Source organism: Lynx rufus, unplaced genomic scaffold (assembly GCF_022079265.1).
Source record: "Lynx rufus isolate CCGP_SWC_20201006 ecotype Redwood Valley unplaced genomic scaffold, mLynRuf1.p SCAF_5, whole genome shotgun sequence".
NCBI lineage: Eukaryota > Metazoa > Chordata > Mammalia > Carnivora > Felidae > Lynx > Lynx rufus.
Window position 1 is genome coordinate 53,643,582 of NW_025814867.1, and position 234,135 is coordinate 53,877,716.

Below are 234,135 nucleotides of genomic sequence, written 5' to 3' on the forward strand. Positions count from 1 at the left end.
TTTCATAATAAATTTACCAGTTGTAATTATGAATAAGTTGACGAAAATTGCATTTCTTTGACAAAATACAGAAGTGGCTAATTTCCTACTCCCACAACGGAGGTGGAGAGAGAATCATTTTAGATGGAGTCGGGAAAAACTGCCAAGTTTCCATTGGGAAAATGTTGTGCTTCTGCGCACTATCTCCCTATCTGTGGATACGTGTCCATCACGCTTCCAGCTCCCACCCTGCACAAGGTCTAGTCCTCAAACTGCTTGGCACTATGTGAATATTTCCCCAAGAGCCACCCAAAACCCTTGGATTTACTTGGTGCTTATCCTTGAAGGTTAGTGCGAATCATTAACCAGAATGCAGTGGAGCAGGAGGTCACAAGTCATATAGGCTCCACTGCTTGCACAGAGCCTGTTTTTGCAAACCTAATTTTGAAGGTTTTAATGTAGGTGTAATTGAGAAGATAAATTGAACACATATGCATATCCTAATAAAGGTATTCTTTGGAGTCAGCAAATAGTCACATCATACTAAGCATCAATGATCCTATTATAGTATAATAAAAGGGAAAGGTCTTATAATAGAAGATTATTTATAGGCTATTAGTTATTAGTATAATTTTAAAAATATAAGCAGTAACAATTAGCAGAATTGATAGTATTGGAGATGCAGCTGTTTCCACTCGCTGGTACTAATGATATTAACAATAATTCTAATAGCAATGTCATTTGAAAGCTAAACCTTTTCCAAGTTCTTTATCCTTATGGGTGTTTTTATCAGATCATTGCTGCATAATTTTATAAAAACGATTTCCTAATATTCATAAAAGTTCCTGACATCATACACTAAATTTTGAAATTTATTCATAGATTAGAATAAAGTTGTAATTGTGGCCCAGTACCCTTTCTCCAAGCAGAAATAGTGGTCAGAAAGTCAAATATATTTAAGAAGTAGACTCACTAAGACTTGGTGTCTTAGGTCAGGTTCCCTAGAAGCAAAGCCTTAGAGAGGGACTTGGATGCAGGTGGTTTACTGAGAGATAAACCTATAAGGAGGGAGAGAAGCAGGATAGGGACGTGGGAAGTGCCAGGCACAATGTGGATCAGATGGTATGCCTGGCTCGATGCGGGTGGATGGATAAATTGGACCACACAGGATAGCCGTGAGCCCTTATAGCCAATACTCACAGCAGTTTGGGGGTTGATGTGGTGGCCAGGAACAGGGACCTGCTTGGAGCACTAACAGCACTAAGTATACTTGGTGATGGAGGGGGAGGGGAATGGGGATTGGGGAGAGGGGAACAAGGACGGCTCCCAGATTTGTGACATGAACAAGTGAATTGATTCTTGTATATAACAACAACACTCCCCTCATAATACCAAAAATCCAAGATTGCAGAAGAAATAGGAAAAGATTCTCATTGTACAAATAAATAAATTTTCCTTTAGCTTTTACTTTCTAGATGAAAAATGCCAACTTTTTGGCATATTTGCATAGGATTTTCTACTAGGGATATGTAAACTTTTTTTAAAAAGTGGTTTTTTTTAGAACTTTTCCATTTACTCTGCTTTGTGTTGAAAATGAACCCAAGCTTTGTGTTCAAAAATGAGCCCAGTTTGGGTTAGAGTTATTAGTACTCTAATAATTGAAGATGCAGTCCTGATATTACAATATTATGGTAACTTTTAATGAAAAAGTATTATGCATTGCTCTTATGCATTCACCCTTTAGTCCAGAGGTCAGTAATCTATGGCTTGTGAGCCAAATCCAGCCTGCAACCTGTTCTTGTATGACCTGAGAGCTAAGAATTTTTACATTTTTAAAGGGTTGCTTTAAAAAGAATTTAGCAGACTATATGACACACAAAGCCAAAAGTATTTACTATTTTTAGCCCTTTTACAGAAAAGTTTGCTGACCCCTGCTTCAGTCCATTATGACCTCAAACTTTCTTTCAGAAGTGTGCTGACCAATCTGTATTTTGAGATAAAATCTGACATTCAAAAACTTCAAACTAGCAAGTGATTTATGGAACCAGAAAATGATTTGTTTTATAAAAGGATTCATCGCAGAATTTATACAAATAAATTCTAGTTCATCTGAACAGTTGTTTTTAATGGAATTCTTCAACAAATTCAGAAGCATTCGTTTTAAGTAAAATAAATCTGCATAATTTCTCTTTGTTTCATAACAATATTACTACCCATTTTGTGATTATTGTAAAGAAACTGAAAATACAAATAGATACAAAGGTAAAAAGTCACCTGCAATATTACCATCCATCTTTAGCCACTGTTAACATGTGGTACATCTTTTCCTAGGCATATAAACATTTAATTTTTTAAAATGTGGATAACGTATGTATGATAGTATATCCTCTTATTCATTTAATATTATGATTTTCAAAAGCATCGTATTTGACTGCATTTATTCCACAGAATGAATATGTCACAATTTATTTAAATATCTTACCATTTTTTGACATTTAGGTTGAAACTAATTTTTCACTCTTGTAAATGCCACAATGAGCATCTTTATGCATAAATATAGATCCTCATTTCTGTGTCCTTAGGCTAGATTTTTAAAAGAGTAACTATTGTCTCCTCCCCCCAGTTTGTTCCTTGTCTCTTACAAACTCATTTTTCTTCTAGATCTATCAACCCTGGAGTTCCTCGGGGTTAGAAATGTGACCTACCTCTTCCTACTCTCTCTGTCGGCAGACATGTCACCTATACCCAAGCTTTCAAATACAATCTCCCATATTTACATCTCTAGCCCCAGATCTCTCTGCTAAGCTCCAGACACACATATGCAGATACCTACTTGGCATGTTCACTTGTATGTCTTATACCATCTCAAATAGAAAATGTCCAAAAATGATTCAATATCTTCCCTTCTTTTGCTTGCTACCAAACCCCCTCCTTGTTGCCCATTTCAGTGAAGAGATACCACCTTTCCACTAAATTGTTTATGATACAAAGCTGGAAACCATCAGTGACGTCTCTCTCTATTCCGTCACCAGGTCTTGTTAATTCTCCCATCTAAATATATCTTTAATATTTCTATTTCTCTCCATCTCCCCACCCTCACCTAAACCACATTTATCTCCTCCCTGGACTACTATATTTGCTTCCTAATTGGTCTCTCTGCATCCACTCTTGTCCTTCTCGGTCCTTCTATCCTCTGGTAGTTCTCTACCGAGGAGAACATTTCTAAAAATGTCAATCTGCCTTTACAATCCTTAAGCGGTTGTTAGGATAAAGATCTTAATGGCAACCCCTTCTCTTGCCACTCTCCCCCTTACTCTCTTGTTCCCACCTAGTGGTTTTCTTTCAGCTACTCACGTAAGCTAGGCTTCTATCAGCCTCAAACCCTTTGTTTAAGGTGTTTCTTCTGCCTTTAACACCCTCCCTCTTCTGCAGCTGACCAACACTTCTTCTGATGCAACCTCCAATACACACACTACCTACGTGCTTTCTCACCATCGTATGAGTCTACTCTGGGTACTTATGACAAACTGTAATCTAAATTGTTGGGTATCTTTTTTCTGCTGTAATGTCTGTTTCTCTACTAGAGTGAACTTTCATTTTGGGCAAATAGTGTCTGTCTCTTTCACCACAGTATCTCTCAGGGCCACCCATGTAGTAAGTGCTCCATAAATACTTGTTGAATTATTAACAGGTTATGGGGTATAAACTTTGCAAAGACATTTAAAACATTTTATCAAGGGCACGTGGGTGGCTCAGTTGATTAAGTGTCCGACTTCAGCTCAGGTCATGATCTCACCATTCATGAGTTCGAAGTCAGACGCTCAACTGACTGAGCCATCCAGACACCCCCGATCACATTCATTCTGACATTGTATATTGTTTTAAATAATTTAAAAATATTTTATAGGCAATATGTAACCTCATTATTATTGAAATTGCATCTTTTTGATTACTAGTGAAGTTGAACAGTTTTCACATTCCCCCATGCCTTGAGTGATCATTTGATTTATCATGTAAACTGGGACGCTTTTGAGAGTGAAGAAAGGTGCTGTTCATAATTATGCCAGGACAAGATGCCAGGATAAAAGCAGGACCATCCTGGGGCGCCTGGGTGGCGCAGTCGGTTGAGCGTCCGACTTCAGCCAGGTCACGATCTCGCGGTCCGGGAGTTCGAGCCCCGCGTCGGGCTCTGGGCTGATGGCTCAGAGCCTGGAGCCTGTTTCCGATTCTGTGTCTCCCTCTCTCTCTGCTCCTCCCCCGTTCATGCTCTGTCTCTCTCTGTCCCAAAAATAAAATAAACGTTGAAAAAAAAAATTAAAAAAAAAAAAAAAAAAGCAGGACCATCCTATACAAGCCAAGATGGATAGTTTCCCTAACTCTTTCATTTTCATGTAGTCTTAGAACTCTGGGCATCTAAAGCTGAAAGTAGAGGTCCACGTGATGATCCAGGGGTAAACTGAAGATAAAAATGCTTTTTGTTCTTCATTTTCATATGGATGCCGTGTGCTGTGCTGTCCAGTAGCTCAGTGACTTGCTCCAGAACTCCCTGTCACCAATGCTGCCTACTTCACTCATTTACCTCACCTGCCTAACCTTTGGAGACTTCCAACAATTTCATACCACTCTCCTTTCATGATAAGACCATTGGCCCAAAGAGCTGCAGGAACTGTCTTGCCCATAAATGCAGAGCTACTCAGAGGCAGAGCCAAGGCTTTTGGAAGAGTTCCCTCCTATTCCACCAAGCTGCCTCCTCCTTCACGTTCAGATACATTCCTCCTGCTTGGATTGCACTGACAATGCCAGTAGTTATTTTCTGATTTGATAACACTTCCAAAGTTATATAGAGAAGTGACCAGAACAGAGTTTTCACTTCTTAGTGCATCCTGTGAGGATGTTCCTCTTTGACAGCATAACACATCAAAGCACAAGGCACACAATTTCTGGGGCAATTCGTCTTGTACTGGGGTCATGTGCACGTGGTTTCAGTGCCTATGACTTGTAATGCTTCCCTGAGCTCATGCAATGAGTCTACAAACTTTCGTAGCTTTTCCTAAATGTCCTCTTATGTAATATATGCCCTTCAGCGAAGCTCAAAAAATAAATTCAGAGTTGCTTACAGATTTGCATTTTCAAGAATTGCTAGGAACTTAAGGAAGGTAGAATATGATGACAAAGAATTTCTGGAAAAAGAAAGATGAGGAGAGTTTAAATAAGTTGAATTTTTGTCAATGCCATCTGATCTGAGGTATGACTTTATTAGGAAAAGAACAGCAGCCTTCCTCTTCCAATCTCCTCAACAGAGAACAAATTTCCTTCTAATGAGATTCCCAATAGAGCCTCTGATTACTGTTGTGCAAATTGTGCACTGCACAATCCTAGGGGGTGCCATTTACCCCACCACCTAGGCAAAGGTGCCAAACGGTCCCTCTTGGCAGGCACCTGTGGTGCAGATCACAATCCTCCTGGCACCAGACAGGGTACAGTCTGTGCGGCCATATGTTGAGGTCCTGACTGACACTCTCTGTGTGACTTTTCCTTGATAAAGAAAGACACTATCAGTGTCAGTTAGAGTTGCCTTATTCACCAATACCTGTAGACTTTTTAGAGTAATCTTCATTTCATACATTCACCTAGTTTTTGTAAGCACTTTGGTATATGTCAAGCCAAGTGTCCTGGTTTCAGGTTTAGGAAATAGGTCATTGGAGCTATCTTTTAAGGGCTGAGGTTGTCTAAATTTTGCCATTTCATTTTTATTGAGGAAAATGCAGGAAATAAGTGCAATCTCATGGTTTTCTAGAGAACCTAAACATTTAAGGTGTTAATGTTTTTTAAAGGGATGTTTTTCATTAAAATTTAGCTGTGTAGGGGTGCCTGGGTGGCTTGGTCGGTTAAGCATCTGAACCTTGGTTTCTGCTCAGGTCATGATCTCACGGTTTATGAGTACCAGCCCCACAGCAGGCTCTGCGCTGACAGTGGGGAGCCTGCTAGGGGTACTCTCTTACTCCCTCTCTCTCTGCATCTTCCCTGCTCATGCTGTCTCTCTCTCTCTCTCTCTCAAAATAAATAAATAAACTTAAAAAATATATAGCTCTGTAAATGAAAGAAAGAAAAAAAAATTAGGTGTATATAGGATCCATCTCCAAAATATCTATACATATAGACTAAAAGTTAAAAATCAACCATTGGCTCTCCAGAAATAAAGGAGAAATGCCATGCATTCAACCTGCCCAATGGAGAGAGACCTTCGTTTTAAATTAATAGAGAAACCAACTTTGTATCTCCCAACAGAGAAGGTGATGAAACCATTCAGAGACAGTTTTATATCATATTTCCCATAGTGTCTAGGATGAAATCCAAAGGGTCTTTAAGCTGGAAGAAGTCTTTTAGTTCATTCACTTACTCATAATTCTGACTATTTGTGAAACATCATGACCATGCAGTCTAGCCCCCTTCATGAGGAACCTGAGGTCACAAAGTTGGTTAGAGACAGGGCTGGAAACTAAGCCCAGATGTTCTATATCCAGGACACTTGGCCCCACAGTGTTGCTACATATTACCATGTAGTTAAATTCAGGTGATGAAATAGGAGAGCATCTGTATACTGCATGTGACTTGCATGTAATTCATGCAATAAAGATGAAATACAAACCTCTTTGCCAGCCATTTCTTTATTACTCTAAATGCCACAACTTAGAGAAAGAAGGTGCAGCATTAGGGGCAATAATTTCAGAATTAGTTTGGGACTTTTGCAAATAAACCTTTTCCCCAGCTATCTATACTCCTTACAATTTAAATATTTCAGTCATGCCTTTTCTCAAATGTTGCCTTTACAGATTAACATCCTATAAATAGCACTGACCTCCTAGGAACATGCCGTCATCCCTACCCTTGGAGTATTATTCCAGTTTTCCGTTCATGACAAAAATGAAAATCCCAATCTCATGGTGGCTACCTTCTGAAAGGATTTGCTTTGCGGGGAAATTAAAAGCATGTAGTTCATACAATTGGAAATTTCATTTTCCAGGGTGTCTATACTCTTCTTTTACACAATTAAGTCTCCCAACGTGCCGAATAGCGCTGAACTTGTTGACAGTTGAGGAGGTGGAGCACATGTGTGCATCGGGGAACAGCTGCTCTTGCCAGCTGCCTTCTCCTCTGCATAGACAGAAATACTGCCCAAGGAGCCCCTGCAGGGCAGGAGACTCAGAACTCCTTTGAACTTGCTGCAAGGAGCCCTTTCTGACATTTTGCTCTGTGAATTTATCCATTTGCATGCAGACCAAAGGGTAGTGAGCCTTTCACTGAGTGACTAGCAGCCAAGATTCTAGAGCCAAGCTACCTGGGTCCAAATCTTGGCTATGCCACCTAGTTTTCCAGCTCTTTGACATTAGGCCGCGTTACTTAATCTTACTATCTTCAGCAATCTCACCTGTACATGGGGATACTAGTTTCTTCATAAAGTTTTTGAGAATTAAATTGTTATTATTAATAATCCCAGCATCCAATGTATATTTTTAATGTTTTTATTTTTGAGCGAGAGAGCACAAGCAGGGGAGGTGGGGGGGGCGGGGACAGAGGATCCAAAGTGGGCTCTGCACTGACAGCAGAGAGCCCCATGCGGGGCTTGAACTCCAGAACCATGAGATCATGACCTAAGCTGAAGTTGGACTCATAACCACTTAACCGTCTGAGCCACCACAGTGCCCCTGCAGCAACAAATATTGATGAAGCTTCTATTCCATTCCAGTTATCATGAACAAAACAGAGAAATAGCTCCTCCCTTAGAGTATTTACTCCCTTAGAGTATTTACTCCTCTAGAGTATGTTTTCCCAGTAGGAGCACTGATCCATTTAAGGGTTATAAAGTGAATGGTGAAGTGTGAGCAAATTTTTTTTTAAATGAATTAGGATAGGATTTACAAATAAGAGTTTTATGAAACTTTTAAATATTTTTATACGTATGTGTGGCCTGGGTCTTGGCAGAAAATGGTTTTCTTGAGTCTAGTAGAGAAGACATGCAATTAAACAGCAACGTAGATGCAGCATTTATGATGAGTGCAATAAATATCTCTGGAGCATGGGAAAGTTACCTGCTTCCTTTTAGGCGGGCGGTACAGAGAATCAGGAGCCTTCCCGGAGGAAGTGACATTTAAGCCTAGACATAAAGGATAAGTAGAAATTTGCCAAAAGAAATGGGGGGAGGTTGGGCAGGAAGCAGTTCCTTTAAGGGCATTGAGGAGCCCAGGGGACTTTAAAGGAGCTGGGAGAGACCTGCATTGCAGAGAGGCACTCTGGCTGCATGCAGAGAATGGGCATAGGTAGTAGGGAGACTGTTTAGTAATTTCAGGACAGCGGTCCAGACTGGGGTGATTGATGGGGGAAGGTGCTGGTTTGCGATGACACCCACTTGACTCACATCTCTGATGTCTAATTTACAAAGGTTGCAGGGGACAAAATCTAAGTCTGTAAGCCACAAGCTCCTAACCTGAGGACACGGTCCTATAAACAGGAAGACAGGACCTTTCAATCACTTTCCAAATCATCTCTCCATCCTGCTGGACATATCTGTAGACTGTCGCCGGCCTAGGAATTGGCAGGGCTTTCTGTTCCAAAATGGGACAGTTCTTGGCAGGAGATGGAAGGCTGGAAACAGAATGGAAACTGGGCTAGCCAGGCACCTTGCATGAAGAGAAAAGAAAAAACGAAACCTGGTACTTTCCCATCTGATCCAGAATATCTGGTCAGAAAATTATTTAAAAGGACAGATAATTCAGAGATATTTGGCTTTGAAATGCCATGCGTTTTTGGCAGTGGATTTACCTTGCCAAATGTTTTTCTAAGGCCTTATTTTGCATTCCCTGAACACAGACCATCTGGGCAGCAGGGGAGATGAGTAGGAGCCCAGGAGGGAATCTGGGTGGGGGGCTGAGGAGGTCCTAATGTTTAAAAATTGGGACTGAGACCACAACTTTTTATCACTCCAGTTGATGAATACTTATCTGTCTACCTGTGTTCTGCCCCAGAGCAGTGAGCTTTTCCTGACCTAACCCTTGCCAATTCACATGGTGATTTGAAAAGCAGCTATCTAGTTCCCAGCACCCGGTGTTTCCTACCCACATCTCTGAACACTTTGAGGGCCACATCCATCCTACAGGGCAGGGGGTGGGAGACGGGCAGCCAGCTGACCCAGGGCTTCACAGCAACCTCAAAATCAAACCATATTTGGAGCACAAGGCAGGCTGTTTACAGATGTTACCATAAAAGACATTTGAAATTATAATCAGTCCTGTTTTACAGAAGAGCTGTAAAGGGGCCAGACCAGAGGCCCCTTTTCCTGTATTCATTAAGATTGCTGCTTCCAGGCAAGTTAAAAGATTAGTTTATCTTCCCTGGCTCAGGCCTACCTAGGACTGGAAAGAGTCACACTTCACTGAAATCACTTAAACAAAGGGTCTCTGCACCAAGTCCCAATTAGGACCTAGAAGAAAAGTCAGGATGGCAGCCACTCCCTACTAAAGAATTCCAAGCATTCCCCTGGTCCTCCCTCTGGAGGGTGCAAAGCCAGGGTAGTGGCCTGGTCCAAGCTAGAATTCACTGGGAATAATTAGTAACAGCCCAAATCTGGAAGTTCAGGGAAACTGGTTTTCCCCCAATCCATTGTAAAATTAAGTGCTAGGGTTGTTTCGTTTTTTTTTCTTTTTGAATTTTTTCAGATTTACTGAGGTATAATTGACACATAAAATTGTTAAATATTTAAAATGCATGCTATGGTTATTTGACACAAGCATACAGTGTGTAAGGATCCCCTAGTTAACACATCCGTCACCTCACATGTGTGTTTGTGAACATTTAAGAGGGCATTTCCTTGTTTCCCAGTTCTTACAAGTCAGCACTGGTTGGTTCACAGGAAATTTCTAACCCTGAAAAGGTGCTCTATGACCCATCTATGCTTTCCAAGTGATGGTATCTTCACTCCAAGGAACCTTGTCCCTAATGAGATGAGCTGCCAAATTCAGGGAACCAGTGTGCATTCCGAAAAACCCAGCATAGGTTTCTTTGACTCGGTTTCCAGAAAAAATTAAGGACGCAGAGTCAGTGCAAGTGCCAGGAGCAGGTCACCTGATATCCACGTCTTCCCTTCCTTTAATGTCTCCTTGATTGGAGGCGGCCAAAAGGGACTTTAGAGGTTCGCCTAAACCTTTAGAACAGATTCTTCACCAACGTTCCAGGTATCAGTCCCATCTTCCACTTAGCTCTCCATTCCCCAGACACACACCTCTCTGAGGTCATCCTCAGCGTGCGGCCGGTAGCGGGAAGGAAGCGTGAGCTAAAGCAACAGGTTCCGCCCACAGCCTGAACTTGGAAGGGGCGCGGGCAAGGCGACTGTAGCAGGGCGGTGGAGGGAGAGGAAGTGGCCGAGGAAGGTGGAAGGGAAATGATGGTGCATGACCACCCAGCACACGTCACTTCGGGCTCCCACAAGGGCTAGTGTCTGTGCGCGTGTGGGAGGAGGGAGGTCCTTCACCGGATCACTCGGGGACTTCCGCGTGGGTTAGCATGCGCCGCGACCGCGCTTTGGGGTACCGGGAGGCTAAGGCAGAATAACGAGCCCCGAAAAGAGGGCTTGAAACGCGCCCAGAAAATCTTTGTGTGTGTGTCTGTGGGTTAACACCCGCCACCCTCCCCAGGGTGCCGCCCCTGTTAATTGGCCAGGTCTGCATCCCTAACGCCCCGAGCCCCTTTCCCTCGGCCTTTTCCCGACCTCTCTGAACCCAAGCCCGCCCGCCTCCCGCCTGAGACTGCAGCCGCGAAAACCGGGAGAACGGACTGCGCCGCGCCCGGCAGCCTCTGGGCATGCTCGGTGGCGGGACCGGCTCCGCCGCCGGGAGGGCGCGTCCTCCCTCCCCCAGGGCGGCGGCGGCGGCGGCGGCGGCGGCGGCGGCGGCAGCGGCGCCTGCAGCTACCGCCGCCGCGCCCGGCCCCGCACACCTTTTGGGGTGGGGAGAGCCACCCTCTCCTGCGAAAGCTGAGAGCGCCCCCCCACCCCGAGCCTTCCAGCGGGCCGAGGAGGGGCCGGTCAGGGAGGCGCGGAGGCGGGAGTGAGACCTCCGAGCTGCCTGCGGTTCCTTAGAAAGTAAAGCTCAGCTGGCGAACCGAGCCGGCTCCCAGCCGCCGGCGGGGGCGGGGCGAGGCGGGGCCGAGTGGGGGGTGGTCTCGGCGCCCGGAACGAGGTGCGAATTCAGTAGCCGCCCACCTTCTTCTCGGTCCCGCCCCCAGGGAATTATAATTCTCTGGGAAAGTGTCTGGTTCTCGGAGAATCCTTGGGGCGGGGTGCAGGGGTGCTCCCGGCGCAAAATGGTTACAACAAAGTCCATGCGCGCCCCGGGGCCCCTCTTATGGAAAGTGTGAGCGCTGGTGTCTGGGCACCCCCTTTGCTAATCTGAGGGTTAGTTACTGGGAGGAAGTATGGTTGTGGGGGGGGGGTCGGTGGGCGAAGGGAAGCCTCAAGCTGGTGCCGGCTCCGTCCCCAGGCCTCCTTCGGGGGTGCACCTCCGACCAGGCAGACGCGGGGCACTGGGCCGGGGTGCTCGCGGCGGGTGGCGGGGGGCCGGAGCAGGCTCGGCCCGGCAGCTCACTCTCTGCCTCCTCCCCCCTAGGATTACCGAGAGGATGGGATGGATCTAGGCAGTGACGCCGGCGGCAGCAGCAGCAGCAGCAGCCGCACCAGTTCGCAGTCCAACTCCACCAAAGTGACCCCTTGCTCCGAGTGCAAATCCTCGTCGTCGCCGGGGGGCAGTCTGGACTTGGTGTCTGCCCTGGAGGACTATGAGGAGCCCTTCCCGGTCTACCAGAAGAAGGTGATTGATGAGTGGGCGCCGGAGGAGGACGGGGAGGAGGAGGAAGAGGAGGACGAGCGCGACGAGCGGGGGTACCGGGATGACCGCTGTCCGGCCCGGGAGCCGGGGGACGTGAGCGCCAGGACCCGCAGCGGCGGCGGCGGGGGCAAGGGCGCCACCACTGCCATGCCGCCCCCCGTGCCCAACGGCAACCTCCACCCGCACGACCCCCAGGACCTCAGGCACAATGGCAACGTGGTGGTGTTGGCCGGCCGGCCCAGCGGTTCTCGGGGCCCCCGCCGGGCTGTCCAGAAGCCCCAGCCCGCGCGGGGCCGACGCGGCGGCCGGGGTCCGGCAACTGGGGTCCTCTGCCTTCAGCCCACGGACGGCGGGACGTGTGTCCCGGAGGAGCCCCCGGTGCCCCCTATGGACTGGGAGGCACTGGAGAAGCATCTGGCTGGACTGCAGTTCCGGGAGCAGGAGGTGCGGAACCAGGGCCAAACCAGGACCAACTCCACCTCCGTAAGTTGGCCGGGGGTGCGTGCCCACGCGCGCACACACGCGTACACACCGCGCGCACAGCCCGCACGCGTCCGCCTGGCTCTCCCACCCGCCTGCGGCCCCATTCATCCTTCCGTGAGGGTAGGGGCCGGGCTTGAGAGCCTGCCTTCTGCTACCCTGGGGTACGGTTGCTCAGTCTGTGAGCTGTCTGGGTTTGCAGGATGGGCGGAGAGGAGGGAGGGGCAGCCAGAGGGCAGCGGAAAGTCGAGTTAGTGGAACCGGCGACTCATTTTAATGGAATTACTTATGGAGACGAGATTGTGAGTCACTTGCCTGAAAATAAATCCGGGGAAATTTTGGCACCGAAGCCAGTGCCCTGCGGGTGATATTTCAAGTGGTAATAGTTGTGGCTTTGTCGACCGTGGTGGGTCTCCCTTCGTTACCACTAACGTTTCGCCCATGTATAGTCTGTCCCTGTGCACACGCTCACATTCGCCTGCCCACACCTCCGGTATGGCAGCAGGGTTTGTTCCGTCTCGCGTTTAAGCAGATGCTCCTGAATTTGAATGGGTGACCGCCCTGCCCTGAGACTGTTCCTTTCTGAAACCCGACCTGTTGTTGACTTGGGGAATGGGGGGCATTGACCTGCTAGGGTGAGAGAGTGGTTGTTGCCTCTGTCGCCTCAGCCTCTCTGGTGAAGCCCTCCTTGTTTTGAGAAGGAGCCACTTGCAGTTCCTTACCGGAGGCCACACTGCCTCAGTTCAGGAAATCCAGAGAGGGAGGGGTGCTGAAGTGGAACAGAGAGAGGGAGAGAAGGAGGGCTGCATCTATAATAAGAAGCTCTGGCAGGTTTGCACTTGTCTCAACATCTTTTTTGCCCCTGAGAGGAGAGCAAATCAATGACTTAAAAGCGTCAGGAATGTAGCTCCGCTATTTATCACTGTTTTGAGATAAAGCAACAGTTGTAATTTGAAATCGTTAATGATGTCCCTAAATGGGGCTGAAGGGCACACGGTTTCAATAAGCCGCTTTCTGTGTGTGGCAGCTGTGTGGCAGTGTGGGAGAATGCTGGCTTGCAGGTGTAATTTTTCTGCTCCAGGGCCCTGGGGCTACTGGAAATTGGGTGCATGCACTTCTGACTTCAGGGGTGAGGACACTAACCACGTTTCACAGAGAAATTGGCATGGTTTCTATCAGAGAGAGCCCTTGGCTGACAGAGCCCACTGGTTAGTGTCCCTTGAGAAACTACCTATTAAATTAACACACTCATTTTAATCCCAGCTGTTTACCATGGCCACTAGCAGACGTGGAATCTTTCCATTACAGCCAATTCTATGTATTATACCTTGCAATGGAAAACATCCTTTTCCCACTTAGTGTCTGAGAAAAATACCTGATTAAGCTCCTTGGACTTAAACAATGACTTGAAGATAAACACATTTCATTTACTATTGCATGATATTAATACATTCCAGGAGAATATAATAATTTATGTACGTGCAAAGTTAGGATTTGATGATGACAACAAACCCCATTATTTAATATTTTTTGTTTAATAACTATTAAACAAAATGTTATTGAGCACCTGTGTACTATGTGCTAAATGCAAGGTCTGATTCTCTGTGCTACAGTTACACATCTGTCCATGTGAGACTTGAATTATGGTGAGGGGAGGTAGGGTACAGACTGACTCCCCTCTAAGAACTTAAAATTTAATAAATTACTTAACACCATCCCTTCCCCCAACACACACACACACACACACACACGCACACGCACACACACACACACACACAGCCTATTACTATGAAGATTTTGTGAATCTTTCCTTCTTGGGCAATCTTTGAAACCAAAGGTGTCTCCTCACCTGTTGAACAATTTGCATTATTTGGGTTCCCTTCCCTCCACCCCAGCCCCCCTGAAAATGTCCCTTCTGGGCATTTCCTCCACAAGCTATGCAGAAAAACCTGAAACCCATTTCTTTAAAGCAAGTATGTGCACAGAAAAAAAGGGGGAGGGGAGAGCCTTTGAGGTTGTTTAATCAATTTTACCATTTTTTGGTTTGTTAATAACAAAATTAATAGCCAGTGTCGGTTTAGAATAGTGTTTTTCATACTGTAAGTTACCCATGAAATCACCTTAACATTTAAAAAAAGAAATGAAATAAAACAGTAAACTTGGTTTTAAAAACTTTTGCTTTGGTTTTATGTAAACACTGGGTCATGATGTAAAATATATTTCTTACTATGGGTCATTGTCATAAAATTCAAAAAACACTGATTTAAATGCTGTTTACTCCTGCCTGGGATAAGTGGGAAAATTTATAACTATGAGGACAGAAACTTGAGAATAACAAAGGAATCATGTAGAGGAGAAAGCCTATCTGGAATAAGTTGTTCAAATCAAACATTTTGCTCCTCTTTAAAATTTTTTTTTAAGTTTATTTATTTATTTGAGAGAGGAGGGAGAGAGAATCCCAAGCAGGCTCCACACCCCCAGCACACTGCCCGATGTGGGGCTTGAACTAACGAACCGTGAGATCATGACCTGAGCCAAAACCAAGAGTCAGACGCTTAACCGACCGAGCCACCCAGGTGCCCCTTTTTGTTCCTCTTTAAAAAGCTCTGTATAAATACATGTAAATGGAATTAATACAGACTACTTGGAGGAAGGATATAAAATGAAAAAGAGGAGTAGGTTCTCCTTTACCTATGAAGAGGACCAAATGAGCTCTTCCCACCTGAGGACTTTGCCCATGGGGTTGCCTCTCCTGGGAATCAAGTGACTTATTCTTTCCCATCATTCCAGACTACTCAGCCCTCACATCCCTGACCACCCTCCCTCCCCCGCCCCCCAAAGTAAAGTAAGACACTCTACCCAGGCACTCCTTGTGTTTTCTTAGTGCTTATCCCTACCTGACATCTTGTTGGATTCCCCTTCATTTTTGGTCTCTTGAGAATCGAGTTGTAGTGTACAGGTCTTGCCTGTCTTTTAATCATTGTAGCCTTGTGCTTGTGATACTGCCCGGGATGCAGTAGGTTCTCAAATACTGAATGAATGAATGAATGAATGAATGGTTTATTAGACCCACACACCCAGACCTAAACCAACCCCCTCATTTTACAGTTTCAAAAATTGAGGCTCATTGAAGTAAGTGATTTGCCTAAGGGCCCACTAAGTAATCTATGAAAGGTTTTCTTCTATCAGACTATGTTTTTTCTCATTTTAATGCTAAAATCAATTTGAAGTAAAAGGGAAGGAAAGAGGCTTCCACCTCCTTAGGTTTCTTAAATGACAAGTCCCCTCTTATGCTTCCCTAGTAAGTATTAAGGACAGAAATAAATTAGGAAATAACCAACATACCATTATTTATGAGTCTCTTCTCACAAACATGGTTTAGTTTTGATTTGTTTTGATGGAATAATGGCTGCAGCAAAACACTCAAAAGGAAGAACTAAGATCTCAAAAATGTGTTGACCATCAGCCTTCCCTAATCTACTGAAAATTTGGAGGCAAATTTAAACCCTAAGGCTGACCTTTCCTTCCTGTAGGATTTAAGCAGTTTATCTCTAGCTTGGTGTCAGCCAAAGAGCATGGGCTTGGATGGTGCCAAGAACTGTCTTTGGGGTCAGAGCTCTGAGGTGCCAGAGGGAGTCCCCCCAAGGAAACGCTTTGGTGACCTTACCTCCTGCTATCCTGCTAGGCAAACTTGCATTGCCTCAGGTGGCCCAGCCTCTTCCTTGATGGCCCAACCCCCAACCTTGATGTTGGAGCCTTGAGGGCAGCAAGGTTTCTTTACTCCACTGTCTTATCCCCAGTAGCTCCCATGGGGAGGGGAGCTGTTCAACCCAACAACCAGAACTACCCCCAGAAGTGCCTCCTCCAGTTGGCCAGCCCCTGCTCATCTGGCTTCTACCTGTTTCTCACAGTCCTGCCTTGGGCTTACATCACCTCAGGTGTGTGGCCCCCATCTAGGGCCACACACAGTAAAGAAGTGAAGAATGATACTGGGGATTGGTGCTTTTGATGTCAGATTTAGAACCAGCTGTGGCAAGTTTAAGGGAGTCCTGCCCCCTTATATTAGTGTTCACCCTAAATTCTCATTTCCCTGCCTACTATGACTGCTGAACTGGCTTGGGCAATCAATCCTAGGGAAACCTGGTTTCCCTCTTTTCAGTGCAGACCCAAGCAGTCAGCTTTCTCTTTCCTCCTGCTTCTCCTGGATCTTTCTTTGTAGCCCTGTCACTCTTCTTGGGGTGGGGGTGCCCATTGCCTCAATGTACTCCTCTTCCTAAACGGAGTATAATTATACCTCTTTTTCTCAATGGTCTTTCTGTGAGGTTTTCTCTCCTCAGGGTCTGAGGTCCTCCAAGTTTAGCCTATTCTGCCTAGAAACTTATCCTCTTTGTTCTCCCTCTTGTCCCATTTTTTTGATTCTTAAAAAAAAAAAAAAAAAACTGTTGAGGTAGAATTGACATACAACCAACTGCACATATTTGAAATGTATAATCTGATGGGTTCATGTGACATGTGTCCACCTGTGAAACTATCACCAAAATCAAGATAATGAACATATCTCTTACCCCAAAAAGTATCCTCCTGCCCCTTTGTAATACTCCCAACCTGTCCTTTGGCAACCACTGGTCTTATTTCTAGCACTGCAGGTTAGTTTGCATTTTCTAAGATGAATGTAAGTAGAATCATATACTATGTACTCAGTTTTTGTCTGCCTTCTTTCACTCAGCATGTAATATTTTATGATTCATCCGTATTATTATATATATCATCAGCTCACTACTTTCTGTTGCTAGGTAGTGTTTCATTTTATGGATATACCCTATTTCCCTGTTGATGGACATTTGAGTTGTTTCTAATTTCCTTGTTATTGTTGTTGTTGTTGTTGAATTTTGAGAGAACCTGTGTGTGAATGGGGGAGGAAAGGAGGAAGAGAAAAAAAATCTTAAGCAAGCTTCACGCTCAGCACAGAGCCCAACTCAGCACTTAATCTCATGACTCTAGGATCATGACCTGAGCGGAAGAGTAGACCACTCAACTGACAAAACCACCCAGGCTCCCCGTTTCTAGTTTCTGTCTATTACTAATGAAAGTGCAGTGAACATTCATTCATAGGAACATATTCTTTCATTTCTGTTGGGTAAATACCTAGGAGTAGAATGATTGGATCATACAGTAAGCAACTTTAGAAGTTGCCTGTTTTCCAAAGAAGCTGCTTCTGTCACCATGATTATTTATGCACTCACTATAACCTTCACTTCCTCTCCCACTGGTTGCTCTGTTCCATCTATGTCTTGGGGACTTACAAAACCTCTCTCTTCAGGTGACTGGGGGGATTGCTTCCCTCTCTTTTACAACAATGAGAGAGTAGGAGGATCACATCTTACACCCAACCAGAATCATTACACCTATTGTTCCAAAACCCATTTTTAAATTAAAGAGTTCTACTTGTAGACCCAACTTGTTTTAATTATGGCTTTATTATTTTTAGTGCCTGTGACAGGTACATTTTCTCATTTAATGAGAAGATAAGAATAATTTTAATCGACATGTTAATTGAAAGCAAATTCTCCTGATGAAGTTTTTTCCAAAGTACTTGAAAATAATGTCTTTTTATTTGTACCATTAACTAGTAGCAAACTTTAAATTACATACATTTCTTCCAGAATGGTAGTAATTACAGGTTGTTTTCAATGTATTATTCTGTAAGAATTATAGCTCAGGTACTCCATCTCTATCAATGACACCACTGAAAGCGCTTGAATGGCTGAGTGGTTTGTTTTCTGTAGTTACTTGGGCTACGTTTAGATTATGTGAATTCCCATTTTTATGGATTGAATCAAGAGGTCTTTATTACTCCTACAAAATATTGTAAAGTTTGTAAGTTTGTAAAGTTTGTAAGTGATTTGGCAGTGCAGGGCATAGCAGTGAAAATATTCTGTGTGGTATGCAGTTATCTCTTATTCCTTGTTCATTGCAGAGCAGTACATCACATTGGTAAACCTTTTTGATTTTTTAATCATAACCAGAAATTACCAGGGCCGATCGTATTCTATGCTTCAACCTTTTACCTTGAGATGTTTAGTGCCATCATTGCCTGTTTTTCTAATTTATGTTGATATTTGTTTAAGAGCTGTAAAAGCTGCTCTATCCATTAGCATGTATTCAAGATTTTAAAGAAATATATGGTTGGATTAAAAAAAAACATAGGTTGCAGGGGCACCAGGGTGGCTCAGTCGGTTGAGTGTCTGACTCTTGCTTTTGGCTCAGGTCATGATCTCATGGTTTATGGATTCGAGCCCTGCAGCGGGCTCTGTGTTGAGCTTGGAGCCTGCTTGGGATTCTTTCTCTCTCGCCCTCTTTTTCTCAGCCCCTCATGCGTGTATGCTCTCTCTGACTCTTTCAAAATAAATAAACTTAAAAAAAAATTAGGTTGCAGGTAAACTACAAGTTCTGGGGCTGTGTGGGTACTTAAACTACCATCACATGGTTCATCCTGTAATGGAACAGCCTTTGAAAGTGTTGTAGGTGGACTAAAGGAAACCTTTGCCTACCAACTAGTTTGCATGTAGTGGTGCATTAAAACACCCTAAGGAAAATTTCCAGGACAGTGCGTATCTGTAAAACAGATGTAGACATTCTCATCACACATTCACTGAGCTCTTTGATCACCTTACCACTGACATCCTGTCACCTTCCTCCATCCATGTCTGGCTCTGCCATGCCTTCAAGTCCAGATCCTGTGCCTGCCATTCCTTATTACTTCACTCAGGAAAGCCCAGTGTGAGCCCTTGGCTTCGGAGCAGGTCCACATGCTGCTGTCCACCGACCTGCCCAGCACTTGCTCCTCCAAGGTCCACTCTGATGCAGGGCCTCACCTCTTTGGGAAACTGCAGCTGATCATCTCAGCCCTGAGCAACCACTCTTCTGAACTTTTTATTCCACTTATATACCACTTTTTCATACTTAGCTTTTTAAAAAAGACTTTCCAGTCTTAAGTGTTGTCATATTCATTATCACATTCCATCCTCATGACACCTCAAATTTGAACAAAGCAGTAATGATTCCTGTTTTAGAGATGATAATACTGAGGCTCAACAAGGTTCAGGGATTTACCTTAAGTCTCAGGCCTTATAAAACTTAGACCGACCTGTCAATTTCTGACTCTGATTCCAGGCTCTTTCAGTGACATTGTCTTATGGTCAATTATCTTTTTGTGGGTATGTCTCTTATCTACCCAAGTGCTAATAATAATAACTCCAGGTCCTTTCTTAAAAGCTTATCTAAACTCTATGACATTTGGATTTAAAAACAGAAATTTGTTTTTACTCCTAGACCTTTACCCCTGAACACATGAATGGTCTTGTTTTCTTACTTTTGAAATTCAGTCCCAAGAACTTTAACAAAAAAGGCTTTTGTAAATTCTTGTCTTAGCAGCTTTATGTTCCTTGAGCTGTTAGGTGGGACAGATGATACTTTATGCTGTCAGTGACTGGGAGATTATTTTGCATACAATTTTAGTAGAAATTCAAGTGTCAATCATGAAATTGAACATTTTTAATAGAAAAGTAATAGGATTTTAAAGATAGAAAGGATCCTAGAGGTCTTCTCATCAAACCCTCATCATTTTTAAAGGCAGAAACAGGTCTATGGAGATTAAACATCTTCACCCAACTTCATGCAACATCCTCAGCTCAGGCCTGACCGAGTCTGGAAGTAGATTCTACTTTTTAGCGCTTGATCAAAAGTTTTTATTTTACTGTTCGTTTCTCTTTTTCTTTTTTTAAACCAACATTTTCAGGCAATCAAAATTGCTTCCTTCTATGCAGACTTCGGTTCATCACTGTGTGTATCTCTACCAACAAAACAGTGCTTTTCCTGGGTGGACAGTATTTTCCATTACTGCTCCTTTTTCTGTCTGTCCGGCCTCCTTTCCGCCACTGGGCAGCACAGTCCTTCCCTCTCTTTGGGCCAGTGGATGACTGGCACTTGAGAACTTTGCAAGGAGCCACCTGAGTTCTAGGAGGCAGAGAAGGGAGCAACTAGGGTTCAGGCTCACCCTTCTGTAGGTCACTTCTTTGTGCAAAGTCCTTCCATTGACTGTCAGACCATGAGGCAGAGCCCGGGTTCAAAAAGATAGGAGAGAGAAGATCTCTATGCAGCTCACCTGCAAGTAGAAATAGACTTTTAAGTGAATAGTTGATTATAAGCCCCCACAGGAGAAGATAATAAAATCAAGAAAAATCTAGAAAGCTAAGCATTTGTGGAGTTAAGTAGCAGCCCGTGAAAGAGTCTCCATTAGGAAGGACATCAGGCTTCGTCAGAATGTGGGTGAGAATAAGGAATAGAAAAATGGACGTCAGGACAGGGAGACGTGTTTGGGTTTTTATGTTCCCTGTATGATATTTCTCAGTTTCCCATGTAAATTTGTAGAACCATGCCATCACAAATTCTTCTTGTCAGGTTCAGGACACTTGTAATAACCATTGTCCTTCACTTAACCAAGCCTCATCAAATCTGTTAGCACCCTCATTGTTTCAGCTGCTTTTGGTTTGTTTCTTTGCTTCGTTTTGGTTTTGGCTACTACTTCACTGTTGTGATGTTATTTTCCTCATATATTTGTTACATACTTAGGTCGAGCATGTTCTATCACCAATCTTTATCACTTGTCTTTCTCGGTTTTCATTCCTACACGTGCTTAAACTAATTTTATTCTCCCCACCTGACCTCTTTTTTTTTAACGTTTGTGTCATCTTAGGTTATTCCCATTTTCCCCTACTTTGGTGGTATTTTCTCCAGAAGGTATATATAACTCAAAAGATGATGGTTTAGGCTAGGAAATACTCAAGTGATAGGAATGAACTCAACCAGTGTTTGTTCAGCTCCAGGTTGATGGCTTTTTAAAAGTACTTGTGAAATATTTTTTTTTAGTTGTGTGTAACTGATATGAAGTCATATGAAAGCAAAGCTTACCGGAAGCAAAAGAGTTACCAGTTTTCTTCCATCTAGTCTTGTATATCAGATTTCCTGATAAATCCAGATTTCCTGATACAGTGGCAATTATCCTGCACATTCTACTGATACTCCTGAACCTCCACCCAAACATTTAATACTTATTTGTAATTGAATGACCTTTCTGGTATATCCGTCATCAGCAATATCATGTTCATCTTTTTTCTTCTTTTATTTCCTTCCATTTCTCAAAGTTACTCCTCAGTATTTACACTTCTTGAAAGTGATTGTGGATCTTTCTTCCTTGGGATATTAGCATAGTATATATGTTTTTAAAAAGCTTCAATTTTTATGGTTTACAAGAAGCCATGCATTAGTCAGCAGCTGATTTCTGCAAATTTATCAATTCAAGAGGGTAGGGTTTTATTGCCCATGTCTTAATAGAGATGATTGATCCTTCAGAACTCTTTCTTGTAGAAATGAATGTCTGGGTTATTCACAGAGTTGGTTTTTTGTTTTGTTTTTTTTTTTTTTTGGTACAAAATATTACAAAAACCTGTCAAGAAAATGTGTGGGTTGGGCTTTTCTAGTGTTGCTCCACTTGCCCAGGTGGATGAGGCTGGTTCTCAGAGTGCTTGACAAAAGGCAGAGTAGAGCATGGTCTCTTCAGGCTCACGGCCAAGCCTCCAGGCAGCAGATTGCCTGTCAGCACCTCCCTGAGCACAGGAGAGCTGATCTGACGTGTTTTTGTCCCCTGATCTGGCATGTTGTTGTCCCCTTAGCGATGCACACCCGTTGCTTTCTCCTCTTGGGTCCCCTTCCCACCACCCCCCCCCCCACTGTGATCCTCAGCCTGCCTCTGTGTCCTTTCATTCGTGTGCATGTCACCTGTCTGTAGAGAACCAGTTCAAAGTCTGTATGAAAGTGGCTCATCTAGGACTGAGCACCTCTGATGACCAGGGCTCCTGGCCAGATGCCCCCATGGACCACCTGGTAATGAGGAGACAAGAGCGGGCACTCTCCCTGGCCTGCTGGCTGTGACCAGGGTCCCTTCACTCACTAATAGGTTGTAGGCATGCTCAGAACAAAACAACAGGTAAGTCATGGCAACTACTAAACTAATGTAATTTGATTCTGCTTCCTTCTGGGTTTGCCATATATGGAAAGAATTTTCCTGTCTAAAAAAGTTTAAAGGGAATGAGGTAATTTCCTCATAATTCCTAAGATCTCCAGTAGTGTTATAAATTTAGATTTGAGGTTAGATCATTAAAAAATAAAAACAGAACGAGAAAAGCTGCTGTGTTACAAAATGCTGGGGTATTTTTAATGTCAAGTCCAGCAGCATGATAGCTTGTACCCCCTTTTCGCCATGCAAAGAAAGAGTAGTGTTAAACTTATTTCCAAAATAAGAAGGGCCTGGACCTCTGGGAACCTGCACAGTGTCTTCTTAGAAAAGAACTTAAAGGCTAATCTCCACTCCTATAAAAATAACATGTTTTCAAATAGTTTCAAAACCAATTTAGCCTTCTGTTTTTCTCCTCATGGTACCAGTAGCTAAAAATTATACCACTTATGAAAATTGCAGACAATTTTTTTTTTCTTTGTGCAATCTTACATAATTTTTTGGTCCATTTTGACCTGGTCTGACATTTTATTATGAGCAACTGCATCTTAAGTGCTCTATCCTTTTTATTTCCACTCTAAAATTGGTAAGGAGTAAGAGAGAAGACCATTGGGATTTTATTTTTGAATACTTAAATTATGTAACCAGTGATCTCCCGTTAGGGTTGTTACCCAGCCTACAGTGGCCCCACAGCCTGACCCAAATAGCCCTTAAAGTCAGATCTTGTTCTAGAAGAACAACTTGAAGCCGCAGTAATTGTAAAGCTTTTTGAATACCTGCTCTACTCTGGTATGTGGTTTCAATATTAGATTTATTTTTCTTGTGTTTCATATAGAAACACTCAACAAAGCAAATGTACAGCTGTGGTGTGTGTGCTAACATATGAGTAAGACCCCTACAGAAATTCCAGTGTGCTGGTGGCCAAGTTAGAACTCTGTGTTACTAATAAACAATCACACTGGGAATCCAAATATTAGAGCTGGGAGACATTCCATGGCAAGGATGCAAAACCCATATGCTTCCAGAGGCCATGTAGGTAACTAATGAGGGCAGTGGGTCAGGGGGGAACAGGACTGAGGTGAACTGGAGGGTGTGTTCTTCCACACTGGCTGATTTGCTGCCATGCCAGAATGTAGTCTCAGCATTCTGACATAACAGGAGAAGCCCAAGACCAAGGTTTTATGAGAAATATCTTGAATATGAAATGTTGGTGTGTAACTTAAAAAAAAAAACCACATAATTTTGTAGGGCTAACAAACATATCAGCTCTTCAAAATATGGCCTCTGGGCTACCAGCTTCCCACCTCACACCAAACCCAACCTTTCCATTTCATAGATGAAAAAACAGAGACCCAGAGAGGTTACATGACTTTTCCTGAAGTGGGGGATGAGGTGGGCGAGGTAGGGGTGGCTTGCTAAGAGGTCTGGTGAGATACTAGAAATGAGAGATGCCAGGAAGGAAAACTCATGAAGTGTTCTGATTTAAGAACACTTAAATTTAAGAACACTGATTATATTTAAAATAATTTGGAACAATAACATCCAGAGGGGGAAAAAAGTAAGAGATAACATGTACACCTTGTTCTATTTTACCTAATTCTTACACACATCCCATAACTTAGAATTTACTTTTCTCTTTCATCTTCAAAGCAGTTCAAAAACTGAGTTTTTATTTGGATTCTGGGAAATGTACCATGATTCATTTTTCATTATTTATGAATAATGAAAAGGGAGGAACACTTTAAGAACAAGTTACCTTAAACAATGACGCGCATGCGCGCACACATACACACACACACACACACACACACACACACACACACTGCAGGATATGTGGCCTCAGTTCTTTTATCTGCTGGAAACTCCTCTGAGACCATTTAATTCAAGGGATGGTGGTAGGGGTAAGTTTTAATAAAATTTCTTATTATATGGAATGTAATGAAACTTCAATATTGCTGAATCATATTTAGATTTTATTTAATTCCAGCTGCTACTACATAATATACTGTTGAAAGTATAGAGGTTTGGAAGTTTGTTTGTTTGTTCGTTTTCCTCTTTAGAGCTACTGGCTCTAAGTACAAAGTCATTACAGATTTCAAACAAATGAGAGAAGTTTGGGGTCTTGATTCACTTCCCTTAGGAAAAATAGGAAGCACTGTTCATTTAGCTTTTTAAAAATGACTTTTTATTTTGGAATAACTTTAGATTTACAGAAAAGTTACAAAGATACTACAGAAAGTTCATGAACATCCTTCCCCAGCTCCTCCTGATGTTGACACCTCCTAGAACTGTGGCACATTTCTCAAAACTAAGAAATGAACATTGGCACCGTATTATTACCTAAACTACAGGCCTTATTTGGATTTATACTAGCTTTTACAATTTAAAAGGTATTACAACTAGTCAACAATGGTAATAAGTAATATATCCTCGAAGGCTGTGGCTTGAGAGAGGGGAGAGTTGGGTCCCCCCATAGTCTCCTGTACCTCCCTGCAAAGTCATCCCAAGCGAACATGAAACCGAAGCAAATATTCCACTGTGTGTTTGCTTTTTGTAAATCCATTTTTTAAATGTTTATTTTATTTATTTTTGAGAGAGAGAGAGTGTGTGTGTGTGAGTGCACAAGCAGAGGAGGTCTGCAGAGAGAGACTGGGGACAGAGGATCTGAAGCGCGTTTGGTGCTGACAGCACAGAGCCCGATGTGGGGCTCAAACTCACAAACTGTGAGATCACGACCTGAGCGGAAGGTTGATCATTTAACCAACCAAGCCACCCAGGTGCCCCTGTAAATGCATTTTGAAGACAAGTCTAGCCCCTCTTCCAACCAGGTCCCCTTCCTCAGTCCCTCCTATGTGGAGACTACTGCTGCCTGGTGGGGAAAGCGTGTGCAGTGACGCAGACACGCAGGGCAGGGAAAGAGAGGAACACATGCATACCTGTGGAGGGTACAGCTCTAATCAGGAAGGCAGGCATGAGGAGCTGTGTTGGGAGTTTCCCAACGTGGCATAAACTGCATACTTGCCCATCGTCTACTTTCCTGTGGCCCATAAACAGCCACAAGTTGTCACTGTCCTTAGGAATATTATTTGGCTCCCCGACATCCACATTTTTTGTTTGTTGTTTGTTCTTTAGGAAGCAGCTTTTCGGTTTGGGGGTTTGCTTCTTTAAAGTCAAGCTTCGAAAATAAATAAATAAATAAATAAATAAATAAATAAATAAATAAATAAATAAAGTTTCTGGTGGAATTGTGAAGGCTCTGTGGGCGGCATGAAAGTTCAGGCAGAAAGGAATAAGTTACAGTTGACTAGAAACAGCTATAAGTGACCTGGGGGACAAATGCCACTCAAGATGTGAAATGAGTGACAAGTCATGGAAACCAATTTGGGAGGTTTCACAGATTAGAAATAACTATGAAAGGGGTTTGAGACTCCTGCAGAAGTGGAAAAAGAAAAGAAATGGACATATCATGATGTTCAGTATTTGTTGACTGAATCATCAGAATTTTAAAAACTAAACTAGTAATGGGCACACCCATAGTTTTGTCAGCAGTAGGATGTCCCCGTGATTCCGTGATTTCTCATGAAGAGGGTTTCCTGGTTAGTCATTCTCTGCCTTTGGTGGCCTGGCTTGGCTGAGAGGCTCAGTGATTTCCTCTTAGGCTTGTTTAAATTTCCCAGAATTCTTTTACTAATTACATGTTCAATGTATTGTGGATTATGATACTACTAAGTAAATGTTTCTCTCAGCAAAACCCATAAAATCACATTGGAAACAGTGCTCTCTAGACCACAATGTTTTGAATAGATTCTTCAGAGTATATACTCTCTTGAAATTCATTAGATGCTGTGCTGGAGGATAGGCTATTTTGGCATCACCGACCCCTGTGTTCTTGGGTTCCTGCCCCCATCGTGGATGTTCGTGGGCTTTGTGACCAGCATGAGTTACCCTTCCTAATAGGGCCCGGGTTCCTTTTAGGGAGTTATCCCTTCCCTGCTGTGTGTGATTTTGGTGGAAGGGTAATTGCCAGTGGCTGACTCATGTTCTGGAAACCTCAGTTGCAGATTCTCCCTCCCCTGGCGCTGCTGCAGGTGGAAGAGCCCCTCTGGGACTTCGGGTCTAGAGCACTCATGGCAAGACCGTTAGGAGCAGCCAGAGGGCCTTGCAGCAACGACTGCCAAACCCTTCCCATGAGGGACCATGTCCTGCTTCTGCTAACCAGCCTTCCCAGCCTGCCTTGCTCTCTGTGTTTCCAGCTGCTACTCCAGGGCCCACCTCCTGTTGAGTCTGTGAGTTTAGGTTGGCCAGTGTTGGCTTTATTGCTTTCCAGTCAGGAACCCTAGCTGATAACAGCAAACGGTCTCTTGACTTATGACTCATGTTCATATATGATATCTGTAGGCCCAATACCACTAAGTAGAAGTCTTTAAGGTTTTTGAGTCTTAAACGGAATCATTGAATACCAAAGGTGGAATAGACCTTAGAGCTCATCTGGCCCAGTCCTCTTCATTTTACAGATGAGGAAATAAGCACACAGAGCAGGAGAGACTTTGGACTTGTCGTAAACAGAACATCGACATCCTACACAGAGACCTCATAGCTCGTCTGCCCAGGGCATCTTGTCCATACACCCTCATTCTACTTCCCTGCCCTGTGACTCATGGTACCCATTTAGGGGGTGACTGGGCAGATCTAAGGGTGACCTCAGCAGTCTTGGAAAGGATCAAAGCTAATTGGATCATATAGGGTTCAACCTACGGCTGGTGATGCAAATACCCAGAATTAAACACTGGGCTGAAACATCAATTGCAGTTGCAGGCGTTACCCCAGTGCCCTGTGATGCCAGTCCAGACGTGTGCTCATGATGCAGCTGAGACTTTAATGGGGAGTGGTTATCAGCTGGCTCTGGAATCACATGGTCCTGGCCCAGAATAGTAGTCGTAGCCTCCTTATAATTATTGGGATAAAAACAACTAGTATGATACAAATCTTGTGTAATTTTTTTAATGTGAATTAAAGACTGTCTTCTAACCATTTTTGTTTGGTAGAAACTATGCTCTTGTGTGATCTGAGAGTAGCAAGTCTCTGAGTTTTGAAGGAGTAAAGTCTCTGAGTTCATTTAGGAGTACAAGCTAGATTTTAAAATTACTTATGTGAAGATTTTCACAAAGCATAGGCCGCAAAATAATGTCTGCCAAGCCTTTCCTTTTTTTTTTTTTTTTAAGTTTATTTATTTTGAGAGAGAGAGAGACAGAGAGAGCAAGCGGGGGAGGGACAGAGAGAGAGAAAGAGAATCTCAAGCAGGCTCTGCGCTGTCAACCTGGGACTTGATCCCACAAACCAGGAAATCACGACCTGAGCCAAAACCAAGAGTTGGACACTCAACCGACTGAGCCACCCAGGCACCCCTGCCAAGTCTTTTCTTAATATATGCCATTATTTTTTCTTCATGGCTTTATTCACTCAGTAAATATATATATTGAATGCCTACTATGTGTTAGGTATGGAGGATAAGGGTGAGCAGACGCTCACATGGAGCCGTCATGTCAGGGCGATTCTCGCCCTCATGGAGCTTAAGAGGTTGACGTAAATCCCATCAGCACACACGTGTGCCAGGTGCTGCCGAAGAGCGTAATGATGCTGTGAGGACTGAAGAGACGCGGGTTAAACCTGCGTTCGTGATGATAACAATAGCTATTACTTACGGGGTGCCAGCTATGGGCAGGTACTGAGCTGGCTGCTTTTCATTTATTGTGCCTAATGCTCACAGTGAGGCAGGTACTCCCACAGTATAGACCAGGAAACTGCGGCTCACAGAGCTGGGGCAGGTCTTGCTGGCTCCAAGGGCATGTGCTACTTTCAGTTAGTAAAACTGCTACACCAGATTCTTGGGATTTAGCCTTTCTGCCATTCATCACATGATAACTGCTTGTCTTTGCTAATGGCCATGGCCACATCCAAACATCTGTAATCTCTGGATATACAATATCTGCTTGTACCCATATGCTGCTATTTGAGAACTCTTCATCAGTGAAAACTTTTAATTAATTAAATAAAAATTCTTTTGAACATAAATGCATGGCTTTATGTTTCTTCCCTTTGCTTTCCCACCAATACCCCTTTGCTTGCTTCTAATAAATCTGTCTAGTCCATTAAGACCAGTCAAAAACTTGCCCTATATGTCGGTTTGAAGGAGTCTTAATGCTCCTCTGGTTGAGCAGAGGTCCTGAGAGATAAAATGATGCATTCCTGCTCTCTTGACACCTAGTCCTAAGCTAGCTGCTCCTCATAAATTGTTTTACATACAGAACAGGACTGTGGGTCACCAGGTTACAGGCAACCGTGAACAGTGGGGCATGCCTCAGAGTCCTTCCCATCTGGTGGGCAACACACCCAGAAAGTCCTGGGGCCACATTCAGATATAGTGTCATCTGTGGCCGTCTAACAAAAGAAACTGACATCTGAAGGACCAGGAAGGGAGACAAGGTCAGGTAAGATGTAGTAGAAGGGGTTCGGGCTACAGTAGAGCCCAGTGCCTTCCAGGATTTTTTTCTTGCCCATTCATGTACTTACTTACTTAACAGCCATGTATTCAGTAGCTGTATGATGCTGGACCCTAGGGAGATGAGATGGCTCTGAGCTCTGCCCAAGTGGCATGTTTATTTTGGTGAGGGAGATGGACATTAAACAACTTTCTCGGGTAGTTACTTACTGAGGTAAGTGCTATGAAGGGTGGTCTGGGAGACTGGAAGCCTCTCACTCAGCCACCTGCAGAGGCAGCTGCAGGAGGACAGCTGACCCCGACCTGGAGAGGAGGGAGCCCAGTGCCAGGTGGGATGGCCTTGCCCCAGGTAGCTGCCTCTCGGGGCTGGGCTGTGGGTGAGGGCTGGGAAGGAGCTTGGAAAGGTTTGTGGAAATGGAGTCAGGACTAGCCTGAGGAAAATCACTCTCTTTCCTAATAAACACACCCCAGGCATCGGAGTCTGCACCTCATCTATGGCACTTGTCACCACTACTCCTAAAAGCCATCTTTTGTACAATAAAATAACTGTGCAATCTTCCTGTAGTAAACTCAAAGTATTTTTTTTATGTTGCGAAGAGTTTAATGATAGGCACAAGGCTTGAAATGCCCTTTCGTTGTACCCAGAGAATTAGGGGTACCGTGGGTACCCTTTTAGGAAATTAAGTGGGAAGAAGCTATTCGAATTGAGTAGTGAATTAATGTTAAACTTCTCAGGCTCCAGGAACTTCTTGAGTGTTTTGGTTGAAAGGAGCTGGCATATTTGTGGGGTATCCTGATATGGTCTACTGGGTGCTGTGGGCTGGGAATATGTTAAAACAAAGCTCCAGCCTTTTTCCTGATGAGCCACTTGTGATTTACCTGAAGCTGTAGGCACACTGACCTGAGATGGGGCAGAGATGTTGAAATGCCAGATGCTGACAGGATTGGGGGCCGAGAGTCAGGCATTCTAACTAACAGTCAGCCATGTGAGCTGAGTCTTGGGTCTTCCTTTCAGAAGCCTCTTTGCAGGCAGGTGCAGGGAGGTTAGGGAAACCCCTTCCTCCTTTTCCCCTTCATCAGTGCAGGACCAATGAATTGTAGGAGCTGAGGTAAAGGTGAATTCTCTCTCTCTTCTACCCACCCACAGTGAAAAACTGTTGAATGTCAAATACAGTTTGCAACTTTAAAGTGAAATGTTTCCTGCCACATGTCATCCAGTTGAGCAAGCCCACACCTGTTCAGCCTGGTCGCTGGTTAGTAGAAGGAATGAAAGAGAACTGTGTGCCTTTGAGCTAAGGCATTTTAAATACTTATTACTCTGATTCACCTTCGCTGCCATTTTCCTTTTATCTTAACACCGTAAGTAATGCATGAGCCTTCCCTACGGAACATTGCAGATCTCGTTTAAATGGTAAAAACGTCTCCAGCTCAGGTGATCAGCTTGTTAGAACAGCCATTTGCTACATGAGAAACATGAAACGTTTTTGTCTGGTTGGAGCTTACAGATTCCCTGTAACGTGGGTGGCACCCATCAGTTTCTATTACTATTTTCCTTTAACCCCTGGCTTCTGTTCCTTTAGTTATCCTTTAGAATGGCATCGTGCTGGGTCTAGGAAATTATTTACAAATCTCTATCAAAAAAACCCCCAAAAACTGTGGGACGCCTGGGTGGCTCGGTCGGTTGAGTGTACGACTTCAGCTCAGGTCATGATCTCACAGTCCATGAGTTTGACCCCCACATCGGGCTCTGTGCTGACAGCTCAGAGCCTGGAGCCTGCTTCAGATTCTGTGTCTCCCTCTCTCTCTGCCCTTCCCCAACTAATGCTCTGTCTCTATTAAAAAATGAATAAACATTAAAAAAATGATAATAAAAACAACAACAACAAAACTGAAGGTTTTAACAGTAAGTAAAAGTCCGAAGAAACCTGATTTTTCTTCTTAGTATGGTTGCTTTTTACTTTGTGACCTGGAGACTGAACTAAAGCTAAGAGGTTATGAACTAGACAGGTCTTGCCTGGTTTTTCTCTAACACCCTTCTCCATCAAAGAAAAGGTTGTAGAGTGAACCCAAAGCTTTGTAAAAACTTTAAAAAATAATCACAATTATGTATGATTCATTTTATACACCTATTAATGGCAATACACTTAAAATGCCATAGCGGAACAATTGTGCAACTCCTCAATTTGATAGCTTTTCTGAAAAGCGTAACCCTGCTTCTGTAAATGTAATGAAAGCTTTTTTCATATTAAAGGCATGTATTGGGAGATGGAATGTTTCCTTCTCCCTACATAACTGCAGGGCGATTAAATATTGACTAAGAGCCCGGAGTTGACAGCCAGCGGCCTCACCCTGGTAAATGCTGATGTGTGCGGCTGAATGTAAATACAGAGCCATCCCCGCGGGGCCATGGTTTTTTTCTTGAGAAGTGGGGAGCCTGCAAGTTGTGAGTGATGCACGAGGTGTCGAATTTGAGTGCTACTGTAGAAGAGTGTAAGTTGAAACAAGTGATTCTTTGAAAAACAACCCAACTCTGTCAAAAGAAAAATATATTTTCCCGATCAATCTGAATAAAGAGGATGTTAGTCAGAAGTCGTAACAAAACACCCAGGGTACCACTGCTTGCAGAAACAAAAGAGCTGTCTGTCACTGGAACCGCTTATTCTTTCACGGACAATGATTACTTGGTTATATGAAACAAACTGGTTGAAATCATCAGATTTATTTTCGTGATGTTCATTTGATTGGGAACTTGTTCAATACATCGTCTATATTTTCGTTGTAGGTGCGGTTTACTTTTTTGTTGTGTTTCAAACAGTTTGAACATTTAAAAGACATAATTAGTTGTTTCTGCCTGGGGGGAGGGGCTTGCAAAATGAGATGTTTTGCTTATTTTCTACAAGGAAATAGCTTTCATTTCATTTTGTCCTGTTAATAAGGTTCATTACAGATCTAATTATTTTTACTCTGAGACTTTTACACTTTGCAGCAAATACCTAGAATTTGTTTCAAAGTAACTCCCATCTGAGTTGAATGTAGGGTGGGAGTCTCTAAACCTTTGTGTGTTGAGCTGTCTTATAAACTCTAGAAGTTGCCGAGGCACCTTCCTCCAACTTTCAAGTGCCTGTTTAACCCATGCATGTGCACACAGACCTGGCTCAGGCCTGTAAGCCTGTCTGTGGAGGCTAAATGATTGTCAGCCTGCCCCAGGCCCTGCCCCAGAGCCTGCGCCTTGCTGAGAGTTTAGGGAGATAAATGGATACATTGTGAAATGAGGAATCCGGTTCCTCAAATTCTAAGCTTTTTTTTTTTAGGTGAAGGGAGCAAATCCAACAAGGTAATTCTTAGTGTTTTTTCCTCCAGGAGAATACCTTTGTAGTTTAACTACTTTCATAGATTCAATCTCAGGACTGACTACTTTGTTGAAAAGACATCTGTTGGCCCTCAGTCCTCCTTTCTGCCTGCCTCTGCTTACCTTTCGACCAGCTCCCCTCACTCAGCCTGAGTCAGTCCACTAGTGCTAAAAATCTGGCATAGTTTCAAAGAAACTTGACTTGGGCTTCAGTAGGCGGGGGATGGAGAAGGTTAGCTGAAGAATGTTTACTTTTTCTGCTTTCGTGGGGCAGTTGAATGACCATCCCAGACTTTTCAAATAGTCTAATCAAGATGACTCTTGACCCTCAGAAACAATACCCTCAGCCTGCAGCCTAAGCTTTTAGCCTTTGTTCTTAGTGACCCCTGCTGAAGTGGAGGGGAGTGTCCTTGTCCATGAGTTCTGTTCCCATCACTCAGAAAAGTACATTCTTTAGGTTAATAGATTGAGGCAAACACTAAAATCGACAGTATTTGAGACTAAGTTTTCGATTGCACTCTTTCCAGAAAAACAGTATACAATAAAAATCTACTCTAAAATCATGCTCTAGATACAAGGCATAACAGAAATTATAGGATGCAGTCACTGTGCCCAGGCCACTTAAAACAGTGGGTCCTGTGGATAGAGCAGAATCTTAAGAATGGCCTGCTGAGTGCCGAGCATTCTTTCACTTGTAAGAAATTAAACTCAGAAACACTAACCACAATTCCTGAATGTGATTTCCTGTTGGTTCATCTATACACTCTAGAAGATTCCTGAGGAGAGGTTTATTGCTCACAGCAATTTAGTGGAGGTATCCTTAAGATTGACTGTTTTCCGAGAGCCCCCTCACAGGGCCGAATTATCCACTTCCTTTTTTCAGTAGGTTTACCACAGTTCATACATTTATCAAAAATATAGAGAGCCTTACTATGTTCTAGGCACTATACTACTGGAAAAAACAGAATCCTAGTTCTAATGTACACATACATTAAACCTGTATTAGGGTTTTCCAGAGAAAAAAGAAACAAAACCAATAGGTGAGTGTGTGTGTGTGTGTGTGTGTGTGTGTGTGAGGGAGAGAGAGAGAGAGAGAGATTTATGTTAAAGAATTGGCTCTTTTCAGGACTGACAAGTCTCAAATGTACACAGCAGGCTGGCAGGCTGGAAATTTCAATAAGAGTTGATGCGGCAGTCTTGAGACCAAAGTCCATCTGGAGACAAGAGTTCCTTTTTCAGGGGACCTCAATCTTTTCCTTTAAGGCCTTCAGTTGATTGGGTGAAGCCCACCCACACTGTGAAGGGTAATCTGCTTTACTCCAAGTCTATGAATTTAAGTGTGTATCACATCTAAAAACAAATACCTCCACAGAGACATCTAGAGCTTATTAAAACAGAATGCTGGCCTTCACCCCCTTGACTCAGGAGATCTGGGGTTATGCCCAAGAATTTGCAGTTCTCACAAGTCCCAGGTGATTCTGATGCTGCTGATCCAAGGACCACACTTTGAGAATCGCTGATCTATGTAATCCAGGATCTTTCCCTTAGCCTCATGGCTCAGATACAGATTTGGTGATCATAAGAAAGGTAGTTTTATTTTTCAGAGATGTACTCAAGTAAATCAAGATTACCACACTGATGTGTAAAAAAATATCAGTGTAAATTTGTTGATTTATAATAAGAATTAAAACCACCTCTGTGAGCAGAATAATCCTATCAGCTTGGGAGGGGTAGTCCCTCCTAGTGCAACACTATGGAAAGCTGAGCCGAAGGAAATGGAGAGTCAGCCAAGGAAAGGGATGATTGATTGCAGCACCGCCACCCCCTACAAGGATGGTCACGTCCTGCCTGCCCAAGGCCCTCTCTCCCTGGACTTTGTGCGAGGATTAGACAGGGCCATTGTTTGGGGAATGGATCCTTTACGTGGACAGCTTCAGTTTTTTCTGGTCTGTAAGAACGCTTCTCTCTGACCTGCAAACTCTACTCAGCAGTGGGGCTCAAAGTCCACAGAGATTGGAAATACTTTTAGCGAATCATTAAACATTTAATTTTTATAGTAACTTTTCATTAGATGTAACATACACTGCTTTTATGAAAGAGGATCTTGGGCAGCATTAGAATTTGTTAATATGTGCCCTTTATGTGTTGAGTTTCCTTTCTTGGTTGTTAATTTGGGTGAAGTTACCATCTCCCCTTATGAGATTATTTCCATCTTTCTTTGCACATGAAGGGAACTTGACTTTGAAAAAACATTTACACGTTTAATATTTTCAAAATGTTCCATGTCCGTTTAGAGGTCATTTTTCCCTGAGCTTTGGCTTCCTGCCTCCATCATGCTATTTTTAGATTTTACATTAAGAATGGGATTCCTTTCGGGGCGCCTGGGTGGCGCAGTCGGTTAAGCGTCCGACTTCAGCCAGGTCACGATCTCGCGGTCCGTGAGTTCGAGCCCCGCGTCAGGCTCTGGGCTGATGGCTCGGAGCCTGGAGCCTGTTTCCGATTCTGTGTCTGCCTCTCTCTCTGCCCCTCCCCCATTCATGCTCTGTCTCTCTCTGTCCCAAAAATAAATAAACGTTGAAAAAAAAAATTTTTTTTAAAAAGAATGGGATTCCTTTCTTAATAAAGATATTTGAACCAAATTGTGTTGTAAAAAAGTTATGTTTATACTATTTGTTTTAGTGTTTTTATTGTAGAGTCCTGCAATTGCCTTCATTGGCACCAAAAATTTGGCCTTTCAAATAAAGACAGTCCCTTAAAACGGGTTCTGAGAAATCAGACTGTGGGCTGAGTCTGTATAACACCTCACACCTTGTCTGCCATGAACTTCTTGTGAAAGACACTTGAATAAATAGCCTTAGCACATGGGGATAGATGGCCCTGGAACGGCCGTGGGTTATCGTGCGTGGACCTCAGTGCAGACAAGAAGTCGATCCACACCAATCTCAGTGACACGGCACAAAACAGGCGCATTCTCATGTTTAACCTTCTGGTTTCATTGTCCTACCCTCCCAGCGTCCAGTCAGCAAATAGAAACCATTCTATAAATTTTACGAGGTAGATATCCTGCGGGGAATTAGTTACACAAGTGAAGGAAGAAGAAAAAGTAGACGGCAAGGTAACCCAGAGACTAGTAACTGCAAGAAGCAGCCACCACTTTGAGAATTGAGGGAACAAAAGGGAAGCGATGGTGTAACCAGAACCTTCCTTGGAGGTGCCCTGGGGTTGTGCTGGCAGGGGTGAGGTGACGCAGCCGTGCTTGGGAAGCATCCTTGGGGCGCATCTGGCAGCCACAGTCAGATCACAGAAGGGTTGTCCTAGGATTGGTAGTCTCTGCAGCCACAAGAGGAATGTCATAGACGAGGTGGATCTCATGAAACACCTCCTTCCTTTCCCTTCACTGGCCGGTCTCCCACGGGTGCCTCCCACAGTCAGGATCTAGCAGGGAGCCAGGTGGCAAAGTTGCCTGAGAAATGTGGTTTGCGAGTGTCAGCCTCAGCATCATAGAGCAGCAGCTCGTGGCTTTCTTTGCTTCCCTTCCTTCCTGTGTTGGTCTCTTCTATCAGTTTCATTCACTTATTTCTACTAAAATATCGCAAGTGAGGGTAGTGTTTGTGATAAAGGGACCTCTTATAAAGAACAAGGGAGGGAATCTACTAAACTATTTAGATTAACCTACAGATTATTTTCCAGCCATTGTTGGGAAATGCTTTTATATTAATGAAGGGAACAGAAGTCTCAGCGCCTTTTTTTTAATGTTTATTTTTGAGGGAGAGCACGAGTGGGGGAGGGGCAGAGAGAGAGAGGGCAGCAGAGGATCTGAAGCAGGGTTTGTGCTGACAGAAAAGCGTCCAATGCAGAGCTTAGAACTCACAAATGAGCCATGAGATCATGACCTGAGCCGAAGTCAGATGCTTAACCAACTGAGCCACCCAGGCACCCCAGAAATCTCAGCTTGTTTTTAATATCACATTTAAGTTTCTCAGAGAATAGAATGCTGTGTCATATTCTCATTTCACTTTGAGATTTTATTTGAAGTCATGTTCATATTGAGTGTAAAAATCTGTCCTCATAATAGCTGTTCTTATCTTGGTGTTTCTGTCTTGTGTCTAGAAAAAAAATGACTCATTTTCTCCTAAAGATTAGAATTCCATGGTATCTCTTTTTGCTACAGTTCCTTTGTGTGTTCATTTGTAGGGCTGATAGAATTGGTAATGATAGTGCCCTCCTTGTGTCATATTCAGAGCAGTTCAACAAGCCTTTATTAAAGGCCTGTCAAGGGCCATGGCTTTGGGCAGAGGACAGACTTGGCTTTGAGTTCCCAGCTCTACCACTTTGGTATCTTACCCTGTTGAGCTCAGTTCTTTGTCTATGATGTGAGAATAAACACTAATGTTGCAGGGCTATTAAAGTATTGTGTATGTAAAGCACTCGACACTGTGTCTGAGAAGTGCTCCATAAATGGTAACATGCCATTATTATTACAGTTTTGATGATCATTCATAGCTTTAGTAGATACTGTAGACAGTAAAGTTAACAGTAAAGTTTTCATTGTTGAGATATTTGTGTTTTATTTTCACAGTTAATCAGCATGTTAGTTGTCATTGGCTTGGAAGGGCATTTTTCTTTAAAGTTATTAGTTTGTTTAGGATTTATTTTATTTAAACTCCCTTTCCTACCTGCAGAAAGGATTTAGGTGACTGGCTTTTCATTTCTTAAGTTTTAAAATTTTTTTTTTTCAACGTTTATTTTATTTTTGGGACAGAGAGAGACAGAGCATGAACGGGGGAGGGGCAGAGAGAGAGGGAGACACAGAATCGGAAACAGGCTCCAGGCTCCGAGCCATCAGCCCAGAGCCTGACGCGGGGCTCAAACTCACGGACCGCGAGATCGTGACCTGGCTGAAGTCGGACGCTTAACCGACTGCGCCACCCAGGCGCCCCTCATTTCTTAAGTTTTAATAAGAGAATTAAAAATAAATAACTCACGGCACCTACGTGGCTCAGTCAGTTGTGTCCAACTCTTGATTTCAGCTCAGGTCATGATCCCAAGGTCATGGGATTGAGCCCCACAGCAGGCTCTGCACTGAGCATGGAGCTTGCTTGGGATTCTCTCTCTCTCTCCCCCTCTGCCCCTCTCTCCCACTTGTGTGCTTTCTCTAAAATAAAAAATATGTGTACGCACACACACACACACACACACACACACAGACACATACATAACTCAAGTGCCTTAACCACTTCTCAGGCCTGGGTTTTTCATGCTTACTTACAGATTGACACTTTGCTAATCGAAATGGAGATTTAATATGGGCTGAAGTGAGGAGATGTATTCTGTTCTAGTGACTAGAGTACTGAACTGAATTTGTTTAGAAAGAAGTTGGGTTCTTTGTTTAACCAGGTCAGAGATTTGCCAGTAACTGTGGGCAAACTCTTTGATTCTTTGCTTATTTTTATTTTGTTTGCCATCTCCTTGATTCACAGTAGCTTATAAGAATTTATAAGAATGTTTATAAATAGCATATATTTACCTTGGATGAAGAGGGCTCTATATTAACTATATCTTAGTCTACTTTTGTTGGTATGGGGTAGGGTTCTTAGCCTTTCCTGTGTATCACAAACCCTGAGGGACTTTAGTATATTCAGATCCAAGGCATTACTCCCCACCCTAAGAGCCTGATTCACTTGGGGCTCTAGCATTAGCATGTGTGTGTGTGTGTGTGTGTATCTATATCTACACCTGTCTGTCTATCTATCTACCTACCTGTCATCTATCTAAGCTCCACAGATTGTCCTAACATGGAACCAGTTGCAAAACACTGGCATAAAGGAAACAGCCCACCTGTGTGCTTGAGTCTTTCTCTTACATTGTGTCTATTGGCCATTTTGTTGCTTGTTGGATATGGGCACATGTATTAGTTTTCTATTGCTCCTATAACAAATGGCCACAAACCTGGTGGCTTAAAACAACGTGTTTATTATCTGATAGTCCTGAAGGCCAGAGGTCTGAAACGGTCTTAAAGGGCTAAAATCAAGCTGTTGGCAGGGCTGATTCCTTCTGGAGGCTCTAAAGAAGAATTTGTTTCCTTGTCTTTTCTAGCTTCTAAAGCCTGCCTGCACTCCATGATTCATGGCCCCACATTCCTACCTCTGCTTCTGTCATTACATACCCTCCTCTGACTTTACCTACTTTCATCTTATGAGGACCTTTGTAATTACATTAGACCCCCCTGGATCATCCAGGATAATCTCCCCATTGTAAGACCCTTAATTTAATCACATCTACCAAGTCCCTTTTGGCAGGTGAGGAAATACAATCACAGGTTCTGGGGATTAGGATATGGACATGTTTGGGAGAGGCCATTCTGTCTACTGCAGCAAGAAAAGATTCAGATCCCCCCATTTTTCTCGTTTGAGTACAGAAACCTCTGAGTTAGCCACACCTTCTTTTTTCTACAGTTTATGATAGGCAAGAGAGGAACATTTTCAAAGACTGGAAGTGATGATACCATACTCAGAAATTTGATTTTTTGATTTTTTAGAAGGCTACCAATTTTTAAATTTTCTCATGCCTTAGGAACTTGTTTCAGAAATAGATTACATAACATTTGAATCTCATCAGCTTTGAAATGGTGCATTGCTAAAGTTTCCCTCAGGTAGAGTACTTCTCTATCACTAAAACAGTAATTCACAACAGTGTGTGACTAATTCTTGGATTTATTCTCCTAGCAAGCATTTGTTGACTGCCAAGTGTGTGTTCAATTCTTAGATACGAGAAGACTGGATTCCTGACCTTAAGGTTAGGGTCTAAGAACTCACTCCTAATGGTTAATATATTTGTATTTCAATATAATTGGTTTCCTTGTAATCCTCTGTTTTTTGCTATATGCATGTAAAAACATCGTGCTGAGAAGGGGCCCACAGATATTCGCCAGAATGTTAAAGGGGTTCTCATGACATTAGTATGATCAAGAACTCCAGTGAGAGGATTCTCATAAATGTGTCACCAAAAAGATGATCGTGAGATGCAGGAAGCTGCTCAGGGAAAGGGGAAGCTCCTGGCAATGATTTTCAATGCTAGCTGCTTACTGGGTTGATGAGCAGAAAGTGGGTGGTGCCCCTTAAAACTACCAGTGCCTGGGACACACCGACAGATTCTGATTTGATTGTTCCTGGAAGGGTTCTAATATCTGTCTTTAAACAAGTGATGTTGAGTTTGGTCTTGTAGAGGGGACGTAGAATAGGAAGACCTACAAGAGTACGGCTGAGGTCAAGGGCTCAGTAGAAGAGCTGTAAAGAAGTCTATGGAGCTGGGACCTAGACACAGACAATAAGTCCTTAGTTCATCCCGCTTCTGCCCCAGTTCTTCTGCCACACACTGTCTGCTAAAGACTCTATGACCTTTGAGCAGGGTAGAACCAAATTTAGACATTTGGCAACTCAACAACTTAGCCAGCTCATTTCCTAGTAGGGAAGACAGGTTTCCAGTAGTTAAGAATGTGGGCCTGAGCCAGACTGCTTGGGGCCTAAACCCCCATTCCTCTACTTACTAGCAGTGTGACATTTGGAAATGTGCTTAGTCTTTTTGCCTCAGTTTCCCCAATAATAGTAGTATTTCCTAGGATAGTACCAATAGCTGACTGGGGTAGGTAACTTTTATTGGCTCTGTTTACAGATGGCACTTAGATTAATTTCATAGCTGGTATTATGGACTGAATGTTTGTGTCCCCACCACAGTACATATGTTGAAGACCTAACCCCCAGTGTCATAGTACTAGGAAGTGGAGTCTCTGGCATTGTAATTAGTTTAGATGAGGTCATGAGAGTGAAGCCCTAATGAAGGAATTAGTGTCCTTATAAGAAAAGGAAGAGAGACCAATGCTCCTTTCTCCACCATGTGAGGATTTAAGATGAAGGCTCTCACTAGGTATCAAATATGCTGGCTTCTTGATCTTGGCCTTCCAGTCCTTCAGATTGTGGGAAATAAGTGTCTCTTGTTTAAGTCACCCATTCTATAGTAGTTTATTATGGTAGCCCAAATGGACTAAGACAGCTGGTAAGGGGGCAGAACTGAGATTGGAAACCATATCTTTGACTCCCAAACAGGGATGCTTAACATGCAAACCATCTTGGTATTGGGTAATATATGTGCTAAAAGTATGCACTTAGACATGATGGTGGTCCAAAGGAAGGATTCACTTTATTTGAGTAGGTCAGAGGAGGAGAATCTTCAGCTAGTTTTTTTAAAAAAATAGTTAACCCTTTTGGAATTGCAAAGAGGATGTGGAAGAAGGCATTCCAGGCAGAGGGAATAGCATGTGTAAAATTCTGGAGACATGGAAGAGAGACTGCATGGGGACCAGATGGCCAGGGGGTAGGGTGTGTGCAGGGAAGCCGGCAGTGGGAGGGAGGCTGTGGAGCCGCGTTTCTCCAGGGTTGTGCTACATGGAATGCATATTAGAAGCCCTGGATATGCAGTGCAAACACTCCTGAACTAAGACAGAGGGTGGCAGTAGGAGAATGAAGGGCAGAATACAGGCCATATAAAGCATGTTGAATCATCAGAACCTAGTGAGAGATGGTCTATGTGTGTGCGAGGGAGGGATTAGAGGGGAGTCTGGATCGTTGGATTGGCACTGGTTGGAATCCAGTAAGGGTTTTTTGTGTTGTTGTTGTTGTTTTTTAAGTTTATTTATTTACTTTTGAGAGAGACAGAGACAGCATGAGTGAGGGAGAGAGAGAATCCCAAGCAGGCTATGTGCTGTCAGCACAGAACCCAATGTGGGGCTCAAGCTCATGAAACTGTGAGATCATGACCTGAGCCAAAACCAAGAGTGGGATACTTAACTGACTGAGCCACTCAGGCACCCCGTGAGTTTTTGATGTACTACTACGTGCAAAGGAGATCTGCCAGGGTAGAGTGATCACACACCCATTCTTCCCAGGCTCCTAGAGGAAAGTGGTGGTGAAAACAGTGTGACTGGGCAGTGACATCTGGGGGGTATCCGTGAGAAAGCCATCTGCGTAGCTACAGTTCCCCCTCTTCTGTGACACTGGCTAGGTAATGATAACAATAGTGAAAGCAGATTTGGAGATGTGGAATGTAAGTTTCAGTGCAAAGAGTTGACAGTCATTATGCCAAAGCAAAGTACTGATGTCTGAGAACACTTTGGTGAAGAAGAAGCCTTATGTTGATCATAGAGAAATGAATAATCACTCTAAGGGCATACCAAGGCGACAGAATCATGAAAGGGAGATAAAAATTAAACCGTGCCCTCCGTATATGAAGGAGGGAAGTGACTGAAACTTTCTGGACAAGCACCACAGTGTTTGTCTTCTAAATGATGTCATTCAGTTAGAATAAGGACATGAACGACCAGCTACTGAATTATCCATTTTTTCCATGACTAACTGGCTTTTTCTCTGGTATTTGGTCTTTGGCTTTCTGCTGCTCAGGAGATCCACATCTACATGTTCAACTTTAAATCCTGCAAAATTATTAACATAAAGGACTGTTTTTTAAATTCCTCTAAATTGGTAGGGGGCAATGGTATCACTTATTTCTGCAGCATGGTATTGATAAGTTGATAAGGTTGCTGTATGTTTTCAAACCTGAATATTTATTTTGTCTCTGTTGGTCACAGCATCCAGCAGGTCACTGTAAAACTTGATTTTATTAGATGTCCTTAAATCTGTCTTAAGGTTAAAATCTGGCACTTCTACATCAACTTACTTCCTAAATTTTTCCTTCAGATCCTTCCTCCAAGGGATTTTTCTTTTTCTTCCTTTACATTGTTACCTTAGAAGGAAGTAAGCATTCATCAACTTAACCAAGTTTCTTACTGTGGATAGCACATATGTTAAGATACACATTAGTATTGAAATGTTATTAAACCAGGCCACCTGGGGGGCGCCTGGGTGGCGCAGTCGGTTAAGCGTCCGACTTCAGCCAGGTCACGATCTCGCGGTCCGTGAGTTCGAGCCCCGCGTCAGGCTCTGGGCTGATGGCTCGGAGCCTGGAGCCTGTTTCCGATTCTGTGTCTCCCTCTCTCTCTGCCCCTCCCCTGTTCATGCTCTGTCTCTCTCTGTCCCAAAAATAAATAAACGTTGAAAAAAAAAATTTAAAAAAAAAAAACCAGGCCACCTGGGTGGCTCAGTCAGTGGAGCATCCGTCCGACTTCGGCTCAGGTCATGATCTCACAGTTTGTGAGTTTGATCCCCAAGTTGGGCTCTGTGCTGACAGCTCAGAGCTGGGAGCCTGCCTCAGATTCTGTCTCTCTCTGCCCCTCCCCTGCTCACGCGCTCTCTCTCTCTCTCTCTCTCTCTCAAAAATAAATAAATATTAAGAAAAATTAAAAATAGAGAAATGTTGTTAAAACAATTCTGTCCCACATTTTTCTAAAATTGTCACTCCAACTACCAGAGAGTGTAATTTATATTAGTATTACACAAACTAGGAGGCTGGTTCTGTGTAGTGGGCTTGGAGCCAGCTGAGCTGGGTTCTAATCCTCTCTGTCCCTTCTAGTTATGTGATCTTGAGCAAATTATTTGACTTCTCTGTACCTTGACTTCTACTTCTATAGAGCAAGAGTATTAATAGTACGTAACTTGACAGGGCTGTTAGAGGATTAAATGGCATTGTGTATGTACACTTGACCCGTAATTAATGTCAGTTAGTTTTCTGTGTCATCATCATGATCATTCACTCCATTTTCATAACAGCCAAACAAGGCTTGTTTTTCCAAAGGCCTACTGCAGTTTTCTGTACCGGTTGGCTCTCAACAAATTGATGAATCTGAACTTCTGAGTTAGGATCGTAAAAAGAGAAAGTGATTTTTTTTCTTTTTGAGAGAGAGAGAGAGAATGTGTGTGCACACATGAGCAAGAGGGGGAGAGGAGGAGGAAGGGAAAGAGAGAGAGGGAGAGAGAGAATCCCAAGCAGACTCCACACCCAGCCCGGAGTGGTCTCACAACCATGAGATCATGACCATAGCCGAAGTCAAGGGTCAGCTGCTTAACCAACTGAGCCGCCCAGGTGCCCCAAAAAGAAAGTGATTTAAAAATCCTTTCCTTGATTTCTTGAGCCTTTGTTTTTAATGATAGTGACAAAACTCCTGGAATTTTCCACTTAGCTATCTTCCACTTGTGGCCTTACATGTGCAGTGAGAAAAGTTGGGCAATAAAGGGAGACTCTGGGCAGGGCAATTTGTTTGACCTACATTCTTTTACTCTGGTGTTCAAGAGGCTGTATTCATATTTGTGCGTGCAGTCTTGAGTAACCACCTAAATTCCATCTCCTCAGGCATTCTTTCTTCCTGAGGTAATAGATGCAAGCAGCATCCAACACACTCAGACCAAGGTACGCTGCCCGGGCTGCTCTCGGGGAAAGGGAAGGCTAAATGCCAGCACATGGCACAGTGGAAAGGAAGCAGGCTTTGGAGTCCACTGACTTGAATTGGAATCCTAACCCCAGGCAAACTGCTTACCCTCTCTGGGCCTCAGCTTTCTCATCTCTGAGATCGGGAAATAGAGAATCACAAGGAGCATGGCACCGCACGGGGCACAAAACAAAACATACTTATCCAGGAAAAGTTGCCTCGCTACCTCCTTTGTGCTAGGCCCTCCTTGAGCCAGGTGCCAGGGACACAGGTGGCCAAGGTGACGAGCCGACAGTGTTAACTGGCCAGCAGACAGACGGCCCCACGGGTTGTTGCAGAGGAGCCTGGTAAACACAGTGATGGGGAGTGAGGGGCAGTGAGAACACATGGAAGGTTCATGCTGGGACCTGATGGATGAGCTAGGAGTTTGCCCCCAGTCTGGTGGGAGATGGGAAGGAGGGACATGCAGGAGAGTATTGGGCACACAGAGAAGTTCAGTAAGGCTGGCCAGGTTAAGAAGGATGGGTTGGGGTCCCCTTTAAAAAGCTGGACTTTATCCCTTTTAAAAAATAATCTCTACAGCCAGTGAGGGACTTGAACTCCCAACCCTGAGATCAAGACCTGAGCTGAGATCCAGTTGGATGCTTAACCAACTGAGCCACCGAGGCGAACCAAAAATCCCCATTTTTAAATGCTGGCAACTAAGGGCATTTTTTAAAACATGCAGTTTGTAATCATCTGTGGGCTGGATTCTTCTTTTATCTTTTCCAGAAACCTCAGCTTGTGGCATCTACTTTTTTTTTTCCCTTTTCATTCCTCACTAAATCCTTTAGTCCCTCATTATGTCCAATAGAAGTGACTCATGGTGGGGCAAAATGTTCTTGCATTTATAGAAAAGTTACATGCAAAGTCAGTCTATGTATATACAAGAATTTTTACATAAGGAAGAATTTTCAGCTGGGGTGGTAGCAGTTACTGTAAGTAAAATACAGTTGTAAATGTTTCTCTGAAGGGAGAAATTTCTTTTTTTTTTTTAATTTGTTTTAAATGTTTATTTATTTTTGAGAGAGAGAGACAGAGACTGAGACAGAGTGTGAGTGGGGGTGGGGCAGAAAGAGAGGGAGACACGGAAACCCAAGCAGGCTCCAGGCTGTGAGCTGTCAGCACAGAGCCTGAAGCACGGCTTGAACTCACAAACAGCGAGATCATGACCTGAGCTGAAGTCGGATGCTTAACCAACCAACTGAGCCATTCAGGAGCCCCTGAAGGGAGAAATTTTTGAATTCCAGTCAACTTACAAAAATATTATGGAACACAAACATTTATTTATAAATAAGAGAAAAAAACATACATGCAGATGTATTCAGTATGTATTTACACACAGGACATATGAGTACATAACATATTTTTCTTAGGAATTGTCAGATACCTTTTCCTGCATCAAATGATGAGGAATATTTAAAGTAAAAAGGAAAGAAAATTAATATATTCTGCATGGATATTTTGTTATAACTTTTATGGTAAGCAATAACAATAAGCAGGTGCCTCTATTCTGACATTATACAGCTTTAGATTGCTTTTTCATTTAAACACAAGTTTCAGGAATGAACCAAATATTTTGTACCTTCTTTTATGATTGGAACCTTTCATTTTCTAAAACTTAGGGTATGGGGGCGCCTGGGTGGCTCAGTGGGTTGAGAGTCCAATTCTTGATTTCAGCTCAGGTCATGATCTCATAGTTTGTGAGACTGAGCCCCGGGTCTAGCACAGAGCCTGCTTGGGATTCTCTCTCTCCCTCTCTCCCTCTCTCCCTCTCTGTTCCTCCCCGTTCATGCTCTTTCTTTAAATTGATAAATAAATAAACAAACAAACAAAATTGAAAATAAGTAAAATAAAAATCAGGGTATTTGCTTCTAAAAGAAGTAACCTATTTAATCAATATTACTACTATATTAATATTTATATTAATCATATAAAACTATATGCAGTTTTATAAATTTATTTTACATACAGTATTCTTTTTTTATTTTTTATTAAAAAAATTTTTTTTAATGTTTATTTATTTTTGAGACAGAGAGAGACAACATGAACGGGGGAGGGTCAGAGAGAGGGAGACACAGAATCTGAAACAGGCTCCAGGCTCTGAGCTGTCAGCACAGAGCCCGACGCGTGGCTCGAACCCACAGACCGTGAGATCATGACCTGAGCTGAAGTTGGCCGCTTAACCGACTGAGCCACCCAGGTGCCCCTACATACAGTATTCTTAAAATCAGCTTCTCATTTTTGTTTACGTCCTTAAAAACATCTCTTGGTATTACAGGTTTTATTGAAATAATGAAAATAAAGGACTTAATGCAGTGCCCGAAATTTGATGATCATGCCATGTGTCAGCAATTGTTATTGTTATGATTAATGATATCACTGTTGTAAGCCTGACTGACAGTTGAAGAAACAGTCTTAAATAACTGAAGTCCACTATTGTTCTATAACTAGTAAGTTTTAGAGACTAAAAAGACTTTATAAGACACAGTTCTACCAAGCTAAACTCCATAGTCTTTCATTTCTAACAAAAAAGAACAAACAAAAGAAACTTTTGTTATTAAACCATCTATTTGTGTGCTGGGTGCATTGCACATATTAGCTCATTTGATTTTTCTGCAAGTACAGTTGCCCTTGAACAGTGCAGGGGTTAGGAGTGCCAGGCCCCCTGCAGTGGAAAATCTGCATACAACTTTTGGCTTCCCCCAAATTTAACTACTAATAGCCTGCTGTTGACCAGAAGCCTTACTGATGACATAAACAGTTGATTAACACATATTTTGTATGTTACATGTATTAAGTACTGTATCCTTTTTAAAAAAAATTTTTTTAATGTTTATTTTTGAGAGAAAGAGAGAGAGAGAGAGACAGAATCCGAAGCAGGCTCCAGGCTCTGAACTTTCAGTCCAGAGCCTGACACGGGGCTCGAATCCACAAACTGTGAGATCACACACTGAGCCTAAGTCAGATGCTTAACCGACTGAGCCACCCAGGCGCCCCTGTATTCTTATAATAAAGTAAGCTAAAGAAAAGAAAATATTAAGAAAATCATTTAAAAAGCAAATATAGGGGGTGCCTGGGTGGCTCAGTCGGTTGGGCGGCCGACTTCAGCTCAGGTCACGATCTCGAGGTCCGTGAGTTCGAGCCCCGCGTCGGGCTCTGGGCTGATGGCTCAGAGCCTGGAGCCTGCTTCCGATTCTGTGTCTCCCTCTCTCTCTGCCCCTCCCCCGTTCATGCTCTGTCTCTCTCTGTCTCAAAAATAAATAAAAAACGTTAAAAAAAAATTTAAAAAAGCAAATATAGGAGTGCCTGAGTGGCTTAGTCAGTTGAGCATCTGACTCTTGATTTTGGCTGAGGTCATGACCTCATGGTTAAGTTCGTGAGTTGGGATTCTCTCGCCCTCTCTCTGCCCCTCCCCCAATGACTCTCTCTAAAAATAAATAAACTTTAAAAAATGAAAAGCAAATACATTTACAGTATTGTACTGTATTTATTGAAATAAATCTGTGTGTAAGTGGACATGCAGTTCAAAACAATGTTGTTCAAGGGTCAGGTGTATTGTATGAGGTTTCATTTTATAGATGAGAAACTGGAAGTACTAAAGGGTTAAATTACTGACCAAGGTCACATTGCAAGTGGCAAAGCCAAGAAGTGCTCCTAGATCTGAAGCCAAGGCCCATGACCTTCTTCCAGAGTACAGTGTCTTTTACTACATTGTGTCTAATTGATGCTTGCATGTAGCAAGTATTTTATTTGTAACTGATAGCAAGCATTTGAGGAGTTTAGGTCACTAAGAAAATAGTCTTCGTTTCATAAAATTGCTGGCTAAAATAGGAGAAAGCAGTCATCTTGAATAGATAGGGTTTTCTGTAAAACAAACAAAAAGGTTTTGTTCTTGGTTTTTTGTTGTTTTTTTTTAAATCTGTATTTCTTTCCATGTCTGGGAGGTGACCTTTCTGATGTTACACCGTGGGTAGAATTCATTTTGTAGGATGTGAGTGGGATTTGGGGAGTATGATGGGAATGACTGATGAATCCATACCCCATTCGTAAGTGGCTTGTCATGTTAAAAACAGTGCAGTCTGGTCTCACAGATGAATGGAGAAAACATAAACGATGGATATAGGAAAGTATCAGTTCAGATTAGGTTTAGCTGTGAGTGACAAAAAAGCCCCAAATGCCAGTGCCTCAAACAAGATGGAATTTTATTTCTCATGCATGTAAAAGAAGTGTGGAGGTCAGGAATGTAAGGCAGTTTCAAAATGAAGATTTTTTTCGGTTTTGCTGCTCCATCATCCTTCAATACATAGCTTTCTTCCTCATCATCCAGGCTCGCTGCTTGAACACCTTCTATTACACTGTAATCCAGCTGGTAGGAAGGGGCAAGGACACATCTCCCTTCCTTTAAGGACACTTTCCAAAGCCACACATGACACCTTTGTTTAGATCTGTTTAGCCAGAATGTACTCACAGGTGCGTGAGTACACACACTTGGTTGCAAGGGAGGCTGGGAAATGTAGTGTCATCCTGGGGTGTGGGGGTGGGGAGATATTCTATCAATGAGAAAGAGGGAGAGAACAGATACTGGGAGATAAGCAACGTCTGTCACAGAAAGAATGAAAAGGAGATAACCGTGTAACAGAGAGAGATTGCCTGTGGTCCTCTGTTGGCGGATACCTTATACAGTAAAACCTTGGCTTGCGAGCATAATTCATTCTGGAAACATGCTTGTAATCCAAAGCACTTGTATATCAAAATGAATTTCAAGAACCTTCGGCTCAGTTGTGATCATGCGACATTTAGCATCACGTACTACTCGTATTGCAAGACATCGCTCATTTATCAAGTTAAAATTTATTAGAAATGTTTGCTCATCTTGCAAAACACTTGCAGAACAAGTTACTCGCAATCCAAGGTTTTACTGCGTATGCTTTGCCTTGGATGGGAATCCTGGAACGAACATACAAATGCAGGTCCTAAACTTTTGGTCCGGGTATCTGCCTTTGAATGAATGATAGAAATCTTTAGGAGCCTGTGTCTTTAAAAAAAAAAAAAAAAAAAAAAAACAAGGATGACAATTTTATCTTTTTTGGTAGCTCTTTTGAATACTGCTTCACTACAAATAAGACCTACCTACCTGAGGAATCACATCGTTAATGAATCACTAGCTCAAAAGTTGCACTTACGTTCAGAAGCTCGAAATTTCCATTTGCAGGTCTGAGCTGCCCTGACATGGATACTGGGTCCATGAGGCCCATGGATTTTGAAGGTTTTGCGACCTTCTCTCATTAGCACATATACACTCAGGGTATCTTGTCATGGGTGAGAAGTAAATGTATGTATTGGGAAGAATGTTTAGGGACCTGGCTGCTTTTTGTTTTTGTTTTTGTTTTTGTTTTTCTTGTGCTTTCTCTTGTCATAGTGCTCTTTCATTTAAAGGATTATTGAAATAATCCTAGCAACTATTTTTTGAATGCTAAACCCATTGCATATGTTATTACGCTTAAAGTTCAAAACAACTCTGAAAGGTAGGCTTTATTCATTCTCATTTTATAGACAGAAAAGCTCAGAGTCACATAACTAGTAAGGAGAGTTGCTGAAATTTGAACTTGGGTCCAGGGGACTCCAAAATCCATGCCCGTTATCACCATACCCCTTCATCTTAAAAAATACAAGAAAGTGCAAGGACCCATTCAACGTTTCTTTTTGTATAATAGCCTAAGGAAAGCAGAGATGTGGGGGTCAGTTGTCCTGGTCCCTGGACTTGTATGGGGACTCCCTCAACCCTCTCCTTGGTTCTTTACTGAACCAGGGATCTATGGGAACTGCCACTGTTGTAGAGACAGAGGAGTAGACAGCTTAGAGCTCTCCAGGGGAGGGAGGTCAGTAGCAAAGAGCTGGGCTGGAGCCCTATTCTTTCCCCAGTTTGTTGCTTTCCCAAGGTCTTGCTTTTAGTACTCTGTGTGGGTTGTTTTTGTTTTTGTTTTTTTTCCAGTTGCCTTCATCGTATAGCTGTCCCTACACATTGGTAGTTTCCAGATGACTGTATCTCTAGGGCTTTGGGTTTTTTCATCCTCTGGGCGGGTGGGGGGTGGGCGTGAGGAGGAGAGAGGGAGGTAGGGAAGGAGTGGAGGGGAGGGAGGTGGTTACTGAAGTAAGAGCAGGGAAACTACTTTCTGTGTCATTGCAGCAAATTTCTCCTCAATCTTTACTGGTCCAAGTAGGGTCCAAATAGGTCCAAATAGGGTCACATGTTTGTCCCTGACCCAATACGGGAAGCTGGGAGGTGGAATAATGCAAGTTAACTTTGAGCCGCAAATCCCACTCAGATTAACTTCCCCCAAGCACCTGGGCTTTGCACAAGAAGCTGAGGGTACCCAAATAAAAGTAAAGGTTGTATTTATAAAAGATTGGGACTAGGTTTTGGGAAAGCACTAGTATCTTTTGAACTCAATCAGCCCCAACCCGCACTCTACCAGCACCCCAGGACCCCAGACCCCAGAACTTGGGCTCGTCCCTTGACCGGTGACTTTTGGAAGGCTGCTGACCCCTAGTGTTTGAAGTAGAGCATTGGACAGGGAATCCAGAGATTTGGGTTAACCTTTGAAAGGATCACAGAATCACAAAATCTTGTGCCATCCCCCCACACAGTGAGGGTGTGAGCAAAATGAAACTTCTGGAAGTACTTTAATGAGCACAAAGCGCCAGCCACTGGCACACCGATGCTTAGCGAATTCTCGTGTGAGTAAATGAGGAACCCAAATGTTACTCAGCTCTCCTGTCCCCCTCCCCAGCCACCGCTTTCACTTGTAAATATCAAATATATCAAATATATCAGCCTAATTGTGGTCACAAAACAACCACTACAAAGCAACGAATTATATTCGGAATATGTGCATATGTATATGAAAGCACGTTTTGTGATGTGAAATGCCACTACCTGGTAGGATAGCTGAGAAGGCTACTCGTTATGCAGGGCGTTATTTTAACCAAATCAACAAGCACTGCTATCGTGAGGTCTGCTGGGAGCTGTGGGCGAAGCTGTGTTAGATGGGGTGCCCTTGGTCTGTGGCTTTGAGGGAACAGGATATTGCTTGTGTTCCGTGTTTTGGGGTAGGTGTGGAGAGGAAAGGCAGGAAAATGGTCATTCTAATATTAGATGAATCTCAAGAAAATTGAATAATAGTATGGTCTTACTGTGCTTTGCTTTTGATTGACTTCCAATTCAAGTGTCACATGGCATTTCTCAGGATAAGAAAAATCTTGCACAAACCCAGGAGTGGAAATGAACCGCCACTGGCCGTGGAGGGCACCGAAGGACAGCTAGGATTTCTCAATCTGAGGTCAGGGAGAGAGTTCTGGGAAATGGTGGCAGCGGCAGCCACAGCTGTAGAACTTCCGACAGCTGTTTGGTTTTGGCAGGCCAAGCTGCCGCTCGCTGAAGAGAGCTGTGCGGCTTCCATCCAGGGCCCCTCCTGTCATGCAGCCTGTAAGATGCCTTCCAGGAGAGGAGTCACGCTCTCTCCCTCTCTTCCCCTTTTCACAGGGAGAAGGAAAACGGGCAGGGAAGCGCCATGGTGGTCAGATGGGTCATGGATGTGGAAAAAAATGAAACCACTGATGCAAAGTGATTGGACAAATCAGACTGTATCCCTGCATCCAAAAGTATCGTACCAGTTTTGCTGGCCTCCTCTCGTCTCTTAAGTAAAGGAAGTGCCATTTATTGTCAAGACATATGGTTATTTTTGTTAAATCTTTTTTAAATGCATTTTTAAATCTTTATTTTAAGGGAGAGGGAGAGGAGGAGGGGCAGGGAGAGAAAGGAGAGACACAGGATCCCAAGCAGGCTCCGCACTGTCAGCGCAGAGTGCTGGCTAACCTACCCAGGCTCCTGTATAATTGCTTTTTAAAACATTATTCAGATTTATGCACGTCTAAATGCTAAACAGACTAAAAAATAAAGACCAATTTGTAAATAAGCCTATTTTAATGTTGCTTACAAAAGAATACATAGTTCTCTTGATGGCTGCAGGTAGGTAAGGCTGTCTGGCTGTATTCAGAGAACCACCACAGTAATGGTGTTTTCCTAACTGGTGAGTAGCCTTCAGTAATTGTCAAGAGTTACTTGTCTGAAAGTGCTGTCAAACCAGCAAGACTGCATTTATGCATCCATCGTTTTCAGGATTGTTGGTAACCTGGGCATATTTTCCCCAAATAACCTTGCCTCCTTGTGTCACAAGGCCCAACTCCCTCACGTTCACCTCAATGACAATATCTTTGGTAATAACACCCAAAGACGTATATAGTGGGGATGAGGGATTCTTTTTTACACCAAGTATTGGCAGACAAAAGGTGGCTTTCAATTCAGGATGTGTTACGTGGCCTTTTTGAAACGTAAGCCCATTGGCCTAATGAATCTTTCATATTTAGGTGGTTTTCGAGTAAAGCCATCTCCAACAAAGCAGACTTTAGTAACCATCCTCTTCCATGCTTTCTTTTTTCTCTTTCCTGTTCGAATAGCTTTTAATACTGCTGTTTCTCCCTGGGCACGAACTTTGGGCATAGGGACTTCCCATTTTCCTGCTTTCTCTTTTCATTTTTGTTTAATCATATTGGAAAGTACTTTAGCTCGGGACTGTCCCTCCCTGTCCAGTAGATACGCAGGTACTGCTCCTTGTGGAGTCTTCTCATTCTTTGGCTTGGTGTTTCTCTTTTCATGCATCTTGATAGTCTTTTTCATTTGTATTTTCTCAGCATGGCGCTGTTTATGGTAAAGCTTACCTATCATCTTTTTTGCCTTCTTTGAACGTTCAGAGCCTCTCGACCTTCCTTCTTTCTCTTTTTCTCATGGTAATCCAAACGATACCCATAGTGCTTCCAGCGTAACTCAATATATTCGTTTTGTGGCATGGTGACGGCCACAGAGCCACCGGGTGCAGCTGCCAGGGCGCAAAGACTTATCGTTATTAATACAATTTTGGTATTTTGTAGAGAATGACAATGGACACTAAATATTCTAGCTTTCGGTTGACACATTGCAGGTTTCCACTTTGCATTCATTCCTCTCTTTTAAGGTACATAGTATTCTTACAGAAATATAATTTTATTCAGTCGGTGTTTAACCAAGACTTAGAAGACTACTTAAGTTGCAAGCCAATCCCAATCAGCCAGTGTGAACAGTCCTGTGTTAAGCTGTATTGGTGCTTCAGGGAGAAAGTGATGGAAGGGACTCCATGTTGGTTTCATGGAACTGGGGTATGAATAATGGGCAAGTAATGGATGACCTGGTGTTCATGCCAGTAGAACCCCCTCCTGCACAACTGCTTTCACAAGCACTTGACACAAGTTCTACATTTTTTAAATGTGCCAAGTACATTAATTTGGTTGATGTGTTTTTCTAAGTGCTCTCTGTGACTCTGTAAAAGGAGCATTAACCATTAGGAAGGTTACAACACTGGGTAGAAAAGTAAAAGTATTTTTTGAATTTTGTTCTCCACAGGTTAACTTTTAGCTTCAATGTGTTTTTGGTTTTGTTTTGTTTTTGCTCCCCCACCCCTACCACATTGGCATATGTGAGAGTGTGTGTGTGTGTGTGTGTGTTGAATAGATAATAACTAATTAGGAATTCTCTTGAGAAAAAGTCTCAGCCAGAGAAATATGGGGAAACCATGCTGGAGAACTCTGACACAGCTGTTTAATTTTGGCAAGGAAGAAAATTGGAGTTCTTCTTTGTTTGGGTATATGAGGCACCGTTGTACCATGCTGCAGTGTGATTTGACCGGAGGGAAGCTAATGCATGGGCACGTGCTTTATACCTGCTGTCTTATTTGGTCCTCAAATAACCCTTTGAAGCAGGTGTTATTATACTCCGTGTAGAGACAAGGAAGTTGAGACTTAGCTAAGTTACAAAATTTGCCCCAGGCATATTTTTTAAAGGATTTGACCAACTTTTGAATCCAGACATTTCTAAACTCAAAGACCCTGTTCTTTCTACTACACCAAATGGCCCAGTACCCAACTTATGTTGGGTTAAATAAGTCTTTTTTGTCTTTTAAATAAAAATGCAAGCAACATTGAACATTTATTCTGTTTAGTGTTTCTCAACAGAGTAACAGATAGTTTCTCTGGAGCCCTTATGTTTTCACTGAGAATTTGATTGCTTTTGTTTTCATTTTGGTAAGAACCCATTAATAGTAAGCATATTCTGGATCACCTGGATTGTCACTTTATAATTGAGTACTACCCTATTATGTAAGCAATTCTGGTTCTATTTGTGTTTACATTGACACCAAGAAGTATTTCTCCACCTCAGAGATTGCTAGCTGCTCTACCAACATCCACTCTTTCTTACTTCCTTACTAACAGAACCTTGATTTGACTGCAGGTGGCAATATTCCTGTATTACCCAGACTCTCTTGAAGTTAAGAATGGCCATGTGACACATATCATTCTGGCCAATGATATGTAAGAGAGTTATTGGGTGGGGCTTCCCAGAAAGATTCTTAAACATGGCTACTTGGAGGCTAATGCATTTTGCACTGTCTGTTCTTTCTCCTTTTCTAGGCTGGAAAGAGATTGAGTTATGACCACGAGGGCAAGAAAACATGCTAGGGATGGCTGCAAACGGAATGAATCTGAGTCTCTGATGACTACAAAAAAACCCCACAAAAAACAAACAAACAAAACCCCACAACATCATGACAGTGATGGATATGGCTATCTACACACTACTTATTATATGAGAACCATAAGCTGATATTCAAAATAGCTTTAGTGTGATGGGGTGCCTGGGTGGCTCAGTTGTTTAAGTGACTGACTCTTGATTTCAGTCAGGTCATGATCTCACAGTCTGTAAGTTCAAGCCCCACATCAGGCTCTGCACTGACAACATGGAGCCTGCTTGGGATTCTCTCTCTCTCTCTCTCTCTCTCTCTCTCTCTGCCCCTCCCTGCTCTCTCTCTCTCTCAAAAATAAACTAAAAAAATTTTTTTTTAAATGGCTTAAGTGCGATAATTTATATACCATGAAATTCACCTGTTTTAAGTGTATAATTCAATGATTTTTAGTAAATTTTCAAAGTTGTGCAAACATCGCCACTACTCAAATCCTGCTTACCAAATCCCACTCCCAACCCTAGGCAACTATTCATCTGCTTTCTGTTCCTATAGATTTGCCTTTTCTGGACATTTCATATAAACAGAATCATACGATGTGTAATTCTTTTGCATCTGGTTTCTTTCACTTAGCTTGCTGGTTTTCAGGTTCATCCATGTAGTAGCATGTATCAGTAGTTCTTTCTTATTGCTGAATCATACTCCATTATATAGCTATCCCACATTTTGTTTATCCATTCATCAGTTCATGGACATGTGGATTGTTTCTACTCCTTTGATATGAGTAAGGTTGCTATGAACACATACATGTTTTTGTGAGACATGTGTTTTCATTGATCTTGGGTGGATATTAGGAGTGGAATTACAGGGTCATATGGTAAATTTATGTTTAACTTTTTAAAAATTTATTTATTTTTGAGAGAGAGGGAGTGAGAGAGAGAGAGCACATGCGAGTGGAGGTGGGACAGAGAGAGAGAGAGAGAGAGAGAGAGAGAGAGAGAATCCCAAGTGGGGACTCCATCTCATGAATCGTGAGATCATGACCTGAGCTGAAATCAAGAGTCAGACTCTTAACCAACTGAGCCATCCAGGCACCCCTGTTTAATTTTTTTTTAAGAAACTGCCAAACTGTTTTTCAAAGTTGCTGTACCACCTTACATTCTCACCAGCAATGTATGAGGGTTCCAGTTTTTCCATATTCTCACTAACAATTATTTTGTCTTTTTGATTATACCCATTCTATTGGTCATGAAATGGGATCTTACTGTTGTTTTAATTTGCATTTCCCTAATGACTAATGATATTGAGCATCTTTTCATGTGCTTATTCATTTTTTAATGGGTTTGTCTCTTATTAGTTTATAAAGAGATTTTTATATATTCTGGTTAGAAATCCTTTATTAGAAATACTATCAGCACATATTTTGTTCCAGACTGTGGTTTATATTTTCACTTTATTTTTGATAATTTTGAAACACCAAAGTTTTTAATTTAAATGAAGTGTATTTTTCCCATGTTTTTTCTTTTATATATTATGCTTTTGGTGTTGTATTTAAAAACACTTTTCTGCGTCCTTTATATTTCCACATAGACTTTAGGATCAGCTTATCAATTTCTACCAAAAGTCTACTGGAATTTTGATAGGAACTGTGTTGAATCTATAGGTCAGTTCGAGGATAATTGCCATCTTAATTATACTGAGTGATGTAATCCATGAATATAGAATGTCTCTCCATTTTTTTAGGTCTTTAATTTCTCACAGCAATAATTTATAGTTTTCAGTGTATAAATCTCATACATCTTTTATTTCTTAGTTTCTGAAATCACTGTTTTACGGACTTTTTCCTGCTAAATTGAAATCCTGATTCATGTTCTAATTGGCAAATAAAATAGAAAGTTAAAGGAATAGAAGTAGACTTAACATACATAAATAATATTTTCCTGTGAAGGGTAAATGATTCTTGGTGCATTATATAAATGATCAGTTTCACAGTGGAAAATGAACACAAATGGTGAAGAAACCAAATAACTGCAGGGCACACAGAACATTGGCATATCCTGGGCACCTGGGTGCCTCAGTCAGTTGAGCATCCGACTCTTGATTTCTGCTCAGTTCATGATCTCATGGTTGGTGGGCTCAAGCCCTGTATTGGATTCTGTGCTGTCAGCGCAGAGCCTGCTTGGGATCCTCTGTCTCCCTCTCTCTCTGTCTCTCCGCAGCTCTTGCTCACTCTCTCTCTCTCTCTCTCTCTCTCTCAAAATAAATACACTAAAAAAAATTGGCATATCCAACCCAAATGAACCTTTGCCTTATAGTTAGTACCATATGTGTGAAAGCCAATAAAGCAACATGATCTGTCACAATAACTCAGTATTTGTTCACTGTAATTAACTGGTTGTATATCATTTTTGTTTATATTTGTAAATTTATTTTATGTATTATCAGCATAAAGAATTTATACATAGTTTTACATTTATTGGCCCAATATTTTTCCCTTTAATGGATGTCTGGTATTCAACATGGGGAAACACTGATTTTAGTTTATTAGTTTACAGAGCATTTTCAGTTTACCATCTTATTATTCTCACAGCAACCCTGGAGCTTGGGTAAACTAAGGGTTTTTAGTATTCCCACATTATAAATGATGCAGATAAAACTCATAGACATAACTGATGTGCATAATTTTATACATCTCTAATGTGGCAGTTCTGGGATATAAAATTAGGAATTCAGGCTCCAAATCCCTAACCCTTTCTGCTACATGTATTAGTGATTCTTGATCACTTTCTTAAACCCTACTAAGGACACAAGAGAAATATAAAACTTTTGTGAGGCTTTGCAATCTATGTAGGGAGGTAAAACCCATGAAACGTGTTAAAAGTAAGGTTAGTGCAAGAGAGCCCACAGCCCAGACACCAAGTTCTTTTGGCATCTACAGAATGCAGACAACTCAATGGACTTGAGTAACTGAGTAGGAAAACATGACCTGAACCATGTAGAGGGCACTATCAGGCAGCCCAGATCCATGACCCCACCCTACCTGCCTTCGGAACTGGAGCACTCATTCCCCCCAGCTGCTTGGAATATTAACAGTCAACAGTTCTCTTCCAGGAGCCTCTCTGGGGAATTGCCCATGGCCAAAGATAGCTGCCTTGCCCAAGGGCAGCCCATATCTAATGCCTGGTTGATGGTGGGGGGACTTAAAGGCTGACCCTTTCTTCTCAGCTTGGGTCAACTCTGAAGAGCCATCCCAGCCCCAGAGCTCCCTTACAGGATGAGCTAGGCTTTTCTGTAGCTGCATTAGCAGCCGCTTCTCCTTCCGCCCTATATTACTTCCTCTAGTCCCTCCCAGCTGTAGATCCCCAGCGTGCTCCTTGATGAAGTTCCTCCTGGTGACCTCCATCTCAGTTGGCTTCCTGGGGAACCAGCCTGCACCAAATGATCTCTAAGGTTTCCAGGGAGTGGTAACAGCATGAACAAAGGCCTTAAGGCCAGAATTCTTGAGGCCCTAGCAGAGTAAATGGAATAGTGTTTTATAGAAGCTAGAAAACAGTGGCCAATGGTGGAAGACTTTGGAAAGCAGGATGAGGTATCAGCCTTGATGGAGAAACACCGCAAAAAGCCTTCACTGACCCAGTGAGAATATTGGAGCCGACCCAGACATTCCCCTGACACAGCAAATGTGTCACCTAATATCAACCCAGACCCTGAACATTTACTGCTCCATTCATCTGATTCTGTGAACTCTGTCCTGAAGCCAGAAAGGGAAAGTCTGAATTTAAGATCTCCCCTGCCAACTTTCTTTTTGTGTGATTTTAGAGCTTCTGTTGCTCATTGGGAAAATGGGTATGTTTTGAGGATTGAAATATTCCTAATTTCAGAGGCAGTTCATTGGTATCATGTGATAGAAGGCTTCCAGGGCCAATATAACTTTTGGTGATGCTAGGCTAAATTAGGTTAAATGTATGTCTTTACTGTAGGTTTTCTCAGTCTTTAATATATTGCTGTGCCTTGTGGTCTCAAGGAGGAGGATGGTAATGTAAATCACCTTACCTTAACTCATCAGGAAGACCTTTCCCCACTCCTGACACCCTCCAGGGAGCATCTCCTAGGCTTGTGTCCTGCTGAAGCCATACTGAGAAACTCTGGCCCATCACATAGGCAGTTAGCAAATGTTAAATCAGATCGTATCAATTACCATGGTCTGCCCTGCCTTCACCTAAGTTAGGAATCTCTCAGAAATATGTTAAGACTTACCATTGACTTTGGTACTCAAGATCAATGTGGTCTTGCTTATTTAATTCAGCTAGGCATATTTCACTTTAAGGATATCTCCAAATCACGATGTGTATCTTTTAATTTTATTTTTTTAATTTTATAATGCTTATTTATTTTTGAGAGAGAGAGAGACAGAATGTGATTGGAGGAGGGGCAGAGAGAGAGGGAGACACAGTATCCAAAGCAGGATTCCGGCTCTGAGCTGTCAACACAGAGCCCAACACGGGGCTCGAACTCACAAACTGTGAGATCATGACCTGAGCCAAGGTCAGATGCTTAACTTACTGAGCCACCCAGTGTCCCACATGTGTATCTTTTAAAGAACAGTACTCTCTCAAGCCTTTAGATTGGAGAGAAATGTGGGTTTCCAATGCATGTACTCTCCATTGGATGGGTGGTGTCCACCCTGTTGTGCTGAAACATATGATGGCTGCCTTGCAGGGACAGAGCAATGTGTGGAGAAGGATGCTGAAGCTGTGTTTGGACTGTGTGAGCAAGTGTGTTCTGATATATGAGTGATATCCTCTATTAACACAGCACTTGCTACCTTTATTTTAGGCTGTAGTTTAACTGATACATTCCTTTGCCTTTTGAAGACAGTGGGGGAATAAATAAATTGTAAACCATCCCCAATGCATGTTCAGAACTAACTCATTATTGTCATCTTCTTTAGAGAAGTTGAGTCTATGCCAGTGTCCTTCATATCAGTTAATGGCAGTGGCCTCTGCCATCATATCCATGATATCCATGACCGCTCAGTCACCAACTCTTCTAGAGATGCCTCAAATCATCCTCCTCCCCATCACAGATGCCACTCCCATTCTACAAATGCTACGAATTCTCACCCAACTGCTACAGCTTCTCTCTGGCCTTCTTTAAATCTCTCCTGCGATTTACCCACCTGTCTACCCATTCAGGTGGGTCTCCTTCTCAAACCTTTTAATGAATTCCTCAGGGTAAAGCCTAAACTCCTAAATTTGGTATGAGAGGCCTCCCAAATCTGTATCCTACTTATCTCTGGTATCATTCTTGCTATTTTCTTAGGCTCTACCAAAACCACTCTGCTGAACTGCCTAATTCATGCTGTTCTTAGCTTCCATGCCTTTGCTGTATCTTCTGCCTGAAATGTCCACTCTGTCCTTTATCTGCCAGGTTAATGCCTACCCGTCACAGGAATTCAGCTCAGCCATCAACTACTCCAGAAAATCTTGCTTGACCCCTCCCTTTCCCAGACTTGCTTAGATGCCCTAACCAATTATATGTACTATGTCTAAATAATATAAATATGTAATGTATAATTGTCTGTTTATATGCCTGTCTGCACCTTGATAGTGGGGATATGTCTTCTTTCATCTCTATATTCCTAGTACCTATTAACATGCCTGCTTTGTCTTAAGTACTCAATAAAAAATGTATGGACTAAGTGAAGGAAGTAAAAATCTGTCATGAATAAAATTATGCCAACAGCAGCCCATGGATATTGAGAACATAATCCATGCTCAGGTAAAGAATTTTCTTTATGGATTAAGAATGATTGCCATGCATGGCTGGTAGGGTCTGAAAAGGAAAAGCAGGCAACAGGGTGTCATCAGTAAAACCAGCACTGAGCAGATTCTGTTAGCCTTAAGTGTCATATAAAGCAACATGGACACTGAGTTACATCTTTCTTTCCCTGGAAACCAATCACTTTGAGATGTGCTTAGCTGGGTTTAAAGTAATTTCCCTCTTTTGTGTGTGGCCATTCTAGGTATTTGCCCATAAGTGTACTTCTGTAGCTGTCTTTTTAAAAATGCCTATAATTTGGCTTATTTTCTTCATGGATTACAATAATTTTTTATAATGTTTATATTTGTTTTTGAGGCAGAGGCAGAGCATGAGGGGGAGAGGGCAGAGAGGGAGACACAGAATCAGAAGCAGGCTCCAGGCTCTGAGCTGTCAGCACAGAGCCCGACGCAGGGCTCAAACTTGTCAACTGAGAGATCATGACCTGAGTCAAAGTTGGACACTCAACCGACTGAACCATCCAGGTGCCCCCATGGATTACTATAAAAAGAACACCTTACTACTGATTAAATCAGATTTAAGTCAACCCAAGTGACCTATGGTGAATTACCAAGTAGATTAATACTTCTTCTCAACTAAGTGACGACAGAGGAAGAATTGAGTGTGAGTTGTCACCTCCTGGTTAAATTCTTCATTGTACTTTCATCGCTGTGTTTTCTGCCAGTCATAGCCTCTACGTCTTGGTTTTGAATGGCCTTGGGAATACGGTCTTCCAGACTCTTCAGTGCCCCCATTGTTTGGATTTTGTTTTTTTATACACATATATTTACAATGTGCTATAATCTAAGAACCCGAATTTAAAATAAACATGCAGTCCCCTCTCACTCATCTGATGGTGAGACCTTCAGCAACTGAGGCCAAGTGAAACCTAGACAGATACCCTAAAGTCAGACAACGAAGTCAACAGTGATCAGCAAAAGTGTTTATAAAGTCCACGTATATTACACTCAAGTAGGACACGAGTGTGTGCGGAGGAGTAAGCTACCATTGTGTGGAAATTTCACTCGTTCCCAAATGGTGCTAAATAAAGAAAGCTTTTTACACAAAGCAGTACCTGCAATGCTCTTATCACATGGCTCCCAGTCACAGTGCTGTGTCTAACACTAATGTGCTAGGGATAAAAAGCAGTAGAAAAGCTGGAAGCAATAGCTGGGTATACTTCAGTAACGCTCTGAGATTCAAAACTCAAGTGGAAATGAGTGTATAATGGTGTAGCAAAGCTGATCCCTTGTAAACCTCCTGAACAACTTGCCATCAACTTTTCTCTGCTATCTCCTCTCCTAATCACCTCAGATTCGTATCCGCTTCCCCAGGAAGGGGCAGAATGGAGCTGTGGGCAGAGCACTGTCTGGGAGTCTGCAGGGCCTCTGCATGTAGGCCAGCCTAGGGTCCAGGAATCCCTGCCATGAGCTTCCTCAGTGCCAGAGGCTTTGCTCTCATGAGCTCATGCAGCCCGCATAACCACACCAAGAGGAGGCACTGAGGCTTGGAGAAGCCAAGTTTCCGGGCCATGGTCACTGAGCAGGATCAGGTGTAACCTGCTTAGAGGCCCTGCCCTAGTCTGTGGAAATGTCATAAGTCCTTTCCCTTTCTGGAAAATTATAATTTTGTTAAGGTAAAAAAAAAAAGTTCTATGTTTCAGGTTCTTAATTTTCAAATGAAAAAATCTAATTATGTGGTCCTTGCCCTCTGTCTTAGTTATCTATTGTTTTGTAACCATTTACTATAAAATTTAACAGCTTGAAACAACAAACATTTGTTATCTCACAGTTTCAGATGGTCAGGAATCTGGGAGCTGCTTAGCTGGGTGGTCCTGGCACAGAGTCTCTCCTGAGATCATGGTCAGAATGTTCATCGGGGCTGCAGTTCTCCGGAGACTTGAGTGGGTCCTCTTGCAAGTTGGCTCATGCACATGGATGGAGGCTGGCCTCCATTCCTCACCATGTGGCCCTTGCCACTGGTTGCTTGAGTGTTCTTATAACAGAGTGGCTAACTTCCCCCAGTACAGGTGACTGAGGAGAAAGAATGGGAGAGAGAGAAAGCAGATGTGTCCTTTTAAACCTAGTGTCACTTCTGCTTTTCTTTTCTAAGTCCAGCCCTCACTCAGGGAGAAGGGAATTAGGTCCCACTTCATTAAGAGAAGAGCACCAAAGAATTTTGGACATATTTTAAAACCACCCCACTCTCGAGGCACCTGGGTGTCTCAGTCAGTTAAGCAGGCGACTCTTGATTTTGACTGAGGTCATGATCTCATGGTTCATGGGATTGAGCCCTGTGTCAGGCTCTGCACAGGGATTCTCTCTCTCTCTCCGTCTCTGTTTGCCCCTCCCATGTGCCCTTTAAATAAATAAATAAATAAACTTAAAAACTTACAAAAATAACACCTCACTCTCTCTAACCCATATCCATACATCTTCTGAGGAAAACAAAACAAAACGGAAAAGCACCACCACTAAAGGTAAATTGCTTTGCTTTTTCTGTTTGACTGTCACTTGCATGTTCTTGCCACCCAGTGGCTTCAATTAAGAAAACATTTCCCCATCCGTGAACTGCTTCCTAAGGAAATGGTTATTTGCATAGCAGAGAAATCTTTACTTTTCCAAGGAATTTACAGGGACATATAATACAACTTGTCCTTTCGATTAAGCTCTGATTTGGACCAGGCACTCCATCTGAGAATCTGTCTCCCACTCTTTATCATGTGGGCCAGTGGCCTAAGGTGGGGCCACCAGAAGGCTGAGTTCTCCCACAGATCCTTCCCTTCACTCTTCTCTCCTCCTGTCTCCCTAGATGAGGCCTGGGCCTCAGGGTGGGGATTAGCCTGCTGCCCGGGATTCCCAGCCTCAGGACCGACAGCAAAGGTCATTAGGTCCTGGGAGTCATCTCTCCCTGGGCCAGTTGATCTTAGTTGGGGTCAGCCAGTTACTTCCAGGCTTGAATGAAAGTTCTACTAATTACTAGGGCCACCTGGCAACCTGGAGAACTCTGCTTGTTGGCCATTCCCAGCTGCCTGCCCAGACTCTGGGTGGACATTCTGTAAAAAGACTTCCATGGCTCCAGCAGGGCAGCCCTAAGGTTAATTCTATAGTTTAAAGCGACTTTCTTAGAAGAAGCGAGCAGAACCAGTTCTAGAATCAAGGTGTTTTTACCTTTCCCCCACCGCACCTACCTTAATCAGAATTAGTATAAGGAAGTTCTGCCACTTAAATCAGACACCAAGACTAACTAAACACTTCAAATTATGATTTCTTCCTATGAGAGGAAATGATTAAAATTTCCAAAAATTACAATTATAGACAAGTTATGCTTAAAAATACATGTGTGTATATACATATTTCAAATGTGTTTATTAATATGGAATATTTTAAAACCTTTAGCTTTCATTCTGCCTGACATGAAGTGAATTTTACACTAAAGGGGTGGAGGTAGTTATTAAAACAAAGTAACTGAAACCTTAGGAAAATTAAGAATGAAAAAATATGTGCCTCTATTTGACCATTCATACCCACAAAATGTTTGTTGAGGTGACTGCTACAGTCAACTCTCTAAATGCTGGGGACAACTATAAATAAAACAAAGTCCCGCTAGTATAGAGCTGATACGATACTGGGAGTTAAACAATAAACAAACAAGAACATATGTAGATTTTTAAATGTGGTATGTGCTAAAGACAAAGCAGAGGCGTGTGCTCTCATACAAAGTCCCAAAGTGTGGAGGCAGGGAGAGGCATCAAGTAAGAAGTATAACGTTAAACAGGATGGTCAAGGAAGACCTCAAAGCCAAGGCAACATTTGAGGAGCGATCTGGAGAACGTATGGTAGCAAGTCACAGGCTATCCAGGGCAAGACACAGGCTATCCAGGGCAAGACACAGGCTATCCAGGGCAAGAGAGTTCCAAGCAGAAGCAGAAAGTGCAAAGACCCTGAGGCAAGAAGGTGCTAGGCCTGATCAAGGGCTAATGAAAGGGCTTTGTGGCAGGGACCAAATGAAGGGATGAACAGGTCCTGTGGGTGCCAGGAGGCAGATGATAGAAATCTCTGCAAGCTCTTAGCAGGGCTTTGGCTTCTACTGGGAATGAAATGAGGACCATGAGAAGGTTTTAAGCAAACCTGAGAAATGATATAATCAGATTATGTTTTAGAAGAATCCTGGATATTGTGTTGAGTATTTACCAAGGTAAGAGAGGTTGGAAGGACAGAAGCAGAGAATCTGGGTAGAAGACCTTTGTAGTAATCCAAGTGAGAGATGATGGTTGTTCAGAATGGTGGCAGTGGAGGTGATGAGTAGTGGGCAGATTCTGGATATATTTGAAGGTTCAGCCAAAGAAGATTTGCTGGTGGGCTGTAGGGTGTGAGACACAGGGAAGAGTCAAGGATGACCCCAGATTTTAGGCCTGATTGACATAAAGCATGGAGCTGTCATTTACTGAAATGGGGAAGACTGTGAGTAAAGAGTTTGCAGGAGTCAGGTGTTGGGGAAATGGAAGTTTGTTTTAGGCCTTATAAATTTAAGACATACGTCTATTAAACATGCAAGTTTAATGGTGAGTTTGCAGTGAGATACAGGAATCTGAGTTTAGGGATTGGTCCAGGCTAGAGGTATAAGGGTTGAAGTCACCAGCCAAGAATCTGGATGGCATTTCCAAGGAAGTGAGTTCCAGATAGAGAACAAGCCCAAGGACTGAGCCTTGTGTATTCTAGTGTAGCACTGTGCAACAGAACATTCTGTGATGGGAATGTTCTCTCCTCCGTCTAATATGATAGCCACTAGACACAGGTGACTACTGAGCACTTAAAATAGGACTAGTGCCAACTAAGTAACTGAATTTTTACTATTCTGAAATTTAAATTTAAGAAGCCACATGTAACTAGTGGCTACCGTATTGGATAGCACAGCTCTAGTAGCTAGAAGTGGGGGAGAGAGGGGGAATCAGCAGAGGACAGGTTTTAACACAGGAAGAGAACCAGAAGAGAATGTTGCCTCAGAAACTGATTGTAGAATAGTTGAATAGTGCTCATAGATCTAGTTTGAGGAAGACTGGGAAATCTTGGGATTTAGGAAGGTGTAGCCATTTCAGTGGCATGGGAGAACAAAACCAACTGGAGAGTGTTCAAAAGAGAATAAAGGGCAGAGAGAAATTGTAGACAGTAAGTCTGGACAACTCTCTCAGGAAGTGTTGTGGTTGTCTACAAGAGCGTGGGAGGGAATGGACTCAGGAAATATAGAGGAGACCAGGCAGCACAAAGGGCACACTTGGGATAAGCAGTCGTGAATTTAAAGTGAGTATGGTTGTATATTTTTCTCCAGCCACATATGTCAGCCTGGAAATAGGCACAGAGTAGCAAAGAACTAAATTTAACCACAGTTGGGATTTAACTTGAGTCTGAAGTTGGTGGTTATAACGATGGGCCATGGAATCTAAGATGTGTAGAGAGAGAAGGGAGGACATAATGGGACTGAGGGATGGGAGGAAGATGGACAGTCTATGTATGGGGTGCAGGGTCTAGTGCAGCTGAAGAATTATTGGAATTAGAATATTAGAGTTAACCAGAATAAGAAAACAAGATTGTTGGAGAATAAGAGGATTGAAATTGAAATTTTGGAGGTCATGATGTTGTTGGTAATGGCATGGTGAGGATAGGACCATGGGAGTGGATGTAACTGAAATAGAATCCAAGAGGAAGGAAGTCAAGGAACTTACAGGCCAAGATATTGGAGGGCTATCTAGCCGACATGGAAATTCCCAAGAATTAGAACTCACATCAGAGACTGACTCTTCAAGGCATGAGGCAGGTAAGCTGCGAGATAACTACAACTAAGAGGGCTAATTAGAGGTGGTATCAGGAGTCTGTTAGTAGAAGAGTCAGAGCAGGGTGTTAGGGAGGAGCAACAATTGTCTGGAAGCAAGAGAGGAGCAAAGACACCTACTCATCCCCCAGGCCCCTAGCTAGAGAAAGGCAAGAGAGAAAACAGCTACCACTTGAAAGTGGTGTAGAAAGAGCTGTAGGGGAGACAGTGCTTTCAGGCTCCTGTTAGAGCAAGACAATGAAGGGAATGTTCCAAGAAGAGGGCCCCCTGGAAGGGCTGTGGAGGACTGGGGGCAGCGGTCTGAGGAAGTTGTACAAAGCTGTATAGGAAGGCACTTAGGTAGATAAACAGTGACCTGGGAGTCGAGGGGGCATAACCAAGAGTGCTAGAGCAAGAGGGATTAGTGACAGTGTTGGGGCCAGCTCGGAACCAGCAGCTGGCATATGTTAGGTGATTCATAAAGGTCATTTTCCTCCTCTCCTCCTCAACAGCCTCTTAAATTTCATCTCCTCTCATACTGAAGGAACTTATGTCTTCCCATTGGTATTCGCATGCCAAAAGTCAAAGATTCTTTTTTCTTCCAAAACCGAGAACCCACATAATTCTCAAACGAAATGACCGTATGTCTGCTTCCCTTCTCTTCCCCCATGTGCCACCCAGGACCAGTGTCATGGGCATTTAATCTCTGAAATCACACAAGGCTCTTGGCTTCATGCTCTATTATCGCTGTCCTGAAAATCTTAATATTTGAACAAAAGGTTCCCATTTTCATTTTGCACACGGTCCTGCAAAGCATGTAGCTGGCCCTGTGCTTATTCCAACCCCCTAAAAACAAATAACAGATAAAACTTGACCATGGCAGGGTCAGGTCATTTGAATTATTATCCCATCCACATGTCAACATTTTGGTATTGAAGGGGATTTTTGAAAATAATGGAAAACAACTTAACCATATCATTTGTAAATAAGGAAGTAATTGAGTCCGTCTAAAACCTATGAACTCCCAACTTTTAATCTTTTTTTTCAACATGAGAAACGAGCATCACTTTCAGAAGGATTCTTCATTTATTATTACCTCCGTGTATTAATAAGTTGAAAATCTGAAAGTTACTCCTAACTCCAAGTGAGCATGACTGATTTATTATTGCTCACAGTCAGGAGAACATTGAATCCTTACTTGAGAGTATTTCATGTCTGCATGTAGGAGCTCTCTCCTTGTCTTTATAGGAGACCTCCACTTCCTCTGGTGTGTACATTCGAGAGCAGTAGCCTTGAGTAAAAATAGAGGTGACACACGCAGGGCAGGCCAGGACAAGGGTGCATACCAGACTGAATAATCATTTATCTGGGGGTAGACAGCAGACTTGCCTCATTCCACTCACCATCTGGGGAAGGCAAATCCTTACACAGATTCAGCCGTCAAACCTGGATTATGGTAACTGGTGTTAAATGAAGAGTCCACATAGGCTCTCTAGATTCAGCAGTGCCAGACCGGTACTCAATGCACTCTTGACACAGATTCAAGATTAATTTGTCACCAACACAGGGCAAGCAGGTACCTGGAGTGCTGACACTTTCGTGGTTCTTTTAATGTGGAAATTGCAGTCGGTGATGATGCTGTAATACAGAATCGTAAGTATTTTCTACAGAGAGGGAGCATTTGGATTAGAGAGACTCGAGCCACATCCAGCATTTCTTCTTCAAATAGTAGAACACTTTCTGGAAAGCCGCAGCCTAAATTATAGGTTATGGCTTGATTTTTAGCTGTCATCTTTGTTTGTTGTCTTCTAAGAAAGTAAACATGCTAAAATAATTTTTTGTGTGTGCCTTTTTTTCATCTGGCCTAAACCACAGTGGATGAATTTAAAATTATCAGTCTTTCACAAACTCAGTTTACCTTCCTAAGGGTCACTTTGCATCCTGGTCTTTTGATGAGAAGACTAGTTGGAACACTAGCATTCCTTAAGTACAGTAAAACCTTGGCTTGCCAGCATAATTCATTCCAGAAACATGCTTGTAATCCAAAGCACTTGTATATCAAAGTGAATTTCAAGAACCATTGGCTCAGTTGTGATCATGTGACATTTGGCGTCATGCACTACTCGTATTGCAAGACATCACTTGCTTACCAAGTTAAAATTTATTAGAAATGTTTGCCCAGGTCTTGTGGAACACTCGCAGAACAAGTTACTTGTAATCCAAGGTTTTTATGTGTAAGAATTCTGACTTTTTACTCTTATCAATGTCCTTCTTTGGGGTGTACAAGTTGACAACATCAAATTATTTGGTATTTTGCCAAACTATCCTATGGAACCAAGAATTCATTACATAAGGTAGCCGGTTGGGAAGGGGAAAGACACATTAGGCTGGTTTTCTTCTTTTTTTTTCTGACTAATTTTGAATTAAGTTGGGGTCAGTAGTCTAGTGGATTCAGCTTAGTAAGTGTTAACCTTATATGGGGAGCTGTAAATGATGATCTGCCCTCGGGTTCAGCTGGCACAGTCAGTCCTGCACCTGAGACACATCAGCAAGGTGAGGGGGCCCCGTTGAGCCTGCCAAAGCTATAACTCACAGCAAGGAGGGAAATGTAGCCAAAAGGCCTTACCATGTTTAGCTCACAGACTGGCAGTCAGCCACTTAGCTATCCAGGTGAGGCTTCACCCACTGCCTCGAGATGAAGAATCGGGCACTTGCCCAGCTTTACGACAATAGTGACTTGAGCTAATACCAGCTGGTTGCAGGCACACTCCTGCCCTGGATCCAAGGCTCTGATGGGAGAGAACTTCAAGAATTTCATGCATTCATTCAAATATTTGTTGAACACCTACTATATATGTCTGGCAGTGTGCTGTATGCTAGATATACAATGGTAGACTTGATATGGCCCCTACTTTCTCAGGAACATACAGTCTAGGGGAGCAAATCAACATTACAAATCCCACCAATTAACTAATGGTTGCAAATTGCGGTAAGTGCTAAGAAAGAAAACATAGTGTGCTAACTAAATTTGAGGTAGGACCTTACTTAGACTGGGGGCTTGGGGAAGGCCTCCAACTTGAAGCAAGAGAAGTTATTTGGGCAAAGAGGGAAGTATTTTGGTCAAGTTGAGAAATAGCTCATGTGAAGGCCCTGAGTCAGGGATGAGCTTGGCTTTTCGAGAAAACTAAATGGCAGCCAGTATGCCTAGAGCTAAGTGAGCGAGATTGTGAGTGATGCAAAGGAAGTCTGGAGCGTAGATCAGGACCTAGAGCAGCAGTGTTGGGGAATTATTTCATCCCAAATATGTCATCCTAATGTGAAGGGAAACCTACCCAGAGTTTTAAACCAAGATGTGACATAATCTGTGTTTTTAGAAGTATTTTTCATTCACAGAGGGTAAGGCTGCAAGTTTTTTATAACAATTTGGGAACTAAATAAAAAAGCACGCAGCTATCAAGACAATCAAATAGGGCAACTGGATGAGTAAATGAGGCTTAATTTTTTTTAAAACAATGTTTTATAAATTTATGCCATTTAAAATTAGGGTGAGAGGTCCAATCACCTGTTATACTGACAGCTCCGTTGAAGAGATCACTTCTGTCCTTTGGAAAGTGAATTTGATTTTAAAAACCTCAAAACAAAACACAAGTAGCTTAAACCATCAGTGTAAGTTTTCCACTGCTGTCTGCAAAGCAGATGTGCAAAGCAGCTTTTTTAGCTGGCTGCTTTTCCTCATAGTTCTGCTGGAAGTCCAAGGCCATGAGAGGAAGAGGGGAAGAGAGGAAGCATTGGTATCTGGGCATAATGGATTGTGTTTATTTTTCTAGTTTTTTTTTTTTCCTTCTCTTTTCACTCTGCTTGAATGTTAAGAATGAAAACAAGCCAACTCTACTGTCTCAGACGAAGGGAGAGGAGAGGTATTAGAGTGAGGTAGATAGGGATTCTGTAGGCACTGAACCTCAAAAGCACTGCTAATTCCTGTCTTGGCTTTCTTAATAAATAATGAAAAAGCTACGCACTTACAATAAGTGAACATTTTGTTGGCCTAGCCTTTGTTTCTGAAAGAGGCTATCTTTGCTGTTCACAAAGGAAAACTGGTTTAAGTGAGAGAGTTTTAGAAGAGTTGGGGTTAACATGCAGATTAACTTTCCTGTTTATGAACAATCCATGATGGATTTTAACCCTCTTCTCTGAGCATGAGTCCCCTGGCTGTCCATTGTTCGGAGTAGCGTGATTTCCTAACCAGTACCTTTATATTCAGAATTTATTTCTAAAAGATGAGGAATTTTCTTAATTGAATAGCTTTAAGTAAGTGTATGAAATCATTAAATGACATTCTTGCATTTTTATTACACTTCAGTAAACCTTTTAGACCAATGTTTGCTTTCCTACCCATTAGCAAGTAAAAATCATTTGAACACCTCTTTTGAGAAGTAAGATTGATAAGAAAGATTGTAAATTCCAGACTGTTACTTAACTGGCCCCAGAAAAGCTGGTTAGAGAATATACCTGAGGAAGCTCTTAAGTACTAAATCCCGTTATAACTAATAAGCATTTCAACATTACTCTTGTATTGAGGGGGAAAAAAACAATAAGATTTAAGAACCACTAAAGAATTTTAATAGTTCCTTAGAGATTATGTTAATAGAGTTTAATCATAAATTATGCCTCTTTCCTGTGTTCAGTGACAAACTAGGAAAATACGTCAGTTGATAAGCAGTTTCCAGAAGAGATATACTACATAAATTATGTTTCTTTTTTTTATCATTGCCTTGTTTTATTCTGTGAAATAAATCTTTTGAAAATAGTAACTAATTTTCATAATAAACTAAAATTGCATCACAAACTAATGATCTAGTGTGCGTAGCTTTTGAAAATTGTTTTTCACAGTGTAAAAAAGGAAAAAAAATCAGTGCCTTTATCTTCATTACATTTATATAAGGAAGACCTTGAATTGAAATCTAATTGATTTTGATGACTCGCTTAATGCTCATATGTACTGTGACATTAATTTCATTGTTGTTGCTCATTTGTAAACCTCAGTATACAAAATAAGCTTAATTTGAAAAGACCGCCATTTGACAGCCTGAAAGTAGTAGTGGGGTTAGTGGGTGCAGGGAGATGACAGTTTTTTAGTGCAGACATTATATAGGTTAGAAAATGGAGGCTCCTAGAGGCGCCTGGGTGGCTCAGTCGGTTGGGTGTCCGACTTCGGCTCAGGTCATGATCTCACAGTCCGTGGGTTTGAACCCTGCGTCGGGCTCTGTGCTGACAGCTTCAGATTCTGTGCTTCAGATTCTGTGTCTCCCTCTCTCTCTGCTCCTCCCCTGCTCATGCGTTGTCTGTCTCTGTCTCAAAAACAAATAAAAACATTTGCAAAAATTAAAAAAAAAAAAAAGGAAATGGAGGCTCTTAGATATGAAGCTGTTGCCCAAGAGAATTGAGCCCAGAACCTAGGTCTGTGACTCCTGGTCTAAGGCTCTGTCAATTCCAGAACCATTAAAGACAGCTTAGATTGTAACTTTGGATGTAGTAGCTTTGTGTAACTTGAAACCCTTTCATTAATGTAACTGAAGACTTATGCACTTATGTTTATAGTTGATATTAAAAATATCATTGAAAGATCAATACAACAGTGAAGCATACTTTTGACATTATTTTTGTTTTCTAATGTCATTCTCAGTTGGAATTGGTTAAAAAGCACAGTTGTCCACTAGAGGTCACCTTTCTTCAAGATGAGGGTCAGTCCCCTTCCCTAATACTTTGTTAACCTGATTTTAAATCAACCATCACCACCTTAGAGAAATGAACAGCCTTTTCTGTCATCGGGGATTCCATGTACTCCTGTAGCTACATGCACTTGTATCAGTAGGGAAGGCTGACTGGGCAACTGAAAAAACTGGAGGGATGAAGGGAGATTGTGCCCCTGCTTCCCCTACACACACACACACACACACACACACACACACACACACATTCTGTGCTAGCTCTGGCTTGGGTCCTCTTGACATACCAACTTGTTTTTATTTGAAAGTCTTGTGTTAGCCCTGGAAGGTTTATACCACCTTTCACTTTTCTGCCACTGCTCTCTGTGACTCCAAAGGCTGGGAAATGGAGACGAAAAGAAATGACCCTTAAAAACTGACATAAATTTGGGATGAAACCATGTAGACTTCACCCAAATTTATCTGAGTCAGTTACTATTTTTCTACAGTGTGCGAATTTCAGTCAGCGTTGGCCAGAAAATACTATGGGGAGAGGACTAGGACTGTGTCCAATAAACAAGCACTTTGGCAGATTCTATTGAAATATAAACCATCGCATTATTCTAGAAGGAGAGGGAGGCTGCCTGCTATAGCACTGCCTGACGCATCAGGTTTCAAACTGTGTCATAGAAACCCAGAGTTGCAGGAGATATTTTTAGAGGTTCACTTGCACCTGTTCTATGAGCTTCTAAACACCTCATTCCCAGCACCCCCCACCCCAAATCAAATTGGTAATGAGAAAGTTCTGAGATGTGAAAATAATTCCGAATATAGATACAAATGAGATTGTCTATGAGACCTTGGGCTTTTAGAGAAAAGTGGTCCTGTAAAGTGACAGTAAGAAGAATATAACCTTTTAGCCCAAATGTAGTGATTCCTTCCCTCATATCTATGCAAAGTATTTCTCCCTACCCCTTTTTTTTACATTAGCATATTAATTTATCCTGCTGGGTTAAATAGTCTTTTACAGTCCTTAAAACTGTACTTGTAAATGTGTCATTGACCATGTGGGTGGTACCTCTGTACTGGTCTTACTGAAAAGTCATGCCTGTGCATCTCCAAGAAGGAAAAATTATCTAAGATGCCTAAGGGGCCCAGCACGGTTCACTGCCAGGTTAGGGTCAGGCATATCTGTTGGGCACATACCCTCATCAAGCCTAATAGGTAGATTATGCAGCGCCAGGTGAATGGCAGATACATCAGGTGAGCAGGTCTGGTTCTAGAGAGATGACCTCTGAGAAGTTTGCACACTCTGCCTTTTCGTGTCTATCTCTTATGAGAAATGTGAGCAATTGCTATATATTGTCAGTAGGTCAATCTGGAAATAAATTTCTTGTTATTTTGCTTTCAAGCGTTTAGGTATATTTAATGAAGAATATCAGAGATTGCAACATAAGCTATTAAAAAGGACTGCTGCCATTTCCGACTACTTATCTATGTGAAACCAGATTCTCTTGATGTGGTGCAATCCAACAAAATAAATAAATGTAAAAATACAGTTGGAATAAGACTGTAAATGACTTCTATAAATTCTATTTTCAAATGTCTATGTACAACAAAGCCTCATGTTCTCAATGAAGGATATGATAAGTAAATATAAATTTGAACTAGAAGTTTTATGTTGATTAAAAACACTTCTATTATCTTGCATAGCAGTTTTCATTTTAAAAACAGATTCTAATACTTCAAGAAGAAAAGAAAAAGTGACAATCTTTGATTCACATTAATAATTTGCTCAGCAAAGTATTTTTTAATACCTGAAATAAAGGTATCCAGGGTCAGAATAGTCAAAACTTCTGAGTATATTAGTTTACAGTGGTTTGTAAGACTCTTAGATAAGTTTCTTATTTATGGTTTAAGGATAAAAAAATTATAACCCATCTCATTTTTATCCTTCTCTTACTTCTCATTTCTGGGCCCCAGGGCATGTGGGAATATCCTGATACCAAGCGTTCTCTCTATATATGAAAAATGACCTTGCTGCAACAGGGGCCTTCAAGTCCATTACAGATGCTCTATCCCAGAAGTCACAGACCAAATTAACATGCTCAAATCACAGTTCATTGAATCAGTTTAAAATGCATATCAGAAAGCAAGGAAAAGGGGCCGCGCTGACATACATACAATATAGTGTAGGACCGCACTACCTGAATCTTAGGTTATACAGTATTTGTGTGTCCAGGCTTTCTGCCATGGCCACCTTCCCTGCTGATGATAAGGTTAGGAAACTGAGTTGAGATTTGAGAAAGGAGGCCCAATTAGACCGAGGTATCTGCCAATGACATGCAACTTGCTTTATCAGAGACACAGGGGCAAGTCCCTCTGGCTTCCTCTGTAGCTTGCCCCCTCTTCTGATGAGCTGCTATGGATTATATTTGCATTTCTTAGGCAGAGGGTACATAGGGCCAGAATGGGAGTCACCAGTGCACAGTCAGAGTAAATCTAATGAATATTGAATGCCTCGGGTTATTTAGTGTGTTGTGAATATTAGGTGCTTCTTTAGTCTTTCTATTCCTTTCTATGACCTGCACACATGTGTTTGATCCATGTCTGACACATCCAGGCTACATATACTTACTTACTCACTGACACTTAACACATATGATGAATTCTGCCTCTGTCTGCTTGCTTACTCATTGTCTAAATCTAAACATCTTGCACATTTCACATATGTCTGACAAACTACTACATACTCATTATCCTTAACACCTCTTACAAGTTTCATTCATCCCATTTGTTTTTCTTGTTCTTCTATAGCATTAACTGAATATTCTCAAGTGATACAGCAAAACCCTCTACAAAATCTCTTGGAAAAGCTGTCCACCATATTGGTCCAGACTCTCTGATCCCACTCTGGCCTTCCCTGCCTTTCAGGTCTTAACCACCTGCTGCTCCTTTAAGGACCCCAAGATAACCACCCCCCCAACCTGTGCTCCTGCATCTTTCTCCATCTCCTTACTCAGCACTGCTTCGTAACTTTGCTCATCATATCTTCAGGTCCACAGCTGAATGAAGAACCATCACGTGCTCCTGGTCCAACTCCAGGACCTGGCCCTTTGGATGATTTGTCAATTTCTCCCTTCCCTCTAGCTCCTTCCCTGCTGAACACATAGATGTTCAGGTCTCCGCTGTCTTAAAAATCAGCCACAACCACAACCTCCCTGTTCCACTATACACTCAAGCTACTGCCCTAATGCTGTAATTCACCAACAAACTTCCTTACAAACTGCTTTCTACTCAGTCCCTCAACTTCTTAACCACTGATAACCTGGCTTTTATCCCAACACACTACTACTGAGATTATTCTCTCAAGAGTAACTGATGACTTCCTAATAGTCAGAACTAATGGCTTTTGGTGGTATTTACCTTCCACCCTACTAGTCTTTTCCACTTCCCTCAAAAAAGTACTTGAAGCAATTTAGCTCTGCCAGCAAATCCCCTGGTGACCCCTCACTACATTGGATTTCATTTTCCTCTCACCCTGTCGACCACACTCCCTTCCCTTCCTCTTGCCCTCTAAATGTGGGCTTTGACCCAAGATTATTGTATTAGTTTTCTATTGCTGCTATAAAAATTTATCCCAACTTCATCAATACAAATAATTATCCTATAGTTCTGGAGGTCAGAAGTTCGCAAGTGGTCTCACTGGACTAAAATCAACGTGTCAGCAGGGCTATGCTCCTCCTTCTGGAGGCTCTAGGGGAGAATCTGTTTCGTTGCCTTTTCCTCTTCTAGAGGCCTCCCACACTCATGGACTTGTGAGCTCTTCCTCTGTCCTCAAAGCCAACAACACTGGCCGAGCCTTTCTCATACTGTCATCTCTGTTCCTTCCTCTTCTGCCTCCTCTTTTTACCTTAAGAACCCTTGTGGTGACACTGAGCTCATCTAGATAACCAGGATAATCTCCTGTCTCAAGGTTAGCTGATTATCAGCCTTAATTCCCCTTTCCCAGGTGGAGACTAGGACATAAATACTTTGGGAGGTCATTATTGTGTTTACCACAGGGACATCTTTGTTTCTTACTAGTTCTTTCTCTACAGTCTCCCCCTTCATCTAATTTTCTGCAGCTTCAACTATCCTCTCCCTGCAAACACATCCCAAATTCTGTTTGCCTGACTTCTCTCTTGGGCCCCAGTTGCCTCCTGCACCTTCAGCTCAGAACTTCATGGTGAAAAATAAAAGAACTCATTACTGCAGCCCAATCCCCCAGAATCTGTTCCTCCTTCTGACTTCCCTGTTTCTTTGCACAGCACCAATTTTACTCCAGCCAGTGGTTGGTCTCAAAGCCTCATGACTCCTTGTCTTGTTCACTTCAACATCAGATCAGTGGCTGGACGCATCGGTTCATTTTTCACAGTGTCTCATGCAAGTATCCCTTTGTCTCTTCTTTTCCATTCCCACTATGACCTCCATCCTTTAGGCGTCTCTTTTTTTTCTTGAGCTATTGTATTGCCTTTAATTAAGAGGGGGGAAAAATCCATTTCTGCTCCTCTCCTCAGTACCTAAGAGCTATTTTACATGTTATTCTCATTTCATCCTGTCAGCAGCCCAATAATCAAGGAATCAACATCCTCCGTTGATAGATGAGGAAACGGAGTTCCAAGATAAATGAGGTGACTTTCTGAAGGTCATGATCATTTATATATTCATTTAAAAATATTTAAATGAATGAATAAATGAATTAAATGAGAGCTTATTATATGCCAGGTATTATTTCAGATGCTGGGGACATTAGCACTGAATAAACCAACCAAAATCCAAGTTCTAAGTAAACTTGCATTAGTCTACAAATAGAAAAGATAGGTATTCAAGAAGTGAACAACCAAACCAACAAGATTATTGCAGTCTCCTGGTTTACCCTAGCTAAGAGTTCTCTTCGTCTCTGAATTCCCAGTGAGCAAACACAAAATCTCTTTTAAGGCACTTAAATCATCAGTTGTTATATGCAGCCATCTACATGCTGCCTTATTTCTCATACCAATCTCCTTGAGGACAGAAACATGTCTTTACACGGCACAGAATAGCCATCTGTTTCAACTGCAAGGTTGTACAAGGGAGATGTTGGAGAAAGTACTTTGTAAACTATGAAGCCATTTTCTAAGGTTCATTGTCGCAGGTGTTGCCGATTGTGTTTTTTGGGTGAACACAGAACATCAGGAGAGCATCAGGAGAACATCAGTTCTCCCTGATGTGGACAGAATTGATTTGCCTCATAATTCCTTTGCTTCCATTGCCCCTTCCATTGCAACTGAAAGCTTTATAAAATGTCTACCTGCTTTCCCAAAATTCCTAAGGAAAAGCTTGAAAATTTAAGACAGTGCTTAAGACAATGATTTCCTTTTTCATCTTCCCCACCCTCCATAACTTCATTTTTTTTCTAAAATTTCATTATGAACATTTTCCAACTGGATAGTTTTTAGGTGAATACCCGCTTATGCACCTTCCAGATTCTACAGTTAATGTTTTACTAAACTTGCTTTGTCACAGCTTTCCATCAAACTATCCCTCTACCTAGCCATCAGTTCCTCTAATTTATTTGATGCATTTCAAAGTTTCACTAAGCCTCCCTCTAAAAACTTAGCCTGCATATCATTAACTACAGTTCAATATTTGTTAAGCATATTTTTAAAGTTCTTTTGAGATAAATTTCACATACAATGAAATGCACAAATTTTAAATATATTATTCACTGAGTTTTGGCAAATGTACACACCTGTGTAAGCCAAGACCTTATCAAATCACACAGCTTGTGCCAGAAAATTCCTGATACCCCCCTCCAAGTCAGTCCCTGACCCCAGAAATTTGCTTTTGAAACTGTATGCTCCCATGACCTGTAGATGTGACTTTTTATCACTACATTTACTACCCAAAAAATCTCTTTGATTCTGTTGCTAGTAACTGCCAAATTGAAAAAATACTTTTCTGGATTTATAGACACCACAATTTGCTCACTGGCAGAAAAGTAGCCCAGTCAGGAAATACTCTAATTTTTCCTCCTTTTAAACATACCTTTGATTCAAATTTAGGTAGAGCCATACTACAACCTTTTACCTTATGATAGATTTTTTTAAGTTTATTTATTCATTTTCAGAGAGAGAGCGAAAGAGAGATAATGCAAGCAGGAGAGAGGCAGAAAGAGAGAATCCCAAGCATGCTTCACACCGTCAGCATGGAGCCCTACTGGGGCTCGAACTCATGAACTGAGATTACAACCTGGGCCAAAATCAAGAGTCGGTTACTTCACCAACTGAACCACCCAGGCATTCCCCATTATGATAGATTTTGATTTCAAGGCCAACCTACATTGGCCCAAAGGGGTTTATTTCTCCAAATCTCGTGGGCCTTCATTTAGCATTGTTTAATAAGGACACATTCACAAGATATGAACCTAGAAAATCTGGAGGTTTGTTTCTCTTTGATGGCTTGTTGTTGTTTGAGGAGGAGGATTTATATTTTTGGGCACGTCACAACTTTCTTAGGCCTCAGTTTCCATATCTGGAAAATAACAGTGTATCTCATGAGGTCCTGTCCAAATCTGAAAACCAATACTTTTTATGGGAAGGAAAGTTGTAAAGACCTAAGAAGAAAAAAGAATCTCTCTGCTACATAGACCATACTTAAACAGTTCACAAATATTTTTTGATCCAAAAATAACAAATGTTACTGTAGTTTGGTAAGTTATTCTAGCTTAAATGTTCTTGGAACAGCTGGTTTCTGTTTAAAGTTTTTTGTACTAGCAAATCATAATTTAAGTTGTAACACAGAGTCCTCTCCAATGAATGACTATAAAGGGAAGCTGCCTTGATATATTACTTTTTTTTTAATCTTGTTTATACCACTTGAGAGGGTTTTTTTGACAGGATTTGAGATACAATTGTCAGAAATTTGTTCTCCCCAGAGCCACCTCTGAGTCACTTCCACTATTTATGGAACAGCAACTGTGAAGAGTGGGATCATGTTTAGGCTTTTTTTTTTTTTTTTTTTTTTTTTTTTTTTTTTTTTTTAAACAACACATGATAAATGTCTTCAGGAGCTTATGTAATCTATCCCAGAGCCTTTAGTTTTCAGAAGAGAACAGAGTCCAGGAAGTGGCTTTTTGGGCCTTGTACAGCTTGAAAGCATGTTCCTGAGTCTTTAGGTCATAGATTGTCGTGTAGTAACTTCAGTAAAGTGTTAACAGCCTTTGAAGTTAAAGCTGTTCTGTCTTGGAAAGTTGGGGTATGCCTTCTATATTAGGTATAGGATTTCCATTTCATCTTATTTGCTACCTTGCAAAAGGAACTTTTCACTATGGCCTACTTTTCCTTGCACATACATAGGCTTCCAGAACCTTCATCTAGGTAATTATATAGCAAGGTGCTCCTCACAGACATCTCTGTCTCTGTCCTGGCTCAGTAGAAGGACAGAGTTTGGGATGAGGATGTACTGAATATTGTTTCCTTTCCCTGAAAAGTTTCTATTCTCTTTTCTTCATCCTACATTTAAGAAGACTCATGATCTAGCTCAGGCTTCTGCTTCATTCATCAACCTTTCGTTGTGCCACCTGCCAATGAACAGGTCTAAAGAATCCTGCCCATGTCACATGGCCTGTCTTTCTCCCATATTCTACAGAGAAGGGCTGTGACCTTCTGCAGGGTACCTCTCCAGAGTACCAGAGTATCCAGAGTACTGGGTTCATTGGAACCCAGTGAGCCCTGTGCTGAAATGCAAACCTGTGAGATCATCACTTGGGCCTTCCCTGCTGCCTTCTCATTCCCCTAAGTAGGATGCTGAAGCCGTGCATGTGAGTGTTTCACTGGAGTTGAACTCAGGTAGCAAATTTTTCTCCTATGTGAATCTCAAGTAGCAAAAATTAAGAATATTTATTTTAAAAAACATTTTTTTTGTCTTTCCAAACAACAGAGGCGCTGTTACAAAATTATAAATATATCACCATATATTCCTAACACACATTCCTACCCTTCCTTAAGACAGGGATTGAGGTGAAAACTTGTCAAACATGTTGATTTCATTCCTCAGGCAAAAAGTACTTGTTTTTCTCTGTCAGTAACATAATGAAAACTGCATGGTTACTAGTAAGAGTTTTTGAGGAGGTAGATAGATAGGTAAAAATTGCTTACGAATAATAACCCTATTGAATTTTTTTTTAATTTGCTGGTTTAAATTCAGTGAAGGTTTTATAGAGTACCATTTATGTGGTCGGGGCCATGTCATTAAGAAACAACAAAACAGATTGCATATGGCAGCTGAATAATATAGATAAGGAAATTTTATTTTATTGTTTACTTTCTTAATTTTCTGTAATTAAATTAGCTTCAAGAATTTACAGGCCTGGTTGTTTCTTTTTACATACCCTAAAATCCCAGGATGACCCTGAAGTACTTCAGAAATTGTTTCCCCTTTTTTCCCCAGAAACATGTATTTCCTCTGAGTACTATCTGCAAGTCCAGAATTCTTTCCATTACAGCCTCTTAGGTAGAATGGCCTGTTTCTAGGATCATATGTCTTGTATTGGGGATATCTATATATTCAAGTCACGGCATTGGGTTATATAGTTTAGTTTCATTTTCACAAAATGAATGAATTATACTGACTTTGATACTTGAATCAGCCCTCTCCCTAAAAATTTTTTTTAGAAATAAATATTTCATTCGATTTCTGTTTGACTTAAAAAGCAGCTAAGAGCCAGTAAAAAGTGGGGAATCAACAGAATTACAAAATGCCATTTTTTAAATGAGTGAAGACCCTCCTTTTAGTTCTAAAGTTGACAAACACTTTCAAAAACTCAACACAGAAAACATCCCTTCAGTGTCAATATGCAGAATGGATTGTTTTCCCCTTTGCATGTTAAAAGTTCCGAAATAATCCTTAAGGCCTCTTTTTCATAGCACCACGCAAGCAGCATCCGAGGGCTGGAAGGATGATGCCGGAGGTTAGAAATGTTCAACTGCAACATTGATTTGTGTCTGTCTCTCTCCCTCTCCCTCGCTGGCCTTTTTCCCTTTAATGAGGACTAGAATGTTTCCACATCAGTTAACTGCCTTCATAAAGCACCAGAAGGTCACACCAGCCCCAGACTGATCCTTTTCTTTGTGCCTATAATATAATTGGCTGATTGTGCCAGCGATGAGCGCGCCCCCTCCCCCAGCCCAGTCCTAGCTCCATGTTTGTGAGCCTGACTGCTGGTTTCCGAGGAGAGCGGCTCGGCTCGCTGCGCGCTTCCCGGCACAGGCAGTGCCACTGCGCAGGTTGATCAGCGAAACAGCATCCATTTTAATCTGCGGGGAGCCCCTGCCTTCCCAGGGCGTTCTCTCCGCCAGTGGATGCTCCGCGCTTTGCCTCGGCAGCCTCGCTGAGCAGTCCTGCTTTGGGGTCTGTGCCCTAGGATGCACTGAGATGGTACATCAGGAGAACTGTTCGTATCAGGTAAGATTTAAAGCCTGATTGCGAGGCCGGAATCCTTTGGGAGAGGAGGCCTTCCTCTTCCAAAGCAGCAGGTTGCCTCTTTCCGGATTTTCAAGGGATTTTGCTATTCCCCACTCCTGGCCTTCATCGCATACAGTGTCTGAATTGTAATTAGGTTTTCTGGGGAGTAATGGGGCAGAAAACAGTGCTTCCTTGGCCTTTAAAGCATATTGTGAAATCCACTGAGGTGATCTGTGCTTTGCACATTCTCTATGTCTGTGCAAAGAAGAGGAACTGCTGTAAACTGTAATTGAATTTAAGGGGCTTCACAGAGAGAAAAGCTGGTCACAGTTCACTAGGGTAACATTGCAAAATACGGTTTTTGCTCATTGCATAGGATGTGAATTGCTTTGCATCCAGTTTTTAGGATTGTCTTTAAGGAAATTATATAAATACGAAGTAGTAATTGATGATCTGAGAAATTTTCAAAAATCAGCCAGCATGCACTTGATGTTTAAAGTTGCACTTGTTATGTCTTTCCAAACTTATTTTTACATGCATGTTATTTTAAATGGCTAGTAAATAAGAATTAAGGTGCTGACATGCATAAAAAACTCCACAGAGAAAATTTTTCAGGATTACATATTCATCTTTGTGCTAACTTGCTACGTGAAGTTTTGAATTAAACACTTAGACAATTTCAGAAGACCAGTCCTAGAGTGTTAATAACTCCTTCCCTGCAACTTGGCCTGTCGAGGCAGCATTGAAAGTGTCTTCCTTGTAAGCAGACAACGAGAATGTTCTCAGAGTGACTGCTCTTTGCAGCAGCAGGCATGGCTAATCCAAGTCCAAGATAGTTAATGTTGGGGTATTACCCAACTGACCGAGTTCAGAAGCTCTAAGAGACCAATTCTTTAACTTAACAATGCCTCTTCCTTGTGTGAGGTAGGTTACCTGAGACAAGCAGGTGTTTCTCATTAGGTCAGATTTCCCACAGGTAAATGTATGCAGGCAGACTCGTACATTTCACAAGCCTCAAGCCGGTGGTTTCTCAGCTAAGTGTGCCTATACAATATATTCATACACCTTTTTCTCTGCTTAATAATTAGAATTGTGTAATTATGGGCTTGTTTTATTGTATTTTCATTTCATAGTACATTTAAGTCACAGACCCTAAATATCGAGATATGCACTTAACAGGAATTCTCCCCAGGAGCAAGGGAAGATGCTGAGGAAACAGCCAAAACTTCACTTAGACACAATACCGAGTTTGGGAACGGAGAATGTCAAACATCCATGGAGAGCCTAACCTACTTATGGCATGGCTCCAGGTGACTAAATTACTATCATAATTAAAATCATTTTTCTTCTCTCTTTTCAGAGAAGCTATATAATTTAATTTTTGAAAGGCAAGCTACTATAAGATTATTCCCTATACCTTTTCATTCAGTTGATCGTGAAATCCCTAGTTTTATAGGTCAAAAATTGGTCAACTATCAGCAGTTTCACCTGAAGAGAAAGGATTTTGTTAGCCAACTGCTCCTGAAAGAAGACAAATTGATTTTATTTTACTTGAACTGTGACATGTAACACTGTCATTGTGTGTTTAATAGTTTTGAAGTATTTATTGCTTATTTTCATAATAAAAGTAAGTGTATTAGATAATAATAGTAGATTCTGCATCTTCATGGGGTTTTGGAGTAGAACCACCTTCATGTGTATGTTCTTTTGAAACACCCTCCCTTTATGCGTAAGTCAGTAAAAATGAAAACATTAACCGTGAAGCCAAGTCTCGATCCACTTGGAAATCTTAGTTTTAGAACCCACCTGACACCACATGTGATTGGATTCAGAAAAGACAGGTTCTCTAAGCCCTTAGCTTGATTGTCATAGTCACTGATAATACCGACAGTAGGATGTTTTTCAGAAACCTGCCCCTTTTTGGATGAAAGCTTATTTATTTATTTGTTTTTATCTTTTTAATTTATTTTTTTATTTTCTAATTTACATCCAAGTTGGTTAGCATATAGTGCTATAATGATTTCAGGAGTAGATTCTTTATTTGTTTTTAAGGATAAAAACGCAGCGACTAAAGCAAGTTCCTTAGGGTAGCATTTTTACTGAGTAAGTCTAAGTTATTTGTAGGACTGATTCCTTTCTTCCCACAAATGTATACCAGAGTTTCTCAATGGAGAGTCCATGAATGGGGAACTTCAAGGGCCATTCCCCCAAAATTACATCCACATTTTGGTGCATATGTCTAGGTGTATATTATTATTACTATTATTATTATCATCATCCTCAGAGCATAATGGCCTCCTAACTGCTCTTACCCTTGTCCACACCCCACAGTAGTCTTATTTTCAACACAGTATCCAGAATGATCTATGAAAACCTAAATCAAAGCATGTCAGTCATCTCAGATTCTCCTCCTCACAGTAAACCCCACATCCTCCCAGGTCTTTGGCCCTCTGGGCCTTGCATCAATTTGCCTCTGATTCCTCTTGGACTCGCCACATTGTCCCTTCCTTTCACTCCCCTCCCACTGTGCCAGCCTTGCCTTGTACTTGCTGTCCCTTCTGCTGGTTGTGCTTCCCCCAGGTAGGGTTGCCAGATTTAGCAAATGATCTGCAGTGTTTGGAACATGCTTATACTAAAAAATTGTTCTCTGTGTATCTGAAATTCCAGTTCACCTTGGCATCCTGTGTCAGTAACTGCTTTCTCACTTTCTTCAGGTCTTTGCTCAAATGTCACCTTCTTGGGAAGGCCTTCTCTGGACTTCCTGTGTCAATTTCCAACTCCCCGGTTCTATCCCAGTGTTTCTATTACACTTCCCTAATTTACTTTTTTACTTGGCATTCATCACCATCTATCAGAGTTCATATTTTGTATGGTTCTCTATTTTCTGTCTCCCTCACTTTATGTAAGCTCCATGAGGGCAGGGATTTTTACATTTATATCCATCTGTTTTCCCAGTGCTTAGAACAAACCCTCAAGTAATATGGATGGATATGCTTACTCTATATAAAATTGACTAAGAAAAAAGGCATGTAAACATACTGTGGCATCGTGGTTTCTTATATTTTGGTAGCCACTGGGATGACTTTCTGTCTTCCCCTATCCACCCTTCCCTCCCCCCACCCCACACACACCATTAACCTGCACTGTTTTCATTGTCTGTGGGTCAGATAATCCTTTTGTTTCTTGTTAGTTTTCTCATCTATGAAATGGGATTTTTCCCTAGTTATTATCCTGGTATGGGAGCTGGCAGGTTCCTGTCAGAAGCCACCTTTCTGCATAAATAAGTCAGTTACCATGAATTAAGAGCAACCTTCTTCTGACGCACACCAGGGGCCCAGTGACAATTGTAAAGCAGCCGAGGAAAACCATGTGTCACTTCATTTCCCAATTATTTGTTGCCAATGTATGGATGTAGGAGTGATTGATTGCTTTTTCAAATAGAGGATTATTTTGAAAAAGAGTTTCACTGCTACCAAGAGCTTGAAAACCTCTGTTTGAAGTGTTTGGACGCACTGTGCTTTGAACAAGTTAACCCAAGGACAGATGCTCAGAGAGCAATTCTCAGGCAGAATTTTTTATGGTTGTTTCGTTTTTAAAGGTTCTCACATTGTCATCATCTCCGTGTACTTCCCCCTCATAGGATTTACATTCGCCAAGAGGTTACTGAGGCATGTGTTGTCATTTTCAGTTGTAGCCGTGTTAAAAGATAGAGCTATCGACCTCCATTTTCCAGTCTTGGGAGGAAGCCAATCTCTTCAGGAAAGAACCTTGCCCACAGCTTCAGGCCTGGCAGCCTTCAAGAGGCCAGATTTTTCTAAATGGTCTCTGAGAGGAAGCTTTGAAATTTTGTTAACTTGAAAGCACAAGTTTAGGTCAAAGGGTCCATTTTGCTTAAAAGCTCCTAAATATTTTCTTCTCTTTCCCTGCAGTTGGTTTTTGGAATTAGTGTGGATATAAAAACAATGACATGCTTTTATCCCTTTCTTCCCATTGCTTAAATTCCCTACGACCTCAGATATAGATCACGCCCTCACATTCTTAGCTACTATGGGAATGAAGGCTTGAAAGAAAGAAAGGAAAATGGCATGTGAATGACTCTCATCTCTTTCCTCCCTCGGGTACATAAAGAGACTCTTCTTCAAACACACACCTGGTCTTGAGGAAGCACAATAGAAATCTTTAATGTTCCCTCGTTTTCCTTAGGATAATTCCAGACCCCTTTGCATGGCATTCAAGACCTCACTGTGATCTGAACCCCTGGCAGAAACACTCCTCCCCCTAAATGCTACACTCATGCCCCCATATTGCCATTAGTACTCGTGCTTTGCTGCGGTACCTCAGCCCAGAATGTCTCCCACCCACATACCACCTGTTTCTACCTACTGCAGGTTGATGCAACTTTCAAGGCTTACATGCCACCTCCTTTGGGAAGCTTCGCCCTCTCTTCCCCCACTGACAATGTCTCCTTCTCAGGGCACTTTGTTTTTTCTTCTAACAGAACCAACCCATTTACAGCTAGTGATATACAAGTCTGTCTCCCCCATTAGGCAACAGGCTTTTTGAAAACAAGGACCTTATTTCATTTTTAAATTTGTTTTAAGTTTATTTATTTATTTTTGAGGGAGGCAGAGAGAGTATAAGCAGGGAAGGGGCAGAGAGAGAGGGAGAATCTCAAACTGTCAGCACAGAGCCCAGCATGGGACTTGAACTTGTGAACCGTGAGATCATGACCTGAGCCAAAATCAAGAGTCGGCCGCTTAACCAACTGAGCCACCCAGGTGCCCCAGGACCTTGTTTTAATTCCCTACTGTACACGTGGCATACGTGTTCAATAAATGTCTGTTGGATTGAATTACATTTTCCACATTTGGTGCTGTACTTAGTCCCCAGGACGAGAACTACCCATGCTAATACCAGAGAGAAGCTCAGATCTGTGCATTGCAACAGGGAGTTGGCGAAGCTGACCGCAGCACCCCTAGTCTCTGGCTTGTGAACCTCTTGAACAGTTGCCAGCGTGTCAAACATCCCATGTGCCAAAAAAGGGGGAGGTAGTGCAAAGAATAAAATAAATGAGACAGACATCCCAGCCTCCCCAGAGATGATGCATTAAGAAGATACCTATCTACCTATTTCTCTTTCACCCCCAAAATCTTCCCAAGGTGAACTTCATGGTCTATCCCCAAGCACTTTTTCAAAATAACGTGTGGTCAGTTGAGGCAAGTACTTATCCCCCAAGCCCCCTTTCTTAATATATCAAATTTTGCAGTGAATCTTTTTACCGTATAGAGGAGTAGTTTTACTGCCTCCTGAAACACGAAATTTTTCTTGGACAAAACATTTCAGTCCAATTGAAGTGTCATACCCAGCACATAAGATAAAAGATGCCCTGTATTGATTCCAAATGATAAAATTAGGGAGTATATCAATTTAAGTAGTACATCAAGATATTTTTTAAATTCTTGCTGGAGAAAGTAGTAAACATGCCAAGATTCTAGTGGGTTATTTAATAGTTAACAAAGGAAAGGAAATATATTCTATCCCTGTTGACATCAGGCCAAGTGAGGGCTCATTTCCCAATCCCTTCTTCCTGTGAATGAGAAAACAAGATATCAAATTTGAGTTCATTTAAGATTCCACCCAGTTTAAGCCTGGTTTCATCCACAGCCAGGAAGAAAAATATATTGACCTAATGGAAAGGGGAATTTCAAAGCATTTTAGTGCATTATTTAATACAGGCTTTTAAAAATAAGTGCAATGAAACAATTTTTAAGTTTATAGCTTTTTTTTTAATTAGAAAAAGATTTTCCCATAGTTAATAGCGTTGAAGAATACTTCATCTGCATTATTTTGCCTGGTTGATGTATAGTTGTGTTTTTCTGAGGATGGGGTCACATATATATCCCCTTAATTTAATTAAGAAAATAATTCTGGATATAAATTTATCTGTACTTGTTTTTAGCCAAGATATCTGAAAATCTAATTTATATGTTTTACCACAAAAGGAGCACAGTGATAAGTGCCCGAATGGAAGAAAAAAAAAAAGAAGTCATTTCAACAGAGTTTCATTATGGGCCTGATCTGAAATAGAAATTTAGTACAATACATCATTCCTATTTAAAGTAGCACTTGGGGCTTCAAATACCATGATTCAGACACCAAGTAATTTTAAGAAATAAATATGCAACACATTTCAAGATGGACATCTAGTATTTTCTCTTGGAAAAGGGATGCAATGAAGGATGGGAAGGAAATGGGACCATCTCTATGGTAAATATCAGTGCATGGATGATTTTTGGAGAGTAGAGACCTTACATTCTCTCACACACACAAATACACATAATCTTGGGTGACTAATCACAATTTCACATGCAGAATTTCAACATTAATAGAGCCATATCCTATTATTTAGTTATATCCTCCATCCCAAGGGAAAATTTGAAATCCTGATATACTTACTATTCCCCGTGCAGTATATAGAAGCATCAGAAACTATCAAACTTCCTAAAATAGTAAGTACTTTGACACAACTACTTGAATTCAGAGGGAAACATCAGAGTGGCCTATGACAGTTAACCTAAGAGAGAGTCATTAATGGGGTAAAAATGCTAAGAACACGGAGAAAAGAGGGCATTGTCCTGGTCCTCCTTGGAAACGTGCAGTGACCATCAAAGTGAGTGCAGTTGAGTTTCTTGTGTTCAGGTTTTCAGTTGAGCAGGGAGATTTATGTCTGTGGCCCTCAGTCTTTCAGATATGGGTAAGCCTGACACTCTGCCAACACATTCACCTCCTCCACCCCACTCCCAATGCTGTCATTTTAATTTTTTTAACCCGCACTAAAAAGTCCATTTAAAAACTGCCTGCATATTTTTATAGCTTATCTAGCTATCAGAATACCTTAATGGAAAGCAAAGCAAATTTAGATGAACTTTGCACAGAAGAAAAAAATAGTTAATTTGCAAAGAGATGATAAATTAGGCATCAGTTTGTATAGCACATGGAGTTTGGATTTTAAGGTGGAAGAGAATGCAGTGGGATGCTGAAGGGTTAATCAGGATGAACTAGAGTTTCCATCTATGAATAGGAAAATCTTTTGACAGCACGTGAGTGATTTCCCAGTAATGTGGTCAGTGTTTTCAGAATCGATCATTTCCACCACTGGCCGATAATGATCATTTAGAAGCATCAGCTCACGTGACCAGTTCAGATGTGGCTTGACAGGAAACTTCAAGTTCTAGTCCTTGAATTTCAGGGCATTGGGTGAGAAGAGACCCTTTCAAGCTCAGGGATTATAAGTAGCTGTGTGTACACTTTTTAAAGGAAAATATTAGTAGCATCTGGGCCTATGTTATGTCAGCACAGTTCATTTTAGAGAGGTCAGCATTAGAGGAAAGAACCAGAGGAAATTATCTGTAGGAAGGATGCTGGGGGCTATTATCCCTTTGTTTGCATAGCTACTATAGAACCACCAAACATTATACTCAGCTCAAATCTTCCAAGGTGGTCTTTTGTTTTGATTTTTCCTTTCCTCTACTCATTTGGACCTCTTGGAAGTAAAATTAATTACAGTTTGATCCCAAGCATCTAAAGTCAGGGTCTTGCCACCATGTCTGGCAATATGGTCTGAAATAGATAATAGCTTATAAAGAATTGTTTTCAAGGTCTGAAGCTGGGCTTCTGAAATTGAAGGTGCATTCAAAATTCCTAGACTCTTAAAAATTAAATTTCTGATTTCAGTAAGTCTGGGGTGGGATCTGAGAGCTTGCATTTCCAGTCAGCTCCCAGGTGATGCAAATGCTGTTGTCAGAAGGACACACGTTGAGTAGCAAAACTCTCAAAAACACCAAAGATCAGACCCCATGGTAGGAAAATACCTTATATTCAAGATGACCCAAGCCGTTCAGATAGTGGTGGTACAGCTTCTTCTGGAAAGGGTCTAAGTTGTGAACCTATGTGCTGAGCACTCCTTGAGGAGGGGGTGCAAAGTAAATTCACAAGTGGGGCCCGCCAAGCTCTTGCATCCATGTTTCAGGGGAGATGTTCTATCACTTTTCTCTATGTAGTGCTTATTAGAGAACTACTTATGACAAGAAGAGGTATAGGGGTTAGGGAAAGGGAGTGGTCTTTCATACTTGTTACTGTTGTTTGGCTGGGAAATTTCCATCTTGGATTTTGAGGTGGCCTTCTCCAAAAGATGGTACAGTAACAGTATGTATGTATACATGTATATGTATCTATGTGGTCAGTATATTAGTGTATATATATTAATTTGAATATAGATAGTTAATGGTGAGAGTTTAGTCATTTTAACTAAATGTATAAACCCACTGGTTAAAATTAAAATAAAAAGATATTAGTAATTAGGCTTATAGTTTTATGTATTTTGCTCAGTCTTGTAAATTTTAATGTTTTCAATGTTGATTTATTTTTGAGAGAGAGAGCGCAGGGGTTGGGCAGAGAGAGAAGAGGACAGAGCATCTAAAGCAGGCTCTGCACTGACAAGCATTGAGCACGATGCGGGGCTTGAACTCACAAATCATGAGGTCATGACCTGAGCTGAAGTCATATGCTAAACCAGCTGAGCTACCCAGGTGCCCTCTAGGTTTTTATAATTTCATTCATGTTAACTTTTTTTTTTTTTTTTTTTGATGGGGGTGGCGTGTGCATGGGAGGGGCGAAGGGAGATGGAGAGAGACAATCTTTAGCAGGCTCCACACCCAGGGCAGAGCCAGATGCGGGGCTCAGTCTCAAAACCATGAGATCATGACCTGAGCCAGAATCAAGAGTCAGATGCTTAACCAACTGAGCCACCCAGGCAGGCTCCCCCTGTTAAGTCAGCTAAGTGGACTGGGATGCTAACTAACCTAGGCAAGAGATTGAAATTCCTGAAATTTGTGGTAGTCCCTGTCTTTCAATCCAACGAGACCTACTTTTATCTTTTGAACATGTGTGATTTCCACAGAAGATTTCAGTTGAAAAGCACTAATAGGAACTGTTAATGTTTCCTACTGTGGGGCATTTAGAGGAAACATTTAAAAAAAATTTTTTTTTAATGTTTATTCTTGAGAGAGAGAGAAACAGAGTGTGAGCAGGAGAGGGGCTGAGAGAAAGAAGGAGGCACAGAATCTGAAGCAGGCTCCAGATTGCTGTCCAGCTGTCAGCACAGAGCCCAACACGGGGCTCCAACTCATGAACGCTTAACCGACTGAGCCACCCAGGTGCCCCTAGAGGAAACATTTTAAGTAATACGTACATTTCTCCTCTCTTCATGTATTTATTCAACAGTCTTTCACTGTCCACTTAACATATGTAAGGAGTTGTCTAGATGCTGTGGGGAAAACAAGATGAATAAACAGAAATCCCCGCCCCCTTAGAAAAAGGCTTGAAACCGTAACAGCTGTTGGAAAGAAGTCACAGTAGCGCTAAAAACACCATGGTAAACTAGAAAGGAAAAGTCGCCATACAGCACATTAGGGCATGACCATCAGTGAGGGAGCTTTTATTTCATTTCTTGAAAGTCTCATTATCAGGGGATAGCAGTGACCCATGTGGGGGTGTTCAGATATGCGATTTAGAAAACGTTTCAGTACGTGATATTATGAGTGCAACCAGAATCCTCTGTATTAAACCCTAATTTTTAAAAGCTGTGCCTGACTATTTTATTGTGTGCAGTTGTTTCTTACTGAGGCAGCCAGTAGAAGGTGGTATAGCACACCCATTTAGAAGCGGAGGGCCCAGGTTTCAATTGTGGCCTGGGCCATTGGCAAGCCGTCACGCCTCGGACAAGATACCTGACCTCACTCAGGTATGAAACGCAGTTGATAATAATATCTACTCCAGAGGTTTACTGTGAGGATTAAAGACATATGTAAGAGACACATGTAAAGTGCCTAGCACATAGCAACCCCTCCACAAAGGACAGCTATTGTTACTGTGTTAATATCTGTCATATAATAAGATGCATGCATGCTTCCTTCACTTTAACTAATCTCCTTTGGCAGGATTTAATCTACCCAGGGTCTTTGAAAGTAGAGCATTTTTACCCAGAGCCATAGGTTTGGAGAAATCTGCAATGTTGGGAACACCCACAGTGGGGCTGCACTTGGTGGCCAGCATTGCCTCCCAGGCCTGGAAGGTGTTCTGAGTTTCTTGTATGCACATAGTAGGACCCTTGTCCAGAGTGAGGGTCCTGGGGTCTGGAGGAGAGTAAGACAGGGTAGATCTCGACTGGGGAGAAGCTCTGCCCAAATGCAGGTGTGGCTCATGAGATACAACTTGTCATCGTACTGTCCGGCAAATGTGCAAGTTGTGCTCTCGGGAACTGGGTCAGGGAGATGAGGGGGAAATAAAGGCAGGATTTGGATTTGAATCAGGGACTGCACAGGAAGGTGTTTGCCTTAGGCATAGGGCTCCAGTAAATTACATTAAGACAGGTTTATGCCACAAGTCTTCCACAAATTGATTTTTTTTTTAACTCGTGGAGAGAAATAGACAACTCAGAGTGAGCATGTGAAGGCTTATGTTGCATGGCATTTTTGCTTTAGAACTTTGTTGTTAACAGCACTGGGGTTGGTCAGGAATTCATATTGGAAAATGTATTGAGTAGGACAGTTGCTGCTTTCTGTCCAAGCATGTCAGAGTGTGAGATCATTTGTTAAAAGGAGGCTTGGCCTTTGCATTCTTCTTTGGCCCCTTTCTCCTGCAAACAGTAACCTTTTTTTTTTTTTAATAGTGGGTATATTTTTAGTTTATGGTAGTAGTAATTGGATAATGATGAGTATGTGCTTGTGTGTGCACTTCCGTTTGTCCTCTTCTTGCAGCAAAACATCCTCCAGCTGTGGGCCTTTTCCATCTCTGTGCGTAAAGCCAGTTAAAAACCAAAAGCCATGGGAGAAGGGTAAAGAGAGCAGCAGAAAGGAACGTTCTCTTTTGTGAAAAAAGCCCGCCCCTGGCTGGATTTTAAAGAAAAGTTGATGGATCTTTTTCTCTTGCCTATATTGATAGAACAAAGCGCTGATTCTGAGGCAGAGGGGTCCTTCTCTGAGTTGGAAATAAATTTTATCCTTGTGCTGGGGCTACTACCAGAAGATGAGATTTTTATATCTGATTTTAAGAAATGATTGGCTATAGGAAAAAGGGGGGTGGTGGGGGTGGGAAGCAAACATCTGTCCTACAGGTTAGCCTTTAAATTATACTGTTTTCATTTTGTCACAGGATACCCGGCTTTTAACTCACTACTGAAGTCTGGGAGTCTGGGGTTTTTGCATCTATTTTTATCCCACACACTACCCTGGTTCAGAATAAGGTTGCTGGTTTCCTCTCAGGGCTGCCGTCCACACTCAGCCCTGAACCGGGGAGCTGGGGAGTTGAAGCAGCTTTTCCTTGATTGGGAGTAAGCATCGTGCTGTGGAGAGGAATCCGGGCGGGATCATTCAGGGGAAGGTGACAGTGAACGGTGGGGAAGGCTGGGCACTCCACAAGCTGAGTGTCAAGGCAGAGTGAGCCTCAGAAATAGCAGCTGCCCCTGTGCCAGAGCTCAGGACAGACCAGGGAGGCCGGCAGGGCGGTGTCTCTGGGACAGAGCAGGGGCAAGGACACGCACAGCCAAGCGCAGACTCTTAGCTGGCCCTCCATGTCAGCATGAGCAGTAACCAGGGTACTGGGCAATTGGCACATCAGCCTATCAGAATTCATGGGAGGTTATTTCTTAAGTGAAATTCTAAAGAGTTAAAGGATGAATTTGGACAGTGATGGAGTGGATGACATCATCAGTCAAGAATCCCCATTGGATATGGAGGGGAATTATAAAAAGGTAAGGGGGGGAGAGCTCTTTTGTTTGTAAACAATCAGACCATTTTTCTAACTGGGAGAAAGATCACCCTTGAGGAGTGGCCAAATTCCACACTCAGTGGCCATTGCTGTAATATATTCAAGAAAGCTAAATGCACAGAAGTGGATGCATTACATTGGGAGGGTGCTTCTTTCTGCCTTTCCCAGCTTGTGTTCATTAATATTCATTAATTCATAAACAGTAACTGGAATGCACATGTTACTCTGAAGTTGAAAAAATTCTATCATGCATTTAGTTGCTAGGTCGTCTTATTTATGTAAAAGAATCACTTTTAAAATTTTTGATGTATGTTGATAGTTTACTTGCAGTAAATAATTACTAGAATGTTTAACCTATCTTTCTAAGTTTGACTTTTTTAACAATGAAAAATATAGTTTTACTAAGAGAAGCGTGGGGTTTTGAAAAATTCATATAGTATCTGCTAATACTTTGCTAGCCTTTTGTTTTGAAAGGCAGTAAATATATTTTTGGAATGTTTTATCTGGCAATTGTAATAACAGGCCCTAGTAAAAATAGCTTTAGTTACATGGGTGAGGTCATGAAATTAAACTACAAGTATATGCTTGTCTGTCCACAGAAGGCTGAACACATAGTATGTCCTTCCCCCTCATTATTGTCCACAAGTCAAGTGTAGGGTCACGACTTGAAGAATGAAGCACAGTATGAAGAATTAGGGTCCTTCCATTGTGGATGTGGAAAGTAAGACCTCTTTTCCTTCAGAAGTAAATATTAGTATAGCCTCCTAGAACAGCAAAACTTGCTGCTCAATCTTTAATTTGATCAAATGTGCCATTAACTTTTCTTCCCCCAGAGATATAGATACAGATATAACTTTCTAAGTTATATAGATATATATAGTTATATAGATATAACTTTCTAAGATACAGAAAGTTCTCTCATGATACTTCCTTAAGTGTAATAATGTACAATATGGCATTTTATATCTGATACACAAAATTGTGGTATGCGTGTGGGGGGGTGTTTTAAGTATGTACTTTACTTCTTAGAGCAGGTCACAATAGTTGATGCTCCATTCTCTGGAACCTAAAACTTAAATATGTAAAAGAGGTTTCAATGACCTGCCATGTTGCCCCCAGCGTTTTTCTCCCTTCGCCTTCCCCAAGAAGGGAGTGAGTGCCCAAGGTGGTAAGTGTTCAGAAAACTGAAACTCAAACATCTCTCCACTATCCCTTCCTGCCAGACATGGGTGTGCAAAAGAGATGTAGGATACTCAGCAATCAGAGTTGGTCACTTACCCAGCCCCGAAGATAAGTGCACATTTCTCGTATCTCCTCTGTTTTCAGTGTCAGAGGACTGGTCACAGTCAAACCATTTCTCAGGTAGAAAAGTCTAGGTCAGTTTGCACTTAGGAAAAATGAAAGACATACCGTGACTATTGTAGTAACAACAGAGTGATGACCACTGTAGTTTTTTCCTCCTTAGAAACAACTGAGAGAGCCCGCATGCCTGGAATGAGCAAGCGATGATATGCCTGCAACCTGATACAGCACTGACTAAAATGACAAACATGTGAGGCTCAAGTAGCTTTAAAACATCATCAACAACAAGACAGAGTTGCATTGTGTAATTTGTTATCTAACTAAGGCAGTAGAATGCCACATGGGATTTTAAAAAAAATAGTATCTGAAAGGTTAATACAAAAGACTGCTAGATGAAACTTTTAGATGTGTAGGATACACAGAGAGCAATGTATATTTTTCTGGACCCCAAACACGAGAGTAGTTCCCTTGTGATTTCAGCTTTTTAACTACTTTTCTCAAGCAAAGGGCTTTCAAATTAATGTACATATTGGTTACTCTGAAGACTTCATTATGCTAAAAAAAAAAAACCCACTATTGATCATTTCATCAAGAGATTCTAGTGAAGCAGGGCAGCATATGCTTTCTTTAAAATATAAAGACTAGGATTGGGACGCCTGGGTAGCTTAGTCAGTTAAGTGTATCTGACTTCAGCTCAGGTCATGATCTCATAGTTTGTGAGTTCAAGCCCCTCTGTGCTCTGTGCTGACAGCTCAGAGCCTGGAGCCTGCTTCGGATTCTGTGTCTCCCTCTCTCTCTGCCCCTCCCCCACTTGTGTGCGTGCTCTCTCGCTCTCTCAAAGATAAATAAACATTACTTTTTTTAAAATATATATATAAAGAATAGGATTGGGCGCCTGGGTGGCTCAGTTGATTAAGCATCTAACTCCTGGTTTTGGCTCAGGTCATGATCTCACAGTTCGTGAGTTTGAGCCCCACATCAGGCTCAGTGCTGACAGCAAGGAGCCTCTTTAGAATTCTCTCTCTCTCCCTCTCTCTGCCCCTCCCTCACTCATGATTGCTTGCTCTTGCTGTCTCTCAAAATAAACAAATACGGGATAGGACAACAGTTACCTCATATAAAAATCACTTTTCCTAATTCAAATCTTCCTTGTCTACATTTTTTCTATTATTTTTGCTATTTGGTTGACTAAATAGAAGATTAAATTAGATGCCATAAAGCAGCGGTCTGCAGGCTTTTTAGACCTTGGATCCATCAGTAAAATGACTGAGTCCATACCTCTCCTATGTATCTACTTTATTCATAAGTTATACATATATACTACTATAAATACATATTTTGTATGTATAAGACCTATACACAAATACATATTTTTTTAAATAGAATGTTTATAAGTATAAAAGTTTTAAAAATTTCTTATTTCACTGCCTGTCACTTTGAGGTCAGTTGTCAAAAACAATTGGAAAATTGGTATACCCCTGCCTAGGTCCAATAGAATTTCCTATACCAGTCACACTAATAAATGCCACATGTGTATAAGGATTATTTTACAAGGGTGTTTTAAAGTCAGGCAAACAGCCTTCAGGGGGAAAGGTCACTTTCCGATACTAAAATTAGATTCCACCTTGGCAAAGGAAGGAAGAGAGCACACATCTGTTCCTATTCCTTGGGGAAGGTCCTGATTGTAAGAAAGGTGTTTCATTAAGGACCTCTGGCTTATTCAGTATAGTAGTGAAACTGTCCTCGACAGAAAACACATCTTAGTATATTGGAACGAAAGCCTGCACGGTGGTAGAATCTCAGGTGTGTATGCTCAGTCCATTGTTGCCCTGCCATGCTCTGAGCAACCTCTGACCTCCTGGCAAAGACCCACAGCTGATTTTCCTCAGGACCACAGTGGCGCACAGCATGGGATCTACATCCTGGTCCCTCCACCGTCACTCAGAAGAGTCCCCGTCTGTTCCTGGCATTGCATGGGGAGCCAGGATCACAGAAGGATGCTGGGCTTTGCCTCCAGGAGCTTACAATCCACGTGGGGAGGTACACGAACAAATAAGCTCACACGGGACTGATGCTGCCTGGAAGAATGTTCAGATCCAGTGTGGACCTGGGAAGCGTGCAGCCCGTGCCGTCTCAGACCCCGGGAAAGATCCAGCTCACACTGATGGAGACAGAGAAAGGAAATAGAGAAGATTTAACCTAGAAGACTGGCTGCCACTCTGTCCCAGAGCAGAGCAAACACGCTGGTCTGTTCCCAGGCTACTCCTTGTAGAAGGAGCTGCCGACAGGGCCGTGTGTGGTCAGAGGCTGGGGAAGCCAGCTTGCTTGCTTTATTTTTCCGAGGTGCTGTCTCTGGTGTTGTGCATCCAATTATGGTGAAAGATTAGGGAGGAGCCCGTGAAAAAATTAAAAGGCTGGAAGGAACAATATTTAAAGTGAAGCCACAGCTGCGCCTCATGTTTTTTTTAAAAGGTGAATGGAAATGACTGCTTGAGATAAACTGCAATAAACAGGAACACAGAATGCCAGCTGCCATTCCAGACAAGAGCTCTGCCCTCCCCACACAATTACTGAGGAAAAGCAGCCGTCGACCTCCATTAACCCTCACGTCTTCCTGCCTGTAAGGGCTGAATGCGCTTGAAGAACTCTGTTGAGTTACTGAACCCTGGAGCCTAGCCCCACCTCGGCCACCTGGGGACAATCTTTTCAGCTTTCTGGGCCAGAGTCTCCTTTTCTTTCATGGGAGGAATTGGCCTGGTTGGTCTTAGATGCTATAAATACGAAGCCTCTTGGCTTCTGGTTCAGGGTTCTTTCCACCCTATCGCCCTGTTGGCACACCTCGGCTAGCCAGCCCGGTCGGGGAGTGGGTTGTTTCAGGTAACTAGATTTTCCAGATTTATCGTATGTGAGTTACCTTTGTGGGTGTAGTTTATTTTTTTGAGATATGATTCTTTAATATGGATGAGATATAATTCATATACCACAAAATTCGCCATGTCCTAGGGTACATTTTGATGGTTTCTAGTATATGTATAAGGTTATGCAGACCACTGCTAATTCCAGAACATTTTCATCACCCCCCCAAAGAAGCCCTATACTCATTAGCAGTTACTCCCAGTCCTCCACTCCCCCCACAACCATTAAGCTACTTTCTGTCTTTATAGATTTGCCTGTTCTGGACATTGCTGGCTTTTATCCCTTTCTACATTCTTCTCATCAGCTTGCCCAACCCCTCCCTTTAGTGTTCACAACAGCTACTGTTTAATAAGTTCTTCTCTGGGCTAGGCTCTGTGCCGGATCCTTTCTGTACAGTACTTCATTTAATCCTTAAAACAACCTATAAGATAGGTATTGTTATCCCTTTTCTCAGAAAAAAGAAACCTAGGCTTAAAGAATTTCTATAAGTTGCACTAGTAAATATCCGAGTCAAAATGTTACCTTGGGTCTTCTAGACCCCAAATCACCTGAACTCCCTGCCTCCTTTCTTCTCATTCCTGTGTTCAGGTCTCCCAGATCCTAAGTCCACCCTGACATGGGAAATTGAGGACATCAGCTTCCTGGCAGTTGATTGAGGTTGGGCTATTTCATAACCATGCAGTAGGTGTTTTGAACTGTTGTGTTCTCACTGTGATACTGAATGACAGTGGTGGTTTTACAGACTTCTAAAATGTCACCTGTTAGAAAGAGTTCCCAGACAACACTGCCCCTGTGTTAAAAAAGTAGTCTCTGTAGCCAATCCTGTGAGAACCAGAAGGAGCTCAAGATAAGATGCTCCCAGAAGTTCCTGTTTTGGATATACCGCCCATAGGGGAGGAAAACTTTCGTTTCCAACTATATCCCCACAGGGTCTAATGTTGAAACACTTCCACTGCTTTGTTATCTTTGTGGATTGCACCTGGGGCTCCTTTACCTTCTCCAGAGCTCCATTCAGCCAGTTACTGGCTACTAAACTTCAACCCACTGAATGTTAGATACCTTTGCTCCCTGGTCCTTAACAATTAAGAGTATTCAAGTGTTAGGGACTCTGCACAACAGCACTTGTGTCCGCCTTCTTCTGCTTATATTGTCTCCCTGTAGCATGAGAAACAAGGCAGTCACTAGGCAAAACCATCCTCGCGGTTGGCTAATTGTAAACAAACATCTCTCTCCTCTGGACTGGCATCCCAACACTTTCATGTCAGGCAGTTCTCAAGTAAAATAGGTGTCCTTCTCCTTGGGTTCCTGTCCTGGACATTAGGTATCCAAGGACAACTTTCTCATGAGTATTGATGCTATGCAAGCTGAACCCAGGCAACAGCTGAACCCAGCAAGCTGAACACCAACAGCCCGGCCTGACATCTAGTCCAGAGGACTTGTTTAGGCAGCCCAGTGCAAGGATGCAAAGATGAGATTTCAACAGCATTTCAGGAAATCTTTCTGGATTGATTAGGTAAGTGTCTGAAATGGAAATCGTCAGAAGTACAAACTGAAAAGAAAATGTCCAGAGAGTATCCATTCAGTGATACAATGGAAAAATACTCGGTTATTTAACTTCTGTTTCCACCAATAATTGAAAAGCTCTTCCCAGAGGATAAAATAAGATGCAAAAACTTGAAAGAAAAAAAAAAACCCTGTATATTGCAAGTACTTATGAACTTGACATTCAAAAGAGTACATTTTATTTTCTTATAGAACGATGTTTTCATATTTTGATCTTGTGGCAAACCCACGGTTGTTTCAGAAAGAAAATAATTAGTATCCACATATGTGGGTTTTCCTTTTGATTATTTTGTTTTCAAGAAAATTAATACAATTTGCCTAATGAACAAATGAGTTCTGTACTTCTGGTTCCCAGTGTTTAAAAGCGTCAGACTCCTCCGCCCTGGAATGCTGCCTGTAAATGTTAGAGTAAAGCTGCCTTCCTTGCAAGCTGAGGAGAGAAACAAGAGTGACTACTATTTTCCTATAGGAAAAGTGCTTTTCCACAGGGAGCTCCAGAATCCCAGCTGCATTCCCTGGTGAATGATGCTAATGGGGATGATGCCGACATCACTAGGCAATAGATTGCACTGAAGCAAGGGGTTCATTAATTGCTTCAAAACAGGCATCCCAGCCAGGCCTTGGCAAGGCCAGGCATCTACAGATGATGAAATCCACCTGGGTCCAGAGCCTGGACATTCCACACGGAACAGATTTGTGCTCCCGTAGAGGAGAACCGACTCTGTGTTCCGTCTTGCTACTTGGTCTGTTCAATTGCTTAAAGCCATGGTTCTCCAAGTCTCTGCACCAGCAGCATCAGCAACATCTGGGAACTCGTTAAAAAATGCATTTTCTCAGCCGCACCCCAGACTTTCTGAATGAGAAAAATAAGTCTATGTTTTTACAAGCCCTCCAGTGATTCTCATGCGTAATCAAGTTTGAGAACTACCAGTTTAAAGAAATTTGTGACAGAGAGAGGGCCACTTTGTACGTGTGCCTTCCTGTGCAATTTTCCGCTTGGCATACGGGTGGTGCAGCGACCTCCTGGCATCCTGAGTTTCTTTATGGGCCATACGGGGGACCAGGGTCGTCATTGGCTTCTGGAATAATGCAGCCCCCAGTCCTTAGGAAGTTTTTCCTCAGCGGTGATCCATATACACCCTGACATATGAAAAGCAGTAACCAGGTAGCAATTTAGCAGGACAGGAAGGAGGATGCCAGAAGTGGTATCTTCCAGGATTAGAAATGAATTGAGTACTGAGACGCTTAGCATTACTAAAACCAGTAACAAGCACATCCAATAATAAAAAGTTATTTCTGTGCCCATGGTGAACAAGCAAAAGTAAAAAACAAATGGAACTGGGCAGGAGGGGAAGATCAATCCAGGGAAAAGATGGAAGACAGGGAACTTGGGGGAAAACTCCCCATTCCTACAAGGGAATCCAGGCCTCCAAGATCACATCTGCCGTTATCCCCCCAGACTGCTGTGCCATTCGCATCAATCGGGTCCTCTGGTTTTCTAGACCAAACTTCTTTAAATCTCTTCCTCCTTTGGGGAGTTTAAGGAACTCCTTCCTTTTAATCAGACAGGCCCTTTCCGGCTACGTGGGTTTCATCATCTGTGCAGGAGTCAGAAGGAAGCAGCTGTTTGCAGTGTCCTGAGTACCAGCTGGATTTAGGTTTAAGATGTTATTTCCCAGAGTGTGTTCCTGAGAGGCCTGGTGACCCCACAGCTAACCCCACAAAAATACGGTGTGTCAAACAAATTTTAGAAATGCAGAAGATACCCCGTCTTCCATTTATAAATTCATGTGCAAGTCAGCACGTGAAAGATTAGGTGGCCCCCGCTTCAGAGACCAGAGACATCACGATGCTTCTGGGCCAGAGGGGTGAAGGCAGGGCCAGAGGAGGGGACTTGGGAATGGTATCAGCGTGTAAAGGACAGGTCCCGCCTCATCCTGAAGAAAGTATGGAAAGGACTTCGGGACATACCAGATTTGGAGATGGACAGTATCTACTCAAGCAGAACATTTTGGCTTTTATTTCTTTTACCAAACACCCGCCTTTGTTCTTGTCAAGCTTGGGGAATTGCAGCAGAACAGTGGTACAGGGGGAAAGGCTGAGCATCAGCGTGTGGGTTCTGAAAATGCCCAGTGGTCTGTATTCTGAGATCGTGGCTCACATGGTATCCTCAAAAGCCATTGTGAGTCTTATCTGCCTGGGCACAGGGGGTGGCAATAGGGAATTCAGCGACAGGCGAGGACAAAAACTAACTGCCTGTAGCTGGACAATGGTGATTTTCTAAGCACATTTTTACTCTCCTCTTGGTCTTGAATAGGCTTTCTGTCTTACAGCGATGAGCCACTATTCCTCAGTTGCCCGTTTGCTTTTTGCAAAGAGTTATCAATTTTTGATGTTTTACTTTTGTTTTAAGAGGGTATTTCCCAAAGCCATTTTAGGAGTGGACATGGCTCCACGTGCCACAAGCCCAGCCAAACAGTGTAGTTTTGAGTAAGCCTCTTCCTTTTCCTGTACACTTCCCTGTTCCTCACCCTGAGCCACATCTGGGCTTCAGGAGGTTGGAGGACATAATTGCCCTACAGGTATAATTCCTTGGAGAACAAAAGAACTTTGAAACTACACACACACACACACACACACTCACTCACTCACTCTACACCTGCAGGCAACTGAAAGGAAAATAGTTCCAATTGTTGAATTTTAAGAGAAAAACGGTTTTACTAGTCAGTTGAATCATGGTTACTTGAAATGTTAGGAATGGCATTTGTTCCAGAAGGAAGATTAAGCAGTGGTGTCAAGGAGAGTGGCTCTGATGAGAAGTATTTGTTTGTAAATATCTGCAGTTATGATTGGGCCTTGGTGTGTATGTTTTGCAGTCAAGTGTTTTCTCCTTTTCTGAGAACACATGACACCCCATCTCAGGAAAGAAGTAGATCCATAACTTGTCAGTCCTACATCATATCTCCAAACATGGCGGCCACCATTATTTGCCCAGACACCTCACTCATCAGTGTGGAAGAGCAGAAAGATCTGGCACCAGAAAGATGGACTTGAATCCTAGCTCTTCCATCTACTAATAAGGTAACCTTCCTTCATCCTCCAGTTCCTCATCTTCAAAGCAGGAATTATAGGAGGATTAGCCATAATAGCTACCATTTATCATACATTTACATCACCACCACTGCTGCTTAGCAGTTTCCATAAATGTTCTCATTTAATCCTCTAACGTCCAGTGAGATCCTTTACCTCTAGCCTGGGAAGGGCTTTCCATGCACAAAGCCGTCAACATTTCAGAGAAAGGGAGTGATTGACGTAAATACGTAACACTTAGATTTAAACTCAAAAGGACTAATGATATGCTTACTATAAAAATTTCAAAACTCCTCAGATCTTTATAGAAAAATAAGCAAAGCTAGAAGTAATTCAGTGAAAAGCAAGTACGGTAACTAAAAAAATTTTAAGTATTTAATATCACTGGTAATCAAGGAAATCAACAAAAGAATACCACTTTTTGACTATCAAAGCCAACAGAAGTTTTTTTGTTTTTTTCTTTTCAGTGAAAGTACTCAGTGTTAGCCAGGATATAGTGAATGCCACACCCTTTTACGTTGCTGTTGGGCATGTAAATTGGAACAGCTTTTCTCCAGAGCAATGTGACAAAATGTGTCAGGAGCCTCAACAAATGCTCACACTCAGCTGATCTGGTAATTCCACTTCCAGGAACTTATCCTGAGGAAAGAATCAGACATGTGGGCAGAGATGTATGTAAAAATGCAGACTTCTGTGTTAGTTTTAATTGGCTACAACCCAAATGACTAACAAGAGAAGGTAACTCCATAGGACAGAATGATATACAGCCATTAAAAATTGTATTTTTAAAGAATCTTAAATGGCATGAGGGAAACTCTCAAAATGAGTAAACAATATGATCCCAATTTTATAAAAAGGAAAAAAATACACACATAAGATAAAAAACTAAAAAGAACTATCCCAAAAATCCCAAAATGTTAGCTGTGATCTGTATCTAAGTGTGTGATTTATGGGTGATGTTTATATTATTTATACTTTTTTTGATCTATTCGGTGGGATCCAGAGAAAGAGAGAGAGAAGGGAGAGGGGTGAGAGATTGTGTATTACAAAAGAGTCCTCTTCAAGCTGTCCATCACAATATCCAAGTATAAAGGGTTGTAATTAATGTAAATAGAAATATTTTAAGGCCTTCTCTAATATCGATAGCTGTAGTGTACCAAGTACATTAGGAAAGATATACATGGAATCAAGTGTGTGTTCACACATTCACACCTGGGATAGGTATTTTCTTCAAATAAAACCTCTTCCAGGCTAATGTTGGGCACCAGTGTATTGTTAAACATCAGTCATTAACACTCATGTTATCTGCTGCTTTTATTTTTGGATACTCAATTTCACGCAACACTTTTCTGACTATAGAGACTGTTGGGTGCGAATCTCTTTTGTATTCTACATGAATTAAGAAATAGGTTCACTGTGCTAAATCTGCATGGCAGATGCTGGGATTTTGAAACGAATTTATAAAGATGTCAGATGCTATCAAATGGTTCTGTTTTGGCAGAACCATCACAAGTGCCAGCCCCGCATATTCGGGAGGGTAGGTTGCTTTAATTAAAATTTCCGGCAGCACAATTGCAAACGTTTAGTAAAATTAAAAGCATTCTTGCTTCTCCTTACAACCTTATGGTTACTTTCGCGGGGATCCATTCTATGCTAGCCCAGCAGACAATATGATATCAGCATCACCTCTGTAACTATATAATAGCACTCTTACACTTTGTGGCTGTATCGCACACACACACACACACACACACACACACACGCACTATGGCTCTTAAGTATGACACGGTTCCATTGGTGCATGCCAAAATGGAGGGCTGTCTGCATAAATAGATACCGATATAATCACTAAGTGTGAGACTTGATAGAACACTATGGTTTCCATGGATTAAAAAATGTGAAAGAGGGGTGCATGCCTAGGCAGTACAATTGGTCAAACGTCCGACTGTGGCTCAAGCCATAATCTCATGGTTCATGAGTTTGAGCCTTTGAGCCCTGCATCGGACTCTGCGCTGACAGTGCAGAGCCTGCTTGGGATTCTCTCTCTCTCTGTTTCTCTCTCTCTCTCTCAAAATAAATAAAGAAAAATTTTAAAATGTGAAAGAAAAGGAGAAGAGAGATGACCTTTCCTTGAACTAGAAGTTCGCAAACCTATTTAAAGTAAATATCTGATGCTGGAGCCTGGGGTGTGTATTTTAAAGACTGCAGGAAATTCTGATGCAGCCTGTCAAAGCTGGCAATTGAGAACCACTATCTTAGCCAGCACTGTGCTATCAAATATTTTATTCTGCTCTGTTTAATATGGTGCCCAGTAGCCACCTGTGACGGTGGAGCTCTTGAAATGCAGCTAGCGTGACTGAGGAGTTGAACTTTTAATTAATTAATTTTTAATCGAAATGTGAATGGCCACATGTGGCTAGCAACCACCATTTTAGAACAGCCTTGACCGATAGTACCCTGCCTTCACTTGGGGGTGAAATGAGGCCAATTTTCAGCCCACCCTTCCAACAGGGTGTGCGTTTCATCACTGACGAAGTGATGCTCAGGTGACAGCTCAGAGCTTTCACATGTAACTTCTGGGTACCAGTGGCAGCAGATGTGGCTCCAGAACCTCTCATTGGGAGGTTCAAGGGCCTTCTTGCTTTCCACAGCCACACTCAGTCACGTGAGCTGCATTTGGTAATATCATTGGCTCACCAGAGTCGTCAGCCTGCTGCTCAGAACATCCGACGGCCCTGCTGCCAGCCCCAGAACAGAAAACCAAGTTCTCATTGTCACCCCAGGATTTCTAACTCATTATGTTTGTTTTTGTAGTTGTTTTATTTTTAACTAAGGAAATCATTTCTAATCTTCTCCCCTGTTGTTTAAAGGGTTTAAAAGTTCAGCATGGTGAGTTTTTATGGGACTTTTATGGGAAGCCAAGTGTTGTAAACATATCCAAATTATCACAGTAGTGTAGTTTCCCACATCCTTTTCCTATGCACACCGACCTGACTTCTCTTCAAAACGCGAAACAGATGGGCCCAGTTAGAATCCTCCAGCTATTCCAGGCCCTTTGTTAGGGTTGCTCGTGTTCTGGACCTGGAGAGATAAGGGTAGCTCTCGAACAGAAGCAGTAGTCCCCATCAAGACTATAAGCCGGATGCAGGCAGGGGCTGCGATCACCCATCCTGGGCTGTGTTCTGCATTGTAACGTAGCACCTGCCATCTCATAGAGGCTCAGTGCATATTGGCTGAATGAATTAATATTCTTGCAATAGAGAAAGTGGGCCGAAGGGACGATATACAGAAGAGAAGACACGATCCGGGGAAAGGCCACATTTGGGGCAAAAGTGATTTGATTTAGGACAGAGTGCTTGCCCTCCACGACTTTCCTCTAGCAGGTAAGAAGAAGGATTACAGCACCAAATAAGCTAGTTCTGTTCCGGTGAGAATCACTTTGTACCAGCGTGGTGAGTTCCTAGACCTGTGATCCTGAAAGGCTCTGAAGAACTGAAATTGCTTGCAGAGGTGAAACCAGGAAAGATTGGTTTAATTTCAGCTCCTCATAGTTCAAACGCTCTTGTGCTGTGGCCTATTCATGTTTCATCTAAGGTTGCAGTTCTAAGAAACCTAGCAGTTAGGCTATAGTTGTCCTGTGTCTGCCCACTTATCAGCATTTTTTATTTTCCTGAAATTTTAGGCACAGAAAAATGAGAGAGAATCTATCCGACAGAAGTTGGCACTTGGAAGCTTCTTTGATGATGGCCCAGGAATTTATACCAGCTGTAGCAAAAGTGGGAAGCCAAGCCTTTCCTCTCGGTGAGTGTTCTTTTGAGTTGATTTTCTGATATGTACCTAATGGATTTTGTCATCCGACTATATGTTTAATAAAAGATACCTTTTAAACCCTTGAGTATTTTTTTCCCCATAATACTACCACCTTTATTTGGATTCTAAACAGACCCCTCCCCACCTGTTGGGTTTGTTTTTTGCTTTTTAGTTTTCGCCCAGCCACTTGCGGTCATATTTCTATATTTCATTTTTTGTCCTAGACACAATTCTGATTTTTCTCTGTGATGAGGGAATCAAGCCACACTCTTAATCAAGCTGGCTGGTCGCTTAGAGAAGTGTGGCAGACCACCAGATTTTCCATTAAGCAGTCCTGAAGCATCCAGCATCACCCCCCTCTCTGAAACATTTGATTGCAGTGAATACTGGTAACTGAGAAATACAATTCCCACTTTGATCGTTTGATGTTTATTGCAGTGCTTAACCTGTCCTCCAGGCATTATTCCTTTATCTTAATTTATTTCAGGATATCATTGCTCATTTATTGTAATTTATTTCAGGATACCATTGGTCATTTGCATAGCTTTTAATTCCAGTTAGGATATATTAAAATTCTAATTGTACCTAGAAAACAGGGCTGTAGACCAGAGCTTCCCAAACTTTAATATGCGTATGAATCGCTCCCTGTATAAATACTGGCTATATTTGCCATGTTAAGCCTGGTGTGGGAGACACATGATAACGTTCATGCATTTATTCAACCAACAGATTTCCACTCTCCTTCCTCTGATGTCCAGAATTAGACACTTTAATGTCTGCTTAAATCTATTCTCTTTGGCTTTCAGTAAGTCTTGTACTTCAGTCTGATCCTTAGGGACTCATCTGAATCAGCAAAAATCAGAAAGCACACACACACTCCCACATACACACATGTAGGAGTCACTGCTGTGGGTTCAGACATGGAGACAAGAGTCACAGTCACAGCCTCTAAGCCTCAGCCGGGTGCCTATCGGATCTCTTAGAGTTCCCTCACTTTTCTCCCGTGTCATTCCAGAGCCGGAAGGTAAACCTTCCCTTTGCCGGAAAGCACCTCTTTCCGCTCCTAGTAAGGATGTGGCAGGAGGAACCCTGGCTTAGGGACCTGCAGACCTGAGGATTAGTCCTGGTCAGTTTCTCATTTTGAGACTTTAACAAATTCCATTCTACCATGCCTCCGCTTCTTCATTTTTGTAAAATGAGGAGATTTGACCATATGTATAGATCTTTTATAGCTTTTCTCTAATATTCCCCAAAGCACCAAAGAGTTTGCTTCTAGAAACCCCATCTCTCTGCTCAGCAAAGTCATATTTATCTGGCCCAAATGGAAGGTTTTTGTTTTTAAAAATCAAAGTTATACACACACACACACACACACACACATACACACACATGCATATATGGCTTTGAAAATAAAATTAACAATAAATACAAGGTGTATAATAACAACACAAAATAAAAGTAACTGTCACCTGTCCCATCTGTCTCTATCTTGTCCTACTCTCCAGAAACAATAACTTTTAACTCTTTGATTGTTTCTTTTGGTAATTTACCTGTATACCTCTAAGTAAAATGCTTATTTTCTTAGTCTTTTAAACAACCATCTACCAACTGCCAGCTATAGAAAATTGTGATTCAAGTCCTTTACAGCCCTCCCACAGACAAATCTGTGTATTCCCCCCATCCTCCCTTTATAAATGTCTCATAATTTGGGGTCAAATAACAGTTCACTGTTTACATTATGAAGATCATAGATTATTTATACTGAACCATGTAGTAAACTGTGATTACTTGAGAAACCTTAGTGTTTGTCTTGAAATGAAAATTGCCCCCATTTTTCCCTTTGCCAGTGCATGGTTTTGACTGCTATATTATATTCCACTGTGTGAATATATCACAGTTTACTCAGCCACTCTTCTGATTATAGGCATTGAGTTTGACTCAAAGGTTTTGCTCTTATAAACAGTGCTGCTTATAAACACTCTTGTACATGTCTCCTGCTGTCCATATGCAAGAGTTTCTCTTTGGTGTTCACCTAAGAACAGAATTACTAGGAAAACACGTAAATGTTCATATCTAGAAGATAATGCCAAAGGTGTCCTCCAAAGTGGTTGCAAAGTGGTTACACTGTGACCAGCAATGTTTCAGAGATCCTATGGATGCATAGTCTTTCTAACACCATATTGTCAATCTCTTTTACATTTTTGTTAATTGAATTGGTATTAAATGGTATTTCATTGTGTTTATTAGCCGTCTGGGTTTCCCCTTCTGTGAAATGTCTGTTTGGGTCTTATGTCCAATTTCTGTTGGATTCATTATGCTTTTTAAAACTGATTTTATGGGACGCCTGGGTGGCTCAGTCGGTTAAGCGTCCGACTTCGGCTCAGGTCATGATCTCGCGGTCCGTGAGTTCGAGCCCCATGTCGGGCTCTGTGCTGACCGCTCAGAGCCTGGAGCCTATTTCAGATTCTGTGTCTCCCTCTCTCTCTGACCCTCCCCCGTTCATGCTCTGTCTCTCTCTGTCTCAAAAATAAATAAACGTTAAAAAAAATTAAAAAAAATAAAAATAAAACTGATTTTATCAGCATTTTATAGTCATGATACTAATCCTTAATATATTGTATGTATTACAAATATCTTTTCCCAGGTTGTGGCCTGTCTTTTTGCTTCCTCACTGTGTCTTTAATGACCAGAGTTCTTTCTTATCAGACTTTTATAGTCCATGTTTTCTGTGTCTTGTATTAAAAATCTACCCCAAGGTTCAAAAGACATTAACCTAGATTTCCTTCCAAGAGTTGAGAGTGTTGATTTTTTTAAAGTCTGTAATCAATCAGGAGTTTATATGGTTATGGAGATGTCTAATTTCATCGCTTTCCATTTACATGACCATTTTTTTCCATCCTGTTTATTAAAAAAATCTTTCTTTTACTCACTGAGACGACAGACCACTTCTGTATATACTATACATTAATGGGAATACATTCTGTTTCATTAGTGTTTCTATCCCTGCACCAATACCATAAAGTCTTAATTATTGTAACCTCAAAATAAGTCCTAATGTCTGGACAGGCAAGTCTCTTTCCTCTTCTTCTTCAGAAATATGCTAACTCTTCTTGCTTTTTATTCTTCCATATAAATTTAAATCCTCTAATCAAGTTCAACAAAATACTCTCTTGGAATTTTGACTAGAATTGCATTGAATCTATAGATCAAGTCAGGCGAGAATGCATTTTTAGAATATTAAATCTCCCTACCCATGAACATGGCCTTTCTCTCCCTTATTTAGATCTTATTGAATATTTCTTGATAAGGTTTTGTAATTTTTCATGTAGAGATGTTATACATCTTTCATAGTATTTATTTCTAGATATTTGACATTCTGATATTTTAAATTCTCTTTTATAATGAGTTCTCATTGTTTTGCTGCTGAGCAGAAATGCAGCTTACTTTGTATACTAATCTTATATCCATCCACTTCATTATATTGTTTCTATTACTTTTCTGCCCTCCCATTACTTATCATAAAGTTGTCTGTAGATTCTTTTGGATTTTTAAACAATATCATCCAAAAGGAGCAGCTTCGTTTATCATTTATTGCTTTCCATTGCTCATTCCTGTTTTGTTTTGTTTTTTTTTTCTTTTATTGTATGGGTTAGGACCTTAATATATTGAGAATCAAAAATGGTGGTAGTTAGGGGCACCTGGTTGGCTCAGTCAGTTAAGCATCCAACTTTATCTCAGGTCATGATCTCACAGTTCGAGCCCCACACCCGGCTCTGTGCTGACAGCTCGGAGCCTGGAGCCTGTTTCAGATTCTGTCTCCCTCTCTCTCTGCCCCTCCCATGCTCGCACTGTGTCTCTCTTTCTCTCTCTCTCAAAAATAATCATTAAAAAAAATGGTAGTAGTTAGAATCTTTAGCTCATTTCTCATATTAAATGGAACACTTCTAATGTTTCCTCACTTAGGGTGATGTAAATTTTAGGTTTTCTTTAATGTTTCTCCTTATGAGTTAATTATGTTTCCTTATATTCATAATTTACAAAGAATTTTTTTCATGAATAGGTATCTAACTTTATCACATGCTTTTTCTGCATCTCTTGAGGTCATTAAATGATTTACTCTGTTAATATATTAATCAATTACATGTATAGTTTAAAAATATTGAACAATCCTTGCATACCTAGTATAAAGCAAAATTTGGTGGATTTTTTTCAGATAATATTGAATTTTTTGTGTAATGTTTCATTTAGGATTATTACATTTAGATTCTTGAGTGACATGGGTCTGCTGTGTTCTTCTCTTATAGTATTTTTTTCCTCACTTCTGTATCAGGACTGTGCTGGCTTAAAAATAAGTTGGCTACTGTTCCTTCTTGCAGTGTCTAAGAAAAGTCTGCATAATATGCTGTTTGTCACCTGTATAACCATCTGGGCCTGCTATTTACTTTGTGTATTTGCTTTAACTGCTTCCTTTTTTGGAGGATTTTAAGATTGTACACGCTTCTTACTTCTTCTTGAGTCAGTTCTGATGGGTTGTATTTTTCTAAGATTTTGTCCATTTTGTTTAACTTTTCAAAAATTTTTGAAATGATACTTCCTCATTTTACTTTAGATATTAATTTTAGGTAAATTGTTTAAGATGTTTTCTTCTGATTTCTACATTGTCCATGATTTTTTCTGAGTTTATATTTTGTTTTGATATCTCTCCATCAACAATTCAGTGTAAAATGCTAAATGCTGTGGGCAAGCTCTCTGGTTGGGCTTGGTGACATATATTGTTTCCTCAGAGAGACCTTCCCCTGACCGTTTCCTCTCCTCTTACCTTGCTTATCCTCTTTCTCTGATTTGTTTTTCTTTGTGATCCTTATCACTACCTGATATCATATAATATATGTAATATACATATAGGTATATATTGTATGTATGTATTTATGTGTATGTATTTTAATCCATTCTTTGTCTATATAGGCTCCAAGAGAGCAGGTCTTTGTCTGCTTTGTTTACCACCATAACTCTTGCCTAAATAGTGCCTAATACATAGTTACTGAATGTTTGTTGAATTAAAGAATGGTGAACTTCTCCTTCGAATGGTCAAATAAAAATGCAACTATTTCATTAGGGGGCATTTACATAAAAGTATGGTCTGTAAGTTGCCACAGAGAATTCTCCAACCTCGTCCTGAGGAGCTTTGAGCCTGGCTGCCAGTATTTTAAGACTCTGGCAGGGGAATGGTTGAAGGTTCAACATGTAGAATGTTACTTAATTCCCTTGATGTCAGTGAAGGGTGCTCCATATGACATATTAGCTGTGTCTGAGTGTGCCATGTTGCAGAGCTCCTCTGATTCAGCCTCGCAAGACAGTAAACTTCCTCATTCTGCCAGGCCACAGGTAGACGGGGCCAACAGAGGGTCTGATAGTCCTTCCAGTTTGTTCAGTCAGTTTTTCTTTGTGTGTAGTCCTACCCCACTCCCCTACCTTCAGGTGGACCCGAGCGTGTCTGGACTCTGCAGTGCAAATAAATGCATGGGCTTCCTCTACCAGCCATCTGTGCAAGTACCCAGCAAATTGAAATGTTAACTCAAGTACCTCTCACCCATCCTCATTTTATCTTCCAACATTTTTTCAAACTCTCTTGTGCGCTATTATCTCCTTTTCCACTTTCTTTGTCTGAGGAGGTTTGTACCTTCTTTCTTCTCTTAATATTATCTTACTAGGATTTCAGAAGAACAAGTTGACAAATGCCCATGTTCAAAATGCCATGTTGAACTAGAAGTATCATGCAGGTTTTCATTATTTCTAATGGCTGAAGTATCTTCTCAAATAAAACCCTGTGCAGAAATCCCATGCGTAAAACAAAACCATCTTCCTTTGGTTCTGGATAACCGAAGAAGAGGGTCTGGGATACCCCTGCCCAGAAAATGCCTCCCCTCCTCATTTCCCTTTAGTGCCACTCTGCATGTCCTAGCTCCAGTGCCCCTCACCAAGCCTCCATTTCACTGCCTCTCTCCATCACTCCCTACACACCCCCAAAGCCCACCTGAAACTCTTCAGGCAGAGCAAGCTTGGAAAAATCACTGAGTCATCTACCCCCGTGGGAGACACAGCTATCTAAACATATATGTACTTCACAGTAACTCATAACAAGCTACACTTGTTGACTTGCCATAAGGAATATTATTTATATCCTGGGTTGTTTTTTTTTTTTTTTTCAGATGTTTTCATCTCCACATTCTGGGATGAGATCATACTCTGTGAGAACAAAATGACTTTTTGGATACCCTTTAAGACTATGGCTAATGATGAGACTTAATGTTTCTAAGAAATATCACTTTTTCCCTGTAAATTGGAAGTCTGCAAAGACTATCATCCCTCCTTGTCAGTAATAATGTAAGAGAAAAGCCTCAGGAAATGTTCAGTTGCAGTTGTATAACCCACCTTCCCCATCCCTGTTTTTCTAACCTATTACAATCCCTGAAATTTTTCACTGAGCTAGAAATACCTCACCTCTTACTTACAAAAGGACTTGAAGGATGTTAGAACTTTCAAGCCCACTAATACAGTGCTCCAAAATGCACCAGAGTACATGTGTTGAATTATTAGCTAATCAGAACCAGGTAAATCTTTTCGACTGGGTGATTCCAAAGAGCTCAGGGCTCCATTTTAAATGAGGCCAAGGGCTTCAAATTAATTGGCCAAAAGCAATACATTCTGAAGTGCTGAGCCTACTTTTAAGACGAGACCCACCCCAGTTTTGGGACCTTTGGCAAAATAATAGAATTCTGTTTATGTATTTTCAAGAACATGCATTTACCTGCAAGAATTAACTTCATGCATGTTGTGTGGAAAATCATGAAGTAACAGAAGGGTCTTCTGGGAAGACATGTTTGAGCTGCTCCTGCAAGTGTAAGTCCTTCTCGATTGTCTTTTGCATTTCAGCCCCACTGAATTTTTCTAATTGGTGCTGTCTCCCAGAGCACTTTTTAAAAGAGTGACAAGCTGTTAAATGTAGGCTAGGCTTCCAATAATCCCATAAAGACATTTCATGCCTAATACTGCAGCAAAGGAATTTTTTATGTTGCTTCATAACTCAAATTACTAAATTTGACTTATACCAAAATGTAGCAAATATAGGAAATGCCATTTTTTTTTCTTTTTTCAAAATCCACACATAATCAACCTTTTCAAACTGAGGCTTTATGACCTTTGTTATTTTTTCCTATTTGAAAATGTTTCAGCAAAAGCTTTACAAAGGCTTATAGGGAAATGAGGAAAGTGAATTACCTACTATATTTTTGAAATAGGTTTCTAAGAAATATTCAGTGTAATCATGTTCTTGAAAAAAATATTCCTTTTCTCTTACTACTACTATTATACTTTGCTATAAAATATTTTTCATTGACCACATTAATCTTGAATCATCATTATATTTTGGATTCTGAGTTTATATAGCTCAGCATTATTAAAGGAATGCAAACTGGCCTGGCTGCTATGAGAACAGAAGACAGAGTGGTCATTAGTAATGGACCTCTAGGAAACCTTTCATTTTTCAGACATACAACCTGATCTGACATTGTAGAGAAAACATGTGCGGCCTCCATTCTCCTTTTCTCAGAGTAACCACAAAATAAACCTCTCTCTTACCTCTTACCCTACCCCAAGATAGGTTTTATTTGCATACATATAAATAGAAATACAGCTTAATGTAGTCTTTTTCATAAAGTATACGATGGGAAGGTGTAGCCAAAATAGGCTATACGCTTCTCTCCGAACATTGTAAATATTATGAAAAACAGAAATTCCCCAGAGAGCTTTTGAGCAGCTGGTTTGAATAATGATTACTGTTTACTCATCTCAACCATTCCAATATCCCCAACTCATTTCTTTCCTGATCTTGTAGGTTTATTGGTGAACGACTAAGACAAGACCAGTAATAGATACCTACCACCTTCTTTTGTGTTTGGTGTGGGGATAGGGGCCGGGAAGGGGGGCACCATAGCCCAGGGGGTTGTATCAGCTAGACAGATAACAGTGATCCAGAGAGGCTTGAAAGAAGTTGACTCACAGGAGCTTTGAATATGAGGAACTGAGAATCTGTATATATAATCTGCCACGGAATCCCAAGTTGAACAAGCATCATTTTGCCAGGAAAGTGAATCATCCCTTTGTCTCTAACAGTAATAATTTTTGTACTATTTCCTGGAAGAAATAAGTAGTGTAGTCATATATACCCAGCATGGGTGAGGTTGTCCTACTTCAACACAGTGGAATTTGCTTTCACTGGCATCTTTCTTGAATAGGTGCATATGGTCACAACCTATTTATAACATGTAGCATATCTTTTAAACTTCATCTCAATCTCGTACATGTGAACTAATAATTTGCTTCAGAAACCCTTCATGTAAGTAATTCCAAGATACACGTCACGGTAAACGGTAGTTTACAAACTATTGCATACAGAAAACCTGTCATTTTTTTATGCCCTCCTTCAAGGATTACCTCTACTTTTCTAAAATATCACCCAATTTTAAAAGTGAAGCAAGATGTGAAGTGGGTCTTTTGAGGAGTAATAAGATTAAAATGGCAAAACAAATTTAATTATGTAAGCAATTCTTCTCTTTCACAAACCCGAAAGAAAAGCAAATTGGTATTTGTGAAATTTTCTTTGTCTAATAAATAGCCTCGCTTTACAATAATGCTGATGACCCCAGTTTAATTAGGTGCAATTAATTTTGTGCAAGCGAAATTTGACATCTTGCTAGAGGCAGAACCAGCTGTACCCTGCCTTATGAATTTTTTTATTATCACCAATGAGAATTCAATTGTCGGAGCTATTGCGAAAGGGTGGGAGGCAGGGAGGAAAAGGCCACAGGGCTGCATTTTATATTTAAAAATGGCTCCAGTGGACAGCTAAATGTTTAATTAAAAGAGCTTCTAGGAATGATTTTTCATTGGCACATCATCTTTGACAAGTTATCATGACTTTATTACTTTATTACTGCGGTTTACGCTCCCTTTGGACGGTGCTTGCACACATGTGTCTGGACACACGCAGTTCACATGAAGACCAGACTCCTTTGAGAGTTTGCAGAAGATTCGCTGCTACAAGAAAACTCCCACTGACCACAAGTGAGCTGTGTCATCTAGAGGTTTAACACAGTCCTGTTGTCCAGTCTTAAAAAAAAAAAATTTCTGTGCCCTTCAGAATGTTCTTTACATTTTTTTTCATGTCTCTGAAAAGAGAGAGGGTGCGCACCCCTGAGGGAGGAGCAGAGAGAGAGAATCCCAAGCAGGCTCCGTGCTGTCAGTGCTGAGCCTGATGCAGGGCTCAAACTCACGAACCTGAGATCATGACCTGAGCCAAAATCAAGAGTCAGACGCTTAACTGACTGAGCCACCCAGGTGCCCCTCCTTCAGATTGTTCTCGTTCGGATTATTACGTGTATTAAAAACCCATGGAACATATTTTGAAAAACCACTGTCAATTGAATGGTGATGCATGCCTCCTTAACACTTAGAATTATTATTTTAGTTATTGAAAGAAGCCTTCTAAACTTACTTGGATATCCACTTTTATCACTTATGTCTTGTACATACAAAAAAAAAAAGAAAATGTGTAAAATACATTGGTTAAGATAGTCCACTTTCAGAATCCAATTGTTCACTTAACCACTTTCCCTCAGAGTTGTCCGTCTTTGCTTTTCCCCACAACATCACCCTCTGTGCCCTCGGGAGATACTGTGCATCACCTTTCCAGCCACTGGCCCTTCATCTGCAGGTTTTGATGCTGGAGCTTTCCTGTTCTTATCAGAAGGCACGAATATCTGAACTGCCAGAGCCCACATCTTCATCAGTGGTCCTTAACTGATTTGTTGGCTGAGGGGGCTACAGCTCAGTGAAACAGTCATGCCACGAGCCGCCTGGGTGGCTGAGATCGTGAGACAGCTGACTTTAAAGACGCCAAAATATGAACAACCATGCTTCATGGAATCAATGAAATTCAGCAGATCTACTGCATTCTTTTAAATGACTGCATATAATTTGAGTGACCCCACATGAAATCATGAAAGAGAATGTCTTCGAGATAAAGCTTACTCTACAACCAAGCCTAAATAGTAGCCCCAACTGTTTTTAAACATGATATAAAAAGTGGTGAAAGCAGTGATTCAGTATTGAAGAGCGTAAAAGAATTTGCTGTGGAGAGTGTCTCCAAATCCAGTCATACTCCTCAAACACATGCACAGGCATGACTCTCCAACTGCCATGTCTTTCCCCAGACACAGGAACATGATCACCCAACTCAGGAAGCAGCAAGCAGCTGAAATTCATCAGCAGGTCAGATGGATGCAAGTTTAAACCCCGTCTGGGCCGAGAGGAGTAATTAAACAGTCTGGCTTTAAAAAGACAGACATTTAAATGTATATCAATTACTTCCGAGTCTGTAATCTACTGCAGATTCAAGGGGGGAAGAAGGGAGCCCAGACCGGGCAGGGAAGGGATGTGAACGGTTGAATCAAAGAGTCCATCTCCAGAAACCTTCACTTATAAGAAAATGTTTCTTGCTGCCCTTCAAGAGGATCTCCCGCCCCCAGCCCCCTGCCAAGAACAAAAGCCCGGCCTGACTCATATGTGAGTCATGCTCCGTGCATAGCCTCCATTTGAGTCAGACACACAACCATCCTCTTCCAGCTGTCAAACATTTAATCCTACTCACCTTTTCTCCAACACACAAGCGCTAATCAGCTCATCCATTCTCTCTCCTTTTCCCTTTTTAATTCCTGCTGAATGCCCACACATGACAACTCAAAGGAGCTCAAAAGAGAACAATTCGAAGTCAACTGAATTCCTTCCACCAAAAAATATCTAGGTATATTTCCTGCCATTTTTTCTATGCATAATATATCTTCACATTTTTGTTTACAAAATTGAAATCATACTATATGTACTGTTTTATAGCCTGATTTTTCTTCACAATATATCGGGAACATTTGCCCATGCTCATAACTGTTTTTCTGTCATTCTATTTTTACTGGCTGCATAATAGCCATCATATATTTTACTGTAATATACTTAATCTCTTCTTGTTAGATACTGGAATTGTTTCCAGTTTTTTGTTTTGTTCTTGTTTTGCCTTCTTTTTTCATCTTTTTTTTTCTTCCATTCATGAACTTATTCTATCCTTCTTAAAGTGCCCTGGCTTCTCAAAACAGACTCTCACAGAGTAAAATACCAGCTCTGTGACCTTGTGTAATTTAATCTCTGAGCCTTAGTTTTCTCATGTACAAAATGAGGGTCATAATGCTTACTTTATGTGTATCTGAGGAGTAGAGGTAATATATATGAAGTGCCTTAGCACATAGTAGATGATCCAAAAATGTTAACTCTTTTTATTTCAGAGTGTAAATTGCTTAGAAATCATTTGGCTTTGATTAAAATGTAAGTAGACCACATTTGGCACCTTAAGAGAGATGACTGGTTCATTCCATCATTATTCTAGTATCAGAAGAAGCCTCATTCTGGTCTTCGGTTCATGGTAGAAAATATTTCTGGTGAAATGCATTTTTCCAACATGAAGATCCTATAACTCCAAATTGAATTACATCTAAGTGGTCATTAGTGAAGAAGCTGGAGGACGCTGAGGTGAAATTAGAACCAACGGCTGTCTGGGGAATGCAAGTATTTATAGCTCTCGAGAGACTCGGGTTAGGATACAGGGGCTGTGACGCTACACCAAAGAAAAGCTGGGGACGGCTAGTTCTCCTTTCTATCAGTTAATAAGACTCTGTGGCCATGTGGTGTTGGATGCTTACCAGCCATCATGTGGACATGTACAGATGGAAGGTCCAGATCTAGCCTTAGAAAAGGGAGCAGAAAAAGAGATTATGTACAGGATTAGGAGAAAGAAAAAAACCCAGAGCGGCCCATTTACACTCCAGTCACCTTTGGAGCTGCCAAATGCCTGAGTCCTAGAAGATATGGGGTCAGGATGGGACATAAAGAGACATGATGTCCTCTCTTCTCCCCAGTACTCTGGCACATAGTTTGAAACTACCGCTTACTTCTCGGGACACATGCCTGCTGGAAGGTAGGCTTTCCCATCTCTCCTGCATTTATTTCCCCCGCCCCTGCTTCACCCAGACGTCCTTTCTTCTGTAGTTCCTGCTCGGTCACCCTTCTTGGTTAACACCTTATGTAGTAATGAATGTCCAGGTAGTAAAAGTATTCTTTTCTCATATCTAAGATAGGGAGTGTCTACTGAGTGTTTTTTGAGTTCTTTTCCGATGCTCTATATATGCCACATTTCTGTTTATACATTATGATTTAATGATCCAAGCACTTGGTACCTGTTAAAAGACCAGGTTTTTGTTCATGGCTCAGCTACTAACTATGCATCCACTTAATATAGGGGCCCTTAACTATAAAATGCCTTCACGGGTCAGCAGGAAACAAATGATTGAAGTAGCCCAGATAAAAGGCAATAGGGAGTAGTGAGGACTATAGAAAACTAGAAACTGTATGCCCTGGCGAAAGCACTAGCCTATTGGTGCCATGGGGTTCGCGGAGATGTTATCACCTGAAATAGATGAATGAATGAGTGAACAGTTAAATCTCCCTTTTCTAATATAAAAGTCATTTACAGTACTTTTGTGTGAGTGTGATGGTATATGTTGGACCAGCACTATTCACACCTGTTGTGTAAATATCAATCTTTTTTAAAAGTCCAATAAATTATCATCCCATGCATTACACACCACTTAGCAAAAGAAATGAACACAATCCTACTAAGGTAAAAGAAAAAATAGCATTTTAGAATAGTGTTTTCACAATAACAAATATTGGGCAGCAGAAGAGGAAGGGGTCAGGGTTTGGGGATGGGAAAAGTCTTTTATTAAGGACTAGCAGCACCTCATTTTAACCCATCTCAGCACATTCTGTAGAGACACCGTCACACCTTGAGGACATCTGGAGCTTACTGAAACCTCAATTGTTCCCACATCCTTTCTTTATGACAAATCCTTAGAAAAAATGAAATGTGTTTACAGCTACCTTTGGGTAATTACAACCCACATTATCTATTCCTTCCCTTTTAAAAGTTTCATGAAATAGAAAAAGATATATTATAAAAATATGAGTGATTATTCATTATGTATAAAGCCTTTGAATAATGCATCAAAGATCCATTAAAATAAATGGAAATAACATATTTTAATGGCCCAGTCACAAACTAATTGGAGATATTGAGCAACAAATGATAGGGCAGGGCCAGTGGCTCTCACGGCATCTCTGGTTGTGGATAGAAGATGAGCAAGGTGTGTTTGAAATCCACAAGCATATGGGAAGTTCCTCCTCTCTCTGCTTCGTGAGGAAAATCAAACAATTGCCTTAGAATTATATGCAACAGCAGGAGGTAGAAGTCCTTTGAATCCTTTAAATTGCCAGACATACAGACAAGATCTAATAAATCCAAAGCTGAGGTTAAGTGTAGTATGGGGAAAAGGGCCCTGGATTCAAAAACCAGAGGTTTGGCCTGTTGTCTCTTGCTTTGTGACCTTGTACCAGTTATCTGTTGCCACAATGATTATATATAATTAAAAAAAAAAAAAAAACACCACATCAGTGACATACAATGATAAACATTGATTTCCGCTTAGGAGCCTGTAAGTTGGCTGAGCAGTTCTGCTGATCAGAGCTGGGCTCAGATGTACCTGCAGTCATCAGGTGTACCTGGTGAGGTACCTTTGACTGCCCTTGGCTATACTCTCTCTTGCACTGCATATGGGGCTTAGGTGGGGACAACTGCTGATTGAACTCTGTGCTAGGAAGTCACTCATTAGCCAGCAGGCCAGCCTGGACTTGTTCTGAGGGCAGTGGCAGGGTGCCCTCAAGGGGAGACTTGGAACTGGAACACTGGCACTTCCTATGCATCCTGCTGGCAAGACACAACAGGAGGCCAGCCCAGGGGTGGGGAAATAGACCTCATCTCTTGACAGGAGAAGCTGCAAAGTCACATTACAGAGGCGGCAGGTGCAGAGAGGGGAAGAATTGGGACCATTTTAATAAATCAGGTGGTCAAGGTGTGGGGAACTTACTTGATTTCTCTGAGTAACTGTTACCTTGCCTGTTGCCCACAGGTGGTTGCACAGCCCAAAAAGAGAGTATAAGCAAACATCATTTTGAACTCCAATTCATTGCAACAGTTCAAGTGAAGTTAACTAAGGGATGATGTAGGGGGTAAAAACCAAAGAATCTTAAACACTTCTGTGTAGACACTGCTGATCTAAGCTGGTGCTGGGAGATTGCTATTTCAGAAACACTGGGGCACCCAAGTGGCTCAATCACTTAAGCATCTGACTTCAGCTCAGGTCACGATCTCATGGTTTGTGGGTTCAAGCCCCATGTCCGGCTCTGCACTGACAGTGCTGAGCCTGGTTGGGATTCTCTCTCTCTCCCTCTCTCTCTGCCCCTCCCTGACTTGCACTTTCTCTCTGTCTCAAAATAAAGAAAGAAACTTTAAAATCAGAAACAGCAAGTAATTCTGGGATTCACAACTAGCCTCAGAACAGCCCAGACCCAGTCACCTCAAACCAAGGCCCAGGACCAAGGCCAGATTCACAGTGGCTACCACACAACTTCAAGTCACGGCAGACTTTAGGATCATCAATCACATCATTTCTCTCAGGGAATAAACTGGTCTTGTCCTTGTATTTTGAAAAAAAGTATTCTCTTTATACCAGATTATATTATCACTTGGCTACGTGCTCTTAGTAGTTAAAAACTTTTCACCTCTGCCATCCTGTCATTGTTGTGCATATTTTAGTAATATCCCCAGCAATGGTAGTTGGAAGTCAGCACAAATGTTTTACAAGAAACAGTCTTCCTCACCCCAAAAGCCAAGGAGACATTGGTGCTGAACATCCTGTCGCCTGTATGCCTTCCTGATGCTGGCCAGTAGGCACTGTCGCTAAGAAAGCCACTTCCACTCACACAGAGATGCCCAGAAGACACATTTCATCTTTGTGTCTTCATATTCTGAGCATTCTCCATCCAGAACACCCTCTTTCCAGATCCCAGGGCTCCCTGTCAGTAACTGGGCTGCAGTGTGGGTTTTTCCCTGGCTCACGGTGCATAAGGAGAAGAGTTTTCCAGGAAAACCAGGACACAGACCTTTCAGATCTATCGACAGGCAAGGCAGATGTCAAGCAGCCTTTTGCATGCAACGCTCCAGTAAATGCCACTCGAAACATCAAGCAACCTTGAACTGGATACCTTAAATTATATCGCTAATTAAATGATGATGATCTTGTTTCGTTTTCACCTCTGACTGTGCCTGAGAGATCCAAGCAAGCAAATTCGCTCCCTGGCAGCTTGGATTTTGCAAGACTGGGTAGCCTGGTTATAAGTGAGGCCAGATGCACTGCAGGGTGAGGGACAGAGGCCAGGGACTCCGGCTTGCAGGGATGAGCCTAGAGCAGGCATGCTTCCCCGGGGCGGGGGGAAAGGGGCCCAGAACAGGGGTTATCATTTCTTGACGCTGTGACACAGAGGCCTTCAAGAGCGCCAGGGGCCCCACTCACCCCCCAGCCAGGCTGCTGCTTGAGATCAGTGATGGAGTTTCCCCGAAGCCGCCTTCAACTTAAAACCTGCTTAAAGGCTAAAGGCAAACAAATCCTTCTTGAAACCTGAGTCCATTTTAAGATGTCTTTACTAAAATCCCGTCTGAACCATTAGCTGATATGTCATATAATTTCCTTTTCCTGAGAGTAACATTCTTGGTGATTACCGCTATAAGGAATTATAAGTCTCACCCCATAAGAAGCTCTGTTCAGTTTCCCACGGTGATAATGTGGTACTAAGGCGATTTTCTGAATTTCTACCTGAGGTGTTTTTTCATTTCATTCTGACTTAGTAGTCAGAATCTTTCCCCCTCCCCCTTTTTTTTCCTTTGACTTTCCTGAGTTAGATATGCTTTATGGTTTGGTTGATTTAGGTTTGAGTTGATCCTAAGCACACAGGTCAAATGGGGGCAGGACAACAGAATTTACAGTCAGACCTTTTTCAGAATGAAAATATATATCCCTGGATATTTTAAACCTTATTTGGTAATGGTATCGTGGGTTATATTATATTTTTATAATTTGGGTATGCAGTGACAGACACTTCTTTTCAAGACTTTAGCTATCCAGTAAATAGAAAATGCAACATAATCCTAGATTCAAATTAGGTTTAATTTAAAATGTGTTTTTTATTTTAAAATATGCTTTTAATGTGTTTTTTTCATTTGCAGTTTTACTTCCCACTATTTTCCAATCCATATATCTGGAGGTTTATGTTAGAAATGGGTTGATCGGATGGGTGGTTGACAAACTACAGATAATTAATTTTAAAACTTAATTTATATGGGATCGAAGGGTAATGTGAACATACTAGATTTCTCCAGGGACAAAAAAATCCCAAAGGAAGAAAATTAAAAGGAGATAAATTCCAGCTCAGTAAAAGTCCAAGCTGCCTAACAGTTAAAGACAACTTGAGGACACTCTTTCAGAGGTATTCAAGGTCAGGCAAGGTATTCGAGTAAGTGACTTTAGAGGTCCCTTTACCAAGTTGCATCACCTTTAAAATTCTGTATTCCTTTGTCCGGGCTTTCAGAAAGTAGAAAAAAGAGGATAATGAATATGTACAGAGGACCTGCCCTGTGCCTCACTCTGAGCTGTTTTCATTTTTCTTACAAATCACTGAATTATTCACCCCATTTTACTGATAAGAAACTGAGGTTCACAGAAGTTAAGTAAGGGGCCCGGGAAAGAAGTGAGGATTCAGAACCTAAGTCTGACCGACTCCAAGCTCCCTGCACTGATCATAGCAGAACCTGTGCCTTCTGCCTCCAGCAAGGGCCTGGCTCTTTAAGGCAGGCGGGGAACAGAGCCAGCCTGCTGAGGGGAAGGCTGCCTTTCCTTCCTGGACCTGCAGTAATTACAGAAGGTACCAATAGGTGGCAGTGCATACATGTAACAATGACGGTGCCCGTGTTAAATCAGTAGATTTTCTCTTTCTGGATTCTGTGTCATTTTCAAAGCATCACTTGATATGAGTCATCTGAGCAATTTATACAAAGCATCCCTACCCAATGGAATAAAAAAAGATACTAATGTCAACTACCAGATGAGTTGCTCTTTACATTTCTCCCTGTGATAGTAATAATGCCAGAGCAATTCAGTGCTGGCTTCCTAAACCTGGCTTAGACGGTCTCCTTATGATCCCTTGCTGCCTAGGAGGCTCCTTCGCCTTTTCTAAGCTTACGCACAGACTGGGACTAACAGGGAATGCTTGAAAAATTACTTCTTTGGGGGCACCTGAGTGGCTCAGTCAGTTAAGCATCCGACTTGGGTCAGGTCATGATCTCACGGTTCGTGGGTTCCAGCCCCACGTCAGGCTCTGTGCTGACAGCTCAGAGCCTGGAGCCTGCTTCGGATTCTGTGTCTCCCTCTCTCTCTGCCCCTCCCCTGCTCACACTCTGTCTCTCTCAAAAATAAATAAAACATTTGGAAAAAAGAAAAGTTGCTTCTTTAAAGACTCTTTACAGGAGAACAGTATTGAAACGTGTCCAGTTTCAAAAGAAAGTTAGGACAGTGAGTTGAATCCACTGTCTGCCCTTGCATGTAGCAGACGCACAGCCGGTGACCCTCTGTGGCCACATCTCCAGCAACATCACTCATGGAGCTACAGGATTCACCACAAACATAATGAGCTCCCGAAAAGTCTCCACTTCTGAGGCTCTGTGTACGCGAGGCAGTCTGCTGTGTTACAAGACTGTGCCTTTCTGACTGGGTTTGGGGTTTCCTTAAGTTTCTATGGCACGAACCTGTGGTATATGTTTTTTTAATGACATAAATGGGCTCCCTTGGCTGGCTTTTGGCAATTTGCTTTAAGCATAGTTTTCCTTCAGACAATCCTAGTCTGTGTATCTGGGGAAAAAAAGGAGTCTTTCTTCAGGGAGCTGTGGCCCTGGCAAGCCGGCTCTGGTGAGCTTCTTTGAATTGTCCCCATCGGACAGGACACTAGATGACACCAGGCAGCTTTACTCTCCTGAGGACCCCATTCATCTTTATCTGCAGGAATGTAAACTCGGTGACTTGACACATTGCATTTTGCACAACTGTGTTTGGTATGGTGCTAGGTGCTACTATATGTGGATTCAAATTCTTTCACTTAACATGAAATTGGTATGAAAAAAATAATATAATATTAGCAAAAGTTATCACTTTATCATTTATCAAGTTCTCAACTCAGTAAGTTATCATTAGTCTCCTTCAGTAAAAGTTACCATTTGTAAGTTGGGAGTAATATTGGTCACTCACTTCTCCATGCGAAGAACACAATGAAACTGCTTTCTGTCAATGAAATCAGACGGCTCTGGTGGAGGCCACCTGATAACAAACATCTGAGTAGAATGAGTGTCCTGTTTGCTTCTGCCCAGCCTGCAGAGTGGGATGAACCTGCAGATATGCTTTGTCAACGACAGCGGCAGTGATAAGGACAGCGACGCTGATGACAGTAAGACTGAAACCAGCTTGGACACCCCCTTGTCTCCCATGGTGAGTCCAATACCACCAGAGCTGTGCGTGTGTGCTTTCCTGGACATTTAGCTTCTTTTTTTGTTGTTAGTCAGGAAAAAAACATGGCAGAGGTTCAAAAAGAAATGTCTCTTGCCATTTCTCGACATAGCATGCTCCTAAAATTTGACAGTGATTGAAAAATCACAAGGGTGATACAATAAGGAGACATAAGCGCTTGTTAAAGTTAGCAACCACTTTCATATTAAACCATGAGAGAAATCACATGTGCCCTAATAATTTGTGCTAGATACCAATGCTTCCCCATCGGGCTTAGAAGTATTAAGCACAGACCAGCGATAGGACACGTTTTAAAAGGCAGGGTGGGGATCCAGGCGACGATGAGAAGGCCAGCACCCAGAGACGTTGCTCCGAGAAACCAGCAAGATAATGTGTGTGAAGCATTCCTTACTACTCATTCCTTGCACACATATTCCAAAAGGTGGCTTAGTGATCCTGGGACTGTATTGCTGGAATTCCTTCCTCTCTGTGAAGTCTCTGTCACTTTTCTTACCAAAGACCAGCCAGCAGGAAACCGTGTTGGTCCATGAGCACAGTGCAACGTCAACTTCAATGGATACCTGACATCCCATCCAGAGAACACTCTAGAGAATAACACACTCACTGCCTTAGCTCTGGGTTACTTTTCTGTGTCTGATCACTTCAGGAAAGTTTTGAGACCAAGAGCCAAAGAAACGTCTCAAGTTTGTCATAAATAGGTTCTCCCTGTTGTCATGTTACTCTGCTAAAATCAGAGCCTATTCGTGGCATTGAAGAAATAAACCATCTTTTTTTTTTAATTTTTTTTTTAACGTTTATTTATTTTTGAGACAGGGAGAGACAGAGCATGAACGGGGGAGGGTCAGAGAGAGAGGGAGACACAGAATCCGAAACAGGCTCCAGGCTCTGAGCTGTCAGCACAGAGTCCGACGCGGGGCTTGAACTCACAGACCGCGAGATCATGACCTGAGCCGAAGTTGGACGCTTAACCAACTGAGCCACCCAAGGCGCCCCAAAAATAAACCATCTTTAACGTTACTTGAGATTGGTACAGACCAAATCAAGTGGCAAGTCGCATCGGTGACGGGGACCCTCAGTCACTCGAGAGGGATCAGGGAACACTGTAGCCCATCTCCAAAGATGGTACCTGAAAGCTCAGAAAGCTCAGGGCTGCTCTTTTTCCCTTCACAGAGCAAACAGAGTTCTTCCTATTCCGATAGAGACACTACTGAAGAGGAATCCGAATCCCTGGATGACATGGATTTCCTCACAAGGCAAAAGAAATTGCAAGCTGAAGCCAAAATGGCCCTAGCCATGGCCAAACCAATGGCCAAAATGCAAGTAGAAGTGGAAAAACAGAACAGGAAAAAGTCTCCCGTCGCTGATCTCGTAAGTAGCGAACACTGAAACGCCAGCAAGTGTTTGGTGGCTGCAAACGGTTGACGCCGTCCCAGTTCTTTCCCAGAGTTATGCAAACTTGGGTTTCTACAAGGCAGTTTGTAAAAAGTACTGTCATTGAGAAATATTTGAGTTCGTTTCTTTTTCCTTCCTACTGTATCGCTGAAAGATACATAGCAACAGATTACACAAAAGTAAACTTTGTTCTTGATTCACATCTACTGTATTTCTTAGGAGCAATATTAGCTGTCATGGGCATATGTTAATGCCATTAAGGCAATCCATTTAGAACCTATTGGTTCTGATGTGGCAGAACTTGCTGTTGTTTGGCTCTCATTCCCACCTTTCAGCGAAGAGAGGATTGCATAGTGGATAAGAGCCCTGAGCTTGGGAGTCCAGCCCTGCCATTGACCTGCTGTGGGGCTCTGGGCAAGTCACATAAGCCTCAGTTTTGTCATCTGTAAAATGGGGATAACAACGCCTGTGTCAGAGCATGACTGGGGAGTTCCGTGAACAAAGCGTTCAAAGACACAGCACAGTGCTCATAACACGGTACCAGTTGATGAATAACTGATATTAATTTTATCCATGTCATTCATATTCCTTGAGCTCCCTAGTCATTCATTTGTGGATATGATAATCGATTCAGGGTTGTCACAGCCTGTGTTCTAGACCAATCAGAAAGCTTTTGATTAGAGTAGTGTAGCATTTTGGTGCCATAGTGTCGTAGACAGTGTGGTGAGAGTGTGGGGGGCCCTCGCATGGGAAAAGTCAGCCTGGGAAGGCTCTGGAGCCCAGAACCTAAACTGAAGTGGGCGGGTGACAGTGTGGTTTGCATTCCGTGTACCTGCTGCTCTGTTCACCCCTCCGTTTCTTCCCTTTGTACCTTCAGCTGCCACACATGCCTCATATAAGTGAATGCCTGATGAAAAGGAGTTTAAAGCCCACTGACCTACGGGACATGACTCTTGGGCAGCTACAAGTGATAGTCAATGATCTCCATTCCCAGATTGAAAGTAAGTGTATGGTGTGCTTGGAAATGGGGGGTCAGATGTGAAATCTCGTGGGATAGTACGACCTCCTTGATTCACTTCCTTTGTTTGTTTCATTGGGTTCCTCCTGTGTGCTGCAAGAGAAGGAAGAGAATCACAAGGCTCTGTTTTTGTTTTTTTACTGTAAAGGGGTCAGAAACTTGGAGAACTTTTCAAGGTTCATAGAGGTGATAGGGCCTTTCTATTCATCTCAGATCCCCAGCGCCTGGCACAATGCCTGGTGTGTATGTGGCTCACAGCATCTGTTCCTGGAATATAATTTACTAGTTATACATCATTGATTAGGCACTTATTCCCTCAACATAACTTGTACATACATTCATGTTAGGTCTTCAAATCAAATTCAACTTATTTTGTGGGACTCGAGGTGGAGGAAATATGTACGACCGGTATGTGAAAATTACAGGACGGCAAATTATGGGCCTTCTTTCCTCCAGAATAAAGAAGGGCCTGTGACAGAAGTGTGCCAAGTAGGTGGTAAATGAGAGGTGCTCACTTGAGGTGGCTGCTTGTGCAGAGCACAAATGAGCCCAATGAGAGAGAGAACACAAAACATGCTTGCGTGGGCGGTGTGGTTAGTCCAACTGAACCGTGTGCCCTCCAGCCTCTGGAATGTGTGATTCTAGAAAATCCTGTGGACTTACAGATTAAAAACCACCTAAGAGACATGCCAACCAAATGCATTCAAACAAACAAACTGTAAAACATTTAAGACCAACGGAGGAATTTGTACACTGATGGAATGTTTTATTAAAGGTGCGCTTGTTTGTTACATATGCTGAAGGTATTGTGGTTATGCTAACTAAAAAAGAAAAAAAGAACTCTGTTTAGAGATACACACTGAAACATTTACAGATGAAATAATATGCTGTCTGAAATTTGTTTTCAACTAATCTGGTAGGAGAAGGGGAGGTCGAAGAGTCAAGATTGGCCATGAGTTGGTGATTTGGGGAGCTGGTTGGATGCATGGGACATGAAGATTCATTAAATCAGTCTCTTTGTATCAGTTCGAAAATTTCCATGGTAAAAAGTTAAAACCATCCTATGGGGAAAAATTTTTCCATGCACTACGTGGGCCCTCTACTGAGAGCTAGTATAAAAAGCTATCCTAGTGGAATTTTTTTTTAAGTATAAAAAAAAAAAAGCTTCCCTAGCAACATACTGAAAAAGATATGGACATATTCAGAGTTAAGCTAATATGTTCAGTGTTGTTTTAAAATCAAGAGAAAGGGTTTAACATTCTAATTAGGAAAGCATAGATTCACAGGTTTTTTTAAAAATTCTACTACATTGTAATTTCAGTTGAGACTAAATTACTAGGACTATTATTCTTTCAAGGATGTGAAAGGCCTTCTGATATTTTACCACTGAAATATCTTCCTTAGACTTCTAAATACTAAAATTGTCATCTAGCTCTTTTCAGTAGTAGATGAATTTAGACCTCTTTATATAATTTTTTTTTCTCCCTTTTTTTAAACTGGAAACTAGTCTGAACTAAAGGCAGATCAATGCATCGTTTGAAGTCAGGATCTCTAAAAGCATTTCCAAGGAGGACCTGGCTGAATACTGAATACCTCCTTCCTTCCTTTTGTTTCTGGGCCCAGAGCTTTGCTGCTAAATGAATGTTATCTCCCATGCGTCTGGACCTAAAAGCTTCGATCTAAGGGGGAAAACAATAAGACAGCCCCTTCTGCTTGTTCATATTTTTCAGAAGCAGAAGCCAGATTAACCCGGTACACGGATTTCAGGAGGATTAGAAATGTATCTGTTCATCTGTGTTTTATTCCCAGTATAAATCCTAAGGAATATTTTCCTTGGTCCTCATCCAGAGATTTCAAGTTATTTCTTCGGGTCTTAACAAATCTAGCTTTCCAGTATCTGTAGCTGTGACTTAGATATGACTTAGAACAGCCTGCACAGAGGGGTGTTCCTTCTGCGGGCCGTAGGAAGCCTTGGAGCATGCGTGGGTCACCTTCTCTAGCTGCGCGTCTGATGTAGCACTTTGGGTGCGGTGGGTCCCTCCAACTCTCGGGTGGTGGGAGTGTCCTCAGGATGGAAGGTGGAAAACTTAACATGCCCCAGACATTTGTGTTCACGTTTCTTCAAAGGAAAATCCTGCTTTTTCCAGCAAGCTATTTTCCTAGCAGCTAACGATTTCTTTTCCCACTTTAACGTGAACGTAAATGGAAATACTTCATACTTCACTGCTTTTCTTCCAACACTTCTATAATTATGCGAGCTAGTGATGTCTGCAGACTGATGACTTCTCCTGGGCTTATGAAAAGCTAACATAAGAATTCTAAATTTTAGCAAAAGTAACTTGTATAATGGTCTGTAGAGCTGCACATACAGACTTTGATGCAGTTTTATCCGTTTTTAAATGCTCTTTCCTTTGCTCTAGGCTTGAATGAGGAGTTGGTCCAGCTGCTGCTCATCCGAGATGAGCTGCACACGGAGCAAGACGCCATGCTGGTGGACATCGAAGACTTGACCAGGTCAGTGACGCCTCCCCCTTCCCAAAGAAGGAAAGAAGCCCAGGATGGCCTAATGTTGAAGAATTGGGGCGAGAGCGAGCCCCAGAGAACCTCTTCCCCTTACTTCCATGAGTAACTCACCTAATCTCTGCCGATGTCAGCTGCTTAGCTGAGGGGAAGTGGCCAAAACTCCTTCCCAAATGCATTGCTTTTTCACCCTCCCTTTGTGATGGGTTGTCAGTGCAGTAGAACTTCCTACACCGCCTCCCCCAAATCAGGTCGGCATTTCTGGCCCAGGAGGACTTTTTCCTGAAGGACTGTCCCCTTGGGGAGTTAGCCCTGAGCTGTTCCTTGCTGGCAGGTGATAGGTGCCACAGAGCGGCATTTGCTGTTATGTGACCCAGCTCTTGATCACATCTGCCATGTCCAGAAGGCAAGAACACTGGCACCTTTCCACAGCACCAGGGCCACCAGATTGCTCTCACCATGGGGAAACCCCAGCACTTGAGTTTCTAGCTGGGCCTGGCTCCAAGCACCTCTCTATAAAGAGGTAAAGAATGTTTCCTCTCCTGGGGGATACGGAAACTAGGCTAATGCCAGTCCAGATCTTGCATTTCTTAATAGTTTTCTTTGTAGAAAAGCCTATCACCATAAGTATATAAAGTACATGAAATACTGTATTTCCTACGATCTCATGTTTGCCTTGGTGCCTTTCCTGAGACAGTATGTATGAAGTCTTTAAACCAAGAGGTAATAATTACTCTTAATCCCAGAAATGGTATTCAGAGAGTAGAAGGCTCCCCAGGGAGAAGAAGAACACTGCTTGTCTCAATAACATAAGGAATTAACCACATGATCCAGAACCATCCAAGAGAAGCTTGAAAACATATGTAGTGAAAATGTGCTTAGCACCTACCACAGGACCTCTTCTCAATGTGTAGCATGGAGTAAAATATTTTTCTATATTTGGTGTTTTAAAATAGTTTTGGAAAATAGAAACCAAAAAATTTTTTTAAAAAGCAAAAAGAAAAAATAGTTTTGGTAGCAAAATAAATGCTAAAGAACTATGTTTAGGCTTTTCTTTCTTTCTTTCTTTCTTTCTTTCTTTCTTTCTTTTTTTTAAAGACCTATGGGCAGTACTCTGTTGTATGCTTTGGATATTCTATTGCCTCGCCCCTCCCCCAAAAAAACTAAAAAGCTGAAGGCCTCATACTCCTCAGCGTATTTACTTGTATCTGAACTATCACAACAACACTCACATAATATTATTGCCACCTACAGAGGTATTCAGGCACTGCTCCAACAACTGTAAGACAAATCCCTTTTTGTTAGCCTAAGAAATTTGTAAATAGGTATGAAGATTATGGGAAATCATTCATGAAATATAAGATCAAAACCTAAATCTTCAAAAAAAAATATGTACATTCTTTTGTAAATTCTGTGACTTGCCTGTGACAGCAGAGACCTTTCCTCTACTCCCCAAAGCATGTTGCTTTCCTCATTGCAGGGAAGACACTGAGAGACTCTGCCTTTCTCTCAAATGTTAAGCTAGTACTTAGGTTTACAGTGTATTTTTTAAATACCTTTCAGATGGTGTGACCATGGGAAACAGGGCAGGCAGAACCAAGGGGTGAAAAGGAGAGGAGTTACTAATTTAAAGGCGTTAGAGGAACCCTTTAAAGTGGAGCAGGTGGGGAGAAGTTCCTATGTCCGTTCATGGCTACACAATATAACTTTGCTTGTGAGGGGATCTGACGATACTTAAACGTACCTAAAGGTAGCAATGTCAGAGTTTTGCAGCCTGATCCCAGAAGGCCGAGAGCATCGGCTGGGAAGTTCTAATCACCTGTTCCCTTTACCTGTCCAGTAGATAATGAGACGTTCTTCCATTCCCGGTGTCAGTTTAGATCAGTGGTTCTCAATTTCAGCTGCACATTGGAATCACCTGGGGAGCTTTATAAACCATTGGTGCCTGGGTCCCACCTCTAGAGATTCTCATTTAATGATTCTGTGGGGTGGCCTGGGCATTAGGACTTTTCAAAGCTCTCCAGCTTTTCTGAAGCTATTTCCTGTTCTTTCCTTCTCTCTCAGAAAAACACACATGTGCATGCACAGATACACACAGATACATATTTTAAAACTGCTGTAGGAACTATAATTTTTTTAAAAATTTATTTTAGAGAGCGTGCACAAGTGGGGTAAAGGGGAAGAGAGGGAGAGAGAGAGAGAGAGAGAGAGAGAGAGAGAGAGAGAGAGAAAATCCCAAGCAGACTTCACACTCAGACAGGGCCCAATGCGGGGCTTGATCCCACGACCCTGGGATCGTGACCTGAGCTGAAAACAAGAGTCAGACACTCGACCGACTGAGCCACCCAGGTGCCCCTAGAAACTATAATTTAATTAGCCACAGTGGAATCTTAGCTCAGTGGGCATCAAAATATTTCTGAGCTGAATTTAAATGAGACCCATAAGCCACTTGATAAAAATGATCAAGGCTGTTTTATACACATAAACAGGGCCATGAGATGGTCTGCTACAGGGCATTGTGTTTTAGGAATAAAGGGCTGATATCTTTTCCCCAAGTTACTTTATTGTTAAATGAATATCACCAATTATTTGCGGGCTGTTGAATATGGCAAGGACACTGTTGTCACTTCCCTATTTCTGAAAGTATTTGTGGTTTGTCCCTATACCATAGATCGGAGACATTCTGCACAAAACCAGTGAGTTAAACTTGACGTCATTGACTACCCAAGTCTAGGCAGCACACAAAAACTGCCCCTGAGCCTTTGATTACAGCTGGAAACCACAGCGTTAGAGACTTTCTCTTGCCAAATTTATAAATTCCTAGAATTGTCCTTCAAAACATTTGTCTTTTGCAGACGTCAAACCCTACCCCTCTCTGGGAAAACGTTTAATTAGTAGCCATTCAAGTGATGTAAGCAGCTTGGCCGTTTTTCCCCCTCTGTCTCCACTGGCCAGCTGCTGGGTTGGCTGAATTTGGGGCTTATAGGCAATAATAGGGCTTGATGAATAAGAAGACTCACCCACCCTACTTTTACCCTCACTGCCATGATCATGCCCTTTGGATTAATTGGGGGGGAGGGTGGCAGGGAGGGAAGTATGCAAACATGGAAAATCTTGGGATCTGCAAAGACCTACAGTTTGTTAGGAAGACATTAGCTTTTGTAAGAGTGGAACTGGATCATTGGCTTCAGATTTCTGTCAGTAGCCTTTTTAATGCTTATATTTGTGTCTGTGTGCATGTGTTCAAATAAAGTAGTCATGTAGTTACCTTCTACCATGACACCTTTTTTTGACTTTTGGCTTAGAATTATTTTCTCTCTGCTATCTTCTGCTTTGCTATCCGTTGCTTTTTTGTCTCTCTCCACTGGAATATATGTTCCACAAAAACAAAGACCTCATTGTCTATTCACCAAATCCACAGCACCAGGAACAGTGCCTGGCACATAGAAACATATCAAACATTTGTTGGATGAATTTCCCCAGATACTTAACTCTTTTTTTTTTTTTTAACACAGTGCTTTTTCTTCTCAAAAGTAGTGACATCTACCATTCTCAGGGTAATCTAGTAACTTATTAAATAAAAAGATTCTTACTTAGAATATAAAAATTAAAGAGGACAAATCCATTTGAATTAAGCTCTGTTTCTTAATTGTCTTGATTTCATTACGAGTAACTCCGAACCTCAGTTTGCGGGATTGTTTTCGCTACAGATCAGAAAGCAGTTTGGATCTCTCTTCTTAGCACTAAACAATTGTATGATTAATTTTACAGACATGCCGAAAGTCAGCAGAAGCACATGGCAGAGAAAATGCCCGCAAAGTGAAAGAAGCCATCCAACCAGAGGACAAGCTAGAATTTATTTTGCTTCTGTGGTTGTAAAAATGCTGTTACTAAAGGTGGCGCAGAAACAAACAAAATATCAGTGTTAGTCATTGATAATGTCTGAAGCTTAATGTCCAGTGATTGGCCTTTGCTTCTTAATTTATTTTAATTTTTTTACTGTGCCACTAAATATCAGGCATTTTAATAAAATATTGTTACAGAAAATGTACAGTACTGACACCATCACTAGTCATGGTTAATCAAAGAGGGTAGTTTTAACTTTATTTTTATTTGTTTCGAGATTTTGAGTTGGAGCAGTATTTTACCATTGACTACTTTCATTCTTCACTGTAGTTTTAAAGAACTGTAAATGACGGTGCTATACAAGTCAAAAAATACATGCCTGCCTCGTAGTGAAGTCATAGCTGTCCGTAATATGTATATTTTAATCAGTTTTCAACATTTTGTGAATGTTGACTACCTGAAGTTCATTTTTAGATGTGCTATTCACATTCTGTTGGATTCAGAGGGTTCCTTGAAAGTTTTATGTATAAATATGTAAAATAAAAATGAAAACTTTGTTTCATATGATATGTCTTCTTGCTCACTAGCAAGCCCTATATAGTTCTCACCTCTTCACACCTCCTCAACCAAGTTCCCCACGATGAAGATTTGGTCAGTGAGAAGAGAAAGTACTACAGGGGAAAGCAATGCAGAGAATTGCCGGGGAGATTGTGAAGGGTGTGTGAGTGTGTGTGTGTGTGTGTGAGAGAGAGAGAGAAAGAGAGAGAGAGACTGAGTAGGTGAGCAAGTGTGTGTGTGTGTGTGTGTGTGTGAGAGAGAGAGAGAGAGAGAGAGAGAGACTATGTGAGCAAGTGTGTGTGTGTGATCCAAAGAAGACAACCTCAGCAGTGTTAGAGCTAGCACCTCGGTCAGTGCTCAGTTCCCCATCGGGAACATTAGCACGTTACTGTTAGCTCCTGGTGTTGTGAGAGCTTAGTACCACCAAAGTTTGCCACAGGAACAAGTGATGCTTGCATTTAGTCTTTTCCCAAGCCCAGTTGTTGCCATTTTTTCAGATTTTAACCACTTCTGTTTGGTCTCGTGAAGAAAAATGCCAAGTCTACAGTAGATTACAGAGTGTTCACCAATAAGTAGAGCCTCAAAATTGATTTAATCAATTTAGCTAATGGCCATGCAGGTATTTGAGAATCATAAACTATAAGCAGAGATGTGCAATCAACATTCCAGAACCACCCACAGACCACCTGGTTTCATTATTGCGTTAATGATGTAATCAGAAGGTAGAAGTTTCCTTGGGTGCCTGGGTGGCTCAGTTAAGTGTCCAACTCCTGATTTCAGCTCAGGTCATGATCTCATGGTTTGTGAGATGGGGCCCTCTGTTGGGCTGTGCACTATAAGCACACAACCTGTTTGGGATTCTCTTTCTCCCTCTCTCTCTGCCCCTCCCTACTTGTATGCTCTTGCTTGCTCACTCACTCTCTCAAAATAAACAAACATGAAAAAAAAATTTTAGGTTTTATTTTATTTAGTTTCAGGTGCAGAATTTAGTGATTCATCACTTACATATATGAAGATAGAAGTTTAGACACCCGTCTACATTTTCCTTTCTTAAAAATACCCAGATAGATACTTTAAGAAATGAAGAGTTGCCAATTTTCAGTCTTCTATTTAGCAAAATAGGTAATCAAAAATTGTAACACCAAGTCATTTTTTATGGGCCTCAATCAAGTTTTCATTTGGAATGGAAAAACAAGGCAGCCTGTAAATATATTTTGGCCTTTGTGAGTTGACTCTTGAGAAGGATCTAGGTTGCTCACCACTGAGTGAAGGGTGGGGCCCGAGAGAGGTCCTCTCTGAGCCTCAAAGTCCTACACCAGCTGCCAGTGATCTCCCAGAGTGACTTCAGCCCTGAAAACAGGCTCATCTTCTGGACCTTTGCTGCTTCAGCTGGGTGAGAATATTGGTCAGTAAACCAATGAGTCTCACCATTAACTGCTCAGTGCAATCGCCTGGGGACCTGTAGAAATTGCTAGGCCTAGGTCCCAGCCCCATAGATACTGATTTAATTGGTTGGGGTGTGGCCTGAATGTCCCAATTTTTTAGAGGTCTCTTGGTGATGCTCATATTGAGAAGCACTACCTTAGACGTTCTTTTTTAGCTATGTTTTAACCATTTTTCAATAGCGGCTTTTGTCAGGGTACCTGGGTGGCTCAGTCGGTTGAGTGTCTGACTTCAGCTCAGATCACGATCTCACGGTTTGTGAGTTTGAGCCCTGCATCGGGCTCAGTGCTGACAGCTCAGAGCCTGGAGCCTGCTTTAGATTCTGTGTCTTCCTCTCTCTGGCTCTCTGTCTCTCTCAAAAATAAATAAACATTAAAAAATTAATATCTAGGTTCTTGTCTAATTAAAACATATTTCTATTAATTTGAAACTTCTGGAGAGAGCCAACCTAGGAAGAATGCTATAAAAAATTCCTGTCCCCAAGCAACAGTGGTAGAATGCCCCAAACCTCCCGTGTCAGCCATGGCCTGAAGTCTCGACCCAGCAAAAGACCCAGTCTGAGACCCAGTCTCAGCCCAGCAAAAGAAACTATCCTAGTTTTTTAAATCTTTGCCAGAATTGCCAGTTGCATCAAAAATTTAGAATTGAGTTTTTTCTTTGTCTTGAACAATGCCATCTCTGGATGGAAATGTGGTCTGGAGAAACCAATGGCCTCTAAACTCTTCAGTTGTTTGAAGCCCGTAACCCTAACTGAAGAGCCCCTAACGCGAGAAGGAAAGGAGTGAGATTACACGCACAAGGGCGTCTGAAAACACCTCCAGGGTCAAAGCCAGCTAAAAGTAGAGCAGTTCTTCCCACCACCCTGAGACCCTCAAAGAAGATTATACTCCGTGTGCTTCTCTGTCCCCATGTAGATGTCACCAAGTGACTCATCTCCAAGGGGATTCTTTCAAGAATGGGTCTTTGCAGTTCTTTTACTTAGGATTTTCAGCAAGGACTGGGATTATTCCCAACAAAATTCTTACCTGTTTTAGATCACCCTTCCGTTCATAAACAAGGACACTCACTAGTTAGCCAGGCTTCATTAGAATGCTAGATCACCTGACCTAAGAAATGGGCCACTTGTCTTCCTGATTTTAGGAGAGTGAATACAGGCAGGAGCACACGGGCTATGGGGCCAGAGGGAGTGGGCAAAAGTGCTTCACAGTGATTTGACCCTGAGCAAGTTACTAAAGTTCTTTTATCCTATTTTGTCACCTGTAAATAAGATCTCTTGGGATTATTCTAAAGTTCAAATAAAATGATGGCCATGAAAGTACCTGGCACCGGGTAGATACTCAATAAATACTTATTGAAAGAATTAAATGATGAGGGTTTGGATGGAGGAAGCATTCTGTATTTTACCAGTTTCCGAGATTTAAAACATCCTTGTGGGGTTTTTTTCATTTATTAATCATTAATTTACAAAGCAGATACTTAAGGAAAAAGTTAATAGCTCCAATCTTTAAGACCTCCTTCCTCCAAATATCAATGTTTAAATCTTGGAATGTATTCTTACACACTTTTCTCTGTGCTTATACAAATACATACATACAGATTTTGTGTTGCAATTTGTTTATACAAAGATGGGATCACATAAAACTGCTTTGTACCCTGCTTTATCCATAGATATCCTTCTAGGTCAGAGTGTACAGATCTAAGCCATTCATTTTTTTTTTTAAGTGAGGTCCATGCTGTGTGGGGCCCAATTTGGGGCTTGAATTAATGACCCTGAGATCAAGACCTGAGATGAGATCAACAGTCAGACGGCTGACTGAGCTCCCTACGTGCCCCCTAAGCCATTCTCTTTAATAGCTGTATAGTAATCCCCAATATGGTGAAAAATACTTTAGCCATTCTCTTAAACGATAGACATTAAGGATCTTTCCAAATTTCTGCCACTAAAAACAACAATGCAATAAATATGCATGTACTCACATCTATTTGTGCTTTTATTCTGTGATTACCTCATTTTTCTTTGACTGTTACTTGGTATTGTGTTTAGACACTTCAGAGTACAGAAAGCTAATGAAGGTAGGAAAGACCAGGTGAGGCCACTGCAGAGAAGTTCAATTCCATACAACAAAATTGGACAGTTTTTGACAAACACCAACTTATTTTCATCTTTAAAGGCCATGCTGTCACTTCCTTGACATAACTGTTTTCTCTCTCTCTCTCTTTCTGTGTGTGTTTGTGTGTGTGTGTGTGTGTGAGAGAGAGAGAGAGACACACACACACACACACACAGCCTCCAATTCAGCCTTCCTGAATACAGGCTTTCCTCCATTTCCTGTTTGAGGGTAGAGGCAAACCTCAGCCACTGTGGTAACTATAGCGCTCAGCACAGAACCAACTAGAGAGGTGTCCCTTGAAGAGAAAGTCCCTGATCATTGGGACCCACCCTTTTGACCCTTCAATTAACTGATGGCACTGTACTCTTCCTGATGTCTAATGCCTCTCCTCTTAGCTGAGGGATGAGCCCCTTGGCCTGACTTTTATTCAGGTTTAATCTTACTGTTCTCAAGCTTGATCCCCCATGACTGGTTGACTCTTTCTTAAGTCTTTCATCTCTCCAAATTTTTTATCTGTAGTCCAGAGACTTCCTTTCTACAGAATAGATCATGGCTGCTCTATCTCTGATAAACAGCCCTATGGCAGATATAGCCAGCCAAAATGCATGCCTCCCCATCATGTTCATAGTTACAGAGTTTTTCCTGACAAGCAGGTCAACAGACAAAATTACCTTTCCCACTCACCATCCCTGTGGGTCAAGATGTGACCCATGATTGATTACCGCCAATGGGATGTTAGAGTACGTGAAGTGTCTTCATCCCAGCCAAGGCTTTTAAGAAAGGGTTTGCCTTCTCCGTGTGTTCTCTTTCTCCGTGTACCAGTTGCAATCACAAGGACCTAGAGGATGGAAGAGCCACAATATGGAAGGAGTCTGGGTCCCTGTGTTCACTGCATGAGCACAGCTGCCTGCTGCTTAGTAGGATTTGCTTTAGACAGTTACAGGAGTGAGAAATGAATTACAATTACATTTGAGCCACTACGCTGCAACCTAGTTACAATGGCTAACATTACCGTAGCTAATGCAAGTCCTAAACAAGAACAGCCACAGTGCTGGAACACAGAGAAAGAGCTGGAACACAAACCCAGGTTCCTGAAGACAAACCCTGTGTTCTTAACCATCATGCCACATGACTGCTAGAGACCCGCCTCTTTCCTCTAGGAGATCTTCTCTAGGTCAGTGACTTACCCTTTTTCAATTCATGGACCTTGTCAGTTTAGGTAAAATCCTATCCTGCATTCTCTCCTTTTCTTTTTGGGGCAGAAACCAGAGAGGTTCAAAATGAGATTTGTCGTGAATAAATAATTAATTCATGCCAGAAAAAAGAATATGGATTTTATTATGGTGCCAGAAACAAATATTTATCAAGTGACTACAGGATACTTCTTTGGTATCCATCTGGAAGAGCCCTGGATTTCTACAATCCTCAAGACCACACTTTGATTATTACCAACCCAGCTGAATTCTGAAGCTTAGAAAACCCAATTACCTTTCGCACTGACATTCATTTAGTTTCTCTAAATAAGATATGACACATTCATTATGAGATAGGTTGATGGGTAATGAGTTTTTCAGACTATTTTAATTGAGGTTTATAGTCAGTAGTTGGTATAAATTAATATTATATTAAATAATTTATGAATTCATGGTCTGGCTATGCAAAATGAAAGTGTCTTCCTGATTTCTGATTGAGAACCCAAAGGTGTTTCATTTAGTAACTTTGGTAGGAAATGAGTCACCAGGACTAATTAATTGGTTATAAGAAATTCCTTGCCATCGTGTCATTTTCTCCGTACCTTCCTCTGTTTTAGAACAAATGTCCTGCTTGTGGTTATGACACGGACTTTGTTTTAAAACTATTGAATCTACTTCCCTGCACCACTATGTAAGTGCACAAGGTAGAAAAGCAATACTTATGGGAAAAGAGATTTTATTTTCACCCTCCAGACTAGGCATTCAAACTTTCTTGGTGATTATTTACTACTAGAGTCTCTCTTCTTTTATATTCAATCAATACCTTATTTGCTTTTTGGCTTTGCAGAAAATAGTGGCCTGTGTCCTGACTCTGGTGGAGCAAAGATGAAGCTGGAAGTGACTTCTTTAATTTTCTGCCTCATAAAGTTACTTTGCTCCAGATGTCTGTTAGTTCTCATAGAAATCACAGTCTGTAATGACGTGTCATCTCACCTTGTGAGGGGCCTTTTTAGGTCACAGAGCATCCCCATGTATTAGAAATGGCGATTCAAAGACAGCCGGGAGCCCATACTTCACCTTAGGAGCAGTTTAGACAGGAGGGTTTAAGATGAAAACGGTGTTGACTCTTACAGACAGTGAGGAGAAAGGACTTTACTAATTCATCACAAAGCATCTGTTTCCTCTTTCCAGTGATGTGAAGGGCTCTTGTCCCTTCTGCTTAAGGCGGCTGGTTTTAAGAAATGTCATTGTCTCAGATGCAAATCAGATTGAGAATGAAGCACCAGGCAACTCTGTCAGGCTAAGTAATTTTTTAAGGGAAGTAATAAATGCCTCAGGAGGAATAATTAGGCGTGGGATGTTCTGTATGGGGGTAATAAATCTGTGTCCTTGCAGTTCTGGCTAAACCAAGAGTGGGAGTGGAAGAGAGCACGGGGCTTCTCGGAGTTCCCACACCAGTCTCCCACACTGCAAGTGGGGACACCGGTCCCTAAGGAGACAGAGCTTTCACTTTCTGGACCCTTGGCCAAGAGCAGGAGAGGCTAATGTGAGGACTGAGGAGAATGGGGGTGCTGTTCAGGAAGAGACCCCTGGGACCCCAGACGGCCTCTGTAGATGGGGGCAGCTCCACTCTGGGCCTTGCCAGGGCCACTCCCTACCATGCAGTTTGGTGCCCGGAGCCCATTTGCCAAGCAGTCACCTGGGGGTGTTGCCTCTGCGAGAGTCAGAGCTGGAGAGCCACCCAGCGTGCCTGTCAGGGAGGCGCCGTTGCCTGGGAGGACATTCTTCAGCCACCACAGTGGGACCTCATGAAGCTTAGCACTGGGCCCACGCCCTGGAGTGCTGAGGCCTGGAAGGCTTTTGCCAAAGGCGGCCTGGGAGGGGCTGAATAACAGGTTTTATGAATTGTGTAGGCAACCCGTCGGCAATTAAAAGCCTCTTTTGAGTTCCCTCCACTTCCCAAGCTGATTTGGGGGCTACCTCCCCGTAAACACTTAGGCAAGGATCGTTAAGGAAATATAAATTTAATAAATTTTGCAGTAAAGGCAAACGCAACAATGAAAAAAATTAAAAGTAAATGTTTTGAATTATGCCCTCTTTGACTACGCTTGAAATTTGTTGTCCATTCGCCTCTTATCAGAAAGAGTCCTAGATAAATCACCATGGTTTTGAAATCTAAATTGTATTTCAAGTCTTATTTTCTCTCTCGTTTCTTTTATGGTCAGCCGGACCCCCTGATTTGCATAGCTGGTGTGCCAATATAGTACTAACAATGCTCTCCCCAATACACTAAAATAAAAATTCTAAATGCCCACTTCCTCTTTCCAAAAGTACACACATGTGTATCACTTCCTAAATTATATTCATTGTCAAGAATCTTAGACCATAAGATCATCCAGCAGTTGGTTCTCATCTGAGGCAGTTAACTACTTCTTTAAAACATCACAGTTGCCTTCCTATCTCAGGAGTCTCTCTGTACTTGCTGGCTGGAGCCAGATACCCACACCTATCCTCAGAATCTTAAGTTTCAAAGAAAGCAGGGAGTTCACAAACCAATGACTCTCGTTTCAGGTGTGTGCATGGATTTTCCTACACTACCAATTAATTAGGCAAGCAGCATTGCTTTCACATCACGCCAGAAAATGAAAGCCAAATCTTAGGGCTACTTCAGATTTCCGAGACAAGCAGTTGTGGTCATTCCCAACTCAAAGTTACCCAGGCTTCTTGGCTCAAGATGAAAGCATTTTCACTGGGAATTCCTTTGGCTTCAGTTTCCAGGCCGGTCATGCAAACCTCCAAAAACATGGATCGGTCTCACCACACTGCAAGTGGGGGTGCTGAGTCTTTAGGAAGATGGTGGCTTTACCTTCCAAGTCCTGAAGCCAAGGGAGCAGGAGGTGGGTGAACGTGATGACTTGTCCAAATAAGATCGGAGAATGGAAGAGGAATTTGATAAATGAGTATCAGAGGCAGCTGGGAAGTGGGAAAAAAAGATATGGAGGTTGAGAAGTGTGGACGGGGAGTTGGACCACTCGTTATGTGCATGTCTCCCAGAAGTGACATAGGCAAATGCGTGTAGGGGCCAGACTGGTAACACAAGTAACTGAAATACACTGGGTATAAGACACTAAGGAATGGTGGGGAACACATGCCCTGACTAAAGGGATTCACAGTTCAATAAATGCGAATACTCATCTAAAAGTTCATAAATGGGTTCACCTGGCTTCTGCAAGACTTTTAAGATTTCAAAATAATCCTGGAATTCTTACAGAGTACAGTACTCCTTAACTAATATTTTAGCTATATGACATTGGCCACCACTGAAACCATTCTAAGAGCCCCACAAAATGTATTCTTATGTTTACTGACAGAATGATATTACTACAATCTTACACAACAACTTCATGAGTGCCTGAAAAGATATTCTTTTCAGGTTTCAGAATGAACAATAATCAAATTTCTCTGATGATCACTGTAAACTTTTTGACTGATAATGTTGCCCTCCTTGCATTGGTTTCCAAGAAGCAAAGAACTACATTTGCAGCCTACTTATAAATTGGGGTAATATGACTCTTAGTTTTCTATATTGTTTCTTTAAGTTATGATATCCAAGAAAGGTATCATAAGCAAATAAATATCTGTACATCTATCTATCATCCATCTATCTATCTACCTATTTTTACTTAGGTATTTATCTCTATATATTTATTTAGCCCTCTCTGGCTGTCAGTACCTGCAATCTTCTCCCAGTGGCAGCATCCAGGTAGCTGCCAAAGACAGAAATCCATTTTTCTAGAAGATAAAGTGAGTAAAAACCAAGTCTTGATGTTATTTATACCCCCAAAAAACCTATTTTGTCTGTCATCTCTTCCATGTTGCCACTGCCATATTGTAATTAAATTATATTCCTGTGGTCAGTGGTAGCTACAGTTTTTTTAAAAAAGTTTACGTATTTATTTTTGAGAGAAAGAGCACACAAGAGGAGCAGATTGAGAGGGAGAGAGAGAATCACAAGCAGGCTTTGCCCTGGCAATGCAGAGTGCAACACGGGACTCGAACTCATGAACCACGAGATCATGACCTGAGTAAAAACCAAGAGTTGGTTGCTTAACTGACTGAGCTACCCAGGTGCCCAAGCTACGGTTTTTATATTCCCAGTACATGTTCCCATTCTTCTTCTAGTTCCTTTGGGGATCTCTTTCCCAACTCTGTGTGGTTCTGCTGGGGCCATCAGACTTGGCACCTGCACCTCTTGGTCACAGGAATGACCCAGGCACTTACCCAGAATAGAATTCCCATTCCCCCAACCTCCATTAATAATTGGTTTATTGTTGTGCATGTGACCCCAGAAAGCCCATCAGAAACTTGCCTGGAATTGGTATATGGATACTGGAATTGCTAAACTGAGAAAACAAGGGCCCAGCAGCCATCTCAGAAGCTAAGGAGAGCAGCAGAGCTGAGAGATGATGAAGGAGGAGAAAGAATTGATGACAACTTATGAGCTCTTGGATTTAGTCTGAAGCCAGATCGTCTCCTGAACATAATATCCCATTTTGCTTATACTTGCCTTCCCACTGAGCCTAACTCAAGCCGCTCTCCATCTGATTTTGAGCAGGTGACATTTGAGCTTCTTGTTGATCTGGAGATCCTCCTGGCCTCCAAGGAGACATGGCATTCATCTTTCTTGAAATGCCCTCCTCCCTATTTTGAGCTCAAACGCCATTATCTTCTGGAAAGTCTCCCTTTGCTTCCCTAGAAGAAATTTGCTGTTTATTCTCCTTTGCTCCCACAGTATTTCATTCGGGTAATTGTAGAGTTTTATCATTGTTTTTGCCTTTCTGCAGCCAGCGTATAAGCTCCCTGAGAACAGGGAAGGGCATTTATCTGTGTTTCTGCAAATGGCACTTGATAGGAGCTGAATAAATATATAGTGAACGAGTCAATGAATGAATATGCTATCTCACCTTACAGAGAAATCCTACCCCCAGCTTCTCTTTTCACATGTGGTTCCTCACCATCATTTCCACACAGATTCTTGGGCTTATACAACAACTTGAAAACTCCATGTCTTTTCAAGACTGCAGGTATCTTTTTTTTTTTTTTTTAATTTTTTTTCAACGTTTATTTATTTCTGGGACAGAGAGAGACAGAGCATGAACGGGGGAGGGGCAGAGAGAGAGGGAGACACAGAATCGGAAACAGGCTCCAGGCTCTGAGCCATCAGCCCAGAGCCCGACGCGGGGCTCAAACTCCTGGACCGCGAGATCGTGACCTGGCTGAAGTCGGACGCTTAACCGACTGCGCCACCCAGGCGCCCCAAGACTGCAGGTATCTTAAAAGTCCTCATTTGAAATTCATTGTTCTCAGAAAGCTTCTGAGGCCAAAGCCAATTGTGAAACACATTAGGCCCACTAGGTGTCACAGATTAATGAACTTTATGAACTGGGAGGAGAGGCTTGAGGTCCAACTTTCCATTAATTGTTTAGAAAATTATAAACATCTTTAAGAGGAAAAGACTTGAATACAAGGTATGTCAGATTGATCTACTAAGCTGAAAGGGCCCATATGGTATGGAATGACTCTCCTCAGTTCCCTGAATAGATGTTAAAAGGACAATACTCAGAACCTCAGTCAGTATTCTCTGGGCTAAGATAAATGTGCCTCAGGGGCATTTGGGAAGGGATTTTAGGCTTGTTGGCTTTCCTGTTGTAGAGTCTATGGTTTCTCTAACTTACTATCAGAGGAGAACCTTGGACTGTGCCCTGAAGTAGAGCTAGGTCCCTTCTTGCTAACTCTATGATGCAGAGATGCAGAAATTAGTTGTATGATGTTAGATTGCTTTCGTGAAGTTCCAACAGCTGAATCAAAACTGGGGAAAATGAGAGGCTACAGTGAAATAAAGGTAGTAATAAGAATACCTTTCATTTATGCTTTCTGGGGAACTAAGCAGTATCCTGTTAGCCTTGAAAAGTTATTGAAACTTCCCAGAGGTGTCCAACTTGCCCCCAGGAAATAATCTAGACCTTTTCACATTATTTCATATGATCTCAGAATTTTCCTGAGAATAAGGTAAAGTAAGCAGGTGTGCTTTTTTTTTTTTTTTTTTTTCCAGAAAGAGAAATGGACAGAGAGGGATTAAGAAGGGCATTTCCCCAGGCTTATAGTAACCACACAGCCAGGATTAGAACGTCCCACTTCTATTATTGGCCTAGTGCTCTTCAGATCTGTTTGCGTAGCCCCCAGAAAAATGTTGAAAACAATGTACTCCTCTTACATTACTAAATTCACTTCAAAATTTATCCGTCATACGTTTAAAGAATTGCAAAGAATATAATTTCCAGAACTTTCTAAATATTAACATTTAAAAATATATTTGATATATCCAATGGAATGTATCTTTTAAATATATCAAATGAAACTTAAATACCAAAGCAATTTGACTATCACTTCTATTTTTTAATGAATAAATGAGCAAGCTCTTCTGTTTTTAAAATCTTTTTAAATTTTTTTTATTTTTAATGTTTTTACTTATTTTTGAGACAGAGAGAGACAGAGCATGAGCAGGGGAGAGGCAGAGAGAGAGGGAGACACAGAATCTGAAGCAGGTTCCAGGCTCTGAGCTGTCAGCACAGAGCCCGATGCAGGGCTCAAACTCACAGACTGAGATCATGACCTGAGCTGAAGTCGGACGCTTAACCAACTGAGCCACCCAGGTGCCCTCTGAGCAAGCTCTTCTTTAACTGTTGGAAATTTTATATTTATATCATTTACTTATTCTTGAATTTATATTTCCATTCCACTTCCCCCTGAAGATTTAGTCCTAATGTAATTTTATTTCATTTTTTGACATATTTTATTGATCACCCTATCAAACTTCTTTGCACAAACATAGTATATAAATATCAATTTAAAATTTTTAAAGTCTCCTGTGACCATAAGGTTCTAAGTGATAAAATTCTTCCATATTGTTACTATGAGAATCACTATCATTAATCAATTAAAACAATATAAATATATTATAAACTTTGAACAACTGTGGAATAAAAAGGAAAATTATATTGGAAATGCACCTTTTATTGAGAGGAGCTTGTTTTCATTTCCAACTCATTCAAGTATTCAATGAATATTACTTATTAACAGAATAAGACTAGAGTTCTCCATCGTGTCTACCTCCATTTTTGTTTTTTTTTAATGTTTGTTTATTTTTGAGAGAGAGTGAGAGAGAGAGCAGGTGAGGGGCAGAGAGAGAGAGGGAGTCACAGAATCCAAAGCAGACTCCAGGCTCTGAACTGTCAGCACAGAGCCAGATGTGGGGCTTGAACTCACGAACCACAAGATCATGACCTGGGCCGAAGTCAGACGCTTAAACCGACTGAGCCACCCAGGTGCCCCTCCATTTTGGTTTTTATAGATGTTAACATTTGAGAAAACTTGTTCATTAATAAGTAGGTGGAAATGGAAGGAGTCTTGTTACAGCAATGTCAATCAGTTCCTTGAGTTCCCTTTGAAGTATATGCCAAATATCACATTGTGATTAATCTACCATCAAAAATTATTTTTAACATTCTATCGAATGACAATTCCATTAGGTTCTACTTAAATTTTGTTGACAAAAGCATTGGAAACCACTTGACTTGCAAAAGGTATTAGCCAGTCATTAGAGTCATTTACCCCTAAACATTTCTTCTCCGGTGCTTTTTACCACCTCAGGGAATGCATCTCAATAAGCCTGGAAGAAAAGGCACTCATTTATTAAGAGAAGCCTGTAAAAGGGAAGATGGGGGGAAATGTCAGCAGGACAACTTTTCAGCAGTTCCCAGGCAGATCACCTTTGAGAAATGGTTGGTGTGGAAGCTGAGGATCTGGAAATTGATTCCCCTAAAGCTATCTATCCCCACCCATTTCATGGAAAGTCTTTGTAAACTCTTTTGGGGTATGCATACTGGAGTTTGAAGACCATTGTATTGGTTCATTCTTCTACCACCTTTAAATATATCCTTCACATCTGCACTCCATTATTACACCTTGTACATCAATCACCAACATTGTGGTGGGCATTCTTCCAGTATTGGAGATATAACAATCGATAAAAGAAGCAAAATTCCTGTCCTCTGTGCTAGTAGAGGAGATAGTAAATTATCAGAACTTGACTCCATTTTACAGTGAGAAAACTAAGGACACAATAGACTCAGAAATAGAAAGCTTAGGCCATTGCTGATTCTGGAACACAGCTGTCATGTCTCTCCGTAGCCTGCAAGGGCAGGGCATTATGACCTTTGTCCTATGTTTCTCCAGCACCGAGTGGAATGCCAAGCGCATAATTGGCTATCCATACATATTTGTTTAATTAATTGACTGAAGTTACAAGCCAAAAAATTGTATTCATCCTTCCAAAGTGCCTGGTAAGTTGTCCCTTAAATGAAGGCTACTATAGAGTCATTTACAAAATCACAGCATTTTTAGATTCAGAAGGAAACTTAGTGACCACTTGGTCCCATTTCTCCTTTACTTTTTTGGGGGGAACTGTTTTCCATCAACCTTATTTCCATTTCTGTTTAAGAGTCTGTGGACGGAGCAACCTAGGATCCCTCAGGGGTTGTTCCCACCCATTCAGGGGCCTGAGCAGTGGGAGCTGCAGCCCAGTCCTGAGCAGTGGCAGAGAGCCCCAGTCTTCAGTAGGGAACTGCTGGACCGGCACTGAGGACCCCGCATGCCTCAGACCACCTGAGACCTCAGGTTGAGTAGCAGTAAATTCGGGACCCGGGGCAGTCCATTCACCTGGAAATTCCTCCTTGGTCACAGCCTTTTCATCATCAGCCTGCTCTTCCTTCTCAGTCTCTTCAGGATCTCTGTGGAAGGAGAGGTCAGTTGTGGCCTCCCACGGGTGTTCATGGGAGATGGTGCACGGGAGTGTGTGCAGAACCTCCCAGGCCAGCATCCACTGTCTCGGACCCACTGAGTGAGCTCCTTTGCTGTTGCGTGGGATGGCAGTGTCCACACAGCGCCGTGGAGAGTCTGGGTTACACAGAGCAACGGTAGGCAGGTTAATATAAGACACCTCTGTGAGAGGCTGGTGGTCAGCCCTGAATCAGTGACCAGCAGAAGACACAGTTCCCGGGAGGCAGCCTGGACCTGGCTAGTGAAGGTTCCAGGAGTGAAGTGGCCCACAGTAGGAGGGGCTCCAATGGCAGCCGTCGAGTTGAGCACAGCCCAGTGGCCAGTGTTCCTAGAATATGATGCTGACATTAGCCGGGTTTTTGATGGCAACAATGGAACAAGCTGCCGGCAGAAGCTTCTCATAGATATCTCCAGATTTGTAATGCACCATCACTTTCTTTTCGGTAGATGTACTATCCTGTTTGGAAGTCAATGTTAGTGTCATCTAAGCGAGTTCTGCTGCAAGGAATTAGAGGACATCCTCCTCCCTTTGCAGGACGTCAAGGGCTCCGGACATTGTGCAAGTTTCCCTTTAAGTTATGACTGGAACCCAAAGCAATGTCATTTGGACCCTCAGCACAGAAAGGCCATTTCACCTTTTCTTGAAGAAGAGAAATGAAGCCTGGAAAGACGAAGTGACTTGTCAAGTTTATGAATCAAGTCAGTGATAGATCCTGTATTTGTGGCCAGTGGAAAATCTCTAGATCCTTTCAATCCAGGCAAATTCTGTATCCAGGGTCCTTTAACACAGCCCAATTCCATAGCCTCTGGAAACACCCCTGCCCTGTACCCAAGTAACCTCCCAACAAAACCTTAGCATCTACAATAAAAAGTGAAATAAGAAAATGTTTCTCTCTATTTCATGAATTCCCTTGGAATTCACAGGAAACATATCATGACGGAAACAATTGTTCACTTGGGTCATTTAGAGTGGCTATCCCTATAATCCAAACTGTGGTTTCTTGTTTTCAGCTTTGAGAGTATGAATGAAATTTTTAATGAATGGGAGTCTTCCACGGTTTCACTGTGAATTTAGTATCTATACTGAAGCCCAGAAGTCAAATTTCCCATGAAAGGTTAGCAGGATTACTGGTCAGGAAGATTCCCTTTGGCAGAGAAATAATAGCTCAAGCAGAAATGCATTTGCTTCTGTTCTGAGATCTCTGGGGCAAGTCCTTGAAGACTGTGGCCCCTACCATAGGGAAGTCCCCAGTGGCTAAATAAAGAGGTTCCAAGTAAAAGAAAGAAAGAATTATTTAATTACATGGCACAAATGGAAACCAAACGAGTAAATAAAGAAAAAGTCTCTGAGAGGAGAATTTGTTGGTTTGGTTTCTGAGTCTGCCCCCAATGGTTTCATTTTGCATATCTGTGGCATTTGGTTGAGGTGATGTGCGGTGAGAAGTTTCTGCTCGTGCCTTTCCAATAAGAAATCCTGGAAGCCACACTCAAGGGTAGGATCCCAAGGAACCCAAAAGAAAGAATCCTTTCACAGCTATCCTTCACCCTCCACTGATGATTCCCAGATAATTAGTTCCACCCCCGAGCTCTCTTCTGCATTCTAAGCTGGCTTTTTCATTCCCTCCTGAAAGTCTCTACTGGAAACTTCCAAAGACATCTCAGATCTATTCGCATTGTCTTTGGCCCCAAAACTGTTCATTCTCCTGTTTTCTCCTGCTCAGCAAACCACCCCACCATTTACCCAGGTACCCAAGTCTGAAACTTGGAATTTCTTCTTGACTCTTTCTCCTGTGCCACTTCAAATTCAGTCATCACCAGGTCCTGCCATTGCTGCCCTGTGAATAAATTTCACACCTTTTTCCTCCTTAGAAGGCATAGTGTCAGTGCCTTAGGGGATCATCAGTTCTCACCAGAGCTCCTACCTGGTGTCCCAGCCTACTTTTAGTCCGTTCCAGTTCATCCTCCACATTGTTCCTCATGGTCTTCCAAAATAAAAGCCCAATTACCTACCTTTCCACTCCTTAAAGTCCTTCAGTGGCCCTGGCAACAGAAACATCTATAAAATATAATGAAACACATAAGGAACCTGTAAGTCTAGACACAAGAGTAGGAATTCTAGCCCTGTTGCCCATCACTTGGCCTGTCTGAGCCTCCATTTCCTTATCCGTAAAATAAGACATTGTGAACTAGAACAATGGATTTAAAACTTTTTAGTCTAGAACCAATAGTAAGAAACACATTTAGGGGTGCCTGGGTGGCTTAATCAGTCAAGTGTTCAACTCTTTTATTTTTTTAGTGTTTATTTAGTTTTGAGAGAGAAAGAGAAACAGAGTACGAGTAAGGGAGGGACAGAGAGAGAGGGAGACACAGAATCAGAAGCAGGCTCCAGGCTCTGAGCTGTCAGCACAGAGCCCGATGCAGGGCTCAAACCCACGAACTGTTATATCATGACCTGAGCGGAAGTCAGATGCTTAACAGACTGAGCCACCCAGGCGCCCCAAGCGTTCAACTCTTGATTTTGGCCCAGGTCATGGTCTCACGGTTTGTGAGTGTGAGCCCCACATCAGGCTCTGTGCTGACATTGCAGAGCCTGCTTGGGATTTGCCCTCTTTGCTCCTCCCCCACACACGTGTGCATGCACACACACTGTCTCAAAATAAACTTAAAAAAAAAAACAGAAATGCATTTAAAACCACAGCACACACATACACATGCACAAATATATGTATAAGCACATAACACGTATACAAATGCACAAAAAGCCCATACATGCACATGCAGACCACACATGTACAGATATGCACATAAACTCATACACAGAAGTACAACAAATCATACCATAAAACACAGTTTCCCAATATGAAACATAGCCTTTCTATGTACAACGTACTCTGATACTTTGTTTTAGTCTATATTTATTTTTTTTTTAATTTTTAGTGAATGAAGTGATGCTAGTTTTGACCCACAAATTTAATTTCAGAATTCACTGGGAAGCTGTGACCTGCTGTTGATAAATACTGAATTGCATAGTTTCTAAGTTTCCTTCTAACTCTGAAGATTTAGATAGGCCAAGTCAGAAAAGTGAAGAGCTTCTAGAACATAGTGTGAAATGCTAGGAAGAATCCGTTTTAACTAATACCATGAAAATACTCACTTGTATACATAAGGCCATCCCATATCCCTGTCAACAGCTCTCTCTGTTGCCACTTGCAGATATGGAAACCACAGATACTAGTTAAAAATGAACCACAGACCTCAGTTTAAAATTGTATAACTGTCTTAATGATAGTATCCACAACTCCTTGTCTCTTTAGGCAGCCAGTCCCTTTTAAAACAACACAAAGAAGTGTGGAGAACAGCTTCTTGTTTTTTTCACTTGATAATATATATTGCAGATCACTCTATATTTGTATGTTCACATATACCTGCTTTTCATGGCTGCATAGTATTCCATTTCTAGACAGAGTTAATTTAATTAATTCATTGCTGGTGGCCAGTTACACTGAACCACAAACACCCTAGAAGTGGAATTCCAAAGGCAAAGAATATATGTGGTTTTCATTTGATAGATATTGCCAAGTTATCTTCCATGGAAATTTTACCAGTTTATACCCCCAATTAACCGGGTATGGGTGCCAGTAATCCCAGATCTTTACCAACTTTTGCTTGTGAATCAGCCACATGGCTTCATATCTCAGCTTCTGCATAAGTTATGTGACCTTTAACAAGTGGCTGAATCACTCTGAGCCTTGGTTTCCCTGTCTTTTGGCAACACCCACAGGGTTGTTACAAAAGTTAAAGGCAGTAATGAATGAAGAAGATATTTTATAATTTATCAGATGTGTTTGGCAGCATCTCATTTTTTACCAGCCCCATCCCAGTAATAATAATATATTTAACTTTAACATACTGTTGTAAGCTAACTCACAGCTCCTCAAAGGCTGTCAAATTTAAATAGTATGCCTTCTAGCCTCTGTGGCAAACTCTATGCCCAATCAGTGTTGGCACATGATGTCCCAGAGCACACATCTTTGTCTTTAAATATATGGTTTTCAGGGCACCTGGGTGGCTCAGTCAGTTAAGCATCTGACTTTGGTTCAGGTCATGATCTCGCAGTTCACGGGTTCAAGCCCCTTGTCGGGCTCTGTGCTGACAGCTCACAGCCTGGAGCCTGCTTCTGATTCTATGTCCCCCTCTCTCTCTGCCCGTCCCCTGCTTGTGCTTTCTCTCTCTCAAAAATAAATAAAAACATTTTTTAAAAAGTTAAAAATATATATGTAAGTAATTAAACAACTCTTTCTTTCTTTTACTTGGAACCTCTTTATTTAGCCACCAGGGACTTCCCTGGTAGGAGCCACAGTCTCCAAGAACTTACCCCAGAGATCTCAGAACAGAAGCAAACGCAGCATTCCTCCACTGGACTTCTCAGTGTTCCAGCAGCTCTGACCCTTGGCCATCAGTGGACATTCCTGTAAGCGATGAATGCTTTGGAGGGAGAGCCAGGACCCAATGTCACTGTGCCAGACCTGTCAGTCAGGAGGTGGCCAGATAACACTCAGCATGTACACTTTGTCTTGGTTCTTCAAGGGAGACTGATGGGCAAAATGAGCCCAATAGGACAAAGGAAGCATCAGTAAAAAAAAAAAAAATATGTATATATATATATATGTGTGTGTGTGTGTGTGTATACACACACATACATATAGGTATTAAATAGCCACAGAGTAAATAAAACTTCCTCTTGTGGCTTAAAAGCTGAGAACTGAACCCCTTTCCAGCCCAGGAAAATCCAGAGATGAAGGACATTTGGACAGAAGATAACCTCCTACAGGACTGTGTACAGGACTCTGGGAGACAGATACAGGGCTGAAGGAAATTACTGACTTGAGACTGACATATTTTGTTCTAAGCAGTATAGCAAATTCAGTGCTCCTCTTACATCCAGAGAGTGAAACCCTTTGCTAACATACCAAGAAGGCAGTACCATATGACAGCTTGATGTACAGGGTCTGGAGCCAAACCCCCTCAGATCCCTCCCTCTTCCACCTGCCCCATTTGCATGCTATGTGATGTTGGCCAATTTCCCTAAGCTCCCTTTGCCTCACCTGCCACACCTGTAAACAATACTTGCCTCAGAGGGTTGGTACATGTGGAAGGCCTTTGACTCATTCCTGATCCATGGTATAAACTCAATAGATATTAGTTCTTACTAATATTTTAAACACTGTTTCTAGGGGTCCCCGTGTATCCCTCATGAGAGGTTATTGGCCATGGAATGTCCTTAACAGCTCTGGGATAGGGAAGTGAGAGCAAAAGCCTAAGAATGGTGCTGATTTCAGATGCAGAATTGTGCCCCGCAAATGGGCAAATCCACTCAGAGTGACCTGCTGGCCACTATGCTTCTCAGGGAGTTCCTAGGGACCATCCCATGTCTGCACCCAATCCCTGAGCCATCAGGCCCCACTGTGCCTGGGCCACATGCCTACTGACCAAGCACCCCTTTCCTCAGGCTCAGGGGTCCCTTCACCTAGATTTTCCTAGCTCTTCCCTTCAGCTCCTTTAGCCAAGTCCCTGGCAGCCTGCACTCCGACCAGCCTACTAACTCAGCCTGGCTCCAGGCAATGGCCGACATTCCCTAGGGTGACACTTAGGAGCCCCACTAACCCTGCCAAGACAGTAAGTATCCACCTTTCTGATCATCTGAAATAATTAGCCACCAGCTTGATAAAGACAAATTCAGTAAAAATATATACATGCCATATTCTTGGTATAGGTCAAACTTATTCCAAAATTTGCTTGGGGCAGCATGAGACACTGTAGAGTGTTTTAAAATAATTTTTTATCTTGGGGGCACCCGGGTGGCTCAGCTGGTTAAGCGTCTGACTCTTGATTTCAGCACAGGTCGTGATCTCCCAGTTGGTGGGTTCAAGCCCCACATCGGGCTCTGGGCTGACAGTGTAGAGCCTGTTTGGGATTCTCTCTCTCTCCCTCTCTTTCTGCCCCTCCTCTGCTTGTGCTCTCTCTCGAAATAAATAAGTAAACATTTAAAAAAAATTAAAAAATAAAATAAAATAGTGTTTGATCTCTTAGAAATATATGCCGGTCCCATTTGGAGAGCTCAGAATTAAACACACTAAGAGTCCTTATCACATTGAATTCCCATTTTCATGCTATAGGACAAAGACTCAGATCTACATTCTATGGGTTTAAATGACACAATCAAGCTTAAGGCAACCAAAACAAAATGAAATAAAACAAAGCACTAAGAAGGATGTGTGCATAGTGGCTTAAAGAGCAGCCAGTGAGCACAGACCTTCTGAGTTCAAAGCCTTGGTCTTCCACAAGTAGCTGGCTGGGCTTGGACAAGCTAATTAACCCAGCGGTGCCTGTTCCTCCATCTGGAAAATAGGGATAATCATAGTACCTGCCTCATGGACTTGTTTTAAGAAATGAAGGGTGTAATGTGTGTAGCATATTTAGAATAGTGCCTGACACATTGTTGATGTTTATAAAGTTTAGCTATCCTTCCATTTGTCCTTCTTATATTATGTGCTGGTCAGATAAATCAGCATTTCCTAATGGCTGGCCCATGGGACTCAAAGAGGCCACAAAAACTTACCACTAAATGGACTTAATTTGTAAGACAAAAACTCATGCTATGCTTAATCAGCAAGGTAAATTATCACATTGGATGCGATTTGTATTTTCAGTGACACAATAAATAAGGACAAAATGATTATTCAGATGTTTTACTCTTTTTATTGTAAATCTTCATAAGAATGCAGTCTGTGCTCGCACACCTTTAACAGGCTGTGAAGGAGAATTTTCGTGTTTGACCAGTCCACAATAAACCCATGTTGGGAGGTGTTGCTAGGAGAGGAAGCACTTGGAAAGCAGCTGCTGCCCTCCTTAGTTCCCAGGTGAATGTAGGCACACAGTTGACTAATGACTGTCCCAGGACACATTCAACGTCAATAACAACATTAAAATAATTAGAAAATAGTGACTCAAAACAGTGTGCTAAATATACATGCGATACATATAAGAAAGGCGTAATAGTCACAATATGTTAAAACATCTTACTTATCCATTAGGAACAGGCTAACAATGCAATTTATAAATGACAAAAGAGAATAAATGGGCAACTTGTAAAAGAAATGCAAATGACTACACAACACGAAAAGATGCTTAACCTCACTAACAATAAACAAAATGTCACCCAGATATATTTACTCCTGACACATGGGCAAAGGTAAAAATAAATCATTGATAATGCTCAGGATTAGTAACAGTTCAGCGGCAATGTGAACGGTACAGCCTATAGCAAGAATGCTACAAGACCTTTCTCCTTCTCAGGTTCAAAGCCAGCTGAAAAAAATTGCCTCCAAATTCCATCAAGTCCCATGAGTTCTACTGGAGTCTTATGCACTTCCCTAAAGCAATCACTGTGGCCATGGAAGGTAGCACCATGGCTGGCTCAGTGTGAGCCAGTGTTGGAACCCCACCCAATGGAGACAAAAAATTGGGAGTTTTCAGCATGAAGACAGCATTTAAAGTCACAAAAATGAATATGTTCACTCAGACAGAAAATTTAGAGAAGAGCCCCGCACCACTTGGGAAACTACATGACCACAGATATTGTGTGTATCTTTCCGAAATTGTTTCATGCTTTTAGATTCTTACTTATGTACGTATGCTTTGTTTTGTTAATATACAAGAGTTTAGCTCATGTGTATCTTTCTACATGTTCGTTTGTTTGTTTCACTTACCAGTACGTCCCAGAGAAATTTCCATGCCTGGAATCCCCAAAGTTCAGGGCTTCCCTGGTCCATTTCTCTGAAGAATTAACTGACTGGGGCCAAGAAGAAAGTGGAGGTGGTCTGTTCCTTACGCCCCAACCCACAACCCACCTCACCCCCACCTTCCTGATAACAGTGCCACCAGTTCCTGAGGCTTAGAAGGAACTATCTCTTCTTATGCTTTATTTTTTGTTACCCTTTTCAGAATTTATTGCCATGATTTGGTCTCTTTGGGAATACATTTGTGCTGTCATTTCAATAAGTTTTGAGGAGCAAAAGTGTGTAAGTCATATGGTCAGCCTGCTATAGCAAAGCAAAAGTCTCCATAATATACTTTGAAGGAATAAAAGCAAGTTTTAGAAATATCTACATATACACATATCTACATATATGTATATAATACATATATTTACATGTAATGCCATTTTTAATTAATAACTGTATGCTCTGTATGTTTAGAAGTTAAGCAAGAAACTTCTAAAGTGTACATCTCTGTATTTTAAAAAGTTTCTTGAATGGGCATCGATTATTTTTACAAAGAAAGATTTTTAAAAATCAATAAGCTGATTTTTAATTTTTTAAGAGAGAACATGGTCATTAAAAAATTATTAAAAATTCGGGGCGCCTGGGTGGCTCAGTCCATTAAGTGTCTGACTTCAGCTCAGGTCATGATCTTGGGGTTTGTGGGTTTGAACCCCGGGTCAAGCTCTGTGGTGACAGCTCAGAGCCTGGAGCCTGGAGCCTGCTTTGGATTTTCTCTCTCTCTCTCTCTCTCTATCTCTGCCTCTCTCCCTCTGGTGCTCTGTCTCTCTCTGTCTCTGAAAAATGAATAAGTGTTGAAAAAAAAATTTTTAATTAAAAAAAATTATTGACAAGCCAAGAAGAAAAATGAAGTAAAAAAAAAAAAAACCTTTCATGAAGTGTTGAATTACTACATTGTACACCTGAAACTAATATAACACTGTATGTTAGCTAACTGGAATTAAAATGAAAGCTTAAAAAGAAAGCTTCCATAATCTCCTTTCACTTTGGTGATAACTATTTGTCAGATAAATATTTTGGCTTGAATCCGCTTTATCTTTCCCTCCTGCAAGCATGCACATGCTTTTTCTCCCCAGTGCAATAATTTTTATCATAATGATACTTTCTCTTAACAACATGTCAAGAGCATCTTTCCAAATCAATAAAGAAGTATCAACTAATCTAAAAGAATAGATTTAACAGTCTCTGTCCACAGAGCAATAAAATTAGAAATCAATATAGAAAGATAAGAGAGAATACACTTGGAATTTTAATGATATAATTCTAGTAATATATAAATTCAAGAGGAAATTACAACAAAAATTTCAAAATGTTCAGAACTAAGAGATAACCAAAACTACAAATCAAGAATTGTAAGATGCAATGAATGTTATGTTATGTTATGTTATGTTAGTTGTCTTAAATGCATTTATTGGTAAATAAGAAATCTTTGGTAAATAAGTAAGGTTGAAAGTAATCTGTTTTTTAAAATCTGTGTGGTAGTGACATGGGTATTTATTACCAATATATGTTTTTGGTTTTTTTCTCTTCTGGGTAGTTGGGATATCTTATATATTAAAACTTTTTAAGAAAAATAAATGAGTTAACTCAGGAAGCATTTGACTCAAAGCAAACTCAAAGAGAGTAGGAAAAAAGAAATAAGTACAAAACCTGAAATTAATTATGATCAATAATTATGTTTTTGAAAAGACAACAAATAAGCCCCTGGTTATACTGATCAAGCAAAAACAAGAGAAGACACAAATTAGGCACAAATAAGCATTAGAAGTGAAGGGAAGATATAACTATACATGCAGTAGAAAGTTTAAAAGTATAAAAGAAAAACAATATAAACTTGAAAAATATAAATTATAAAATAAACTCAAAGAGAAATAGAAAATTTGAATAAACCAATAACTATTTAAAAACTTGAATAAGTTGCAGGGGGAAGAAGTTTCCCTTTCTTCTCTCACAAATGGTACAGTACGGTTTCACAGGCAGGTTTTAACAAACATTCAACAGATTACAGAACATTTTTTTAAATGTTTATTTATTTACTTTTGAGAGAAAGAGATAGAGCACGAGCAGGGTAGGGACAGAGAGAGAGGAAGAGAGAGATCTCAAGCAGGCTTTACAGCATCACTGCAGAGCCCGACGTGGGGCTCGAACTCACAAACCATGAGATCATGACCTGAGCTGAGATCAAGATTTGACTGATTGACTGAGCCACCCAGGAGCCCCCAAAACAGAATATGTTTTAAAGAAAAAAAAGGAAGTTATCAATTTATTTTCTGGAACAAAACTGTCTTAGCTGGGGCTTCCCTGAAAACAGAGCCTGAGACGCAGGCTTCCATAGGGGTAGTTTATTTAGACTGTGATCCTGGGAAGCAGAAGTGAGGGACAGAGCATTGAAACAAGGAAGGAGAAAAGCTCACATGGAATACATCATTGAGGGGCACCCGGGTGGTTCAGTGGGTTAAGCCCTCCCACCCTTGATTTCAGCTTAGGTCGTGATCTCTCAATTTGTGGGATTGAGCCCCACGCGTTGGGGCAGAGCTTGTCTCAGTACAGAGTCTGCTTGGGATTCTCCCTCTCCCTCTCTCTGCCCCTCCCTACTTGCGTGCACATGCATGCTCTCTCTCTCTCTCTCAAAATAAATAAACATAAAAAAAAAAAAAGAATATATCATTGAGTTGGCTTCCACTAAGGGAGACTGAGACCTTCTAAGAGGCCTCTTAATTTCATCTCAGGACTGTCAGCCTGGGAAAAGAAAAGAAGGTGCAATAAGCTCTCCTGAGTGCTTTGGTCAAGGTCTGCCCTTGGTCATGAGTGGCCCCACAGGTGTTCACTCCTCACCCGCCTGCACTTCCAGCTGTACGTGTGTGAGTGCAGAGCAGGTTTTGTGGGTATCTCATGCTTGTGCCTTGGGAAAGCTCTAGGAAAGATGTTGGAGGAGCAGGGCATGAACCTAGGCCAGGTACAGTAGGTTGTACTGGGACAAAGCCAGCATGGAACTGGTCACCCAGGAGTTAGAGGTAGGGCTGGAAAGATGTTTAATACTCAAGCAATGTCTGACACAAAAACCGAAAACAGATCAAAGCTACATAAGAGAAGGAATCTATGGGCCAATCTCACACAGATGGATATAGAAGTACCAAATAAAACCTAAGCAAGTCCAGAAAGGGCTTATCTCAGGAATGTAAGAATTAGCCATTAGAAAATACCCATCATGGGGTGCCTGAGTGGCTCAGTTGGTTGGACGTCTGACTTCAGCTCAGGTCATGATCTCGCGGTTTGTGAGTTCGAGCCTCGTGTCGGGCTCTATGCTGACAGCTCAAAGCCTGGAACCTGCTTCGGATTCTGTGTCTCCTCCTCTCTCTGCCCCTCCCATGTTCATGCTCTGTCTCTGTCTCTCAATAATAAATAAACATTAAAAAAAATTTTTTAAAAGAAAATACCCATCAGTGTGACTTAATATAGTAACAAATTAATGAATAAAAACAAAACATGATCATCTTCATGATGTAGAGACAACATTTGAATGTCATTCACAAATTTAAAAACTCTTAAGAAACTAGGAATACAAAGAAACATCCTTTTATTAATACAGCTATCTATTGAAAACTAACAGCAGCACCACAAAAAAAGATGAAGGCCTAAAAGTTTCCCATTAAAATCAGGATTGTGTCAAAATGCTCACTATCATCTCTGTATTAAATAAAGAAAAGCTCCAGTTCCCTCCCATTAGTGGTCAGTTGATTTTCAAGAGTATCAAGATGTTCCAATGGAGAAAAAAATTGTCTTTTCAATAAATGGTGCTGGAGAGACTGAAATAGCCACATGCAAAAGAGTGAAGTTGGGCCCCTACTTTATACAACATGAACTTAAAACAGATCAAAGACATCCATGCAAGAGCTAAACTTATAAAATGCTTAAAAGAAAACAGAGGCATAAATAAACTCAGATTAGGCAATGCTTTCTGAGACTGAAATCTCAAGCAACAAAGTGAAATTAGTCAGGGAAAGACAAATATCATATGACTTCACTCACATGTGGAATTTAAGACGCAAAACAGGTGAACATAAGGGAAGGGAAACAAAAATGATATAAAAACAAGGAGGGGGTACTAAACATAAGAGACTCTTAAATACAGAGAACTGAGGGTTGCTGGAGGGTTGTGGTGGGAGGATGGGCTAAATGGGCAAGGGGCATTAAGTGAGACACTTGTTGGCATGAGCACTGGGTGTTATACGTAGGGAATGAACCACTGGAATCTACTCCTGAAATCATTGCACTATATGCTAACTAACTTGGATGTAAATTAAAAAATAAATAAGTAAATACATTTTAAAAAAGAAATCTCAAGCAACAAAAAAGAAAAATACATGAAGTGTACATCATCAAAATTTAAAATTTCTCTGCTTCAAAGAACACCATCAAGAAAGTGAAAATACAACTCACAGAATGGGAGACTTCTGCAAATTATATGCCTGATAAGAGACTTGTATCTAAAAAATATAAAGAACTATTACAACTCAATAATAAAAAGACAACCTGATTTTAAAATGGGCAAAGGATCTGAATAAACATTACTCTAAAGAAGATCTATCTACAAGTGACCAATAAGTCCTTGAAAAGATACACAACATCATTAGTCATCAAGGAAATGAAAATCAAAACCATGCTAAGGTACTACTTCAAACCCATCAGGATGACTATAATCCAAAAGTTAGATAACAACAATTGCTGGTGAGAATGTAGAGAAATTGGAACCTCAGACATGAATGATACAGCCACTTTGGAAAACAGTCTGGCAGTTCTTTAAACAGTTACCATATGACCCAGCAATTCTACTCTAGATTTATACCCAAGAGAAATAGAAACTTAGGTCTACACAAGAACATGAATTTGTGAATATTCAAAGTAGCATTATTGATAATAGCCAAAAGGTGGAAACAACCCAAATGTCCATCAACTGATGAATCGATAAATAAAATGTGGCATATCTATACCAGGGAATATTTTTTGGAAATAAAAAGAAAGGAAATGACATGGCAATGACTTCTTGGATATGACAACCAAAGCACAGACAACAAAAGAAAAAATAGATAAATTGGGCTTCAACACGATTAAGAACTTTTGTGCATCAAAGGATACTATCAAGAAAGCAAAAAGACAACCCACTGGATGGGATAAAATATTTGCAAATCATATATCCAATAAGAGTAATATCCAGAATATATAGAGAACTCCTAAAACTCAACAATTTCAGACCTTAAATGCAATCATATGTTTCAAAAAAGGAAAATTTCTATCCACCCCTCACACACACACACACACACACACACACACGGAGGAAGAGAGAGAAAGAGAGAGGGGGAGAGAAGGCGATGTAAACACAGAGCAGAGAGGAATCTGAAGGTTGACCTTGAAGACGGGAGGGATGTGGCCACAAACCAAGAAACACCACAGCCACCAGAAGCTATAAGAGGTGAGGAACAAATTCTCCCCCTGGCCTTGAAACTACAAGAGAATAAATTTCTGTTTTAGGCCACCAAGATTTAGAAATGTCAGCCCTAGACTAACATACAGCCCTATAGCACCCGCCAGAAGAAACTAATTAAAAGACATAATGAACAAACGTTCCTACTCATAATAGCAACACTTCAAGATAGAAACAAATCTAATATCATACAGCACTGATCATGGACTTCCTGGTGAGGTGCCAGGTCTTACTTCCCTATCAGACTAAAAAGCCCTTTGAGATTAGAGAACATGTTGTTATTTTTTTTTTTAATTTTAATGTTTATTTATTTTTGAGAGAGAGAGAGAGAGAAAAGCATGAGTGGGGAAGGGGCAGGGAGAGAGGGAGACACAGAATTAGAAGCAGGCTCCAGGCTCTGAGCTGTCAGCACCGAGCCCAACGCGGGGCTTGAACTCACAGACTGCAAGATCATGACCTGAGCCGAAGTCGGACACTTAACCGACTGAGCCACCCAGGTGTCCTGAGAACACATTGTTATTTATGAATGATGTGTCCCATGCCTCCTATGAACTGGTTCATCCACCAGATACTAGAGATTTAAAAATAAATATACATAGATCCTGGCCTCAAAGTAAACAGACAGGTAATAACAGTAGAATGCAAAATGTATTTCAATTGTAGAATGAACAGTTCTATGGGAGTTTGGCAGAAAGAAGAGCCCTATCTTGAAAAATTAAGTTTCACAAGGAGATAGCTCCTGAACTATCTCTTCAAATTTCAGGCCAAGAAGAGGCAAAGCAACAGCAGTGCAGATAGAAGGAATAGTGAGTGTATCAATAATGAAGTACCAGGAAACAATCTGACATGTTTGGGAAATGGTAAAAATTCATTCTGTTTACACTCTGGATACTAGAGTATTTTCCTTTAGAAGTAAGGAAAAGGAAAAAGCTTCTAAAGGAAAAAGCTGGAAAAGTAGTAAGAGAGAAGAAGGAGGAGGAGGAGAGGGAGGGGGAGAGGGAGGAGGAGGGTGAAGGGTGAAGGGGGAGGAGGAATAGGGAGGGAGAGGGAAAAAAAAGACCCCTTAACAGGAATGTAAGCTGGTGCAGCCACTCTGGAAAACAGTATGGAGGTTTCTCAAAAAACTAAAAATAGAAATACCTTATGACCCAGCAATTGCACTACTAGGCATTTATCCATGGGATACAGGTGTGCTGTTTCGAAGGGACACATGCACCCCCATGTTTAGAGCAGCACTATCAACAATAGCCAAAGTATGGAAAGAGCCCAAATGTCCCTCGATGGATGAATGGATAAAGAAGATGTGGTATATATATATATATATATATATATACACACACACACACAATGGAGTATTACTCGGCAATCAAAAAGAATGAAATCTTGCCATTTGCAACAACGTGGTTGGAACTGGAGGGTATTATGCTAAGTGAAATTAGTCAGAGAAAGACAAAAATCATATGACTTCACTCATATGAGGACTTAAAGAGACAAAACAGATGAACCTAAGGGAAACAAAAATAATATAAAAACAGGGAGGAGAACAAAACAGAAGAGACTCTTAAATATGAAGAACAAGCAGAGGGTTACTGGAGGGGTTGTGGGAAGGGGAATGGGCTAAATGGGTAAGGGGCACTAAGGAATCTACTCCTGAAATCATTGTTGCACTATATGCTAACTAACTTGGATGTAAATTTTAAAAAATAAAAAATGAATTAAAAAAAGAAAGAAAGACCCCTTAAGCTAAACAAAAGAGCTCCTCGAAGAAAAAGAAGCTAGAAAAAGTCTTTAGCTATGGAATAGATTTGATTTTTTTTCTAGTTAACGCTGGTAGAGATTAAGAGCAGACTGGTATCGGGGAAGCCAGTTAGGAAGAAATGAAGCAGTCCAGGTTAAGAGGTGGTAGGAGCTCCAGAGAAGCAGTGAAGGTATAGGGAAGGGGACAGCTTGGAGAGGTTTTAAGCATCAAGGATATGGAGACCAACTGGACATGGAAGTGAAGGGGCAGGTAAAGAATGGCAACTCTGTAAGAACAGGGAAAACATTTTTTCTGTGCACTGCTGTGTCCCTGGAATTTATGCCAATTCCTGGCACACAGAAAATACTCAGAAACCAACTGTCTAATGAATAAATGTAGTATGACTCCCAGTTTGTAGAGCGGAAGATAGATTCAATGGCGACTTGAATAGGCAAAAACATGGAAGGAGGAATCAATGCATGGGCAGAATGCAATGGTTTATCTGAGTCCTATTGGTTTATGTACCTGTAAGTGGAGATTCTGTCTGGAGCTCAGGAGTTTGAGACTGCTGGAATACATGAAATTCCCAGGAAAAAGCATCAGAGCAAGAAAGGATAAGATCCAGACTGCACCCTTTCCCTTCCTTCCACCCTCATCCCCTCACACACACTGGGTTTTCATCAACTCTCAAAGACGTAGACACTCTCAAGAGGTAGTCAGCAAAGGAAACTCAGAAGCATCTCCAAATGTAAGAGGAACATGGTCCCCTGATGCCAAAGGATAAGAGTTAAGCCAGAGAGAGTGTTTACCCTCTCATAGGCTGCAGGGAATCCAAATACGACAAGAACCACACGACTGACAATTAGGAGATTAAATTAGTCTGCTCGGGCCACCATAACAAAATACCATAGACAGGGTGACTTAAACAACAGGCATTTATTTTCCCACAGTTCTGGAAGCTAGAAGTCTGAGACCAGGGTACCATCATGGTTTTCTTGCTGGGCTTTCTTGCTGACTTGCAGAGGGTTGTCTTGTCTCTATGTGCTCACATGGAGGGGAGAGACTGAAAAAGGGAGGAGAGAGAGAGAAGCTCCATTCTCACCACCGCATCTAAACCTAATTAACCCCCACAAGCTTCATCTCCAAATACCATCACATTGGGGGTTACGCCTTCAAAATATGAATTTTTGCGGGGACACAATTTGGCCATAGTGGAGACTGTTAATGAACTTTGAGAGAGCCACTTGAGAAGAGTGGGGAGAGCAGAAGCAGATAGTAATGGTAGAAAGTGAAGGGGAGTAACCTTCCATATTTTTAGCTCTTTGTGCCTGGTTTACTGTAGGACCTTAATGGATAACATTAAAGGAATGTTTGTGGAAGATTCTCAGAACTTTTACCTACCCCTTTCCTAACTTAAAATAGTTACTTACACCTTATCTTGAGTTTCTCCTGCAGCCTTCCTTCAAATCCTTCTGGACTAACTTCACTTTAGACGTCACAATTGTTTGCTGAAAGCACCTGATGACCACGCGCCAGTGCAGAGCAACAAGCCAGCTGCATGGAAGGGAAGAGTGATGACATCTGCATCAAGCTGGGGAGTGTTCCCAGGTCTAAATGGGGCCACCTCTACTGAGTTCCAACCAACTGTTGCCACAAAGAATTGTAAGCCTAGGGGCGCCTGGGTGGCTCAGTCAGTTGAGCGTCCGACTTCAGCTCAGGTCATGACCAATCTTGTAGTTTGTGAGTTTGAGCCTGCACTGGGATATCAGCACAGAGCCCACTTTGGATCTGCTGTCCCTCTCTCTCTTTGGCCCTCCCCTCTTGCGCTCTCTCTCTCTCAAAAAAAAAAAAAAAAAAAAAAAGGAAATTTTAAGCCCACAATTGCCGAACATTGGTTATTTTCCCAGAGAAGCCATAATCTCAGATTCTTATGTAAAACCATCCAATTTTTCCATTAGCAACTAATTCACATTAGTTTTGGGGGTTCAATAAAGCACACCTGCAGGGCTATGAGACACTCAAGCCACACACAATCCTCAAGTTGCCTGTGCTGATTCCTGCCTTAGATCTTACAGGAGGCAAGCTAAGCATAAATGAAGAAACGTTCTGCTACACAATAAGCGGTAACGCTAAGAACCTCATTAACTCCCAGGGCATGATTTGGGTTGAGAAGAAAAATAAGTTTCCCCTGTATTCATGGAAACATAACCCAAATTAGAGTTGCAGAGGGCACTCAGAGATGTCAAGTACATTCCTAACTGATCCAGAAGGACAAGCAGGCTGTTGACAACACAGGCTTTCATGTCCCCTTGGTGAGGAGAGGCCACAGGGCAATGATGTCACTGAGATCCAGGCTCTCACTAGGACTGGGGGGTGACGGGGGGGGGGGAGTCAGAAGAAACAGGACCAGATTCTGTTCCCTTGACCTCTCAGAGACCTGTTTCGTCCTTTGTGCAACCAAGGGGCTGAGCCCAGCATGCTCCCCCCCAGTCCCTTCCACTCTGCCCATTTGCACTGAGTGGTGCACTGAATGCATTTCTGTTCCCCTGCCATGGCACAGTGTTGTTTTCTGACGGGCAGGAGCAAGCAGCATCTCTTCCACTGGATGAAGAGCTGTTGCCAGAGGCCTCAGCCACTCAGCATGCCGAACCAGCATCTCGGGGGAATAAACAATGTCAGAAATTCATCTTCATAACTAGTAAGTGAAATCTGGCAAAGAAGAAAAAGACAAGACTAAAGGGAGTAATCCCCTTTTGTTTTGTTCTTCCACTCAGTATCCCTTCCCTTATTAAAATGAGAGAAGCAAGAAAAAGTCTGGCTCTTAGAGGAGTAAATTGCACTCAATTTGTTCATTCAATCACTCACTCAACAAATATTTATTGAGTGCCTCCAGGCTCCAGCCCCTGTGCTAGACTACATATATATATATATATATATATATATATACATATGGGCTATATGTGTGTGTGTGTGTGTGTGTGCCACTATATATATGCATGCTATGAAAGAAATGCACTGTGTGCCATGATGAAGAATAACATGAGGTGTACAGACAGCCTCCCAAAAAATGATATTTAAGCTGGAAGGTGGAGGAGAAGGTGACAGGAACTGTTCAGGGAAGGGTGTTCGAAGAATAGGAAACAGAAAGTCCAAAGAACTAAGTCATAAGGAGCTTGGCAAGTCCTAGAAACTGTCAAAGGGCCAGGTGGCCAGAGTCTGCTAACAAGAGGGCAAGTAAGTGGATTCCAAGATTACTGGAGAGGTGGCTGCCGTTCCGACAGCCATCATGAGGCTGGATTTTACTCCAAAGGCAACGGAGAACTGTTTGTAAAGGGATATAAGTAGGGGGTTGAGATTATCTGATTTTTGCAAAGATCCCTTTGGCTGCTGCATGGAGATTCAATTTCCGGAAAGCAGGAGAAACCTGATCATGAGACGGATACAATCATTCAGGCCAGAGACTGGCTATGGAAAGCAGTGAATGGACTCAGGATACTTTGTAGAGACAGAACAGAGAGAACATACTGATGGTTTGGATGTAGGCGGTGTGGGAATGGGAGGAATCAAGGATGACCCCTAGATATTTGCCCTGAAACACAGACATTTGTGGATACTGTTTACCGTGGTGAGAAGGCTGCGGCAGGTGGGTTCAAAGAAGAAAAAAATGGTTATTTTAGTAGGTAAATGACTAGGCTTGCAAACACTGCTTTAGAAGAACCCCTTAAACATAATATCCCATATCACAGTGCTGATCGTGTCAATGGCCCTGCCTCAAACATGTCAATCACTTCTCCAAGCACTGAGATGAAACACAAAATAGCATGGAATTTAAAGGGCTTTATGGTTGGAGGCGTCTGGGTGGCTCAGCTGGTTAAGCACTCAACTTCTGCTCAGGTCATGATCTCACAGCCCATGGGTTCAGGCCCCATGTTAGGCTCTGGGCTGACAGCCCAGAGCCTAGAGCCTGCTCTGGATTCTATTTCCCTCTCTCTCTGCCCCTCCCCACTTGCTCTGTCTCTCTCTCTCTCAAAAATAAATAAACATTTAAAGTATATATTAAAAAAATAAAGTGCTTTACGGGCCCAGCTTTATCTCTCCAGTCTCATCTACTTCCACTTCCTATACACATTCTTTCATTATTATTATTGTTATTTTTGTCATTACATGTAATTTGCAGTTCCTTAAATACGCCTTTCTCTCCTCATGCCTTTTAGCCTTTGAACGTATTGTTTTGTTTCCCTAGAAACATCCTTCTCTCTTCTTACACCTCCTGAACTCAACTCAATGCAAAAGTGACACCTCTTCATAGAAGCTTCCCTTGATTGCTCTGGGCTGAGTTATGTGTGTTTTCTAACCAGGCAACATAGTATTAATTTAGAGCACAGAACATGGAGTCAGATTGCTTGTGTTCAGATCCTGACTATATCACTCAGCAGCTGCGAGTCCCTCAAGGTCAGGGACTACACCTGGGATGAATCTATACCCCCCTAAAGTGCCCAGGACAGTGCTCGGCACATAATAGGGACCCAGGAAATCTGAAATGAATGAACGCGTGTGTAAATGTTGCCTGATGAAGATCTTGTGACGAAGCATAAATGACTTTCTTTACTGCTCTTGTTAGGCTTCGAATGCCCAAACCAAGTTTTTCAATCTCCCTTCTAAACTGAGAGGATATTCTCCAGAGATACATATCAGAAATTGCTGAATGCCCCAAATGAGAAGCAATTGCACTTACTTTCCTCCAGTGCTTTCCCTTCTTAAAAATTTCACTACAGTGAGCCCGCCATCTACCCTTTCAGTAAGCAGGTAAACCATGCACCTTCCTGGACGCCTCACCCATGCACAAGCTGAATGCCCTCCGTTGCTGACAGCTGGGCCAGCCAGCTCATGGGTCCTCTCCCTCTCCTCTCCAGTTCCTAGCAATGGCAGCCCCAGCCTGAGAGTCTGAGCCATAATCGCACACACCCCACATATATGCTCTCCAGATTTCTTCTCTATTCAACCACCCAGCAGATCTCACGGTAGTCTGAAGATTTGTGCAGTGTGCTGGGAGACAGAGGGGAAAGAAAGATGGCAAGATTCAAAGACTGCAAATCTGGGCCCAACCAGTTAGGCCATCTTAGCAACCACTCTGAATCAAGTCTCCTAAATGAGCACAAGGAAGTTTCCTGCCCTGCAGGAGTGTTCTGTGTGTTCTGTATTGTTAAAAGCACTTTGAAAACTAAAAATGTCTATGGAAAACATCACATAATTGGGCGACCCGAGAAAGAAAGAATATTGCTGCTAGTTGTCCGTTCTCTCAATATTGTGAAAGTACTTTAAAATTCATTGCTTACTTTATAATAATTGACTCTCTGACATGGTATGTGCTCTGCTCCAAGGAACACAACAGAGCAAAGCAGGGCTGGATTCACACTCTGGTCTCTGGGTTCTGAATCCACTTGTTTTTCCATTCTGCTGGACAGCTGGGGTCCAGGTCAGCTGGGGGCCTGGCCATAGCCTATGGTGGGTTCCCCCACGTATTCCTCTACACTGATTCACCCAAATTCCTGTTGCTCCCTCTTCTTCTTGGTTTCAGTGCTCCTCAAGACTACAAACCCATCTATTAAGACAGAGGAGGTTTTGGGGCGCCTGGGTGGCGCAGTCGGTTAAGCGTCTGACTTCAGCCAGGTCACGATCTTGCGGTCTGTGGGTTCGAGCCCCGCGTCGGGCTCTGTGCTGACGGCTCAGAGCCTGGAGCCTGTTTCCGATTCTGTGTCTCCCTCTCTCTCTGCCCCTCCCCCGTTCATGCTCTGTCTCTCTCTGTCCCAAAAATAAATAAACGTTGAAAAAAAAAAATTAAAAAAAAAAAAAAAAAAAAAGACAGAGGAGGTTTCTCCTTCTTCCAGAAGGCCTCAGCCCCTGGCCGAGTCTAACTCTTAGCAGCGGAGGGAAACTAGCACCCATTGTTTCATAACAGGCCTTTCCACCTTCTCACAGGAGCCTCATCAAGCAACTCATGCACACATTCAGTTTCCCAAGTACCTACAGCATGTTGGGTGCTATCCCAGGTCCCTTGCAGGTACAGAGTTGAACAGGTACAGCCAGTCCCTGACCTTGAGAATTCCCAGGTGGTCAGTGATGGAGTCAGGATTTTAGGCCAGGCAGGTCATGAATTTTATACTGAAAGGGTTCTCAGAGTTCACAAGGTCCAATATTCCCATTTTACAAATGACAGTGCTGTTTCAGTATTTACTAGGTGCCAGGCAATGTTCTAGGGATTTTTAAAATGTGAGATAGGTACAAAGGAAAAAATGGAGCTGAAGAACTTCTAAGAAACTTACCTAAGATCGGACAGCCAGGAATAAATGGCAGAGCTAGGATTCAAAGCCAGACGATGGGGCTTCCTCATTCACACCCTCAACCTGTCTTATTTTTTTTTTTTTTTCAACGTGTATATATTTTTGGGACAGAGAGAGACAGAGCATGAACGGGGGAGGGGCAGAGAGAGAGGGAGACACAGTATCGGAAACAGGCTCCAGGCTCTGAGCCATCAGCCCAGAGCCCGACGCGGGGCTCGAACTCACGGACCGCGAGATCGTGACCTGGCTGAAGTCGGACGCTTAACCGACTGTGCCACCCAGGCGCCCCTCAACCTGTCTTATTGAGTGAAGAGTAGCATGTGGGCCTCAGACCCCTTTGGCAGGTTGCCAGCCCTTCCCCGAACACCCGTCAGGATGCCCTGTCTCTACCTCCCAGCAGGCCAGACAAGGCCCAGTCTTGAGCCAGAGAGCAGAGATGCTAACAAGCCCGTGGAATCTGGACAGAGGCCTCAAGCCTGCCAACCCTGAGTCTGCTGCCCAGACGCTCTTGTCTCCCCATCAGTACATTTTTTGCAGCTACTTCCTACTTCAGGAGAACAGATTCTGGTCTTTTTTGTGCTGGGGTTGTCAGAGCCCATCTGTGTCAGCTAGATTCCATGGGCCTGCCTTACCCAGGGCCAGCTGGGGTGCTTCACCTGGTAGCCGTACCCGCTCCCCCCCCCAGGGGCTTTGACACCACATTTCATGAGCTGCCCCCAGATCCAATCAGCAGATCTGTCTCGACCCATCTGTTGACATTTCTCCACTCAAATGTCAGGGTTTTTTTTTAAGTTTATTTATTTATTTTGAGAGAGAGAGAACACAAGCTCTCTTTCATACCTTTGAAATATGAGAGATCTGGTCCGAAAAAACCTTGACTGCTGCTGGTTTCAGGGCCTCACAGTTGCTTTCAGGCCATCATCTGCTCCGTGTTTATTGAGTATCTACTATGTGCCAGCCATTATGCTCAATGCCAGAGATCAAATGATGAGTAAAACAGCTATGGTCCCTGCTCTTGAGGAACTTCAGGTCCAGTGGAGATACAGGCAATCATGACCAGGACTAAGAAGTACAGAGCTAGGGAACCTAGCCTAGTCTGGCTGGTCAGGGAAGGCTTTCTAGAGGAAGAGATATCTAATCTGAGGTCTGATGAATTAGTGGGGTTTAACCAAGCAGAAGTCAAAGGAAGGAGAACTGGGTGGGAAAGTCTTCTAGGTAGCAAAGAGCATGTGCAGAAGCCTTGGTGAGAAGAAACCCTTGGCTTTCAAGGAATGAATGTTGTGGAAAACGTGATGGGTGGATTCACAATGGAGAAAGGCTGGAGAGATTACAAAGACAGAAAGGGGACTTATGAAGAAAATAGAGGCCATTACTGGGTTTTATGGAAGCGACAGTTTGTCTGACTGACCCCTCACCCTACCACAGGCCATATTCAAGTCCATAAGTGACCTGGCCCTCAGCTCACATGTTACCTTCTCAGAAAGGCTTCCCCGAGTGCCTTAGCGTGCACAGGGAGGAGACACAGAGCTTCATTTGAATGAAAGCTGGAAACTTGATTGACCTAGGCCGTGACTGATAAGTTATAGGATCTGGCTGGGCTGAATCCTAAGGCGGGGATTCAACAGGTCTCTGTCACAGCTCTTGGAAAAACTAAAGCCTTCCAGCTTATAATCAACAGGTTGGTGCTTTTCACTCAAAACTGTCCCACAAGGTCAGGGACTGTCTGGTCACTTGCAGTAGCAAACACCAGAGGGAACCAAAGCCAGGCCTTTGAGGAAGAAGCGTGAGGAGACCGTGGGCGTTTCACATAAAAGGGTAAACAAGAACTTTCATTTTCTCTTGACCCCAGAGCAGGTATGAACAGCAACGCCAAAACACTGAGGCATTTCACCAGAAACGGCATTACTATCACAAATAAACCACCCAGATAGAGTCTCATTACTCAAGCTAATGGCTTAAAAACCCCACAAGGCTTAGCAGTAACCACGAGGGAAGTGAGAGAAGGGGAGACCTGTGAGCTCACCCCAGGTGGGGGTGGAGCTGCAGGAAATCCAGCAGTGCCCTCCGTCAGAGCAGGTCTGGGCACTCATTTTGGAAACCAAAATAAAGAAGCACCAACATGGAGTGAGCTAGAAAAAGAAGAGGGAAACAAAAAATCCCACAACTGTGAATTGTGGCTCTGTGAGCAGAGCCGGGCAAATGGAATTTCCTCTTGCTGTTCAGGAACGAGGGTTTCATCAGGCAGGTCTCCAGACAAGACAGAAAGCAGTGATTCATTACATCAGAGCTCTGTTTCTGCCAGGGCTCGGCTCAGGAAGAAATGAGGCCCTGGTGCTCAAAAGTTCCCATTCGTCTTTACCCTTGAAAGGCCCCTTTGAAAAGACTGATGAAAACTTGACGAATGTAAATATTAACCGTGTCTTGACTGATGAGCATTTCTCAAGCAAGAAACTGGCAGTTATTTTACAGATGTATATACAATAAAAATCACCCCATGGAAGCATGTCTTGCCATCTCTAACACCACAGCTCAAATGCCCAGGTTTGCAGTTCACCAGGTTCTGGGATCTGAGAGAGGAGAGTATTTCTGGATGCAGGTGAAACCCACACGGACAGGCACGGACCAGCTTTGACTAATCCTGGCTTTTCAAATTAAGTTTGCAAACCAAGGGACTCTTCTGGTGATCAGTGAAAATGATAAATGGGCTGGGAAATTGACCATCAGTGCGGGAAGGCTACAGAAATGGTCTGAAGAAATAAGTTGAAGAAGAAAACTGTGGGGAAGCTGAAGGAGCCTTGGGGACAAGAGTACTTGGTAACAGTCATCAGATTAAAAAAAAAAAAAAACTACGTGAAAGATAGTGAGCAAGATCTTTTCAAATCCACAGAGGGGGAATGAGAAAATGCACATAACCAGCCACCCAGTCCTCTAACCCATTTTGAACACTCCCTTCCTCCAATTACTGAGCTCTGATCCAAAAGCCACTTACAGAACCTGGAAGCTTGTCTTTCAAGACCACATATGCTCTTAACTCGTTCTATGGCTTTATCTATGTAGCTATCACTCTTTAGAATGACTGCCAAACAATGATCAACCACTAACAGAATACGAGATCATTAGTAAAATATAAGATTTCAAGTGAGTAGACACATGGTCTTAGTTATCACTCTGTCCTTCAAAATCCCCTTACTCTTTACATCCAAGGTCACTGGCGCCTTACAAGAGTAATGATAAACTGGACTCAAAGATTTCAAGAACTCTCTGGGCTTCTGTCACACCACGTTTGGGTTCAAGCCTTCTCCCTCTAGTCTGGTTCCCTAAGATGCCATTCTTTTGCCCCAAACCTGGACTCTCCACAGAGCCTCTGGATGGATGACTCAGCTGTCCTGAAACCTTGGGTTTGTTTCTCTTTTTTTCAGCCCCAGTTCATTTGCTGTCTCATCCTCGGTTTCACATCTTGCAGCCTATTGGCAAATCCCATCCAACATTACCAATCAGCTCCAATACCAATATTCAGCTCCCTGAAGAAGGCTTCTATTCTCTGGGAGAAGAAGCCTCCAAGTACAGCTGGCAGGAATGCTAACATAAGCTCAGGAAGACCTAGCCAACACTGGACAAATGGTGCTCTTTGGAACAAGTCATGGTAGTGGATTACACTAACACCAGAATTCCATGATCAGATAAGAGGGGGACATGTTGGGTTTCTGACTCTACCCAGTGACACACAACAACAATACAGTAAGTACTGTTAATGGAATACATGAATTAAATACATATCTGCAGGACTTCTCAAAAACTTTACAGTTCTGGTGTGCATTATAAACCTCCAAGGGGATGACAATTTTGCTCAAAACTTGCTCAAGGGATCCCTCTCTTATTTTTCGCTGAACACCAATTAACATTTCATGGAGCACTATTATACCGAATTTGGGAAATATTGACCTAATTCCTTTTTTTCCTCCAATGTGATTTATCTACTATGTTTGGGCCAGTCATATCTTTGAATCGAAACTATCTGAAAATAAATAACTCTTTATAACACATATGTTTCTTCAAACCATAAGAGTTTCCTACCTGTGCCATCAGTTTTTCATGTAATCCCCCCAAAAACACCACAGGAGAGAATTATTGGCCTTTTAGAGGTTCTATATGCATTAAAGAACTTGACTGATTAGCTGGGCCCCAAATAGTAGAGGCTATTTGCTAATTTATTTTCTAGCCAAAAATACCTGATTCAAATAAAATTAGGCACCCACAGCTTTTTAAAAAATGTTTATTTATTTCTTGAGAGAGAGAGAAAGTGTGAATGGGGGAAGGCAGTAAGGGGGGGGGTAGGACAGAGGATCTGAAGCAGGCTTTTTTGCTGATAGCAGAGAGCCTGATGTGGGGCTCAAACCCATGAACTATGAGATCATGACCCGAGCCCAAGTCGGATTCTTAACCAACTGAGCCACCCAGGTGCCCTGAAGCCACAGTTTTTTGTGTTTGTGTGTGTGTGTGTTTTTATTAATTTTTTTTAACGTTTATTTATTTTTGAGACAGAGAGAGACAGAGCATGAACGGGGGAGGGGCAGAGAGAGGGAGACACAGAATCGGAAGCAGGCTCCAGGCTCCGAGCCATCAGCCCAGAGCCCGACGCGGGGCTCGAACTCATGGACAGTGAGATCGTGACCTGAGCTGAAGTCGGACGCTTAACCGACTGAGCCACCCAGGCGCCCCAGGCCACAGTTTTTAATATCAGTATCGTTTTTATGCCGTAGCTTTACTTTGAGGGGTGTGTATCCTAGAAGCTTGAGTACCAATTAGCATTTAACAGAGCTGTGTCTCAGTTTCCCGTGTTTCACTAGAGGCATCTGCCTTCTCTTGCCTTCTGTGGATGCCAAGAAAAGTCCTGAGCCAAAAGATGTAAAAGAATCTACAACTTTTCATGCATCTATGCCTTATATGAATTCACAATTCAATACAATAGTAATATATCTGTCCAGAAATCACTATCAGAAGCAGATAAGAAATGTAACGTTAAAATGGTCTCAGAGTAGCCAAAAGAGACATTTATTTCATGGCTTATGCCCTGAAGTGCACACACCTTCCTCATTGCAGTGACCCTCACACTTTCACTCAGAGCCAAATTATCGCATACATAATTCTAACAAGCGTAAGGACTTGTTTAACAGTGTAAGAACAAGTTTAAAATTCTAAGAATTTTTTTTTAAACAGCAGCCTGCTGGGCATGACAGGGAAAGGGCCATGCTGCAATGATCTGATCCTGTCCGGGATCCACCCCGTTTGCTTTAATAGCTGTGGGCTCTTTGTCTTTACACCTGTAAGGCTGGCTGGTCTCTCAACTGCAGAAACAATCCCCCTTGGGAAGGACAGGGCCAGTTCCTCGGTGGTTTTACAGTTCTGTTCTGACAGTTGTACCTCAGTTGTCCCTCACTGAGTTCTGCTGTGTTCTAAAGACCATAACATGGTCCCCTGTGAAGTCTACTTTGGGCCAGTCTACCCAGAGGACACTCTCATTTGAAAGCTCTTATTCTTGGGGCGTCTGAGTGGCTCAGTCGGTTAAGCGTCCGACTTCAGCCAGGTCACGATCTCGCGGTCCGTGAGTTCGAGCCCCGCATCAGGCTCTGGGCTGATGGCTCGGAGCCTGGAGCCTGCTTCCGATTCTGTGTCTCCCTCTCTCTCTGCCCCTCCCCCATTCATGCTCTGTCTCTCTGTCTCAAAAATAAATAAACGTTAAAAAAAAAAAAGAAAGCTGATATTCTTTCCTTTAAGTATAATAATCTCACTTTGCAACATCAAAAATTAGGACCTAAAGTCTGAGGACAAATAATTTTCTGACCTGTGTATCACATTTAGATGGGCACATTTAACAAATTATCATTATTGAAGCCAAATCCATATAAAGCAATAAATTTTGCCATAAATATTTAAATACAGTATATACTATTATCTATACAATTTTTAAGCATTAGAAGTTTTAACTTGCCCTTTGAAATCGGGGTTATGTGGCCACCTTTGTTCCATATACCTATAGAGGACATATTTGCTTCTTTCTTGAATTAACTTTCTTTCTTTCTGCTGTGGGGGTATTTTTGCATATAGAAACATGCCCAAGCATTTTAGTTTCTATGGCACTAAGAAAAAATGAAGCCCATTTTCTTTATAAAAAAAAAAGTAGTCAATTTCTATGCACATAGGCATATGCATCTCCCTCTGGGGAGAGGAACACTGGCTTCCTGGCCAAGTCAAACAGGCTGGTTCAGCGCAGAGGCCTTTTATAGTCTGGAGATCTGGGCTGCATTTCACTCATCTATAAAAATAAGGCACAAAACAAGGGCTACTGTCAGTTTCAAATGAGATAATATGCATGCTAGTGCTTCGAGAAGAGCTATAAAAATACAAGCCATATTATTACCAGTGGAGTAGGGATTCCAGCTAGGCACCGTGGTAAATGTGGTCATGAGATCAGGGGTAAAGACTCCTAGGAAGCCCTACAAGGCCTGGCCCCTCGAGTTCTTAAAGCTGCAGGGAGGGATAGACTATATTAGTCTGCCCACCCCCCCAAGTGTGTATACTCTATGCCTGGGAACACGTTCTTTAATCACTTCTTTGTTCATTCAACAAACATATATCAATCTCCTTCTGTTTTAGCCAGATTTGCCTAAAACACCATTTTTTTTTTAAACACATAAATCCTTTGTCTCCTCCTCTCCTACAGACCCAGCCCACATATCACCTCCTTGGGGCTACTTTATTTGTGAATAATTGCTCATTGACTTTATCATACTATAGCTTACCTACTCACATACCTGCCTCCTTTACCAGGTTTTGAGTACCCTCAAGGCAGTCCATGAGTCCTCTTGGGTTATTTTTATTATTTTATTTTATTTTATTTTATTTTATTTTAATTTTTTAAATTCATTTTTTGAGAGAAAAAGAGAGACAGAATGTGAGCAGGGGAGGGACAGAGAGAGGAGACACAGAATCTGAAGTAGGCTCCAGGCTCTGAGCTGTCAGCACAGAGCCCAATGTGGGATTTGTACTCACGAACCGTGAGATCATAACCTGAGCCAAAGTCAGGTGCTTAACCGACTGAGCCACCCAGGCGCCCCATCTTGGGTTATTTTTGGATGTGAACATATACCATATATTTTAACCCTCAATTAGATGGCAAGTTTCTGGAAGACAAAATCTGTGTGTTTTGGTATAGGGTGATGTGAGCAGTAGGTGCACAATAAATGGTTTGTATTAAACACTCTCCAGATTTCAGTTATTCATGGGACCCCATCTTTCCCCATTCTCCTCCCCAAATCACAGATCAGTATTGTCACTCTTTAATCCAAATTCAGGCAGATTTACGAGTCTTCTCTCACTCTCACTTAGGGGCGAGTTTCCTGCATGGAGGACATCCCCATTAAAATTCAAATAAAGATATTACGGGAAGTTTGAGCCTGGCAACCTTGCTTATGTATCCTCCTGAAGAGCAGGAAAGTTCCACTTCCTTGTTATTATAAAAGTTCTCTTCTGTCTTTCAACAAGTGAAGGAGGTCACCTAGGGAGGAAACAAATAGGATCTAAACAAGGAAGTTTCGATATGTCAAGTATCTACAGTCAGCAAAACTGTGTTCAGGAGCCATGGGCAGGGACTGCCTACCTGAGAAGGTGGGTTATGGCACCGAGTTTGGAGTGGTGCAGGATGGCAACACCAATGAGCCTCAGCTGCCAGTGCACATCTGCCCTAAGCCAGGCACTCTGCAAAGTAAGTTTCGGTCACCCTATCATTCAATCCTCACTACACTCCCATGAAAGCAAGACTAATATTACCCCCATTAAAAAAAAAAAAATGTTGGCTTATTTTTTAGAGAGAGAGCAGGGGAAGAGCAGAGAGAGAGGGGGACAGAAGATCCGAAGCGGGCTCCATGCTGACAGCAAAGAGCCCAATGCGGGGCTCAAACTCATGAACCGTGAGATCATGACTTGAGCCAAAGTCAGACGTTTAACCGACTGAACCACCTAAGTGCCCCTGCCCCACTAGTTAACAGATGAGCAAACTGAGGCTCAGACTGTTTAATAGCATGCCTGACTTCCAAGAATAAACACAACTACTACACCACAGTGAGTGGGTTTTTCTAACAACTACTGAGGCTCAAGCCCAAGAAATGAAATTGTGTTAAACATGGGCCCAGTATTCTTTATGAGCATGAACTGATTCTGAAGTTGATTTTTCTAAAATAGCTCCAAACGCAATTTGAAGTAATTTCCAAGTGTTTAGGCTTATTGTGTCAAGAGAGCTCTGAGGATCACAGAAGAAAGTTGTTACATGATGAAGCGAGACCAACTGCCTGCTCTGGTTAACCTTGCAAGCTTCAACAACCACAGGAAGAAAAATAAATTCACCCAACTGTGCAGAGCAGAACAGTGCTCCAGATGAGCCATCTTGACCTAGCCAGTAATCCCACCATGACCTCTGGGCTCTAATTGCCTTTATTGTGGACATGATGGGCAAGGCTGAAGATACAAAGATAACATTTAATTATGAGTCGCTCCCTGGCTCTGAGGGGATGGCTGGCAATTCAAAGCTTTTGGTCGGGTGTTCTAGAGCTGTGCTTTAAAAACACATTAGTTACAATGTTAAATCAATTTAGTGGGTAGTAACAAGCACAAAAGAAAGGAAATGAGAGGGGGAGAAGCAAAAGAGAGAAAATAAAGTGTGTCCCACACAGTATGAGCAATATTGTTTTGTAAAACAGTTTTCAGTTGGAAGTCATTTTTTAAATATATATGTTTACTGGAACATGATGAAAAAATCATAGCCTAAAAACACTTGAAAAGCATTGGCCTTGATTTTTTTTTTTTTTTTTTTAGTGTTTATTTTTCAGAGAGAGAGACAGAGACACAGACACAGAATCTGAAGCAGGCTCCAGGCTCCCAGCTGTTAGCACAGAGCCCAAGGCCAGCCCAAATTTAGGAACCGTGAGATCATGACCTGAGCTGAAGTCAGAGGCTCAACCGACTGAGCCACGCAGGCACCCCTGGCCTTGATTCTTGAAGTAAAGTTTCTTCAAAATACAGACTGTTGAGTCTCCACAATTATTGAGGTAAATGGAAACATTTCCAAAGTTGTCCTTACCAACCTCACTGAGCCCACTGGAGAAGTTCAAGAACCTTTCAGTTTTGCTTACTCCGTCGGCAAGATTCCCTCCCTATCCTAGATCCTGGGAGGCACAGAATACAAATGAGTGACAATTTCCCTTACCCTTGTCCCTAACCACCCTTACCAGAAGGCTTACACTGTCTTAAACATCTGATCCTTTCTTGGGTTGGACCCTGAGTTTTGGCCCCACCCTGCTCCCATCTCGGCCTGACCACACAAAGGTGATGCCATCTCACTCATTTCTCACCAGATTATGAGCCCCTTGTGCTTGGAACTATTTACTATCACTGTGCCCTCACAGCGCAAAGTCTTCTTTTCAGTAAGCACTTTGTAAATATTTGGTGAATCAAAAAAACAGAGTGACTCTGCTATCACTTAAGATCAGCTAGGTGAAGGACCACATTTAACTTTGATAGGGCCTTTCATTAACCAAGGGCTAATGAGCTTTGCTAGTGTAATAAATGTCTGGCTTTGAACCCAATTAAAATTCATCTTCCTCTGATTACCAGGGCTAAGTGAAGGTCTCCAAATTGCAGAAAAGATCTAGGAGACACGTGTTCCCATCTCGTAAGTGGTGGGCCCAGTGAGAGTTGCCAGGAGGCCAGTTATCTGTCTGAGCAGGTGAAGAATGCCTGACAGAGGACAAAGGACTCTATGTTTTGGGTGGAGACTGCTGTACAAGGAGGGAGGGGCGAGGGCAGGCTTGGCCCCTCAGAGAGAACGCTGGGTCCATCAGGAGCTCACGCAGAGGCTGGAGGAGACGCTGGGGTCCCACAGTGGCAAACAAGTGAAGACGGGAGGAGAGACATTTCTGGGTGCCACCCACACGACATCTCCCAGCTGTCCCCCAACTTTACCTTAGGGAACTTAGTGCCAGTCCTGGAGAGAGAGGGCTATCAGAAATCAGGCCACAAGGCACCTTTCTGTGCTAATTCGGGAGGTGTAACTGAGGGTCAGGGTGACTGTGGCTCAGCTCAGTCCACAAGGGTGAAACTCCCAACAGTACCGGCATCGCATAGATGGCCTTGGGTTGATCCCTGAAGTGGAGGAAACCCAGCTGCAACAGCTCCTGTTCAGACAGCCTATACCTGCTGCAGAAATGCTCTAAAAGGGACCACGGAGAATAAGAGAGTTCCTCAAAGACGGAGGGGAGAACCCTGAGGGTGTTCTGGTCCAGATGGTTGGGTAGCTGCTCCACACTAAAGTTAGCTTTCATTCCTGTCACCATTATTAGCCAACCCTTCGTTTGACCTTTTTCACTGATGTGGCTTGGCAGAAAATAGGGCTACACAGCATTGTGGAAAATCCTTCAGCATCAATCACATTTTTCCAGAGAATTCACATATCCGCCGGCCCAACCCCGAGGGGCTCATTCATATTCAGGAAATGTGCTAGTGACTCAGGCCCTGTGAGCATAATTTCATTATTAAAGAAGATCCTATCCTATGAGGAACTGTAGATCTGGACTCTGTCTCTCTCGGCCTATTCTAATTTTAGGATGTGGGGTTCCATGGTGCAAAGCACACTTCTCTATAAAGCCACAGAAATCCCTTCTGAAATTACAGCTGGGTAATACTTTTTTGTTTCTATTCCGTTATCACATCAATTCACTGACAACATGTACCAAAACATCTAGGAAACTTTCAAGCTCTGTACAACTGTTGAATCGACTTATACAGAGCAATACTCTCACTGACTCATGGTTTCCAATAAAAGGGAAAAAACAGACTCCTTGTTTCTTAGGAATAATCTATCCATTGAAAGGTCATCCACTTGTTTTGCAGACCCCCCAATGGTCACATGGTTCATAAGCTTTTGGGAAAGTAATGTGTGTCCTCATGTGAAAAGAAAGAGAAAGTATTAGGGGGCCTGATGCTTTTAAGATGCGAATTTCTATGCTGCATGCTAGAATGGAAAAGTAGCAAAAGAGCGATAACAACAATAATAGTTGCCGTTTATTCCATATTTTCCATGTGCTGAGTGCTGTCTATGCAGTGTCTTATTTAATCCTCCAAACGATCCTATGAGAAGAGCAGACATTCAGCCAGTGAAGTTACTGAGATGATTCTTTACTGGTTAGTGTATGTCCACTGCCCCGAGACCCCTGACAACACCCTTTCTCTCCATGCACACAACACCCTATCCGCCCTTTCCTCTTCCCTGGGGACATCCAGGACTGTTCCAGAACTAAAGCATCGACGCCAGAGACTGTCGTGATTGGTGAGTGTCCATGCTGTACTCGTGGTTAAATATTTCTCATGTTACCCCTGACTTAGGAGGTAGATAGGATTATCCTCATTTGCAGGTGAACAACTGGAAGCTTTAGAGAGTATGGCAGACGCTCTTCCAAAGTTGGCTACAACAATATTTCCAGTCATGCATGCTCTTCAAGAACCTTGTCACTTCCCCATCGAGAGATGGGCTCTGTTTCTCCTCCCCTAGAAACTAGGTGGGCCTGTGTTGCTCTCTCAATGAACAGAATGTGGCAGAAGTGATGCTGTGTGACTTCTGGGGCTAGGTTAGCAAAGGCAATTCACTTTTCACTTGGCTCTCTCTCGGGACACTCACTGTTGAAATACAACCACCATGTAGAAAAAGCTCAAACCACATGAAGAGCCCATGTATAGGTAGGTGGTCTGACCAACAAGTTCAGTTGACGTCCCAGCTGACTGCCAGCATCAACAGCTGGACATGTGAGTGAATGAGCCTCCAAATGACTGCAGCCCCCAGCTGCTAAATTACCCCTCAGCCTTTGAATCTTACAGCTAAGGCTTCAGATACCAGAGAACAGAGGCAAACTTCCCTGAGGCACCTGATCTAAATTTCTGGCCCTAAAATTTATGAGTATGCAAAATGGGGGTGGGTGGGTAATTTGTTACATGGCAATGCATAATCATAGAGAGGTTAAACAACTTGTCCAAGGTCATACACCTAGTAAGTGGTGAAGCCAAGATTTCAACCACAAATCACCTGACTTTGAAAGCCAGAATTCGTAACCACCAGGTGACACTGCTCCTGTGGCCACAAGACCAAGAGGCAACATGGTAGCGTGAAGATGCCAGTTGGACCACCTTTCAGTTGGATGTGCAAAGTGGATGGATCTGCCAGGGTGCCGTCACTCTCCATGGTGTTAACCCACAGCTTTTTATCCTGGGGCTCTGTTGTGTGTCGTTTCCATTTCCAATATGATCTCCTGATCCAAGATAGCTGCTCCAATTCCAGCCATCACATCTGCATTCCAGTCATTAGGAAGACAGAAAGAAGAGAAAAACATGTACCCCTCCTTCCAAGAAAACTTTCTGGAAAGTGCAGACACTATTTCTGCTTAACGTACCACTGTCCAGAGCTTTGTCACATGGCGTACCTAGCTGCAAGTGATGTTGGGTGACCTAGTGTCCAGCTAAAAACTAGAAGTATATTTATGTAGATTCTAGAGTGTAAAAGAAGAGATCTTATATCAGGACACCTGGGAATGTTTGCCATAGAAAAGAAAGGGGATCAGGTAGGAAATTAATGATTTCCAATTTGGAGCCATGCTAATCCCTCACTTCCTCTATTTTTTCCCAATGTTTTGTTTCTTCAAAAATTATTTATAATCTATTATTAAATATTTTCTAGAGGATTTAAACTGATTTTGCTGTAAAAGTTTTGAATGCCCTGAGACAACAGGAATCCCTTGGCTGTGTTGCAAGGGTAAATCTACCCTAAAAATAATCTGGGTTCAATCTACTGTGGTGCATCATCCTCCAAAGGAATAGAATTGCTGAATGGACCAAGAAGCTAAAAAAATAAATAAATAAAAATAAATAAAAATAGGGTCATGTTCAGGCATCACACCACAGAAAGCCACACAGGATTAGTTATTGTTCTGGCCTAGTTGAGAAACAAAGGTTACAATGAAATTTGCAGGATCCCATTTCTAGTTTTCCAAGTGTATTTCCCTCCCCTCTTAAAATTTTTTTTTTTCAACGTTTATTTATTTTTGGGACAGAGAGAGACAGAGCATGAATGGGGGAGGGGCAGAGAGAGAGGGAGACACAGTATCGCAAACAGGCTCCAGGCTCTGAGCCATCAGCCCAGAGCCTGACGCGGGGCTCGAACTCACGGACCGCGAGATCGTGACCTGGCTGAAGTCGGACGTTTAACCGACTGCGCCACCCAGGCGCCCCTTCCCTCCCCTCTTTTAAATGCATATCTATTTTTTTTTCCAACGTTTTTATTTATTTTTGGGACAGAGAGAGACAGAGCATGAACAGGGGAGGGGCAGAGAGAGAGGGAGACACAGAATCGGAAACAGGCTCCAGGCTCCGAGCCATCAGCCCAGAGCCTGACGCAGGGCTCGAACTCACGGACCGCGAGATCGTGACCTGGCTGAAGTCGGACGCTTAACCGACTGCGCCACCCAGGCGCCCCTCTTTTAAATGCATATCTAAAGAATATTTCGGATGACATTTCTCAGATGACTACAATGCTGAAACTGATATCACTTATTTCTCCCTAAAATGGGAATGTCTACTCTCTTTCCCATTTCCAAGATTCTTCCCAAAATGGAAACCATTTAGGTGGGTGGAGGTGGAAAGCTGTCTCTTGGAACAAACACATTACTTGAGCTTCTCATTACAAGCCTAAGGTCTACGTTTTTCAGTGCTTGATGATTCAATCACAAAGAATTCTTTAAGGAAGGGACCTAAAATGCAATCGCCAATGGAAGCAAGTTTAAAGGAAGGCAAATTATAGTTCCCAATAAACAAATCTGTCTTTACATCATTTTGATGAAAATTTGCCACCCTTTAAGTGAATAAAACAGAAAGTCAAGAATGGCTTAGCAATAGGGAGAAAGGACTGTATATAAAATGTTCTGTTGGCACAAAAACGCAAAACCTGCTTTCTGAATTGGAGACTATCTGATCTTAATTAGAGATATCTTCAACTTGTTTTTACAAGAAATGACACTGTAGTTTGTATGGAACGTTTCACCTAGGGTTTCCAGGGGAGCTTGGGAAAGTGTGTGTAACACGAAGGGCCTAACCCTAAGAATTCTTCCCTGGAATCTAAAATCCCGATCCTGAATTAAAACTGGGTAGGAACTCTGTGATCTCCCTTCCCCCTTCCTTTCCTTCCCTTCCCTTTCCTTTTATTATATTTTAGAGAGAGAGAGCTCACATGCAGGAAAGAGGGAGAGTGGCAGAAGTGGAGAGAGAGAGAGAGAGAGAGAGAGAGAGAGAGAGAATCTCAAGCAGGCTCCACACTGACTATGGAGCTGGGCTGAGACACCCAGGTGCCCTGTGACCTGTACTTCCTGATGAGAAAGGTACAAGAGTTTGGGCTCTGCCCACAGGGGAAGAGGAAAAGTGTTAGTGAGGAGAAGGTTTGCTATGGATGCTTCCTTCAACCACACAGAAAGCCAGCCAGAACAGAAAAGTAGCATAAGTCTGCACAGCATTTCATGATAGGCAAATAGGTTTCATCTTTAGACCTCTATAAGGCTCTTTGCCACTTGTAGGGAAAACATATCAATCATACAATTCTGATCGTGGAAACCAAGGTTCAGAGTACTTGTGAGTTTCTAGGCTTCATCAACTGGTGAGTGGAACAGCTGGCACTCCAGCCAGGTCTTGTGTGCCAAGGAGATTATTCTTTCTACTACTTCACATTTTCCCCTCTCTCCACGTTTTAGGTGTCTACTGCGTAAAAACACACAGCACAGGTTTTTAAAATAGGTCCACAAATTCTTCAAAACTCCTCCTTAAAAAGAAAGTAGTGGGGCCTGGGTGGCTCAGTCAGTTGAGCATCCAACTCTTGATTTCAGCTCAGGTCACGATCCCAGGGTTGTGGGATTGAGCCCCGTGTTGGGCTCCACGCTGAGCACGGATCCTGCTTAAGATTCCCTCTCTCTCTCTCTCTCTGCCCGTCTCTCCTGCTCGTACTTTCTCTCTCTATCTCTCTCTCAAAAATAAAAAATTCAAAAAAAATTTAATAATTAGAGCCTACTAATTCTTCTTCCCTTTAACATGCACTGGACTTAGTGACTCTCTTCTAAAAAACAGAATATGGAGAAATGACCATGTAGAGACCAGCTCACAGAAGTCACTGTGGCCTTCTCCCTGCTGTCTGCTGGTTCACTTATCTGGGGGAAGTCAACAGACAAGCTGTGAGGGCACTCAAGCAGCTCTATGGAGAGAACTAAGACCCCCTTTCAACAGCCAGCTGTCGGAAGGGGGTCTAGCCCCATATTGACTGCAACCTCACGAGAGAGTCCCAGCCAGGACTACCCAAAACCTACTCTCAAATTCCTGACACATAGAAACTGTGAGATAACAAATATTCATTGTTTCAAAGGACTAAGTTTGGGGGTTAATTTGGTGCACAGAAATAGGTAAGTAATATACTAGAGAACTCTTCATTCTGTTCCTTGTCTCCCAAAAGTATATTCTTTTCACTATACCATGTAGTGGTTTTTTGTTGCTGTTTTTTTAATCACTACCATTTATTGAGGGATTAGTGTGTAGCAGGGGTAAACATTTTTTTCATGGATTTTAGTTTTTAGGGCTATTTTAGATTCAGAGCAAAATGGAGCATAAAATACAGAGTTCCCGTTGACCCCCTGCCCTTCCACATGCACAGTCTCCCCCACTATCAACATCTCCCACCTAAGTGATACATTTGTTACAATCAATGAACCTACATTGACGCATCATTATCACCATAGTTTACGTTAGGATTTGCTCTCAGTGTTGTAGTCTATGGGTTTGGACACACATATAAGGACATGTATCCACCACTATGATTTCATACAGGGTAGTTTTACTGCCCTAAAACTCCTCGGTGCTCTGCCTATTCATTCCTCCCTCTCACTTAACCCCAGGCATCCACTGATCCCTTTATGCAGTTTTAAGTTATGTCATCAGTGAGAAAAAAATGACATACACTTTGAAGGATATAATTAAATTAATGCCATTATTACAAAAACTGGTGGTCTATTAGCACTTGTTGATAAAACATGGGATGTAAATTCTTATGTCTCATGATTATCCTTTCTCACTGGACTGAAGCTCAGCCTCCCCAGGCTCCTTCCAGTTTTGGTGAGAATTGGTATCTGTATATCCAGCTGAGTGCTGTAACCTACAGGAGGTTTTGCACTTAAGGAAGCAGCTAAAGTAAGGGAAGGGAGTTTGTGGAATAAAGAAAGCTGATTCGGGGGCGCCTGGGTGGCGCAGTCAGTTAAGCGTCTGACTTCAGCTCAGGTCACGATCTCGCGGTCCGTGAGTTTGAGCCCCGCGTTGGGCTCTGGGCTGATGGCTCAGGGCCTGGAGCCTGTTTCCGATTCTGTGTCTCCCTCTCTCTCTGACCCTCCCCCGTTCATGCTCTGTCTCTCTCTGTCTCAAAAATAAATAAACGTTAAAAAAAAAAATTTAAAAAGAAAGCTGATTCGTCATGCACATTCTCTATGCATGTATCTATTTTTCTGTCAATTTCTGAGATTTTATTTAATTTTTAACAATTGATACTCTTATTGCTACTCTTATTGATGTATGGAATTTTTGATATGTTGGAGAAATTAGTCTTTAATTTATATTGTATTTCTTAAATTTTACATTGTGTTGGGACCTGAGTAAGATATTTTACTATATATTTTTTTAATGTTTATATGATAAGAGGTATTAATCTTTTCATTTATAGAATCTACATTTTGTTTGCAGTGTGAGGCCAACCTTTTTTTTTTTAACTTGTTTTATTTTTTATTTTTTAAAATTTACATCCAGATTAGTTAGCATGTAGTGCAACAATGACTTTAGGAGTAGATTCCTTACTGCCCCTTACCCATTTAGCCCATCTCCCCTCCCACAACCCCTCCAGTAACCCTCAGTTTGTTCTCCATAATTATGAGTCTCTTCTGTTTTGTCTCCCTCCCTGTTTTTATATTATTTTTGTTTCCCTTCCCTTAGGTTCATCTGTTTTTTTCTCTTAAATTCCTCATATGAGTGAAGTCATACGATTTTTGTCTTTCTCTGACTAATTTCACTTAGCATAATACCCTCAGTTCCATCCACGTTGTTGCAAATGGCAAGATTTCATTCTTTTTGATTGGCGAGTAATACTCCATTGTGTGTATATATATATATATATATATATATATATATACCACATTTTCTTCCATTCATCCATCGATGGACATTTGGGCTCTTTCCATACTTTGGTTATTGTTGATAGTGCTGCTCTAAACATGAGGGTGCATGTGTCTCTTCGAAACAGCACACTTGTATCCTGTGGATAAATGCCTGGTAGTGCCATTGCTGGGTCGTAGGGTAGTTCTATTTTTAGTTTTTTGAGGAAACTCCATGCTGTTTTCTAGAGTGGCTGCGCCAGCTTGCATTCCCATTTAGTGGTTTTTTCTTTTGGAGGTGGGGGGGGGGAGTTATTTTCTTTCTCTACTTTTCACGGAGTCCAGACTGTGTAAGTACAAATAACCCAGGGGACTCCTCATGCTGTTCCTTGGCTCCCAGAAGCCCCACCTTTTAGGAAAATTTCCCCAGATTCATGATATCCTTTAGCTATTCTGCTCATCTAATTTGAGTCAACATGTTAATATTTAATAATGTATTATCATCCCAGATATCATGTTTGTATTTTAACAGGGAACGCCAATATCTTTTTTCTGCATGTGTCACTAGCTCATTTTTATTTTATTTTATTTTATTTATTTTTTATTTTCAAGTTAGTTAATGTACAGTGTAGTCTTGGCTTCGGAGTAGAACCCAGTGATTCATCTCTTACATATGACACCCAGTGCTCATTCAAAAAGTGGACTTCAATATCTTAAGCTAAAGGACAGCTGCAACATAAAGTAGAGTGGTGGGGTGTGGGTTTCTGGCCCCTGGAGATCCCTAGAACTACACTCATAGTGTTTCTTGGTCTTTCTCTCTGTGTGGACACTCTACAGGCTATGCTCACTATGTGACTACCCAAGATATCCAGTGACCCAAATCCTGGATTTGAAAAAGGTCCAACAAAGGAAGTAATTGAAAAATTAAAAGTAGAAGGTTAAATCAGAAAAGGCTACATACTGTATGGTTCCAACTCTATGACATTCTGGAAAGGGCAAGGCTCTGGAGACAATAAAAAGATCCATGGTTTCCAGGGGTTGGGGGCAAGGGAGAGATGAACAGGCAGAGCACAGAGGATGTTTAGGGTAGTGAAACTACTGGGTATTACACTGTAATGATGAATAGATGTCATTATGCATTTGTCCAAACCCACTGAATGTTCAACACCAAGAGTGAATCCTAATGTAAACTATGGACTCTGGGTGATAACAATGTGTCAGCGTAGGTTCACTGATGCTAACAAATGTACCATTCTGGTGTGGGATGTTGACAGTGGAAGAAAAAAGACATGTGGGGACAAGGGGTCACTACACTTTCTACTCAATTTTTCTATGATTCTAAAACTGTTTTAAGAAGTCTATAAAAACCTAAACAATAAAAATTTTAAAAGTAGGATATTAGTCTAGATCCATAGATTGTAAAGAAGACAGGCAGACAGCAAAGGAGGAGACCACAGATCGAAGGAGGGCCTACTTCCAACACCAGAATCCTTGATGCCCGTGCAGTGAGGAGTCAAGATGGCATGTCAGCAGCAGCAAAGTCTACTTCAGAGCTATTTGTTTTCTGCCCAGCCTTGGGCTCCATACTGGTGGTACAGAAGTTATAGATGACTTCTCAGATCTACAGTCCACTTAAGGAAACAACACAACACACAAGAAGAAGAAGAAGAAGAAGACGAAGCAAGAGCAGCTAGTAGTAAAACCTAGGATGATAAGGACTGCTGACGTGTGGTGGCGAAGTCAGGTGTGGACTGACTAGTAAGACAGGGCTGTGAGAACTAAGTGGCTGAAGGAGTGGCTAGATGATGCAGAATGCTGAAGAGTAGATAAAAGATAAAAGGTGCCGAATTGGGAAGGAGGAGTTGCTATCTTGGTGGGGATGCAAGTGAAGGTATCTTAGAGAACTTGAACTCTGAGTGATGTTTTGAAAGGGTATTGCACGTGGATTTTCAAAGAACTAACTCTACTATGTATGAACTTGATCTTATTCTCCAAAAGCTCAGAAAATGGAGGGAGCTCCCAATGATGAAATGGAACCTAAATGTGCTCCTATGGCTATATATAGAGACCAGCCTAGTGCTAAGTATCTGTTTTCTCAAGAGGACCTGGTGTGTGGAAACCTTCCACACACCAGATCCTCTACTCTCAGATCTGGGCAGCCTGTGGAACCACCCATCTGACCCCAGTGAGGAGTGTCAGGGGCCAGCTGGGTGCTGGTGAGGCAGGGCTGGTTTGTGGACTGTGAGTACAGGGCCCAGGGCACTTAGAAGTTAGAATCCGTGGCCAGACAAACAATGCAAATGAAGGGGGAGGGGGCTACTAAGGGGAAGGCAAATCCATTTTGCAAATCCAGCAAGAAATAGAGACCCTCTGAGATGGGAAACTCGAAAGCTGAGACCTTTTTCTAATACATCACTCTTAAATGGGAAGAGGACTGCTAAGGTACAGCCCTTAAACTGTACTTCTTCTTTATACAAGTCCTACCTGCAGAATGGGGATGACAATAGAGCTGCCTCAAAGAGTCCGTATGAGGAATGGGTGAATTCAAACACGCACAGTTACTCAGAGCTACGCTGAGCACACAGTAAGTGCTCAATAAGGATTAGCTGCACCTCTTGTTACTAAACCTGGTCAGAAGCAGCAACAGCTCCTGGAAACAAAGTTGCCAGAGGACCCCACACAACACTCAGTGACAAATATGCTTCCTGACAGCGTGCTAGAAACTCTTTCAGAACGCATTCTGCCAAGCTGATTGCCTTTTCCTTTAGGGGTGGTGCATTCTGGCCAAGCTCCCAGGCTCCTGCCAGGGGCTGTCTTGCCTCACTATCTGTTTGGAAAGCCATGAGGGGGCTGTTCCCTCAGAGCACAGGCTGTGGGGACCATCCTGGGGCCATGCAGCCACCACAAGCCTTAACCCCCTCACATGTGGTGAACGAGGAAACAGGGCCTTCTTGCGTGGGGAGATATGAGGAGATGTGACCCGAGAAAATCAAGCTGCCATTACCTCAGGCACAGCTGCCCCTGAAGCCTGTATTCATTTCCTCTGTTTATTGAAGGAGCGGTTCCCAGGGTTATCTTTAGAATTCACACTTCAAATGCTTTAGCAAGGAGAGAATTTTACTGATTGGTAAGGGGATGAAACGGGTTAGCACAGCTGTCATAGTCACAGAAAGAGGGGCATTGGTGTGCCAGTAGGACAGAGAAAGTTAGCATTTATTTATTTATTTATTTTTAATGTGTGTTTATTTTTGAGAGAGAGAGGAAGCGAGAGCGGGGGAGGGGCAGAGAGAGAGGGAGACACGATCTGAAGCAGGCTCCAGGCTCCCAGCTATCAGCACAGAGCCTGACGACTCGGGGCTGGATTGGTGAACTGCAAGATCAGGACCTGAGCTGAAGTCAGAAGCTTGCTTAACTGACTGAGCTACCTAGGTACCCTGAGAAAGTTAACATTAAAAAAAAAAAAAACTGATGGCGTCTCCTGAGAACTTTCTCTTTCGCCTTACCAAAGCTGCTCGCCTTCTCACCATCCCTATTTTATGTGGCTGAAGGTGAAAGATTCAGAAGTGTTGGGAACCTCTTTCTTTTCTTCATAAAGACCCTCTCCCCACAACTCTTGTTGTGCTAGCATCTGTGTTCTACTCTGGCTCAGCTGGCTTCTAGACTTGAAAGCATCTGAGTGTTGGTCACTCATTCAGAAATATTATGAAAGACTTACCATGTGCCAGGCATTGTACTAGGCCCCGAGGGTGAAAAGAAAGAGAAGACAAATGGTCTGTGCTCTGGGGTCTCTGTCCACCTGGTGGGGTCACAACCACCAAAAAAAAATAAAAGCAATGTAGTAAATTCTATACAGTGGGATAGTTATATTATTTTAAGACTTCACAGAGTATATATGAGAATCTATACCCATAACCCACCCCCTGATGAATGTCTTAGAGTTTACCCCTGTCACTTACCCTTGTCAGGGAGAGTTACGTTTTAATAAAAGTACTGAAAGACAGAAAGGCTTTCAAGACAAAATAGGAATTAATCTCATGGCAGACACTCCTTACTGATGAGATTGGGGGGATGAATTTTCTGATTCCACCTTCCTTAGACGGCAGCCCCAGAACCCAAGAATGTAACTCAAATGCCCCACCTTCATGCTAAGTGTTTTATCAAAAGAATCATCTATACTAATAAGTTTCTGTACGGAAAGGGGAAGGGTTGCCTGCTATTAAGAAATCCATATCTTGGGGCGCCTGGGTGGCGCAGTCGGTTAAGCGTCCGACTTCAGCCAGGTCACGATCTTGCGGTCCGTGAGTTCGAGCCCCGCGTCGGGCTCTGGGCTGATGGCTCAGAGCCTGGAGCCTGTTTCCGATTCTGTGTCTCCCTCTCTCTCTGCCCCTCCCCTGTTCATGCTCTGTCTCTCTCTGTCCCAAAAATAAATAAACGTTGAAAAAAAAAAAAAAAGAAATCCATATCTTTATACTAAGGACACATTTTCTCCCAAGAGTCAAACCCTTTTTCAGAGGAAGAAGACATCAGAAGTCTGTTGCTAATGCATCATCATTTATCTGGTAAGAGATACTGATGGGTTCCTGGCCACAGAGGTGGGCTTGCCATGGGTCTGCCCTGTGGCGTCAGCTAAAATTAGGCTTTATCTCAGCTAGAAGGGTCTCCTTCTTTTGTGGAAAGCCATTTGGATGAAAAGGGATATAGTTATCTTTTGACAAGCCATTTCAGGCTAGAATGACTTCACTGGATGACCTCAACAGTAAGGAACAGGGGAAACACCCTACACGTTTTGAGCATCCTGGAAAGAGCTCCCCCCGCTTTGAGCTCTGCCCTGCCCACTGCCACTGACCATGGCCAAAATTCGAGCCATACTGACCTGGGGGACTACCCCTGCTAGAAGCAGACACTTGCTTAAAAATAAACAAAACTGGAGAAAAAGAATTGGATCTGCAGATCAACAGACTATACATACGAAAAACACAGTATGAAGGAGTCCAAGAGAGAAGCCCAGGAGAAATAAAGAGACACAGAGAGTTAATGACCTACTTACAAATTCACCCCATAGAGCACAGACTATCTAACAGCCACCTCTGCCCAAGGCCTGATGAGTGACTGAAATACTAAGTGCTATAAAAAAGGAACGAGCCAAGAAGGAAAGCAATTCTGTGAGTCAGGGGCATCGGGGCCAAAGAAAGCTTACAGAGGACATGGGACTGTGTTGGGCCCCTGGAGCCCAGAGCAAAGTAAAGTAAAGCAATCTCAGAACCAACAACTGTAACTCAAATGACATTTTCAGGTATCTGAGTCAAGAATTTGAATTGTACACATGAGTGCACTAACTTACTGAAGCTTGAGCTAGCTCATGTAGTAATTTTTATTAAACTATGAATTGACTTAAACTGAAAAGATTTGACTTTATAGAGTGACCAAATCAACTCAAATGGAAATAAACCAACCACATTTTTTTAATGTGACCAATAAAAATTAAAATGAAGACATTCATTCATTCATTCATTCCTTCCTTCAACAAACACTGAAGGCTGGCTGTGCCAGCCAACATTCTAGGAGAATAAGACATAAAAGGTCCTTGCCTTTGGAGCTTACTGTTTGGTAGAGGAAAGACAAACAATAAAACAGATTGAATAAACAAGGAAATATCAGGAAATTATAAGATGAAAATAAAATTACAAAAAGTAATTTGCTAGAACTACTAATTCAGATTGGGTGATCAGAGAAGGATTCTCTGGGGGAAGTGACACTTGATAAGAAATGGAAATGATGAGAAGGATTGGGAAAGGCAAAGACAGGGTCATGGGATCATTCCAGGCAAAAAAAAATGAGGGTGAAGGACCTAGGTAGAAGCATTTAATGTGTTCAACAAACCAAAAGAGAACAAGGACTGTAAAGTGGTGGGCAGGAGGAAGGTGGTACAAAATCAGTGAGGAAAGCTGGGAGGTCCATATCATGGAAGGCCAGGGTAAGGGGTTTGGACTTTGGTCTAAGTGTGATGAGAAGCCATAGGTGGTTTCAGCTGCTGTATGGAAAATGGGCTGTACAGAGTGAGAGGGGGAGGCAAGGAGACCACATCAGGGGCGATGGCAGTAGCGTGGTGAGAGATGGAGATGGCTTGGGCTAGGCATGCATGCCAGCTGACCCAAATCTCAAATTTTTCCATTGCCCTCATGGGAAAGCATCAGCAAGCTGTTCTTAAGTTACATGTGATTGAAAAACAAAACTGAATTCTCCGAATAAGATTCAATCAAACCATGTAGGAATGCTCTTTTCCAACAGGTCATGTGAGAGTTTAGTTAGTTTCAGACAAAAGAATAGACCAAACACCCCCGCCCCCCCTTTTTTTTTAAGACGATGGGCTTTCTTTCTTTTTTTTAAAGTGTATTTATTTATTTTGAGAGAGAGAGAGAGAGAGTGAGCAGGGGAGGGACAGAGAGAGAAGGATAGAAAGACAATCCCAAGCAGGCTCCGCATTGCCAGCGTGGAGCCTGATGTGGGGCTCAAACCCACAAACCGTGAGATCATGACCTGAGCCAAAACCAAGAGCTGGATGCATAACTGACTGAGCCTCCCAGCTGCTCCACACCCCTTTTTTAAAAAATATTTATTGGGGCGCCTGGGTGGCGCAGTCGGTTAAGCATCCGACTTCAGCCAGGTCACGATCTCGCGGTCCGGGAGTTCGAGCCCCGCGTCGGGCTCTGGGCTGATGGCTCAGAGCCTGGAGCCTGTTTCCGATTCTGTGTCTCCCTCTCTCTCTGCCCCTCCCCCGTTCATGCTCTGTCTCTCTCTGTCCCAAAAATAAATAAACGTTGAAAAAAAAATTTTTTTTTAATATTTATTTATTTATTTATTTATTTAGAGAGAAACATATGGGGGTGCAGAGAGAGGGTAGGAGAGAGAATCCCAAGCAGGCTCCGCACTGTCAGTGCAGAGCCCAGCATGGGGCTTGAACTCACGAACGGTGAGATCATGACCTGAGCTGAAATCAAGAGTTGGATGCTTAACCAACTGAGCCCTGTCCTTGAATCTTTAATAGCCTTGGAATTTGGTGAGAAGATGAGTTTGAACTAGCTAGACTGGGTCTTGGACAGCAGAGACTGAAAGGAAGTTGGGCTGACATGCTGGAGAGGAGGCAACACCCCTGCATCGCCAGCTACCTAAATTAGCAGTGGTCTGTCCTTCTGTGTGATTATTCCTGTGGAAACTCAGTTTAAAGTTTTGTCTTCATAGAAAGTAAGGTTGGAGAACAGGAGATGGGATTTCGACATGAATCTCCTCTGGTACCTTCCAAGCTCTTCAGCAAATCACACACCAGTCTAAAACTGGTTCTTCTTGGCTGGGTGGGAGAAGAAAGAGATTTCATGAGTCACCATGTGCACAGAATATTACATAATGTTCTACAAGGTACAGAGAAAGTGTAAAAGGCGTATTATCATTTACCAGATGCCAACTGTGTTTATATAACTTGATTTTCTTGGTTAGTGATCTCCATTTTGTAAATTAGCTCAAACCAATAAATCAAACTCCATTTCGTGCTATAAGAAGGCTACAGATTAGGCTAGCAAGCCCTGTGTGGGGCTCTTTTTAAAGAATAAGAGAGTCGAAGTTGTGTTCTTAATGCCCATTTTATATGCATGACTTGAGTTGAGTTCCTTATGCATAATTCATGTGGTCATTTACAGGCTTTTTCATGACTCCTCCATTAAGAGTTAACTAACAAAGGATGTTATCAGCCATGGCAACCAAGATATTATGCAAATCTCTCTCTGAACCAACAGCAAAGGGGGTAGAATGATTAATTAAAAAGATAGAGGAGGAAAGAGGGGTACACATCCCTCTTGATGTTCTTCATCATTTATTGATGTCTTTAACTGAAAATAATTTTGAAGGGTAAATATGTGTTTATGCATTTCCTCTGGGTGTGAGGGCACTGCTTGACCCTGTGAGCAACCATTGGAATGAATGCAAAACTGCTGATTTCATTCATTTCATTTCCTCTCCCTCCAAGGAATAGCATCACGAGAAGGTGGATTTGGTATTAGGTGACACCAGATTCTTGTCCCTTTAGCCCATTAAGCTAACCAAGTCACTTATTTTAACAACTCTGTTTCTCACATATGCAGTATAGATAAAAATACTTGTCCCTATTTATTTACTTCGTACAGGGTGGGAGGGGACTCAACAAGGGTATGAATAGGAGAAGGCAGCAATCATTGGGAGTCAGCTGGAAGCTGGGCTACCAGATGTCAGAAGCAGAGACCAAGAGAGGTGATTTTCCCAGAGTCGTTGGGGTGATAGAGAACCAAGTCAAAGCAAAGATCCAGCCAAGTATTCCCACAACAAAGCTCCTGACATAGCCGCCACTCGCTGAATTGCCAGAGGGACACAAAGTGGGATCCTCTAACTTGCCAACTGAGACTTTGAAAATTTTCATTTCCAAAAACTGGTTACAAAAGCAGTAATGGGATCTGACGCATGAATAGTTAAAAGGTTTACCTTTTACCTGAAGAACAGATGTTTCCATCAAGCACAGCTGGAAAGCAAGGTTGAATCAAGAAGCAAGTTAGTCTTTCTCTCTCCCTCCCTCTTGCTCCCCCCACCACACCCCCACCACCTCTCTCTCTCAGGCTTTCACACTGATTGAGATAAGGTCAGGGCTCCTGTCCAGGAGAATCTTCCAGAGAGAGTGAGGGAAGCCATCAAAGGTCTTTCTGGATTCTATAAACGGTCCTAGAGTAACAGAATCTCTGTGACAAGGCAGCAGCCATATTTCTCTGTGAGCTGCTTGGCTTTATTTCCTTTATTTCCTACACCTGAGAACTAAAGTTACCTTCTCCTGTATCCCAACTATTTGCTTTTCAGTATATTCTATTTTAATATTATGGTGTAATTACATTCGAATCCCACATTACAAAGAATTTGTGGATTGTTCTGATTCAGCTGTGAAGTAGATAGCACTTTGTTACTGTTCTAAAATAACCTCTGTTATTTTGTGATTATACGAATAATTTATATTTATTGCATAAATGTTAGAAAACAAAGAAAAGTCTGAAGAAAGAATTAAAAATTCCCTGTCAGTATTTGATGTGTTTTTGAGGAATTTTTTCTTCTGTATATATGTGAACACAGCTGTAGTTTACAACATTAAAAACATGGTCTATTTCCCCATCGGACAAGCTATGCCTCTGATCTGGATTTCCACATTTCACCCCAGAGGCCACAAATGATGTGCCATAAAACAGAGCTACAACTACAGACTTCTATAACCATTTAAAATTAGTCTTTTAAGGGGCACTTGGGTGGCTGTCGGTTAAGCCTGCAACTTCAGCTCAGGTCATGATCTCATGGTTCATGAGTCCCAGCTCCGTGTCAGGCTCTGTGCTGACAGCTCAGAGCCTGGGGCCTGCTTTGGATTCTGTGCCTTCCTCTCTCTCTGCCCCCTCTCCCATTTGTGTGCTCTCTCTCTCTCTCTCTCTCAAAAATAAATATTTTTTAAAAAGGTTTTTAATAAAAAAATGAAATTAGTCTTTTGAAATGAATAATGCTCATAATTCCTGCCAACATCCCAGATTGCAATGAAGTCACAGAGGCTCCAAGCCACTGAATACCACTGCTAATGTTTTCAAGAGGTGATCATTCTTGGAACTAAGAGTTCCCTTCTTAACCTTCTAGGAAGAGTACTCCAGGATCACCAGAACAATGGATTTTCAGGGTTTTTATGTTTCCCTAGCAAAGCTGGTGCCCACAGCCCCAGTCTCCAAGTCTGACCAGTTATTGGGCTGATATCATTGGGGTCTTTGCCTTTCCCCTCTGGAAACTAGAGCCCAGTCGATACCATAATTCCTCATACCCTTAAACCATAGTACAAAAGGCAAACCTCTCCAGGTTTCTTATATATCACATTTTCTTAATTTCGTTTCCCTTAGAGCTTCCTTCTCATCTTCTTCCACTGTGATTTTTTTTTCTAAGAAAACTTCCTACCATTCTCCCTGGAATCCTCATTCCATGTAAAGAAACCTCCAAACCCCTTATTTTTAATAATATCATAGGTTATTTGGAACAACTTCCTGCTATAAACAACTAAAAAAAAGAGCTGAATTTACTGAAGTGAAGTCTTCCTGAAAAAATCAAAGAGCTAAGAAGGCATCAAGGAATTATAAAACTAAAGAGAAAAGGATAACCCAGTGAGTTCAATAAGCAGAAAAGTTACTGAGAGCCTGTGTCCATTCTGAAAAGTTTAAACCTTGATTTCAATGGCCTGGTGGTAAAGGGAACATTTACCAATCCCTGAACCTGGGCAAGTCAGAGGGTCTAACAGGAGACACATGGGCAGGTTCTATGTAAGCTAAGACTTCCAAGGACCACAGCCTCAGAGTGAGGCTTTATAAACTGGTTTACCCTGGGAACCTCAATCCTTAAATCCGATAAGATGGTCCTAGATTATTAGTGGCCCAAGACCCCAAGCAGAAGCAAAGAACATTCTTTTTGTAGAATCCATCGTAGGCTTTGAGTTGTTATTACAATTTTTTTCAACTACAATTACATGCACACAATCATAACTAACAACCCCACAGCAATAAGTAAAAACTCACATGTACAACTTCAGACATAGAAAGTATCAGATAAAGACTATAATGTAATTATGTTTGTGTTTAAAATTATGAAAGACATGCTTGAATATATCTGCTTGAAGATGAAATAAAATCATAAAAGTAATATAACATATTTGGAAAAGAACCAAATAGAACTTCTGTGAAAGAAAAAGGCAGTAACAAATAAAAATTCAGTGGATGGTTTTTAATGCAGCATAGAAAGACACACACACACACACACACACACACACACAAATGGAAATCATAGAAGAAAAGGTAAGGAATATAGAGGACATAACGAGAAGGTCTAACATGTATTTAGTTGGTGTCAGAAGAAGCTAGATATTATGGAGCCAAGATAATATCTGAAAAGATAATGGCTGAAAATGTTCCAGAATCGGTGAAAGATGCCAATCCAAAAATTCAAGAATCACAATATTTAGCAATATAGCTAAAAATGGTAGACACATTATAGTGAGAGTCCAGAAAACTAGAGACAAAGATAAATAAAACCTTAAAAACATCCAGAGGAAAAAAGGTATTAACTTCAGAGGAGCATCAATTAAACCGTCAATTTCTCAACAGCAATAATGGAAACCAGAAAACAATGTAGTCCTATCTCCAAAGAGCTGAAAGATTACTTGCCACTTGAATTTTACAACCCAAAAATATATCATAAAAGAAAGAAGATGAAATAAAAACATTCCAGATTAACAAAAACCAAGAGATGCCACTGTCATCACATTCACGTGAGAGGAAATTCTAAAGGATATGCTTTGCACAGGAGGACAATGACTGCAAATAAAAAGTCTGAGCTACAAGAGAGAGAAAAGTAAAGAAAGTAGTAAAGTGCATATATAAAGCTAAATGAACACTGATGGCATAAAATAATAGCAATGTCTTAATATTTTAAAATATAGAGAATTATGGGCACCTGGGTGGCTCAGTAGGTTAAGCATCCAAATTCAGCTGAGGTCATGATCTCTTGGTTTGTGGGTTCGAGCCCCATGTCAGGCTCTGTGCTGACAGCTCAGAGCCTGGATCCTGCTTCGGATTCTGTGTCTCCCTCTCTCTTGCCCTCCCCTGCTCACACTCTGTCTGTCTCTCTCTCTCTCAAAAAATAAATAAACATTAAAAAAAATTTTTTTAAATATAGTTTTAAAATATTTCAAAATGGTAGCAAATTGGTTAGGAAAACAGTAAATAGAATTAGAATTATAAAAATGTGATTAGAATCCTAATTGTTTTTATTGTCCTCTGAGAGGGTTACGTTAGACTTTGATACATTACGGATATAAATTGTCATATCTCAAGTAATCTCTAACATCCAAACAAGTAGAAAGGAAAAGTGGAATGAAAAAAGTAATAATAACTGCAAAGGAAATAAAGGAAGAAATGACTCCAAAAGTCACTACAGTAGTTAATTCCAGGGTTTGAGGGAAAGGGACGTGATGAGGAGGGAACACCGAATAGAGTATTTCTAGAGTACTGCTGATGATCTGTTTCTGCAACAGGTTGGTTGGTTACATGGACATATGCCTTACAATCATGTATTATACCATACATTTAGGTTTTGATGTATTTTTTATGTGTGTTATGTTTCATAAAGAAAAGAAAGAAACTCGCCCATATTTTCCACCTCTTCACAAAATAGTCACCCCATCTCCTTGTCTTGGTGGAAATCTGGCCCTCTCATCCACATCTCTCCTCCCCTGTTAGAGCCTTTGTTGCTGCTTCCAGAGCATAACTCTATTATTTTTCACTAAAATTCGTGCCATGTAGATCAGCCGCCCACTATCCTTCTTGATTTCTGCACACACACATCCCCACCTTGGTGCAATAATTGAAGAAATTGGCCCTGACTCCCAGCTTTCCCTCTGACCTTCTCACACCGCCGTCATGAGTGACTTCAACATCTACGTAGCCAATTCAGCTCACAACATGCCCTTCAATTGTGGATGCCACTCCCACCTCCACTTGCAACACTCATTGCTCTGATCTTAACAACCCCATCCCATGGTCATATCCTGGACCTGGAAATGCTTTTTTAAATATTTTATCTTATTTTTAAAGCATAAAAGCAATACAAACTCACTATAAAATAAGCAATGTAAATGCTATTAACTTTTTTTTTTTAAAGAAAGAGACAAAAAGAAAATTAAAATCACTCATGATCCCACCCTCCAGAAATAACAGAGCACGGCTGTGCATGTCTGCCCCTAGGTGTTTGGGTGCCTAAGAGAAAGGCGACCTGTCTCTCACAGGATGGGTCTGTCCTCTCAACTAAACCATGTGCTGGTCTGCATTGTGTGGGAATGTCTCTTGTCAGTTAGTTGACTGTCAACAGTTAACGGAGTTCTGTTCTGGACACATGTAAGCCATCACTTTGACCTTAGCAAGCTGCTCCTCTCTCTGGGTTATAGTTCCTTTTCTGTAGAACAAGAGCATTGAACTTGATGCTTTCTAAGGTCTCCATTTTCCTAAGACTTCCCTAAAAGTGAAACTTGAGGGGACATCCAACCTCAGAAAGCATCTACAGCATCAGCCTCCGCAGCTGGGCTGAGCGTATGTATCATTAGAGCAAAAGGCCCAACCTGACAAACTGCTATCATCCAGAAGTCCCGCTGTACAAATCCATGGCCCTGGCGGTATTACCGTGCATTTTTAATCAGCGGCTATTCTGATGAACAACATTTCCCCATTTCTATTTTCTGCACTCCCTTGGCACCTCCATTTCCATTTTCAAAGGATATGGAAACAGCTCGCTTCACTTCAGATGTCAGTGTTTATTAACACCAGGGCAGGGAAGATGTGCATCTGAACCAGCAGAGATTAAATAATTGAGACGGACATAAAAGCTTTTTATGTTGATGTTCTTACATATCATTTATTGACAATACAATCCTGTTTAATGCTTTCCAGTTCCATTTCGGGGTCTGTCAGGAGCATTCTGGGACATTGTTCACAAACCATTTTATACTGATTCCTTGGCAAGCAAATGAAAAATCTTTGTAGGGTAGCGAGCTAACGGTGGCCATAACAGGAGAATTCAGTCTGTGATTCTGTGTTTGGTGTCCAAAGGGCCTGTGCTCCCCTAAGCCCTTGGTTCAGACAGCTCCCAGGCGCTGTGCCTGAGTGAAGTCTGATCATCACCCCACCCCTTACTGAGGCCCTCCTGCTCACTCATTTTTCTTACTTGCAGATTACATGAATGATTGGCAAAATTCAGGACTCTGATGGAACTCACAAGCAGGTGAGACAGACACACACCTTGGTCTATGGGAGCATAGGATCAAAACCAGACATCACGACTTGGTGAATAAATGGAAGATTACAAACAGAATACTAAAATCCCAAACAAATGTAGAAGCAGTGTTTACATGGTATATCCAGTCTAGGGTCAAGTACATCTGAGCATAAAAAGAGATCAGGAGCTGAGAGAAATACCAGATGTGTGTACCCACAATCAGAGAACAGTTACCCACAGCAACATACCCCCACACTGAATATTTAGTATAGAAATATATTCAAAATGGTTGTAGCAGCATTCTCATATTTAATATCAAGTTTCTTCACATTTAATGAAAGAATATGTAACACAGTAATTAAGGACTCAGGTTCTGTAATCAAGCATATCTGAGTTCAACTCTTGCTTTCATGAACTCTATTTTTCTCTAGCCAAATGGGAATAATAATAAGATCCCCTTCCTAAGATAGTTGCAAAAAAATTAATGAAAAGATGTACATAAAGTACTGAATATAGCACCTACCACATCCAGGGAACTCAGTCATGATAATCTATTGTCACTGGTTATAGGTGAGTTCCTTTTTGGTTACTTGAGATCAGTGATTAGAGATGGAGTCAGTTTCCTTACATCTCTACCAATATCAGCAAATATATTGATAAGATCAGTTCCAATACTTGTGATTATGATTTTTTTAATTCCACCTGTCTTCATCTTTACTTATTTACTTTTTGTCCTGTGATGTAAAGGACGAGGTTTTTTGGCAATTTTATATATTTGAAAGCCCCTGTAGAAATTTAAATGAATTTAAATGGTCGTATTCTTTTCTTTAGATCTGCATTTCTGAAGCAGATAGCACATAGTATTTCTTTAGAACAATAATTTGTCACATGTTGAAATTATTCTTTTTTTTTTTTTTTTTAATTTTTTTTTTCAACGTTTATTTATCTTTGGGACAGAGAGAGACAGAGCATGAACAGGGGAGGGGCAGAGAGAGAGGGAGACACAGAATCAGAAACAGGCTCCAGGCTCTGAGCCATCAGCCCAGAGCCTGACGCGGGGCTCGAACTCACGGACCGCGAGATCGTGACCTGGCTGAAGTCGGACGCTTAACCGACTGCGCCACCCAGGCGCCCCTGAAATTATTCTTTAAAAGTATAAACTCCTATACAATTATTAGGGGCTATTTTAAATAAGTCTTTTTTTTTCTTTCAACAATTCTATGTATGTAAGGATTTAAAACTAACGCAGTAAAATTCATGGTCCAAAAGGGCTGTCAATCTTCAGGTAGCCCTAAGGACATGGCATGCTGTTGGTGCTTAATAATGATGTATCCTAATCATTAACATAGACTCTTTCTTTGTTTTTAGAGTTTTATAGAAAATCTTGCATAGAAGATGTGCCAACTTTTGGGGATAGTTGTGCAAAGGGCTTGAATGTGGAAGCCACAGACGTTCACAGTGTCCTCACTGAGGTCCCTGTACACCAAGTAGATTGCAGAAGATTCCAAGATTGGTTAATTCAGTGGTGGATCACCAAGGACCAAGATTCTATATTTCTACTCTGCTATATATCGCCACTGGGTCACATTGATCCTCAAGCTGTTTGCCTTTCTGGTAACTTCCCATCCAGACATAAGGGTGCCCAAAGGAAGAAGAGAGGTCTGGCTTACTCATTATGTTCTAACTTCCCTCTATGGGAAGAAAAGGATGTTGCTTTCTTTTCCCACCATATACATGCCCTTTCCTAGCCCTCCATTCTCCCAGTAGTTACATCACAATTTTGTCCGAGATATATTCAATGTTTACATTCTCGTGACTATTTACATATTATTCAGACTGAGTCAGATGTTATCTTATGAGTTATAGTTTCTTTCTTGTACAACTTTGTGTCTTCCCTAGAGTTAACAACTACCTACTTCTATTTACTTATTTTTTTTTTACATTTATTTATTTTTGAGAGACAGAGTGTGAGCAGGAGAGGGGCAGAGAGAGAGGCAGACACAGAATCAGAAGAAGGCTCCAGGCTCTGAGCTGTCAGCACAGAGCCCAACACAGGGCTCGAACCCATGAACCGTAGGATCATGACCTGAGCTGAAGTCGGATGCTTAACCAACTGAGCCACCCAGGTGCCCCTGTTTACTTATTTTGAACATACTTAACTACTGATTCAACCAAAAAGTCTCCATTAATCATCTAAATTCCTCTCAAGATGTTTAGAAACATAAGAAATGCATCAAATCATATTCCTAAAGAATTTTCTCTTGGAGACTTCTGACCTGTTCTAATCAGAGCTAGCTGCCATTTGGGGATCCTTGTTTAACATCATCCTAAGATGTTCTTTTTCCATCTCTTGTTTCTCCAATTCTCTTTTTTTTTTGGTGTACTGGTTAGTTTTTGTGGTAATCTCCCTTAAAAAAAAAAAAAGGAATGAATCAGAGGTAATTTTATGAGATCCTGAAAATGTCTTTTTCTTATCTTCATTTGATTGATAGCTCTGTGGGTATAAAATTACTGATTGCAAAACATTTTGCTTCTGATATTTTGAGGACATCTCTCCACTTTCTTTTAGCTTCCAGTTTTGCTGTTGAAAAATCCAGAGCTGTTCGGATTCATCATCCTTTTTTACATAATCTGTTTTCTTTTCTCTTTCGAAACTTGTAGGATCATATCTATGACCCCTGTGTTATGAAATTTAATGAGACTATGCCTTGATGTGAGTCTGTTTTCATCTATGTTGACAGCCACTTGGTGGGCTCTCTTTCCTTTAGTTCTAGAAAATTTGGTTGAACCATTTCTTTGTTGATTTTTTTTCAGTTCCACATTATAAAACTATTTTTAATTGCTAATGCCATGAGCAAAAAAGATAAATTTTTAAATGTTCAACTTTCACTTCTTTGGTTACTAGTGATGTTGAGTATATTTTCATACTATGCCTACTATTTTTATTTCCTACGTTAATTACCTTTTTGTGCCCTTTGTTTATTGCACTCCCTTTCTTTCCAGCAGGACTTTATCTACTTATAGGTAAATGATTCTTCAGCCATTATAAAAGTATAAAGAACAAGAAAAAACACAGAAAGAGAATTGGTATGGTCCCACCACCCAAAAATAGCCCAGCCACAGTAGATAATTTGGTGTTTTCTTCCATCTTCCTTTCCTTTTTGTTGTAAGCATATGATTGTGGACGATGTTGTTTTCTGACAAAGTTGTGATCATTCTTTTTTCTTTTTTTTTAATGTTTATTTTATTTGACTGAGTGCTCAAATGCTCACATGTCAGTGAGGGAGGGGCAGACAGAGAGAGGAACAGAGGATCTGAAGTGAGCTCTGCACCGACAGCAGAGAGCCCCATGCGGGGCTTGAATTCACCAACCGAACTGTGAGATTGTGACAGGGCTGAAGTCAGGTGCTTAGCCATCTGAGCCACCCAGGTGCCCCATGTTGTGATCATTCTGTTTGTACAATTCTGTGCTCTACAATCCTACTTTTATTTTTAAACCTCTAAAGAAGACACTTTGAAATGTGTGAGTCACTCAATTCTTTTTTTAAACTTTTTATCAAAGAGTTCTCTCCTATAAAATCCTAATTTTTACTATGCCCACTTGCTCTGAAATCAAAGCAGGGAAAGGGCTGTACCTCTGGAAACATGTGTAATTGGAAAATTTAAAAATAGTTCTGTGACAGGGTCTGGGTGGCTCAGTTGGTTGAGCATCCAACTCTTGATTTCAGCTTAGATCATGATCTCTGGTTTGTGAGTTCGAGTCCCATGTCGGGCTCTGTGCAAACATGCAGAGCCCGCTTGGGATTCTCTCTCTTCCTCTGTCTCTCTGTTCCTCCCCTGCTCATGTGTGCTCCCTCTCTCAAAATAAATAAAAACGTTAAAAAAATAATTCTGTGATGAAAGTGAGTTTAAGATAAGGATTGTGAATCTCTTAAGATTCCAAGCTCAGGAATTCCCCACTCTTGGCAGATCCTTCCAGTTTCTCTCTTTCTCTCAAGAACTGTACCTAGACCCTCTCTATTCTCTCCTTCTAAGCACTCAGGTCCTCATGCCATCTTTCTTTCCTCACTGCCCATTCTAGATCCTGGTGGCCTGGGTGGCCTCACCCCTGGACCTTATTGCCCCAGAGATTGTCACGACTCACTCCCGCACCTCCTTCCAGCCTTCACTGCCTGGTCACACACACTCCCACCCACCTCACGCCATACTCCCAATTCCTTATACTCTGTTCCATAGTTTTTGTTCCTAACCGCACAAACTTACTGTTTTTATTATTTACTCTGTATTCTCTATCCACCCCACTCCTGAAGTTAGAGTTCTTTGTTATGTTCACTAATGTACCCCCAAAATGACTAGAATAATGCCAGGCACACCGCATGTATCAATCAATAACTTATTAATTTTGTTGGATGAAAAAAATGATTGCTCAAACAAGCACTCCACCTGCCTTTACCATCCTGGCTTTCTCCCACATTCACTGTGTCAATTTCCAAACTGGAATTTAGCCAACACTCATTTTTTTCAGCTTCTGATGCTGTGGCTTCTGCTATTTTCAGGCTGCTGAGAGTCTGCCCAGTGGATCTACCACAGAATCATACTGCTGAAGCTCATATGTGCCTTTAATCATACCTAGCCATCTTTCTATTTATCTCCCTAGCAAATTCCACAATGTGGTGTTCCAGAGCACCTTTTCCTTCCGAATTTGTATAGAGCCAGATTTTGTGGTCCACCTCTAGCCAATGTTCAAACTTGAGCAATTGTTTCCATTTCTGCAATAGTTTTTTTTTTTTTTTTCCAGCTCTTATTTTGTACCTACTCTTGTTGGCCTCATTCCCTCACCTACTTGTAACTTAGGCAATCTTGCTGAATTTTCAATCCACTCACAAGCTGCTTTAAATCATTTTGTTTTAACAGACGGTTGTAAGTTTTTTTTTTTATGTTCCTCTGTGATTTTTAAAAGCTCTTTGCAGCTGAATGTTAATGGCTGCATTGTATTCCATTATATGATAATGTACTTAACCTATACTGATGTTCAACATAGATGTATTTTTCATTTATTTTGTTATCATAAAAACCTAGAGACATAAAACTTTATTTTACATTTCTTCAAATGCCTTATGGTAGATAACTAGATTTATTGGGGTCAAACTGTATAAATATTTTGAGATGTATGATAAATTTTGCCAGATTTCTTTTCAGAAAAGCTGTACTGATATATGTTCCTAGGCACAGTGATTATTTCAGTATACTCTCGCCAATAATAGGTGTTCTCATTTTATCATTATTTCCCAACTGGATAGACAAAAAAAAAAATGGTATTTTATTTTAACTATCTCTTTGGTCATTCATATCATATTTAACATTTTTTCACATATTTGTTAACTGTACTTTACTTTTTACAAATTGCCTATGAATGTTTTTTTTTCTCATTCATCTATTGGAGGTATTCATGTTCTTAATCATTTTGTGTGTGCACTTGATAAATTTAGTGTAGGAATTATGTGTAACATCTAGCAGAAGTAATTTTCCAGTCTGATGATTGCCTTTTCATTCATTTTTGCCTTTTACATATGTACACGCTGTTTTTAAATCTTGTTAGAGCTACGTATCTTTGCCTTTGGGATCTTTGCATTTGCTTTTAACCTTAAAGAGTTTTCTCTGATCCAGAAATTTGATACTGTCTTCTGGTGTTTGTTTTGAACAGTTTAAGATTTAATAAAAGTTATTCTTTACATATTGGCATGTGTTCTCATATACATGTTTCCCCCAACTAACCAACCACTGATGTTCCAGTTTTGGAGTCTGAGCTGGACCGACAAATAACACCATTTCCCCCTTGTGAATTACAAACCACTTAATAGATGAAGATACAATTCTTACATATGGAGAACAAACAGAGGGTTGCTGGAGGGGTTTGGGGGGGGGATGGGGTAAATGGGTAAAGGACTAAAGAAATCTACTCCTGAAATCATTGTTGCACCATGTGCTAACTAACTTGGACGTAAATTATAAAAAAAAAATGAATTATAGAAAGAAAAAAGAGAGAGATGAAGATACCATGTGGGCAGATGTTGTCTTCTTATTTCTTTAAAGCTGATAAGAACATGTAATTTTAGATAAACACCCAAACAGTCTGCTAACACACCTCCTCTCTGGAGTAAGCTGCCTCCCGACCAAGTCCTGATAGACCCCCTGCCAATGCCAGAAGTGCCGGAGAAGGAACTTCCTCACAAAGAGATGCCAGGACAGAGGGCAGACCTGCATCCTTCTCTGTGGGCCAGCCAGCTGAGCTAAATGAGGGAGGAGGGGCTTGAGCTGCAAGCGCTCTTGTTTCTGGTTCTAAACTCATCAGTCAGGTATTTCCCTCCTCCTCCCCTAGAAAGGAGAAAGTGAGGGCTTGGGAGGAGAGCAGGCAATGTGACCCTAATTGATGACCCTGTACATAGAAACACACACTCAGGAAAACAGCTTCTCCCTATTTCCCCCTCCAACCCCACTCCCACCCCCCAACCAACATCTAGCACCACTCACTGGAGAACCCTTCACTGCCGTCCTGTTTTGTGATGCCATCTTTGTCATCATTCTGTGTGTCTGTGGGCTACTTCCGGCCTGTCCTGTTTCACTAAACTAACAGTAGAAACAAATTGATAATATCTTTGTTCTTTTCTGTTGTCTTTTACTTTCTGGGAAAGCTGACCCCTCCTCACCACCCCTCTTCTTCTTTTTATTTTTTTCCTCAAAACATATTAGTTATAGCGTCTGTTGTCCTCTAGATGCACTTTAGAATGATTTTGTCATATTCCAAAAATAACCCTATTGGGATTTTGATTGGAGTTATAACCAGAAAATTAATTTGGTAGGAATTGACATCTTTATATTATTCGGTCCTGCCATCCAAGAACATGGCATGGTTCTATTTATTGAAGCCTTCTTTTATATCTTGTAGTAAAATCTTGTCATTTATTCATATAAATCTTTCATATTTCTTGTTAAGTTATTCCTGGATATTTCATCTCTTTTGTTGCTATTGGGAATGCAGTATTTTTCCCATCATGTTCCCTCACTGGTTATGGTTAGTATATAGAAAATCTAGTAATTTTCAGATACTTATCTTTATATGTGTGTGCATATATATGTGCACACACATATAAATGACTTATATGACATATATGACATAATGACATAAATGACATATATGATATGACTTTCATATATCAAGTCATTCTTTTCACTCTTTTATTAATAATGTCAATATTCCCCTGGGCCATACTCCCCAAATCCTCTCAGATCTCCTTCTTGCAAGGAGATCTCTCCTTGTTCTCTCTTCAGTCCTCACCATCCTTGACATCTTTGCTGACCACTCTCTTCCTATCTAAAAAGCTATTATTGGTGGTGGGGGTGGAGGTGGGGGGGCCTGGGTGGCTCAGTTGGTTGAACACCTGGTTCTTTGCTGCAGTTCAGGTCATCATCTCAGGTCACGATCTCATGGCTGGTGGGTTCGAGCCCTGCATCAGGCTCTGTGCTGGCAGCATGGAGCCTGTTTGAGATTCTCTATCTCTGCCCCTCCCCCCCCTCCCCCCCCTCTGTCTTTCTCTCTCAAAAATAAGTAAATAAATAAGCATTTTTTAAATAAAAATAAAAAGTTATTATTGGGGCTTCTGGGTGGCTCTGTCGGTTAAGCGTCCGACTCTTGATGCCAGCTCAGGTCATGATCTCACAGTTTGTGGAATTGAGCCCTGAGTCAGGCTCTGTGCTGACAGCATGGATCTTGTTTGGGATTCTCTCTCTCTCTCTCTCTCTCTCTGCCCCTCCCCCACTGCACCTGTGGGCTTGCATTCTCTTGCTCTCTCTCTAAATAAAATTTTTTTAATAAAACAAAAAATAAAAAGCTATTATTTATTTAGTGCCTCTTGTGAGTCAGGAATTGTGCTAAGTGTTTTATTTAGATTATTGTGTTCAGTCCTCATGATAGCCTTATTTTAGGTAGGTCTTTTTCTACTCATCTTACAGATGGGGAAACTGAGACTTAGAAAGATAAGCAAAATTCCCCACACAAGGTAAGTAAGGGGCAGTATTGGGCATTCACATGTTCAAAACCTTTTCAATCTTCGGTTGTCCTTTATGACATTTTGTTAGCCTTGTTCTTTCTTCTCATCCTGTATCTCTGTTGTTTGTTTTTAAAATTGGGGAAATTTTCAGTCATGATTCTTTCAAATATTTTTTCTGAAGTTTCCTCTTTCCATCCTCTTTCTAGGACTCTGATGACACAAACGTTAGACCTTTTGGTATTCTCCCACGGAAGAAAAGGACTCTGCTCTTTCTACCCCCTTCCAAATGTTTTTTCTCTGTTGTTCAGATTGGATAATTTCTACTGATTTGTCTTCAAATGTACTGACTCTTTCTTCTGTTATCTGAGGCCTGCTATTCAGTCCATCTGGAGAGCTTTCTATTTTGGTTATTGTCTTTTTCAGTTCTAAAATTTCCATTGGTTCTTTTTATATCTTCTATTTCTTTGCTGAGTCTTTCTATCTTTCCATTCATTTCAGACTGCTTGCCTTTACTTCTTGGAGCATCTCTATACTCCCTATTTTAAAGTTAGAATTCCAAAATCTGTGTCATCTCAGCAGTATTATCTGTTACTTATCTTTTCTTCTGTGAGTTGACATTTTCTTGGTTCTTTGTATGATTAACAATTTTAGACTGTACTTTTGACATTCTACATGCATGCAATGAGACTTGGGGGTCATGCTTACATCCTAAGGGAAATTTTGATATTTTAGTTTTAGCAGGCAATTAACCTGGTTGGGTTCAGGCCAGAAGTTCCAACCAGTTTCTGTGGGTCATAGTTCTAACAAGAGTTCAGTTGCCAGTGTCTTTGCAGGGCTACTCAGATCTGTGCCCTGTGAGTGCCGCCCAGTGACCAGTGAGGGACCAGCATGGTGTCAGTCCACAGATCAGTTCTCATAGTCCGATAATCTGTTTAGGATCACACATATGCAGGTCAAAGGTCAGCCCAGGGGTTCATAAACAACTTGATGGGGTGGATTTCCTGAGCTTTTCTGTCTTGATGATCTTCTTGATACTTTTTAATTCCCGTAAGCTTCCCTTTTCAGTCTGGGTGTTTAGTTCCCGCTCCACTGTGTACTTCCCAAAACACCGTGCATGCGTTCCCAAACATGAAACGTGCACTCAATATGATAAGGCCAATTTTCGTGCCATGTCTCCTCCCTACCCCCAGACCAGTAACAGTCAGCAGGGGGATGCCTTGAGCTGATGAGCTTGCATCAGTTAGGCCACTCCTCAGGAGCTGAGGATGGGCTGGATATCTGACAAAAACAAAGTGCTATGAAGAACGGGGAAATGGCTGTTGAGTAGACAATGAGTGGTGTCCATACACTGCTTCTTTCCTCCTTTTCTTCCTTAAACCACTAAATGTCACCAACACCCTCCTAATCACTCAGGCTTTTAAAACTTCCGTGTTTTCTTCACTCCTGTGCCTCTCCTCCCCACTCACACCCCTGTGAACATCCAGTCAGGTGCTCAGCCTAAAGATGCTTCTTCACCAATGCTTCACCAATGCTTCCTCTCTTTGATATTCTCTGTCTAGCCAATTTTAAAGCCTCTCTAATCTCCTTGCCCTCAGGTTCCTCAGTTAGCTTCCTTAGCATTATGATCAAGCCTCCCCCCATCTACCCTCTGCCTTTCCAGAAGTGTCTATTATGCATGCCCCCCAGGATCACACGATATCTCTCTGACCCCCTTCACCTCATCTGTTACATTTGACTAACAATCAGTCCTTAAACATACCTTTCATTTTCTGCCTTTTGTTCCAGTTGTGTCTTCCTTAAAGACCCTTTAACCCAATCACATTAGCCAAGGCTCAGTTAACATGCCATGTTCTCCCTGAAGGCTCAGAGACCTTAGCAAGGCAGAAGTTGTCTCCCTTTCCCCTTAAGTTTTGTGGACATCTCTACTGTAGCTCTTGATCACGTTTGCCCTGAGTTCCACTGTTGTTTCCTTCACCAGGGCATCAGCTACTCAAGATACAAGACCATCTCTTATTCTCTTTTGTAGCCCCCACAGTGTCTGGCCCAATACCTCAGACACAGTAGATACTCAAGACATTATTGTTTCATTAGATTCAATTAAATGAGCTTGACTCTTTAGCCTCTATTGTAACATACTTGGGGTCAATGCAATTCAGAAAAATAATTCTCCTTCTAATGGGCTTCCCTGGGTATCTTACTCAGAAAGGAATTTAATAAGAGAAATTATTCTCTCCCCAGCATAGTCTGAGTAATCACCTCTCTGCTACTGTATAGTTCCCTATACTTCTCATTTTATATCATTAATCACTGTTCAATTATTTGGTCAGTATCTATTCCCCCACCTCATACTTTGATATCATTCTTTGAAGGCAGATACTGATTGTTGTTTTTCTCCACTGTATGTCTGACACCAATTTCAGGTTTTCTGAAAGCACTCACAAATATTTATTCCTTGAATGGAGTTCAATAATTAAGATTTATTGAGAAGAGCCACACAGAGGTTTAAGTCCATTATATAGCATTGCGAATTTCGTTGATAAGAAACAAACTCAGAAGTCTAGATGCAACTGAACAACAGAGACTGATAAAACACCTTAAAATATAGTCTGCCTTAATCAACACAATCTTGGACTTTTCCTCTCTCCATTCTCTTTTACCCTCTTTCTTAACTTCCCCAGCCTTTCGTTCTTTCTTTTTCTGCTTTGTTCATACATGGGGATGGGCTGACAATTGTTTCGTTTCAGTCTCATCTTCTGACATGTGAACAGAGTTTTTAGCTTGTCATATGGCTGCATAGGTAAAGCTGGCACTTCTTAACCCCCTTGGTGTAGTTATGTGACTGAGTTCTGGTCAGTGGTATGTAAATAGAATGATGTAGGCAACTTTGCGGTCATACCTTGAGGGAAAGAAGTATGCTCTCCCTTTCCACTTATCCCCTTCCCAACAGTTGAAATGCAGGTGTGATGGCTGGAGCTAGAGTAGTCCTGTCGGCCCACAAGGTGGAAGCTGCATGTTAGGGTAGAACAAGAAGATGAAAGTAGCCTGGATCCCTAATCCCATGTAACCACCAAACCCACTTTGGCTATTTCCACCCACATTGTTAGGAAAGCGAGCTAGAGAAATGCCTATTTTATTTAAGCTGTTGCTACCTTTGTCTCTCAAATGACATCAATATTTACATCTTTAATAATACAATGTATGGACAGGTGCAGCCACTCTGGAAAACAGTCTGGAGGTTCCTCAAAAAATTAAAAATAAAACTGCCCTATAATCAGCGATTGCACCACTAGGTATTTATCCAAAGGATACAAAAATGCTGATTTGAAGGGGCAGGCACATGCACTCCAATGTTATAGCAGCACTACTGACAATAGCCAATATATGTAAAGAGCCCAAATGTCCATCGACTGATGAATGGATAAAGAAGATGTGGTGTATATATACAATGGAATATTACTCGGTGATCAAAAAGAATGTAATCTTGTCATTTGCAACAATGCAGATGGAACTAGAGTGTATTATGGTAAACAAAATAAGTCAGTCAAAGAGACACAAATATCATATGATTTCACTTATATGTGGAATTTAAGAAACAAAATAGATGAGCATATGGGAAGGGAAGAAAAAATAAGATACAGAGAGGAGACAAACCATAAAAGACCTTTAAATACAGAGAACAAACTGAGGGTTGCTGGTGGGGTGTTGGGTGGGAGGATGGGCTAAACAGGTGATGAGCATTAAAGAGGGCACTTGTTGGGGTGAACACTGGGTGTTATATGCAAGTGAGGAATCATTAAATTCTATTCCTGAAATCATTAATACACTATATGTTAACTAACTTGGATTTAAATTTTTAAAAAATTACAAAAAAAATAATAAAGTCCTTGAGAAAAAAAAATACAATGCATGTCCATTTTTATGGCCATTTTTCCCAACATAAAAAAAAAAAAGGAGGAAGGTACTTTCTGAAAAATCCTATACCCATAGACCAAAGTTCTTGGCTATTTACCATGTGACAATACTTCTTTCATCTGGAGCTTATCTCAGGAAGAGAATGGCACAAGCTGTAGATATAAGATATCTCATTCTTTAAGGAAATGTATATTACCACAGGGAATTAATGCAAGCATAAGACACCTCGCAGGAAGCAACATGTCCATCAGTAGATGAATGAATAAAGATCTGGTGCTAAACACACACACACACACACACACACACACATGCACACACACAATGGATTATTCAACCATAAAAAAAGAATGATACCTTGCCACTTGTGACAACATGGATGGACCCAGAGGGTATGCTAAGTGAAATAAGTCAGACAAAGACAAATACCACATGATTTCACTTGTATGTGGAATCTAACAAGCAAGAGAAACAAACAAACAAACAAACAAAAAGCAGAAACAGACCCATAAATACAGAGAATGAACTGATGGTTGCCAGAGGGGAGGAGGGTTGGGGGATAGGCAAAATGGATAAAGGGGAGAGGAGAGTACAGGCTTGCAGTTATGGAACGAATAAGTCACAGAAATGAAAGGTGCGGCATAAGGAATATAGTCAGTGGTACTGAAATAGAGTTGTACGGTGACAGACAGTAGCTACGCTTGTGGTGAGCGTAGCATAATGTAGAGACTTGTTGAATCACTGTATTATACACATGAAACTAATGTAACATTGTGTGTCAACTATACTTCAGTAAAAAAATAAATTAAAATGTTGATAGCTTTAAGAAAAGACAGTTTGCAAAATTTTTATAACTTGCTCTATGTCTTGAAAACTTACGGATGCTTGCTACCTTGTGATATTTCTATTAAAAAATAAAGTTGACCTTTCAGTATCTAAATAAGAAAGGAAAAGTTGTAATTGAATATCTATGGAGAATCATTTTGGTTATAAGTAAAGAGTTAGGAGTCTGTCCCCTTGGACTTTCGGGGCCAAAGAAAAAAATCCAGCCATAACATTACTGATTACTACTTAATGTTACCTTGAGTGGATAGCAAAAAGGGTACTATTGAAAAAGTCTTTTGAATTATGTTTGACTCTCAGGGTTCTGAATCTTTCATTTACTTTCCCCAACACAAAAAGAACTAAATACTTAATTTGTGGCCTAGCAAAGCAAGGGAAATTATTGGCTAGGAATCCCCCTAAAACACTTAGGGTGAGTACTGAGACAGTATGCATTTCATTAATTTAGTTGCTGAGAACTTTGATTGCTTACTGATATTTATGCAACTTTTCAAACTTACTAGTGATAACTTCATATTTTTTATGTAAAAGAAAGAGTAGACTCAGCATTCTTAGATTTAACCTCATGGTTTCTATCCACAAAAAACTTGGAATGTGTATAGTATGACACAATCTTACACTTCGCTACATTTCATAGAGGAAACCATATCCTAGAATGATCCATTCGACAGGTTCACAATGGTCTGGGAATGTCAGGGTCTCACATTCAGATTTATGACTATCCTCTCTCTTCAGCAGGAAGCTTGCCTGGTTCAACAGACCTTGCTCATCAGAAATCTAGGTCGGGTTGGGGGTGGGGGGTTTGGGGGAGGGGCTTCCTTCTGTAGATACTAGAGTTTACAGTGCCTGAAAGACCAAGAGAAGAGATCATCTCCTTTCAAAACCTTTTTGTTAGTCCTTAATAATAGAGAGAAGCAACTTTTAGTTACTGATCTCTTTTCTTTACAAATAATTCTCTTGCTAAAGGAACAGACAAAATATTGCTAGTAGATATGCAGTTTGGAAGAAAGACTATCAATCATGAGATCTCAAATGAGTGAGGCCCTTTACAATGGCTTCCTGGATTAGAAAGTGTATTCATTGCTCTATTCAAACCTAGCACAGGGTCAGGTACACCGGAGGTGCTCAACAAATATTTGTTCAATGAATAAATAAATAAATAGATTCTATGGACAATTCAAGGAAGCATAAGAAATATTTCCTGCCCTTAGTGAGTTTACCAGTCATACACATACAATACATAAGTAAAAAGAACCCAATTTTCTAAGAAGCAAAGGATTAGTACTGATTGTAAGTACTGTAGCTTTTCTGGAATTTAGTTCTCTAAGGCTTAGACAAAAAAAGTCGAAGGTGAGATGAGCCTTAAGAGGAGGGGAAGAAAAGAGGAAGGAATTCCAAAGAGAAAGGTAGGCATTACTACATAAGGTAGAGCCGAGCACACTGGGCAGATATTATGGCAGAGCATGATTGTGGTTGAGGATGAGGTTAGAAAAAGAAGCAGGGGCTTTGTGTGGAAGACCTGAGCCAGCCAGCCGGGAGCTCTGATTTTCCTTTGGGTCACAGAGGCCATTGTGGTTTGCTCCAGTGGAGAGAGCCAGGAGAGGGCAGGAAGACCAGTTGGGAGGCAACTGCTCTCACGTCCGCATGTCCAGATAAGAGTCTAAATTAGGGCAGTGGCAGAGGTGATGCAGAAAGGAATTGCATCAGGAAGCACGGTGAACCACCCCTGTGGGATCTGTGAGATAAACCTGCAACGCTTTTCGCTGGAATCACAGGAATCAAGTCAGTTAATTGTGAGCTGCTCTGACATAAGGTGCACTAGAATAAATTCTAAGGTAGAAAACACTTTTTTCTATACAGTTCTATTAGCTTTGCCTAAAATCTTTTTCAGAAATATTCAAGTTCATTTCTTTTTAAAAATACACAAGAGTTTTCAGAAACAAGTAAAAATTACCCCAAATCCTACTCCCATTCACCAAGATTATTATTATTTTGGTGGATACCTTTCCACACATTCTTGTATGCACAGATATGTACAAAGTATGATAGAATTTTATTAAAACACAATTGTTCCACATGTGCTGTTCCAGAATCAATTTTTCTCATTCCCTAATATGTTGTAAACATTTTTCCATGTTAATAAATATTGACCTACATATCATAATGTAAATTAATTTGCCTATATCATAATGTTCTATTAATGGATACTAAGATTCCCTCTCTCTCTCTCTCTCTCCCTCTCCTTGTGTTACCATAAACAACCCTGTGACTAACCTTATTATGCACATCATTTACCATCTGTATAATTATCTCTTTAATAAAAATCTAAGAAGTTGAATTGGCTAGGTCAAAAATATGTATTGTGTTTTGATACATATTTCCAAACTGCCCTTCAGAAAAGTACATCCATTCATTTATTTACTCAATATTTCTTGAGCACCTACTATGTACCAAGCACTATTCTATGTGCTGAGAATACAACAGTGAAAAAAATGGACAACGTCCCTGCCATCATGGACCGTACATTCTAATTCAGGACAACAAACAATAAACAAACAACTAAACATATCATACATTGTCAAGGAGTGGTAACTACTAGGAAAGCAAAATAAAAAGCAGAGGGCTGGAGAGTCACAGAGTGGGTGGAGGGAATAACGCATTTGACACAAAGTGGTGAGGAAGCAACTGTGGGGACGAGGCATGCGATGGGACCTGTAAAGACAACCAAGCATTAGCAGTGGCACAGAAAGAAGGAACAGGAAGTGCAAAAAATCTGATGCGGAAACATGCCCGGCATGTTTCAAGGCCAGAAAGGCAGTGTCTCTGGAGAGTTGTGAGAAATGCATGTGGATAGGTAGCCAGATCAGACCAGAGAGCACTGGGAGAAAGTGTGTCCAGGAGGGGCTTCACAGCCATTCCTAGAGGTGTTTGGATTCATTGGGATATTGGCCAAAGGGATCTGATATTCTAGTGTGAGAATATTAAAAGAGAAAGGAGAAAGATAGAACCAATCTACTTTTGTGTTTTACCCCTTCTCGGTCTTCTATTCATTAGACACGGTTTAATGGATGTCTATATTTCTCTCCACCCTTTCCCCTTACACCTGGGGTCTGGCAAGGGATGGATCACAGGTAATACTACCTGGGAGATACTTAAACTTCCCTTAGGTTCATTTTAGAAGTCTTACTATACCTCCTAATTGTAAACAGATGTGAAAACTCCTTTTGTCAACTTCCTAACTAAACCGAAAAATTCTGTTCCCTCTGTCATCTTAATAAAAACTCAGGCAGCAACATGGGCTCATCACAGCTGATTTATACTAATTTTCCCCAAGCCATCTAACACAGAATCTTTAACACGGAAGGTGGTCTACAAATATTTGCTGGATAAACAAAAGACAAATTTTCTCTAAAAGTACCTTTGCTTTGTAGGTGTTCTATTATTTTCATTAGCAACAGTTTCGGGGGATACATTCTGCCCTGATCTCTAATTCTGAAGCTCTTTGACGACAGTTCCCTGAGTCTTGCCTTTGGGTGTCTTCTCATCTGCTGGGGATGCCCAGGGAATTTAACAAAGGAGAGCACTGACAGACAGTATTTAGGATACAGGTTTGAGTAAACCCAGGGCTTTACTCTGCCCTAAGATGTCTGCCTGAGATGATGATTTCTTCTACAGTGATATTTTAGAAATCACACAGAAAACAAATAAGATGAAGTAAGAACAAAAGAAATCTTTTAAAACATTAACTTCCGGAGGGGTGGCTGGTTGACTCAGTCGGTTAAGTATCTGACTCTTGATCTTGGCTCAGGTCATGATCTCTCGGTTTGTGAGATCGAGCCCCACATTGGGCTCTTCACTGACAGCACGGAGGCTGCTTGGGATTCTCTCTCTCCCTCTCTCTGCCCCTCCTCCACTTGTGTGAGTGCTCTCTCTCTCTCAAAGTAAATAAATAAACATTAGAAAATTAACTTCAGGAGGAAAGGTGATTTGCTGACAATGGAAATTGCGATGTTAATTAATTTACTGTTCTTTAGTTTAAACGAAGTTAATAGTAACATTTTCTTCTGGTTATAAAAGTAATTTGTACTCATTACAGAAAAATGTTTCAATATTGAAAAGCAATAAGGTAGAAAATAAAAATTACTCAATAAGCCATTCTCCAGTGATAGTCACTGTTGAAATTTTGTTGGGTTTCCTTCCATTTTAAACATAATTATCATATTATACATGCATAGTCTTATATCTTTTTCACCTGACAACAAATTCTGAATCTTTTCCCAGCATGTTTTTAATATTATTAGCAACAGATACATAATGTTCCAACTATGTCTTTGTCATAATTTATATTATGTGCCTATTATGGACAACTGTTTTCAACCTATATTATCAACTCCTATAAGTACTGTTGCAGGGAACACTCTCATACATGATCGTTGTCCAAATCTCTTATCAATGTCCTGAACTACAGCCTCAGAAATGTAACTGTTTGGTCAAAATATATGACATTTATAAAGTCTTTTGTTAAGTACTCCAAAAGTACTTTCCAAAAAGGTCGTATTAATTGACACTCCCTTCCTACTACCCTCAGCCATCCCTATCACCCCATTATATTCTAAAAGACTAGCAAATATATCCTGGGTTCAAATCCCAGCCCCACTAAGTTAGGAAAGTCACAAAAGCCCACTTTCCTCATCTGTACAGGGGCGATAGCAATGGTATCAAGCTCATAGGATAGTTATAAAAATTAAATGAAATGAGGGCCACCTGGTTGGCTCAGTCAGTCAAGCATCTGAATTTGGATCAGGTCATGATCTCACAGTTCACGAGTTCAAGCCCTGCATCGGGCTCTCTGCTGTCAACATGGAGCCTGCTTCAGATCCTCTGTCCCCTTCTCTCTGCGCCCCTCCCCCCTCTCAAAAATAAATAAACATTAAAAAATAAAATTTAAAAATAAATAAATAAAGATTAAATGAAATGACAACATAAAATTGCCTACCAGTAACCAGTAACCAGTAAACTCACCCTTCCCAAATCACTCCTAGCCAGAGTAATATTTGGGTACAAAATCCCCTAACACAGTTGGAAAAAGTACCAAGCTTCCCTGTTTAATAAAACTGTTTTAATAGCTGGAGCCACACAATTATTGCATCCACACCAAAGCCTCAATATTCTGAAAACAGCAGTGCCTTAGTTGCCACCTGGAAGCAAAGAGGATCTTTCCGAAAGGTGTTTTCTGTCCCTTATGCATTATTTTCACAATGGTGTTTTTTTCTTATTTCAAGGGAAACATATTTATGTAAAGGGCAATGGCTTCAATTTGAAAAATATTTTTTTTTTCCAGAAAGAGAGAAGACCAACATGAATAGCTGCATAATTCGTATACAGGGCTCACAAATATCAATCTACTACATTTTGGGCGTGGCCTTTCAAAAAGAAATCAATGTTTTTAAAAAAATGTCCCTGAGCAACTTAACTAAGATTTGAATTCCAATTAATTTGAAGAGTCTGCTGGAACTTTGTGTAGAATTCAGTGAGTTTGTTGTTTGGCGGTCCCCTCAACTTTTGGTTGAGATGATCCCAAGAAAAATGAAATCACTTGTGGAAAGCTGTTTATCAGATGGAGGCCCTAATACGTTGCATGAAATAGGTTCAACTTTAAATACAAAATAGATCATTTTCAATTGTTTTATGAGAATACATTCGCTTATTTTTTTTTAAGTTTATTTTTATTTCTTTTGAGAGAGGTAGAGAGCAAGCAGGGAGGGGCAGAGAGAGAGGGAGACAGAATCCCAAGCAGGCTCCACGCTGTCAGCACAGAGCCAGATGAGGGGCTTGAAGTCACAAACCGTGAGGTGATAACCTGAGCCAAAATCAAGAGCTGGATGCTTAAGCAACTGAGCCACGCAGGCGCGCCCTTGCTTAATTTTTTATATAGATACTTATTGGATGTGAGAACATTAGTATTCAGCTCTAGAGAGAAACAACTCAAAACTGTTCTGTATTCGTTGTGTAAGAGGGTACTTATCACTACCAGTGAGATAAATACACAGAATGTGTTCTAGATTCTTTGCAGTTCCTTGACATTGGGTAACTTTGTGTCATTATTTAGGAGAGAAACACTGGGACATTTCATGCTGTAAAAACAACAGAGGAAATGAAATTGTAGGATATCAGAAATGGTCTGGGCTACTGTTTTCACCTGCGGTTTCTTTGGAAATCTAAATAAAAAACTTTGGTCTACTGCCAAAAGGTGGCATTTGGGAACAGAAAACTGATTCAATCCTTCCCTTTCCAAAGTACAAATATGCCCAGTGTTTTCCTGTCCCAGTTTCCTTCTCCTTACTCTGAGATCAGTGTTATCAGACCCTATAAATTTCCTATGTGGTAGGTCACCAAATAAACAGAGGTGTATGGTAACAAACAGTTGGGCTTAGATGTCTTCCTGTCTAACTGTTTTGGCCAGAAAAGATGGGTAATTTCTCCTGTGAGATGTATTAGGGAAAAATTCTAATTTAGAGTTATCCAGAACCTGATCCCACCCAGATTACTTCCAGCTCTCCACCACTACAAAGAATGACTTGCCGAACATCCTCATACATGTTCCTTTATGGACCTGCATAAAAATCTTTTTGGGATATACACCCAAGGTAGAACACTGAACCATCAGGTGTGCATAGATTTAATCTGACCAAGCCAGATGACACATATAGCTATATACTGTAATGCAGTATTCTTGCATTACATAACATATTCTGGAATCCTACACTTCCCCCTACCATTTGTCAGTATCCAATGTTCTAATTTTTACCAATCTAATAGGTATGAAGTGATATCTCATTCTTTTTTTAATTTATATTTTTCTGATCATAATATATCTGAGTATCGCATTATGCCGGTTAGCCTTAGGAGTTTCTTCTCTGTAAATCATCTGTTCATAAGCTTTGCCAATTTCCACTGGGGTTGCTGTCTTTTTCTTGTTAACTTGCAGGAATTCCTGATATACTCTCTTATTGGACATTGCAAAGTATCTTCTCCCAATAAGTCAACTGTTAACCATCCATGGTTAACAGGAATTCATCCTACAGAAATTCTTAATTTTTATGTAATCAAATTCATCAGTATTTTGCCTTATGGCTTGGGGCTTTGATATTTTTAAGAAGTCCTTGCCGTTCTTGAGCGACAAAGATAACCTCTTACATTTTCATCTAGTACTATAATAATTTTATTTTTTATGTTTAGTCTTTAATCCACTTTCACGTGGATTTACCCATGTGTGCTGTTTTAGGTTGGAGTCCAGTTTTATATTTCACCATATAGTGAACATTTTCTACTAAACAATCTATGCTTTACTCACTGACCTGGGTGCCATCTAAATCTTATCCTAAATACTAATACATACAAATATTTGTGTCTCTAATTTATCTATTTTGTTTCAATGGTCTATTTGGCTGTTCTTTTGACAAACACGTATTTTATTACTAACGTTTTGACAATGTCCTTACATCTAGGGCTACTCCCATTCTTTATTACTCCTTTACAAGTTTAGCTTTGTAAAAAGCTTCATGGATTTTTATTCTTATATATACATTTTAGAATAGGCTTATTATTAAGTTCATCAGAAAATTATTTGTAATTTGCATTGGGATTGCATTGAATATGTGAATTAATTTGACGAGACTCTTCATATATTACAATCTTCCACCCAAGGGTATGGAATGTGTTTCCATTTAAATTAAATAACTCTATGTTCTTGATTAGATTTCTAATTTTTTTCCCAAAGACTATTCTATACTTACACTAACTCATGTAATAATCAAAACAGCCCTGTAATCTTTTATTATCATCATTTTCCAAATGAGGAAACTGAGCCCAAAGAAATAAGTGATTGCTCAAGAACTCACAGCAAGTAAGTAACAGAGTCTACATTCAAAGAGTTTATAGTTCATACTCTTAACCACTGTGCTGCCTCTCAGTTTATAGGCAGTTACTTTAGTTTGGCTGCTACTGTGAAAGATATCTTCTTTGTATTATTATTTATTATCTGGTATATTGTTTTTATTATATTTTCTAATTTATTGTTGCAGATGTAGAGAAATGTAGTTGGTTTTTTAAAATTTTAATCCCAGTATAGTTAACATACAGTGTTATATTCATTTCAGGTGTACAATATAGGGATTCAACAATTCCATACATCACCCAGTGCTCTCTTGTTTTTAATTTTAATTCCAGAAATGTAGTTGATTTTTAAAAGTTTATATTTGCATCCAGTGAAGTTGCTGACTTCTCTAGTTATAATGGTATATTGTTTCTGTTGCCTTTTTAAAATATCAACTGTCAATAATGACAATTTTGTCTTTTCCTTTCCAATTTTCAAGTCCCTCATTTCTTTTTCTTGCCTTATAACATTGGCCAAAGACTTCCAGTAAATGGTAGGCTTTCTGTAATAATGATCATGGGCAAAGACAGTGTCTTAAAAAAAAGTAATGTTATCCAGAAGAAAGTTTTCATTTTATCTTGGCGATAGTATATGCAGCACATCAGAGAACTGTTTCACAAAAGTATAGGTTAGAAATTGTGCCTGGTGGTCAAGAACCTATTCTAAGCAGACGGGCCCTGTGCTTATCTGTGCCACAGAAATCACTTTTCCATAGGAGACAGCCCTTCCAGGGGAGACATAGCTCAGTTGTAACAAACTTGACTTCATGCTGACTCTAAGTGAATTTAATTCCACTAAAGCCCTATAGCAACAACACAGCTCTGCACCTGTCACTTGCTTCATACAATCTGCTAGATGCAATTGTTTTTGACACCACGTTGGTCTCCATCCCCATGGGGGAATTCACAGACAGCAACATTGGAAGGAGTCTTAGAGATCAACTATTGCTCTCATTTTACACACATCTAAAAGTCCCTAGAGTGGGTGCCTCATCACCCTTGAGCAGATAGATGATCCACTTTTGGGGGGACTGATGCTAACAACTGACAGAGTTTGAATCAGACCAGGGGCTAACACAGCTTTCTCCTAATTGGCTTCAACACTCCATCTTCAGTAGAGGTTGTCAGATGTTTACGGCAACATCTCAAGACTTGCAGTGACCTCATCCATCCTGACTTCAATGGGGACCCAGAGGAGAGAAAGAGGAAGCACCTACTCTTCTTTCTTGTATCCCCAAAGGCTTTTCCCTATGCAAGATTGGTGCATCTGCACAAAAGTGGCACTGGTAGCTCTGTTATGTAGTCCTGGGGCTTGAGTACAGTCAGACACATCAGAAGCTCTGAGTAGGTAACCAAACACAACCCCTCCCTTTTATACATACCCAGGGTGACTAATACTTGTGGTAGAAATGAGTGAACTGAAAAGCCCCACAGGAACCTCAAACCCAGTACATCCAAAATGGAACTTCTCACTGTCTCCTCCAAACGCACTCCCTTCTCACCGTAACCCCTGCCCAGGACCCAGAACAGCCTCCATTCCACCATCCCCAGCACCTTCCTGTCCATCACACCTGAGGAGTCACTCAGCACCCTGAGAATATCTCCTGACCACCCGCTCCTTCCCATTACGATTGAGGCCTTGGCCACACCCTCCCAGCTACTCTACGAGATTACCCCTGACTCCTGGGATCCACCCTTCATACTACTGCCAGAGGGAATCTTCACATCATGCCTTCACATGTAACCATGTCTCCTGCCTAAAACCTTTGAAGGCTCCCCACCACTCTCGGAGCAGATGCTCCTTAGCATGGCATCTACTACCCTCATAGCACAGGCTCTTTGCCCTCTCCAACCTCACACTCTGACTGCAGGATCCCCAGATCCCCATCTCTGTACCCTCCCTGACTGTGCTTCTGATCACTGTTCCCCCTACATAGAACCTGCATCCCCTTCCACTGGGAACTGTCTAATGTCTCTAGGAGCATGTTGGGGGCCCCTGCTCCTGGGAACCTTTGCTCCCTCCTCACACTCCTTGTCCTGCTGAGGTGCCCTCCCTCTGGGCTTCTTCCAAGACCCTGTGCATCCGCCCCACTAAACTGTAACGGTTCTTTCCTGGACACTGTAAGAGACTGGATTCTCTATGACAGTAGTTATTGCATAGCCAGTCTTGTTTCATCCCTTTCCATGTTTACAATAGTACCCCTGGGGTGCCTGGATGGCTCAGTCCTTAAGTGTCCGACTTCAGCTCAGGTCATGATCTTGCAGTGCATGAGTTCCAGCCCTGGTTGGGCTCTGTGCTGAACGTTCCCCGCCTGGAGCCTGAGTTGGATTCTGTGTCGCCTCTCTCTCTCTCTCTCTCTCTCTGCCCCTCTGCCACTCGCAATCTGTCTCTCGCCCTTTCTCAAAAATAAATAAGCATTAAAAAAAAATTTAAGATAGTACCCATGAATAAAACACACTGAGTCAGATTTTAGTATAGGACCTGTTCAGCAGTGGGTGTCCCACGCTTAGCACAACGTCAACCTGGCACGCTGTGGACCATCTGAATGAATAAATGTTGAGTGATGAATGATGAATGAATGATTTGCTCAAGCCCTTTCAGGACTAGGTGGGATGTCACCATCAGGGAACATCCTGGGTATAGATGGAAACTGAGTGGCACCAACAGGCGCTCGGTCGGGAGGGGGCGCTGCAGGGCGGCGGGACGAGAGCTGGAGGGTTGGGGGCGGGGGCGTCCGAGACCCGCAAGTGATCGGGCTTGCCCGGGGACCCTGCGCCACGACTCTGCATGAATTTCGCTTTCGCTTTGGGCCAGCCGGAGGCGGCGGGGCCGTCCCCTGAACGCCTGCGGCCGGGCACCCGTGGAGTTAATCCGAAAGCGCCGCAAACCCCGCGGGCCGAACTCCGCGTGTCACCGAGAAGCTGATGTAGAGAGAGACAGAGAGAGAAAGCAAGCAAGAGACCAGAGTCCCGGGAAAGTCCTGCCGCGCCTCGGGACAATTATAAAAATGTGATCCCCTGGGTCGGCTTCCCACCATCGCCCTCACCTGCTGCGTCCACCGTCCGGATCCAGCTCCAGCCCAGTGTCCGCCCAGTGCCCGCTCAGCATGTGCCCGCCGCGTGGTGAGTAACCAGCCCGACTGAAGACTCATCGCTGGCGTGGGGAGGGCGGCAGCCAGGGAAGAGGAGGCAGAAACTTGGGACCCGCTGTGGGGGAGACTGGCAGGCTGTCAGCAGCCTCGTGCAAAGGTGAAAAAAAAGCGTGACTGCGTGCTTACCATGCACTAAATAGGATATTGTCTCCTTATCTGCCCACTTCACAGATTTGAAACTGAGGCTCCATGCGCTGCGTTTCTCCCTCAGGGTCCCTCAGCTACAGTTAGAAAAGGGCAGATCCCAGCCAGCTTCAAAGTGAGGCTTTGTCACCCCACTGTTTCCAAACACTAGGCTAGGAGTCTGGGCCAGTCACTTCACTGCCTGGCCTCAGTTTCCCTACTAGTGAAATAGAGGCCTTTTCTGTGTGAGCTATGAATCCAACACCTTTGTCCGAGCTCAACAGGGGGTCTTCACAGGGAGTTGGCTTCTAGCCCCAGAATAGAGCACTACTTTCCAAGAACTTGATTCCTCTCTCAGGTGATGAAGGAAGATTGGAGATGGGGGAGGGAGGTGGATGCTGGTAAGATGTGGATAGGTGGAGATGGGTGGAAGGTAGAGGCAGGCCAAACCAAGCTGACCAGCTCAGCCTGCTCCTCGCTTGGTTTCCAGGCCTCCTCCTTGTAACCATCCTGGTCCTGTTAAACCACCTGGACCACCTCAGTCTGGCCAGGAACCTCCCCACGCCCACACCAAGCCCCGGAATGTTCCAGTGCCTCAACCACTCCCAAACCCTGCTGCGAGCCATCAGCAACACGCTTCAGAAGGTGAGTTTTCCAGTGTTCTTGTTCCCACTTTGCAGCCTCTCTAGGGACGGGGGCTTCTCTGAACCTCTGGTCACCCGAAAGAACTGCAAAGAAATTGTGGACTTTAATCAGGAGCTGTCAAGAAGGGGAGAGGGAACTTTATAAAGGGCCCAACTATTAGCTAAAGAGTCTCAATGAAATTGTGTCTCCAGAGAAAGCAAGAGTGGTAATAAATTATAATGGCATTCATTTTGGCTGTGTCTACGCAGAAGAAAGTGGATATTTACAGTGTTCCCTGTAGCCTGCCAACAGAGATGGAATTGTGTCAAGCCCACACTGTTTCTCTGACACACTTATCAATCCAGGAAACCATTATTAGGTGCAGCCTCTGTGCTCTAGGGGCTACAAAGATGAATTCGGCTTGCCCCTCACACTGCTCGCCAGCTTCCAGTGTAGTGACCCAGTTTGTTGTCTGAGCAACATTTCACGGGGCCTGTGACAGTGCACGTCCAGCCTTCAATTTTCTGGCTTTTTAAAAAAAATTTTTTTTATGTTTATTTATTCTTGAGTGAGAGGGAGACAGAGTGTGAGCAAGGGAGGGGCAGAGAGAGAGAGGAAGACACAGAATCTGAAGCAGGCTTCAGGCTCGGAGCTGTCAGCCCAGAGCCCAGAGCAGGGCTTGAACTCGGGAACAGAGAGATCATGACCTGACCCAAAGTCGGACACTTAACCGACTGAGCCACCCAGGCGCCCCTGCCTTCATTTTCAAGGGAGAAACTTATCTAATATTATTGACAGCTTCATTCATTTCTTAGGTTTCATATTTTAATGCAAAAAAAATTATTTTCCTTTCAAAAGTGCTTCAATACCTACAGCTTTTGCTGAAGCAACCTAAGGCTGATGTTTTAAAAGCGGTCCTTTTGCCTTCCTGTTCTCTAGTAAATCTTGCCTGAATTTCTTGTTGTTTTATGAATATCTTAAAATGAGGTCAATGCCACAAGGCCTTAAAGAATTCTTTTCCTCTTCTAATCTTTCACAATGTGCTGCCAGTTGCTCCTCACAGTTCAGTCGATCTTAATTAAAAAGGCAACTCAGCAGATGAAAACGGCAGAGAAAAGTGCTTTAATTCCTGAAGAAAGTTTCACTGTGGATAAAATTTAGAAGCTGCAATTTCAGTAGATGCTTTACGTGAAAAAGCTAACTCTTCTACTCCCCAGGACAGCGCCAAAGGTCAAAAGATTGCAGAACTCAATCTGATATTTTTTAATATCGTTCCTTTGTCCAGTTTGATAGAACACACGAGCTGGCTACCGCAGAGGAAAGAGGTGGCAAGTGCATGCGATTCACAGCCCATGGATTTGTAGAGTTTGGCCTGTAGCTTTTGTATTTGGTTTTGATTTTGAGTTTGATGCCATTGAAAAAGTGGACCTTCCATATAAGAATCCAAATTTCCAGCTTCTCTCGAAAATCTCTGAAGAACTACAACAGAGGGCCTGTATTTCCAAATCTAATGCTTTACAGCCTGCTCGGGAGAGTGGCTGCCCACGTCCGTGTGAATACCTCCAGGAACAGTGTATAGTTGCCTGTTGCTGCTGTAACAGATTACCACAGACTAAGTGGTAACACACGTTAATTATCTTATGGCTCTGGAGTTCAGAAATCTGAAATGGGCTAAAATCCAGGTGTGAGCAGAGCTGTGTGTGTCCCTTTCTGGAGACCCCAGGAGAGAGTCCGTTCCATTCTCTTGCCTTTTCCAGCTTCTAAAGGCAGCCCACATTCCTTGGTGTATGGCTTCCTTCCATCTTCAAAACCAGTAATGGCCAGTTGAGTTGTCCTCGTGCTCCATTACTCTGACATTGACTCTCCTGCTTCCTTCCATTTATAACAACGCAGCAATTCCATTGGACTAACCCAGATAATCCAAGATAACCTCCCTATTTAAGGTCAGCTGATTAGCAACCTTCATTTCATCACCAACCTTAATTCCCCTTGACCGTGTAACATATTCTCAGGTTCCAGGGGTTGGGAAATGGATAGGGACCTGGGGGGATGGGGCAACATGTTCTGTATCTCAAGCCTTGATGATGGTTCATGCAGTTCCCTCTGCCTGAAATTCTCTCTCCTTTGCCTGTCAGTCTTCTAATCCACTTAATGCAGATGTCCCATCACTGGTGAAGCCTTCATACCCTTCTCAGCACTTCTCACCTGCTGACATGACTCCTAATCATTGGGCGCTTTGCTGTCTCTGCAGCTGAACTTGGGATCCTAAGGGGGCACAACATAACACAGTCCTCTTCTTTGTCATGTTCCTTAGTACAGTAAGTACCCCCTTATCCAAGGGAGATAGGTACCAAGACCCCCCAGTGGATGTCTGAAACTGCAGACCATACCGAACCCTATACTATGTTTTTTCCTCTACACACATAACTATGATAAGAGATTAACAATAATAGCTAATAATAAAATAGAATAATTACAATGTATTATAATAAATTACGTGAATGTGGTCTCTCTCTAAATCTCTTACTGTACTGTACTCACCCTTCTTATGATGAGGTGAGATGATAAAATGCCCATGTGATGAGATGAAGCGAAGTGAATGACGGGCACTGTGACACAGTGTTAGGCTACTATTAACCTTTTGACCGTGTATCGGAAGATCGTCTGCTTCCGGACCATGGTTGCTGGCAGGCAGGTAACGGAAACCAAGGAAGCAAAGGCACCGATAAGAGGGAGGACTCCACTTGCACACGTGAGGCTTGATGAATGGAAAAATGATGTCAATCTTCAATCAGATTTACTGACTTCTTAGATAAGTTTCATAGTTACATTCAACAGTGCTTTCCAACAGGCTTGTAGGGTGACATCTGTGCGTTTGCGTGTGTGTATGTACCGCAAATTAAATCTCCGCTTGTCTTTAGGGTTACATGTTCGTTATATCCCTCAAGCTGTGACCTCACCAGTTCCGCCTTTACAAGTTATACTTGAAAAGGATGTTCATAAAACACAGGTCCTTTGGCAAAAGGAAAAAACCAAAAACTGTTTTCACCAGAAGCAAGTGTCACAGCGTGGTGTGGATGCTGATTAGCACAGCCTGTTGAAATGATTTATAGTGTTTACATAATGGAAAAACACATGATCCAGAGAAACATGTCCTAAGCGAAGGGAGAGAGGAGGGAGGGAGGGAGAATGTAAATAACTGGTTTCCTTTTGTGTTAAGAAGATCCCAAATTTCCTGCAGGTCAAAGAGATGGATGGCAAGGACAGCCAGCTCTCACCTTGCTGGCACCGTGGGGTGCCAGCCTCATAGGAATCCAGGTGCCTTATTAATATTATAAACCGGGTTACTCTTTGTTTTTTACAGGCCAGACAAACTCTAGAATTTTACTCCTGCACTTCCAAAGAGATTGATCATGAAGATATCACAAAAGATAAAACCAGCACAGTGGAGGCCTGCTTACCACTGGAATTAACCATGGTATTGTTGATTTTCTTCTCCAAGTATGTAACACAGTGAAGAGCTGTGCATCAAACCTCATCTTCTTCTAAAAATGTGCATGTTTCAGGTCTCCATCATCGTGAGACTTTAACAGGTCCCACTTCAGAAGTTGGACTTGAAAAATGTATATATAAAACAAATACGTTTTCTACAACAATGTGAATATATTTAACACTATTAAACTTTACACTTAAGAATAGTTAAGGTGGCAAATTTTATGTTATATGTTTCTTACCACAATAAAAAGATATGTTTGAGAAGAAAAGTAAGGAAAATGTATATTGAGAATTAATATCTTTGATATGTTTTTTTTCCTCTAGAATGAGAGTTGCCTGACTTCCAGAGAGATCTCTCTGATAACTGTAAGTCAGAAAATCAGAGGTTTTAGCTCATATGATAAATTCATATCATTGATGTCTCATTATCTTTTCTTCTAGAATGGGAGTTGCCTGGCCTCCAGAAAGACCTCTTTTATGACGGTAAGATACAAAACTCTTCCCTTCCTCAAATGCAATGGTGGCGGGGAGGGAGACATTTCTGGCTCATCTCAATGGTTCCTTCCTGTTTTGTCATATCACTTAGACCCTGTGCCTTAGCAGTATCTATGAGGACTTGAAGATGTACCAGGTGGAGTTCAAGGCCATGAATGCAAAGCTGTTAATGGATCCTAAAAGGCAGATCTTTCTGGATCAAAACATGCTGACAGCTATTGATGAGCTGTTACAGGTAAGACCTTCATACTACCAGTAAGAGCACCTTCTTCATGCTGAGACAGCTAGTCACGGTCCCTGATGAAGTGTAAAATCTCCCCTTCTTGGATTGGGAGTGGCCTGAAATTGCCCTTCCATATACCATGCAGAGCCTCTTGACAAAGGCCAGTGGTGAGCAGGTCACCGTAAGAAAAGCAAACCCCAATTGTTGATGACATGGTATATACCAGGCTCTTTGCAGATGTTTTCATATATTTTCTTATGTTGTCTCCACAACCACCACAGGGCGTTATGTACAAAGGAGGAAACCAAAGCTTAGAGTTAGCCACTTGTCCACATGGCTTATAAGTGGCAGAGCCAGGATTTAAACCCCCATCAAAGGGATTCCACTACACTTATCCTGTCACTCAAAAGGCTCCATGATGAGGGCACCTGGGTGACTTAGTCAATTGCGAGTTCCAACTTCAGCTCAGGTCATGATCTCATGGTTCTTGGGTTCGAGCCCCATATTGGGCTCTGTGCTGACAGCTCAGAGCCTGGAGCCTGCTTTGAATTCTGTGTCTCCCTCTCTCTCTGCCCCTTTCCTGCTCACACTCTGTCTCTCCCTCTGTCTCAAAAAATAAACATTAAAAAAAATTTTTTTTTTTAAAAAAGCTCCACGATGTGCACTGAGAGGCCAACATGCGTAACTGCATATAATTGTCAGAGAAAACAACTGAGGCTGATGCCTGGGTATGACCCATTTTGAACTAAAATGTGCATTAAATAAAAAGAATGACCTATCCCCTAATATCCACAATGTTACTCAGAGACAAGAGCTTGCTTTGTAATTTTCTGAATCATCATAGCATGTGATGCTAATACAAAACATAGAAATATTCACCTAAGCAAAAGCTGTGTGACTATCTTGGTGACCAGAGCATGGGATAAAAAGAAGTATGATGTCAGAAATCATTGTCTGAAAAAGAATTTATTCTCCTTTCTTTCCTTCTTTGTGCCAAATTACTGTTGGAAAGGCAGTGAACTTCATGCAGGTATCAAAGAACGTTACCATCTAGAGAGTTGTAGATGATATTTCATTTTCAGGTCTCGGAGTCAGGTGATTTGGGCACTGGAATCCATTCTCCCGGGAATCAGCCAGCCATGCACAAACCATTCACAACTTGGGGGCTCAGTATTTTTCCTTGTAAAATGGGATGACTTTACCCACCCCGCCTTTCTCTTAGGCTTTTTGCAGGGAATAAGTGAAAGCATTGATCATTGTGCCAATATAAGATCTTGCATTGTGTTAGCAAATTAACAGGCTAAAACTGAGAGATCCATTGCCAGGTTTATTTATCTGTCACAAATGAGTGCACCAAACAAGTCTGTTACTCATGGAGTTCCGATCAATAGCAATCCGTCACCTATCTGTTCTAAAAAGGACTTAGCTTCTTAGTAGAACATATAAAAATTAATTAGATATTGCAGCAGATGTCATCTTAACAGAATTGTTCCCTTCTAAAATGCAACTCCCACTGATGATTTTCTAAATAGCTTTAAGGGTCTTTTCAGAGCTCACTGAAGATCCATGTGCTTGGATAATGAGTATTTCTTCTCTCAGGTTCTGCCTGGCCATCTGGATGGGAGTAGATTTGGGTCGGGTTTAGGAGATGTAATGAGTGAGTGGGTTGCAGGCTCTGAGACATGTATTGGCTTCACCCATTTTTGCGGATGAACGTTTTAATTTTGGGATACCATATATGTCATCCTTAATATTTATTCTCCTAGGCCCTGAATGTCAACAGTGTGACTGTGCCACAGAACTCCTCCCTGGAAGAACCGGATTTTTATAAAACTAAAATCAAGCTCTGCATACTTCTTCATGCTTTCAGAATTCGTGCAGTGACCATCAATAGAATGATGAGCTATCTGAATTCTTCCTAAAAAGCTGAAGTCTCTCCCAACCTTAAAGCCACTTTTACAGAAATGTGAACCAAAAAAAAAAGTATATATATATATATATATGTGTGTGTATATATATATATATATATATATATATATATATATATATTTCACAGGATGTGGGTTAAGAACCAGGGAGTGGGTGGCTTGACCTGGTCCTCCTTAAGCTAGTACAATAATTCTCATGCTTGTTTACATTAGTTGCCACCCAAAATTTGAAAGATATGACTGTTATGTCCACATGATGCCTTTGACCAAGTCTATTTCACATTTACTAGGGAGGGATAAGTTGTTTTTAAGTTTTCATGAGCTAATTGCTAAAGAGGGAAAATGTCCTTCCTTGAACATGTTTTTCTTTTCCCTTTAATAGAAAAGCAAGAATTTATAAGCTATTTCTGTACCTAAGTGTTTGTAGACACAAACACCCAAGCATAATTTATTTTAAAATACTTATTTATATAATTTTGTGTTCATGAAAGCATGTGAGCTAACTTATATTTATTTATGTTATATTTATTAAAATATTTATTATCCAATGGATTTGAGAAAGACCTTATTTTCTAAAAATAAAATGATTGAATAAAGTAATTCTCATATTTTTCTAATGTAATTGGAATATTTTAAGTGTTAAAATACATGTTGTGGGAAAACTAAAAACTCCAATGAAATGTGAACAAAATTCCCTTAGAAAGAATGCCACAATGTTCTTACCCATGTCCTAGTTTCTCTAATCTCTTATTTTATTTTATTTTATTTTTCCTAAGTTTATTTATTTATTTCGAGAGAGAGAGAGGGACAGAGAATCCCAAACAGGCTCTGCACTAACAGCGGGTCTCGATCCCATGAACTGTGAGATCATGACCTGAGCCAAAACCAAGAGTCAGCCACTTAACTGACTAAGCCACCCAGGCACCTCTTCCCCCAATTTCTTAAAGGGAGACTCATTAGACTAGATATGCTCTAATACTAAGGCCATCGAATGAGTTATGGTTTTTAAGAGTATATTTTGTTCAGCATCTACATCTGAAAGTAAAATACATAAAAATGTTTTTTCCCTGTTAACCATAACATGCTGTGCATTAGACAAATACATAATAATATCCTCCAACTGGGAAAAACATCATTAAGAGTCCTTCTAGTTAAATTATTCTAATTTTTGTGACACTTTGGGCCCTCAGGGGAAGCTGTTTCTAAATTACAATGAGAAAAACTCTCCATTTGCTTTAAATTATATAGAACTTCTGCCTGAACCACATGGATAATTGCCTCTCTTTGGCTTAAGAGATGTGCTCTTAATGATCCAAATATTAAATTCCATCTTTTTAATTCTCTAAACCATGTGAATTTTAAAAGATTCACCTGGCAGAATACCATGTAATTTTAGTACTCTGATAATCGTCTTCCCCCTTAATATAAAAAGGCCATAGGAAAGGAAAGATTTGGTGTGCCCCGCCCCCTTCCTCACGTGACTCCTGTTCACCACATCCTAACTGGTATCCCTGTGGACCAAGAGGGGATGTGTATTGGCCACCCCAGGTCCTCATTTGTGTGGCAAACTGACTCATTTGTTCAGACTCTCACCCCCCTTGATACACAATTAAATAGAAACCATCAGAAACTAGATCCCGATACATCTCCTCTTTTCTTTAGGGATTCCTCCACAAATTTGAATGACCTTCAAGGGATTCACAAACAGGAATTTCTTGCCTTTAAGTGTTGGGTTTGGGGTTTCAGCAGCTTTGATTACGCTTAGAAGAGCTCGAGGGCTTGATGGGGTTGGAGCCATAGACTTGCTGCCATCCCTCACTTGGAATGGCGACTTGTCTGTTGTCTGGCCGGTTGTCTGTGCCCAGAAACAAGGAGAGGCAAGCAGATCGTCCATCTGTGGACAGGATGAGTACAGAGGAATACAGGTGTTACTTTGGTTCTTTTTTAAAATTTTATTTATTTTTTAGAGAGAGTGTGAATGGAGGAGGGGGGCAGAGGGAGAGGGGAAGAAAGAAAAAAAAAATCTTAAGCCATCTCCTAATGGAGCCCAACTCGGGGCTGTATCCCACGACTGTGGGATCATGACCTGAGCTGAAATCAAAAGTCAGACGCTCAACCAACTGAGCCCTACTTTGGTTCTAGAAATTACCATGACATATGCTTCAAAAACATGACTGGCCCTTGGGGCACCTGGGTAGCTCGGTCACTTGAGCATCCGACTTCGGCTCAGGTCATGATCTCACATTTTGTGATTCGAGCCCCGTGTTGGGCTCTGTGCTGACAGCTCGTAGCCTGGAGCCTGCTTCGAACTCTGTGTCTCCCTCCCTCTCTCTGTTCCTCCCCCACTTGTGGTCTTTCTCTCTCAAAAATAAATAAACATTAAAAAAACAAAACAAAACAAGACTGACCCAAGAAACCCCTTCACAACTAATTCCTTTCTTTATTACATGGTTAGTTTTCCTCTTTTCTTTTAAGCCTGGGCCTACAATTTACAAGTTGTATAACATGACCAAGTTGTTTTAACCTCTCCTGTTTCCTCTTCTATGAAGTGAAGGTGATGGTAGGAACTACCTCAGAGGATCAAAGTGAAGGTTAAATGGAACAGCTCATGCAAAGCACTGGCACTGCACCTGACCATAAATATGAGCCATTTTTGAAAATTATTAGTCTTTGGGCTTGGTGACGGGGCCAAATCGGTTAAACTCTCTTTTGCTACTGTTTTCTTATCTGTGAAAGTCAGAAAACCGTAGCCCCTATTTTAGTGCTGTTGTGAGGATTAAATGGCACAGGACAGTGCTGGCGTCTAGTCAATGCTCACTGTCAATTTTTTCGAAGTGTGAAGGTTGTTTAAAGATTTCAACGATGCCCTGTCCCCATGCAGCATTATCACAGGCGTGTGCCAGGTGTCTGGGGCAAGTCCCTGCCTTCACACAACAAAGGATGGGGAGCAAAGTAACTTAAGACCAAGGTTCCTCTCTCAAAAATAAATAAACATTAAAAAAAAATTTAAAAAGGGGCAACTGGGTGGCTCAGTCGGTTAAGCATCCAACTTCAGCTCAGGTCATGATCTCACAGTTCATGGGTTCGAGCCTTGTGTTGGGCTCTGTGCTGACAGCTCAGAGCCTGGAGCCTGCTTCAGATTCTGTGTCTCCCTCTCTCTGTGCCCCTCCCTCCCCTCAAAAATAAACATTAAAAAAAAAAGAAAAAAAGAAAAAGACCGAGGTTCCCCCACTAAAAATATTTCCCAGTCCTAGTCTGTTAGAGATTCATTTGATTAACAAATTATTTTTAAAAGAAAATAAACAAACAGTGAAAGTGTTTCTCACACCTGAGAATGACTTAATCAGAGAATGAACACGAAAAACAGCTGACAGCTGTCCCACTGAGGGCCCAGAGCTTTAGGAAAAGGGAACAGTTCTGGGGAAGCAGTCTGGCCAGACGTCCAAGGGTTGTCTTGGACAGCTCAAGTGATGCAAAAGGACCTTAGATACCCTAATGAGGAAAGAAAACATAGGGACAGAAAGGGAAGAAAGAACAGCTTTGTCTGGGGCCCAGCACTGACAGAAACGGTGAGCCCTCTGCCATAACACCCTGAACAAACCATTCAGGTGTTGTCCTTGTTTGAAGACTAAACATA

At 41.7% G+C, this 234,135-nt stretch overlaps 2 protein-coding genes and 2 pseudogenes across 8 annotated transcripts; 2 read left to right on the plus strand and 2 right to left on the minus strand.

Annotated features, from left to right (window-relative positions):
- The first annotated feature begins 11,642 nt into the window (after positions 1 to 11,642).
- On the plus strand, positions 11,643 to 132,986 carry SCHIP1 (schwannomin interacting protein 1). 7 transcript variants are annotated; one of them, XM_047099510.1, is made up of 7 exons: positions 11,643 to 12,338; positions 105,480 to 105,598; positions 124,077 to 124,194; positions 125,404 to 125,601; positions 126,503 to 126,626; positions 129,064 to 129,157; positions 132,935 to 132,986. In XM_047099510.1, the coding sequence occupies exons 1-7, from the start codon at positions 11,655 to 11,657 to the stop codon at positions 132,984 to 132,986; spliced, it is 1,389 nt and encodes a 462-aa protein (XP_046955466.1). In that variant the 5' UTR covers positions 11,643 to 11,654. The 7 variants fall into 7 exon arrangements, with proteins under 7 accessions (XP_046955466.1, XP_046955469.1, XP_046955464.1 ...); XM_047099513.1 differs by having other exon boundaries at positions 11,643 to 12,299; XM_047099511.1 differs by lacking the exon at positions 11,643 to 12,338 and adding an exon at positions 92,832 to 92,909.
- LOC124526478 (ribosome biogenesis protein NSA2 homolog) lies at positions 51,777 to 52,578 on the minus strand (annotated as a pseudogene).
- A 13,907-nt stretch (positions 132,987 to 146,893) lies between the features above and the next one.
- LOC124527096 (40S ribosomal protein SA-like) lies at positions 146,894 to 147,768 on the minus strand (annotated as a pseudogene).
- Positions 147,769 to 223,489: 75,721 nt separating this feature from the next.
- Positions 223,490 to 230,572, plus strand: IL12A (interleukin 12A). Its single transcript, XM_047099808.1, has 7 exons — positions 223,490 to 223,581; positions 224,224 to 224,378; positions 227,722 to 227,835; positions 228,177 to 228,218; positions 228,294 to 228,335; positions 228,439 to 228,582; positions 230,337 to 230,572. Exons 1-7 carry the CDS (start codon positions 223,566 to 223,568, stop codon positions 230,490 to 230,492), a joined length of 669 nt encoding a protein of 222 aa, XP_046955764.1. The 5' UTR covers positions 223,490 to 223,565; the 3' UTR covers positions 230,493 to 230,572.
- The last annotated feature ends 3,563 nt before the right edge of the window (positions 230,573 to 234,135 follow it).

Excerpts from the sequence above, each read along its gene's own strand:
- SCHIP1 (XM_047099510.1), top strand. The coding sequence starts at position 11,655 with ATGGATCTAGGCAGTGACGCCGGCGGCAGCAGCAGCAGCAGCAGCCGC. Across the intron at positions 126,627-129,063 it reads TCTCCATTCCCAGATTGAAA|GCTTGAATGAGGAGTTGGTC; the intron begins GTAAGTGTATGG and ends CCTTTGCTCTAG. Across the intron at positions 129,158-132,934 it reads GACATCGAAGACTTGACCAG|ACATGCCGAAAGTCAGCAGA; the intron begins GTCAGTGACGCC and ends TTAATTTTACAG.
- IL12A (XM_047099808.1), top strand. Across the intron at positions 228,219-228,293 it reads GAGAGATCTCTCTGATAACT|AATGGGAGTTGCCTGGCCTC; the intron begins GTAAGTCAGAAA and ends CTTTTCTTCTAG. Across the intron at positions 228,583-230,336 it reads CTATTGATGAGCTGTTACAG|GCCCTGAATGTCAACAGTGT; the intron begins GTAAGACCTTCA and ends TTATTCTCCTAG.